Source organism: Anabas testudineus, chromosome 16 (assembly GCF_900324465.2).
Source record: "Anabas testudineus chromosome 16, fAnaTes1.2, whole genome shotgun sequence".
Taxonomy (NCBI): Eukaryota; Metazoa; Chordata; class Actinopteri; order Anabantiformes; family Anabantidae; genus Anabas; species Anabas testudineus.
In genome coordinates this window covers 1,621,139-1,847,812 of record NC_046625.1, presented here as the reverse complement: position 1 = coordinate 1,847,812, position 226,674 = coordinate 1,621,139, and the positions used below count along the sequence as shown (strand labels likewise).

At 41.7% G+C, this 226,674-nt stretch overlaps 7 protein-coding genes across 8 annotated transcripts; 4 read left to right on the top strand and 3 right to left on the bottom strand.

The window, feature by feature from the left end:
• Positions 1-8,242: 8,242 nt before the first annotated feature.
• Positions 8,243-36,761, bottom strand: plekhf2 (pleckstrin homology domain containing, family F (with FYVE domain) member 2). 2 transcript variants are annotated; one of them, XM_026371316.1, is made up of 2 exons: positions 36,599-36,761; positions 8,243-13,768 (listed from the first exon to the last, which is right to left on the bottom strand). In XM_026371316.1, the coding sequence occupies exon 2, from the start codon at positions 13,755-13,757 to the stop codon at positions 13,023-13,025; it is 735 nt and encodes a 244-aa protein (XP_026227101.1). In that variant the 5' UTR covers positions 13,758-13,768; positions 36,599-36,761; the 3' UTR covers positions 8,243-13,022. The 2 variants fall into 2 exon arrangements, with proteins under 2 accessions (XP_026227101.1, XP_026227102.1); XM_026371317.1 differs by having other exon boundaries at positions 36,609-36,761.
• A 20,506-nt stretch (positions 36,762-57,267) lies between these two features.
• On the top strand, positions 57,268-61,203 carry LOC113170420 (beta-2 adrenergic receptor). Its single transcript, XM_026372508.1, has 2 exons — positions 57,268-57,378; positions 59,867-61,203. Exon 2 carries the CDS (start codon positions 59,902-59,904, stop codon positions 60,934-60,936), a length of 1,035 nt encoding a protein of 344 aa, XP_026228293.1. The 5' UTR covers positions 57,268-57,378; positions 59,867-59,901; the 3' UTR covers positions 60,937-61,203.
• Positions 61,204-90,815: 29,612 nt separating this feature from the next.
• ndufaf6 (NADH:ubiquinone oxidoreductase complex assembly factor 6) lies at positions 90,816-103,156 on the bottom strand. Its single transcript, XM_026369910.1, has 9 exons — positions 103,136-103,156; positions 102,196-102,299; positions 101,288-101,410; positions 101,144-101,200; positions 100,783-100,885; positions 100,488-100,621; positions 96,134-96,235; positions 94,122-94,178; positions 90,816-91,326 (listed from the first exon to the last, which is right to left on the bottom strand). The coding sequence occupies exons 2-9, from the start codon at positions 102,214-102,216 to the stop codon at positions 91,198-91,200; spliced, it is 726 nt and encodes a 241-aa protein (XP_026225695.1). The 5' UTR covers positions 102,217-102,299; positions 103,136-103,156; the 3' UTR covers positions 90,816-91,197.
• Positions 103,157-104,165: 1,009 nt separating this feature from the next.
• Positions 104,166-120,793, top strand: nagpa (N-acetylglucosamine-1-phosphodiester alpha-N-acetylglucosaminidase). Its single transcript, XM_026372640.1, has 12 exons — positions 104,166-104,337; positions 108,351-108,556; positions 109,290-109,557; positions 111,246-111,385; positions 113,894-114,002; positions 114,879-115,007; positions 115,115-115,317; positions 115,685-115,732; positions 116,615-116,743; positions 116,914-117,042; positions 118,668-118,749; positions 120,030-120,793. Exons 1-12 carry the CDS (start codon positions 104,255-104,257, stop codon positions 120,286-120,288), a joined length of 1,785 nt encoding a protein of 594 aa, XP_026228425.1. The 5' UTR covers positions 104,166-104,254; the 3' UTR covers positions 120,289-120,793.
• Positions 120,794-129,891: 9,098 nt separating this feature from the next.
• tp53inp1 (tumor protein p53 inducible nuclear protein 1) lies at positions 129,892-141,167 on the top strand. The gene is made up of 4 exons (XM_026371936.1): positions 129,892-130,123; positions 133,361-133,728; positions 136,334-136,841; positions 137,104-141,167. The coding sequence occupies exons 2-4, from the start codon at positions 133,608-133,610 to the stop codon at positions 137,318-137,320; spliced, it is 846 nt and encodes a 281-aa protein (XP_026227721.1). The 5' UTR covers positions 129,892-130,123; positions 133,361-133,607; the 3' UTR covers positions 137,321-141,167.
• A 1,620-nt stretch (positions 141,168-142,787) lies between these two features.
• ccne2 (cyclin E2) lies at positions 142,788-150,203 on the top strand. Its single transcript, XM_026370119.1, has 12 exons — positions 142,788-143,167; positions 144,711-144,749; positions 145,265-145,346; positions 145,546-145,599; positions 146,265-146,407; positions 146,847-146,982; positions 147,088-147,234; positions 147,428-147,523; positions 147,729-147,863; positions 147,971-148,082; positions 148,422-148,579; positions 148,991-150,203. Exons 2-12 carry the CDS (start codon positions 144,736-144,738, stop codon positions 149,099-149,101), a joined length of 1,188 nt encoding a protein of 395 aa, XP_026225904.1. The 5' UTR covers positions 142,788-143,167; positions 144,711-144,735; the 3' UTR covers positions 149,102-150,203.
• Positions 150,204-154,573: 4,370 nt separating this feature from the next.
• si:dkey-22o22.2 (neural-cadherin) lies at positions 154,574-209,461 on the bottom strand. Its single transcript, XM_026369855.1, has 34 exons — positions 209,394-209,461; positions 205,726-205,914; positions 202,743-202,968; positions 200,863-201,067; positions 198,494-198,605; positions 197,839-198,088; positions 196,808-196,950; positions 194,076-194,248; positions 193,829-193,997; positions 193,582-193,752; positions 189,945-190,117; positions 188,858-189,025; positions 182,963-183,212; positions 181,203-181,330; positions 180,930-181,116; positions 180,688-180,831; positions 175,560-175,843; positions 172,807-173,436; positions 171,621-172,617; positions 170,167-170,260; positions 167,584-167,768; positions 166,862-167,097; positions 165,043-165,320; positions 164,381-164,595; positions 163,152-163,279; positions 162,671-162,798; positions 162,377-162,488; positions 160,989-161,169; positions 160,427-160,593; positions 160,060-160,324; positions 159,502-159,682; positions 159,153-159,403; positions 158,258-158,415; positions 154,574-158,132 (listed from the first exon to the last, which is right to left on the bottom strand). Exons 1-34 carry the CDS (start codon positions 209,395-209,397, stop codon positions 157,470-157,472), a joined length of 7,845 nt encoding a protein of 2,614 aa, XP_026225640.1. The 5' UTR covers positions 209,398-209,461; the 3' UTR covers positions 154,574-157,469.
• Between the last annotated feature and the right edge of the window lie 17,213 nt (positions 209,462-226,674).

The window sequence follows — 226,674 nt, the reverse complement described above, 5'->3', positions numbered from 1 at the left end:
TGGTGATAAAACTATTTTTGTATCCAAATATTTATCTGATTACAGCGTTTTTCAAATGGATCCATTACGAGTAGTTATTATTAAAGTAACTCAAAGTTCTACTTAAGATCCAAATAAACAAACTGTAAAAGTTTCTGAGTCAAAAAGTGCAGAAAAAGCTGCAGAAGACGCTTTTTAAATAAACAGGGGTCAAACTAAGAGAAGTGAGCTGAGAAAACAGAGCGAGGTTTGTATTTTAAAGAAAGTGCGTCTCAACCACTCAGCTCGCCAAGGACATACAGAAAGTGACTAATAGAGCAAAAAACAACAAGAACCAGAGTGTGTGTCCACGCCGTCTCTGAATGAGCTCCTGATTAGACTCCATTCTGCAGAGTGTGGAGAGCTAAGCTGTGTGGGTAATAACTGGTTATCAAACTGCTTTTATACAAAGTAATTTCAGTCTCGCGTCATCGTGGTTTAATGTGAAAATGCTGGTGGGACAAATCGTTCTGCAGCTCCCAGAGTTCACCCTCCACAGTAACGACTCATTGTTTGCCCGTCACATCCTTCAACTGGGACAATCTCAATTTAAACAGCTGTATTTAAATAGCATTCATGAGCCGGTTTTTAAAAACCTTCTTTAGTATTCACAGGGGTCGGTTTCTCCTTCTGAATAGAAGCAGGATTTGTCCCGTTTAATATTACTGGATTTCTGACTTTGGAGCAGTCACCCAATACTAAAAATAAAGTTTCCTCTGATTTGTAGTGGAGTAAAAGTAACAAAAAGAAATACTCCTGTAAAATACAAGTACACTTTCTAGCAGCTTGAATTCATATAACATAAGACATTTGTCAATGATTGTTTGTCAGTTTACTGAACATATCAATGAAACGTTTCCAGACGTTCGTCCAGGTCGACTACAGCAGTATTCAACTTTTTAAAGTAGCATTTACACAATGACAGCACTGGGTTAATGTGAGGAAAACACTGTGGTCTAAACACAGCACATACTGTATTTATTAACATAGAAACAACCACAATCTTTGTCTAACCTTAACCAAAGGTCTGTGCATCTGCTGCCATTCTGTACTGCTGTGAACTCACCAGCAACATGGACGTTAATGACACTCTGTGTTCTGATCTGTCAAAATGAACAAACTGCTGGAAAATATCCGTCAGTGACTGAAAATATCCGCTGAAGGTGACCTCAAGTTCTGTGGACACTACAAATATTTGCACGGTGTCCGTCTACTGGACGAATTGAGGGATGTTCTGAACACTGTGTGTCCAAACACTGATCACACCCATTACTCTTCCAGGTTTATATGAATAGTTATTTTGGGATGTGATGCTCGTAGACACATGGTTGATATTATCTCAAATCTATGAACCTGAAGCACAATAATATAAGACCTCTTCTGTGATTTATGAATCTTTTTCCAGCACTATTCGAGCTCCACTCGTCTGGTTTCTTTGTGGTGATGACTCAGCCTATCGCTGGTCTATTCATCAGTAAAACGTGTGTTTACTTTGCCATTTAAATCTTTCCTTCTTTCAGCTCTGTGTTTAATCCACTTTCTCTCTCGTCGCAGGAAACAGAACTTCTTCTTTTTCTCTGTTTGTTGAGGCAAATTTCAATTTAAGCATCTGCAACAGTTTTCAATTGTAAATAAAACACTTTGTTGATGCCTCCACAGCTTATGACAAATAACACCTTGTGCTGGAAACTGGTTCAAAGTTACAGCTAAGAAACAACTAGTGTGAAAATAACAACATCATTTTAGATGTAAATTCATTTCCCTTCACAGGCGTCACTTCTTCAGTACAACAATCATCCTGCTGATAATGTTGGTAAAGAAATGATCACAGAACTATTTTACAATCATATTAGGAACGGTGAAGCTTTGTAAATTATGTTTATGGAATGATACACTTCAGTTTCTCTGCTCAAACACTATGATATGACATGACCACAGTATTGTAGTGATTTTATTCACAGCTGAAAACCTGCACTCAAAATATGATTAATGATTCATCAGTTCATTGCTGCTAATAACTAACTGAATGGATTAGATCCCATCATTCACGTAATTAAAACCAATGAGGCTGTGTCAGTGTTGTGTGTGAACTGGTGCAACAATACCTGTGTGTCCCTCAGTGGTTTGTTCAGGATGCATCTGCTCCATCTACAGGAAGAACAAATGTCGTGTAAACAGAAACTTCCCATTTTTATTAACATACAGCTGATCTGGTCCGTCACTACCAGTTGGTAAAAATCACATCACTACGGGCTCCAAGTGAAAAAAGGAACCTGCCTCTGCACCGCAAGTCCAAACACTGAGCTCTATAAACATAATTAAAAGCACTGGTTGGTGCCATTAGTAATAATGGATAAAATTAGTGGTTATACAGCAACTTACTGTTACCTGAAACAAAAGCCTTTAAGCTTTTAGTTTTTCAGATCGCATCTTTAGTTAGTTCACCTATTTCTGCAGAGGTCACTTCCCTCATAATGTGAGCAGTAGAGGTTTTATGGAAAATTTACTTTCAAAATTACCACCAGTTCTCTAATTAGGACCAGAATTAAGTGAATTTGGAGATAAGATTTTCTGGAACAGCATCTAGTTACAGCTGCACTGAAGTCTTTCTGCAGCTGCCACTTGATCTCCACAGGTTCCCCTATAAAAAGTCTTGTACCTTAAATATGAGCAGACGTGTTAATGTCCAGCAGCTCTGTAGCTGTTCGCACAGTTTTAGAACAGCAGCTGGAATTTGTCAGTATAAAGAAAACTGTTATTTCTAAATGTTCTCGCTGCAGTTTTGATCTGAGCTTCATCTTTTACCTCACTGGGATTAGAATCCCTCTGAAATCACCTCCATCATCCTCCTTCATCAGCTCATCACAGTGATCAGGAAACAACTTTCCATCACACAGTGGAGACAGTGACTGATTCTTCCACTTTTACACAACAGAACATTATTTAACTGCTTTAAATACAGATGTGAGGAATTTATTTGTACCTGAGTCTTTTTACTTCTTCTTCTTCTTCTCTTTCGGCTTTTCCCATCAGGGGTCGCCACAGCGAATCTTCCTTTTCCACCTCACTCTATCATGAACATCTTCTACCCTAACACTAGCCAACCTCATGTCCTCTGTTAAGACATCCATATATCTCCTCTTTGGTCGTCCTCTTGTCCTCCTGCCTGGCAGCTCCATCTCCAACATCCTTCTACCAATATACTCACTATCCCTCCTCTGAACATGTCCGAACCACCTCAGTCTGGCCTCTCTGACTTTGTCGCTAACACAGACAACGTGAGCCGTCCCTCTGATGTACTCGTTCCTTATTCTGTCTAACCTGGTCACTCCTAAGGAGAACCTCAACATCTTCATCTCTGCTACCTCCATCTCAGCCTCTTGTCTCTTTCTCACTGCTACCGTCTCTAACCCATAGAGCAGAGCTGGTCTCACCACTGTCTTGTACACCTTTCCTTTGAGTCTTGCTGACACTCTTCTGTCACACGACACTCCTGACACTTTCCTCCACCCGCTCCAACCTGCCTGCACTCGCCTCTTCACCTCTTTTCCACACTCTCCATCACACTGAACTGTTGACCCCAAGTACTTAAACTCCTGCACCTTCTTCACCTCAGCCCCCTGTAACCTAACGCTTCTACCTGGATCCCTCTCGTTCAGACACATGTATTCTGTCTTACTACGACTGACCTTCATGCCTCTTCTTTCCAGAGCAAACCTCCACCTCTCCAGCTGTTCCTCTACCTGCTCTCTACTCTCACTGCAAATCACAATGTCATCTACAAACATCATTGTCCAGGGTGATTCCTGTCTGACCTCATCTGTCAGCCTGTCCATCAGCATAGCAAACAAGAAGGATCAAAGCTGATCCTTGGTGTAGTCCCACCTCCACCTTGAACTCCTCTGTCTGACCTACAGCACATCTCACCACCGTCATACTTCTCTCATACATGTCCTGAACTAGTCTGACGTACTTCTCTGCCACTCCCGACGACCTCATACAGTACCACAGCTCCTCCCTCGTCACCCTGTCATACGCCTTCTCTAAATCCACAAAGACACAATGCAGCTCCTTCTGACCATCTCTGTACTTTTCCATCAACATTCTCAAAGCAAAAATGGCATCAGTGGTGCTCTTACGGGGCATGAAACCATACTGCTGCTCACAAATCTCCACCTTCTTCCTAAGCCTGGCTTCCACTACTCTTTCCCACAGCTTCATTGTGTGGCTCATCAACTTTATTCCTCTATAGTTGCTGCAGTTCTGCGTGTCACCCTTGTTCTTAAAGATCGGAACCAGAACACTTCTCCTCCATTCCTCAGGCATCTTCTCACTCTCTAGAATCCTATTGAACAAACTGGTTAGAAACTCCACTGCTGTCTCTCCTAAGCACTTCCACACCTCCACAGGTACGTCATCAGGACCAACAGCCTTTCCACTCTTCATCCTTTTCAGAGCCTTCCTAACCTCATCCTTTCCAATCTCTGCTATTTCCTGCTCCACAACATCCACATCTTCCTCCCTTCTTTCCCTGTCATTTTCCTCGTTCATCAGCTCCTCCAAATACTCCTTCCATCTTTTCTGCACACTCTCCTGCGTTGTTAGTACCTTTCCATCTCTGTCCTTAATCACCCTTACCTGTTGCACATCCTTCCCATCTCTATCTCTCTGTCTGGCTAGCCTGTACAAGTCCTTCTCTCCTTCCTTTGTGTCTAACCTGTCATACAGCTCATCGTAAGCTTTCTGTTTGGCCTTTGCCACCTCCCTCTTCACTCTACGCTGCGCTTCCTTGTACTCCTGTCTACTTTCCTCAGTCCTTTCTACATCCCACTTCCTTCTGGCCAACCTCTTCCACTGGATGCATTCCTGTACTTCCTCATTCCACCACCAAGTGTCTTTACCTTCTTTCCTCTTTCCAGATGACACACCTAGCACCTTCCTACCTGTTTCCCTGATAACTTCTGCTGTGGTTTCCCAGTCATCTGGAAGCTCATCCTGACCACCCAGAACCTGTCTCAACTTCTGCCTGAATTCCTCACAAGTTTCTTCATTCTTTAACTTCCACCACTTGGTCTTCTTCTCTGTCTTCCCTCTCTTCTTCTTCCTGACCTCCAGAGTCATCTTGCACACCACCATGCGGTGCTGTCTGGCTACACTCTCTCCTAGCACCACTTTGCAGTCACTAACCTCTCTCAAATGACCTCGTCTACATAGGATGTAGTCCACCTGTGTACTCCTACCTCCACTTCTGTATGTCACTCTGTGTTCCTCTCTCTTCTGGAAGTAAGTGTTGACTACAGCCATTTCCATCCTCTTAGCAAAGTCCACCACCATCTGTCCTTCCAGATTCCTTTCCTTCACACCAAACCTGCCCATCACCTCCTCATCACCTCTGTTGCCCTCACCAACATGCCCATTGAAGTCTGCTCCAACAACAACTCTCTCTCCTCTGGGGATACTCTCTATGACCTCATCAAAGTCACTCCAGAATCTCTCCTTCTCTTCTAACTCACAGTCAACCTGTGGAGCATACCCACTGACTACATTCATCATCACCCCTTCAATTTCTAGCTTTATGCTCATCACCCTGTCTGAGACTCTTTTCACCTCTAGAACATTGTTCATAAACTCCCCCTTCAGGATCACTCCTACCCCGTTTCTCTTCCTATCAACACCATGGTAGAACAGTTTGTATCCTCCTCTGATACTACGTGCCTTGCTACCCTTCCACCTTGTCTCCTGCACACACAGAACATCTACCTTCCTTCTCTCCATCATGTCTGCCAGCTCTCTGCCTTTCCCTGTCATCGTGCCAACGTTAAGAGTCCCTATTCTCAAATCTATGCTCCTGCCTTTCCCCTTCTCTCTCTGTCCATGGACCCTTCTGCCTCCCCTCTTTCTTCGACCAACAGTAGTCAAATTTCCACCGACACCCTGTAGGTTAACAGCATCGGTGGCGGTCGTTGTTAACCCGGGCCTCGATGATCCGGTATGAAAGTGTTGTGGATGATTCACATGGTTATTTTGGCCATTTTTACACCGGATGTCCTTCCTGACGCAACCCACTCTATTTATCCGGACTTGGGACCGGGACAGAAGTCACTGACTTACAACCCCTGTGACTAGATTGTACCCGAGTCTTTTTACTTTACTCTCAGATTATTCTGTTTGAAATCAGGTCACAAGTTCTTTAACTATTAAATGTTTCTGTTAATGAGTTCATTAAGTTTAAAACAGGTGTCTCACCTGGATTAAGACTTCCCCTCAGGCAGCAGCCTCCTCACCTGTCAGCTCGTCTCTCCAGGTGAGTTCATTTGGAGGCTAACAGTTAGCAACACGTTAGCATCGCAGTGAGCTTCATGAAAACAGTTTGATCAGCGACACGTGATTAAAATGTTTAAAATGTTTAAATTGTTTTAATTGTTTAAAATGTTTAAATTGTTTAAAATGTTTAAATTGTTTTAATTGTTTTAATCGTTTTTAGCTCGTTTCCACTAAATAACCGGAAACGCTGTTACCGTGTTTGTCGGCGGCAGCGCCGCCGTGTGGTGGCGGGAGGAATTACACCTGGAGGCGCTACCTTCACATGCAACTCGTAAATTTGACGATCCCAACAAACATCCCGTAAATAATTTCCTATTATTTGACCTGTTTCCGCTGCACCCTGAACTATACTGACTATATAAAAATATAAAATATATAAAAACCTCTGGCTTCATATTTATATAGACAGGACATCAGGGGGAAACAAAATGTATTGAAGAAATAAAAGACTAATCTATGTTTTCCTGCTTTTGTAAATCAAAGGTCCAAATGGACCCACGGTCACCACATAGTTTTTTAATGATAAAATAAAACACTTCATTGTTTACTTTCTGACTTACTAATATTGGACGACTATGATTAAGAAAACTGTGGCATAATTCATTATATAAGAAAAAATATCCTTCAAATAATAATAATGACGATGATGAATATCATCATTATCATCATCATTAGTCGTATTTTTAACATTTGTTCTCATTTCAGATGTTAAAGACTTTTTTCAGAAAGGCCACAACAAACGCTGAAGCCTCGTCTGACTGGGCTGAAACCACACAGATGAACAAACATATAAAATATCTACAGCTTCCTCTGACCTTTCAATAAACAATTAACCCATCAGGCTGAAATCAAATGTGACCAGAAGGTCGTCGTGAAGCTTCAGCCACAGGATGTGAGGTTCGTATTGTTGTAGTCGGCTGAGGTGAAGCAGTTTTATGATTCTGTAGAGGATAAAAAATGATATGTTCATCATTTCCTCAACTTCTCCTTTGATCTTATATAATAAATCCTGCATTGGTGTACATTTACATAAATACTTGAGTATAATTTTAATCTACTTGTACTTGAGTATTTTACTTACTTTCACAATACTACATTTTGAAGGGAAAATTAAAAAACTTAAAACACTCTGAAATGTAGTGGAGTAAAAGTATAAAGTACGTAAATACACAAGTAGAAATATTTTAAATTTACAATAGTACAGTACTTTATTAAATGTATTTAGTTTGTTTCCACCATGCAGGATTTGATTTTTTATTATTTCTCCACTGAAAATAATGAAGTTGTTAAATTTGACCTCACAAAATCCGAATATGACAAAAACGTAGAACGTTACCTTGATCTTTAATCGAGTCCCCCGTTATTAAATTAGGTTAAATTCTGGTTTCATACATGACAACGCATCAGGTTTAATCTCATTACACAGAATATATGTAAAAGATACTGTGAAAAGTACGTTACAGTAAATTCTAGTCAGAAAACAGCAGCAGGGAATAAGTACAAATACCTTAAAGTTGTACTGAAATAAAACTTGTTCAACCAGTCTTGTTTTGTTTGCATCTTATTAATAATATCGATCGATTGGTTTATTGATTATATTTTCTATTTTTTTCCAGAGGAGCTAAATGAAAAAACACAAAACATCAGGTCGACTTGAAACAAAACATTATTTATATGTAATATATACTTAAAAATTTCTGAAAGAATTAGTAATGAACAACGATATGCTGGTTACATTCTGATTGGAGCCCTTTTTAGAATTAAAACAAAAAAACATTACAAATCCACGAGACAGCAGTGAGCGACTCAAACTAAACTCTCAATGATCTCTTTCAGCCAAATCGCCTCCTCGATGTTTTCCAACCAGAAAAACACATCTGCAGCTTTTTTAAAAATTCTGCTGTGTGTGTTCCCACTCCGAGCAACAACCACATCTGACAGACTCTCCGGATAATAACAGTAAAATGTACCAAGAAACCAATGATGCTTCTTTTCGTCTTATTTCAGCTCAGCTGAACCTGTTCAGGTGTGAACGCCTGGTCCCTGCAGCAGGACAGAAACAGACGTCAAGCTGAGCTCCAAACGTCTGGAACACGGCTGAAAAAGAACGGGTTCATTAATTGGAGGGTTTACAGGGACGTCTCAGGCTCAGAGGGTCATTGTCAGACTTTGACTTAAGGATCGAATGAATGCAGCCGAGGCTTGATGAGTTCAAAGGAAAAGCAGAAATGAAGACAGAAACTGATCTTTAAAGAACATTTACTTTTACTGACGACTGCAGAAAAGCTTGAGCAGCTTGTTTTTAGTGACCTCATCAGCCCAGCTATCAAAAATCTATCATTAAATAGAAGAGTTGTTGTAAGATTTAGAGCCGTGGGTCGAACGTGTTGCTCAGAGTGGGAACAAACAGTTTGTCTGAATGGAGGAATTCTGAACGACATCCCTGTGGGAAACCTGGTGACTCTCAACTCTGACTTTATTTCCTGCGTACATTTAGGAAGCGTTACTTAACTCGTTTCATTTCACTTTGGTTCCTGTGGAGCGGTGCAGACTGAACTTTGAAGAGTTTCCTCACAGTGCAGGTGTTGAAACATAGTGGTGGTAACTTGTAAACCACATTTAATTTCAGCTGCAGCTGTGAGACGTTCTTCTGTTGAAGTACTTGGTAAAAAGCTACATTACATGCTGGAAAAGCAGCTTTCTACATTTCATGATGTTCCAGACGATGTGCAAAGATAATTTTACAACAAGTGTGAAAAAGCTGCAGATGCTACTGGGATGTCACTAACAGGAGGAACTAATTAGAGCTGTACAACATCAACAAAATAACCCAAATAAGTCTGTACAAATGTACAAAAATCAACAGGACTAAAAGATAAAGACTCATTTTAAAACATCCAACGAAGCCACAGAGGATCTGACAGTATGAAGACAGATCAACATAGATCAGAGTCCATGTGCCGAGTGTGTTAAGTGCAATCCACAGCAAACCTGAGGCCGGACTTTGTGCTCATTTCCTCTGTTGGCAGAGCGGCCACAGTAAGTATAAAGGACAGCTGGTTAGTGATCATTAACGTGTTAATTTCTGTAATCACTCTGGCTGCTGCTAATGCAGCAGCATAAAAATTAATAGCAACTTAAAATCTGTAAAACCAAAAGAAAACCATCCCTTTCTTCTCCATGTTCAGCTGCTTTGAGAGCTGCAGATGAGACGAGGCCACAACCTCATCAGAATCCTCAATGTGTAGAAGCATGTCGTCAAAATGTAGAAACACTCATCCAGAGCCGTGGCTACAACTTAAGCTGACAACATGTGCTCCGAGCTGCTCTGAAGAGTTTCATTACTTAATTCGAACATCAGTTCATGTTCGTGCACCACTGCAATTACACCGTTTGGTCCAAGAAACTGAGCAACAGCCTGGAGAATACGCTGTAAAAATACAAATAATGTTAAGTTCAAAATTGTGCTCCAGCTGTGTTGAACCAAACTGCATTAAAAAGTTTTCCAAACCAATCTGAAAGGGCCTGAGGACAGTGAGACCTGGTCTAGAACGAGGGCCAACAAAGCCAAACACACACAGCTTAATGTGCAGCTGCGATTCAGTTCACGCTCTCCATCAGACTCTCTGTGTGAGGAAGGTCCTACACAGTAAATAAAGGTCACCTGTCACTGGAGGACTGTTATTATCAGGATGTTGGTTCATGGAGGAAATCTGATCAAATAGTTGTTTTGTTTTTATTATTATCATGAGATGTTGGGGCAGTGCTAAATTTCAAGCAATGCAACTCCATGTCTCAAGACACTGCCAGTGAGTGCTGCTCTCTTAAGAGCTGCACGAGTTCTAGCCCTGGTGTCATAGAACTGTTTGGACCCGGGGAGGCGTCTAATGACTGTGGGGAAATCATTGTTCAAACTAATTCTTGGCTTTAAAACCTCACACTAATACATTTAATTAAAAGGTTTCGGCTTTTCAGTCTGACATTTTTCGAAGTTTTGGGATATAAGTCAGTTTTGTCGTGAGGTTATGAAATGAGTCATTTGTGGCTGCAGTCATTTTGAAAGCTGCTCATTTCAAAAGCACTGAAACACTTCAGAGGAGCCACTGGGAAGAGAAACCCCCACTAACTGATGACATGAACATCTGTGAGTGTGAGTCTGAGTCTCTTTTGCCAGTTGCAACAGGTAGTTGGTCATATTTTCCCCACCAGTGACTGATCACATGACACAAACATCACATGAGCAGCAGACTGTGCTTTTCATAGGAAAGTTGTGGTAGGTGGAACAGGGGGTGTGTTTGCTTTCTGACACAGCGTGGCCCTGTAGCCTCAGAGCAGCACAAGGAAGACTAGCTACCAGCAAGAAGACGCCATGATTTCCTGACAGCGAACGTAACGGCACAAACTACTGAACAAAGAGGAATTAGATTATGATGCAACACACAATCATGTGATTTCAGAAGAAAAACAGAAAGCAGGTCCTCACACTTCCCGATTATTGCATTTCATTCATTCCCTGGAGGTGCTGACCAAGTGTTTAACAGCCTTTGCAGTTCTTTACTCTCAGTGAAGAAATAGTTAATATTTCTATCACGATCAGTGTTTTTAACAAATACAAGATGATGATGATGATGATGCCATGCAGACTGAGCATACCTACAGCTAGTCTATTCAGAGAGAGGAAACTTCTACACTGAGGCATTTCCCCCGGTCACTTTAAAAGTAACCTCTGACAGCTTCTGCTTTTGTTTCCACTGTTCTCTGCTCGCTTTTCAAATTCCTGGAAATAAAGTGGATCACAGCTCTGGAGGTGATCCAGGCTCCAGGTTTTCCCAAGGGGATTAAATTCAACATTGCAATTAATAAAACAGAAAAAGAATTTACTAAACACTGCAAAAAGAGTCTGTTTCAATCTCATTATTCATCATTATTATGAGGGTGTCACGTGTAGTTGTTGTTTTTATACTCGCGTCATATTTAGTTTTGAAGCTATTTAAGTAGCTTCAGAGAGAAACAATGCTTGGAGACAAACTACACCTCAGATGGAGCTTGCCTGTCTATTTTAGGACACATGGGCGTGATATCCATATTTAGCTATTAGGACTTGATGAAGTTCACAAACAAAATGTCATCTTCTGAATACATTTTGTGGCTTGTGTGCTGTCGTGATAGAGACCCAAGCTGAATTTATTCTTCTATCTGTGGTGGGTACTATGTCACCTATGGTTAGTCAAAAACTGCTTTAAATTAAAATAACAAATGATGGTTCTGTATACCCCAGTCTGCCCTACCTCCAGTTTCTTCACCATTACCTTCTGGTCTGAAAGGGGCAGCAGCTGTTTGATGGTAAGAAGCAACGAGAGAGTGGGACCAGCACCTGATCCGTCCTGAAGGACTGGGCTTGCTCTGCATAAAATGATGCAATATTTGTGTTTTTTTACTGTGCTTAGCTAAAAACGAGTGCTGATCTATCAATGAGCTGATGCTGGTTTGTAAAGTACAGTGGAGGCACAAGGCGGGAACAAGAATCAGGATGTTATGGCTCATTACATTCCTGTAGTAGAAAACTGCCCTTTAGCCGCTCAGTCTGAACACAGCGCCTGGCTGTTTACCAAGTCACGCACATTCCCACTCAAGAACCAGTGATTAACGGTTGGTTAAAGTCTAACAAACTCAACTCTTCCCGTCTCGTAGCTGGTTGGTAATCTCCCTACTCGCCTGTTTCTAGAAAACACACACACACACACACACACACACAACTCCACTCTGTGTTATATTTTTCGGAGCCCCTGTTTTTTGCCATCTGGATCCATTAAAAAATAACTTTTTCTTAGTGAAGGCTGGGCTCATCTTTCTTCTATAAGGCACTACGTGACAGTAGAGGCAAAAGGTATTGTTAGTTTTTGGGGAGCTGCTGAGATAGAAGTGTGTTAACAGAGACAAACACAGCCACTATGAGAGGTGCTCAAGTTGATCTGTATCAGGTCAACAAGAAAACTCTTGGTTTAGTGTAACCTACATTTTGTTATTCACAATATGGGTTCTTGTTTCAGCTAAATGTTATGATGGAGACAAATTTACAAAATAGGACAGAAAAATAACTTCTGTTACAAAAAAGCCCTGTTTGATGAGATACCTGAAGGACAGAGGAGATAAAGGTTAGAAGCCTAACGTTTGCTTTTCCCTGCAGAAATTACAAGCAATCACCTTGTGTAGTTCATGGACAGAATAAAAACAAAGAAAACAGACTCGGGAAATTATCCTCAAGGATGAAATTAACTTAAGAGGAGGGCAGAGGGGAGGGAGGCGTTCTCATTAGCACCATTGTGTTCTGTAGTGACTAATTGCAGCCTAATTAAGAGTCAAGAGAGAAGAGTAGACTGAGCAGAGTGGAAGCGATGAACAGTCAGACTTTTTCCTCACAGTTCTGCTGGTCACCCGGCTAATTCCACATTTCAGTGATTAATCACCGTGTGCAGGGAGTATCCCTGCTAATATTTTGGTTTGAGACTCCAAAGTCCAACATGAATAAATGAATGAATTAATCCTCAAAGGAGGAAATCATCTCGCCACGGAGCATGATTCGATCATCTGGGGACGAGAAAGAAACAAAGAAGAATCAGCAGAGCGTTTCCTCCTGGATGACAGGACGGGACTGGCTGTGGGGAGGGTTCGGGTATTTCTCAGTCACTGCTGTCGTCTTCATCCTCGTCGTCTGACAGGTTGTTGCTGTTGAACTTTGACCGGCTGATGCAGTCTGACCGCGGTGCGTGGTTTCCTGACGTCAGCTGCACGTAGCAGTACTCGCAGACTCGAACGGGTTTAGACGACTGGCTGGGCAGGAGGTGCTTCTTCTCCGAGCACGGCCCGCAAACCACAAAGCCACATTTTCTGCAGTGATGGCGCCGGCTGACCGGTGTGAACTTCACCTTCTGGCACCGCATGCACACCGATGCCTCAGAGTCAGGCACCCAGACGGCGGCATGCTCTCCGGTGGGAGCCTTACCACTTTTTTGCAGCAGGTCTTCCACACACTTGCCTATGTGGTTCATCCACTCTGACTTCTCAGTAGCGGTTGCAGCATAAACTGCAAAGGACTTGGTGGGTGTCTTGATGAGCCAACCGTTGCGCAGGTCGCCCTCGTCTGGCACCGTGTCGATGGTGACGCTCTCCAGCGGGATTATGTGCTGCTTGTTGTACTTCTTCTTCTGGATGACGATGTTGCCGTAAACCAGGATGTCGTTGAAGAGGAAGAACTGCCGAGCTTTGGGCTTCTTGCGGCAGAGTTTAGTGAGGACGCCCTCACCGATCAGCACACGGCCGGGTATGGCCAGCGGCTGACCTGCGGCGCCAAAGCAGCCCTCCACCACCGCGATGCGCTTAGAGTTGGCCTCGCTGTTAGCAAGCCGGTCCACCATCTTCACCTCACCTGAAGAAAACAGAGAGACAGGAAAGTTTGAGAAATATTAGGCTAAAAAAACAAAAAACATTTTGCAGCAACAGCTGTATATAACGGGTGTTTCTTGAATTCTATTTAAAACTTTCTTTTCAAGGGCAAAAAAAAGATTACTTAATTTAATTTCTTACATTTTCTCATCAGAGCTGAAAGCGTTATGCGGTTACTTGTTACATGTATATATGAACTCCCTCTTACTGACATTTTTACAAACCATGTGGGTTATAGCATCTGTTTGTTCTTCTATAGAAATCACTATTCCTCTTTTAATTCTCTTGCTGCTCACTGCCCATGCTGACACAGCTGTGCCAAAGCCACCGAAAGAGCCACAACTCTCTGAGGTCAATGATCTCAACATCTGTAACGTTCAAAATCCCATCACATGTGGGCTGGTTGCCACATGATCAGATTTTACACAGTTTGTGGTTGTGGCAAAAACAGCACTGGGACATTTACAGCTGCAGAGTTTCTGCTGCAATTCTGTTTAATTTTAGAGTCAATAAATGGAAAACTGAGTGTAGTACAGTTCAACAACATGCAGGAATGTTTCACAAAATTAATAAATCATTAAAGGTGTTAATTTGTTAATAACAAATTATTCAGTTATTCACTAATAACAGGGTTGTTCATGATTCAAATCCATCAATCCAGTTCTGCTGCCGAACCAAAGGAGAGATGATCGACAGTGAATTAACTGAATACTATTGGGGTAATCAAATAAACGATTCATTTTTCATGTAAATGTGCCAGACCTTTGTCCAATGACTCTAAACATTAATGTAAATCTACAGCAGAATGACTTCCTCTTACATGAGATTATTTAGTCTAAAGGTGATTCAACTAGTTATTAAAACACTGTTTCACTTACTTTATTCAGCCAAAATAACTGATTCACTGACTGGACAAAATGATTAATTGAGAAAATAGTGAAGTGAACTAGACTGAATTGAAAATAATGGTTAGACCAAAGCATTTTTGTAAATATTATTAACATTAAAATAATATTGTCTGTATGATTTCTTATCTATTTTTTCCATCTTCACTAATCTCCCCTTAAAAAGACAATTTTTCAAAAATGTCTAATAATAGAAGCTCTGGAGAATAAAATGACCACATGGTGATTTTTACTTGTTATTAAAGAAATGTAAAACAAATCACAGCTTTTTGCAGTCTGGAAAACATGATTTTTCAAGGTTGGTACAGCTTCAAATCCATCTCCCAAATATTTACCAAGCTTTTAGGGTTTTGTAAACAGAGATGGTCTGAAAACACAGCCTTGTCTGAATGACTCCACTTCTAAAACCTTCCACAGAGAATTCAATTACTGGACTGAAGAGGAAGCAGCAGCAGGTATCTCTTCTCTGCTGTGACCTAAATGGCTGCAGGGCAGCGATCATGGACAGCGCCCCCCCTTCAACTATTCTTACAGTAAATGCAGGAAGTCAAAAGTCACTGATGACAGAGATAGGAGGTGCTCTATTGTGAGCCCTGAGGGTCGAGTGCTGAGTCGTGTGAGAGAAAGATGCACTATATGATACACAAACCCATGTGGGAAAACAAGTCCTATGAATTCAAACACCACCACAAATGAAGTTCATTCTTTTATTTAATGACATGAAGCCTGCTGAGCTCGATGCTCTCTTTTTACAGACCTACTCTGAATTCTATACTTTTCCTTTTCACTGCTGTGAACAGTACTCTCTGCAATTCTCTGCAATTTATCAGATGCTCTCCAGTCGGCCCTAATGGACCTTGTTGCTATGAGTCTGCAGCGCTCAACACCAACGCACTATACGAAGCTGCAAGTGGTTTTAAACTTAAATAGAATGCACAATGTATTAAGATGATAAACTGTACCACAAACAAGGGCCTAAAATATGAGCAGAGTCATATCAACACCTCCGATGAGATATTAATAGCTGAACATTGTCAGTGTCAGAGGTATTAGTTAGTACTTTTGAAGCTACTACGTTCAAAGCACTATAGAACTGTTTCACTGTATGGCAGAACATCGTAATACATGTTCGCTTGTTTTGGTTCATTCTCACCTCCCTCATGTTACAGCAAGAGAAAAGCAGTAAACGGATGCAACAGTAGAACGTAGTGGAGCATTTAGCAGCTTAAGGTGGAGTTAACCAGACTATTACCAGATTTGCGGTCCTTTGTAAATATTCCAACTTTCATGAGATGAAAGTTACCACAAGTCTGTCCAATGAATATACTTCTTGGATCCACATTGGTAGTTTGCTCATGAGAACTACTTTGTTAGTGGGTGGACTACACTTGAACTCGAGAACTCAACTGACAGAGAAAACAACATGGAGGTGTGATTGCATCTCTTGCAGCACCGTTTCAAAAGCCACAAAGCTAGAAACCATGCTAATTAGCCAGAGGTTGCCAGTGCAGCCTGATCTAGGCTCCCCAGTGATCTGCACACTAATAATCCACAATGTGCTGCTGCTGAAAGCCATGAAGATGACATAGGGGCTGCTGACATGTGAACCCTGTTAGCGAGGGCTTGTTTCCCAACACTGAGGCAACTGGGCAACCTGCTCCCATCAGCAGACAGACGAGGTCACAAAGAGCAAAGGCTCTGGAGAGAGACAGCGGTGTAAATACAGGCTGGAGGCTCCCAACCCAGTAATCACAAAGAGACGAGTGGGAAGAAACGGACACAGAAAAATGCACAGAAAATACAACAGGAAAAAAAGAACAAGCTTTCTTAGCACTGCAGTGATAATTGATTTTATTAGAAAGGACAATTCAAAAGTAAAATCAGTTGTTAATAACTAACTGAGTCAATACATTTATAACATGTTACACCACTTCTCAGATCTACACTGGCTTCCTGTAGCTGCTGCATCAGGTTCAAAGTCCTGACTCTTACCAACAAAGTGGTCAAGTCAACAGTGCCGCCCTAACTGAACTCTCTCACCATCACCTCATTTTCAGATCAGTGGTTCCACGATGGTGGATCGACGTACCCACCTCTGCACGCTCAGCTGCATCAGTCTCAACTTTCAAAACCTTCTGAAAACAGAACCCTTCCGAATCTTTCTCTGCACTTGAAAATCTTGCACTTACCCCACATGAAACTGAAACAACTCTTTCTAGAGCACTAATTTAAAGTTTGTCTTCTTTCTTAGATATTTTGCTTTGTACCTCACTTGTAAGTTGCTTTGGATAAAAGTGTCTTATAAATAATTAAATGTAAATGTAAACGTATTAAATCTAGGTAGATGTACTTTTAATGTAAATTATCATTTTCCAAGATAATAGGGTGATAAACCTGTTCTTCAATAACTTTCAAAAAAACAAAGGACCAATATCAATAGGTCAAAATTTGACATCAAGCTAAGTCATTAAGGTTGCAACTAAAAATTGTTTTCATATCAACTAACAATCTTTTTATTTGGACAATATATCATGTCAGAAAAGCCCCTGTTGAAATGACACAACGTCTTTAGTTTGTACATGTCAGCACTAATACAGTGGCAGAAAAAAGTATGTGAACCCTTTGGAATTTCAAATTTCAGCAATAAGTTTTCATAAAATGTGATCTGATCTTCAACTAAGTCAAGAGTATTAACAAATATAATGTGCCTAAAGTAATCAGGAGGCATTTTAGCCCATAACATTTAAGCTCAAAAAGGCTCACATACGTTTTCTTGCCACTGTATAGCATCCCACTGTAGTGACATTTAGCATTTCCTTTGTTTGATAATGATCAGTGAAAAAATAATCAGTTGCATTGTGACTTCCTGTTGTAAAGCAGTGTAATGTTTGTTTAGTTTTGTTTTGGGAGCCAAAGCCAAAGCCAGAGTACTGCTAATCTCAAACAGATTCATTTGAGTATTGGAGAAGCATAAGAAACCTAGAAATCTAGACACTGTTGGCAGTTTCATGGTTCCTTTGTGCCATTTCCATTTTAGCAGCTGCAAAACTGGCTCTACACTCCACTGTTGACTCAGCACAATGTTTAAATAACACTAAAACGTTTGCTTTTATAAAAGCAAGAAATATCCAGTCCGAAGCTGCTTGGTCAACCCAAGCAACATAACCCATATCAGTATTTCAGGAAAAATTATTTAGAACAAGTTCTATATTTAGACACACACAAAATAATTATGTCTGTTAATATGGATCAAAGTAACCTAGATTACAGACTAATTAAAAACAAAAAAACAGTTTGTATCCTGCTGAACAGCACATGACAGATTTCTGATTACCTTTAATTATCAAATGCACATGTCAAATCACGGATAAATACTGGCATATAAATAGTCATCGTGCCCAGACTGCTACACCAACAGTTCAGAGCTCTGGAAATGAAGCTGTGATCTCAATTAAGTCTGATCTCTGTGGGATTTTAATTGAAAGAAAATTTGACTGGTGTCTGTCCTCAGCTCACCCTGTTATTTGTTTTGGGAATACAATTAACAGGCAGATATTTCTGCAGGTAGACACATGGCAAAAAAACAAATATATCACACAGAGATGTTCTAAAATGTTTCACAGTATCTTCAATACTTTAACTGTTAAAGTGTAGAGCTGCAACTGGTTGATACAGACCATTAATTGGCAACTATTGTGATAAATGAATAATAAAGTCATTATTTTAAATAAAAAATCCAGTAAGTTTCTGTTCCAGCTTCTAAAATGTCAAATAGCTTCACAAAACAACACAATTAAAATCCATCTTTTTTACTATTCTGACATTTCATAGAGAAAATTATTGTCAATTATTTCAGGAAATCAAAGGCAGATTATTAAATAATGGAATAATTATTAACTGCTGCCCTGAATTAACTGTCATTGAAGTAATCATGACTGTGTATAAAGCTATTGATCCATAATGCATTTTAGCATGTGCAGAAGTGGATCCATCTTTATAGTAAGTGTGTGAGAAAAGCTTTCTACTCTCTGCTACAGTACACTGGCTTAAAGTGCAGACAGCTACTTATTAAACTTTAATCACATAAAGTGCACAGGTGAATGTCCATGTCTACCTGTCACAATGTCTCGTTCCACAGTCAGAAACAACAACTGATTAAGATGAAGTTCACAGAAGGTGTCCATTTCCCACTTTAGGGACATATTGAGTTTGTCAGCCAGCTGGAGAGTAGCGACCACCCTCTGCAGAGCTAACCTTTACCAGCTGTCCTCCGAGAAAATAAACAGATCAATCCTTCAGCTGTGGCCTTCTGGACAGACAGATGCATCCTAAACGAAGGCAGGCCAGGGCAAAGTTCTTCTAGCTTCACTCACTTCAACACTAAATTAGTTATGGTTGAGGTGCAAATATTGTCAGGGTTATGGGTCTGAGTCCCTCTGAGACACTGCGCCTAACAGACTGTTTATTTTACATTTGGTCCTAATAACAGAGATAAGAAAAATATTTTACCAGTTGTTCAAAGGTATTTCCTTAAAATGCTTCATTCAAACCAAAGTATTTATTCATCATCTATATATTATTGAAATCTTTACTACTTATAAAATTGTAAATTGGATGTTTGCCTTTAGACAATTTGCACATTCTGTCTGAACACCTTCTGTGGACCGTCTGAAACAAAATCTTTAACATGTATTTGACCTGGGAAGTCTCTTGAGAGGTACTGTAACATTTCTTTAAAACCAAGGTTCTATTCAGTCTGGTTTTGGGACAATTAGAACGTGTATGACCTAAACTCTGTCCTGTCCCTCAACGCCACACGACACAGATGACCTGCACACTGTACTGCTAGTTCATGTCACAGGATCTGTAGGACAGTTTCGGTCTCAGTTTCAACAACCTCATATCCCTCCTCTTCAGATAAATTATGTTTTACAAGAACGACCTGGCCTATGGCAGACTCGAGTAGAGTAGATTATGCATTAACACATTTATTGGAATTAGTAAGAACTGGACCAAATTAATCCAATTGTTAAGTTATTCTTACATTTCTCTTGAACTGCTGTTCGTATCTGCACTGATTTGACAGCTCAAATACAGCCCTGTCTTATATAGTAGTTTAGTATTTTTATACTCTAGCAAGTGCCACAAAATACCACCCCGACTCCATCATGAACAAATGATAAGGAGGTGTTGCATAAGAATTATAGAGAATGGCAGAAATGAAGAAAATGAAAAGTCTATTTTTGCACACGGGTGGTTTTGGCAATACTCAGTGGGAGTTCGTTGTTTTGCATGTAAATGCAGTGAAGACGACCGGCTGTGCTACCTTGGGTTGCTGTTGGGAACAGCAGCAGCTTTAGATAAGCCCAAATGATTAATTCATTAGGGCTGCTGTCCTCTATCTCAGCTTAAAAAGTCTAGTCAATAACTGCAAGTATACCATCAGATTAAACCTTTCCGAAAAAGCAAGAAAAATCACTAGAAATAAGACTTCCTTCTCTGTGACAGGTGGAACAAAGAGGTTATGTAATCAGGGGTGTAGGGCACAACAACATTTTTGTTGGCCACAGCCACTGTCCCTCAGAAGAAAGGCTGGAAAGGACAGGCATTATTAACCTCGATGGAAAAAGGAAACTAATGCTGGCTTTGTTCCTTCAAGTACAGGCTTTTGTGAAAGTAGATCACCTTTCTCAGATTTGTTTCCTCTCCCTGAGATCAAATCATGTCATCTACTGCAAATCTCAAAATGACAGAAAATCATTGATACAATTTTGGGATAATAAATCACAGGTGTCACAATATACAATATATTGCAATTATTAATTTCCAGGATCAGTTCAGTCGCATTCAAATGGCACAAGCTGTGAAATCTATGTGCTACAAGTTTCTATTTTCATTTTGAGTTGCTGTCCTGCAGAAACAGCTAGTGGCACAGATATGCCAACAGGTGAAGGACATGGAGGGAAATGCCTCAGACATATTTTAGGCTATTAACAAGACTGACACTTTTATCAGTCAACCCATCAGGACAGCTGTTTGGATAAAAAAAAATATGTCCGATGAGATATCTGTGAGAGTCTATGAAGAAAAAGATGATGTGAGGCTTTCGCTCTTCACTATGGCCTGCAGCTAAACTTCCCACACTGGGAAAGAAGGGAAGCAATGAGTCACATCCCAAAGACAGAGAGTGACGATGACAGATACTGGGAGCGAAGGGATAAAGAGTGGTTCTGTGCGCTGTAAACAGAAGACGCAAATACGACACTCATTTATTCTGAGGGGGTAATACGAAGACAGAGGCTGCTGAGGATGAGGCAGCGTCAGATTCCTCGTGGTTTCTCTTGTAGGTGTTTGTGTTTCTTGTGTTACGAGCAACATGATCTAGAAAACAGACTCCACAGCCTAGTGGATGTAATAAAAACACATTCTTCTACACTGATCTGCATAAAGATTTCAAATGTCTATGTGCTTCAGTTATAAATATCAACTCAACTGATCAAAATGACGTTAATGTAGTGGTAGCTCATTTGATTAGACCGCCGACCGCCAGGCCGATTACTGACATTTCTAACTAATTGGCAGCATGAATACAGTTACCATGTTCCTGCTGCAGCCTCTCCTCGCTGTGTGGCTCAGCTCCTCCACACATAGTCAACGACAGGCAGAAGACATAGGGAGCCCAGGTGACATGAGATTCGGGATGAGTTAATGAGTGTACGTCATTATATCTAATATATAGTATATTATAGTTACTTAAATGTGTTAAACAAGCATTAACACCCCACATTTCCCAGAAATTATAGGAGTGTTATAAGTAGGCCTAACACGCACAAGAGTACAAGATGTAGCATGACTGCTGCTGTGAGGCATTCAGGGACAGTACCATATTTCAGAAACTGTATTAATTCTGAAACATTTTAAATATTTTCATAATTCGCTAAATGCTCTTGTAAGATCAACATATTTGCACATCATTTTTAATCATTAAACTGTTGTATTTCATCTCAACATATCAGCATTACAGGTTTGCCTTCAGCCTCCAGGCTCTCTGGGGACTGGCATGCCCCACAAACGTTAATGTATGTACCTAATTTCATAATAATTCACCAAGTATTTGCGGAGATATCTTAGTCTGAATGAAAGTGTTGGACACTGCCTGTAGCTTTTACAAAAGTTGCTGCTTCAGTGTGAAAAGGATGCAGAAAGGACTGTTACTCCCCTGTTAGGAGATTTGGTTTCTTTTTGTGATGGAGTACCTAGTATTTCTGGATATTTATACACAGTCAGACTGAAATGAATAGGACAGTCCTTCATAACAGACATGCTCCTTCAAGAAGTCCTTATCAGCTCGAAGCTGGCCTGAACATGGCACCTTGCTGCAGTGTATCAACAGAACCCTGTTAGTCTATACACAGGATTACACAGTCGCACTGTGAGTATGAACACAGATAAGGGGATTGGAGGTTAATCTGTTATGTACAAGAGCTGATGGTACGAAAACAGACCCAATGTATCTGCCTGTCCACCAACCTGGAATAGCATTTCTGAATAGGATTTTCCTGTGCATTTACTTTACGTAACAAACAAAGACAGACACATTAAACCAGATTTATTACAGCAAATAGAAAGTTTGCACTTATTATCAGTTCATTAAAGTCAGAAAATGTGAAAAAGTATTAGTGCTACTACTGGGATTACTAACATAAACATAACATTTATGCATCAAAGCGATGCTGTGTTTATGTGCAGCCTAGCAGTCACTATCTCAGTGCACTTTGGCCACTTAGTAAACAACATTTTTTTATGATCTACCCAGTTTCAAATTGACTTATATTGCTTTTCAAAACAGCAATTAGCCATTTCTCCTGAAGGCACACAAACATCATTTAATTTACCGTAGCCTGGCTGGAAACTGGAGGCAATTTCTCACAGTGAATGAGAAAATGACACTCTGCGTTTTACAAACAGACTTTGTCTGTAATCTTTGATTACTGTATAACATTGGAAAAAGGTTCAGTTAAAGGATCGAAGCAAATCCAAGAAGATGTTAAGAGGAAATCTGACAGGAGAGATTCTATAACCCTTCCATGTTTAACACTGAACAGCAGAACAGCAGCAACAAGTCAATTGCCTGACATCAGGATTCTTAAACATACAATGATCTCACTTCACCAACACAGTCCTCATGATTTAGATTCAACTCATGACTCATTATGTACAACCGTGCTACATTTATAATCTGTCTGTACTTTTAGGAAACACCTACCCTCCATCCTCCAGTGAGATTACTTCATTAACAAACCAACTTGAGTTTTCTGTGACCTCACAATAACATTCCAGTAATGATAAGAAAATAGTACTGTTGGAAACTGTATCTCTAGATGATGAACATGAGGATATTTTAAGGAAATAACTTCCATCACAGGGCATGAGTGATCAGGTTTTTTTGACAAAGAAGGGTAGTTTGCAGGAGGTTTTTGTTGACTTTTGAATGGGTTTTGTTATGGGAATTACTATTACCAAGATTAATCTGCAACATTGGTAACTGATTAATCCAACATTTACTGGTTCCAACTTCTCATAAATGAGAATTTGATTCATTTTGACATAGAAACACGGTTTGGACCAGTGGTCAGACCAAATCAGTAAAAAAAGATCACCCTGAAATGTGGGTAACTCAGACAGATATTTTAAAATATTTTCTAAATATTATAAACTTTTTGGAACATCAACTGGTAGTTAAACTAACTAGTCCTTTTATGATGTAGAATACCAATGTCCACAGGGGTCTTTTACTATTTTGAATTAGTATCACTTTAACGTAACTAAATTAATTAACTAATAAACTAAATAATGACTAATAATTTTTTTTAATGTTAGTTGTATTAATCTATCAACGATATTTTGAATTACTTGATTAAAAGAAATAACCATTACTTCTGTTAGAAAGAAAAGTGCATCTAGCAAATATTTTACATTATATGAATAAAGGAACCACTCAGAAATGTAATGATACTGTTCGTCATATATGTTCAGATTTATGTATGGCCTTGTTTAGGCCTTGTTTACTATATTCTGTCATTGTCGGGCACAGGAGGGCCATCCTTTTTAAGGTTTGGGCTGCCCTTCAAGAGTGTTTCCAAAACACAGATGACCTACACTCTGTACTGTCCCTGAACACACCAAATACACAGTAATAAGTAATTTTTTAAGTAATATAAAATAAGTAATAATAATTATTATTTTTCTGCATAAGGTTTGTACAGCCCAATGTTGACGAGAGTTAATTCTACAGGCCTATATACACATAACAAAACTGCTTACAACTTGCAAATGTGCTAGAAAGAAGTGCTGCCATTGGTTTTTAATTGATCATACATATCAGCTGTGCTGCTTTAAAGAGACTGCAGAGCACTAAGTTTTTTAGACCTTTGATGAATAACAATTGGATAACAGGATAATTGTAAACACATTTTATACAAATTGACATACTTGCACAATTGATTATATTCTGTATATTAAAGGTTCCTCAGTCAGAACTTCCTGAATAAAATAAGCAATTGTATAATGTCACACACTAATGAAATTTCCTTCCTTTTGTAGGTTAAATTAAGTATTAAGAAGTTGCTTTCCACCTGCTGACAGTGAACATCATATCTAATAAAAAGGAAAAACAGTGACAGATTTTTCCCACAACATTAATCAAATGTTTAAAGACCAGTTTCCATAGTTTATCAGTGAAAACAGTAAAATATTCTGTGCTCGACAGGTTTCAGGGGAAAACAAAATCATAGGTATGTAAAGCTGATTAAAAACCACAGCAATGGGGGGAAGGTTCAGGGTTATAATCAGAATAATTACAGACCAAACGTCATGATAAATGACAGTTTAGCTACACTGAGGCATCAATTACTGCTGAACAGTGAACATTTTTTTAATTCAATTAAATGTCAGGCGTGTGTGTCTGTGTGTGTAACAAGGGCTGTGAAAAAGGGAATAATTATTACATAAGTCAATTACCTCAATGGTCCCATTAAGAGAACAATATCTCCTACAAAGCAAAGCTATCCACAGCAAGCGCATGTTTCGAGGGGACATTAATACAAATATGTGCACAGATCAACCAGTAATACACAAAGCTTTAGTTCCTAGAGTGTTAGATAATATCAACTGACCTAAACAGTCTTTTCCAGCAACTTATCCTGATCTCAGCGGTCTTCAAACACTCACCAGAACAATGATATAACAAACCGACGTAAACAGAAGTGACATCCAGAAGTGTTGTGTAACAGGAGCTTTTAACCAAAGGGGTTTCAAAACAATAGTCATTTTATGTTTCACATTCGTTTGCAGCTTGTGCACCAACGTGAAGTTTTCTTATGAGACCAGATACTGGGTTTAATTTGGCAGACTGATTAAGATTCAAATTTGTCATACATTGTGTAAAATAATTAATAATAATAATTCATAAAAATCCACTGGGTGCCTTTTCAATGTTAATTTCAAAATTCAATATCACAGGGTTTGCTATGGCTCTAAAAAATAATGTTATTTTTAATGAACTGATCCTCTCCATAACTACTCTAATATTTATAAGCATATCTAATATTTATGCTCATCAGGGTCAGGCAAGACTACATGTCTGTATTCTGCATAAACTGTTTATATACTATTCTAACTAGATTCACGCATCAGGCAACGGCTGTGAAGTCGACAGGAGCGACTGCTGCTAGGGTTTGTACTCATGTTACCACAATACGTTGGTGCGTGAGCGTGGTATTAGAGGGGGTAGCATTACGTTTCCAAATACTGAGAATGGTTAGCTGTGTCTATTGGTGAAACAACAGTAACCAAACTTCCAAATTTTTTGGAAATAATATAAAAAATTGTTCTGTGTGGCTGTTTCATTCTCCTCACGTGCAAATGTGTGTTTTAATCAGTTGTAGCACCCGATTCTGTTTCAGGGATTCTCTTGCAATTACACAGGCCACTGGTCTGGCAATACAGTGGGCACTCAGGCCTTTGTTTATCTGCAAGCCAAAATTTTATGCAAACTGGCATCAGTTTTATCAAAAACAAACTCTTAATGACAAAAAGCAAAGTCACATCACCATAAAAATGACCTCTGGTAACTTCACATCTGACTTTTAGGCACAGAAAAAATCCAATTTGGGGAGTCAAAGTGTGAGTGTATGAGGATTACACCACATATCCCCATCACTCAAACTGGTAAGGAACCCCTTTCAGTTGTTGACAGGGATTTGCAGACATCAGAAATGGTTGACTTCAGTTGCAGCTGTTTTTGTTCCAAAACCTTTATCATTCTAAAAACTTTACTGCTGATCATCACGACTGCAGGTGTTGTACTATCAGCAGAGAGCTGCAGTGTTCTAAGAAACTCATTCGATCTCAAACTCTGTGCTATCTTCACTGTCAACTGCCAAGCAGGTTTAATTACTCACGTATACAGGTTCAGACAGATTAAACATATGGGTCAGGGAATCTAGTAAACTCATCGAGTACATGTTCAAACATGAAGAAGGATGACTGCCTCAATATATTACTATGTAAAATAGAAGGTGCAACACAGAACATCACAAATCTTTTATGTTTTGGCTGCGTTAGGCAGTGTAAAAATACTGTAATATGAACATTTTATCCAGTGTTTTCCATACATGGACTACACTTGGACAGTCTGATGAAGTATACTCAGTATAAACAGAGTTTTCACAGCTATTGACATGAATATTACTGTAGCTACCGTGACTTGTTCATCAAAAAACTGTTTCAGCTCTACTTTACAACCTCTGAATTTGATTTCACACATTAAAGACTAAGTCAAGCATTATTCAGGCTTCGAGCTGGCAGTTAAAATATCTCAATGAGCAGTAAAATTATAAAACTGCCACTGAAGCTTTTCAGACTGCAGGAGTTTCCTGGCCTGTGGTTTAAACACACACTAACAACCTGAAGCAGCACAGCCTGTAGTTCAATGTGTATCATCTGTGCATGTTAAAACGACAGGATGGTGTTTCTAAGGAATGTGCCCTGAACAGGCCTCCATCTGTTTCCCTCATTCTGCTAAATTCATGTGTGGAGCACATCAACCTTTGAGCTTTTTCAGTGCAAATAAACCCAATAGGTCACACAAACCTACAACCTGAGCTTCGGCTTTAGCTTTATCCTTTTTATTTTCCATCTCTTCATGGTTAATTCAGGGTGTTTCTCCCTGCACTCTGAAAACTAACTATTTTAAATCACTTTAGCTGAAGTTTGCTCATTCCTACACTGCTCTGGGCAACAAAGTGAGCCCTGCAGGTCAATCACAGTAAAGAAACTACAGTCAGAATGCTGATAATCCGAAAATAAATTAACACAGAGTGTCAGTGTCGCTCATCTTAAGTTACTAGGGCCTGGAGGTGAATCTTTAAATTGCTTACTTAACCTGACTTGCAGACCAATAAGCACCGTCTAGACCTGCAGAGTGTGTGTGCATATTAAGATCATGCCCCATTTTCATCCCAACATACAGTTGCAAGAAAAGGTATGTGAACCTTTTTTCAAATACTGCATTAATTTGTCATAAAATGTGATCTGGTCTTGATCTAAGTCAAGTGTAACAAATATAATGTGTCTAAAATAATAACAAAAAATTCTGATCTTAATTTCTATTGACAACAAACAGACACCTCATAGTGCCAGTGGAAAAAGTATGTAAACCCTTGGAATTAATTACCTCAGCTAGTTTGGAGGTGTGGACTAGAGCTACTTTGACAGAGAAAAAACACTCAAACGTTTTGAGTTTGCCCCATCCAAGAAAAGTACGCTTTTGTGAGCCACGCCTCACCAAAAGGAGCTTTTAGAGAATCTACAATCAAGAATTGTTGATTTACATAAATCTGGAAAGGGGTACAAATTGATGTCAAGGCCATTAGAAAATCTACAGTTAAACAATCTACAAAAGGAGACACTTTGGGACTGAGACTACTCCACCAAGAAGTAGGCAACCAGTCAAAATGACCCCAAGAGCACAACAAACACTCAATAATGACATAAATCAAAAACCACAAGTGACAGCCAAAGATTTCAAGGCATCATTGGAACTGGCTAACATCTGTGTTCATGAGTCTACAATAGGGAAAACATTGAACAAGCAGGGTGTCTATGGCAGGACACCACGAAGGAAGCTGCTGTTTACTAAAAAGAACACTGCTGAATGCCTGAAGTTTGCCAAAGAGCACATTGACACTGCACAGCAGTATTGGAAAAATGTTCTGTAGACTGATGAAACTATATTGAACTATTTGGAAAGAACACACTAGTACTACATCTGGTGTAAAAAGGGCACTGCATATCATGAAAACATCATGGAGGAAACTCAAATCATGATTTGAGCCTGCTTTGCTGCATCAGGGCCTGACCACCATGCAGTGATTGGGGGGGGAAGATAAATTTGAAGTGTATCAAAAATCATGTGTCATATCTTGTGTCTGAATGTTAGCTTAAACGTTATAGAAGTTGGGTTAAGGAACAGAACACTGACCCATAACACACAACAGAATGCATTCAGAAAAACAAAATCTGCCTTTTGGAGTCAGAGCCAAGACCTGAAACCAAAAGAGATGCTATAGTTATGTTATTGTTGTTCTCAATAAAGACATGAAAGATCAAAAACACAGTTTAGGCTTATTCTTTTTGGTAATTAACTTAGATAACGATCAGATCACATTGTGGGAGACATGATAGCAGAAAACCATGAAATTCAAATACTTTTTCTTGTCACTGTATGAAAGCAAGTACAGTACGATTTATATAGCACAATAAAAGCACCACAGCATTTAGACATTTACACATTAACATCTATAACAGTTATTAATCAAGCTAAATGAGACACTAAATATTAGTAACAGCTCAAATGGAGACAAAAAAATATGACCAATGATGTTTACCTGCAATAATAATAATAATCTGCTGACTTAAAACAACCACACACGACAACTTAGACATATTCAAGCTAATACCTATTAATACTTGTGATATTAGAGTTCTGTTTCAGCAGCTGCACATGATCAGTGTAAGTTTTGCATAGACATAGTTGAGGATGAATAGATGACATGCAACATCTCTCTCTTCTGGACACAGCGTGTCTTGTGATTATATTTGAGCTTTTTAAAGTTTAGAAATGTGCTTCTTTCTTATTAGTTTGCAATGGACAATAATAATAATGATAGTTCCCTAATTGTAGTAATTAAATACATGTGACAAATACACACACTAAACATACACTAAATACAATAATTTAAATACAACAATTCCTAATATTAGCTTTTAGTATGACTTCAATTCTTCACATGAATTATGCGGTGTTTAGACAATTTAAACAATTCAGTTCTACAGATTTTAAAATAAAGTGTAAATTTTTAACAGTGACCCTTCTAGTAGAACACAGTAGTAGAACATGTGACAAATATGCCAAGTTATTCTAACAAACATTACAATCAGAACAGACAGTTGTACTCAAATGATTTGGTTTCCTGTTAATAGAAATTTTGCAGAGTTTCTACTGATAAGTTTCACTTTTGTTGTCTTTAATGTTGACAACAGCATTTAATGAATCTGAATAACAGAACTGGCAAAGTGCAGTCAATTGCGTTACACTCATCATGTTTGTGAAATTAAAAATTATGTTTTACAGCTGAAATAACCAGCATGAAATGAATTAGCAACAATATTTTATTAGAAAGTACTGCTTTTGATATTTAATATATACTGCTTTGAATCTCTGTACTGTCAATATATCCTGTTTCTGGCATTTCACAGATCAAACAATAAAATTAAGAATCAACTGATAAAATGCCAAGATAAACAGACAGTTTCTTGATACGCGGAAGTCATCCTGTGGGCCATACTATGCACAGTTGAAACAGAACCATTCTTAGCAACAACCTATCTGAAAATCCTGCTGCCTACTTCGACAGGTTCTGAAAAGTTTTCTGTGAACAGATAAAAACATTGTTTGAAGTCTGTTGCTGGCCTCTATCTGTATTCTCTGTTGCTTTATGGTTTCATCTTTAGGAAGAGTAAATAAATGTTCTTTCACAGCCGACATATCAAACTCTGTGGCATACATAGTTGGTGTAGGAGGCTAAAACAGATGGAGAGTTATGAATTTCCACAACACTTGACATTAATCGATGCAGCATTTTGACAAAACTCTTGAGAACTATGCAAAGTGGTAAAACTGAAACCTGGGTGTTTCACAATTAGGCAGCAAGTAAACACCTTCTTTTAAAAAACATCTAAACATCTTTACCTTTGAATATGTGTAACATGGGCACCCCACTTCACTAAAGTATATATGTAACATCAGAACATGAAATGCATAATATGACCCCTTGAAGACTGTAATGTTGTGTAATGTATGTACTGTAAAAGGGGAAATAGCAGAGAAGAGGGACTCAAGTGTAAAATGCTCTGCTGATGTTTAAAGAGAAGTGAAAGTCTGAGTTACTATGAAAAACCTTCAAATAAGCATTGATGACACTGACTATACATGTCAACGTCTTTATTAGACTTTGCACTGTTACTCTACTGCATCTGTCTATTGGATGATCTGTGGCTTGTGGCTTATGCAAAATATGTTTTTATCTTACAACAACATTCAAAGTATTAATCATGGTTGAATCAAGCCAAGTTCATTTATAAAGCACAATATTAACATTTTCTTCTCAACAGCTACAACACTCGTAATGCCTAGACAGACAGAATCATTTTGAAAGAGAATTCCCTAATATATATATATATACACACATCTGCATGCTTAATAAAAATAGTTTCTTACATCACTAAAAATTATTAAAGCCTCAAAAAGTTCATAGCAGCATCACGAAAGTTGACCTGTGGCTAAAACACTAAGAGAAATTAAATGACTAAATATGAGTCAAACAAACTCCAGTTTTCAGGAAATTATGACGACTACAACTGAACTAAGAGTTTGTGTTAATATTAATACTGGTGGCAGCAGCTGTTGTGGTTGTGACAGTCTTCGGGGAAGCATGAGAAATACAGTGTTCATGTTATTGGCAAATGGAGCATCTTACTAGATGGCTTCATTCCTGCATAGCAGAAAAGGTTGAACTTGACCCAACCTGTTCTCTGTATGAAGCTGCGTCACTCTAACAAAACACGCTGCAGTGCCAGGCCCTAAACAATCAATACAACACGATCACACATTTAAATGAAAATATTTTCTGATCTGGTATTGCACTGCTTGTAGTAGCTGAATCTTCTTATGCATTTAATCTGCACACATCTATAAACAGATACACACTTGATTATGTTCAGGGTGTGAAATTAAACAGGAAGCCAAACTAGACATCCTGTGCTCACACAGTAAAAGGGGGAAAGGCAGCGATAATAACCTGTCAGGTGTTTCATGTCAGTCGACCTCACCCTCATCAGCTCTGGAAGAACTAGTTTTACCACGCTGATGCAAAGAGGACGTAGAGAGCTCCACCGACTGACATTCACTGAAATTCACATCCAATCTCATCCAACAGCTGAAGCAGCTGATTAATCACAATGAACGGCTGATTACCTGCTCAGATGTGTGTGTGTGTGTGTGTGTGTGTGTGTGTGTGTGTGTGTGTGTGTGTGTGTGTGTGTTAGAATTTACCATCTGTTCTGGTTAGGAATTGGAAATGAAAAGTGAAGGTTTCTTTTCCAAACAGCTAATAACCAAAGGATCCCTGTTAGTTCTTCATTTACATCTGACTAAACCGAGGGTAATTTCCCAACGAGCGTCCTACTTTCAGTCCTTTAAGGAACTACAATACGAAAAAAGGACCAGCTGCATGTGACAGTGCAGTACATTCAGAATTTAATCTTGTTTCATGTGTTTCATCACGGTCTAACCAAATCCAAAAAACAAATGTGAGTGTGCAACTTTTTCATAAAGAAAAAGTCTGTATTTGGAAGAATTTTCCACTCTTCTGTGATAGAACATAAATGAATTACAAGTGTAATTTCTGACTAACCGTAATGTTTTTCTTTGTTCTGGAGTTAGGAGAAGTAACAGTGAGGAGTAGAGTCCTATAATGTATTGTTGGTAACATGATGTATCCAGGAGAACAGCCTCTCTGCTGCAGCAGTAGTACCATGAAAGGCACACTATTATCCAAAACACTGTACGGATACAGGGCTTTTGAAGTGAAATAGACTTTGGACCAAGTTATTTTCTTCACTTCACCAGAGAGGGTTCAGGTTTTGTAAAATGCTGCAGTGAGATGGTCTTATCTGTTAGTGCTGACGTCTGGTGCTCCAGTAACTCTGCAGGTTGTACTGCGAGCCTAAATAAATCCAAAATGTACCTGAACTCTTGCCTTTTTTGAAGTACAACTACAGGATTTCTTCTTCAGTAATGCACAGTACAGGTTTTTTTTTTGTTCTGCCAATTTACCAACACTGCCAAGGCACAAAAAACTGTGACTATCTGTGAATCACTTTAGAATCAGAAAAATATTTACAGTACCGATGTGCGGCCGTGCTCCCTCTTCACTAACAGTTCAATAATAATTTGAGGACTACACATCTGAAAATGTACATTTACAGCAGCATAACGTGTAGCATTTAACAACTTTAGGCAACACTGAAACTGACACTTTGCAGTATACCCCGCGCCTCCCACAGTACTGTTGATTATAGCTGGATCACTGGGACAATGAACCACATCTCTTTAATATTTATCTATTTTAAATTGGTGCCTCTAGCTGAAGTTAAATGTATTTCAGAAACAACCATACTGTTGTAATATAAAAATTGGTAAAGATAAAGAAATTAAAACATTTTACTAACCCTAACTAATGTTGGACAATGTTTAACCCTTCACAGGAGTATTTTAAAGTGCAGTAATTAGCAAAGGTTTTAATGATAAATAACATTTTAAGCTGCAATACTAAACTAAGGGAAGTTTACCATGGTTTACTGAGAAACCAATCACCACTTCATTCCTACCACCAATAATTAACCAATCATCAATCATCAGGCTGATTTTCTCAATCATTAACTGAACATCTTCAGGTTTTGGATTGTTAGTCAAACAAAAAAAAAAAAAAGCCCAAGAGGTTCACACACAATTCAAGTGCCATTACTTTGAAACTTTGCCAAATAAAGTACGTTGGCATTTAAGTCTCATAAATATTTTAATTAGCAAAAAGGTCACAGGTTTCATAACAATTATGAGCCAATTATTCCCTTAAAATATCTAAAGGTCTTAATTAAACACCATATTTATAAAAATAGGGACCATAACCAGGTGTAGTTTGTCATTGTTAATCTAATGTGTTAAAGATTATAACTTCATGACGCATTTGATGAAAACACATTTTGTAATAAGATCTTATCTCACCCATTTCCTTTAAGCACTTTTTCCTGCAGAGTTCAAGTCAAGTCAAGTCAAGTCAAGAAGCTTTATTGTCATTCCAACCACATATAGCTGAAGCAGTACATAGTGAAATGAGACAACGTTTCTCCAGAACCATGGTGCTACATAAACCGGCAACAAGACAAACATCGGGCTGAGGACTGCTAAGTTGTCCTAGCAAAACACATAAAGTGCATTCTGTGCAACCTAGTGCAAACAGTGCAAGAACACAAAGAAAAAGTGCAGACAGAGTTGCTCAGTCTAACACTAAAACAGAAGCAATGAATGACATTATTGGAAATGAATAACAAATTTCAACTATCACTTGTTTAATCTGTAATTTCCACATCAAATTCTAATGCTGTAACCACCATGAAGTGCTGTTCACATTCATCAAGAGGCTAATTATCGCTGAACACTGTGTTTATGACTGTACTTCAGCTGAAAAAAGAGACATGACCATTTTTAAGATGATGTTTTTGTGAAATGAGGCGTCTACAACACTCTACATCAAGCTGCTGTTGTGGGTCTGTTAAATTATAGCACATCTCTGGTGTGTGCCAGCAGCTAGTTTTTACCATAAAGTAGATCACGAAATTCAAGTTTCAGCCCACGAAATTGTCCTACACTTTCTCCTCTGTGAAAAAGAAACTGACATATCTGTAACATCTGGTGGCTTTCGTTTCATGGTTTTCTGAATTAATTTCTCATAAAACTATATCTAAGTAAAGAGTTTTAACAAATATAATATTCCTAAAATAATAACACAATAATAAACAATCAGATCTTTCATGTCTTTATTGAGAACATTTCATTGACACTTTACTGACAACAGTATGTGACCTCAAAGAAACTGACTGGAGTCAGGTGCTAGCATACCTGGACTCTAGTTTAGAAAATTAATTTGTAGGTGTGGGCTAGAGATTTTTTAAATAGGATATAGAATTGTGGATTTACATAAAGCTGGAAAGGGTTAAAGGGTGAAGTCAAAGACTATAGAAATGCACCAGTCTACAGTTGGCAAACAATCTTCAAATGGAGACACTTTGGGACTGTGGCTACTCTACCAAGAAGTGGGCAGCCAGTCAGTAAAAGTTTGCCAAAGAGCACATTGACACTGTATTGGCAAAATGTTTCTGATGAAACGAAGATTAAGCTATTTGGAAAGTACACACAGCACTATCTGCCATCTGCAAGATTATTTTCCAGGCGTATCAAAACATTCTTCAGCATAATGTGAGAATGTCTGTACTTCAGCTGAAACTCTGTAGAAGTTGGGTGATGGAACAGGACAATGACCCAAAACACACAATAGAATGGATTCAGAAAAACAAAATCCACCTTCAGTCAGAACCCAGACCTCAACCCAATAGAGATGAATATGACAGAGCTAAAGCAGTTCTTTAAAAACAATATACAGGTCTGACCCACAGCTACAGGACGCGCCTGTTAAGTTTATTGCTGCCGGGGGGGTGGGTGTCAATCAGTTATTAATTCCAAGGGTTCGCATACTTTTTCCACTAGCACTATTGGGTTTTTATGGTTGTTCTCAATAAAGATGTAAAAGATCAGATTTTTTGTGTTATTATTTTTAGGAACATTATATTTGTTAATACTCTTGAGTTAGATAAAGATCAGAGTATGTTTTATGACAAATTAATACAGAAAACCACAAAAACACAAAAAGGTTCATACTTTTTTTTCCCACTATATAAACAAATGGACTAAATTGGACTAAGAATTTATTTTCCTTGGCAAACTAAAAAACATGACAAACGACTGCTGAGTAAGATTATTAAAACAACTGCACCGTTTACAAGGGTGTGATCAACATGCGAACCGTCAGCAGCAGATGCTTCAGCTAAGAACTGACGTCCACTTTAATAAACACTCTGAGCACAGACAGGACAGCATCTGAAAGTCTGCTCACTACGTCATCTGCACTGTTTGTGTTGCCATTAGCCTGATATCTGCAGACAGCTGTTAGCTAGCATCATTATACACCATGGCCCGATAGTGAGGACAAAAAAGAACTCATCTGATCAGTTGGGGGTTTCTAGTTCTCTGAAGAAGTTCCAAGAGACCTTCCACATTTTACTCTACAGCATAAATGTCGTCAGTAGATACCAGTTGGTTGAAGCTTTATAAGTACAGAGGTGGTCAGGAACATTAAACATCACCACAAATGTTGTCTATGGTTTTTCAATTATCTTTGAAAAAGATGTGAACCGACAATATTATATTGTCTGTCATCAGTGAGCATTGTATTAATTAATTATACTCTCTTAAAGCCTCTTAAATGTGCATATTTGCTGCTTTTGTTTGTCATATACTTGTAAAATAAATATAGTTGACTTTTAGACTGTAGGTCAGACAAAATAATAATCTGAAGATCTGAACTTGTGCTGTGGAAACAAGCATCAGTTTTCTGATGTTTCTCCACAGTCTTCTGACCTTTAGCCAAGTAGTGAAAATAACCCCTTAATACAGAGGGATATTATAAGAGGTCACTCCTAAAAGACGGGGACAGACAGTGACCTGTTGCTTTGAAACTTAATGCAGCTCCGCATTAAGGATTTCTTTCTTAAAATAAGAAGCTGTTTATTGGATGTAAATAATGAGCTTAAATAACTCCAGTGGAGACTACATGTAAGTGAGTCCACTGAGGACAACAGAAGATTTAGAACAACTTAACCCCATCACAAATCTGTCTCAATACACAGACAAGACAGAAACACACTTCCTCTTTTATGTGGTAGAAAGTTTCACCACCAGTCAGAATCACACATTCACTTCCACAGGGCTGCTCGAACAGATCCAGGACTTGAGGCTGATTAGAAGTCACCTGTAAGGTGGTGTACAGGTGGGTGGAGTGACCCAGGCGCACTCCAAACTCTGCAGTACTTAGAAAGTACCTTATTAATCATTACACATCAATTTAATGTCACAGGAACTGAGGAACACTTGAGAAGTGATGCATTTAAGTGCTGCCATAAATAAATAAACCACAATGACATGAACTATCTCAGTGACTTCATTTGAATGAGACACGGCAGGAGACTCATTTTCAGTCACCAGCAGTTTATTCTCCCTTTAAATCCGAACGTCTTGACCACAAAATAAAGTTTTCTCCGTTTTACATAAAGTAATTTTCACGTTTTCGCCCAAGTTTGTCAAACTGGGGTCAGTCGGCAGGGTTAGCCTGCTAGCTCAGAAGTTAGCCTCCACACACAGCGCTCGTTCGTGGCCACTTGTGTCGAAACTAACAACTAACAACTCAACCTGCTCGTTTTCAACCCCGCAGATCCCGACGAGTGTTTTCTCACAGTTTCTAGTGTCACGTTTGTCAAACTGACATTTTACATTTCACATTTTACAGCAGTTAGCGCTCGTTAGCATGAATGGAGAAAAGTAGCAGCGACGTTACGTGAACGGCTCCGCAAAGTCCGACAACAGCGGTAACTTTTAAAACAGAGAAACGACGAACCTGAGCGCACCTGTCGAGGTCCGGGAACTTTTATTGACTCGAAGCTGTGTTGTATTCCAGATAATGTCGGTGAAGCCGTGTCCCCCCTCAGTAACTGGCCACAGACAGCGACAGCAGCTCGAACTCCGCCGCGGCCCCGAGGTTCATCAACAACATGGCAGCGCAGCGCTGCGTTCACGGGGCAGGGGCCGGTCGGTAAATTCAGTGCACACGACAAAGTGCTGAGACACAAGAGTTGTGTCTCAAAAATAAATCGAATATAAAAAAGAAAGATCTGCATTTGAAACTTTACTCACGTGAAAATATAAAAATATTAGCATCAAAATATATTTAGTAACAAAAGTAAAAGGACTCACTATGCAGTAACTAGTAATCAAAGCTGCCAAATAAATGTAATGGAGTAAAAACACTGCATTCCCTGTAAATTATACTAGAGTAAAATTAAAAGTGTAACTTTTAACATCACCACCTCCAATGTGGGAGACCAGGGTTCAATCCCAGCAGTGGCCTACCTCCAGTAGGGGTCCTCAGGGGGTCCTCACGCTCACCCTGCCTACCATTCTACTGACATATGTAAGTTGCTTTGGATAAAAGCGTCTGCTAAATGACTAAAATGTAAATGTAACTTTAAATGCAAATAGTAAAGTAAACTACAAGGAATTAAATCCTGCAGTAGTGGCAAGAAATCAGGGAGAAATGGTCGATTCCTTCATTGTTTTGTTATATATGATATTTTTAGATTCACATTAACTTAGGGGTTAATGTTTATTTAACATTTAACTGCACTAAAACAAATGTAACATGTATTTGGTTTGCATGTTCTCACTCACAAACGCGTCCTCACTGCAGGCATTTTAACAACTACAAACTAGTTTCAACAAGTGAAAATACTCCCCCACCCAATGGGGCCGTTCTCCACAGCGAAGCAATGTGTCTGGTTATTCCTACGTGCTGTGAAGGCAGCAGGAGCAGGAGACCTGCCTCTGGTCCTGAGCAGTAAACAGGATGGGACATGCAGAAACACACTGTCACCCAGTCTACGGAGAGAAGGAACCACAAACCTCTCTGTCTTTGAAGCTTCTTTTTTAAAACCTTTCTAGGGTTCTAAATTGTTCAAGCTGCCGGAAACTGGAAAATCCTGCTCTTTACCCTAAAGCGAGCCAGTTGTTTTGTTGCATCCTTTGTCCCAGATCAGATATTTCAGAGATCAGAGCTGATGAGCCCAAGGCAAATTTCAATTTGACTTCCTACCACCAGTAAAATGATGAAACCATTGAACCAGTTCACTGTAGCCACAGAGAAGACAATTCAAAATCAAGATTTATTTTTTATTTATTCTTCCGAGATCTGTAAGGTTCCTGATTAAACCCCATTTGGGACTCCTCATCTGTACTGGCTTAAAGGTTTCAGCATCAATTGTCATTTTAGAGATTAACAACTTTCCACTGTATCACACATATTGAATTTGAACCAACACATTCCTCTCTGCACCAGCCAATATAATAAAAATCTTCCAGAAAAGATAAACAGCTGGAACGTTAAATACTTTATTTTTCTAAGATCACAAATACATATAAAATATTTTACCTACAACGTATTTTGCTCACAGTTAAAAAAAATAGTTTTGCACTGTGGAAATATACAGAACATAAATCCACTTGATGCTACATTAAATCTAATGCGGTTAGTGGGCACTGAGTGGTCTAAGTGGGTTTTTTTTTTTTCAGTAGATAAAACCAAATCACTAGAATCATGTCAAAGCATTTTACGCAGTGAGGATGAAAACTAACAGAAGTATATAGAAAACTTTACAATCCCTCTAGGGCAAACACTTAGAGACGGTGGAGAAGAAAAACACGCGTTAACAGAGGAAACCTTCAGCAGAACCAGGCTCCGGGTGGGCGGCCATCTGCCTCAACTGGTGGTGAGTGAGTGGAAAGAAGAGAGGGAAAAGTGGGTAGGTAGAGCCAGTAACTGTACACTGGGAATTACAGAAATGGCATAGAGTGGAATAAAAATATGCAAATTGACCAAAAATAGACATAAAGAAGATAAAATGTGATCAAAAAAGGTACAAAACCCGAAGAGACAAAAAAATAACAAACTAAAAACAATAGCAAGCACCAAAATAAGACATGGTGTGACCTCATCTGAAGTCACTTGGTGTCTCTTTCAGAATCTTATTTAGGAGGGGTGAGGGCCTTTACCTTAATAATCCATCCATGTTCAAGCTGTCTCTGAAAGTCTGTTCTGAGTGTGTTCATGGCTTGGAGGCAAAATATTTCACATAGGAAACAATTTGCAAGACATGTTGCTGACAGGAGGGGGATCAAGCTGAGTCCTCTGAGTCCTTTCTTAACAAGAAATGGATGTTGAAGAGTTGAGAAATCAGAAAAATGGGGCCAAAGGGGGAAATTGACAAGGTTTAAAACTCATGATGTTGAATGTTGAGTAAGTGAGAATCCCACGAGGAACCAGGGAGACTTTGTGCAGGTTTCCTGTGATGGATATGAAATATTTAAATGATGATGATTGATTGATTGATTGATTGATTGATGTTAAGAGCTATGATCCCTGATACACAGTCAGTCAAGGTCCTGGAGTTTCACACTGGAGTCCACTTTGCATAGACCAGTGATGAAGGCCAATCAAAGTGCTGCACATAAGACATAAAACACAGTTAAAACGATATACAGTATCTAGTAATATAGTTTTGACCCTGGAGACTCCCGGAGTTATAAGTGTATGTCCGATTACCTGAGAGGAGGTTAAGAGGATCAGGATCTCACTTGACCCTGAAGCCAACTATAGCCCAGACCCGAGCCAAGGTGATTACTGACCTGAATCATCCCTGAGACAGCGGAAGAGACCAGATAACAGTAATAGCAACATGATCATTTCTGGTTCCAGCTGGTTTTAGATTGAGCTCTTACCTGTGTTACTTTAAAACACAGTGAAAACAACAAACAGATAATTCAGTGAAACATTTTTTAGCTGATAACACTGATACAAGGATCCATTTTAAAAGTGAATAAATAAATCCTGCTTCTTTTCAGCTTTTACTTTTGAGTCCAAAAAATAATTTAATCACCCAGACCTGGTCTTTATATTCCATCAAACCGGATCACCAACCAGGACCTGTGGTGAACTGACTTTAACTGAGTCCTTGTCACATGGCTGAACAGCTCTGATAACCTCCTGCCCTCCAACACCAAGCTCTCTTTTTATCCTTGGGAACTAAATCTCTCACTTTTTACGAGAACAACAAAAAGACCACCATGAAAAGACAGTCAGCTTTTCATCCCCTGTTCCAGTCCCATTTACAACAACTCTAAATACCACTCAGACAACATGTCATACAAAGTAGTTCTGTTAATAATTTGACCCCCACTGGCCCAAAAGAATCTAATTTCACTGTGGGTTTTTTTCAGTATTTATTCCTTCTGGCTCTGAAAAACAGGACTCGTTTCCAGCTCAGACACCCAATGAAAGTTACACAGTTGGAAAGATCAGGTGATTGGTGGGCATGGAAAGATCAGGTGATTGGTGGGGGAGGAAGGGCAGGTGGGCGCAGCCAGGTCTGAGTGTCCTCAAGTAACGCAGATGAATCCAAATCAGATTTGTTCATTTGAAATCTGGCCCACCTCTGTATGTGGTCCTAGATCTGATTCATATCCAGTCTTTGACTATGCAACCGCTGTCAGAAAAATTATATTATATACTCATATTTTCATATTTTGTTGCCTGCTGTTCTTTTCTCTCTCCTCTTTCCACTCACCCCAACCGGTTGAGGCAGATGGCCGCCCACCCTGATCCTGGTTCTGCTGGAGGTTTCTTCCTCTATAGGGAGTTTTTCCCCTCCACTGTCTCCTGGTGGTTGTTTATTCTGTGTTATATTTTATAAGGTCTTAAACCTTAAACACAGTAAAGTGCCCTGAGATGACTTCTGTTGGTATTTGCTAAATAAATAAAATTGAATTGAATTGAATATTCTGTATCATCATCAACTCAAAAGCTCAGTTGATCATCAATGATTCCCCCAAGGTTCCTTAAATGGTGTAAATGAGCACAAATATAAATTATCACCTGGAAAATAGATTTGGAGAAATGGGGACTCGAAAATGTCGTGTTTATCAGATATGTTTAGGCGGAAATTGACGAGTATGACGAGAAAATGCTGTAACACAAAAAGAAGAAAAATAAGATGAAATGATAAAGTAAATATTTTTCTGCGCACACTTCTCTCTTCCTCAGATACCACCTCACTTATGAATCCTAATATAAACTGTAGCAGATTATTTTTATGTTGATAGAAACATTCTACAGTTTGGATCATTGTGGTCGTCTTGTTGTGATTTGAGTCACTGTTTGACAGATAAAAGCTGAAGTTTTGTAGTTTATTATTTCACCAAAACATCTCCTCCATATTATTATTATTATTTCTGGCCAATTCTTCACAGTAAAGCTGACTTTCTCAGACAAACATGAGCTGTTCTGCTGCTTGGGGCAAGTTAACCAGCTGTAGAGATAGATTTAATTGGGGGCAGGACTGTCCAGCATCCCCGCCAACAACCAAAGTGTCCATCAGCTGCCCTGTGACCATGAGCAGGGCAACGACTTTAAACCTGCTCATCCTGATGCTAATCCCATGTTATCTAAATGCAAATTAAGTTCTCACTGGACGAGGAAAGAAAGCAACATGTGCCTCGGTTAAATTAATGAATTATGCTGGTGGTCCTGTGTGGATGCTGAGAAAACCGTTAATTAAATTTTTATTTCTAAAACTCATCTACAACCCAGTGTCTCATTTCAGACACCTGTGGTCATCTGAGATCACTGCTGCTGTTAAACAGGCTCTCTGTGGGCTCCAAGCAGTCTGAATGATTCACTGCTCAAGTCAAAGGTTTTGAGATAATAAACTGTTCCCAATTTGTCAGAGGTTCTCTTCATGTTATCTGAACATCGGAGCTGTGAAGTGCTCAGTATGAGTCAGATAGTCGAGTTTGTAATGATGTTTTTCACTTGTTTCTTTTGTTTTGGTCTTCACACGTGTCACAGTGGTGTTGGAACTTCTGGAGAAATATGATCCAAGACACGATCATATGTTCATGCAAGTCCTAAAAATACATCACCCAGCTAAGCAAATCGGACAAAAACACTACACTTATTCAGTCATTTATAAAAGAAAAAGATCCTGTGTGGCAAAAGTAAGTGAACCATGTTTTCAGTAACTGCTGTGACCCACTTTTGCAGCAGCAACTTCAGTTAAATATTTCCGGTAACTGCACATCAGCTTGGAGGATTTTTAGCTCTTCCTTTTCCCAGAACACCTTCTACTCAGGGATGATTTTTGGCTTCCCTGCATGAACGGACTGCTTCAGGTCACTTTGGAGCTTAATGTCAGGACTCCAGAACATTACATTTCTTTTTCTTCTACCATTCTTTGGTTCAACTATTTGTCCGTTCAGTGTCATCTTTCTGCCTGGTGCACTTTCTGTTGAGCTTCACGTCATGGATGGATTCCTTCACATTTTCCTTTTAGAATTTGTTTGCACAACAATGTTCTTCTAGGAGAGTTTAGAATTGACTCCACTGTTGTCCAACGTTCTCCTGATGAACACTGATATTCATCACTTCACTAGAGGTCTTCGGTTTCCTGGCTATTACTCTGGGATATTTGTTGATCGACCACTCCTGGGGAGGGTAACAGTGGTTCTAAATGTTTTCCATTCGAACACTATTTACCTGACAGGAAGAATCCAAACTTATTAGACATGATTTTGTGAACAGTTACAGTCTGGTGAGCATCAACAACTCTTCCTCTAAGGAATTCTGCCTCTGCAAACCTGCTGCCAAGATCAGTTTCCATGAATTAGTGTGTTTTAAAGTGTTTTTCTTGTCATTTAACTTCTCACCAACTTTGGGGTGTGCTCTTTCAGAACTATACGTATAGTGTTTCACAACATGTTTCAACATAACCATAATGATCATAGAGATCATGGGTGTGTTCAACTTCCAACCAGTGTGTGGCTGAGTCATTTCAGTCGCAGAGAGCAGGACAGATTTGGTGCATTATACACGAGCAGCTGGCATCATGGTCGCACAGTCGCCAAGCGTCGTCTCAGATTCAACGGTATTTGATATAATATTCGCATTTTTGCTTAATTTAGCTTTAAAAGTTGGAACAAGCTGAAACAGACAATATAACACAGAGAGCTAGAGACTTTAATATTAGGCAAGAAAAGCGATTCCTCGGCCGGAGGCCTAAAACTCAGAGGAGTCCCAGAAACCAGATACACATACAGTACATTCAGGATTCCATCATACTAAAATGAATTCTTATTCTCTGTAATAACAACAGATCATAGGTCAATTCTTTACAAGCTAAAGAGCAGAATTATAAAACACAAAACAGTATAATCCAGTGGGAATCCCAAGAGACAGAAGGAAAAACAGCAGCAGAAAGCTCCACAAGGTGAATTACTGCAGTGAAGGTCATCAGAAGCACATCAACTGGACAAATATAAATCAACCTGTATGTGAGACTGCATCCGTGAACACAGTAAAGTCACTGCTGCAAATGCTGAGGGATGCTGCTGTGTCACAAACGATGTGTGAAGCAGCTGAACTGTCTTTTGCTCCAAGCGCCAACCTGTTACAGACCGCCAGTCATATTAAAGTAGTGATTTATGGACATTTCAGTTTAAATTACAAGTAAATTATAGAGCAGTGAAAGTGAAAAAAGAAAAACACTTGTTTTGTGATTTTGCTGAGGTCCACGTGTCATTTTTCTTTTTCTCAGTATTGCTGCTTAAACGTGGGAACAGACTCTCTCCCACTGTCGAGGTTCATGGATGAAACAAACTGAAGCGATCAAACCTGCAGCAACACTCGCAGATCATTGAACACGTTTATTATTCAGACCAACGAGCTTCATCAGGGCCTGTTGTTGAGGTGCAGTTGGGGGCTTTGGAGCAGAGATGAGCCTCGGTTTACATCAGAGACAGGTCTATCTATTGTTGTCTTCTTTTTCCTGAGGTCTTTGAGTTGATTCTCTGCTGTGCATTCAACAGAACAACTGAACAATAAAGATGTTCAATAGTCTCCAAGTGTCGCTGGATGTTTACACTTCATACTACGACTGACGACTATATGACCACAGTTTTTCAAGACTTCAAGGCTTCAAGGCTTCAAGGTTCTTTATTCCTGTATTATAAGACACATACTAAGACTGAGAGGTGATGGGTCACTTTCCCAGATCACAAAACCTGCCCTTGGGAATAAAAATGTGAAATTTCTCCAACTAACTAGAGACAAACTCGTATAAAACCCGTCGTGGAGTAATCTGTGTGTCAGGGTGACAAATCTATCACAAAGTCTGCACTGTACAATCTTAAACACACAGCAAGAATCAGAGGATTCATGTCCAGACGGGACTTAGAGAAATGAATCTACACGTTTATTTCCAGCAGGTTGGATTACTGGGTGTGTCTTTTGACAGCAATTCTCAGGTCTCTGCACCAACTTGCAAGAGTAGAGTTAAAAGTACTGTTTCTCGTTTCCAAGTCTCTCAGTTGCTCCGGACCGACATAACTGTCTTTTTTATGATAGAATCAGCATCATTTGGGCCTCTCAGGCCAGAGAAGTGCTAATTTAGACCAACTTTAAATCCAGATTAAACATGGTTTCGTTCTGCGCTGCCTTTGAATTTCTAGATTTTTGCATTTAACAGCTGTTTAACTTCTATTTTGAAATCTTCTTTATGTATGATGCGTCCTACACAGACAAACTCACCTTGAATGGTGACATTTCACTTCAAATGTTAATTTTAACTTGAGTGACACTCACCTGTGCCTCATCACCTGAAGAAATCAGCAGAATCTTAACGATACCTAACGAGATCTGAATTTAATGAACGCTAACAAATGAGCATCGCTGCGTTTTTGTTGATATTGTAAAAATCTCATTCAGCTACAATGAGCCACAGAGTCGGGATTAACACTGTGCTAGTTTGTTGACATTTAATTTCTTGTTAATAAAACTATGTTTCTTTTATTTATTTTAATAATGTATGTAATGCATTATTATGAACTGTATCTCCACTGGCAGCGTCAGTCCTGTCTCTGCTGTGGATTATCTGCAGTCCCTCTGAGAAATGTCTTTAACCTGTGAGAATGTGTTTGTAGCTGGTTTTAAAGCTTTTCCTTGTTGTCAGTAAATGTAAAGACCCACACTGTAAAGGTCATTCTCACTTGTAGGTATACAGGTCATTTATATCTATGACCACAACCACCAAAGAACACTTTCCTGTTTGGGTTGAGTGAACATTGTATTTAAAGGAGGTTTGTTAAAGCTAATGTGTGTATGTATTATTAAGTTAATGAGTTCTACAATGAATAATCCCTGTATAATATTCTCCAAACTCTTGTTAAACCTCTGAACATTTCGACAGCCAAAGATTCTGGCTTCAGCTCAGTCAAACAGCTCAACTCTGCAGAGTTAAGTCATCTGGTAAAGTAAAGTCGACTGGTGGTGATGGTTTCATCCTGATTCTGACTGTCTGAGTTTTTATTTCTATTATAAAGGGGCTGTCAGTTCTACTGTGGCTGTGATGAAGACATTTAACTAATAAGATGATGGGACACAGTGTTTTTTAATAGATTTAATTGATTCATCAGGTGGACACTTCCTGGACTCGCGGGGTGGTCACCTCAGAGTCCAGATCTTAACCCCGCGGAGAATCTTAGGCTCGTGTTGGAGCCTTCAGGGAGCAGTCTGATCTATGAAATAAATGTGGTGACATTGAAGAAGTTACTGAAACGATGCTAAAGCGAATGTGTGACCGTGTATTTGACAGTACGTAACTTTTAGTATAAAACTTATCTCTTATTACATGTTCCTGTCTGTATTTAGTTTCTTTCTTCTGCCCTCTAGTGTCCAAACAGCAAAGACAGAAAGGTAATTAAATTAAATGTCGTCATTTTCATCATGATTATCCAGCTGCTGTTTGACTGAAGTCTGCCTTTAATGAATCCTCCTCCTGCCTCTCTCTAACTGCACTGCTTCCTCTCTGCTGCTCCTCTTCTGTCTGGTCCAGTTCTCTGTCATCTGTTGTCAGATTGAGAAATGAGGCCTGACTCTCTCTGTGGACACAGGCTGCATCAGTACAGGTGTCATTCAGCCCTGACTGACTGACTGACTGACAGGCGAGAGCCTGTGTCTGCTGCTGATGGTGGAAACCAGGCTCCCATTGTTCTTTTATTTCTGTGGAGGCTAAATAATGCAGAATGTGCTCCATCAGAAAAACACTGTAAAATTAATCAAGTGTGAAAATCACTGCAGGGCAGCACCTTCTCTCACAGGGTCCCCAAACCAGTTACAGACCAAAGACTAATGTAAGACAGTTAATGCAGGAGCACATCAGAGCATTTTCCTCTTATTATCCAACTGGAAACAAAACAGCTCCATCATAAGTTGTCTGGTCCACACACTTTAACACAGTTTATCATCTAACCTGATGATTTTATTTACTCAAGGATACACTATGGAACTTTTTTGGATCTATAATTTAGTAAAGAAATGCTTCATAACTCAAAGTTAAAACTTCCTGTGACACAGACACAGAACAGCACTGGCACCGAGGAGGTTTTACTGTTTTACTTTCTGAAGGTTTCCGACTTTCGCCCCCTACTAACCAATCAGAGAAGATCAAATCCTTTGCGTCACATACTGATGTAAAAGTTCAAGGAAAGGCAGGAAGAGCAAATGTAATAAAACTGTGAATATAGAAGCTCTACGTTGTTGTTATTTACTTTTCCTGTGCAGCTGTTGAGCCCCTGTCGTGTCTCTTGTAGTGATTCTATGTGAGCAGCTGAGGCGACCTCTCTCCACAAACCACTTCTCTGCTCCACCCCCCGTTCACTCAGACATGCAAAGAGAAATGACATCACTGCAAACTCAAACGTGACTCAGAGTGGCCAGCGACGCTCTGCACGCAGCCGGCCGAGCCAGCAGAGCGTGAAGCTCAGCTGCCTGCACGCTCTCACATCTGTCGCCTGAAATCCACAGCATCAGCCCCCGGCCAAGCTTCATCAGCGCTACAGAGACTGACCCAGTAGTGGTGGGGAGTAAATGTTGATGTGGGAGAAACAGGGGAAGTTATGAGGAGAGGGAGTCAGAGTATGAGCAGAGGAGGAGAGGCCTCCAGTGCTTGTCTTTCCCCAAAGACAAGCGAGCATGTCACAGTCAGAGTGAATTAATCCAACGCTGTGGTGGCGTGCCGGCTGCCGTGGGATTGGGCGCCCTTGACTTACAAGCTGCTGTGTCATCCCCACTCTGTCTCCTCTCCCCCCACTCCACGGGAATGATCTCCATCTCTCTTTATACTGTATCACATCCCTCTGGCTTCTGCTGCTCTTGTTCTGTGCAGATATTTGAAGGCATTTGATGAAAGATGCAGCTCAGTTCTGATTTTTACACTTAATCAGCCACTCTGAGGCTCGTAGCTTCTTGTAAATGTAGATTTGACTTTTGCAAAAAATGTGAAAAACCTCTCCCACTGATCCATTTACATAGATTCAGGCACAATAAACACAATGCATATGAATGAGGTCAGCGCCTTTTCTAGGAATTCATCTCATATGAGACAAATTCACAGCTTATGATTCATCCAGAGTTCAATGTGCAGAAAATAGTCTGTCCTTCATCATAAAGGCAGATATAGAGATTGAGGAGAATGAGGTGGAGTGAGTGGAGTGTACTATACTATAATCAGCAGCATCAGTAGCCAAGAACCGGAGCAGTCCCATACAAAATCTACACAGACTCCAGCTGGCTGGTGGATTCAGAGAGAGAAGCTTCTTCTGTAAGGTGAACGTCACAGCTGCATCGCTGCCTCTGGATTTTACTGAAGAAATGAAAAAGTCCTGTCAGTCAAGTGCTCCGACGACAACATGTGAATAAAATGAGGAGCAGCTGCTGATCCAAACCTTCCCCGTGTTCGGTGGCACATGTCATTTTGTGCCTGTATTCATACACATACTGAGCATAATCTTTTTTTTTTTTTTTTTGCTTTTGTGTTACTGACAGTGAAGACAACACAAGCAGCAGTTATATTTTCACACTCATCACAAAACACCCACTGAGAGGAAAACTGGAGCGGCGTTTCATGTCACCTACACCAGCTGTGGTGAAAGTTTTCTTAGTGGAGTACTTCTACTTTGACACTTTAAGTACATGTTTACTAAGTGGTGCTTCTACTTGAAGTGGAGTATTTTTTCTGTACTTGTACCTTTACTTGAGTATTGAGTTTGTGCACGGTTTGAGCCACCTTTCACGAAGCCTGCTGCAAACAGTTCTAATCTTTTCCCTTCGATAGGCTGTGGGACAGCCTCCATTTTTCAAACACACTTTCGTTTTGCACATTAGTTTATGAACTGAAAAACAGAAGCTGTAATAAAAGTTGACAGAAACTGATTCTTTGCACAGGGCTGTGGTACCAGCTTCATCTTCTATTGCAAATAAATTATTTGTGTCCCATTAGAAACCACAATCCACCCAGAAAGAAAAATAGAAAGTGCACAAGCTCTTTGCAGCGTGTACAATCAACAAACAGCAATAACATGGCTTGAAAAAAGGACATTTCTGCTGCTTGATTAATAACAGTCTTCTCCCATATTTACTGGAAACACATGTTGCTGAAGCTTCTGAGGATAAATTGTCAAAGTTCAGTGTTGTACTGCTGCAGCACTGGACAGTAAATTACTTACACGGGTTTTCTACAGTCAGAACACTGTGAAGCCTCAGGTATCGTTCATATTAGTGATTCTTTAAATACGTGGATTCATTCCACACATATGAACAAAACCTATTAAACAAGTTTACATATTACAGCTGCTGTCTGTCCAGAGACGTGCTCGTCAGAAGTCACTAACTTCTGCTGTGGTGGACTCAGACTGCTGGGAGCTAAGGAAGAGGGAGCGAATGCACAAATGTACCAAGACCCAGGAGCAAAGAAGGTTCTTTAATGAGGCCGGTAACAGCTGCAGAAAGAGGCAGGTAAGGTTAGACTGTGTGGATGAAACTGGAGATTAGGAGCACCATTAAGACAGAACCTCTTTAACAGCCTCTGTAGTGTTTTGTTTTGCCGAGCGCCTCGTGTTCTTGTGCAGTAGTGTCCTGAAAATCTAGAGCTGAAAACACTTCTCTTCTTCTGGTTGTCTCCATTTCTCTGTCCAACAAAGAACCAGTTCCCTCCACCAGAAATCCAGATAAAGGATTAATATTTAGACACAGTAAATGTGTAAAGAAGCCGTCTTTAGCTTAACTGTTAGGCTAACGACAGTGATGCAGCGGTTGCCTAGCAACAATAAAGAAGACACAGCTGCCCTGTGCACCGGGGATGATGGGAGTTTAAGCACAGTGGGTTCGCTTCATTGAAGAGGTATGAAAGGTGAACTGTGCTGGTGAATAGTGTTGATAACGTAGGTAACGTGACGGTAAACCACAAACAGGAACCGGGGACACGTTCTGTTAGTTCCATGTATTAATGTGAGGTCGGCTGCAGCCGAGTATTGTTTTATGCTCTCACACGTCAACCTTTACTGCGGTGACCGCCGTGGCCGGAGGCTTTATGTTTTCAGGATGTCTGTCCGTTACTGAGGACGTTATCTCAACAACACCCCCAGAGATTCCATTCAAATCTGGCACAAATGGCGGTCAAAGGTCACTGTGCCTTCATGCATGCCTCATGGTTGTTAATGTTTTACCTGAGGAAATGTTATTACATGTGGTACAAACATCCATTCATAAACTGTCATTGGACTGATGCACAATCATTTATCATCCTCTCAAATGTCCCACGGTGGTAGAGCAACATAGAAGCAGAGCACTGATGTGGTTAATGGCAACGTGCTGCTTGTTGAAACATAGCAGAGCAGAAACAGACAAAGCTGTGTCAACAAACACAAATGATCTCTGTTCAGTTTTCAACCGATGAACTTTACTCGGTTTCACGTCCTTTTTCAGCTACGAAACACGACGACACACACTGAGAGCTGAAATGTGACAACATGACATATAAAAGTAACTGTCAGGGTTTTCTGATAAATGTGAACCATGGATGGAGCGACTTCATCTGTGGAAAAGGACCATGACAACCTGGCTTCCTCCATTTCCCTGCTTCACAGTTTGAGCTCCAACAAGTAGACACCAAGTGATTTCCACAGCTCCAGTAAGTAATTTACTACCTCCCTGTGTTTCCCACTACCTGAAAAACATGTGTGTCTCAGGAAATGTTAGGAAATGAGGCGAACATCTTGAAATGCTGATGTGCTCGGTTCATAAATGATACATAAGAACACATTTAACCACCGCCGTTGACGCGAGAACAGAAAGAAGCTGTCTGACCTTCAAATCCATCACCGAATGAACGCGTCCTCATTTCATATTCAGTTTCTCTCCATTTGAGTGTGAGGTGTGTTGTAGTCACTTCGTGGGAGATTTACTTCACGGGTTTGTCTGTCACAGAAACAACCAGGACCGGAGTCAGCGTGGTCCATCCGTTTGATCTAAGGAATGATGATTAGACTGAAGTGATTAGACTTTGGTGGCCGTAGGTCAAAGGTCAAGGTCGCAGTCACATCCCATTCTTGTGAGTAAAATATGTGAAAAGCTTTTACACAGTTCTGCAACTCTCCAGTAGAGGTCCTGGGGTCCTGCCTGTAAATAAATGAATGAAAAGCATCTGTCTGAACTTATTAGAATAAGAGTTTAAACAGACGTGTGTTAACTGCAGTGTCACTGGTCGGTGGAGGAGTTCGACCCCAGTGGAGTAACTGAAGGAGTAATTGAGAGGACGCTGAACGCTCCACACTGTCTTTGACAAATCTTCAGCTCACTTTGACTCATGACTCATACACATACACTGTTCATGTACTGTTCTTTGGTTGTGTAAAGCTGCTTTGTGACAATGTCAATTGTAAAAAGCGCTCTACAAATAAAATTGAATTGAATTGAATTGAACTTTGACCGAGGTTGTTTCGTGTCACTTTTGTCCACAGGTACAACAGTCTTGCTTCAACTACTTTGTCTAATTTTACCCCGTGTGACGGCGTTTTTCCTGTGTCTCATCAGAGTTGGATCCTGAGATCAATTTCAGGGAAGTGAAGACACAACACGGCTGAAGAAAAGGAGACGTCATGCTGTGTCGTCTTCCAGCGCAGAAAGAAAAGATGAGGCGAAGTTTAGTTTTCATAGACTTTACAGAAAAAAAACGAACAATAGTAAAACTGAAACTGATGAAATTTAACACAGGTAAGAGGAGAAAAAATCCATTTCTACTCTGCTGCCACGTTCCAACTCTTAGAGAAGTTGCTGATTTATTAGATTATTTCTTCCCAGTGTTGTTCTTCTGTTCTCTCTCAGCTCTTACATCCATCCTGTGAACACTGACTGTTAATAAAAACCACGTAAATGCAGATATTTTCTGGTTTCCTGTTGATTCCTTTTTTTTTTGGTGCAGTTATTCTGTTTGGACTTTTTCTAACGTGTCTCAGGTTGTTGTGTTTCTGCCCATTAAAGATTCTGGTGGAGGCACCAGAGACCGATTCATTCATCATTTCGCGTCTGTTTTCTCTCAGAGCAGCGATGAACTGTTCCAGGTTGTGCAATTGCTTGTTTTCGCCTTGAAGTCTGCTTCATTCTGAATTACTGCTGTTTTATCTAAGAAAATGGAAAAATTAGGTCATGAAGCTTTTATTTTATTTTGGCATCATTCAAATTGACTTTTACCATTGATTTTTAGAATCATGTTCATATTTGTGCTGGTGCCGTGGGCTGACTTCCAGACTAATGTATTTCTTGTGTTACATCATGTTATATTCTTTCTTTATTCACTGGTTTTAAAAGTCAGACATGAACAAAATGAATCGTATTTACAGCCTCTGTTCTTGGATCCAAAAAGGTTAATGATTCCCAGTGAGTCGAGGGTCGTTCTGAGTTGAAATCTTAATAAAAATGATGAATTGAATGAATGAGTTCAATCATAAAAAAGAAAAAATACAAACTAATGTTAGTGGTAGAAGATTAGTCACCATGTGCCTGTGCTTTGCTCTGATGGGTTCTTTTTGTTTCCTGTGTTCTCTGCATGCTCCTCCATCACGCTGAAGGGGATTGCTGCATTCAAGTGCAGAGATTACCTACAAATAACTTCTCTAAGGGACTGAGGAGAATTTTCAGTGGTGATGTATAAATGCATCAAATACTATAAGGGAACAGATATTAGCCCTAATGATGACAACACGACTTATTCTACTCAGTGTGTCTCATAAAGCATAAATGAATCAATGAACAATAAATGAAACCTAGTTTCGGCTCATTGTTCAGGGCTCTCAGGACATCACCCTGTGTGCTACCTGCTCAGCGGTCAGAGAGCAGCTGGTGATAGATGGGCTGTAAAAATAAAAGTGTTAATGTGTCCGTGTTGTTTTGTGCTGCAGTGAAAACAGGACAAACGTCAGTCAGTGCAGTTTAAACACTCTCTTTATTCCCCGTTACACCTCGTGTTCTCAGCCATGTTTTTCAGCCATCTGGTTCTGTTTTAATTAGTTTGACTGCGACAGTGTAAAGTCTTGTGCTTCCGGGCCCCCCCGGCTACAACAGACATAAAACAAGGTCAATCTGATCCGTTGGATAAATACATGTGGTTTTCTACATCAATCATCCAACATGGCTGCATCATGTCGACACTTCAGCTGGAATTATTTTGATGGAGGTTTCAGATTAATAGTGATAATTTGTCAGTGTTTTATTCTTGTATGTTACAAACACTGTGAGTAAGAATGATAGGATACGATAAAGAGTGCAGAGATACGTCACCTGGTATTAAACCAACTGGCTTCAGAGCTTCAAAGTCCTCCAGGTTTTAATCTTGTCACATTCAGACGTGAACACAGGGTTTCATGGTCGTGAGAGACACAGTCTGCACATCTACACACAGCAGCAGGTGTCAGCAGGGAGAAGTGTGTTTCATAACTAATTCTCTAAAATGAGTCAATAGTGGCCGGAAATTACAGCTCATTCACAGATCAGTGATAATTCAAGGCTCCGTAGACGTACAGTAGTCCTGCCCCTCAGCCGTGTGAGGAGTCATGTTATATTGATTTATTAATTAAAGGGAAATACCACTAATTTCACACAAGGATTTGTTTTGTTTTGTTTACGATGAACCTGAACGCAGCAGAGAAGCTCCGACCTGAAACACTGACGTCCAACAGGTCGTCCTCCGAAACAAAAAGCCCACTCTTCTCTGTCTCTTTAGGTTTTTTTACTGAAGAAGCAGAAGAAGCTCCTGAAAAGCTGCAGGTGGGATTTGACGAGGTGCCGGTGAACTCACACTGTAGTTGTACTGAGCTGCTTCGCCTCAGTGAATCTTCCTCAAGTAAATGAAGTTTTTAAAAAGTGGATGTGGTTTTTATATCTGGAAGAACTGATGAGCAGACTCGTGCCTTTGGATGTAAAGTGTTAATGTTTATTCTGAAATGCGGTTTTATCCCCTTGATGCTCATCCTTGAGAAACCTTTCTATCCATAGGCCCGTGTGGCTATATCGTGTACTAAGTCTAATTCACTGCATCCAATAATGCAGCTGAACATCTGTATTCAACACATTTTCCTAGAATTCTTCTGAATACAAATTTCTTAATCTACATATTAATGTGTCCGATACTAGAATGAGTCTAATATTTGGACGGAAGCTGTTGATAACACAGTTTCTCTTCTTTATTTAAATTTGCATCTTTTCATGCATTAAAGTCAAATTAGTTTTTTTTTTCTTTTTAAGTAGAACTCCTCTGATGATCTCCATTAACACCCAAGAAGTTCTTCATTTGGAAGCTGCTGTAACGAAATTCAAACTGGCATTTCAGTGGAACACCAGCTTTAATGAGGTTGTTGTTATTTCTGTGCCTACTTGACTTCTATATTAAATGCATAACAACCAGACGGAGCAGCTTTTCCAGCTCTGTGTTTGGAGATTTTATTTGACAGAAAGCTTCGAAGAAGAAGAAGCAATCATCACAGGCTGCATCAGTTTCAATTTTCCACAGACGAAGAGAAGCTGTGACAGGAAAACAAACCGGTTTGTTCCACATTCTGTTTGTCAAACTGTGATTTTCTCATCTTTTATGGGGAATGAAAACTATTCAGGTTATTTCTGATTGCTGCTGGTCTGATTGAACTTATCGTTTTTCTTGAACATATCATTCCAGTGGGATGTGAAATTGACAGCGACGTGTTCCACAAATAATCAACAGGCTGCTGAGAATGTGGAGCAATGAGCTGTGACGTTTAGCTGTCACAGATACAGGAAGTGGAACCTTAAATTCTGCAGATGGTTACTTGGTGCTTGTTGCATTCAGCCGGTGCACAGGCACAGAAATGAGCTGTTATGTTGCAGCACTGATCAGATGCAGCTCCTGCACTGATTTGGATCCTCGCGAGCTGAACCAGCAGTGACAGTAACGTTGATTTGGATTGACAGGTTGGTGGGTCTGTGCTGGTGGCCGAGTGTGGGAGGTGTTGTGGTTCCTGGCAGCCTCGCAGTTTTCGCGTAAGGCAGACAGATCGGCAAACCGGGCCGAAGCCTGGAGAACAGCTTGGCAAAGAGTGAGTGCTGATTGGAGGAGCATTTATACCAAGGTGACAGGTGGGAGGGTGGACCAGGAGGCCAGGGAATGGGGGGCAACCTGCACTGGACAACTGACGAGTTGAATCAAGTGGGGAGCAACATAGTGGAGGAAGCTTTGTGTTGGAGAATGTGGCTCTTCATCCTTCTACAACAGTTATTTACTAAATCTTTACTCACACCTGTGTCATTTGAAGAAGACTCTGATATTGATCTTGACTCAGATTTACATACAAGTACATTTAATTATGTGTACTGCAGGTTTGTACACCTCCTGCTTCACACACATTTCATCATTCACAGTCGACACACGTGTATTTTATTTATGAATTAGCATTAATAGCGTTAAATCTGCCTTGGGGGGCATTAGTTATGATTCAGTCGATTCTCCACCCTGACCCCTCTGCATCCCTTATTTCCTCTGAGACGCTCTTAAAAGAAAGTAGACGATGAACCTGCATCAGCTTCAGGTCAAGAGGAGGAGACTGGATGAGCGAGGAAGGAAGAGAGAAGTAAAATTAGAATAATAGAAAGTATGAAGTGTGTGAAAAAGATTAACTGAGGAAGAAAGTGACAACGAGAAATAATAAAACAGAACAAAGAACTGTCAGCTGTTCATTAAGTGAAGAACGCGTTTACTTAAAGATCTTTAAGGAGCGAGTTTAAGATTATTATTATGTTCAATCATTAATTCCTCTCGTTTTTCTTTTTATGACACTAGGATGAAACGAGGTCTTAAATGATGGAATTCCCCTTTAATCTTTATGAGGGGTTAAAGGATGGCTCGTGATGCAGCAGCTACCAGGCTGATTGAAAGTCCAGAAACAAACGAGGCCGCCTGCTGTGACCTCTGGATTAAGGATTACCCACCACACACACAGACAAGTACAGAAGCACAGGATTAATATGCTTTTGTTTTGTCATGTCCACGGCTGCCGGAGCAGGACTGCAGCCAAACCTGGAAGTAATGATACTATTAGGACACACCTGCCGTGCTGACTACACTCAGGTTGTTAGACTCTGGGGGTTTATTGAAGCTGCCTGAAATGCAGCACATAAAAGGGTGTGTTGGTGAATTAAGGAGAGTCAGAGGGACACAAGTGCAGAGACTGAAAATGGGTTTGGATATGAGCACATAGAGCTCATTTGTTTTCATCTCATTTAGCCATTTTGTTTTACACTGAATACAATAAGAGAGCTGCGGCTGCAGGGGAGCTCCCATTAGATTCAAATTACAGAAAGTTTCACATCTGCTGCATTTCTTCTCCCAGGTAACAATGATTCATTTCATTTCCCCTTATTTGAATCATTTCCCATAAGAATAATGTCTATTTTCTTACAGTGAGAATGAACATTTGCAAAATATAAAGTTAATTTCTTCAGCTGCTGGTGAAACAATCTGCACTGACTGTATCACATGGTTTTTATCTGCAGAGAAAAAGAGCACGTTACACAGCAGAAGCATCAGAAGAAACCTGCAGCAGAACAGGATCTTAAGTCCAGATGAAGTTGTTGTTCTCCAAACTTCAATTACAAAGGTTTTGTTGTGAAACCATCTTTTCTCTGGACATTCAGCAGTTCATCAGGGGTTCAGTTAAGTAAAGAGAAACAACACAAAGGTCCGTCAATACAGAGGGTCTCAAGAGTTTAGAAATGTTCTCCAATGAAAGTCACAGGAACAATCAAATGTTTAAGATGGAACCAGAAACATTAAGAGTTAACCACCAGTTAATGGCTCAGATCAGACTGAGTCTGTGTGAATCAGGTGTTAGTGTTGGGACTTCTGCAGAGAAACCACCAGAGATAAGAAGCAGATCCACACATGGGGCATTAGAACGGTGCAAAGTGGACTGACTGACTTTTCATCCACCACCGTGACCTTGTGAGATGCAGACGTGGTGCGGTACCTGCATCAGTGTGACACAAAAACACATCTTGAATAAACTGTTCCATGATAGCTCCAAGCTATTATTTACATTTTTAAACAGGAAATGCGTTTTATAGTCAGAATGTGCAGGTGAAATGTGATATCTAGTATCAGTCCTGTGCTTAAAGAGGAAAATATAAAAGTGATTTCCACTAAACCGGGTTCTGTCATCACAGTAGGAAAATGCACGAGCAGGTGAACAGGAGGCAAACTGTAAAGCACTGATAAAAGCTCTGAAGGAGTCCATTTACCAAATTGATTAGGCATTGTTTACAGTAATTAAAATTCTCATAAGGACAGAGTGGCTTCTCTCTCAGTGGTTGTGTCCTTGTTCACACTACACAAAGCTGGATTAACTGCTCCCTGTGCAACGACTTAATGTTCTTCTGTGCTGAAATATGATTAGTGTGTTTGGTTTCTTCAAACACATTAAACACACTGAAGAATAAAGTAGATATGAGACGGTTTGGTGCAGGAATCAGATAATAAATCAGAACCATGTGGTTTATTGGTGCATGCTCCCAGATTTTTGATAAACTGCAGTAGTTGTTGGACAATCAGAGTCCCTGCTGGAGTCCAGTATTTAACTGTGAACTGAAGAGTTTCACGTCACATGTAAAAGCTGGACATGGTCAGATGGGACCTAATTTTAATGCTGCAGCAATGACTCAGGCTGCAGAGATGAAGTCAGTGTGTTTTCTCAGAAAAGAGCTGGAGTCTAAAACAAAGAATCGATGAAAGGTTAACGAGTCCTGGTTAATGAGGGGAATCCAGGAACCCACCCGAATAAAGACCCACTTGGAGGATATACATCCGCGTCCTAGTCTGCAGCAGGTTTCACACATGCATCTACGCGAGGAGGGAGTATTGTCTGTCATCAACGTCCTCAGCCAATGGAGCAACCAGCGGAGGAGACACTTTAACCGCTGCTCCGGAGCCGAGCGGAGCAGAGCGCAGCGCGCTGCCTCCGCACATCCATCCTCCACTGAACCTCTGCGCGTCGGGAAATGACTCCATGCTGCTGATTATGGGTTCTTCTCCTCGTTTATTTGATCTTGAGGACTGTAGGATGTTTTAAGCTGCAGCTGAAGTGCTACTGTGTGGATATTAGCGGGAAATGCTACTTTGCGGAGCGCTGGCTTCTGCATCTTGAAGGGATTTAAAGCTGAAAGTGAGTAGAGTTGAACGTAATAATGAATATTATCTATCATATGTAAGCGAGAGCATGAGGTAACTTTCTATAATATCACAAAACTGTTTTTTAAACGGAGCCTCATTGGTCAAATCTGAAAGTACAATAAAGACGAGATCGGTGCGTAAGAGCCAAAATGTAGAGTGCGTTGCTTCCAGGGACTCTACAACACAGTGAGTGTGGCAGCAGCCCAGAGGTAAGTACGCTTGTAAGTGGGTGTCCTGCAGGGCGCACAGGCTCTCACTGATCACTGCGCACTGGAGAGGGATTGTTTTATGGACTTCATTTTGCATCCTGAAGATTTTTGGCTGGAGACGCGGGAGGTTTGTGCGTGACTGCGCGCTGTAGATGGATTTACAGTGAGAAGAGGAGAAGCTCGGGGACTTGACATCAGAACGACAGGGCTGCGTCTCTGCCACGTTTTTGAACATCATTTTTATTTTGATAGTTTTAGAAATCTGTATAGTGACAGTGTCGTTTCATGTGATGTAGTTTAAAGCAGCATTTACAAATGAACCTCTGCTGTCCGAGGATGTGTGGAGTTCCAGTGACGCACAGGGTGAAAACACTCAAAGAGTGGTGGTGTGCATTTTCCTCGGTGCAACTGAAACTTAAATCACAGACTAATTACTGATTTGAGTCCAGTCCGACCCGTTTACAGGAGGAACATGTCCAGGAACCTGCCGCACTGTGTGTGTCTGGGAGGATTAAAGACGCGGGAAGCGCCAGCTGGGTTTTGTTTACTACTACAGCTGCTGTTGTGCAGCCAGATTATGACATCACCCTTTATCCAGCTGGAGTGAGTAGTGTCTGTCTGTCCGTCCATCAGAGAGAGAGCGGGACCCGGTGCCAAGTAGAGTCACGCAGAGCTCATGCGTTTTACTGTGGAGCAGGGGCGGATCTAGAAATGCAACAGGAGGGGGCGAAGGGGTGGGGGGGTGTCCACAAGAGTGCAACATAGCTAGATTAACTTGAAATAACATCTTACTAGTACTGACATTTGTTTACCAGGGACCATCAATAGAAACCTGCTGTAACACCCTGAGCCAATAGTTCATCTGAGGTCAACACAGTATAACAAGTACAATAATAGGAGCAAGGTCATAGGTCATAGGAGCACGAACCTCCTCCTGCCACTCAACAAACCTTCACCAGGTGCAGAGGTCCTTTATATTCATCTTTGCACCTTAGTGAAGGCCACCACCATAATCACTGTTGCCCCCTTGTGGTGTGGCGTCAGTAAAACCACCCACATTACAAACATTCAGTAAAATCAAAAGTTAAATAATTACAGTGTGGACAGATCTAGTTTCTTAAAATCTCATCTGAAATGATTCAACTTTGAAATTAAACACATTTCACTGCAGTCAGTGAGCGTGCACCAGTTTATTTGTTCGCATATTAAAGTAGAACTCACCTTTTGTAGAAGATGATTTTCATCATGTTGTCCACACTGTTCTCTATAGAAGCTCTTTTAAATCACACCATCATGCTGCATTCTCTTCTTCTTGTGCTTTCATGACAGCGTGTCAATCTCCATGAACCAGTATTAAATGGAAAAATGTCTAATTTGTAGAAATCCTGTTAAAATTGTCTCTATCCTTGGATAGAAACGTAGCTATTAACGAACCAGCGCCGACTTTCAACACTCCAAACGGTGACTTGACCTCAGTTTTCATTTTATCTCGAAGGTTCCCTGAAATTGAATTATGTGGATGGAAAGTAAAACTATTTTAGAGCTATGGAATTTAATGAGCTAATAATGTTCAAATATTTGCTTTCAACTGGCAAAATTAATCAAAAACTTCATTTCTTTGAGCGAAGTCTGATGCTATAAAGGAGCTAGTGCACATATACTGAGAATGAGAAACAGGTGAGAAAGTGGATGCAGAACAGTCCAAGAGCAGAGAAACGACAGAGAATGGCAATGACCGCAAAGCATCATGGGAGTGCAGAGGTGAGGGAGGGGGGCGGAGGCAGGATGGGCTCGAGCGGGCTGAAGCAGTTATAGTGAGTCTATTGGACATAAAGCCGCAGCGAAGACGCAGACGTGTCTCTACATTATTGAGGGAGGTTCTAAATACTGACACACCATGAACCTCTTCGCTTGTTGTTGAGTGTCAGCTCCTGTGAACTGGATGGATAAAAAGAATCCAGTTTGCCTGTTTCAACCACGTCACGTCACTTAATGCCTGCGGCACAAACCAGGATGAAGAAGTCAAGCTCAATCACAGGCATATGAGCAGATACGTGGGACACTTTAGAGCAACTGATGGATGTTGAGGTTGGTCAACAGGACGCGTGTCCTGGTTTTGGAGACTTTCCTTCGAAGCCTTACAAACCAAAACAGAATACACCGTTCGAGTGGTTCCATCTCTCACTCCATCTTTGTATGTTTACCAGATCCACTTCCTGAACCCTGGCTCCACAAATTGACCCGACATGTTCCTGTTTGTTTGTCTTTCAGGTCATGAAGTTGATGCTGCTGTGAGAGTGACCCCAATGATTGAGACCAGCACTCCGACCATGTTGGACAGAACTGAACCAGCACACTGCACCGTGTGCTGCTGTACACTGGCCAACAAAATCCTCATGGTGCTCTTCATGGTGCTGCTCATCTTTGCCATCTTGTTTGGGAACTTGGTGACTCTGGCTGTGGTGTTGGGGACGAAACACTTCCACACGCCGCAGGGCTACCTGAAGGCCTCCCTGGCTGTGGCTGATTTGGCAGTGGGGATATTCGTGGTGCCGCTGTCCGTTTATGCTGAGGTCTATCTCATGGTCACTGACTCTGCACCGGAGTGGACTTCGTATAACTCACAGTCTGTGAGTTTCCACCCCTGCAACATCATCGGCCCCATCTTTGCCGGGTGCACGTTGGTCTCCATCACGACTATTTTCCTGCTGACGATCGAGAGGAGCATCGCCGTGTTGAGGCCACTCCACAAGGACTCTGTGATTACTCGTAAAAGGACCACGATCCTCATCGTCCTCTCCTGGGTGGGGAGTTTCTTCTTGGCTGTGTTTCCGATGGTTTTCAGCAGCGAGATCGCTCTGGAGTACAACTCCTGCAGCCGGATGTGTAATTATGCTTTGGGAACGATTGGCAAGTTCCCGAGCCAGGCCTGGAACATCCTCCTCCTCTTTCCCGCTTTTGACTTCACGCTTCTCGGTGGCACTGTGGTGATAAACATCATCTCTCTGTCCAGCATCAGGCAGCACTCGAAGCGCAGGAAACATCTGGCAGAGACCGAGTGCCAGAGCTCCACCAAACCCACCTTCTCCGACATCAAGGCAGCTAAAACTATCGGGACTTTAACTGTGGCGTTTACAGCATCGTTCACACCCATTGCTGTCTTCGTGGTCGGGAATGTTTTGGGAAATAAATGGTGCGACTTCTCCTTTTTTGCCTTCTGGATTTTGGCCACCAACAGTTGCTGGAATGTCATAATTTACAGCGTGAGGGATCAGAAGTTCAGACTCTGTGCACACAAGCTCCTGATGCCTTTCCAGAGAAGAAACACGACCAAAACCTGAGAAAGACTGCAGCTGGATCTGAGCAGGATCTGCATCATTTAGATGTCTGTTTGTCACACAAACTCTTTGCTACGCATTGTGAGTCTCGTTCAGAGACGCGTATGCATGTCTTGTGCCATGTGAAATTAGAGCTTTTTTACATTCATTCCAAAGCATGGGAAGTTTTCAGACCACAAATGCTGGTTATTAAATGTCCGTTCTGGGCATTTGTCATGTTCTGTGTAACGTTGTAATTACAAAATCCTGTTTCAGTCTGTGGAATGATTGTTTACCTGACTGTGATCAATTAAAACATGACAAAAACGGAATCTGTTATCTGATTTTCTGACCGTGTGTAAAGATATATTCAGACATACTAATATAATAATAACAGACATATTCCACTCACTATAGTTAATGCTGATTGACTGATGATCCCATGATCAACATAAAGAGTTTGTTCTTCAATTTCATACAAAGCATGTCGAGACATGTTTACTGATCTGCAGAAAGTTATTAAATTATTTAATAAGTGATTATTTTAATGCTAATCTTTCATATTCTCTGGATTATGTAATAGCTGAGTAATCTCCCTTTTAGAGGCCACTAAAACAGCACTAACCATTCTGAATGGTCTGATCCTGTTTTTTTATATATTCCTTCAAATCTATTATGATTTTTATTTTAATTATTTTATTTAATAATTTTAACGTGAATAGGGTCTTATATACTGCATATATCATTAATAATTAATAATATCATTAGGTAACGATGTATTCTCATTGTTTTTATTTCACTGTGATATAACCTGAGCCAAACATAACAATTACAAATCTAAAAAAGCCAGACACAAAATGTCCAGTTCAAATGCAGTGTTTCTTAAAAACATCCCTGCTGTGAAGGAAGGCTGGATGAATATAAAGAAAACCTCAAAAGGAAATCCTACGGGGAGCATCAACACATAATAATCACAATCAGTTCATTTCATAATGAATTTCTCTGTTGATCTTTGTGCGAGATGAAAATGGGGTCGGGGTGAACAAAGTAATTAGGATTCATACTGTGAGGATTAGGATCAACAACGTGTTGGAGAGACTGATAGCAACAGTCAAACCAGGGCACAGCAGCAGTAAAACAATACTGTGTTCTTCAAGTCTGGTTCAAATGAATTGAGTTGTTGTGTCTCTAAAATGTTTGACATGAATGAAGAGAAGGTTGTAACATACACAGCTGCTGAAAACATGAAACTAGCAGACAGTGGCGGTTGAACAATTCAACATCACTTCACACAAATGTTATAATAAGAAATAAAACTAAAACCCAGAATCAAGAACAGGACAGTCCAACAGACGTCGAGTAACAGACTAAACTAGACTAAAATTTCAAAACTTACAGCAGCGACTTTGAATCTTTGCTTCTCTAACTTCAAACTGAGAGATCTCCAGAAGATCATCTACAACGTCCCGTCCCGGCTCGTCCCTGGACCAGCTTCATCAAACTGAGGCTGCAGAGAAGGAGGAGAGAAAACTATTATTGTGGAAAATGTTCCTGCAGCTGCTGAACATCGACGCTGGTGAGTCACAGTGTCGAAGGACGAGAAGCAACAGAATCGATGTGAAAAAGGTGAAAGGAAACAAAGACGCTGGCAGCACTGTCGCTGTCCTTGGCTTTAATATCAATAAAGCTCATTGACTGAAACTGAACTGATTCACAGAGACAAGACAAAAAGACGTCATTGAGAGTTGAGCACAAAACTCCAAATAAAATCACTGTTGAGGCCAAACAGACTGGATTTAATGTCTATTTAACCACGTCCTCCAATTCTTCATTTCTCACATGTGGTAACATAAACCGGACTTCTTTCACTTCTTCTTATTCACACAGATCCTGTTGCTGACATGCAGCTAATCTGAACATTAAAATGATCTAATGCAACAACATCCATTTAGTCATTTGTTAATTTATCCAAAGCGACATAAGAAAGCAGCATGTTCCAGTCAGATTGAAAGTAAAGTGTAGAGGGGAATTCACTCTTCAGTTTCATGTCATGTAAGAATTCAGTTTATTTAAGTAGATTGGAAGTTGTTTCAGTTCAGTGTTAAATAGAAAGACTCGAGTGTCATCAGCATAGAAGTGACCAGTTAGCAGATAATAGCAACCAAAAGACTTCACACACATCTCAGACTAAACATGTGCATCACAACATTTGTCTTCAACGAAAATGAACGATTCATTCATTTATTAATTTATTAATTCATTCATTCATTCATTAGAATACGCCCTCCTAACAACACAACATAATGTTCAATAGTTCTGCAGAAAACAAATATGTTTCAGAACAAACTTTTTTTTTTGTACCTGTAGAAACTAGTTCAAATCTTGTGTTTTCTCTCAGGAACATGATGAAAAGGAAATTGCCTCCCTGTACACTGGCTCATGTACCTGTTCTCTGTGCTGCTCAGTCTCCTGACTCCTCTATCTCCACAACGTATCGCTCCATTTCACAGCATCCAGCTGCAGGCGCCGGTCTTTCAAACCTCAGAGGGGGATTTTCAACGATGAATCTCTGTGATGTCTGCTGCTCAGCGTGATTCACGGGGGTGATCTAACACAGATCCTCGACAGCAAAAAACTCTTTATTCTCTCTCTGTTTGCTTCGAGGTCACCTGGTCGGGCTTTTTCTTTCTGCCCTTGAACCCCTGTTTGCTTTTAGAGTATTTCTCCTTCTAGCTTAGTTTTCTTTATTTGATAGTTTAAATAAGTTAACAGACTCCATAATAATAAATATAAACTTGCTTCATGCTTTTAAAAGCGTAAATCCACAGCTGCTGTAAATACTACAGACAGTTGTTGGACAAGGACGTGGATGATCAGTGAAATATCATCATCAAAACACTTTGAACACTTTATTTCTCAACGTATTTTAGTCTCATATAGAATTATTGTTCATTTGAGTGCAGCAGTCAGTCTAGTGGCAGGAACATGTTGAATGTCAGATCGTCTACGTGCCCACCCACCACTTGGAGAAACTGTCTGGAATCAAACTAATCGCACTAATCTTTGATTGACTTGTTGAGAACTTTCTACCAACTCCATGTTCTCCAGGTTTCTCCTGAGAACTAAACCAGAGCTACTGCTCAATACTGAAAGGTCTTCATATTTCAGAGTTGAGGTTTCCATCATACCACTCATCGTTTTAAAAGGTGATATTTTAATATTTCACAGCTTTAGATTATTTATGTGAGATTCAAACTGTGTTTGCAGCCCTGCAGCTGCAGGTTTCCCGGTGGTTTTCTAAAAAGAATACAGCACAATTAAGTTAGTAGGAACATTATGCAGTAGTGGTAAATCTTTTTTTGTTGTCAGTGTGTGTTATCAGGCAGAGAGAGGTTATATCAGGCTGGTTTTTATTACCGTGTGCAGAGCTGTCTTCTGTATAAAACTTGAAATACTGTAATCCAGTGTATACCCACATTAGTCTGTCTTGTCCATCAGTGACAGACTCACTCTGTCATTTCTCATCATCTGCGACAGATGTTCTCCCTGCTTCACTTGTGATTTCAGGAGAAGCCCATAGCCGGTTTTCATCTCATTAAATTATTTACTTCATGGCACCAGCCTTCAGAAACTCCTACGCGTTAAACTGGACTCAGCCAACTAAGGGGCTGAGGAATATTTGATAACAGTGATATTAGTGCACATCTCTCCAGGAAGACACTGATAGTGTTCACATGGAAAAAACGCTGCTGAGAGAAGTTCAAACCCTGCTTCATATTCCACAAGCTGAGACGGAGTCTAGTGCTGCTGACATCAGAGAGGTGGAGGTGGGGAGACAGCTACTAAACTGACTCAGTACGCGGAGCCCTGACCTCTAAAAGCTTCTCCACGAAAGAAAACAAATAACTGAGCAACATTAAGGCGAAACAGAAAATCTGCTTCACTGTTGTATTTAAATACCAGGCAGAGAGGCCTCAGAGGTAGACAGAATAATAATAAATAATAAAACTAACAAGAAGACATTACTTACAGTCACGTAGACTAACTAGAATCCACACAGAGCAGAGGGCATCAACAGGCAACACACTCCAAGATCCAGAGGTGAAGGTCAGAGAAAGCTGGACAGGGTTCAACAACAGGTAACAAACGCAAACTGATAAATACTAGAATAAAAACGGGACGGTCATGTTAGTGAGAGAGTTTCTTTACTCAAACTAAACCTCTGCACTGCTTCTGCTGTTTCACACATTCAACACACTCCTCACAACAAACTCTTGTGTCCAGCTGTGACATGTGCTCGGTGTGTTGCATGAACTTTGTCAAAGGTTTATTCCACCAGTGGTTTTATGAGATAAAGTCAGAAAGTGTGTTATACGTGGTGAAAGGAAATATCTTTGATTTCAGCATCGTGAATGATCACTAGGACAAACATGGTTCAGGCAAGTATACGATCGCATGTTACACTGCTGTAAAATGTCCACGAAATGACGACATGTGCTAAACGCATCTCCGTGACCACAGAGTTAAACACACATGACGTTTGTGGAGGAACGTGCGCTGCTGCTTCAGTTTACACTGAAAATGTGCAACATGAGCAAAACTACAGCACCCGTCGCTGCAGCTGATGATTAGATGGAGAGATATCTTCTATTAACCTGCAGTAAATGTTTGGGTGTCGCTGAAAAGTTTCACAGCTTGTTTCATGACATTAAAAAGTTGCTAACAAGGCTGGAAAGTCATGAGTGATGCTCATGTGAGTTGGCCTTCTGTCTGTAGATTCCATCTTGCAGTAAAGGTGAAACACAGACTGATCATTTGGTTTCCCATCTGTCCCATCTGCTCGGTGCCTTTCTGGAGGAACTCTGCAGGGCGTCATTCTGGATGTTTAATCCTCCAGTCAGTCAAACAACTCCTCAATTTAATCAGTCAGGCAAGTGCCTCTCAAACCAACAGCAGGTGTGACTTTTTAATCAACTTCAATCAGTCCATGAATAAAAGAAAAAAAAGACGATAGTGCTGATGTTAAAGAGCACCTTTAATTAGCAGCACAGTAGTGACAGTAGGAGAGAGAAATGAGAACGTGAGCAGGTCGATGCTCAGTGTCAGTCTGACCTCACTGACAGCTTCACACATCACACCTGTGAGACTTTAAATGCAGATTCAGGATGGTCACTGCTGTCATCTGATCCAGCTCAGGTCACTGTACTCCAACATACACTGAGAATATTAAAGTTATATTATTTCTACATGTTGAGCACAAACTGTTCATGAGAACGGAAAAAGATAGAAGATCATTTTTGATATTTATTTTTGATACACTCTGCTCCAAAAGTATTGGAACAGTGAGACCAACTCCTTTTTTTTTTTAAACACTTCAGTTTTTTTTTTTTGAGACAGTTTTCATTTCCAGGTGTTTACATCTGGATCTGATACACAGCTGAGGAGACAGGTATTACCTGTCAGATACACCTACTTTTGATTGCATGAAAAATGGGTGGGTTCAAACAAAAGGGGACGTAAACACCTGGAAATAGAAGCTGAGTGTGAAAGTGTTGATCTCTGGTCTCATCTTCACCTGTTGATGTCAAACTCAAATCTCTACAACAAAAATAAAGGAGCTGGCCTCACTGTTCCAATACTTTTGGAGCAGAGTGGATATTTGTCGATGGTCATTTTACTATTTGAACATTTAAAAGTTTCACAATCATCCATTTCCTTCACATTGGACCTGCTGCTTCTCAAAAACAACTAAGATCGTACCTTTAATAGGAAACGGGTCGACTTCTTTAATGTAAATAACACAGTTTCACGCTTGTGTAACTTTAATAAATTATTTACTTTGGTATTAGTAGAAAGGAAAGAAAAAGGTGTTGGACCCCAAAGTCCACACATGTACTGTTTAGTTAGTTCTGCAGCTTCAAGTGGGTCCTTCTACTCGTAATTTTCTAAGACAGGTGTGTTACTACTGCGTCTCTGCTGCCTTACAGGTGTTAACCATCTTTCCAAAGATCAAGTTAAGTTACATTTATTGATTAAGGTCAATAAAGTCAAGTTAATTGCACATTGGTAGAACAGAGTTCAGGAACACGAACAGTCAACAGGTTGTAAAGAAGCTGGTGAACATGTGATGTAATAGATAAAAAAGGTTTGTAGAACAAGTTTCATATTAGTGTTGGGGCCACTTTGGAGCTCTGATAAAAGAAGAGTCTGGCTTTAAACGAACGGTATCGAACTACTGTGTGCTCTGCTTGTCTCCAGCTGCAGAGTAATCAGTGCAGCACGGAGCTTCACTGAGGAGCTGCAGACGCTCGCACTGAAATGGATTTGGTGTCACAGTGTTGTGTTCTCCTCCCATTCAAAGAGAAGAGCCGGAATCAGATTTAACTGCTGCAGCTCGACTCAAACTCTGCGTCCAGCGCGCTTCACACTCTCAGCTCAGCAGATACAGCTCTCGCTGAGGCTCAAACGTCCTCTGTTACTTTAGAGATGTCACAGGATTTTCTCAGTCATGTGTTAAATATAAAGCTGGGCTTGTTCTAAATCTCGGTAAGCCGGTCGTTGTAAAACCCTAATTACAGACAGTCTGACAAACCTGATGTCCAATCAGCAGTTCAACAAGAAATTATACTTAAGCTGCAAATATTAAGCAAAGAAACTGCACAATATAAGCACTCACGCCTGACCCTAACCCTTTCTCTGAGGCCTGTTCCCGTACAATTGGATCATCAAAATGAAATGATTTATTCCTGTGATGAAGGCCACCTGTTAATGAGCAACTGTGTGAGCTCTGATGATAATATGTGCACATAAATTCCCCATATAAAGCTCCATGTTCTGCTCCATTTGTGAGCAGCGTGTAATGTTTCTATCGCAGCAGCAGAAGAAGTAATCAGATCCATCACTTATTGTAAAGTAGAAAAACCAACATAAAAAGGTTAAATAATCCAATCAAGCCTGCAGAACTTCACATGAGCTGCATATAAAAGTCAGACATGGACAGTAGCAGAGTGTTTGTCTTTGCAGATTCCCTGATTTAACATGGCAGCCGCGTCAGGTGGCCTCTATGAGTTTATATCTATGAGTTCTGATTTAGGTCTCAGATCACTTAACACATGAACCCTTCTCTAAGGAAACACCCTTTGAGGTTTTAGCTTCATAAACATTTCACAGAACAGCAGAGACTCAGGAGACAGGAGGTTTCTTAATGGCTGACTTCACAACAGGGAGCAGAGCCAAAGAAAATCTGTTATCATTAAGTTGGACTGACGCTCAATGGAGAAGCAAACAGATGAACGCGTGCAGGAAGAAACATATTAGACCTGACAGAGAAACAATCTGTATCCAGCATAACTGAATGTCGTTTGGCGTCTTCCTGCACAGCTGTCGTGAATCAATCATCTCTTCAGGAGCAATAATAAAATCAGGTTTTTAGAGAACAGCTCAGACACATGTGGCTGATGTTTCACCCTGACTCACACATCTAATCTGTTGACAGGACCGTCCTCTGGGTGCTGTGCTTAGATTATTGGCCTGTGAAATGAGCGTGAGAGGAAAACCAGTGTGAAAGCCATATTCACATCAGCAGCCTCAGAGTGAAGTGAGAAACCATTCACATGAGCCTCCTAGGTGTAATTACATCAGGGACACGCAGGGAACGTGTGACAGCTCTGAAAGCTTAAACTTGGCAAAAACAACTGGTAACATGTCAACAAACAAGTGGAAAAGCCTCAATTAGCAATTTAATGTTGAATTAAAATGCAGACTGGTGAATATAACAGATTTTTTCTGCATCGTTTTGGTCGTTGAAAAGAACAAAAGTAGTTTAATACTTTTTAATTCTCCTCAGTGACTCTCAGCTTCTTTCTCTTTAACTCAGCTGTAACTCAACACATATTTTTATTCATAGATATTAAGTCACGAGGAGGTTGTTGATGTTGGTGAATGACAAATCGTCATCTGTAATCGTGTATTTACTGCTGCAGACAGCAACAACAGAAAAGGTCCTTTACCTGAAGGAAGAGCGTATTTAAACTACTACAAGCAACAAATCCTCTGACAGTGAGAGTTATATGTGAATGAATTAAATTAGGTGCAGAGAAGTGAAGGTGACTACCTTTTAGTCAGCACTTAGCGATGAACACTTCCTAATTCTGAGGAACAACTTAAAGCTGATTAGAAAATCTAAAGTAACATTCAGTAATGAAGAGATTTGGCCTCGGGCCGTTCCCTCCATTTGTAATTTGTTGAATTAACAACCTAACGTGTTTCAACAGGACTCAATGTAAGGCGGATAAATCTCACATAAGGTCTGAGTCCACAGCGTTCAGACGTTCTGAAATAATCATTGAGACTTTCATTGAAAGCGCAGCGATTCCTATCTGAGGACTGATTGATTCAGTGAGAGCCGTGCGTGATGCAGCCAGTGTAAGGCACTCTGAGGGAAATGCAATCAGCATCAGTTTAGAGCCACAGATATCGAGAGACGTCAGGCCTCCGGAGCAGATTGACTTCAGCAAACCATTTTCTTGCTGGTTTGAGTTCGGCAGCTCACCCGGACCTCTGCTGCATCTGATGTGACCTGCTCCTGTTTAATTTGACAGTGCAAAGCGGTGAGTAGACGCTGGTCTGGACAATATGGAAATACAGACTCTATGCCAGAAGGAACAGGTGCACTTTGAGAGTAGGCCACACTCTGAATTTTGCAGTGTCATTATCTGGAGTTACCACATAAACAAAGCACGGAATTTATTCTGAAACGTTTGTGTGTCGTGAGGAAGAAGTGGATCGCAGCCACATGTCTCCTGCATGAAACAGATTCAAAAAACTAACTCTCCAAACGTGTCTGTGACGACATTCACACCATTTTAACTGTGTTGTTCCAATATTTCCACATGGCTTCACAAGTTGGGAAAGTGAATCAGAACAGGAGGATTAAATGCAGATGTTGAGCAGAGAAATAGTAAAAAACTCTGAACTCCTCAGTTTCATTCAAAGACACATGGACGGAGCGGCAGCCATGTTAAAGTGTTGGTTGGTCAGTAATATTTAAAATCATACAGCTCCAACTAACAGTGAGGAAACCAACTCACAGCACCGGGTTAAGGTCAGGGAAAGGTTGTGGTCTGACTCGATAGATTAAAATCAGTCTACACACAACATCTTCCTCTAACCCAAACCAGTGCTTTTCTAAACCTCGGGACTCGGAAACACTCCATCCACCTGTCTCTGGATGAAAACAGCTTCATTCATTCAAAGAACACGTTGCATCACAACAACATTATCATATGAATGAAAGCTGCACTTCAGAAGCTGACGAAGCTGATTTCCAGAGACAGAAACTCAGTGAACAGTTCTGTTTGACCATCAGTGCCGTCGGCTGCAGGGTTCACAGAGTGAGAGTCTCAGTATCACCTTAACGTGTCCGCTCTCGTCTCAGTCTGTGATGATCTGCGGGTTTGGTTCATTGTTAAACTGTTAAAGTTAGTCAGTTAATGAGTTTCTTGAATTCTGAGACGTTACTTTTAGTTTCTTTCTGCGTTATGTGCTCGGCTTCACCCTCTCATGTACTGTACTTTGTTAAAGTAGAACTCCTGTCAGTATTCTGTATTATACAGTTCTTTATCAGTTCTAGCTTTTTTTGTTCCAGATGAATCCGTTCATCACTTCGTGTCCTCGCTTTGGTGATGACTTAGCTAAATCGTTAGATTAATCAGCCACTAGTTTCTACCTGATAAACAAGGTGACTTTTTGTTCCCAAGTCTCTGGAATCAGGGTGAGGCTCTATCATCAAGTCCAGGCGAGCTGTAAATTAGTAGGAAGAGCTGAGAGAGTTCAGCAGATTACATATAGTGAACACTGTGTTCTCGAAGGGACAGGATTTTAAGTTTTCAAGTGATTTGTTCTTTTCTCCAATTTAAACCTAATTCTAGCATGAGACTTGTTTCCTAGAACAGAAACAGAACAGGACAGGACACAAATCTGTTGGTTGGTAGAATGTCTTTCTTACTGTTTATTCATTTCTACATGTGGAAATAAATAAATCACTAATCTTCTTTTTTTATTTGGAAACTACTCTAATTCAGTCTTTCTGCTTTTTTAAGGACAAATGACTTTTAATTTCGTAGTTAGTTGTAGTTTGGCTGCAAACATCATAAAAGTTTGTTTGTGAAGATCTTGCATCTTCGATGAGCTGCATGCTGTCTTGTTAAAGATGTGTGTGTGTACATGAGATGCACGTTGGAGGCTCCGTTACGATCAGTAATAAAACAGTAGCTGACTGATAAGTAACGACAACAGATGCACGAGCCGTTCAAGTGGTGCCTGATTTAAAAGCTGCAGGTTCTGTTCCATTAGAAACCTGCTGCACGTGTCCTGATTCATAACCCTCCTCACTGGAAGCTGTTGGTTTACCAGGTGGGTAAATGGAGATAAATGAGTAGAGGTCTCCAAATGGTGAGATGAAAGGAGAGCTTGGTCTCCGTGGCAACAGATCAAACCTAATTTATTAGTGGCGTTTCTTTCATCGTCGTGTTTAATGTTTTCTGTGGCACTCGTGGGTTTTGTTTTCCTTCTTTAACACGTGCTTCATTACTTTTCCTGGTTTGATTTTTGAGCAGAACCTGTTTTGCTCTTGGATTTTTAGAATTATTATATTTCCTGCTCTGATCGTGACGGTGTTAATGGATTTTGTGGATGTGAAGGTGGTAGCCTTCACGGTGGTTCATTAAAAGTGCGACTTTTTCCTTAATTAGAAACACACAGATCTATTTTTGCATTGTGCTTTTGTCAATGTACCGTTTTCATCTATCAGCAAAACCTAAAAATCTGGTGATAGAGGAGAATCTGCACATGTTCAGATTCACATGTTCAGATTCACATGTCCACTGAGTGAAGGATTTCAAAACTAGCTGATCAACATAAAGACTTGTGCAGCAGCCAACAGCACGATGTTAGTTTTTAATGCTAACATATTGTGAGAGGAGCAGCTTTAACCCACGCTGTCAGGTGACGTGTGTGCACATACTCAGGTTTTATTCTCTGTGAAGCTACAGCAACAGAAATTCACTCCTAATGAAAGAGAACTGACAAAGAAACGAAACGAAACTACAGAACAAACAGATGAAACATGAAACATGAAGCACAAAACTGAAACAACAACAACACAGAACTCGGACCGAGAGCCGACGTACAGAACAGAGATGAAACCAGACCAGGAGCAGAGGCTCTGACCTGATAACCTGACTGACTGCAGCTGGGAACAGTGTGTGTGTGTGTGTGTGTCAGGTCTCATCCACATGTTGTTTGTTCTAATGAATTTAATTGTCTTTTCCCATGAAAACTTTAACGTGGTCTTTTCTACATGTGTGTTTACCCTGTGATCAGCTCTGTGTCCACTCTGTGTCTCTAAGAACGTTCATTTAAGGCTCACGATGTCCTTCTGTGTTGAGTAATTATGTGGAAGTGTTTCAAATAAATACAAAGACTGAGAATAATTCTGGCTGTCAGAGACCGGCAGAATCACAGGCCTGCAGAAAGCAGCACCTTATCTAACCAATTATGTTGATGTGTGTGTCACATCTGCAGCGAAGGAGGAGAGAAAACTATTATTGTGGAAAATGTTCCTGCAGCTGCTGAACATCGACGCTGGTGAGTCACAGTGTCGAAGGACGAGAAGCAACAGAATCGATGTGAAAAAGGTGAAAGGAAACAAAGACGCTGGCAGCACTGTCGCTGTCCTTGGCTTTAATATCAATAAAGCTCATTGACTGAAACTGAACTGATTCACAGAGACAAGACAAAAAGACGTCATTGAGAGTTGAGCACAAAACTCCAAATAAAATCACTGTTGAGGCCAAACAGACTGGATTTAATGTCTATTTAACCACGTCCTCCAATTCTTCATTTCTCACATGTGGTAACATAAACCGGACTTCTTTCACTTCTTCTTATTCACACAGATCCTGTTGCTGACATGCAGCTAATCTGAACATTAAAATGATCTAATGCAACAACATCCATTTAGTCATTTGTTAATTTATCCAAAGCGACATAAGAAAGCAGCATGTTCCAGTCAGATTGAAAGTAAAGTGTAGAGGGGAATTCACTCTTCAGTTTCATGTCATGTAAGAATTCAGTTTATTTAAGTAGATTGGAAGTTGTTTCAGTTCAGTGTTAAATAGAAAGACTCGAGTGTCATCAGCATAGAAGTGACCAGTTAGCAGATAATAGCAACCAAAAGACTTCACACACATCTCAGACTAAACATGTGCATCACAACATTTGTCTTCAACGAAAATGAACGATTCATTCATTTATTAATTAATTAATTAATTCATTCATTCATTAGAACACGCTGTCCTAACAACACAACATAATGTTCAATAGTTCTGCAGAAAACAAATATGTTTCAGAACAAACTTTTTTTTTGTACCTGTAGAAACTAGTTCAAATCTTGTGTTTTCTCTCAGGAACATGATGAAAAGGAAATTGCCTCCCTGTACACTGGCTCATGTACCTGTTCTCTGTGCTGCTCAGTCTCCTGACTCCTCTATCTCCACAACGTATCGCTCCATTTCACAGCATCCAGCTGCAGGCGCCGGCCTTTCAAACCTCAGAGGGGGATTTTCAACGATGAATCTCTGTGATGTCTGCTGCTCAGCGTGATTCACGGGGGTGATCTAACACAGATCCTCGACAGCAAAAAACTCTTTATTCTCTCTCTGTTTGCTTCGAGGTCACCTGGTCGGGCTTTTTCTTTCTGCCCTTGAACCCCTGTTTGCTTTTAGAGTATTTCTCCTTCTAGCTTAGTTTTCTTTATTTGATAGTTTAAATAAGTTAACAGACTCCATAATAATAAATATAAACTTGCTTCATGCTTTTAAAAGCGTAAATCCACAGCTGCTGTAAATACTACAGACAGTTGTTGGACAAGGACGTGGATGATCAGTGAAATATCATCATCAAAACACTTTGAACACTTTATTTCTCAACGTATTTTAGTCTCATATAGAATTATTGTTCATTTGAGTGCAGCAGTCAGTCTAGTGGCAGGAACATGTTGAATGTCAGATCGTCTACGTGCCCACCCACCACTTGGAGAAACTGTCTGGAATCAAACTAATCGCACTAATCTTTGATTGACTTGTTGAGAACTTTCTACCAACTCCATGTTCTCCAGGTTTCTCCTGAGAACTAAACCAGAGCTACTGCTCAATACTGAAAGGTCTTCATATTTCAGAGTTGAGGTTTCCATCATACCACTCATCGTTTTAAAAGGTGATATTTTAATATTTCACAGCTTTAGATTATTTATGTGAGATTCAAACTGTGTTTGCAGCCCTGCAGCTGCAGGTTTCCCGGTGGTTTTCTAAAAAGAATACAGCACAATTAAGTTAGTAGGAACATTATGCAGTAGTGGTAAATCTTTTTTTGTTGTCAGTGTGTGTTATCAGGCAGAGAGAGGTTATATCAGGCTGGTTTTTATTACCGTGTGCAGAGCTGTCTTCTGTATAAAACTTGAAATACTGTAATCCAGTGTATACCCACATTAGTCTGTCTTGTCCATCAGTGACAGACTCACTCTGTCATTTCTCATCATCTGCGACAGATGTTCTCCCTGCTTCACTTGTGATTTCAGGAGAAGCCCATAGCCGGTTTTCATCTCATTAAATTATTTACTTCATGGCACCAGCCTTCAGAAACTCCTACGCGTTAAACTGGACTCAGCCAACTAAGGGGCTGAGGAATATTTGATAACAGTGATATTAGTGCACATCTCTCCAGGAAGACACTGATAGTGTTCACATGGAAAAAACGCTGCTGAGAGAAGTTCAAACCCTGCTTCATATTCCACAAGCTGAGAACGAGTCTAGTGCTGCTGACATCAGAGAGGTGGAGGTGGGGAGACAGCTACTAAACTGACTCAGTACGCTGAGCCCTGACCTCTAAAAGCTTCTCCACGAAAGAAAACAAATAACTGAGCAACATTAAGGCGAAACAGAAAATCTGCTTCACTGTTGTATTTAAATACCAGGCACAGAGGCCTCAGAGGTAGACAGAATAATAACAAATAATAAAACTAACAAGAAGACATTACTTACAGTCACGTAGACTAACTAGAATCCACACAGAGCAGAGGGCATCAACAGGCAACACACTCCAAGATCCAGAGGTGAAGGTCAGAGAAAGCTGGACAGGGTTCAACAACAGGTAACAAACGCAAACTGATAAATACTAGAATAAAAACGGGACGGTCATGTTAGTGAGAGAGTTTCTTTACTCAAACTAAACCTCTGCACTGCTTCTGCTGTTTCACACATTCAACACACTCCTCACAACAAACTCTTGTGTCCAGCTGTGACATGTGCTCGGTGTGTTGAGTGAACTTTGTCAAAGGTTTATTCCACCAGTGGTTTTATGAGATAAAGTCAGAAAGTGTGTTATACGTGGTGAAAGGAAATATCTTTGATTTCAGCATCGTGAATGATCACTAGGACAAACATGGTTCAGGCAAGTATACGATCGCATGTTACACTGCTGTAAAATGTCCACGAAATGACGACATGGGCTAAACGCATCTCCGTGACCACAGAGTTAAACACACATGACGTTTGTGGAGGAACGTGCGCTGCTGCTTCAGTTTACACTGAAAATGTGCAACATGAGCAAAACTACAGCCCCCCCTCGCTGCAGCTGATGATTAGATGGAGAGATATCTTCTATTAACCTGCAGTAAATGTTTGGGTGTCGCTGAAAAGTTTCACAGCTTGTTTCATGACATTAAAAAGTTGCTAACAAGGCTGGAAAGTCATGTGTGATGCTCATGTGAGTTGGCCTTCTGTCTGTAGATTCCATCTTGCAGTAAAGGTGAAACACAGACTGATCATTTGGTTTCCCATCTGTCCCATCTGCTCGGTGCCTTTCTGGAGGAACTCTGCAGGGCGTCATTCTGGATGTTTAATCCTCCAGTCAGTCAAACAACTCCTCAATTTAATCAGTCAGGCAAGTGCCTCTCAAACCAACAGCAGGTGTGACTTTTTAATCAACTTCAATCAGTCCATGAATAAAAGAAAAAAAGACGATAGTGCTGATGTTAAAGAGCACCTTTAATTAGCAGCACAGTAGTGACAGTAGGAGAGAGAAATGAGAACGTGAGCAGGTCGATGCTCAGTGTCAGTCTGACCTCACTGACAGCTTCACACATCACACCTGTGAGACTTTAAATGCAGATTCAGGACGGTCACTGCTGTCATCTGATCCAGCTCAGGTCACTGTACTCCAACATACACTGAGAATATTAAAGTTATATTATTTCTACATGTTGAGCACAAACTGTTCATGAGAACGGAAAAAGATAGAAGATCATTTTTGATATTTATTTTTGATACACTCTGCTCCAAAAGTATTGGAACAGTGAGACCAACTCCTTTTTTTTTTTTAAACACTTCAGTTTTTTTTTTTTGAGACAGTTTTCATTTCCAGGTGTTTACATCTGGATCTGATACACAGCTGAGGAGACAGGTATTACCTGTCAGATACACCTACTTTTGATTGCATGAAAAATGGGTGGGTTCAAACAAAAGGGGACGTAAACACCTGGAAATAGAAGCTGAGTGTGAAAGTGTTGATCTCTGGTCTCATCTTCACCTGTTGATGTCAAACTCAAATCTCTACAACAAAAATAAAGGAACTGGCCTCACTGTTCCAATACTTTTGGAGCAGAGTGGATATTTGTCGATGGTCATTTTACTATTTGAACATTTAAAAGTTTCACAATCATCCATTTCCTTCACATTGGACCTGCTGCTTCTCAAAAACAACTAAGATCGTACCTTTAATAGGAAACGGGTCGACTTCTTTAATGTAAATAACACAGTTTCACGCTTGTGTAACTTTAATAAATTATTTTACTTTGGTATTAGTAGAAATGAAAGAAAAAGGTGTTGGACCCCAAAATTCCACACATGTACTGTTAGTTAGTTCTGCAGCTTCAAGTGGTCCTTCTACTCGTAATTTTCTAAGACAGGTGTGTTACTACTGCGTCTCTGCTGCCTTACAGGTGTTAAACCATCTTTCCAAAGATCAAGTTAAGTTACATTTATTGATTTAAAGGTCAATAAAGTCAAGTTAATTGCACATTGGTAGAACAGAGTTCAGGAACACGAACAGTCAGACAGGTTGTAAAGAAGCTGGTGAACATGTGATGTAATAGATAAAAAAGGTTTGTAGAACAAGTTTCATATTAGTGTTGGGGCCACTTTGGAGCTCTGATAAAAGAAGAGTCTGGCTTTAACGAACGGTATCGAACTACTGTGTGCTCTGCTTGTCTCCAGCTGCAGAGTAATCAGTGCAGCACGGAGCTTCACTGAGGAGCTGCAGACGCTCGCACTGAAATGGATTTGGTGTCACAGTGTTGTGTTCTCCTCCCATTCAAAGCGAAGAGCCGGAATCAGATTTAACTGCTGCAGCTCGACTCAAACTCTGCATCCAGCGCGCTTCACACTCTCAGCTCAGCAGATACAGCTCTCGCTGAGGCTCAAACGTCCTCTGTTACTTTAGAGATGTCACAGGATTTTCTCAGTCATGTGTTAAATATAAAGCTGGGCTTGTTCTAAATCTCGGTAAGCCGGTCGTTGTAAAACCCTAATTACAGACAGTCTGACAAACCTGATGTCCAATCAGCAGTTCAACAAGAAATTATACTTAAGCTGCAAATATTAAGCAAAGAAACTGCACAATATAAGCACTCACGCCTGACCCTAACCCTTTCTCTGAGGCCTGTTCCCGTACAATTGGATCATCAAAATGAAATGATTTATTCCTGTGATGAAGGCCACCTGTTAATGAGCAACTGTGTGAGCTCTGATGATAATATGTGCACATAAATTCCCCATATAAAGCTCCATGTTCTGCTCCATTTGTGAGCAGCGTGTAATGTTTCTATCGCAGCAGCAGAAGAAGTAATCAGATCCATCACTTATTGTAAAGTAGAAAAACCAACATAAAAAGGTTAAATAATCCAATCAAGCCTGCAGAACTTCACATGAGCTGCATATAAAAGTCAGACATGGACAGTAGCAGAGTGTTTGTCTTTGCAGATTCCCTGATTTAACATGGCAGCCGCGTCAGGTGGCCTCTATGAGTTTATATCTATGAGTTCTGATTTAGGTCTCAGATCACTTAACACATGAACCCTTCTCTAAGGAAACACCCTTTGAGGTTTTAGCTTCATAAACATTTCACAGAACAGCAGAGACTCAGGAGACAGGAGGTTTCTTAATGGCTGACTTCACAACAGGGAGCAGAGCCAAAGAAAATCTGTTATCATTAAGTTGGACTGACGCTCAATGGAGAAGCAAACAGATGAACGCGTGCAGGAAGAAACATATTAGACCTGACAGAGAAACAATCTGTATCCAGCATAACTGAATGTCGTTTGGCGTCTTCCTGCACAGCTGTCGTGAATCAATCATCTCTTCAGGAGCAATAATAAAATCAGGTTTTTAGAGAACAGCTCAGACACATGTGGCTGATGTTTCACCCTGACTCACACATCTAATCTGTTGACAGGACCGTCCTCTGGGTGCTGTGCTTAGATTATTGGCCTGTGAAATGAGCGTGAGAGGAAAACCAGTGTGAAAGCCATATTCACATCAGCAGCCTCAGAGTGAAGTGAGAAACCATTCACATGAGCCTCCTAGGTGTAATTACATCAGGGACACGCAGGGAACGTGTGACAGCTCTGAAAGCTTAAACTTGGCAAAAACAACTGGTAACATGTCAACAAACAAGTGGAAAAGCCTCAATTAGCAATTTAATGTTGAATTAAAATGCAGACTGGTGAATATAACAGATTTTTTCTGCATCGTTTTGGTCGTTGAAAAGAACAAAAGTAGTTTAATACTTTTTAATTCTCCTCAGTGACTCTCAGCTTCTTTCTCTTTAACTCAGCTGTAACTCAACACATATTTTTATTCATAGATATTAAGTCACGAGGAGGTTGTTGATGTTGGTGAATGACAAATCGTCATCTGTAATCGTGTATTTACTGCTGCAGACAGCAACAACAGAAAAGGTCCTTTACCTGAAGGAAGAGCGTATTTAAACTACTACAAGCAACAAATCCTCTGACAGTGAGAGTTATATGTGAATGAATTAAATTAGGTGCAGAGAAGTGAAGGTGACTACCTTTTAGTCAGCACTTAGCGATGAACACTTCCTAATTCTGAGGAACAACTTAAAGCTGATTAGAAAATCTAAAGTAACATTCAGTAATGAAGAGATTTGGCCTCGGGCCGTTCCCTCCATTTGTAATTTGTTGAATTAACAACCTAACGTGTTTCAACAGGACTCAATGTAAGGCGGATAAATCTCACATAAGGTCTGAGTCCACAGCGTTCAGACGTTCTGAAATAATCATTGAGACTTTCATTGAAAGCGCAGCGATTCCTATCTGAGGACTGATTGATTCAGTGAGAGCCGTGCGTGATGCAGCCAGTGTAAGGCACTCTGAGGGAAATGCAATCAGCATCAGTTTAGAGCCACAGATATCGAGAGACGTCAGGCCTCCGGAGCAGATTGACTTCAGCAAACCATTTTCTTGCTGGTTTGAGTTCGGCAGCTCACCCGGACCTCTGCTGCATCTGATGTGACCTGCTCCTGTTTAATTTGACAGTGCAAAGCGGTGAGTAGACGCTGGTCTGGACAATATGGAAATACAGACTCTATGCCAGAAGGAACAGGTGCACTTTGAGAGTAGGCCACACTCTGAATTTTGCAGTGTCATTATCTGGAGTTACCACATAAACAAAGCACGGAATTTATTCTGAAACGTTTGTGTGTCGTGAGGAAGAAGTGGATCGCAGCCACATGTCTCCTGCATGAAACAGATTCAAAAAACTAACTCTCCAAACGTGTCTGTGACGACATTCACACCATTTTAACTGTGTTGTTCCAATATTTCCACATGGCTTCACAAGTTGGGAAAGTGAATCAGAACAGGAGGATTAAATGCAGATGTTGAGCAGAGAAATAGTAAAAAACTCTGAACTCCTCAGTTTCATTCAAAGACACATGGACGGAGCGGCAGCCATGTTAAAGTGTTGGTTGGTCAGTAATATTTAAAATCATACAGCTCCAACTAACAGTGAGGAAACCAACTCACAGCACCGGGTTAAGGTCAGGGAAAGGTTGTGGTCTGACTCGATAGATTAAAATCAGTCTACACACAACATCTTCCTCTAACCCAAACCAGTGCTTTTCTAAACCTCGGGACTCGGAAACACTCCATCCACCTGTCTCTGGATGAAAACAGCTTCATTCATTCAAAGAACACGTTGCATCACAACAACATTATCATATGAATGAAAGCTGCACTTCAGAAGCTGACGAAGCTGATTTCCAGAGACAGAAACTCAGTGAACAGTTCTGTTTGACCATCAGTGCCGTCGGCTGCAGGGTTCACAGAGTGAGAGTCTCAGTATCACCTTAACGTGTCCGCTCTCGTCTCAGTCTGTGATGATCTGCGGGTTTGGTTCATTGTTAAACTGTTAAAGTTAGTCAGTTAATGAGTTTCTTGAATTCTGAGACGTTACTTTTAGTTTCTTTCTGCGTTATGTGCTCGGCTTCACCCTCTCATGTACTGTACTTTGTTAAAGTAGAACTCCTGTCAGTATTCTGTATTATACAGTTCTTTATCAGTTCTAGCTTTTTTTGTTCCAGATGAATCCGTTCATCACTTCGTGTCCTCGCTTTGGTGATGACTTAGCTAAATCGTTAGATTAATCAGCCACTAGTTTCTACCTGATAAACAAGGTGACTTTTTGTTCCCAAGTCTCTGGAATCAGGGTGAGGCTCTATCATCAAGTCCAGGCGAGCTGTAAATTAGTAGGAAGAGCTGAGAGAGTTCAGCAGATTACATATAGTGAACACTGTGTTCTCGAAGGGACAGGATTTTAAGTTTTCAAGTGATTTGTTCTTTTCTCCAATTTAAACCTAATTCTAGCATGAGACTTGTTTCCTAGAACAGAAACAGAACAGGACAGGACACAAATCTGTTGGTTGGTAGAATGTCTTTCTTACTGTTTATTCATTTCTACATGTGGAAATAAATAAATCACTAATCTTCTTTTTTTATTTGGAAACTACTCTAATTCAGTCTTTCTGCTTTTTTAAGGACAAATGACTTTTAATTTCGTAGTTAGTTGTAGTTTGGCTGCAAACATCATAAAAGTTTGTTTGTGAAGATCTTGCATCTTCGATGAGCTGCATGCTGTCTTGTTAAAGATGTGTGTGTGTACATGAGATGCACGTTGGAGGCTCCGTTACGATCAGTAATAAAACAGTAGCTGACTGATAAGTAACGACAACAGATGCACGAGCCGTTCAAGTGGTGCCTGATTTAAAAGCTGCAGGTTCTGTTCCATTAGAAACCTGCTGCACGTGTCCTGATTCATAACCCTCCTCACTGGAAGCTGTTGGTTTACCAGGTGGGTAAATGGAGATAAATGAGTAGAGGTCTCCAAATGGTGAGATGAAAGGAGAGCTTGGTCTCCGTGGCAACAGATCAAACCTAATTTATTAGTGGCGTTTCTTTCATCGTCGTGTTTAATGTTTTCTGTGGCACTCGTGGGTTTTGTTTTCCTTCTTTAACACGTGCTTCATTACTTTTCCTGGTTTGATTTTTGAGCAGAACCTGTTTTGCTCTTGGATTTTTAGAATTATTATATTTCCTGCTCTGATCGTGACGGTGTTAATGGATTTTGTGGATGTGAAGGTGGTAGCCTTCACGGTGGTTCATTAAAAGTGCGACTTTTTCCTTAATTAGAAACACACAGATCTATTTTTGCATTGTGCTTTTGTCAATGTACCGTTTTCATCTATCAGCAAAACCTAAAAATCTGGTGATAGAGGAGAATCTGCACATGTTCAGATTCACATGTTCAGATTCACATGTCCACTGAGTGAAGGATTTCAAAACTAGCTGATCAACATAAAGACTTGTGCAGCAGCCAACAGCACGATGTTAGTTTTTAATGCTAACATATTGTGAGAGGAGCAGCTTTAACCCACGCTGTCAGGTGACGTGTGTGCACATACTCAGGTTTTATTCTCTGTGAAGCTACAGCAACAGAAATTCACTCCTAATGAAAGAGAACTGACAAAGAAACGAAACGAAACTACAGAACAAACAGATGAAAGATGAAACATGAAACATGAAGCACAAAACTGAAACAACAACAACACAGAACTCGGACCGAGAGCCGACGTACAGAACAGAGATGAAACCAGACCAGGAGCAGAGGCTCTGACCTGATAACCTGACTGACTGCAGCTGGGAACAGTGTGTGTGTGTGTGTGTGTGTCAGGTCTCATCCACATGTTGTTTGTTCTAATGAATTTAATTGTCTTTTCCCATGAAAACTTTAACGTGGTCTTTTCTACATGTGTGTTTACCCTGTGATCAGCTCTGTGTCCACTCTGTGTCTCTAAGAACGTTCATTTAAGGCTCACGATGTCCTTCTGTGTTGAGTAATTATGTGGAAGTGTTTCAAATAAATACAAAGACTGAGAATAATTCTGACTGTCAGAGACCGGCAGAATCACAGGCCTGCAGAAAGCAGCACCTTATCTAACCAATTATGTTGATGTGTGTGTCAGCGTCTGCTCGCTAAACCCATGAAATCCTCGCCTGGCTATCAGGTGAGCGATTCAGAGGCTCCAGTTAAAATATTTGCCTTTGTAAGCTACTTATCTCCCAGAACATGACAAACCTGGAATAATGAAGCCGAAAAGCAGCTTTAATTTGTCACAATTATGAAAGTTTAATCCAGCAAAGGCAAGAATGGACGGACAGAAGAGACAGGACGCGGTCAGATCATGGAGTTCCGAGTGTGTTCAGCCACTTCTCTAAATCTACAAACGTCCTCCAACACGTACATTTGTTCTTTAATATGAAAAAGTATTGTCTGTGTATCCAAACCTGATTTCATTTGTCTGTTTGCACCTCTGAGCTCCACTTTTGTCCAAACCCTATTAAAAAGGCATCAGTGAGCCACTGCTGCACTGGGTGACATGTTCCTTTATTACAAAGATGAGGGCTGCAGCTCCACAGACTAATAACGCTGATGAATTTCTGTGCGTCTGGAGAGCAGCTCCTCCACTCAGCCGCCTGGGAAACTACGTTCTGTCTGTGCTGCTTTCCTACTTTGTTGAGATGTAGCTGAACTTTGAAACGTCTCAGTCAGAGACACGTCTGCAGAAGAGCAAAACCTGCGGTCAAGGCTCAGAGGAAGGGGCCTTAGGAACCCTGGTGGTGTGACGGGTGGAGGAGGGTCGTACTGATCCAAGCTGAAATGACAGCTGACACCTCAGAGAGGAACCGACTCAATATTTGGCTCAGAGACAGTGGCAGAACCTAAACGCTTAATAGAAGATTCACCTCCTCAAGGTGTAAAGGTAGAGAGAGCAAAGACAGGGTGAGCGAGAGAGGATGAGTGTTTGGAGGGTGTCGCCCTGATTAAACTGTCATTATAAAAATGACTAAATTAAAAATGGGCTCTGGAACCTGTGGCTGCAGTGATACGAGTTCTCCTGTTTGTAGCTGGAACGCGTCGGCTCGTGTTACAGTGACGAACACTGATGTGACTTAAACTAAATCAGGTTTTTATACTCGTTAGTTTTATATCTTTATTTAATTTGTTGAGTCAACAGCCGTCTTCTTACAACAGAAGAAACCGGTGGACTGACCGGCCTGAAGGAGCTGACAGTACAAAGCTCTGTTGTATAATGTCGGTGTTGATTAATCAGCTCTGATTGGAGAAGAGTGATGGTGACTCCAACCCACACAGCTTCTGTCTAAAGCACATTTAAAACAAATTGAAGCTGTGTTGTTTTCTAATGCGTTTCTGTTTCCTGTGTGTCGTCGTTCTGTCATCGCTGTGATCTACATATGTGATCATAACCAGAAGTCCATGACTTCCTGTTCCTCCACCTACACTCACCTTCACCTGTGCTGTTTTTCTTTCTTCCATTTCTAAGAGACCTTGGGGTGTGATGAAGCCCACAGAGGCAGTTTGAACTGCTCCACCTTCAACAAACTTACATCAGACGAGAGGGAAAAGTTCAGGTTTTACTAAAAACATGAATGAAGTTCACCTCCCACTGATTCCAGCTCCATGGAAATGGTTTAATTTACAATTCTACAAATTAACATATTTTTGGTGCAATAAACAGTTTAAAAATAGAAAAAGTCTAATTCAACTAAAACCAGCTGATACCTGTCGTTTCTTTTCTCCTTCTTCTATAAAATGTGCACAGAACATTCTGTGGTACTGTTTTAACCTTCATTATGTTGAGGTCTCGGTTTAACAGGTGAGGTATTAAAAGGGTTTCTTGATGAGGTTTTCACTCATTTACAGTTGTACTTAGTTCATCCACCGTCCTGGTATTTATTAAATCTCATTCTCTTGGTAGCTCGATATCACGTTTGTGCTGCTTCTCACCTCTGGACTCTGAGGACGTGACACTGGAAATCCTGCAAACTGGTCTCTGAGACAGAATAAAGGTTTTTCACTGTCCTGGATCATTAGATAGTGAGAATCTGTAAGTTTCTCTATGATGTGTGACGTGTGGGAGTAAAACACACCGAAGCGTCTCCACAGTGTCAACATAGTGTTTGACTCACTAATGGTGATTATTCTAGACGAGGCCAATTACCCCACACACAAAGACTGATCCTCTACAAACCTTTAGCTCCTTCTCTTGTGTTCGACCCACACACAGCACGGCTGCTGTAAAAGCTCCAGTGACTTCTCTGTGCAGCGGTGTCAGTCATTAGTGACCAGTGGGCCTTTAATGTTTACTAATGCAGCCTCTCATTGTCAACAGCAGCATCACTGCGGCTCTGCAGAGACATAATATGTTGAGGGTGAAGGCGGTGACTCATCAGTGGGATGGAGATAACACAAGGACCTTGTACGTGACGCATTCACAGTTCACGACTGTCGGCCACACACACGAGCACAGAGCAAACAGACGGCATGTGCGGACACTTAGAAGCATCGTACTCTATAGAACGTCTTGTTGTCTTTACCCTGACTGCAGGACCCGGAGAAGAACAAGTATTGAACATACAGTACCTAACAAAACAAATCTCTCTCAACACCTAAGTAAATACCTACACTGTATTTTCATTATGTTCTGTTCTTTAAATTCATTAAAACTCATAAAGCTGCCCTCTGTTATTGTGAGTTCTTCTAATTAAGGATCCAACAAGCTGATATCTGTCATTAATTCAAACCACCCGACAAAACAGGCTTTGTCTGAATCACTGAAGCTGCCAGTGAAAGTGCAATTTTCAGCCGAGCTACCTGGTGGTGGGACCGACCTGTCTCCTAATAAGCTCAGCTGGGGAGATGGTGCCTGTGGTTCCTGTAACTACTCTTCAACACGTTTGATTTGCTTCTAAAAGCACAATTAGACAATGACTGAAGAAAAGTGACCACTTCTTTTCTACACCTCCAACAGTAACTTCACCCAGTCATTAATAATATATAGTGTTTCTAGTGTTTCTAGTGTAAATGGAAACATCATTTTACCAGACTGGGGTTCAAATCCTGGCTGTTGCCTACCACCAGTAGGGGTCCTTAGGCCTACTTGTAAGTTGCTTTGGATAAAAGCGTCTGCTGAATGTATTTGTCGTTTTGTTCGTCTAAATCTATTTTCAATTATGGACAGTTCTGGAGAATTGGGTATGGATCATCCAGAGTCACATGCAACACACAGACAGCTCCTCTGGATGAAGCCTCAACAAGTCCAGGGTTCCAGTGCATGAAAAACAAACAAAAACACTTCCATCCTGGTCTAGTGTGGACATTTCCACAGGCAGTACACCAGATGTCATTTACTACACAGTCGTCCTTGTCCAGTCTCTGCCTTAGATTTAAATAAGTCAACAATGTGAAAAAAGGAACAAACGTCTGGATACTGAGCGGCTCCTCAGATCTTATTTCTCCTCTTGCACTTTGCTCTCATCATGTCTCCTTATTTTTCCACATTTGTTGTCCCACACCTTCGCTCTCAGTCTCCCTAATATTATTATCTGCAACGTGAGTGATGCTGCTGCATTAAAAGCCTCCGATAAACGTCTGAAATTCAAGGTCACTCTGTTCAAATTAAACTGTTGAAAGTGTTCTTTGTGCCTTTTTTGTATTTGTTTGTCTTTTCATTTTATTATTTGTTCCCAGATAAAAGAAACGAGTTCATGTGTTCTTTCATCTTCTGATGTGACAAATCTTTGATCCCTTCATCTCTGCCTCGAGTTTCATCACTTCAACACGTCAGCACTGCAGAAATCAACTCATCATCCGGAGTTACTCGTTAAGCCCACTGTCCATCTTCCAATTACTGTTTACATTTGCACAGACTGTGCCTCGATTTCAGCATTACGCTTTAAGGCTGAGTGAACACAGTGACGCCCAATGAATCGAGTTTGACACGTCTCTTATCTTTGTTCAAAGGCCAAATTGTCCCTTCTCAACAAATGTTTTAAATCTTTTAAATTTGAATGGAGCTCTGTCCAGTCATATGTAGGCTGTAAACACAGCTAAGTGCAGTTTTTGTTGCAGCACATCCCAGAATCCACTAAGTGACAAGAGGAAATTGGTTTTCTTAATGCTGCTGTGGACTACATAGACCACATGCTGTACGCCTCTGTTCAGGATAAATATGAGCTGAAGCTTCTGTCCTGTCTGCAGATTGGAAAAATTTGTTCCACAAAAATCATCTGCAGGCACAAAATAATGTCACATAGCTTTAGCTGGTTACACTGATCCACTGTGTTACACTGACCTGAAGGATTCATCCTGTGTCTGGTATTTTACACCAGACGTTTTAAGTGTCATTGAAATCCCAAATAATGAGCTTATTCTGTTTTATTTTTAACTAAATTGTATAAAATACATCATTTATAAAATCTGCACTTAGACTAAGAATGTGCAGTAAGTCTCCGGACGGTGTGACACAGGGTGACGACACCTTTCTGACCACAGTGCACGACGCTGCCTTTTCACTGACAGTGTGAACTTAGGTCAAGGAGACTGCACAGAAACTGGGACATGCTTCATTATTCCAATTGTATTCAAAAAAATCTAGAAACACCCAAGAAGCCGACGTGTGCACAGGCTACATGCACTGACTTCTGATGTGAGATCTGAAACTTGAATGTTTTAAATGGGTTCAGGCAGAAACCGTCTATGTTGAATTATTTAAACACATAAGAAAAGTGTCAGTCAGTTCAAAAACAAATGAAAAACTGGATACTCACATTCAGTAAAAGTGAAGAAGTGAAGATGTGTGAAGCGTCTCCTCTGCTCACTGTAATTACTAAACTGGCCAGAAACGGTCTAATGAATGCTTTCTGTTCTCGGTGCAGTACAACGCTGGTGTGTCTGTTGATGTAAACAGTGATGCTCTCTGGGTCGCAGATGGTAATTACAGGTCTCTGTGCTGACGGTGACACCTTAAAGCAGAGGAGAGGAGGCTTAATTAAGGCCTAACGAGGCACCTGTCACGTCAGAGTGAGGAGCCGGGTGAATGACCCCCAACGCTCAGTGCCGACGGTCTGAAAACTTAAATCTGACACGAGAGCGTTTAGATGTGTAACCCCTGCAGGATTTACTCCATCTGCACACTTACCTGCCATGTGTTGGTCGTTTCTCATCTTTATTACTTTGCTTTGGCTTGTTAGTATCTGAATAAGCTGCTTTCAGGACAAGATACGATATTTAATCTGCCCCTCTCCTCTGCAACAAGAGATTACACAGCCTGAAAGCAGAATATCCACAGACTGAGAAACTCCTCAACACCCCGTCATCCTCAGGTCACAGTGAGGGGGACGCTCGCTTAGTCAAATTACAAGTTGGAAGTTTAGTGGTGGCGACTTTACTACCCACCAAGCTCTGTGTAAATCACAGTAGAGCATGACGGCTGTGCACAAAGCAGCTGAAGTAGAAGTATTAGTAACGTTTAGCAGGGAAAACAGTCGATGTGCAGCGAACAGATGGACTGAGGCTGTTTCTGTCCTGAAAAACTAACTGTACGAACTGTTGTCTTACAATTTCTCCTTTGGGAAAACTAAATTCCCTTCACAGCTGAAAATACATGAACTGATCACTGAGACTGAGCAGAGCGGTGGAAAGACTTCACTGCTTACTTAAGAGATGAGAGCAAGTGTGCACTTTAGTCTGATGATGGTCATACGTATGATATGAGACGTGTGACAAGCAAAATACCAACAAATGAAAAGGTTCTCAGCCCCTTTTCATCCAGTTCAAATTGGATTTTCATCAGCACAAAGGAACATGTTCATACCGTTTCAGCTTGTGCAAAAACTACAACAACTGTTAATTACATTTAGTCGTTGGCTTTTATTCAAAGAGACTTAGAAAAGCAAGACGACAAACGGTATGTCAGGGAGAAGAAGTGACACGAGAGGAACAGTTTCAGTTCTGTGACGTTTTCAGGAGCACAGGACGTATTTGAATAAACAGAGGTGTATCACAGACAGGTCCATCTAACATACAAATACTGATGCCAAACTACAGACGTGTTCTGCAGCTCTGATCAGCTCTTTGGTTTGATAATGACTAGAGAAGATGAACTGGATCTGGACAAACAGAGTCGCACACAAAGACGGCAGGTCCAGTCCATCCGATCCGAGCCCATCCGTGTATTTGTGCAGTGGGGAACTCCAAAAGCTATCTGCAGGTGTACTTTGTATCGAGCCTGTTCAAAGATGAAACGCGCCTCGTTTGATGCTGCCTCTGTGTGTGCATCATCTCACTCATTATCTTCTGAGATTCTCTTTTCAATTGATTCGTGCTCCCTCTTCCGAGTGTCTCTCTGAGCTGAGTGGCTTCATGAGCCTCAATAACTCAGAAGAGGAAAGAAAAAGGGAAAGAATTCTAGCAATAAACACAGGTGGACATGTTTGTTTCAGGGGAAATAAGGTGAATAATTATGGTGAGAACATTGCTACTGTAGTTTACTATGATGAAAGTGACGGACAACCGCTCAGTCACAGAAGGACAGAAATAATACTAGTCTCCCTGAAAATACTGAAGGATGTCGTGGATAGCTAGATAGCCTGTTACCATAGTAACCATGATGGTTGTACTGCAGCGTTTCCACCAGGATCCGTCAAGTTGACGACACGGTTTGAGTCCAGTCCTCCCATGTGTTTCCTGTTCCACTAAAATGTCCCAATAACCCTTAATTAGGTCATTTTTCAACATTTTCTAAACAAGTGATTAAATCATGAGACAGGAGCTGAGTGTGAACTGAAAAATGTGAAACATAAACAGTACTGTGTAAAGGTTTTAGGGACTTTAGATCCACCCGTCATTGGCAGAAAGGGGTCTGATAAGTCCTAACTGTATCCTGCAGCTTCACAATGACACCAAACAAACCGCCACAGTCATCAAGAACTATATCACAGTCAGTCTGGGATTACACACACACAGACCAATAAATCCCCAGAAGAGCCGTGTCAAGGTCTCAGAGATAATTGGTTCACACCAAATACTGCAGTTTTTCTCATGTTGAACAAACTGATACAGCTACAAACTATTCTAAGTATTATTTTGGAAAACATCTTTACTGCATTTTAAAAGGTGTGCACAGTATTTCTAGGTCGATGCTGAAGATAAGTAATAATTGTGAGCAATTATTTTAAAAACAATCAATGAAGTACGCACATTAGAAAAACTAAATTAATAGTTAATACTGGAGCCAAACTGCTTTTATGTTTCAATCCTGATTCAGAAATACTGTACACCAGATCGAAAACAGATCGACCTTAGAGGTCAGAATGAAAATGAAGTCACCAACTAGCACCAACAATGTGAGACACCACAAAACTGCCTTGAAAGATGTTCACCAAGTGCCTGACAGCGAGCAACAAGAATTAGACCCAATTAAATGAGCTTTCATAACACATAAGTTACAAAATGTGAAGTGGTGAGAAAAAGTAGTGAATTTCATGGTTTTCTGCATAAATTTGTTATAAAACATCATCTGATCTTCATCTAAGACAAGAGCACTAACAAATATGATGTGTCAAAAATAATAACACCAAAAAATATATCAACAGATTGTTCAGGAGGAATTTTGGCCATTCTTCCTGCAGAACTGTTTTAGCTCCGTTATTATTATTTGGACGTCTCATGTGGCTCTCTTCAAGCATCTCTCTTGGGTTTTGGGCTCTGACTTGGCCACTTCCAAAGGTGGATTTTGTTTTTCTGAAGCCAGGCACGCAGCAGCTTCCTTCGTGGTGTCCTGCCATAGACACCCTGCTTGTTCAATGTTTTACCTACTGTAGACTCATGAACACAGATGTTAGCCAGTTCCAATGATGCCTTCAAATCTTTATCTGTCTCTCTGGGTTGTTTCTTTATCTCATTAATGTGTGTTTGTTGTGCTCTTGGGGTCATTTTGACTGGTTGCCTACTTCTTGGTAGAGTAACCTCAGTCCCAAAGTGTCTCCATTTGTAGATTGTCTAACTGTAGACTGGTGAAAAGTCTTTGACATCACTTTGTACCCCTTTCCAGATTTATGTAAATCAACAGTTCTTGATCATAGATCCTCTGAAAGCTCTTTGTAGCGTGGTATGGATCACATAAGCACATTGTTATTGTGCAGAGTAAACTCAAAACCTTTGAGTGTTATTTTCTAACTAACAGTGTCACTATGAGATTTTTATCGTGTTCTCAATGAAGACATGAAAGATCAGATGATTTTGTGTTATTTATTATTATTGTTGTATTATTATTATGAATAATAATAATGTGTTATTATTTTAGACACATCATATTTGTTAATACTCTTGACTTAGATAAAGATCAGATCACATTTTATGACAAACTATTGCAGAAAAATCATAATATTCCAAGGTTCACATACTTTTTCTTGCCACTGTATGCGATGAAAACAGATTTAATACCTAAAAACTCTCCAATAAAGTCTTCATCTTACAGTAAGTGTGTCCTGTGCGACTATGTTAAGGACCAAAGCTGGTGAGTGAGCCAGAGGTTGAGAAACAGTCAGTGTGATTGGTGTTTTATAAGAGAGACAGACTTGGGTGGCAGTGCTGCGGTTCAAAACCAGTCTGGATTTCTTTATAGACCTGCTACAATGCGGTCTTCGAGTCCCCCAGAGAGATGAAGTCTCTGGGCACCAGTCAAACTCGGGAACCAGAGATAAGAAGAGGAGGTGGAGCAGGTTGGACTTCAATACGTCTTCTTCCAGGAGCGGAGGTACATCTGGATGGGGAGGAGGGGGTTTCTCTTCTGCAGGCTGGGGTGGAACACATCAAAATCTGCCCTCCTCACTCTCTGCAGGTAGTCCTCCAACACCACCTGAAAGACACAGCACCACCGTTTCTAGTTTAGTCAGGCTGAACCGAGAGGATTGAAGGGAGGCAAAGCATGTTTTTAAATATAGTAATCAGGCAGCTCACCTTTTATCAAACTAAATAAAAGAAGATAAATAAAAGAAGCCAAATGGAATTAAATAAAAATGACAGCAGCACAAAGAAAAGCATTCATCTTCTTCAATTCACAAAATCCAGAAGGCAGTCACTGTGACGTCTCAGAATTTACTCTGAAAAAAAATGTCTTCATGTGTTAAACTAAGTGGCCGGTCGACGAGTTTTTCCTGCTTTTCTGATCCAAACATAGAATTCATCAGAGTTTAATTCACAGCGCTGTGGGAAAGTCCAAGTGACTTCGTCCGCTTCTCACGTGGACACTGAGCTGGAGGAGCGTCACACAAACGACCTCCACTGCAGTGTGGAAATTATAAGTGTACGTTCAGAAGGGCAGAGTGGTTTTCGCTGTGTGCACACTGCAGGAGAACTGAAGTGTTTCTCAGCTCCACACTGGAGCAGGTCAGAACGGTGTCACGTTAATGGACTCTGGCCACAGCAGGAAGATCCTTTTCTGAGTCGTTCTCTGCAAACTGCCAACTCCTGTACTGCATGTAAAAATCCATCTAATCAGTGGTTTACAGTAACAGACTGCGAGGACAGAGTTGGGTGGCATCGCTGTCAGTTCAAACTAATCCACTGTTGTTTAGTAAATCTGAGTGTTTTCATTACGTAATGCACAAAAGATAGAAGTTAATGTTTTCTACTTGTAATTCTGGTGAATACAAATTAAGTTTATCACACATTTTATCAGATGCTGTTTTTAGTTTTTCAGCAACGAAACAATAACGACGCCGTTTTCTCATAGGACTCATCACCTGATGGAGGCAGCATTAACGTTTCTACATCTGCAGGTCTAAACTGCTGCTGCTGCTGCTGCATGTATTTGTTAAATGAACAGCTCCGTTTGGAAAATCTGCAGCTGCTGAACAAGAAACAGCAAGTTTCTCAACATTTCTTTAAAGTCATGAGTGAGTTCTTGATTATTTGGTCCAAATTAATCTGTATTTTACTGAGAGATCCACTGATCCAGGGGTAAATCAAATATGTGAGGCTTTATTTCTTAGTGTTTCTACTTTAAGCAGAATGTAGTTACTGTTTTTAATGATTGCCTTCAACTTACATCATCCCTGCGCAGAATAATCACGTCTGTTTCTCCTCAAACTCTCAAAACCTTCGACTCCTCTTGCTTCGTAACAAACCTAACATGCATTCATGTTTAGTTTATATGCAGGACTTTTTTACAACCTGCTGATGTGATCTCACTCAGATTTTGACACCAAAAGAGAAGAGACAGAAAAGAAATGAGTCATCCACACCACGGGTATTATGATTTAGTTTGTGTGTGTCTGAATATGACTGTGCTTTTATTGTGGAAACCAAAAACTTATTAGCTTTTGAAGAAACCTTGAAAACATTTATGTGCATATTTATGTGCATGTTTCAGTGAAGCTCAATAGACAAATCAGCCTCAGGCTGAGGAGAATGTGATTAGAGTTTGGTGTCGGAAAGTGTGAAATGCATTCCTAACTATTACACGTTACTTCTTCAGCCTCGGCTACAAACCTAATGACAGGTAGACACTGTGATTCTGAGCTGTCCCAGATGAAAGATCATCGAACATCACGAAATCTTTGGGTGTGGCTCAAAAACAGTGGTCTGACAGTGTGTGTGTGTGTGTGTGTGTGTGTGTGTGTGTGTGTGTGTGTGTGTGTGTGTGTGTGTGTGTGTGTGTGTACACACACACATACACTTCTTTGTTTACAGACTGTGTTCGCAGCCTGTTTGCACCTCAGTGGAGATAGAGCCTTAATTCACAAGCTTTACGGGATAATAGATTTGAAAAACAACTTAAAATGTAATGAGTGATACAGACATTAGTCATTAGACGTTAGTCTGAATTGATTGTCCAAACAGTTTCTCATATAGTGGCTGGAGCCTTTATTACTTTAGGGGCCACTATCACGGGCTTATGCATATTAGCAGCATTGAGGTAATTATTGATTAGAAGTAATATCATGCTTGTTCAATACTAGTTATTGAATGGTAGATACCTGGAGTTCTGTTGTTTTTTTCATTTAAAACCTCCCAGTTTCAGTCCTAACATCAGAAGTCAGTGATTGCAGCCTATGCAGAGGTCGGCTCAGTGGGTTGTGTCAAATTCTTTCCGTCCTCAGTGGTATTTCAATTAAATTTTATTTCAGCTGCCATAATTAAGCACGTCGCTGCTTTCTGCGAAGTCTCCTTGACCTGAGTTCTCACTGAGTTGTACACTCCGGTTGGAAAGGCGTCACCACCTTGTGTTTCATTAGCAGAAGAGTCTGCAGACTCATTGCACGTTCTTGGTCTGGATTGAGACCAGATCAGTTTCGTTCAACAGAAACTTTAACAAAAGTATTTTATACATTCAGTTACATGTACCAATGCACTAAGTGGTAAATGATATAGTCCACAGAATGTAGCCCGCCGAGTTGTTTGAACACAAGACAAACATCTGAGTGGATGCAGTCTTCGTTGATCTGTTTTAACTCGAGCAGTGACATGGACGCAAGTAAACAAACATCAGCGCTAACCTTAAATACAAGAACATTATCTGTACCCACAGTAAAAGTACACAACGCACAGGTGAAGTTGTAGCCTCAGAATATAATCAGAATAAAAACAGATTCCATCCTCAGCTTGTCCCAGAGCTGATGTGAGCATCATGTTTGATATTTGATGACTTACTGTGTGGAGGAAGGCTGGAGTAGCAGCTGCTGGAACGCTGTGGCTAAATGATCGCGCCTGAAGGAGAAAATAACAGAACTTCAGCAAATAGCAAAACATTTATTATATACTGTCCACTTCTCAGTCTGCAGAGAACATAACAGCATAGAGATTATATAGGGTTTTTGTGAAAAGCTCACAGGGCTGGTCCAGGGGTTTCACCTGGTGGATGAACAGACATTTTACTTTACTCTGTCAAGTCAGTTCCTTTTAATCCGTTCTTCTATGTATGTTTGTGGACGATTTTATTCCTTTAAACAACTCTACAGTCTAATGTTGTTATATTTAAACATGTCCTCATATTGAATCTTTTTAATTCTCCACTTGTTTTTGTTTAAATGTATTATGATTTTGGATATTAATGTTATATATAATGCTAATGATTCGTTCTTACTGACTGTCATTACTTTGCTCTACAGCTTCCCTCTTTTTCTAGTCAGTATAATTAGTGCAGCACTTCTTGTAAATGTCTGCACCCACAGTATGAAGAAGACAGTAAACACATTCAATATGTGCAGGAAGATGAAAATCCTCATTTGTATCCTTCTTGTTCCGAAGTTCAACTAAAACATTAAATGTTTGGGCAGCAGCTTAATGAAAAACTCATCAATGTTCAAATTAATGACGTGTGTACGAGGAGGCTAATAAATCTTCAACCTGAGCAGAGGTACCTGCCGTATTGTGGGTAAAGACATTTACAAGCTCAAAAATCACTGCGCATCAACTGTGACTCAACTAGTATTTGAATTTTAAAAATGTAAAACCTTTTTTATTCCCGCTGTTTGAGCTCTCGCTAAGTGGATTAAGAGCTGTTCAAGAGTGTTACCAAACACCGTGGTGGATGTGGCTTTTACTTTTTTCTACCATGGGAATGGGTGGACACCTAATTAGAGTCAACACCTGCTGATGAGGAACCACACAAAATAAATGCTGGAGGCTTTTATGTGTGAGTGTTAGCTTGTGCAACCTAACTGTAATGTGCACGTACAATAAAAGGACAATTCTGCCATTTTCTATTAAGAGAAACCTGCACTTATGAATTATCCACTAATTATTGTAAACTGGAGTCTGATTGTAACCTATTAACAACAACTGAATGTGTTTAAAGCCTGTGAGCTACACTGCCATCAAAGTAAAAGCACTACTGGTGCAAATAAAATGTATACTATTATATTTTTTTTACAAAGCATTTACTGGATAATTGTTACAGCTGTGAACCACGTCAGCTCGCCCATCTGTGAGGAGGCTTTAAAAAGAAAGGAAACTACAGATTCATTGGTTTTTAAAGATTTCTTGGGAGTTTTCATGTTGAAAACAGAACAGTTTGACAGGTCTCCATCCTAGTGGCCTTTAGAAAACTAACTACTTGGGTGATAAAGGTACCAACATACAAGAGCATATTAGGCACAACGCTGTTCTTCCACCTTTGTGCAACATCTCCTTTTTCCACATTACAGTTCCTCTGTGGCTGAATGGGAGCAAATCCCTTGATATGATCTGCAAATGAACAGCTGCCAGTCCTGCAGTTATTGTGAGGCAGGAAATTTAATCCAAACTCTTGTGAGCTCTCACACGGGTGGAGTGAGTTACTGAACTCGATTTAACAAAAGCAGAATCCCTCAGTGTCTTTAAAACTCCCTTAAAGACACTCTCACTTCAAAAGTACTGAAAAGTCACTGAAGACACCCAGAAAATGATCATTTCCTTCACACCTGCAGCGTCTGTGTCAGGTCGAGCTGCTGCTACTGAGGCTCTTTTTTTAAGGCATCTCTTTGTTCTACTTTGACATGGATTAAACTTATTTTGGTAACTAAGTGAACAATTGTCAAGTAAATAACAACAGAAGCATTTTCCAAATGAGTAAATGTAAAAGTAAAAATCCCTGCAGCCTCAAGTCAAGAAGAAAAAAGGATTCATACACATGGTTTCAGAATCACATGAAATGTCCAAATACTTTTTATCATGGTACATACGTGTTGTAGATGTACATGAGCCTGACTGGCGATGTCATACACGACATCCCGGACGTTCTGCTCCCTACTGCCACGAATAAAGTCCTCCTGGGATGCTCCATGCTGCAGAAACCAAGAAACAGAAATGCTTGAGTTTTAAGGGCATGGGTGGGATGTCAAATTAACGAGCCTCATCTCTTCAGCTCTCCAGCTGAATCCATGTAAGCTCCACTTCACACGAGAGCTTATCTGTCTCTGTAATCTACACAAATTGCTCTCTGTTTGCCTTATGGTGCTCCAGAGATGGAGTGTGACATTGTGCTGCAGGGTATACCACCCCTGCACTGAAGTACAGCCCACACTGCACCACAGGGTGAAACACCAGCTCTGGACTCTGATCCTCTAACAGAATCACACTGAAATCCAATGATTGATAGATGAATAGATGTACTGTCAAGACCCAAGAGATGATGTAGATGATTAGATCAAATTAAATTATTTAACACTTCATTGTTTACCAATAGGAAAATTCACCAGAACAAAATCAGAACAACACCTTAATAATACTAATAATTACTAATGATCATCATCATCCTCATATATCACTGTTCACTGTGTTTCCTAATGTATGACAACCTCTAGTGATGAAGAACAGAGTTAATGGTTTGTCTTGAAAATTCAAAGCAGATTAAGAAACACTGTGCAGTTTATTCCTCACTTTTTCTACCCCTGCAGAACTGATCTACCATTAGGTAGAGTAGTATTTATGGTACTGGATATTCAATTCAACAACTAAAAAGAAACTTGAAGGAAACTACTTGTCTAACACCAAAGGCACCAAGTTACAAGCCCAGACAACAAAAATTCTAAGAAGTTTGGAGACGTCTGTATCAACCGAAGACTTTTAGATAAAAAAAATAATAAACTACAAACATAGATTTGATTAAACGATACATAAACTGATATCACAATGGAAAATATATCTTTGGTGTAGGAGCAGCTTCAAAAATGTAATATAATTGGAAGATTTTCATTTTTCATTCTGTATACATCACTTAGCAAATAATGAGGATGAATGTTTTTGGACCTGATACCTTGAGATTTATAACGTACAGACTTCACTGTCATTTGTCACAGCGTCTACTTCCAGCAGAATATAGTTCATTCAAAGTTTGACATAAAATACAGGTAGCTAGCCATTCATTTAACTATATTCCTTTTAAAAAGCTGTATTTTTCTGGGAAATTAGAGCTTTAATGACACGTTATTATTCAAGTGCAGACAGGTCACTTAAAAAAATGATTTTCCAACAAAAAGAATAACAAGCACAATGGACCGTAATTTCTGTGTAATTGTACGGTCTCTCAACATCAAGAATTACATTTCTTCACTTATACAATTTCTTCTCAGCACCTCAGATCTGTGGACTGTGATCTGACCTCTTCCTCTAATACGAGACCACAGAAACAGACCCAGTTCTACTCAAAGAACAATTTCTCTCATTCCTCTGAAGTGGAGCAATTGCCTAAGGGCAGAAAATGATTGAAGCCGGTAATGTTGGAAGAAGAGTTTAAGAGAGAGACAGAACTTCCTCTTAGGGGAGATGTAGACAGGTGCATGAACACTGCCAGCTCAGAAACGTCACATTTCTGCTCTCGCAATCTTGAACCAACAAACCAACCAACGGTTGCAAACCCACAGGTGAAAATCCACCATTCTTACACTGTTCTACCTCAGAGCCCCCTGAACATCCATCAACCATCATCTTATTATCCATCAGAACCACTTACATATTCTACTTATGACCAAATGAGCAAATAACATTTTTCAAAGCACAAAGTTTGAGTTGATCCATAGAGGAAACCTTTGGCAGTCTGCAGTATCCTACTAACAGTTTTGTAATCTCTACACAGGCAGTTAACTGTCCTAACACCTTAACTGATGGGACTCTGTGATGACCCAGATCAGACTTTTAAGCTGTGAACATCTCTGAAGAGGTTAAATCCCCGGGACTCTCCACGAAGCACTCAGAACTAAGACTGAAGACTATGAGAAGTAAAATGACTTTAAAAACCTCGAGCAAGTCCAGCTGCCAACAAATATTACACAGATGATGATGAGTGATAAGCTCTACAGACATTAAACCACAGCATTTGTGCACCATTCCCTGCTGATGTAAACACAGTCCAGTCTCGCCGGACAGCAGTGATTCCTTGCCGGCTCAGTAGCGGTTTGCCCCTTCAGCTGAGTAGTCATGTCCTGAATGTCCACATGTAGCCACATCTCAATGAAAACAGACGCAGCAGTTCTTTAACTCCCACTGGGTAGCCTGTCATTCTCACTCTGCCACTCTCTAGATGCTGGCAGCTGCAGCTGATGTAAAAGGTGCTCTTTTATTTCACAGTCAAAGACAAGTAACTGAAGTATTTTGCTTGCGGGAGGTCACTGCATCATTTCAACAGACACTCCAACAGGGATGTCATGTTGCACATTTGAAATATAAGAATATAAGAATAGCCTGTGACCCAAGTCACTGAAAACTGCACAGAATGATCACAGACTAAAACACTTCTGAGGAATGTGCTGTCATTTGTAGTCCAGTAGTGATGGTTACAGCCTGTTCATTAAAGCACTACATAACTATAACGCCCCTGGTCTGAATTGTCGCTCTTTGCAGAGTTAATAAGCATAATGACCCACAACAACAAGGACTTGGACAGAAAACAAATCATGCAGGTGTTTTGATGAAAGTCATATGCTGTGTTTTTCATTTAAATCTTCGAAGAGCTGAAGTGGCTGTGTAGTTCAGTTGTTAGTGTATTTGAATTATATGTCTCTGGTTTATGTCTGCCTGACTGTTTTCACTACAACATTCAAAAGGAGTAGTTCATCATTTTTGGGAATGCATTTATTGACTTGACTTTTTGAAGAGCTGAATGAAAGAATAATAACACTCTTAAGCTAATACCATTAAATAGGAAGTAGGTCAATTAGCCTAGTCTAGCTTAGCATAAAGACCAGAAAGATATGCTACTAGTTAGCTTTGCTTTGTTTACCCAGATAACAATCGGTGTCCATACTGTTCTGTGTTCGATTCTTACAGTTGGTATGTACACGTTGTACAGTGTGTGAGGTCTACTTGATACTTTTACATTATAATTATCAGCTATTGATTAGTTAATTATGCCCTTTACTGAAATATTAAAACATTTAATTTAAATATTAGGAGATCAATCCAAATCATATGATTTTAAAACTATTAGTTTTCTTGTTACATCATCACTGTTGTCTGTTTGAATAAGTGGCTTTGAGATTCTCCATCATGCATGATCAGCCAAGTAGAATTCCTGTAGCTCCATCTGTTGTCTGTCTGCATAGTTCACGCTTCACGCAAACATTCAATTTAACCATGTTTTTGTTTTTCAGAAATGTGTGCGTAGCCGTGGATGGAGAACAAGAGCTAAATAGTGACATACAGTATGAACATGTGCAAGGGGATTGCAGCACATCACCGGCGCCCTCTTAAGGCAGCACAGAGAAGGTTTTGTTGGTGAAAGTGCACAGGAGGCCTCAGGTTAGAAGCATCATCTCCAGCTGAAGACTTTAAGGGCAGAGTGCGTGTCCTTCATGCAGCAGCTCAAATACATCTGCACAGTATATATACACACACACCCAGCCCCCTCAGATCCTCCATTCACAGCAGTTTGTAACTGTAAGACAGATGGCCCACACAAAGGCTGCAAACTGCATTATTACTGTATGTAGCACAGAAAGGAGGTTTTAAATCTGAAGCCCTCTGCTTTTTGCCATATGGTTGTTGTGTAACAGTCCCATGCTGATTTGTTGTCGCTTTGTGCAGGATGATGACTTCATTACTGCTCTGACAAGAATATCATCTGACACCGTGTCAAAGCTGAGTCATGAGTCAGACAAACGTGCGTGGGCATGTGTGTGGGACTGCCTTATGCTATGTTTGGGAGCAAAATTCGAACTTTAAAACCAGCTGAGTGGAAAAACTGAGGATGAGGTAATGGTTACATGTCTTTACACTTGCATTTGTTTTTATGGGCACTGGGTCCTCTAAATAAAAAAAACTTAAATACGGAAACAGTTATTTTCTTATATATACAAAATATGCAATAAGCTACAGTAGCAAACCTGACTTCCTAAAGCACAGGGATGAACTGTACTTCGTGAGTGGAGCAGTCGGCACCAGCTAAAAATGAAACATTGCCACCTGAATGTTGTGCACAATGACTGACTTGACTGATCTTTATCAATAAATCAGGTTTATTGTTATTGTGCAGACAATAACAACCACAGGTGGTGTTCACTTTTAAAACAGAGTTGCTGTCACCGTGAGGCGTGGACTCACCAGCATGCAGACGTCCATGGGCAGGTAGACTTTCCGTCGGCTGCTGTGATAAGGAGAGGCTCTTAGACACGTTATGATTCCCTGAGCTTTCCCGATGTGACTCGCTGCGTGGTCGGCATGGACGTCTTTCAAACCTTTAAATTAAATCAGAGTCTAGGATGACTTTGATAGACTCTCTTTTATTGGATCCTAGATTGAAAATATCATTTTCTCATCAACCTTCATCCTAACCCCCTCTCTTAACTCACCTAACTCACTTTTACTCTAAAAAGGTTGCTGTATATTGCTAACTTACCTAAACACTCCAGCAGCAGGTAAATCAATGAGGACTGTGTGTTTTCTGAATACGTCTCCAGCTCTTGCAGGTTTCTGTAGGCTCTGTCATCCAGATCCTTTTCCTGGTAAAACAGACACAGTCTCAAAGTTACTTATTTCATTACAGTACTTAATTAATATTTGTTTAAAATTTGTGTTTTTTATTATTATTTTGGCTTCTAACCGCTCAGAACTAATAACACCTGTGAAATCTGTTTATTTTTATTTCTCAGATTTCTAAAATTAGGATACAGTAAGTTCTTATGTTAATCTTGAATCCAATCAACACACAGAGAGACATAATAAATACTGTGTGGAATGATTCTTGAGTTGTGTCTTACTCTCTCTGTTATGATCCTCAGCAGCCACCTCTTTGTCAGGTAATGTTTCCTCACTGCCTACAAAAAAAATAAATTTTCACTGTTAATTATCTGGATTATTGTAGAAAACTGAATTGTAACATGTCTGAATGTTCAGATATTTACCCTCCACAGCTCAGAGCTGACTGGCTGGTTCGGAGGCTCATCACGGTAGATTTCTTCTATGGCCGTCTTCCAGAACTGCATGCGCATCAGACCAATTGTCTTCTGTGAAACTGAGTCTTTCACCTTGTGGGCAAACAAACGAAGTGTGAACGAAGAAGTGTGAGGCCAAGAAAACTTGAAAAAGACTGTGAGCAGCAATAGTAACAGGTGCAGCAGTAGTAAAAGTGGTGTTACTGTAGTGGTAATGGGTAGAAATGGATATATGATACTGAAATTTCAAAGCTTGTTTCATGACAGTGAAGTATGATGTTGGACTACAATCTGTCAGCTCTTATATCACATAAAAACCAAGTGACTGACGAAAACCTGAAATGTCCTGCAGTTAAACTAAAAACATTTGTGGAATAAGAATCGTTGAGAAATACAGTGAAAACATTTGCACCTGGTACCAAATAATACTATTATAAAAGTAATACTATCATTAACTGTAAATGTTTTATTTCTAGGTTGTTGTTTTTTTAGAAAAGGTACAATTATTTAACTGTCACATATTGTACAGTGAAAAATACTTTTAATGAAGCACCTCTGAACAAATTATAACATGCAGCTTTTGGTCTCTTACAGACACAAACCATTGAGGTGTTTCAGTCTCTAAGAGCTACTGTAATTTTTACAAGCAGTCAGACGCTACACTATTTTCTCTGTTTGAAGCCCAAAAGCCTCAAATCTTTTTACAGCACAAACTGAAGAAGCCTCCAAAGCTCCTCAAGGCTTCATCTGTCCATCATTTGTAATAGTGGTGGTATTAACCTTGGTACTATTAGAAGCAGTGATAGCACTTGAGTAGTTCAGCAATAACAGCAGTATTATCAGTAATCATTCCCCATTCAGCCTGCCTGTAAAAATACCTGCCTGTGCCAGCTCCACATTAAAGGCTCTCAGAGCCAGAGAGGAGCGCCGTGCATCCTCTGGGAGGAGGAGGGAGCAAACAAAGCCATCGTAGTCTCTGGTCCTGAGGAGGAGACAGGGGAGAGGTGGAGGAGGTGTGAGAGTGGGGAGATGTAGCTGGTGCCATTCTTCCAAAGTTACAGTTCTATTTGAGATAGATATATATATTTTTTGTTTTGTTTTGTTTTTTGTTTTTAGGTTTTACAAATTTGAAATTTGTAAAAATGAAAAATGAAATTAATTAGTGAGTTGGTCTACACGTTTTTTCCTGTAAAGTTACAAAGATTTTATTTAAACAGCCAGGAGATGATGATAAATTTGTTCATATCATCAACCACCACTGTTTTTTAACGAGGGGAACACATTTCACGCCTGTATCTACAGCTGTATTAACTGCATGTTTTTATCAAAAACAACTCCAAACGCTGGGAAACGACTTCCATACAGATGATTTTGCCAAACTGAGAAAAAAATCTGTTGATTCTGATTAAACACCGACTGACAAATATAGGTCTTTTCAAAGCTCATTTCAAAAACTTTGAAAATAAATGTAAGTACTTTTTCACAAGTTGGATTAACCCGAAATGAACCGTTAACACAAACGTATTTAGGGAGTATAAGATATTTTCAAAGCCTACTTTTAGTGTGACGGATTCTTGCGTTGTTTAAATTTATACCGGATATTTGACTGGAGTCTGGCGTGGAGTTGTCTCGCTAACAAAGCTTACTTTCAAAACGGGTAGAAAATAACTTTATGTGATTAATACATCTCTTTACATTGAGCGCGCAGAGTATCAGTTGTATCTACTACAAACTATGATGATATATTTGCTCTGTAACAGTAAACTAACGTAACTCTGACTAGCGTGTGATGCTAGCAGTCAGTGCAGCCAAACCTACCTGACCAGCTCCAGACAGTACTTTTCATTGTGTTGCGAGTCTAATGTCGCGCCGGTTGCCGCTCTCACACTTTGTATTTGAGTCGCTCTTTGAATACAAACATTGCTGGGTGATATTTTCCTATAAAGACCGTGATACAACGATGTTCTACTGCTTGATAAACCATGTTTAGCACTGATGCCAGCTGCCATGTTCCCCTTCAACTTTAACTCTGACCGGGTGTCACATTAAAAACATTCCCCCGGTTGCAAACGCCGGAACGTTACTGCATTACGAATTGATAAAAACAAAGATACTAGCTGACGAGCGCTAATATGCAGAAAAGTGAAAGTAATCATATAATTTAGTTAAACTGGCAATCTTTTACTTATCAGTGTTGATACATGATGTAGCAGGTCAAGAACATCACAGTTATAAAGCGAAAATTGAACGGTAGCACCAACAAAATAAGAGCAGGAAATGATCCTGACCACGATGTATGTACAGCGATGGAAAGTAAGTGTAAGTGTGTAAAATGCATGTTGAACAACTCTCACTTATTATGTGTAGTGTTTGCATTTATTCACACTCATGTCAGCACAAGTGGATCAGTCAGATGACCTTAATCATCAAGTTACTATATTTCGTCATTAAAAACCGGAACACGCTGACCCCTCTTTCAAACTAAAGGTATATCATCTGTTCTGTATGAGCACTTTTAGTCGTCATATAGTTTTTGTGTATATTTACACATTTGTCATTTTGTCTTTGACATAGTGTTAATTCATTGAGTAGTTACAATGACAACGAAGGAGCCAGATGTTGATGTAAAAATTATTGAGCTATAAAATTGTTAAAATTATAAAAAATTATAAAACAATAATATTGTAGGTCAGAATGAGTCCCATTTATATTGTTTTAGTACGAACCGAGTTCCAGACTATCGTAGTATGATGTGCTAATAAAGCTGAGCTAAATATATTGTTCCATTACTCGCCTCAATCGCCTTTTATTTTGTAAAGCAGCAGGAAGTGGTCTGTCTTGATGCGTTTATTTTGATGCTAAGTGCTAACTCGATGATGTGAGAACCAACTGGAGGAGCTGGGAGTTTGGTAGTTTACTTTTCCTCTCCCTCTTCATATGGCAGCATTACTGGTGAAATGTCCGTGTTTGTGGATGTTGCTGTGGCTCTGCGTCCGACTGTCCGAGACAAAAAACACACGGTAAGACGGTTGGTTCCTGTTTGAGCTAACCGCTAATGTTAGCCTGCTAGCTAGCTGCTGTTTGACGAGTGTAAAGATGCATAGAAGTGTGTCGAGACTCATTTCAGTTCCTTTTAAGGGACACATAGCTGGATGTGTTTGTAAAATACACCTAACTTTTAATCCCAAGTGCTATCCTGCCTACACACTAACTCACTACGTTCACAACTGTTGCTAACCTAACTTGCCAGCTGTTGGACTCAGCATCTGCTTTTTAAATTCTTATCAGAGTTGTTGAGTGCAAAGTTCCCAACTTGGACTAAAACACTACATACATACAGAAGTATGTACAGAAGTATGTTTTTGCTGTGTTGTAATGATCAGAACTGCAGATAACGTTGGTTCAAACCGAACATTGAGTCGAGGCCTGTAAAAAGCTGTTAGTTTCATTTTTTGGGGGAAGCTGTCAGTTTGTGTGGAAAGTGTTGTTGCAGTGGGAAACTGTGACCACAGGATGGTGCAGTTGTATTAAACACTCAAAAACACCTTAAGAAATACATGGAATAAGTTTTACTTTGCAAGGAAACAGACTGTACGGAATTATTCAAGAAAATTCAGATAATGAATCTGCAACTCTTGTGATAAGTTTTATTATACAAGTTGATTCATTTTATTGATTTTTAAAAAGGTTGCTTTTGTAATTGTAAACTGAAAATCTGTGACATTTTGACTGTAGATAGACATTTTCTTAGACTGTGAAATGCTATATTGTCCACAATTATTAGTTTCTAACGTTTTCTAGCCAAAATTGTTGACAAGAACGGCGACATTTAGACCAGTGCTAGAGACAAAACAGTATTGAAACTATTTAAGACAAAGACAGCCTCGTATTTCATGTGTGCATTTATTGTTTAAGACACGTTCTACACACTATAATATCTTAAGAGTAGACCGTACTATGTCTAAAAGAGGTTTTTGATACTGTAGGTTTATTAACTACATAACAAAGTTAGTACAAACTGTGTGAGCCAGTCAGAGGTAGACAATACAGGATCTCATTTTTAGTGTCAGTAACCATCAGTTTTACAAGCTGTGGCTAATTCACATGAACTCACTGGTTCATGGTTCAAACATACTTAACATACAAAAACAAGAATGTTTTAAATACACATTTTATATCTGCATGCACTATTATGCAAAGGGTTTAGAGGCGTAACTTTGTGCAAAGTGCAGTAAAGCCTAAATCCATTTAGTATTTTCCGTGGCCATCCTTTGGTATTGTATACAGTTTTTCAGGTACTTGGCAGGTAGGTTGTTCTGGTGTCTTGGAGAAGTTGCATCAGTTGCTCTGTGGATTTATTTGTCTTAGCGTTTTCCTGTAATCCCACACTGACTCAAAGATGTTGAGATCAGAGCTCTTTGTGGACCACACCATCTGTTGCAGGACTCACTGGTTTTCATCCACCAATATCTTTGTTCTTTAAGTTCTTATTAGTATTTCTTACATTTGTTCATTGCTACATTTTGCTTGTACTTTCATTTTTATATTGATGAATTCCAATCTTTGCAAGGTGAAAACACATGCTGCAGTCTGTAGTGCTATGTGCACACACATAGAAATTGAAAAGAAAAGTTGAAGACAGTGGAGCAGCTGACTCCAAATAATTAATTAATCTTTTGACTAAATAACTAATCTTGGAAAAAAAATGCCCAAAACCTTTGCGTAGTACTGCATATCAGTGATCCCCTGTATTAGAATGTTTTTTACCTTTTGGTTAAGAATGTTTGTCTTTTACAGACTCAGCGTAACAGTACATTAGTGTAAGTTTAATGAAGTGAAAAAACAACATTGGCGGCATCAGATAAACAACATGCAGAGACAGGGAATGATGTTCGGTGATGGAGAGATATAAAAAGAAATGGTCAACACAAACTTAAAGAGGCGAACAAATGCAGACCAGCTCATGTAATAAAAGACTCAGATTTACTTTCCTCATTGCTGAAAGTGAAGAAAGTACACAACTAAAATAAGCTATGAATGTGAGATGGCTCCAGTTCTGTGAGAATATGATCAGAACAAAAATAAAAAACACACAGGCGATAAAAAAGAAGTTATGTATTAACCACATAACTGACCTTGGCCTGGAAGGCAGTCATGTCATGCTTCACACACTCTGTAACCATGAGATTGCAGTTGCATAACAGTTGTTCCCTCCCCAGACCGGTGTGTGTGTGTGTGTGTGTGTGTGTGTGTGTGTGTGTGTGTGTGTGTGTGTGTGTGTGTGTGTGTGTGTGTGTGTGTGTGTGTGTGTGTGTGTGTGTGTGTGTGTGTGTTTGTTTTAGTGAATGGTAAACTGAATTGTATTTACAGTACAGAATATAGTGCTTTTATACTATAGAGTTTTACAATGTGCCTTAATATTTTTTTAAACGGATATGTCATTTTTATTACCAACATAATAACCCTGTTACATTGTTATTACCAATAATTACTCTCATATTACTTTATTCCAAAATATAAACCCAATGACCCTGTTGTCACTGAGATATTACCCTCCTGTTGCCTGCTTATTACCCAGTTACTACTTATTTCTGAGCCTTTATTCACATGCCATCTAATAAATCAACTACTGCTACTACTTAATATTAATACTTAATAAATTTTGATGGTAGCAATCTTAAACCAGATCTAAACCAAGTCTTTAACAGTATTTTATTGATTAGACAGTAACATCACAGCTCAAAACAAGTTAATTAGAAGAGTTATTATTTAATCTTTGACCAATTCAAAGTAAAAATACTAACTGTATCAAATGCAGGATGTTAACATCATCAAAACGTTGGTATTTTGACATTTTAAAGTATTTGTCACAGGCCCAACATGCTGACACCAACACTATCTTATCTAAACATAAAACAGCAATTCATTAAAATAATGATTTTAAAACTTGGTAAAATTAAACAGAGCTGTTGATTTTACTCGTGAGGCTAAAACCACAGTTTGGCTATGTAGAAAATACATTCCTTCATGTGATGAAACTCGATGTGATGAAATCTACTCAGTAAAATGAATCAGCCTGGGAAGTGTGACACAGCACAGCATTTATTTATGAGCTCAAACATATTTACTTTTACAGCCTCCCCAGAGGATATCAGACATTTATAGTGAGTCAGTATATTTCTAGCAGGATATGTTGACTTTAAAACATATTGGTCGGCTTGACTGAAAAAAACTGAATAAAATCCTTTGTAACAGTATTTTTACTTTTTATGTTGTTGTTTTTGTTTTTAGATTTAGAAAATTTAATCTACACTTTATGGCAAAAGCTGCACATATGTTTACTGTAACTTTTTATATTACCCCGACTTAAATCGGGAATTTCATCTGAAATATTAATCAGATTTTATATCAAATTTTATACCGTTTGCAAAACAACACACACACCTTTGGTTGTGTTTCTCTTTTTTGCAGTATTTCTTCTAAATGCTCTTTCTGTAATTTAACTTCTTGATCCACTGTGAGGGACGTTGGTGCACAATTAAGAATGTATTCACATTCTAGTTTCCATTTCCTCTTTATTAGCCTCACATTTCATATTGCGAATCATCTTATGAGTTGCTCTTCCCACAGGAAACAGTTGTTTTAGAAAGTGGAGAAGTGGAGTGAAGTGAAGTGGAGTTTAAATGGACGTCCTCCTTTTGAATTGGAAAATCATGTGAACAATGTTTTTTTCTTGCAGGACATTGTGACTCATTCAAACTTTGTTGAAATGTCTTTAAATATCTACAGATAAAATTTAGATGATTAATCTTATAATTATTAATATATATAATATCTAATTAATCATTATATGTAGAGATTTGTTCCTACAGGTTTCCCATCATTCTTTAATTGCTATGTCTGTGTAACCTGTATTAATTTGTGCTATTAAAAAGGCCATAAATTTAACTGTGTAAGATGCAGACCAACCACAGTTGTTATCTGCATTTGGCCGTTATTATCTTTTAATCAGACGAGTTTTCTCCATGTGTAGATTCTCTATGGACGATGATGTCCTGCTACCATATAACCACGGACACGGTCCCTCCCACTCCCACCGTTATGTCAGAGAATGTCAGCCCCTCATTCACGGTAACACCACTCACGAGAGTCGGCCCTCCAGCAACAGCAGCGGCCTGCAGGTGGCCGAATCCAGGATGTTTGTGACGGATGTGCCAGGAACCTCCAGATGGGTTTATGGTCAGTGATAAGCGCTAATATGCAGATTCAGATTAATATCACAGAATCAGCCAAAAGAATATATGCTGTGTTATTCTAGATTTACCCATCAGCACATAAAATGGTTGAAATTAGACCCACGTTAATGTATCAATAACCCCGTAATTTCTTATATATCATTCTAAAATATTTTTAGATTTTCTTACAGCATTTACTTTATAGCACTTTTTCACTGCTATTGTTGACATTCCTCTTTAAATTAAAACGTGGGATGTGTTACATTGGAAAATTATTAAAAACTTTGTAGTCCTCATCCAGGTCATCCCCATGCAAGGCTTGTTTGAGGGATATAACTAATTTAACAGCTTTTTTTCCATCTTTTTTATAATATTATCTTTTAAATTTGAAAGATAACATAGACAATTGTCTTGCATATAAAAAATATAGTTTTAGGATCAGATTGTATTTGTATTTTGTTATTATTAAGACATTTAAAGCAGTATTAAGTATTAAGTATTATCATCACATTGGTCAATTTTATTTAATGTATGCAGATTTAAAAAGATCACAGAATATTTTTAATTTTGAGGATGAGTGTCATATTTGTAGATGATCTTACAGATTTTTTTTATCTCTTGATCAGTGTTTTTGTGATTTCATTACTTTTCAGTGTCAGCTCTGACACTACAAAATACAGAAATGTCAGATCTATGGAGCAGCAGAATGAATTTCATCTCATTCCACTGTGTCCCAGGTCACATGACGGTGGTCCACGACCCACTGAGGACATTGTCAGTGTTAGAGCCCGGTGGGCCGGGTGGCTGCCAGATGAAACAGAGGTCCACAGTGGAGGAGACGGCCCAAGCTGCTGGGTGTTTGTATGCCCAGAATGCCGGCTTCTTCAAAACCTCATCAGGCCGCTGTCTGGGTAACGTGGTGAGCAATGGCAGGTTGATGCAGGACAGTGGCGGGGTCCAAAACGCCCAGTTTGGAATCAGGAAGGATGGCACTCTGGTGTTTGGGTAAGAGAGCCAGCTAGAAGCTATGGCACTGATAGAACTCGGAGTAACAGTGTTACTGTTAAAGCACAAATGGCTCCAAAGCTTTTTCTATTCTTCATATTCTGTGTGGTTGTCAGTTTGCATTTGGTGAAAACATTTTCAGGCCTAACGCATGTATCCTAGGCTACATGAAATATGTAGAAGTGCTGGTGTGCAAATTTGTCATAACAGTTTCTAAGCTTAGTATGTGTTGTGCATTTTGGTTTGAAACATGCGTTCATATGTACATATGATTTACATCCACCCCTAATTAACTTGGTCCGCAGTATTGAGTGTGTTTTTTGACAATGTGTTGATTCAGCTTGATCTGAAAGGTAGAAAAACTATGTCATACTGGCATTATCACAACACAGTATGTCAAATGATGACTTTTAAACCACAAACCTGGTTTACACATTAAACACAACAGGAGGCAGCCAGATTTTAACACTCGGCACTGACTTTTATTTTATGAAGTCACAGTTATCATCAGCACTGGAACGTGTCTTTAAACATTCAGAAACTAGATTTTGCATTAACTCAAACCACTTTCAGTCCCTTATTTCTGCTTGTCTGCACCTGACGGTTTTTTAAATCTGCTGTCCTCATGTTTCTCTGTGAACAAGCCTCTGCTCATCTTCTGTCTGGTACAAATAACATTTGCAAGAATTGAGGGGCTTCCTGTTTGCATGGACCAGTAACTTTTAACCTCTGGTTCACTTTAATGAACAACTAAGTGCATGTCAACATGATTCACTGTACACCAGTCAAACCATGCTGTCATGACAAACACAAATACTGACAGGTTGATTGAATAATAAATAATTAAGTCATTCCTCGATTACTCTACGAGGACAAATTAAGATTCTCTAATTAACTGTAGGGTCAGCACACATGGTCACAGTTTGTATACAAACAAAAAAAATGTCAATTTAACTTTTTGATACTAGACGCCCATAATCCCAGGAATTCCTTCATGATGCAACCTTCTTTGTTTGTGTTGTGGGTCAAATAAACAACCTCACTCAACAAACCACAAACAGGACACACAACCAGTTGTTTTTCTGCTGGGTCCCTCTGTGTTAAACATGTTTTCTTGAACAAATCAGGCTAATATCAAACCTGCAGATCTAGTTTAAAATAACATATGGGTTTATTCACAAAATGCAAACCTTTGGTCCAAGGTTTATACAACCGTTGGGTTGTGTTTACAAATTGTGGAAAAAATGACCCCTTTGTAACTGTCATGGATCAGATCATACTCTTGTCAACAGCAGTGTTGGTTTGTAAAGCTTGTCTCAGTGTGAGCCACAATACAGACATTCAAGAAATCAAACCTCCACTACTACCACTCAAGAAAAAACACTTCAAAAAGTACTTAGTAGTTAATTCATGCTCTAAAAATTATTTTACTTTGTCTGTGATTTACTAAGAAAATTTGTGTGGTATGTGTGTGGATTTAGCATGTATATATGCACATATATAAATCTTTGTTTGACTTTGGGCAGAAACAGTTTCTTGGGATTGATCCTAGTGAGACTAACTTCAACACATTAGTTGTGAGCGGACAGATTAATGTGTAGTCTCAGAGCTAATGGTGCCATCACTGCTGCCACACTGCTGCTATATTACTGAATTACACCTCACATGCCTCTCATGTCTTCATGCAGGTATCTGTCACAGGAAGATGTTTTGGACCAGTCCAACCCGTTTGTCCAGTTGGTCAGTGGGGTGGTGTGGCTGCTGAGGAACGGGGAGGTTTACATCAATCAGAGCCTGAAGGCAGAATGTGATGAGACACAGGAGACAGGTACATATTGTACATCCACATCCCCACTGCACATTTTCTGTCAGCCAGCAGGGTTTAGTCTACGGTCACGGCAGATTCTGTAGGGTTTTAGTCCAGTCACACGCGACGTGAGGCAGAGGTTAACATCAAGTTGCCTTTGTGACAGACACAGACTGATTAAACAGAGACTTTCCAGGGTTTTCTAATCCTTCCATTTAGAAAACTCTTCACATGTCAGGATCGGTTCCTCCAGCAGGCTGGGCGGTAGCAACTGAGTCAGCTTCAGTTCAGCAGTAGTTAAGTGTAACTACATCTCTGAATGCTGCTGTACAGTGTTTGCATAACTCAGAAATTTGTCTGTGGCCTGTCATGATTCCATCACGCCACCAAAACACAACTCCACACTGTTTGATTAACAGTGACAAGAGTGAAACTGTATGGACCCGCCAAAGTTCACATCAGGCTTCCTAACACACACACACACTTTAGATAAATAACTGAGGATGTGTTTTAACAGAACTGATTACTCAGTGTTTACATTATGCTGAAACATGACCTCAGTTCAGGTCATGATATCAAACTTTGTAAAGATATCCACCCACTGCAGACTGTCAGCCAGTTAAATGCAATTAAATAAAGTCCTCTTTGTTTCACATTTAATACATAGATTGGAGAAACAAGGATTACATTTATTTAGCAAGGATGGAGTTACATACGTCATCATTCATTTAATTTAGACTACGGTAGTCTGAAGTGAGTACTTATGGATTGCATTTGAGTGTTTAAACCGTTCCCTTGCCAGTCATTATATTGGATATCTTTTAACTGACTTTATATTAGTTTGACCTCCAGTTTCTAAGTACTTGACAGGTTGACTGTTGCAGCATCTTGGAGAACTTACCACAGTCCTTCTGTGGCTCAGTCATCCCAGACAGACTACGTTACGAAAGCTCATGCGCAGTATTGTAGGGATTTCATTTTAATCCAATAAAAAGAAGGTGATGAAGTCCTGTGAAAAGAGCCCTTAAATTTATCATTGCACTCCTATAACACTGTCAGGCTTGTGGTTCTATGTTAAACCTGGTACACACAGTGACATCACTTAAGGATATGGATATGGCTGATACTTTTCACATATGCAGGTGTACTCCCTAACACTTTAACAATGAGCTGTCGTGTAAAATTTGTAACTCAACATACTCCTGTTCCTCTACACAAGAAGCTGAAGTTTAGCACGTCTAAAGAGTTAAACCGTTTTTCTTCAAGATCACGTTGGTTGAGTTCATCCCAAGATACATGTATACATATCGATCACAATTTGGACTGTTAAGTCTGCTACTGATAAATATATTGAGTTTTTAAAAAGCATAAATGAAATGTAATAATTTTACATATGCGATCCTATTAAAACCAAATCTGAAACACCCACCATTTACAGCTACAAACACTGTGCACTGAACTGTTTGAATAGTCTGATACATTCAGCATTTAAACTGTGATTTAGTGACAATCTTGACTTGATTTAATCTAAACATCGCTATTAATAGACTTCATTGTATTTCATACTGAGAACTGCAGCAGGATTTTATAAAACTGTCAGTGTTTTGACCAGAGAATCAAAAACTCTGCAACATTTATCTGTTTGCTTTTAGCTTATTTAAGCTCAGTAAAGGAAATATTAATTTCTTTATTGTAAAGGCTCAAATATTTGTTTATGCATGAGGCAAAATACAGAATTTTTATAGCCCTAATTATTAGACACACTAACATACACAACACACATCATGGCTTTGGCTACACATGACCATCTCCCTGGGCTCAAAAGAAGCACAGAGCAGGTAGAATAATAAATAAACTAGGGAGGCAGTTCTTATGCATATAAACTACTGTCAGAGTAGTAATAATTGTATCAGTGATGGTTTATGTTCCAGGCGCCGGAAAACCTCAGATTCCCAGAATCCCGGTGTCATGACCTGAATTTCCTGGTAGCAACTGCTCTGTTTCTTACCTACTTGATCTCCAGCAGCTGAACACTGTGTCCTGAGAGTGAGGCTTTCTTCTAAAATGGAAAATGTCGTGTTCTTATCAGCTGACCTGTGCTAATAATTTGTTCCCATCAGTGTAACATGATGTGCCAGCTCGGTAACCAATGTTTGCTTCAGCTCCGTCTGCTCTCTATCTCTCTCTTTCTGAACACAATAAGATGAGGAGAGACCCATTCATTAGTTTTGCGGTTTTATTTCTGGCCCCGAGCTTTGGGATTTTTTTTTAGTGCAGACAGTCTCATTGATGCTTTTAGGACAATGTGTTCGACTTTTAAATGTGAGGTGAAGATAAAGACAAGTAAATATGAAACCACTACTCTGTCATCTTCTAGAGTAGACACATATTTTTCCATGCAGGGTCAAGTCGTTTCATGTGAAAAGATGAAAATAGAAGCTTGATATACAGAATTTGATTTAACGAGTTCTGAAGAGCTTTGATTTAAACCAAACCTTAATGCACAACATTGTTCTTACACCTTCACAGGGGAATTCCAAACATTTGTGGATGTGGTATCAGCCAGGACGGCGGTGGGCCACGATGCAGAAGGTAAACTCCTCATGTTCCAGATTGATGGACAGACTGGACAGAGAGGGTAAGAAAAACAGAGAAAATCGTTGCAAGATAACACTTTTTAGTACATTTTAGATTTAATGTTTAAACAGCCTGTCAGTCCTTAAGACACCTTCATGTCCCAAGATGTTAGTGTTGTTAGCACCATGCTCTAACATCTTAATGTTTGTAAGGACGGAGGTGAATGAGAAGATAGAGAAGACGGAGTGGAAGTAAACTTGTCAATGGGGCTGCAATAAAATGGGATATTTAACATCTGTGAGAGCTAATTTATTAGATGAAGTAACAGGGTCATGTCACCTCCACTCACCAAGATCCCTGCACATATTGATTCTATTGATCTGACTCTCCCTCCACCCTCAGTGCAGTGATCCTGCAGCAGCTCTGGAGATTAATGTCTTGTTGTTAATGATCTGGCTTTGAAAAGCACAACATGGAGACATGTCTGAACACGTCCTCTCTGTCTGTATAGCTCCACTCGATATCAGGCCACCATTCTGTCCCAGTCTCTCATGACCAACAACAGTCTGTTGATTTCATTCTGTAGCTCTAATTGAGACTGCTGAATGTGCACAGTCTGGCTTGAAGCTCACAGGCTTTCTTATATCTCCTGTACGTCTTTGTCTCTTGGCATTTTCACAACAAATAATGCTGCTACTTAGTGAAGTATTGAATTCTATATTACATAGCAAATGTCACTCTTTTAATTTTAAAAGGTCATCAGTTTTATGAGTTATTCTCTTCGAATAGAACTGCCAATGAGTGGAAAATTTGACTTACTGCTGGAACTAGATAAAAAGTAGGATTTGTTTTCCGTGAATCTAACGTTTATCTATTTCTGCTCACCATGGTTGTGTTTCAGTCTGTATTTAGTTTGTTGCTTCGTGTGTCTGTACAGTATGAATCTTTGGGAGCTGGCTGACTTCCTGAAGAAGAACGGAGTGATCAACGCCATTAATCTGGATGGAGGCGGGTCTTCCACCTATGTGATTGATGGCTCACTGGCGAGCTACCCCTCCGATCACTGGTGAACAAATTAAACTCCATCTACAGAAACATGAAAATGTAACACTAACAAAAATGCTGGTGGGTCTCTGCTGATGAGTTATTTATCTTTATGCCTTCTCCTCCCAGTAAAGTCGGTAAGTGGCGCTGTGAGCGGCACGTCTCCACCATCCTGTGTGTCCATCACCGGCGATGCCAGCCGTCAAACTGCAGCGGAAACGGTGACTGTGTCGATGGACGCTGTCAGTGTAAGCAGGGCTGGCAGGGTGCTGGCTGTGATTCTCTGGTGTGTCAGCCACCAGCCTGCAGTCCTCATGGTGTCTGCACTGCCAGTAAGTGAGGATTGTTTTACTGATCACTAAGGATGGGAAATTTAGCAACACCCTCAGTATAATCCCGAAACCGCAGCCACCACAGTCTCCATCGAGTTGATTCAACGCCTGTTTTCATTAAGATATAATTCACTGAAGGACCATTAGACTGACTCCTGAAATGTTTTGGTCAGGAAAACTTTTACTACACACCCTCATCTTCTCATCCAAATCATTTAAAGCCTGATTTTTAATGAACCAGAATTATCTCTAAAATGTCTGTTAATAAGTGGTTTTATGTTTTTTAACACTAACACAAGAAGTCGTCGTGGTTGGTTCAGTCCACTCATTGTGTGGCTTCAGTGTTTCACGTCTTTCTTTATTGCAGGTGGTTGTGTCTGTGATGCCGGGTGGCGAGGACACAACTGCAGCCAAGGTAATCTGGAGCTGTACTGCTGTTCCTGTGAATAGTGTTTACTGTTACCGACGTAACACATTCTCTAATCCTAAAACAACCTTAATCTAATGCTGGGCGATCAAGCAAATGAGTTCAGTTACAGTTTACACTTGTGAAAATCAGCGTATTACAGTTTGGACACAAAGTCATGTAGCTGATAACTGGTTTTTAGTCACAACAGTTTCATAAACTGTGATATGCAACAGTTTATTGCACTGGTCTGACTCCAGGGACACGTCTCAGTTCCTGTAACTTTTGTAGCTTCCTTATGTTTCGATCTCTCCCACACACAATGCTATAAAATCAAACTTTTGTCTTTGACAACATTTAACAAAGACTCATATCCAAGTGAAAACATATCTCTATAGAGCTAACTAAATTAATAAAGAATCTATAACTAAATTAATAAAGAATCTATAACTGAAAATACCCCCTTAAAGAAACTCACCTAATCATCACCCGTGCTGCCATTTTCAGTATAAATAAACCTGTGTCTCGTAACTTCAGTGTCATGAAGCCAAAAAAAAAGAACTTCTTCCAATGAAGGTGATTCCTTTGTTTTATAGACACTGTAAGATAAGAGCAGATAGGAAATAAGGAAATAGTTTTCTTCTGAAGAGTCATCTCAGGTGACGCCTGCTTCTTATGTTTGCTGTTGCTTATCTATCATGGTCACTTTTATGCGTGGACAGTGGAATTAATTTGTGATTTATTGGTGCCATTTTCCTGTCAACACCTCAAGTGAATGCTTGTATAGAACAGGTACCAGCTATGAGTGAGACAAACAGCTTTTTAACAAAGATATATTAATTCCATTAGTGTATTTTTAATATATAATGTTGGTTTGTTTTCTATTTACAGAGTGCCTCCCAGGTTTCTACGGTGACGGCTGCAAACACAGCTGCGCCTGCTTTAATGGTGGCTCCTGCGACCCTGTTCATGGACTCTGCACCTGCCCACCTGGTTTCCACGGCAACACCTGTGATCAAGGTAGAGCGGTGGTTCATCTAAACTATGATTAGATAGATTATTGCTACACAACACTTGGAAGGACTCAAACTATTTGATGTAATAATAACTATTTCTGTATTTATCAGGATTAAGAATTGTACGAAGTCAGTACCAGTACATCTTCATTTAAGTGTCACTCTCTGTGTCAGTCTGTCCTCTGGGTTTCTTCGGGCTGTCCTGTGCTCAGGAGTGTCACTGTGATGACCTGTGCCCCTGTGACCCACAGACAGGAAGCTGTAACACCACGGGGCGAGAAGAGACCAACGCCTTACACAGAGGTATAAACACACATTTAAACTGAACACAAGCTGTGCACTCTTCAGACTCAGTTCACCTTCTGTTGTGCTGCAGTCTCTGTGGCAGTATTTCCTGTTGTCTCTACTAGCCTTTCACTCCTGAATCTGTTCTAGTTGGTCACGTTAAATCCTCCAGCCCCCAGTTGTTCCCCCCTGGAGCCAGTTTTCCTGGTCCGAGAGACCTTTGGCTGTTGAAATGCAAAGAAGTGTTTCAAAATAATCACTGGCTTGAACTGGCTTGGTGGTTTTAGAGAGAATCACTTTCTGACAGGTGGACTCAGTCTAGTTCTAAAAATGCCCTAAGGATATTTGAAGTTGCTTCCCCAGTCCCATATTGACATTATTATAATAACATATATTTGTGTGCGTGTGTGTTGCACTGACACAACATTGGGTCTGATCACCACATATTTCTAACTGTTGTTGACCAGGATCAGATCATTTATTCTTTGCTTTATTTTTACGCTGAGCTCTGATCCATTTGTGGAAATAAGTGCAGATGCTCTCACACACACATACTCACTAGCTGTCTCCACCATAGTGTAGCATAATAACAGAGTGTGTGAAATGAGACACTGAATCTGTTTAAAACAGCCTCTGTTTACAGTAGATCGATCTGTGTGTGCTCTTATTTAGCAAATGTTTGCATATTTGCATTTAGCAGAAGTAGACACAGTCCGGTCTCTATTGCTGTCTGTGCGAACAGAGCAGCACTCTATCGACTTAACTGAGGGAAGTGGAAATGTTACTCAGCTGCACACGAGCTCCCAGAGAAACTAAATATAATCAGATAATAATTAAGACACGACTTACGGACTGCTGTGCTTCCTGTTGACCTAATAAAGTTAGTGTAAATTGATCAGATTCTGTTCAGTCACACGCAGTTTTAAGGGAAAATCTCCAAGCAGAATCGCTGCAATTTGGGGATTCCTCCAACTCCTTTACATTGGAGGATATGAAGAGTAGAATTAAAACACTGTTCAGACCAGATGAACCTTAGACAGCAATGTTGAGGTGGGGAATGAAAACTTCAACTCATCGTTCTAGAAAACAATCAGTTAAAGCACAGTGTGATCACAGGATATGGTCCGTCATAGACATGGACATTCAGTCAGAATGAAGACAAGAGATAAAAGCTAATGGAGGTGGGAAAACCCACAGGGAAAGCAATAGTCATACTGGGTGAGGTCATATTGGTGAGGACATAATGAGGTCATCATAGAAAAAAAAAAAGGTTCAGAACCTGCCTGAGAAACATCATGTTTTTATGTTTCTTCCATATGACACTAAGCTGCTGATATTTGTCTGTACATCCATGAGTGCACTGCAAACAGGAACTGCTAGTAGCTAATTCAGCACAAAACTAGTGCCAGTTTGTCAAATGTCTAATAAACAGACTAAAAAAACTGCATTTTATCTGTTTTCTTTTTGTATGTTGTAATATTAGTTCTGAAATAGTCCTTTGTGTTGGTGTTGGCATGTTTCTATCTGTCCGTTATCAAAAACAAATTTACTTCCTCCATGTTCACAACAGTCCTGTTAAAATCCAAGGATGTAACTTGTTTCTGGGGGTGTTTTTGTTTTTACTGATCTCTTCTTCTCCACAGCTGGACACTGTCTGGCCAAACACATGTTTACATCTTGGAGACAAGAGGAAGAAGCTCACAGAGCGCAGCCTCATCTCACAGAGTAAGTGTCAAAGGGCGTGAACCCTCCATCACCTGCACTGTCCATATTTCATATCCGTTCAATAAACTGTCTGTTAGAAGTTCCAACAACACGGACAGAACTTGGAGAAAAGCTGAATAGAACAACTTAGTTCTTCTTAGTTTTTACTAGTTTCTTTGTTTCTTTGTTTCTTTGTTTGTTTTTCTCTCAGATTTAGAAAATTTGTTGTTGACTTAAGTTTGAAATCAACCATCTGCCAAACAGATGTTTGAACAGCTGCTCAGTTCGGCAGCACATTGTTGGCAGAATCTGTTTTCTACCTGTACAGCTGAAGTTAAACCCAAAGTTCATCTTAAACCTTGATATTAAACAACAGTGAACAGTTGAGACTAATTTAAATTGACGTTTTTGCTGAGAAATCTCAAATGGTAGCAGTTAAACAGTTAAACCTGTGACCTTTAGTGAGGAATAACGATATCACCTGAACACAACACACAGTCAGATACTCCAGGCCTGCATTTGGCTTTTTGTCTCCTAAGGCCGACACTGTGAGGACGACATGCAGTCATCGGCCTCCTTATCTTTCACATGCAAGTTAGGGATTGTTAGTAGTTGCTATGGTGACTGGGAAGCGTTTTGTGAAGCGGTTCTCTGGTCAAAGATGGAGGAAAATGCAGTTTTTAAAATGTGTTTATGTGTTTATTACTCATTTGAAGCTCACGACTTGGCATTTATTTAACAAAGGAGGGAACATTTGACAACATTATATTAGTTGCTGACAGTTTTAAGGGCCAGTGTGTGTTTCATCAGAAGTGCTTCACAAACCACCTCCCCCTGACATCGAGTAGTGGGGATGGAGTTGTGTTCGGCCTTTCTTCAACACGCTTTGAACGTCTTTTCTAGCTGTCACATCTCTCTCACTGCGTTTCATTCACCTCAGAGTTGTAATAAACCAAACTGACGGTCGACCGTTGGTCAGAGTTGACTAGTCGTCGATCCACATGTTGAACCGCTGTGAGTGGAAGAAGAGAAACAGAGCCCAGACCTTTTACAACTTCTTATCAAATATATTCTCAATTAGACGTAGCTATAAATCATCTGTGGCGAGTAACAGAGGTGTGAAAACAGCAAACACAGCCTAGTCCTGCTGTGTTTAGTTTGTATGTCTGCAGTCCGAGTTCTTCTTCTGCTTTCCCCTTTTGAAAACGACCACCACGTGCTACTACAGGGAGTCACGCTGGTTTTGTATACTGAGTTGTAAATTCATCAGATGAGTCTAAACCTCCTCCATCTCTCCTCAGACTGACCTGGCTGATCATCACCGTCACCCTGGCCTTTCTCCTATCAGCCAGCCTACTGGTTCACCTTGTACAGTGGTGTCGAGGCTCAGTGAACGCTCACTTCAAGGAACGTCAGGACTACTCCTACGTCCCATTGAGCAACATCAACGGAGCAGGTGGTAACACTGGGAAACCTCAGAATAAGGATTTTGGCCTGGATGACTATGACTCTCAGGATGAAATCTGGTCTCTGCCGCCCTCAGGAAGGTCAAAACTATGAGGAGCACCAAGGATGAGATGTGGGAACTGTTATTGCAAAGAGAAGCAGCTAAAACTGTTCCTCCACTCAATGTAATATTAACACATTTCCATCATTTCCATTCGTCTGAAATGAAACGACTGGACGAAGCAGACGAAACCGATTTGTTCATTTTTACTCTGTGGGTCAGGAGGTCACTCACTGACTGTTTATAGCTGAAGCTCTAGAGTCTTGTAAAGAAAAGAAATCCAGAATATAAGAGCTTTATTTTGTCAGAAATCTCGATGCTCGATGTCTCTGCTCCAGGTTTTTCAGCTTGTTGCCACGTTAACAGATGAACTTTAAGTGTAACCTGTGGTTTTATAGATCATTTTATAATGTTTTCTTATTGAGCTCCGTGTCTGAATATAAAAGAACTGTCGGGTCAATAAGTTGCATAAGTCAAGTAAGACAATAATGTTTTTCAAGATGCCATAAATCTGGCAGATTAAAGTTCTTATTTAAATTAAATAATGTTTTCAACACAGTCCTCTAATTCTTCCTTTCAGAAAAGCTTTAAGTTTGCATTTGTTTATAGTGGTTTTCAGTTCATTTCCTCAGTTGCATGTTACAGTTTGAGCACTGGTCACTGCCAAATAATCGACTGATAGAAAAACCTGAAAGCAGTTTGATTCTGGACAGTGGTGGATCGCTGCGAGTTCAGAACTGAGTAGTTTGAAGTATTTTTGCAGCTTGTTAACTGACAGATTTACGACCATGTTGTCAAACACAACACGCAAAACAAGTGCTGGATCTTGTTGGGGTCACATCTGTGATTCACACAAGTCGCATAACTCTTGTGTTGTTGCTGTGGATTCAAACTTTCCAGAGAGAGTTTCTCTCTTTGTTTCTTATGTTGTGATGAGTGCTGCAGCTTCGTGTTGTTTCTTTGTCCACTCAGCGTCTCGTGTCACCGTCTGGACTCTGTTACAGATGTTTTCTTGTTGTGTATTTGATTCTGTGCAGCGTCGTTCAGTCAGCTCTGATGAGGTTTTACCCACAGGTCACTGCAGCTTTAGGGACTTTTCTGTTGATTCGAAGTTCACTGGAGCATGTGCTTGACCTCTGACCTCCACCACGGGTTGTACGCTTGACAAGATAATGTTAAAACTATACTTTGCTCTTGTTTCACATCTAGGTCAACTGATGTTTCTCTTGCTTTTCACCCTCTCTCCTATTGTTATGTTTTATTCTCCTTTTTCCGTTTGGGTTCATGTGAGGAGACGGAGGAGCCGTGTGGAGCTCACGGTTTGAATACTGGACCTTTATAGATTTTATAAATACACTCTTGGCGCTGTCTGACACTATCTCCTCTCAGTATCCGCTCGTTGTCATCCAGGTTTTATTCTGGTAGATTAAAGGAACTTACTATAATATACAACATGCTGCAGGAAGAACTTCAGTGTGAGAAACGAATGTGTCCAAATGTAGTTTACATATTTCCCTGCCGACTGACTGACAGGCTGCATGTAAATACACACAGTGAGGTATTCAGTAAACTAGTTTGCCCTGCAGGTCACATTGATCTGGTTCATTGTTTAGAGAGGAGCTGCAGGAATCTGGGTGCAGCTCAAGAATCAGGTCAGCTGTTATTAATCCTTCACACAGAAAAACCTATGAGGGTGAATTCTCTGCCAGAGGTCGTTGAAATACTCCCAACATTTACCAGCGTTGCATCAGACGCCTGCTGGTTGTGTCACACACGATCTGCAATCAAGAAAACAGTTTCACCAAATCTGCTGCTCACGAGCTGATGAAACACAACAGCAAGCTGAGAAAGTGGAGTCCCGACGAGGACTGTGGTGTGATGGAGACTTTGAACAGTGGAGATCCCAGTAAGAGACCAAATGCAAAAGGAAACCAGCACAGATTTAAAAATATTTTCCAGACATAATGTTATTGATCTTCTGTCAGAAGCACTTTTGATCCAGCGTTCTCTTAACCACTTCTTTCCTGTTAAGTATCATTGGATGACTTGTGGGGGTCATTAACCACTTATCTGAGCAGCTCTGCAGCACATTGACTAATCCTGTTTGCGTCGACCATCTGTGGAGGGAAACATCAAGTTGTTAAGCTTCTACTTCCTGTGCACAGATTCATCAGTGATCCTGTTTGTATTGATCCATCAGGCTTTGTACGCTGACAGGTAGACCGTGTGTCATTTCATGTTTAAAGTTAGTCCAACCTGATCAGCCTGTTTTCTGAATTTGACTCTTCTTTTATTTAGTTCTGATGAGTTAACTTTATACTTATAAGCTTTAGTGACCAGTCCCAGTGAAGTTCCCCTGAATCCAGCTCCTCTTGCACTTGTTTCTTCATTTAGTGTGTGAGGCGTGACGTAACTCTCATAACACACTTTCTAAAACTGGATCAGTTTTATTCAAGGCGCCAAAATCGACCACGACACGAGATGATCGCTGCATTGAGCTCAGTTCACTGAGAGGTGGAAAAGAAGCTGCACACACAGTAACGCTCCAACCTGCAGGACGTCAGTGGCAGCTGCTCATATAACATCTTCTCAGGTTAACTCAACTTTTCAAACTCAGAAACTAAATTTAACTAACTTTTCCATTTTCACGGCAGCTGGGGAGCTGTGTGGATTATAGTCACATGTCTGAGGTTGTAGGTGCAGTTTCTGTTTGACCACAGGCCTGAAAGACTTCAGCTCTCAGTCGTCTTCAGGAAGTTTCCTCCCTGTTGTTTCTTTTCACACATCCTCCTCATGTCGAGAAACATTTGATCAGAGAGTTGACGTGTCAGTGGAGAAGATTTCCTCCTGTCTCACCATCCTGCACATGCTGCAGATAACAATGACAGGATAAAAGATGAATTCCTCTCTTTGACAGTGTTAGAAACTAAAAGCATGATGGGAACTGTAGTATCAAAAATGTGCCAAAGAGAAATTAAGAAAATAGTAGAAGGAACAGAGTGAATTGATTTGTTTCGTGCTCCTCATCCTTGAAGCTTGTCCACATATCTGCAAATCTCCATCTGCACGTCGTCTGATTCCAGGAAACGATCATCAGGTCTGGGACAGATTCTGGATCCAGGACACAGACCTGTCCTGTACTCTCATTCTGTCCCCTGTTGATTCCTTTTTTTTTTATTTATGTGGTTCTTTTACCTCGGTGTTCATTCTGAGGTGGTTCTTATACGTTTTGTGTCTCTCTGCAGCCGCTGTTCTTCTCCTCGTGGCTGTTTTGTGTCAGCCGTTACAGAAGCTTCCAGCCTCATCAGGTGGTCGTGATTAACCACACAGTTCAGTTGACGTTCACATTTGGTCCTGGACGTCTTTTAATACGTTCATATTTGTTTCCTTTTTCTCAGGACTGTGACTCATTTTCTTCCCTCACGTTATATTTTGATGCAGACAGGAGTTTTATGACTTCTCCGCTCTATGGAGCTGAGACCTGGAGAGCAGCCGTCAGAGAACCAGCTCACAAAGGTGATTGACAGGACATTAACGAGCCAATGACCTTTGGGCTGCGCCCTCCGCCCCGCCCCCCCGGTGCTCGGCTCAGCTGATGCAACTCAGCAGCAGGATGTCATTCTTCAGTATCCTGCTGAGCTCGGTGTGTGAGGAGTTGTCTGGGTCGTCTGAGTCAAGCCTCCGTGTGTCTGATATCTGCTCATCAAACCTCCACCTCTGTCGCGCTGCATTTTTCCTCTGGGTGTGTTTGGTTTGTGGTCATGCATGTCAGAGCTCACGGTGAGATAAAGTCATCCTCCACCCAGACACCTTCGAGCATCAAACAGCAGGTTTAGTTTAACTAACCAGCAGCTTGAATTCATCATTTACACGAAAGCATCACAGCAAAGAACGTGACTTAGTTATAAAACACATGATGATACAGAGTTTAGCTGCAGGACTTGTTGTCAGGAGTCCGTGTTTCCTGCTTCTTCACAGATGTTTGTCAGATGATTGAGTGGTTTTGGACCCACCTCCACCTCCCAGGACCTTTTTGTATGTATCTTGCTCTGTTTTCAAACTGTCTCCATCACTCGTGTCGCATCTCGTCTTCCAGGAGACACAAATGTCCTAATGTTTAAAACGTACTGGACCCAGGACCTGACGGCAGACACAGTTTAAACCACTTTCTAGTGTAATGACCATGTCAGAAAAAAGAGAGAGTACAGTTATTTGTCTTTAATCTAATTGGTCTTATTGATCTGTGTTTGATCAACTATAATCTTTAATCCTTTTATCTACTCGCCTCTCTGCATTAGACTCTTTGTTTTAGAAGCTCTGCTGTAGAAATAGAGTTTGATTGATAATGTTGAGAACAAACAAGCAGACTTTTCCAGACTTGGCTCCTTGTACGTTCCTCTGTTAAACTACAGTGACAACAACACGAGGCCATTGACCCCTGCAGTTTTTACTGAGAACACTATTGTGCAACAGCGACAGTAAACATTAGCCACATTATGTAGAGACGCAGCAGAAGGAAGAAGCCCGTGTGTTGTTGTGGTGGACGCTGATTATTATGTTGGCAAGCAGGACATTTTGTTCACGCTCGTCCCAGTGACACCCGGCCAAACCAAAGAGGAACATAAATCAGCAGAGAGAGGAGACGCTGCAGAAAAGTACATTTTAACTGACTCCCTGTTTATTTTTAGTTTTTATTAACCCGAGCTGCACTTTAGTCGAGTTAGTGAGATTCAAAGACGTAACAGGTTTGTAAACGATGTAACATCAGTTTCTGTGCATTTTATACTTTACATTTAGCAGAAGCCAAATCAAAGGTTTCTGCTCCGTCACTCACAGAATACAGTAAATTAACCACTAGGAGGTCGGATCAAACCTACATTACATGATCGTGTCCAGTTGTACATGCACAGTGTGGACGCGATGATGTAACACCGGGGAAAGAAAACACAACAGGAAAGGAGCAGCAGGACGTCTTATCAGTGCTGTAATGTCAGAAAGGTACAGGTGTGACCTTGTTTTCTTTTCTTTGGAAAAAATCTAGAGTGACATGTTGTCCCTGTGACCTGTTTGTCACTGGGTTGTTTTTTGGTTTGGTTGATTAAAGACGGTGAAGCAGAAAGTAGGTTTGCACATTAGACCACCACAGAATGAGGAGTCAGTTAGATGATTCTGAGTCCGAGACACATTCTACTCAGGAAAAGCAGTTTGTGGTGTCACAGTATAAGATAACGTCTTATATAATAATCATATCTGAGTAGAAGGATTAGAATTGACATTGTTAAGCAGCTGCTGATGCCGCAGGCAAACTTAGATCAAACACAGGACTTTACATGTGCAACAAACAGAAAATGATCCTCAAAGACACAGAAAATAACCACAGACACAGAAAATAACCACAGACACAGAAAATAACCACAAAGACACAGAAAATAACCACAGACACAGAAAATAACCACAGACACAGAAAATAACCACAAAGACACAGAAAATAACCACAGACACAGAAAATAACCACAAAGACACAGAAAATAACCACAGACACAGAAAATAACCACAGACACAGAAAATAACCACAAAGACACAGAAAATTATTCTCAAAGACACAGAAAATAACCACAGACACAGAAAATAACCACAAAGACACAGAAAATAACCACAAAGACACAGAAAATAACCACAAAGACACAGAAAATAACCACAGACACAGAAAATAACCACAAAGACACAGAAAATAACCACAAAGACACAGAAAATAACCACAAAGACACAGAAAATAACCACAGACACAGAAAATAACCACAAAGACACAGAAAATAACCACAGACACAGAAAATAATCCTCAAAGACACAGAAAATAACCACAAAGACACAGAAAATAACCACAAAGAGATCAGATGAATGCAAAATGACAATAAAGAGACAAAGAAACGATGCAAAGACACATGAAATGCAAAAAAGAGATAAAATCTGACACACTGAGATGCAAAATGAGCACAAATGAAGATGAGATGAGATGAGATGAGATGAGATGAGATGAGATGAGATGAGATACAGTGATGCAGAATTCCCACAAAGACTCATTAAATGCCAACGAGATACGAACCGACACCGTTAATACAAAGAGCTGCAAATCCTCCTTAAAGAGACTCATCACGCATACGAAGAGATGCCAGAGTAACAACCTTAAAAACACAAAAGGAGGATGGTTTCACTTTGATATTCGTCGGCTCTCTTTGTCAAATCTCTCCTCCCAGCTACAGTATCATCACACGTTCTGTCCACTGTCATTAAAACAAACAGCAGAGCGAGACAGGAATGTTCAGACTGACACACAGACTCTTACGACTCCTCCTGAGCCGCTCGCTGTCAACACGGCAGCTTTGGATTTCTGTCCCAACCCTTCGTCTCTACGTCGAGAGCAGCCAGCTCCAAACAGAGTTCACATATCAGACCCTCTCAGGGATCTGAGTGACAGCAGGCGGGAGGTCAGAGGTCACAGCACGCAGACGGAGGAGCTGTCGAAGAACAAACTGAAGACGTTTCACTTCACTTTTGAATTTAGTTTCTACTTTTACGCAGCATCACGTCCAAAACACGTAACGTGAGTTTAAATGTAAACAAACACGCAGCAGTGCATTCTGGGAGGTCTGCCCGAGTTAAACCTGATTTAATGAGTTGAGTGACGTCTCAGCAGGTCAAATCAACTTTTAACTAAACTCACACGTGTTCATGAAGTTTTTACCCTGATGATTAAATCCGAGTCCTGGACCCAGACCGGGGACTCGTTTCAGGACCTTTGTGTCTTTTAAAGCTACAACATTCAGCTTCTGGGACTCAAACCAGCTGCAGCAGGAGGAGGACGACCGTGGTACAGAACAGACGAGAGTGGTACAGAACAGACGACCGTGGTACAGAACAGACGAGAGTGGTACAGAACAGACGACCGTGGTACAGAACCGACGAGAGTGGTACAGAACCGACGACCGTGGTACAGAACCGACGACCGTGGTACAGAACAGACGAGAGTGGTACAGAACAGACGACCGTGGTACAGAACAGACGAGAGTGGTACAGAACAGACGACCGTGGTACAGAACAGACGACCGTGGTGCAGAACAGACGAAAGTGGTACAGAACAGACGAGAGTGGTACAGAACAGACGAGAGTGGTACAGAACAGACGAGAGTGGTACAGAACAGACGAGAGTGGTACAGAACAGACGACCGTGGTACAGAACAGACGACCGTGGTACAGAACCGACGAGAGTGTTACAGAACCGACGACCGTGGTACAGAACCGACGACCGTGGTACAGAACAGACGACCGTGGTACAGAACAGACGAGAGTGGTACAGAACAGACGACCGTGGTACAGAACAGACGACCGTGGTACAGAACAGACGAGAGTGGTACAGAACAGACGACCGTGGTACAGAACCGACGACCGTGGTACAGAACAGACGACCGTGGTACAGAACCGACGAGAGTGGTACAGAACAGACGAGAGTGGTACAGAACAGACGACCGTGGTACAGAACAGACGACCGTGGTACAGAACCGACGAGAGTGGTACAGAACAGACGACCGTGGTACAGAACCGACGAGAGTGGTACAGAACAGACGACCGTGGTACAGAACAGACGACCGTGGTACAGAACCGACGAGAGTGGTACAGAACAGACGACCGTGGTACAGAACAGACGACCGTGGTACAGAACAGACGACCGTGGTACAGAACAGACGACCGTGGTACAGAACAGACGACCGTGGTACAGAACCGACGAGAGTGGTACAGAACAGACGACCGTGGTACAGAACAGACGACCGTGGTACAGAACAGACGAGAGTGGTACAGAACAGACGAGAGTGGTACAGAACAGACGACCGTGGTACAGAACAGACGAGAGTGGTACAGAACAGACGAGAGTGGTACAGAACAGACGAGAGTGGTACAGAACAGACGACCGTGGTACAGAACCGACGAGAGTGGTACAGAACAGACGACCGTGGTACAGAACAGACGAGAGTGGTACAGAACAGACGAGAGTGGTACAGAACAGACGACCGTGGTACAGAACAGACGACCGTGGTACAGAACAGACGACCGTGGTACAGAACCGACGAGAGTGGTACAGAACAGACGACCGTGGTACAGAACCGACGAGAGTGGTACAGAACAGACGACCGTGGTACAGAACAGACGAGAGTGGTACAGAACAGACGACCGTGGTACAGAACAGACGAGAGTGGTACAGAACAGACGAGAGTGGTACAGAACAGACGACCGTGGTACAGAACAGACGAGAGTGGTACAGAACAGACGACCGTGGTACAGAACAGACGACCGTGGTACAGAACAGACGAAAGTGGTACAGAACAGACGAGAGTGGTACAGAACAGACGAGAGTGGTACAGAACAGACGAGAGTGGTACAGAACAGACGAGAGTGGTACAGAACAGACGACCGTGGTACAGAACAGACGACCGTGGTACAGAACCGACGAGAGTGGTACAGAACCGACGACCGTGGTACAGAACAGACGACCGTGGTACAGAACAGACGACCGTGGTACAGAACAGACGAGAGTGGTACAGAACAGACGACCGTGGTACAGAACAGACGACCGTGGTACAGAACAGACGAGAGTGGTACAGAACAGACGACCATGGTACAGAACCGACGACCGTGGTACAGAACAGACGACCGTGGTACAGAACCGACGAGAGTGGTACAGAACAGACGAGAGTGGTACAGAACAGACGACCGTGGTACAGAACAGACGACCGTGGTACAGAACCGACGAGAGTGGTACAGAACAGACGACCGTGGTACAGAACCGACGAGAGTGGTACAGAACAGACGACCGTGGTACAGAACAGACGACCGTGGTACAGAACAGACGACCGTGGTACAGAACAGACGAGAGTGGTACAGAACAGACGAGAGTGGTACAGAACAGACGACCGTGGTACAGAACAGACACCTGTGGTAAAACCTGGACCTGGTCAGACCTAGTCCTAGTCTTAGTCTTAGTCCCAGTCCTAGTCTTAGTCCCAGTCCTAGTCTTAGTCCCAGTCCTAGTCCTAGTCTTAGTCTTAGTCTTAGCCTTAGCCTTAGTCTTAGTCCCAGTCCTAGTCTTAGTCCCAGTCCTAGTCTTAGTCCCAGTCCTAGTCCTAGTCTTAGTCCTAGTCCTAGTCCTAGTCTTAGTCCCAGTACTAGTCTTAGTCCTAGTCCTAGTCCTAGTCTTAGTCCTAGTCCTAGTCTTAGTCCTAGTCCTAGTCTTAGTCTTAGTCCTAGTCCTAGTCTTAGTCCCAGTCCTAGTCTTAGTCCCAGTCCTAGTCTTAGTCCCAGTACTAGTTTTAGTCCCAGTCCTAGTCTTAGTCCCAGTCCTAGTCTTAGTCCCAGTACTAGTCCTAGTCTTAGTCCTAGTCCTAGTCTTAGTCCCAGTACTAGTCTTAGTCCTAGTCCTAGTCCTAGTCCTAGTCCTAGTCTTAGTCTTAGTCCCAGTCCCCATTATACCCTCTGCACGGTGGATGTGCGCGTCACGTGACTTGGTGACAGACCCTGTCGCGCTTTTTGATTGGTCGAGCCGCTCCAGGTTCGGCCCCTCTGATTGGCTGCGCTCGCCGACGTCACGCCGATCAGCTGTTGGAGCTCCACAACAACAACAACAAAAGAGGGAGCAGTCGAAACGGACTGAAGGACAAAAAGCTCCGCCGCACTGTGACTCCCCATGAACAGTCCGTGATTTAACGTTATTTTATTTATTTCTTCCGCGAAGAAAACTCCCGTTTTTCTATTTTTCGAAAAGTTCCTCATCTACCTCAGTTTGTTCGGATTTTAATCCCGATCCGAGCTCGTTTCATCCCGTTCTTCTTCCTGCTGCAGGTGAGCTCTTTGTCTCCGTCCGAGGCCACTGCTCGGTTTTCAGCCTCCTCTCGTCAGAGACACACGGTGGTGGTTTGAAAGACTGTAATTAACACGGATGTTAACACGTTAAACTGCGTTTTTAAACATGGACGAAGCGTTTTATCTGGATTCTTGTGCTGTCTCAGCTCAGTGTTGCTAGCTAGTTTAGCCTCCTGTGGTTTCGATCCGCGAAACTTCGAGTTTTATTCTGACGACATTAATGAAAATCGTGTGTTCTGGTTTTTATTGCTTAATAAATTTAAGGAGATAAAGTTTATGCAGTTCTGCCCTGTGGGTGTAGAATTACAGCCTCCACCCCTTTTCTTTTGTAACCCAGAAAACAGCAGTCTGCTGTAGATCAGTGCTGGAACAGTTCGGGTTTAGAGCCCAACACACGGGCTGGTGAATCCCAGTAATGCTGAAATGTTTGGCCGATTAGTCGACAGGTTTGTGCTAAAGGACATGAATCCAGATAAAACTTGGATACCTGTCGTTTATTGACTTTAAATATCGAATCATATCTATTTCGGTATTTTCGCCAATGAGGATTTGGGATTTGTTGCTTTTGTCAGTTCATCGTCAAATTCAGAAGGTTTGGACAATTGGAGCTGTTGTGTTGAATTCTGAGAAACTGAGAAACGATTTTTAACTATTTTCTGTTGTTCTTAATGTCAGACAGTCGATTAATCGAACAAGATGTTCGTTCCCATCTTAATTTCTTACCCTCCTATTGTGGGACCTCTTATTTATTCTTAATTAATTTGTAGCTGCATCACATTAAAGGGTTTTAATTATAAGCTGCTGTTTTACAGCCTCTTTTACTTTTCCTTGAATAAATAATGACTCATTGAACCATTTAACAAGCCCGAGGCAGCTTTTCCTTTGTGTTGTGATTATTACAACGTTCATTTCCACTTTTAATCCCCGATATGTCGCGATAGTGTGGAGGAGGAACAGGTGCAGCAGATTATCAGCCTGCTGCTGTAGCAGTGAGTCCCTTAAAGCTGATCGACAGAGGCGGAGTTCGGCTTTTGTTACAGAAATGAAGAGCGTCTTCTATTGTGGTTTCTTCTTTGCATCTAATGAAGATGAGAAATACGAGCTGGCCAGATGACGTGAACGCCTCACAGCTGTGGACGACGTGTTTGATTCGAATCCAGTGCGCGTTCAAGTGCTGCTAAAAAAAGTCAGATATCTGGGGTTTGGGAGTCATCGATTGCAGAGGTTTGGGTTGAGTAAAAGTTAATTAATGGTGATTATGTAAAGGTATTTTAAATGTTAAAGGCAAAACCTAATTTAAAATTTAATGACACTCTGTCACTACTTATTAATAGTCTACAGTTCTTGAATATCAGTGTGCAAAGTTACTGCTTCTCATGTTCCCTGATGCTCTTCAAGGCCTATTATAGTGGAGAGTATATGTTAATCATTGTTATTTGATTATTTTTAACAAGTATTTAAAGTAACCCGTAAAGAAATATTTGCAGTTTTAGCTCTAAGGGTGTTTTTATCTTAGGACACACTTGGACAGATGATATCATTTGGAGCACTGTCATGTAATGTCACTATTTTTATCTTTACTGAACTAAACTGGGGCTGTTGTGTTTAGTTATTTTAAATCCAGTGATAAAGTCCAGAGTAGTTTATGTCTGGATGCTAATGCCACAAATCACCAGGTTAAAAGTAGCTGAGAGGCAAAACACAGGGTAAGAAAAGGCCATTAAGAAGTTCCTGCTCACTGTCACCGCCGAAGCTACAGCTGATTATTATTTTCATCATCAGGTGATAAATAGTTTTCTCTGCCACAGACCAATGTGACGTTTTCAGATATTCCGTTTCTGATCATGTGTGACAAAGAAAACCAGCGACTGTCCACATGTAAAAAGTTAGAATCATATCAAACACCTTGTCTCTGTTCGCCTCCATCACACCTGACAGGAAATTAATTCTGCCTCTGCGGCGCTCGTTCTCTTTACTGCCTCGTATGGGCCTGAGGTATTTGTTTGTCCTAGAGCGAATGCTAACACAACAGTCATAAAAGTGCTAGTTAAGTGTGTTTTACACCACTTATCTTGAGCACAGTGTGTGTGTGTGTGTGTGTGTCTAATGAGGGATGTGATGCTCGGCAGGTAAAACCAGCACCTGTAAATCTTTCCTGCTGTCATTATGTGCAGGACATGGACATTACTCTGCAATTTAAGATCATGTGCATGGTCTATAGTTCAGTTATTGACTATTTTCTACTCACTCGTTCGTCTTACCGTCTAAAAACCATGTGGGAATTGTGTTAAAGAGGCAGAACGTAGGTTTCCTTTTTAACCTGGAGCATTTACTGCATCTGTGTGATTAGATAATAATTACTTAACCAGCTGCTGAAATTCTTCCCTGACCTATTTTCTCTTTTGGCAAATCAACGCTGTAAATGTCATTTTACAGGAAACGCCACTTACAGAATGAGAAAGTTTAGTCTATCAGAACTATTATAAGGTCCCAATCGCTGCTTTTATAACAATCATGAATAAAGTGAAAGCAACACTCACGATGACCCTGAACAGAGTTCTCAGCTCCTCTTTATTTTTTACTCAGTGAGTTTCAGCTTATTGTTCAGTGTCTGGTCCACGGCTGAACGGTGCTGGTTCACTCTCACTGCTCTTACTGTAGCTTGGTGTGTTTTACAGAGGAAAGCGAAACACTTGAGGTGCATTTAGCATCCACAGAGTAGATATTTACTCAGAGGCCGGTGGAGACCAAAACCAGAGAGTAAATATTGAAGTTATGTTGACGCCCATCAGGTGAGCATCACCTGTTGCTCTGTGTCTGCTCTAGACTAACACGTTACCTTTAGTGCTGGATAGTATGGTAGACGTGTTGTCTGCTGGATTTGCTGCCACCATTTGGTCAAACGTTCACTTAATACAGGCTGAAGATCTGGGAAATAAACACTGCATCATTTTTCACCCTACTGCAGTAGAATAAGCACTTTTTAAAGCTGTAAAAGGGGAAATGTCGAGATGCTTTGTCATTTTAAAATCAGACCTGGAAGACGTTGAGATTTGAGCTCGACTGACTCGGACTTGGAAAAGCAGCTGAACTTTAAGCTCTAAACAAACTGTGAAGTTTAAAATAAGGATAAGTTGGAAAGTATTCTCTGAATATGTCCCGACGGCAGCTCGTTGAATCTCAGTTAATTAAACGAATCTCTTTTTCTCCTCTCAGGTTTTTTTTTTTGCACAGATCAGATCGACCCTGACGTTGAGCGATGTCCAGCCTGCGTCTCCTCGCTCTCAGATGATCCATGACCACTCCTTATTGATGCACTTTAGCAACTTTCCGGAGCCTCCCCCCCGCTGTGAACCCCGCAGCTGATGACCAAAGTGCCCGCCGCGCCTCCCTGCCGTCGCCCGGAGCCACGCGCCTCCCCCACCTCCTCCCTCGGCCTCACACCCCCACGGGACGTTCAGGGATGTTTCAAAGGTTCACCAGCGCCCTGTTCGGGGACGACGTGGAGGAGCTGAGTCGATGCAGCAGACCCGGAGACAAAGAGGGGGAGGAGGATGAAGACTGGATCCTGGTTAATTACTTGGGTAAGTGCCGTGAAGAATCAGCACCCGCACCTTTATGTGATGAGTTAAACCATAACACAACCCCCCCCTCTTCTAGCAGTTGTTGTTACCTGGTCAATAATGTGAAGAATCACAAACATGAAGTGAGTTAAACACGTTTTCAAGCAGATCTGAGTTACGATGATTCAGTCAAACCAAGGAGCCGCACGGTTTGTGCAGCCAGAGCGAGTTGAAGACACTCTAGATGTTTTAATGTCAGGTGAGAGTTGATCCAAGTTTCCAGAGCGGTCTGACATTAAAAAAAGATCCCAGTCAAAACAGACACGGCACCCGGAGAGCTCCAGCTACACACACAGTAACACACACTGTATACATAACACGACACACTGCAGCCGCGTCCACATGGCTCACAGTGACTCTTGGCACCGCTCGGTTTGGCCCGGCGTTCACCCTCCGCCGGTTTTGACCCGACTTGACTTGTCTCCGATTCCGCAGCTGTGTGAACTTGTCAGACAGGAGGGGGGGGAAACAGAGGCCGGGGTGGCATCAGGCAGTTTATGGAAGTCAACCTGTAAACAGGTCAAACAAAAGCCTCAGAGGAACTGGTGGAGGTAAATATAGATCCTGTGCTCCCGGTGGTTCCCGTTCTGGGCCTGTGCAGGAGGACATGTATGGGCACAGAGCTGCCTCCAGCACGGCCCACGCTAACCACACCTGGGTGCAGAGTGTTTCTCCCAGGTGCAGCAGAGGCCGAGGCTCCTCAGAAGCAAATGAAGAAGACGATGTTCTCGTAACTGAACCAACGAACAAACTGTTATGTGATGATGGTTAAGTCTGACGTTTAGTTTCCTGGATGATCCAAGCACCCCGGCAACACCAACACTTCCTGTCTGTGTGTTTGAGCAGCGGACACATTTCTGTTGAACCAGAATGAGGTTTTTAACCTCCAGTCATTTGTGTCTGTAGAATATTCACAACAGTCAACTAAGGATGTTTTTGCCCGTTTGAGACTTCATGTTGGAAATATTCTTTTATACTTGACTTAATATAATATTTCAGTAAACTAAAAGGAACAAAACATGTCATGTTTTCTTCTTTCTCAGCACTGAAATGGAAAACATCGAATTATACTTTCCATGTGAGCACGGCCAGCCCGCACATCCGTGTGCAGCCCAAAGTCTATGACCATAAACACCAGCTGCATGGTGAACATGTCCATGCAAAGCAGTGTAAACAGAAACCCATGCATGTCTGTTTTTTGGGGGGTGTACTGTATGATGATTTGCATCGAAAGAGGTACAAGTAGCGATCCTGTTTTGCAAAATCCAGCCGGCATGTGGCACATTTTGAGGCAAGCAGAAGTCGGACTGAACCCTTCAGACCGTGTGTCTCTGTGGTTCACAGAGGAGACGGGGTTGTGAGGAAGGTCAGCTGGTTCATTCATAATCCACCCTGACCTCATTAGCCCAACACACACTCCTCACTAACGGAGCTTCACTCCTGCTGCGGATGCCTCACACTTGAACCTCATTAGTTTGCAAACTCCTGCAGCCTGTGGAGGGAGAGTTCAGCTGCTGATGGACTTGGACGGCGAGGGCTGTGCTGCTGCCGAGAGGATAAAGAACGTGTGCAGATTAGCTGTCGGTGCAGCACTCTGTTGGTAAACAAGGATTTCACTGTCGACTCCTGGGAGCCACAGCCACCGGGAGGGAGGTGTTAGCGTCACGTGTAGAAGTAGCTGCACATGCACAGAAACATACAAAACTCCACGCACGTCGTAAACAGTCTGAGGTCAGAGGAGATGGTTTGATCAAGGTGTCTAGCTTCTAAACCTTGTTGCACTGGGTAAAGACCAAAAAACCGCTGAGCTGAGGTGTTTTACAAGGTTTATTCCCTTAAACAGAACTGAAATCAGTTATTTTTAGCCTCCAGTCTGACAGCTTGAGCTCATGTTGCCTCCCAACTTCCTGTGTCTCTGTGAATCATTAGAAGCTGATGTTGAGCTGATAGAAATAGCAGGCTGGGTCGGAGCAGGGTGTCGGCACGTTTGCTGTGCACGATGACTGAAGTGCGAAAAGTGTTTGTGCAGCTTCTTGTGATGGAAACTCTGGTGGTTGGAGCAGAGTTCCTCGCTCTTTGTGAGACAGGTTTTGCAGCCGTGTTTGCACACAAACAGACAAACGTGTGCAGGAGATTTCAGTTTGTCACGTGATGCTGAGCTGTTTGCTCGCGTGCCTGCAGCTCTCCGACTGCTGAGCATCAACAAAATGATTGTTTACGTCTGAAGGCTTCACTGCTGCTGCACAGACAGGACACAGCGCCTCCTCCTGGCAGACTGCGGGTTCTACACCACCTCAGGTGCTTTGATAGGTTGATGAAGGACATTTAAAGGAATATTCCACCAGAAGTGAATATTCTGAATGTCAAATTGGTAAATGCTGACATCATAACTTAGTTATGGTCAGTTGACTAATTTAATTGACAGTTTTAATGTTCAGTTAATTGTGAAGTAATGTGTCTCACAGAAACATTCTCAACAACGTGAATCTCTGCTGTTGTTCATAATCACACTGAGCACATGGGTCCATATGAGTCATAATTAATGTGACTGTTTGTCTCTCTGCAGCTGAAAGAGGCGAGGGCCTCTCTGGATCCACTGTTGGCCACGACGAAGATGACGATGAAGATGAAGAGGAGGAGGGGGGACTTGTGATGATCCAGTCCCCCATGGCCAGCGCCCCCATCCGCTACGCCTCCTGCACCTCCCTTAACTCCACGGCCGACACAGATCCGGACGGCGGCGCAGAGGAGGATGAAGAGGACGATGAGAACGGGTTCCTGCGTCTGGACGCCTGTTCCCTGGAGGAGAGCTGGTTCGTCACCCCCCCGCCATGTTTCACCGGCTGCGGCAGCAAGCCCGTCCTTCTGGAGACCAGCCCTCTGGAGAACCTCCTGATCGAACACCCCAGCATGTCCGTCTACGCCCACCGCAGCCCCCCTCGACTGACTCTCGACCCTCTGCCACGATCCCTCGACCTGGAGCTGGGTTTGTTGCCTGAAAACATGCCCAGCACCCCGACAGCCTCCGGTGGGAAGGAGAAGGCGAGGCGCTCGCTGGACAACCCTCGTCACAGGTAACATCCCGAGAGCCGGGGCCGAGATAAAACTGCTCCCAAATCTGATTTTATGTAATAATCATATAATAAGTCACAATTATGATACTGAGGCCTAATCCTGACCTGAAGTTGAAAATATTTAACTTTAACTAAATAGTTTTTTAGTTTAAATTAAAATTCAAATTACGTCTCTGAGTCTGAGGTCATAACTAGAGAAGCAGCAGGTCCTCAGACATTTTAATATTCAGTCACCTAACTTACTTTATGCCTCTGTCTGCAGGCAGGAGGTGGTTCAGCGTCGCTCCAGCCTCCACTCTGCTTGCTACGCTGCGGCGCTCTCCGCTCGCGCCGGCCTCCTGCAGCAGCGACCAGGTAACACCGCCCAACGCACCCAACCTCTGTCCCGCAACGCCCTGCGACGCATCAACCTGCTGCGCCCTGCGAAGGCCACCACCGTGCACCTGCACCAGCCCAGCCAGAGGCAACTCAACTTCTGAGGCGTCCTGACAACGTCACCTTCATCATCATCATCATCAACCTCGGTCCTTTACGCAGTATGGGAATCAAACACTGGTCACCCACCAACACGCTTCAGTTTGTTCTTCTCTTATCAAGAAATCATCACCAGCAACAAGTCAGTCGACATCATCAGCCATCACTTACACCTGATCTGTTCTGAAATGTGATTGGATGGTGAAATAGGGAAAATAGCTTCCTCCTCCACGCCTTCCTCCTCCTTACTCTTCATCCATCCACGTATCTGAGAAGAAGAGATGTGAAAAGAAAAGGTCACAATGTCTCACCCCTCCTCCTCCTCGTGTCTACGTCCACGTGTTCTTCTCACCATTGGACCAGTTTGTGTCCAATCACCAAGAGGAAGAGACGATGTCACGGCGACGTCCTCCTCCGTCTTTCTTTTTTCTTCTTGTTCTTCATCTTATTGTGTAGAATCAATGCTGTAGGTCACTTTACTCCGTGGCAGGTTCGCAGCGCAGCAGGATGGACGCGAGATGTTATTGCAGCGTCTCACAGCGTGATAGTTTAACACCTGGCAACTTTTTGGGCAACTTAACAGGAAACGGGGGACATTTCAGATCCTAAATCTCTTGAACGTGTGCAGAGCAGCGGAACCATGGTATCATTTAATCAGTGCAGGAGGGCTGTGATGGAAAGTTGCCCAAAAAATAGCTGGAATCTGCAGGTGCGTTTGTGTAACAGGTAACGTGAGCACTGGAGATCTGGAGTCACTGCATCTGACAGAAAAGGAAAAATCCCCTCAGATAATCTGATGTTAAAGTCACAGATCTACTTTAGACAATGAGCTCCTACGTTTCCCAGAATGCTTTTTCAAAATGCTTCAGTGTTGAATTTCTTCCCACTAGTGACATAAATGAACAAAGCAGCTGTAACACAGAGCACATGTTGACCCATTAAAGGGAGATTCTACAGATTTTACATGTCGAATGCTCAGTTTGTGAAACAGCTGTGTCGTGTCTCCTCTGTGTTAAAATAAATCTAAACTGCATGTTTGGAAGGTTGTTTACAAAGCAGCGATGCTCTAATTAAAGACACTCGTCTAGTTGCATCATGGGAAATGTAGGATCCAGTCTTTTATAAGTCCCATACTAGGAACTAAAGGTTATTCGGTATATCAGGCTCTGCTGCATCAGTCTGTTAATCTGTCTCTCACCAGTTCAATCTACCATTCAATCTTTCTGGGATTTTTCCTTTACGTCAGATCAGATCACCCTGCTGTTAACTGCACTATTTCCTCGCTGTCGTGTCTGCGGCGTTCGCTCAACCTGCCTCTGAATTTGTAATTCAGTACTTTTCACAATATTCTTTTGAAAAAAGGAAAAACAGTGGTAAAAAATGACTGGGTTAAATATCACTAACGCCTTGTTTTAACGGTAGCTTTGAATAGAAATGTAAAAAAATGATGTATTTAAAAAAAACTTCCAAAATATTTTTGAAAAGAAAAAAACGAATTACATATCAGTATGAACTTGTTATATATGCGTCTCTGGTTTCTTGCATAGGTATGTTTGGTTATGTTAGCGTGCAATCTGTTGCATGGTTGTGGAGTCGTTAGTGTCACGATGGTGGAAAAAGAAAAAGGATTATTTCTCTCTTTTTGTTTCTTTTTTGTTTTTCTTTAATGAATCTGCAGTCCACTTCTCAGGGTCACAACCAATCACCTTTACACTTTAGGAAAATGCAGATTCACTTGACGGCTGATGATTCTTTTGCTCGGACTTTTCCAGCTCTGTCCAGAGAGTTTCCCTCGTGAAAATGTTTGTGAGAAATAATCGACGTTTAGTTTAGTTTAGTTTAGTTTAACTCGGTCTGTGAAAATGAACTCCTGGCGCTCGGTCAACAGTTGGAAATCCATCAACGTGGAGAGAACGTTTCTTTTTATTTTTATTATGTGTTGCTCACTTGTACCTGACGTGGTTTAGAAATGTACTTTACTTTATGCTTTTTAACTGTTCTGTTTGTTAATTTACTTACATTTTGTTAAACTGTTCAAATATTTAAACCAAAACTGTAGCAATGATCTTTAACTGTTCAGTAGCTTATAATAATATTTTTTGTTGATGCTGTTGTTTTTATCTTTTACACGTTTAACAGTTCTCGGCTCCGGGGCTCTGAAGTGCTGAATGGTTTCATGTTGAATGAGTCTACTGTAGAGAAAGTGGAGCCCGGACCGAGTCGCCACACTGCAGAAGTAAAGGCCTGATCCGTCTTACAAAGCGACTGAATGCTACGGAAGCCCAGTTATACTGTGTAATTGTTAGGACTGTTAAAAATAGTTCAAGTCTGAAAAGTCATAATTAAGATACTTCTAAAATTCTAATTATAGCTAAAAGAATTTACCACAATCTTGACTTAAAGAGTCAAATATTTTACTTTTAATCTGTGGACACACTTTTAAAAATATTGCTGAATGAAAATAATTGATGAAAAGTTTGAATTCATAGGTTTAGTGTATTTTTATTTAGATAATTAATTAAAGTCTAAATGAAGTAAACAAAAGTCAGATTTTTATTTTTCGTTATTCTTTTATTTTTCTTTGTTTTTTCTGAACATGTGAAAAATCAGCCAAATAATTTCAGTTTAAACTTTATTTTTAGTAACGTTAAAACAAGTGAAGCAATTTTTACTTCACTTTTTAATCCAAAATGTTTTTAATTCCACTTTATGGAAGTGAACATTACAGACATCAACAGAAAATGATCAAACTACACTAAGTCAATTTAAAGTTGACGTTTGCAGAGTGAAACGTGTTTAGATTCACTAAAAGGGAAACAAGATTTAAAGCTTCAGTAAAGATTCGGTGACTTGTGTTGGAAACTTTTTGCAGTGTGGTTCCTGAATCTCCAGTCAAATCTAACTTCACGTTGTCTCTGTGGACTTTAGTATTAATAAGAAAGCACTAACAAATTTGTGTTAGGGGTCTGGCTGTACATAATATTAGAGTGGTTCTTTCTCTGGTGTATTTAAACTTTTATTTCTCCAGTGTCTCTATTACTGAACTTATTTTGTGTTACTACGATATTTTTGAAAAAGACAAACTTAAGGACAGAAGGGATCGGAGAAGACGAGCGCTGGTGATCTGTCTCCTGCCGTCAGGAGCCTCTAATGTTTTCATTTTATATTCAGTTTCTGTTCTCAGCTCATCTCTCCGACATCAGAATAACAGGGATTTATACTGTGTTTTTGTTCAATGCCTTGAAATTTGTGGATCATGTGCCTTCCAGGTTGAAATGTTGTAATGACAATGCATCAATGAAGAACTTGAACTCGTTTTCTTTTTTTTAATGTCCTGAGTGGATGTAATGAGTAGAAATACAAACACAGACATCAGAAACCGACTATGCACCACTCGGAGGAAGCTCCTGTCGCCACCACCCACCCTGCCCGTGTACAGCTTTTCTAGTGACTTAACGAACCAGACAGAACGATGTAGCAAAACCTCTTTTCTCCTGTTGTTTATTTAAAAAAAGACAAAAAGAAGCGTGAAGAATATTTTATGGCATTTTATTTTTCACCAAGTGTCGGACATTTTTGTTGTTTTCTTTTTTTGTGTAGTTTACTGGAATAATACAGCACTTTGCCAAAAAGAAAAAAACGTGTAGGAACTTTAGGGTTAACTTTTTATTTTATTTATCGACATAGCTGGTTTCTCTTCTTTTGTATTTTGGATGTGTGATTCATCAATTCACTCTGTTCTGATGTCAGAAACAAAACATGCTAATGAAAAAGAGGGGTCATCTGTTTTTGAACTAATAGTAAATACATGTGATCTCTTATTAGCCTATAATAAATGTTTTCATATGCAGATCTCCTGTCTCCTCGTCTTACTTTAGTTCATTTTACTTTTTGACTTGATTTATAGGAAATCCAAACTTCATACTGAGTTACTGTGCTGACATTGCTTTTCTATTGGTGCACAACACCTGACGTATAGTGCAGGGATGTTAGATCTGCTCCCTCATACTTTGGATACACAGTGTTCAGTTTGTGCACCGGCCCCTTCAGACCCCTGCAGAACCCTTCAGACCCCTTCAGTCCCCTTCAGACCCCTGCAGAACCCTTCAGACCCCTTCAGTCCCCTTCAGACCCCTGCAGAACCCTTCAGAACCCCTTCAGTCCCCTTCAGACCCCTTCAGTCCCCTTCAGACCCCTGCAGAACCCTTCAGTCCCCTTCAGTCCCCTGCAGAACCCTTCAGTCCCCTGCAGAACCCTTCAGTCCCCTGCAGACCCCTTCAGTCCCCTTCAGACCCCTTCAGTCCCCTGCAGAACCCCTCAGTCCCCTTCAGACGCCTTCAGTCCCCTTCAGACCCCTTCAGAACCCTTCAGTCCCCTGCAGAACCCCTCAGTCCCCTTCAGACCCCTTCAGAACCCTTCAGTCCCCTGCAGAACCCTTCAGTCCCCTTCAGACGCCTTCAGTCCCCTTCAGACGCCTTCAGTCCCCTTCAGTCCCCTGCAGAACCCTTCAGTCCCCTGCAGAACCCTTCAGTCCCCTGCAGAACCCCTCAGTCCCCTTCAGACCCCTTCAGACCCCTTCAGTCCCCTGCAGAACCCTTCAGTCCCCTGCAGAACCCTTCAGACCCCTTCAGACCCCTTCAGTCCCCTGCAGAACCCCTCAGTCCCCTTCAGACCCCTCAGTCCCCTTCAGACCCCTTCAGACCCCTTCAGTCCCCTGCAGAACCCCTCAGTCCCCTTCAGACCCCTTCAGACCCCTTCAGTCCCCTTCAGACCCCTGCAGACCCCTTCAGACCCCTTCAGTCCCCTGCAGAACCCCTCAGTCCAGCCATGTGACACTGAGACAGCTCCTCTGTGCTTAGAATAACGTCTGTCATTTTAACTTTTGCTGCTGGAACGTGAACCCTTCAGTCCCCTGCAGAACCCCTCAGTCCAGCCATGTGACACTGAGACAGCTCCTCTGTGCTTAGAATAACGTCTGTCATTTTAACTTTTGCTGCTGGAACGTGAACCCCACAGTGAGCTGCAGAACCCAACAGTGAGCTGCACAGGTTGTGGTCGATGCAACAGTGAATCTTTCTTTTTCAGTTCATGTCTCTAGATCCTCACACTTTGTTTTCAGAGTGTCCTCTTCTTACTGCATGTTTAAATCAGCTTGAACTGTTATGGGATGTTTAGTACTTTGAACTCTAAGTATTTAGCGTCCTATAGTCTTTCTAATTCTTTCTATTTCGTCCTAAATGTTCAATAAACCTCAGGAAACGTGTTAAACTCAGGTTTAAACCTGCAGGAGCTTTGACAGCAGCACCACGTGCTCCTTCTGTTTACATTCCGAGTGGGACGCACGCGGCTTTCGCTGCTCGCCCTCTCATTGGCTTGACGTCACCGAGGTCCCTCCCGCGGGCGGGACTCGAACGCGGAAGTCGTTTCCGTGCCGCGAAAAAAAGTGGAAAAAAACTCCGCAAAATGAAGAAAATAGCGCAAATGAGCGGAATCAGCTGATGTGGAGCGTTTACCGAGTCGGAGGAGTTGGACCGGGACGAGCGGAAAACCGAGTTTACACCGAGAAACAGCCAACGGCTCTGCGGCCGCTACAGGTGAACGTGGGCTCCGGTGAAGGAGCCGTTTATCCGCACATTAGCGCGTTGTTAGCGGACAGATCGCAGCGTGCGGACGATGAACTGCGGAAAAACACGTCGACGAAGTTCGTCCGAGAAAATCGCTTCAAATTTAAACATTTAGCGCGTTAATGCGAACCGGGAACGGGCATGCGCAGTGGGAGCGCAGCCAGATGCGGATATAAGGATTGGCGCCGGCGCCACAGCTGATGCATTCATTCATTCTTCACTGAGGAGGTAAGATCACCGAGCCGGAGCTCTCGTTTATTCTCATATTTGTAGGGTTTTAATCTATTTCTTCAAGTGCAGCCTCAGTGTGGTTTAAACCGTGTGCTGTATTTTTAAATCGCCTCTTTATTTGACGTGATTTTGTGCCAAATAGATTCATCGTTAGGTCTGGACCATCGATGGCAGCCACGTCCGAGTTTTCAACTTTTAGTTATGTTGGGGTGATTTTGGGAGGTTTCTGCCATCAATCTAATCTAGACGAGAATCTTAAACCTCTGGCTTTCTGCCCTTTTTGTGTGTTTAGTGGAAAGTTGGCGTTTTAGTGGAGATTATTGGTCCAAACCCTGAAGGTGCTGTTGTAACTTTAAAACTACCAGGAGATTGTTTTTAACATACATTCACCGTGTTCTCTTAAACCAGGCACATATTGACGTGTTTGCATGTAAAACCAGTAGTTCGGCTGGTTGTCGACATGTCGGGGTTAGTTGGTTATTGTTGACCTAGTTAGCCGTTACCCTGCTACGTTTGCTAATTACAGTAGCTCCCCTCCACAACTCAGCCTCGTGATGGACTCGGTCTACCCGGATTTAATGTTGCTTGGTGGACTGGAAAAAGGTTTTTGTTGGGATATGTTGTTCCCAGGAGTTTATTCTAGCAGTAGATACTAAGTTAGAGCGTATATGGTGAATATTAATCGGTCATTTGTACCAGTTTCCCCGCAGACTTGGACGAGGTCTGGGAGGCTGAACTCAAATCCTCCCGCTTTTGCGCTGCGGAAATTGGCGCGTCTTTAAGTTTCAATCCTCAAATAAAGTTGATATTTAGACTATTTCGCTCATTTAAACGACACCGGAGGTGTCTGGACAAGTGTGTTTCATCACTGACGATGAGAAAACCCTGTTGAAATCTAACATTTCTGAGCGTTTTTTGTTGGAAATCGACAGAGCCAGCAGCCCCCCTCCTTTTTGGCTGCAGTTACCGCACTAGCTACAGAACCAGGCGGTCCAGTTTAGCTCTTCTATTATCACACACTTACAGAGAACCGGCCTGTTGACACCGACATGCTGTGTGTCTCAGTCTTCACATGTGGTGCTGATCTTTGCTGGTCGACAGTTGTTGATTTTGTTGAACTATTTCGGTTCTTTTTAGTGGAAGTCATGAGCTAACATGTACTGTTATCACAAGCTAACCACAGCTTAGAACCAGGTTCAAACTGAGCCTGGAAGTGGGATTTTCCTGTGAAATACTGGGACCTTGTGGTTCCTGAGTCCTTCAGTGGGTTCTCCAACACGTTAGGACATTAGGATAATTTTAGAGATGTCGTTGGTTCTGCACTTAAACAAACTCACCAGTGTAGCACACTTAGCTTCATCACACATGTTGTGTACCTGTGATTCTTGGCCCCAGGAGGCTCCCTGGAGTTAAAATGGTCCCAGGAGAACTGAGTTATTTATGTGTTACCTGGTTTCTTAATGAGATGTTCCATGTTTTTAGTGTTTGTATATATTCATATCAAGTTGTGTCTAATCTCACCTGTTCTTTTTCTTTGCAGCGGAGCCATAAATAGAATCGACACCATGTCCAGACGCAGGTAAGAAGCTGCTGGGATGTGGTCTGAGAGCCTGTATGTGTTTCTGATTCATTTAGATTTATCAATTATTTATCTGTTCTACAAAATGGCCACCAGAAGCCAGAAACGCAAATGTTTAACACTGAAAAGCAGCAAAACTGAGACCAAACATTAATGGTAATTAGTTTTTTACTTCAAGGGAGACTGGGGTAATAATTAGAAATTAATTTTCTTCCAGTGACTGAGAACCAGTTTGGACAAATTTGCCTGTGGCAGCCATTTTATAGACCTATTATAGTTCTGTAAAACCATATTCAAATCAAAATACCTATTTAAACTTTTTAGTGCAGTTGTTGAGTTAATGAGACATACAATGCTGTATTAATACACCAGCTGTTACTGACAAGAATTCACTGATCTATATTCTGCTTTAAAATTGGCACATGGCAGTGCTAACTTAGTTTATACTAGTGTTAATTATATAGAAAACTGAACAGTTGGTCCTAATTTCCTGTGGCGCTCATAATTCATTTCAGCGAACGCATCACACTTCAAGCCAGAGATTCAAATACACCTGAGCCGACCGTCAGAGCGCCACTGAGGAAGAGAAAATCAGAGGTTTGTGTTTTAATTATCCACGTGCTTACATCTTTAAGATCTAATTACAGATCTATTGTCTTTTATTGCCTTCCTGTAAAACTCTTTGCCCTCTGTTTTTTAGATTATAACAGTCACATGTTTATTATCTTGTTGTAGCTGTTGGCTAAAACTCTGACTCACTGGTTTATTGTTCGTGTTTTTTTTTTTTTTTTCTCAGCCATCTAAGAAGAAACTACAACCTTCTGCCAAGAAACAAAGCTATGAAATACAGGTCAGTGTGGCTGCATGTCATTAACTGACTGATTGATTTTGTGTATGTGTGTGTTTATAACAGATAAGAGCAGAGTCCCACCCTCCCTCCCAGTGTAACCTGCCCTTTTTTGACCAGTATCCATTTTGTCACTCTAGTTTAGTGTGTCTGAGCTTTTATTTTGATTTTTTTCTCTCATGTTTTAAGAAATGCATTTGTCTCATGTGGATCTGAATTAACAACAGTATAGCTTAAATTAGTAATTACATGTAAAGTGTAACATTAACATTAAGAACTGGCCGAGGTGAACTGGTTATTTGCAGCCGTGCAGTGCCTCAGTTTCACCCCAAGATGACACCATTTAGCTTAAATAGTTCTTTAAGGAAATCAACTTGGATTGAATTTATTTTAGAAATCTGAATGTAGATTGTCCTGAAACATTATATAAACAAGAAACATCCATGTACAGAAAGAAGGGATAATCCCACCTTTACCTCACAGATGCTGTTGTAATCACACAACAAACTGAAAAATGACCAGTTTAACTGACTGCGATTAGTGAAGTGTGAAGGTTATTAATCACAATCTGTTGAACAAATCAGAACTCAATCTCTGAACCATCTGGTTTTAGTTTTCATGTTTTCTTCTTACTTGTCTCATAGTGTGTGTTTTTGTTTTTTCTCCAGAAGTGTTGGTCGGAGGATGGACCAAGTCCATGTGTTCTCATAGAAACTCCACACAAAGAGCTGGAGCCTGCAGATCCGTCAAGCTTCAAACAGTACACATTCAAAAACCTCTTCATCAAGGCCTCCCCCATCCCCCGCCTCAGGTAACGCGTGTGTTTTACACCTCAATGAGGCTGCCGTTTCTCCACACTTCATGCTGAGACGTTCTGTCTTTTGTTGCTGAGATGTTAATCCACCCGGCTCCATTCAGAGTTTAACGCCCTCGTTTAATTTAGTGGAGACTTGAATTGAATTGATCCAGTTTCAGGGTACATATGGATACTTTATTAAGAGAAATTGCTAAGTTACAGCAGCGGAGACGTGTAGTAACATGCTCATCGACACCACTTTTCAGTAAGGACAAAAATAATGATTAGAAAGAATCAGTTGATAGACGGATGTAAAACTAGAACAGACAAAGGAGCAGCCAACAGAGTTGGGCCATTGTAGTTGTGAACAGCTGAGTGATGCGAAAAAACCTTCTGTGACTGGACATAAAAATAGGTGCTTGATGTAAAATCTAAAATGTCTTTTCTCTTCCAGCTGGGCCAGTTCAGACGACATGTGGATCAAAATGCTCAACAAGGAGCTGAAGTACGTTCACGATAAGGGCTACCTGCAGCGGCATCCCAAACTGCAGCCCAAGATGAGAGCGATTCTGCTCGACTGGCTGCTCGAGGTGAGAGCAGCACACTGAACATATTCATTCTGTAAATGTGAAGGATGCAGAAACTCGTCGCCACAGTTTTGGATAAAGACTTTAACCACTCTTTGCCACACACAGGTGAGCGAGGTGTACAGCCTCCACCGGCAGACGGCCTACCTCGCTCAGGACTACTTCGACCGCTTCATGCTCACGCAGCAGAACGTCAACAAAGACTATCTACAGCTCATCGGCATCAGTGCGCTCTTCATCGCCTCCAAAATAGAGGTGAGTCTTCAGTCAGAAACTTTTTAAATATAAACAGAATCACTGGTTGAATTTTAGTCCAGTTCATTAGTTCTGTAGGATGTTGAGGTCAGAACAGTGAAAATTAAATTTTGCAGGTTTGAACTTGTAAAGTCACAAATGAAAAACCTACTTTTATTCAAATCATCCACTTAAACTTCTTTTTGTCTTTCAGGAAATATACCCTCCTAAAATCTTTGAGTTCGCCTACGTCACAGATGGAGCCTGTGACGTGTGGGACATCCAGCGCACAGAGCTTCACATACTGAAGGTACAACACAGACGCTTGTACTAAAGAGCTGTCACTTGTATTAAAAGTTTATTTTTCAGTCACACTGAGTGTTTTTACATGTTCAGATACAGAAACCTTCAACACGTCTTTACAGTTATAATAAGGCTCCAGATGTCGTTGTTGGTGTCTCTTCTGGTCCAACAATGTAGATGTACAGTTGATTCATGTTAATGTTCTCCTGCAGGCGTTGGACTGGAACCTGTGTCCAGAGACGCCCATCTCCTGGTTGAAGCTATACGCTCAGGTCGAAGCTCAGAGGGATGGAGAGAACTTCCTGGTTCCACAGTTCTCACAGGAGACATACATCCAGATCACACAGGTACAGTTGGACGTGCAGACCGTGAATAACCTCAGGTTGTTAAAGGGTTGTTTAAGTCCAGGCCTGGTACAAAGATGACATGCTGACCTCTGACCTGTGTGTTGCAGCTGTTGGACCTGTGTATGATGGACATCAGCTCATTGGACTACAGCTACAGTGTCCTCGCTGCTGCTGCCTTCTGCCACTTCTCCACCTTCGATGTTGTTCATAAAGTCTCAGGTAGGTTCGATTTTTCTCACCTGACTGACTCGTTACTGCTGCCTGCAGCCTGACGGTTTTAATGTTGAACTATATTTTAAGGCTACGTTTTTCTCTGATATTAGTTTTGGAAGCTCTTGACATTTAACTTTAATTTAGCATCATCTTCTACACTTTCTTTTCTTTGTGTGAAATTTCATTTCAACTGTGCAACAGGCAGTGACACATTGAGCTCTTTATATAATACAACAGAATACTGAAGTAGAAAATGCTGTGAAGGACGTCAACCTCCAACCAGATTTACACAGGTTTCCACTTCATGCATCATCTGAAGCGCCCTCTTCTTTCTGTGTCCCTCAGGTCTGACGTGGGAGAGCGTGGCTCCCTGTGTTCGGTGGATGAGTCCCTTCATGGACACGCTACGATCTGAAGCCAGACCTCAGCTCAAGAACTTCCCCAAAGTCAAAGCCGACGACAGACACAACATCCAGACGCATGTGGCCTATCTGGACCTGCTGGTGAGTGGAACATGCAAACTGGCTCATTCCTCGCAGTTCATTCTGGATTGAACCCACAGTACTGGTTCCTACAGGATATTACTCTTAAATACATCTTAACTATTATTAAGAGTAGACAAAGTTGGTAAAATGATCCTCAGGTCTTAATTTAACTTGAATCCTGAAGAAATATTAAAATGTTTGTAATAAAGCTGTAAGTTGGTGAACACTCAAATATAACAAGATAAAAAAAAATATATGAACCAGTAACTGACCTTTAAATACCAGAGTTTTCTGTCTGTCTGTAAAAACAAACTCATTTAGAACGAGTTCTGGTAGAAAAGGTAAAATTTCTACGTGAGACATGAAACCAGCGCTCGACTTCGCGTCTTGTGTGTTTCAGACACTGACTTTGTTTTCTCTGTCTTGCAGAGAAAAGCTCAGGAGCGACAGGTCGACAGCTCCGACTGCCAGATGTCGCCCGTCGCTGTCGGACCCATCCTGACTCCGCCCAGCAGCACAGAGAAACCAGCCAATCACTGAGCAGGACTGAAGCAGCGGCGAACGCTACCTCTCCACTGTTTGACCTGTGGTCCGGCCTGTTGGACCGCATCCTCAGAACCGGTTTTGTTTTCAGGAAACTTCATGTAGCACGTTGTCGCTTATTTTAAACACTACGTTCAGATGTTTGATTCCTGTCGGTCTCTGGTTCTGGAGTTTCATAAAACCAAAACAGAGACTCGGGAATTGAAACAGGAAACAGTTTTACTGGTGAATTCATTTGACTTCTGGTCTAAACAGGCAGCAGCTACAGCACAGGCACCGTCTGCTTTTTTTTAATGTGTATATGTACACATGCATACGTGTTTGAGGGAACATTTCGTACCTGTCAGGTATTGTATCTGGGAGTTCTACTGGTGCTATTCTGTTGAAATCTACCTGCTTTCAGATGGTGCTTCAGTTCAATTCTCAGGAAAAAGGAATCTTATTTTCTACATTTATTGGAACAAGTGTTTAATTTCACTCTTAACGTGTTGCTTTTAAACCAACATCCCGTCTGAACGTGTGATGTGAACTCTGCATTGTGGCCTCAGACGTGGTGAGCGTGCTGTTTGTAGCTACACGAGCCACTGGATCAGCTGAAACCTGTGACTCACTTCTTTTTAATTTAGTTTTTAAAACATTTTTGTTACATTCCTGGGAAACTTGACAATTGTGCAAAGTTTTTGCTTCATTTATAAGTGCTTGTATTTATTGATTAGCCTTTAAATATGTAAAGGAAAAAAATGTTCATATGTAAAAAGGAAAAAAAAAAATGTCTGAAACTAATGAGCTCAGTTTGATCACTGCCAAAGGCAAAAGCTATTTATGATTTTGCTCAGTGCCACCTGTTGGTGAATGATACGTTTCATTAAATGTTGTATGAGCCTGTTAATTCTTAGTGCCTTTAAAAGAAAAAGAAGAAAAACATGAACTGTACAGCATGTTAATCTAGGCTGAGATCGAACAAACCCGACTGTAAACCTGCAGTGGAACCATGTCAACTGTATGTAGATGTTGAATGTATGATTTTGTAAATAGCAATTTACAAATGTGTAATTTTCTTTTATATTGGAATCTTTTAAATAAATGAAGTCCAACCAGAGGAGTTGGCGTCTCTTGGTTTTCTATTATTTCCATTTTACCATTTACTTTAACTGCTCAAATGGAAATCTAGTACTTTAAAGCACATTTATCCAGTTACTCTGCAGACGCAAACTCTAAAACTCAAATTTATTAGTAATTAAAATCCGACCAGTCTATGGAGCAGTAATAATATATTGTACTCCTATTATCTATCATTCTGCATAATACAATACATAGTACTTCACTTTGGGTCCTTCTATAGTTTGAGTACATTTGCAATGCTGGATACTTGTAATAGAGTACTGGGAGAAGTATTAACAATACTCAAGTAAAAGTGCAAGTATTTGCCTAAAAAATACTCTTGTATAGTGAGTACATGCTTTACTTAAAGTATAAAGTACTTTAAAATTACTTTTTTTTAGTAAACAATTTGGAATTTGAGTCCAGATTGTTTGACAAACTCAAAAGATTAAAGATTCTAGTAATGAATTAAAGAGAAGTTCTAAAAATATTTTAGCATTTTCCATCTGCAAAAGTAACTAAAACTAAAATAAAAGTAGTGGAGTAAAAAAAGTGGTTTAAAGTTTAAATGTCACTCACCACTGGAAGAGTCTGTCGGCCTGTGGAAACAAAAAGTGACACGATTTTATAATCAGCACCAGAGGTTAATGTTTTTACTGCAGCAGAACTCCACAGAGCTCTTAGAGCCTTAAACACAGGCGAGTCGAGACCTGGAGTCCATCGAGGCCCAGTCCAATTAGTATATGAGGTCACAGGTTGACCCAAAAATGAAATGACGTGAGGAGAAAAACAAAATCAAACCACAAACGAGATGATTTGAAGACTGGCTGAGGCCCAGTGAGGAGGAGAAATGGACCCAACAACAAATCTGACAAAAACAGTTCTAATAACTCACTCCTAAAGTTGGGCTCCTACATTTCCCAAGATGCTTTGTGACTTTTGTTCAGAGGGGAAAAACAGACCAACGAAACATTTACAAGCCACAACAGCACAAAGAATAAATATAGACGATAAATAAAAAGCTACAGGAGGTTTTCTACTGTGACAAAAAGGAGCAAAACTCAAAAATATTAAAAGAATAAAAACAACATTTGTTCCACTAAACACAGATTCGAGCTTCAGCTGCTGTGGATCTGACTCTGGAACTATTTTATATCTAATCATCTCTGGCTGCAGGTAACATTTGTATAAGCAGAGTAGAGTCATTTCCACCTTTTCTCAGTTTACTGTGAAGTCTGTAGTTAAATCATCGCGAGAGAAAACAGTCAAGTGTTAATGAGGAGAAACAGAAACAGGAGACGTGTGGAAAACGTCACTGCAGGCGTCCGTGAACGCAGCACAAAGCTGGGAGGACGTTCACTGACCTGAGGCCCAAAGACATGGATCCTAAAACTCACAGTAGTAGAAATACACAGTAAAACTTCTGCAGAGTAGAAATACACAGTAAAACTCCTGCAGAGTAGAAATACACAGTAAAACTCCTGCAGAGTAGAAATACACAGTAAAACTTCTGCAGAGTAGAAATACACAGTGAAACCGTATTTAACTTGTTAGCGTGTTTTTTTTAAAGTACTTTCATGCAGGATGTCTCACGTCAGATCAGTAGAATTACTGATTCATGAACTGATTTAATGATCACATCGTTACTGCTGCTGCAGAGTTTTAGTGTTTACGAGTAAAGTTATAATATGAAAAAGTAAAAGTAAAGTAACTAGTAACTATAGTTACTGAGTAAATGTCACTTATTTGCTTCTGAAATGTAGTGAAGCTAAAAAAATAAATAGAAATCAACAGAGTAAATGAAACACACACACACACACACACACACACACACTCAACAAGAACAATAGGCTGAATAGTGACAGTGTTTGGCAGCTTGGCATTCCTGTGCACAACTGTGTGCCCCCCCCCCCACCTCCACATGCACATGCACCCCCCTAATAACTGCAGTAGACTGAGTGTATTGTGTCTTCCTGGGAAAGCGTCTGTGCTGCAGCTTCACTCTGGATTTCTAGCAGCACAGAGTCCGAACATTAAACCTACAGATATAATTTACAGTACAATGAGCATGTTAGCATCATGTTAGCATCATGTTAGAGCAGTTTACAGAGTCCAACCACAACTTTTATTATTATTATTTATTATTATTATTATTATTATTATTATTAATTAATGAATCTAATGAAAGAGATTCCTCTAAATCTCAAGTTGTTTTAACAAAAAGTAAAAAATTAAAACATTTTCTCTTAATCAATGAGCATCATAGTAAAAATGATTCATATGTGACATAAAGAAAATAGAAAAGAGAGAAAAGACTCTAACTGTAATATCACTTTATCACATTTCTAATATTCTGATGTCGTTTTAACGGCGTTTTGTTGTTTTGTTCTGTTTCATCTTCGTGTTTTCGTCCAGAAACTCAGATAAACTTGTCAAACTGTCTCTGGAGTTAATTCTCAAAGACTAATAATAAACTTTAGGATTTAAAGAGTGAAGAGTAACAGATACCAATAATATAAAATCAGTCTCCTTCTATTACTACAGACTCTTTCCTAACGTTCACAGACTGTGTGCCTGCTGCCCCCCTCCCCCTGTTAAAGAGGTCAAAGACAATTCACCAGCAGACACAAGCTGCAGCGACCCCCCAACCTTCACCTCCTACAGACAGGAGACGTCCCTCAGCTCGAGCTGGAGCCTGAATCTAAAGCTCTGTTATTAACTCTTCACAGGCCTTAAAAACTGGGGACTGGTCCTTTAAAGTGGATCACACAGGTCCAGATCTCAGAGGGCTCCTGAGATCCAGTAGCTGCAGTTTATGACAACCTCTAATTATCTTATGATCTACTTCTGTTTTAGCATCTGATTTAACTTCAGAGGAATTAAACTCTTCAGATCCTCTGCTTCCTGTTCACTCTCATCACGACCAGCAGGTGGCGCTGTTGCACCACAGCCAGTGAATCTGAACATCAGAGACTTACAGCAGGTTCTCAGCCCAGTTCCAGTCTTCACTCAGCTAAAGGGCTCAAACTGATCTGGATCTGTGAACCCGGCTGTGTTTAGACCCCCCCCCTCCAACAGGATGTGTCAACACAGACGGAGAACATGTCAGAACCTGACACGAAGAGTCTTTGGTGCTTCAGTTACCTCCAGTGGGGGTGTTGGGTTCTATATGGTTCTGTAAGGTGTTTAAGGTCTTAAACCTGAAACACTGTAAAGTTCCTTGAGATGACGTCTGTTGTGATTATAAATAAAATAAAAGTGAATTGAATTCATCTGAAACCTAAAAACTACGTTCGTGGAAACTTCACATCACATTTTATATGATTTATATTCTGATGCTTCATTTTTTATTGTGTTAAATTGTGGTTAATTCCACTCAGTTGTTAATTTCCGATGTGGAATTCAAACCCTGGTTTGTTGTGGAGACTGTGCAGAAATTCATGCACAAAACAACAAACGGAAAATTCCTCTGACCCCGTTTTTGATTTTACTGCTCGTTTTTATTTTCTTCTTTAACCTCTTGGAACCGACGTACACATGCGTGTACATCACATTTTGGGTTCTTGTGTGTTCTAGCTGATCGTAACTGTTACACAGTTTTTCATTCACAAATAGGTGTGTAAAGAAAAGGGCATGGCTAGTTTTTAATGCTAAATGTTTTGAATGTGTTAGAATTTGTTGTTGTGGACACGTCTTCCTGAAACTGTTTGTGAAACGATGATGCTTAGTTTTTATACTTCAGGTTCCAATGAGCCCAAACAGCAACGAGAAATAAAAACGACTTCTTCTCTTTTGTCTTTTCCCATCAGGGGTCACAGCGAATCATCCTTCTCCACCTCGATCGTGGACATCTTCTACCCTCACACCAGCCAACCTCACGTCCTCTGTTATAAAAATTCAGATCAAATTGGAGTTCAGGTCTTAATAGAATAAATAAGTGTTTTTTTTTTTTTATTTATAAATGAGTTTTTTTATTTTATTTTATTTTATATATGACTCATTGTTTGGATTCCTCCAGTTTCAATGTTCCATCCAGAAATTAACTGCCATAATGATCCATAACAAAAACTACTGTTCAGCTTTAGGTTGTTTGAATTTATATCTGTGAAACAAACAATAGTCAAAATGAGAAAACACTGAAGTTGGAATTTAAATAAAACAATCAAACTTTGACTTTAGTGAAACCTTTGACTCATCATTTTTTGTCTTCCATATTAATTTGTATCAGTGACAGTTCACAAAGTTTGAATTCTCTTGATGAGATGAAATAAACACAAACTAAATAAAAATTTAAATCAAAGCTCACGGGGAAAAATGCATTTTTATTAAAAGTCATATACAAAAGGAATTTTCCATGTTAGGCTGCTATAAAATGTCCCTATGTACAACATATGTTACAGATCAACACTGCTCAGTGCTAAATGACACACACACACACACACACACACACACACACACACACACACACACACACACACACACACACACACACACACACACACACACGTATTAAACTGCTTTAAAAACACTGGGTTTAGGACAAACAACAGATGTTGCACAGTACAGGTCAAAACTCAGACACAACATCTGGAGCTTCTTCACGAGCTGGTAAAAAGACACCTGTGTTGTTTCATTTGGATGCATAGCTTCTGTTTCAGTTCAGGTACCAGAGTGGAGAATGCTAAATGCGAACATCCCAGAATCTGTGTGGCCAATATTTAAAGATCTTAATCTGTTCTACAAACATATTGAGGAAAATAAATCCTAACTTCGGTGTAAAACCTTTTCCCTGTCTGGATTAGTGTGATGCCGCCTCCTCGGCTGCAGACTGACACACGCTCGACTCCTGCAGGAGCTGCTTTCATTAAATAAAGTTCAAAGGGAACTGATTGTACTCTGTGCCTGCTCCGACTACCTCCACAAGGTTCCTCACTGCGTTTAGAAATCTACATTCATCAGACGGTGTCAAGACGGCGTAGGAAGGGGAGAGGTAGCTGGGAAACAACCAGCGGACAACATCATCCAACAAAGCACTCAGTCGTTTCCAGAATCTAAACCAGTGAAGAAGAGAAAGGAAGAAGCTCCGAGACCAACCACGTCTGTCATCTTCAGAGAGCAGAGAGAAGAAACTACTGAAGGAGCTCATTTGAACTTAAATCAGTTTGTTGCCAGGCAGAATAAAAATCAAGTGTTGATAGAAGTTCACTTCTTCAATCTGAGGATTTGTTGTTTGAAACTGTTCTGAGAACATGTGATTTTTCTTTTTTAGCAGCTTCTCACTGTTTCCAGACTGAATGACTCAGTGACGTACAATCAGCTGCAGACTACAAAGGTAAAATGTGCAAAACTCAAACTCACAGCGATGGAAAGTACTTTTACTAGTTGCATTAAGTACTCTCCACTTTAATGTGTACTCCACTATGTGTATGTGTACATAGTCGAGATGCTGACACAGAGTTTTAATACTAGACTGAAGTATTTCTACATTAGACTACTGGTACTTTAGCAAAGTATCGAAGTACTTCTATCACCACCACTCACAGGTCACATTATAATTCAGTCTGCGGATGTTTGACTGAAGCTTTTCCTGTTTCGGTGCGACTGGTTTTTCTTTGACTGAAACCAACGTTATCCTTTCACCAGCTTTTATTAAACCGGGCTGCAGCGTCGCGCTCTCACTGCTGCTCAGATCTCGAATCGTCTCGTGCTTCTTCAGTAGTTTCTTCATTAGTAAACCTTCAAGTTTGTGATTTAGATTTACGTCTACGTTCACAGCCTCCACCTGAGCTACTGTGGGTTCATCACCTGCTTTAACTTCTATTTGACAGCGGTTCAGCTCCGACCAACGTATTAAACAGAAAACACTCGAAGCAGAGAGGAGGCTTCTGCATGTACAAAAATAACGTCTCATCTGAAAACATCCTATCAAAGCTTATTTACATGCTGGAAAGTGTTTCACCTGGTGAGCTCAAGGCTTTTATATCATTTAGACTCTTGGTTTAGTGCAACAGGAAGGTGAAGAGAGAAATTAAAAGCCGAGTACTGTTGGAGGTCCGGAGACTTCACGCTGCTGCCGGAACAAATGACCCACAAGAACTGTTCAACACTCGGCTCCAGTCACCCAGAAGACTCCCGACACAGTCTGATGCTAATCTAATATAAAAACTTTAAAAACCACCTTTCACCCTCGTCCAGCGCTGAATAATGACATAAAACCCAACAGTGAACTGCAGAAAACAAACAAACAGAAGCTGAATAAATAAAGTAAAGCTGGTTTAAGTTATTTCAGGCTTCTGAACCACAACGCCGACCTCTGACCTCATGAAGAAACCAAATGAACCTCCAGCCCTGAAAGTGTCGCTGTGTTACTGTCGACCTACACAGGAGGGGGCAGAGCTGCTGCGTTCATGTCACGTTTCTGCTCAATCCTTCCTCAGAACCCTTCTCTTCAGGGGAATCTGACTTTTGTGATGACAAACTGAAGCAGTTTAGGTTTTATATCTAAAGTACAAGTTAACTTCCTCAAACTAAACTTTTCATTTAACTGCTGCCGTGGTTCTAACGTGAACGACGTCACTTTAAACATTCAGCACAGTTTGAATTTGTTTTACTCACATTAGAGTTTCTCTGCTGTGACTTCCTGTTTGTTCCTCATGATTACAGACTGAAAGGTTTCTCCTGCCTTTATCGAGGCCAGCAGCCAATCGTGACTCAGGATTTAGAGGTGCTGTCCAGTGCAGCCAATCAGATTTTTCCACTAATCCAGTTTTGTTTGTTTCTGTCAGCAGTTTAAAATCTTTTTATCTGAATTATGTCCTTTTAATACAGACACAATCTTCAGAATCACCTGATCCATCACCTTTTCTTTGTACCACGTGTTTTTGTATCTGATAAAAGTTCCTAATTTAGATACTCTGAGTTTACACTGACACTTTTGTATTGATGCTGTATTTAACTTGATGTGGATCTTTTCTGGTTCTGGTTCCTTTTCCTTCTGTCTGTGTTGAGAGCAACTGTAACAAGAAAAACAATTTCCCTGTGGGATTAATAAAGTGTTTTGAATCTTGAACAACACTGAAGGAACATGATCATGTGTTTGAAATCATGTCCCATTAAGAAAATAATCTTTTTGACACTGTTAATACTGAGTCATTCTGTCAGTCTTTCTGGACGTTAACTGTCTTGGTCTTGCTGTAGTTTGACATGAAGGCCGCACTGAGTCCCCCTCCCTCCCAGTTTAGGTGTTGGTGGTGTGCAGTGCCCCCTAGTGGTGATGAGGCAGAGGGTCGTGGCTGTGGCTCTTCTGTATGTAGGCCATTGCCTCCCTGTGTGTGAGTGCCAGCTGGGGCCGGTCGTACATCTCGCTCAGAGCCTGGAACTTGGGGCCCCAGCGTGACAGCCTGTCATAAACAAACACTCCTTCGTCATCTTCCTCCTCGTCGCCTCGGGTGGTGATGTTTCGACGAGACGCAGCTGACCCCAGCGAGCTGAGGCTTCCTGCAGACGAACCCGAGCCCTCCACACACCAGACATGGTAGGCGTCTGGCGGGAGCGCCTCACTGTCATTGTCCGCCTCCCAGATGATTCGTGCCACGTAGCTTTTAAAGTCCACGTGAGAGCGAGAACCTGTTTGGGCGGGGTCAGCGTAACTGCCCGCATCACTCGTCTCTGTGTCTCTGCCTGCATGAGTGGTGTAGTTGGCGTAGGTCGAGTCGTTGGCGTAGCTGGCGGAGGCGTGCTGATGGTGGTGGTGATGGTGATGTGGGATGCTGAGGTAAGGGGCACCTGAGCTGCAGGAGGAGCCGGAGGGGTGAACCTCCTCCTGGGAGCCTGGAGAAGATTTGATTAGTGGGGCAGTGGTGCAGGACGAGGACTGGGACAGACTGGAGCACAGGGGACGCTTCAGCTCTGTGATATCGTAACCATTCTGCAAAAGAAATAAGGTACTGAAATGTATTAATATTATTTATAGTTCACATAGATTTAATATAGCTTCAAGGTACAAATGATCAGCGCCATATCAGACACACTCATCAGTGTGTGGGTGCTCACCTGGTCCTGCTCGCCCCCTCCCTCCTCGTTGTAGTTGAGGATGTTTTCTCGGATGTCCTCCCAGCTCTCGTGTTCAGCAGGGATGTGATAAACTCCTCTCTTCCTGAACTTGTTGCGGCTGCCTTTCTGGTTCCACACCGTCACCGCCACCAGCACCGCTGCACACAAAGAGAAACAGAGAAGAGTATAAATATGCATCTTTGTGTGAATGTGTTTCTGCACCACAGGGACAGATTTCATTTCCTTCCTGTACATTTGCAGCAGCGGCTCATTAAAGCTGCTCTGTGGAGCCATTTAACTTCAATAAATCAGCACAAAGTTCATTTAGAGACATTAGTATAATCTCTACAAACAGGTGAGATACTAATGAGCCCATCATCTTTAATATCCTCACTCTAATGTTTTTATGAAGCACCCTGAAGGTCAAATTTAGCAGAAAACCTGCTTCCAAATTCACCTGAAACATGATGGTTTTTAGTGAAGAGCAGGAGGACAACAGGGGCTGATGGGAAATGAAGTCCCAAGTGTGGAGAAACTAATAATATCACTTTTACTAGTTAACGGATGTACCTGCTGATTGTCAGTAAGGTTTCTTTAACTCAGCAGTGTCTGTCGCTTCCTGATCGATGCTAATGGAAAAGCATTGATCTCTGCAGTGATCTGTTACACAAGCTTTGAACAAAAGGTCTTTAGAACTAAAAGATGGTTTTACATAACACTCAGTTACATGGTTTATGTGTTTGTTTGTCTGGTTTAATTCAGGGAAAATCTTTGTCATATTTTATTCTTTATTTTTAAGTTTTTATAACTGAACATAAATGAGTTGAATCCTTATTTAGCACAAATTCCAAAATCAGTAAAAGCTGAGTTCAGTGCAACTTTGCAGATAACCTACCAAAGAAGATGAGCAGACACATGCTGATAGCTAGGATGGAGCTGGGGCTGAGAGCGGCCAGTCTGTGACTTTTGACCTGTCCTAGTTCGCAGCGCTGACCCCTGAACCCCTCCTGACACCGGCACCTGTAGCTGTCGGGCGACAGCGCCTGGCAGATGCCTCCATTACGGCAGGAAGATGGTCCACAGGGTGAGGGCACACAACGTTGCTGACCGGAGTCGTCTGTCACTGTCACCTGACCACCAGGACACCTGGAAGACAACACAGAGGGACGGAGAACAAGGTGTGTTCATGACATCCGCAGAAAAATCTGTTGCCATGTGTTGGTACAGTTTGCTGTGCCATTGACCTGCATTGGTGCTTCCTCCAGAGGTCGATGCAGCGCAGCGGGCTGCGGCAGGGCTGGCTGCTGCAGGCGTCGCTGGAGCATCCTGAGGAGACACCCCTCCTCTCCAACACCGTCACCAAGTCCCTGCTCTGCCCGTCCAGGGGGAGGACGTGTCCATTAAGACGAACGTCACGCAGACACCCTGAAAGAGAGCATGTCTAGTTTAGTTTAGAATCCATGGATATGTCTTGATAGGATGATATCTGCTATAAATACTACTAATAGTACAGTAAAGGGGACTGTATATGGATATGATGTCAGATGTTGACTGACACCAAATTACTATTTACTAAAATAAATATATTAGGAAACGATACTGTAGAAAGCAAATCTGGTCTGACATGAAATATGCAGCTGTTCAATGTGTTAAAAAAGGAAGGCTTCGCATTATTATTACATTTAAACAGTGTGTTGTATTTACATATTGAAACATACGTCTAATCTAATTCAGTAAATTAAGAAATACTATTACTAGTAAAATGTTTCATCAACAGAAGCCACATCAGGTCCAGATCTCACCTTGAAAGTCGGCCTTGTCTCTGGCATTTGGCCCGTTGCCGACCATCACACTGGCCGGGTGAACCACAATCTCCCTCCTGCTCCCCAAGCGGGCCTGGGCTTCCCGTGAGCCTCCGCCCTGCTCCAGCCGCAGTGTGAACAGGTTGTCATGGCGACTGAGGCTGATCAGAACCCACTGCCCAATATCCACCCGCTGGCCAGGGAGCCGCAGGGCGTGGGCACCGTCACCGAGGTTGGCACGAACAGAAAGGTGACCCTCCATGATCTGAAGGAAAGAATAAGAAACACGTTAGAGCTTCAAACCCACATTTCAGCTCTGCTTCAAACTGTCCATCCCACGTCTAGATGGGCTGACAGGTGAACCAACCTCGAGCACAATGTACTCGCTGGCCTCCCGGGACGTCACAGAGAGCAGGGTGCCTGAAGTGGCTCTGGTTCGGAGGAGCAGCTGGATGTTTGTGCGCCGAGAGCTGCTCCCACCTCTGAGCTGATAACGCACAACGCTGCCTGAGTCGAAGGAGAACTCTGGAACAGCTGATGGGGAGGATGTACATAAAGATTTAACAGTTTCATACACATGTAGACAATCGTTTGTATGTTGGGTTTAATTTAACCAGCAGTACCACATCTGTAAACATGTCTACGCCACAGACGTTTGGGAAACTAAACATGCTCACTAGGCTGCATTTAGTATGAAGTGGTAATATCAGGACTGAACAAGGCCTCAGTCTACACATATTTACTAAAACAGTTGAAGTAAAAGTCACACTCAACCAGTACTGGATTAAATAATGGCCGTGGAAATAAGTGCTGGCTGTGAATGGATGACCAATCCAGCATGTCTGTGTCAGTTTTTTAGAATGACAAACTGATCCCAACACAAAGAAAGGAGAAGAAAAAAACACACATGCAGTCCCTGAGTGTCTCACCCTTGTCACACTTGTGTCCAGTGTATCCCGGGTGGCACTCGCAGCTGAAGGAGCCCCAGTCGGCAAGGCAGGAGGCGTGAACACCGCAGGATGGACTGGCCGCCGTCACACACACCCCGTCTGTCAGCCTGCACCCTGGAGTACTGTCCACGCTTTCACCAGGAGATGCCAGGTCATACACCTGAGGGATTGAAGGGAAGATGATTATCTTGTTTTTTTCAAACAATCCTTTATGAAGATCAGATTTCTCCATTTTAATCTGTTCACTTTCCTCACAAACTGTATAAAAGGCTGAGTTCACAGCCAGGACGTTCAGAGGAATTTGGGATTTTCCTCCTTTGAGTCTGAAATGTAGTAAGAGTGAATTTGACATGCACTAAATTCCTGAACATGCCCATTGTTTTCAGTTGGCAGCCGTGCAGTGGTCTGTCAAACCATCGTAACGCATAAACTCCAAAATGTGTTTGGAATTCCAGAAGGAATCCTGAAAGCGGCTGTGATTGCAGAGAAAAGAGCATGTTTTAAATCAGCTGTGCTCTCAGTAAACTACTGACTTCAGTGTATTCGTTGACATCCTTAAGGCTGCGCCACATCAAGCCGACGAAAGAATTAGAGGCAACTGAGACTGACAGCTGAATCACTACATGTCGCCTTCGTCTGGGCCAAAAAGTGTCACTAGGAAATAACTCTAACAACTAATCTAATGACAACAAGTTAAAAATGATGGATTTGAAAACAAATGGTTTGAGACAAAGGATCAGGTTTTACTACTACTTCTTTTGTTGTGGTCCCTCATTTACCTTTTGAAAAGGAAATCAGCAATGATGACATCAACACAGCATATACTCAAACCAAACACGTCACCTCCTGTTAGAGGCATCATACTGTCTTAGTCCTATAACATCATGACTGTGGTGCTGCTTTTTAGAGTGAAAACATGATCTCAACTTCTCAGTCGGCTAAGAAGCCCAAAACACACGGGACTGTGGGTAGAAGGAGGCAGAGTCTGTTGAAGTCGGTCTTGGGGAATATTTAGGATCTTTGGGAAGTTGTTGAGGTTTTCACTGAGCTGCTCAGGAACCACAGCAGCTTGTTTAATTGCAGGAGAAGGAAGGCTCTTTTCATTTATATTATATCTTGGACTGTGATGTTGTGATGTTGGCCTTGGCAGATGAGCCGAGCTCACACCGCCATCTGTCCGACCACTACACGCAAACACAGATATGATACACACAAACACACACCATCCACTGAGGATTTGAGAGGAGTAAGAGTGAATACATGCATGCAAAAACACACAGATACAAACATTAATTTAAAAGCAGAACACACGGAGGAGATGCTAATGATCTCTGGGATGAAAACACACATATTCGTGGTGGTGTTACCTGACTGTCCACCACCAGATTGCGGATGCAACCAGTGAAACTACGAAATCGTTGGGCAGGGGATGTTTCCTTCACTCCCCCCAACTGAAGAGGCTGGAACACATTTAGATACCTAAAGAAGAGGAAAGCAAACGGAGGAGAATATAAACATGAGACAGATGAAGTTGAATGGAGAAAGAAGGAGGAGCACGACGAGGATGAGAGGGAGTTAGAGGGATGAAGATGAGATGGAAAGAGATAAAACGACGTCTGCAGTGACACAATGATCTTGTCTGTCTCCAGGTTTGTCCTCACCTCTGGTTACCAGGTGTCTCTCCTGCAGCTCTGCAGCCAGACTCGTCCACCTCCTGAGTGTCACCTGCGACACCTTCCAGCTCATTCACTGCCACACCCCCACACTGGTCCAGAATCAGCTGCACGGCCTGAACGTACACAGGTGATGACCCACATCAGTTGATAGAATACGTAGCACCTCATGCCATCCAGGTTTCCTTTGACTAAGTCTGTGTAAAATGCTTATTTAATATCTTATTTTTATCACCTCTACAGTTTATTTCTCATGTAACTAGCATGTCCTCAGCAATTTGGCCTGAAACTAACAGTTCAAAGGCTAAACCAAGTATAAAACTCAACACAGTACCAATATAATAATGTTATTTAGGGAGGCAGTTGAACTAGGTTATCTGCATTAACAATCAATCAGATGCCCATCTATCTATCTAGGAATCCAAGCATTTACCATCTATGCATCCACATATCACTTTTTCTCTGTTACCTTTCCATCGCTGATGATATCGAGGCGATGCCAGCGCCGGTCGGTGACGGTGGACTTGGGAGGGAGCTGCAGTGTCAGTGTTCCAGATCCATGGTTTATACTCAGGGCTGGAACCCCATTTTTTAACTCTGGATAAGTAAATGATCTTAGATGTAGTTAAAAGCAAGACTAGTACATTTTTATAGCACCTTTCAACAACAAGGCAAAGATACAAAGTGCTTTGCATCTGACATAAGGGGGAAGATATCAGAAAACATATTTTAAAAATAGAAGCGAATATAAAAGGACATAAAAATGTATGATAGTCAAAGTCATTATTAGGGAGGCAGTTGAACTAAGGAGACTTTTTGTTTCTGAAAAGTTAATGCAATGTTAAGGTGTGACACTTCAGTTTAGCTGACAGCAGCTCTAATGACCAGTAGCGCCTCTCTGCATCGCTGTGTAAGCCCATTAACAACAACAGGAATCAACTCAGTCAGGTCTGTGTGTGTCTTCCAATATCCTCTCAACTGCTGCCCATGTGTGAGCCAATCAACCTCAACCCAGCAATGTTATCGAGCATTTAAGTGAAAAATGCGTCAGAGTGATCAATGCTGCAGCCACACCGCAACAGCTCGCGTCCAATAGTTACGTAACTTTAATGCCACAAGATTATGCAAGAAGCGTTTGAAAGGCCATCAGCAACCTAATCCGTTAACACCACTTCAGGACTGCTGGGAGCTGACATTAGAGTTTATGAAGCTATCTGTCCACCGAGAAACTGTCTTTACAGCGCTGCATTGATTCGTGCTTTGTGTTTGTTGAAAAGGACAAACAGCAGCACATTCCCACCAGCACTGTGAGATTAGCCTGTTTGTTAGAGCGCTTAGAAGTTCAAAATATTTTCTTAACTTTTAACTAAAAGGATGCTGCGTTCGTACACAGTTTTCACTAATCTCACAGCAGTGGAAGAGCCACACCCTCATAAGTTTAGAAAACCTAAACCTAACCTAGGCCCTCTGATGTGGGGTTCCTCTGCAAATCTTTTGTCCACAGAAAAATATCTAAACAGGACTAACTTTACATGATATTTGGTTTTAATGTTCAAGTTAGATGTGGGTAGAGGTGGTGAATAAAATCTACAATCAAAATAATATTTCTGCGATAAACACTTACAACTGTAAAATATCTCAATCATGGACTTATATGGACTTACATTAGCTCAGCTTAAACTTCAGCAGTAAACTCACCTACTGCCATGAAGTCCTCTTGCTCCCCAGAGTTGACGGGACCAAGTGGTCCGTTGTAGAGGAGCAACCCATTAGCAGATTCAGCTAGGAACTCCAGGGAGATGTGGCTCTGGAAGCAAGGCCTGATGGGAGGGAACCAGGCGTAGCCCTGGCCACCAAAGCTGTGTTTGGTCTGCTGGCACTCAGGACCATCGAACATGGGAGGACACTTACATCTAAGATACAAAGAGTGTTCTTTATTCCCAACATACATTGTCTACAAACTGATAAAAAACGTCAAACCATTAGAATTCAGATGTAAAAACACAACAAATGAAACTGAAAAAACAAACAGTGTTGAAGACGTTACCCTGTCAAACCAATCACTATATTATATGTTGTAGTTGCAGTGAAAACTGTTTTTTTCTGACCTGCAAACGTTCATTAAAATGAACTGACAGAAAGACAGAGATAGAAATTCTAGACCCGTTAATGAAGTGTAACTTCAGTATAGACTGTATTTGTCAGTGTTAATAGAGGGAATGAGGGAGAATCATCTGTCAGATTTACAAGCTGAAATGTTGCTTTCTAAACCATTAAAACATTGTTTTTATGAAAATGTACATTCCTTTGTAAAAACTGAATTGAATGAAAGACTTTATCAGTGTCTCATGTGCGCTTACCTGTATCCCAGTGGTCCATCCTGGCAGGTGCCCCCATTAAGGCATGGGTTGGTGGGGTATGCAGAGCAAGCCAGGTGGATGGCCTCTCGACCCCTGCAGCCACATCGTGCCGTTGATGAAGTTGACAGTGAAACCAGGGAGATGTTACTGGAGCTGAGAGCCACTGGGGCCTGGCTGAAGGAAACCTCGTTGCTGCAGCCTCCAGACTGACTGCAGTCTGTGTGGGGACAGTCGTCAATGTCCACCTGAGAGATGGACGCACCCAACACGGCCTCCAACTGCAGGAACATAATGGAAATGTAGCACATGCTAAAATTGATGCTATATTGCACAATATAAATAGTGCTTCTACAGCAAACATTAATTTCTATATAAGTAACGGAACAATTAGAATAAAATTCAAAACCATATTCCAAAAAGTATAACTAACTAACTAAACCTTCAACTAGCATGAAACTAACACAAAAAACTAATGGCTAAGATTAGCATGAACTCAATCTAGTGTAAGCAATAAATAAATAAATAAACACCAACATTATTCACTGAAACACTTTGCCCTAAATGTAAATATTAAAAGTAGCATGGAGGTAAGCAAAACTGCCCTCAATCAAAACAAACAGGGTCATTAGGATTAAACTGAAACTAGCATGAGAAAGAAAGAACCCCAAAACTAATCAAATAAGGATTAAATGAGGATTCAAACTAAAATATGGGGTAAATTTAAACTTGTGTGGAACCAGAACAAATAGCATTAGTATTCGTAAATTAATAGAGAATTTCAGAGAATGACAGCAGCTGTCTTTGATCTGACGTCTATCTACGTCAGTGATATCTGAATTTGTCTCTTTCTCTTAATGTTATTTATGCACTTTGGTGTTTCTCGTCACTTTCCCTCTTGTTGAAGTTTTGCTGTCATTTGCTTTCTGTTTCCAAATCCACCCGTTTCCCGCTTGTCATCTTGATTCTTTTCTCTCGTTTCGTCTTTATGGGTGAGAGGTTTTTAAGTCAGAGTCCCCCAGGGTTTCCTGTCTCTCTCCGACTGTGTGGATTTCTTTTTTTGGAGTTTAGTTATTCAGCTGACACTCTTATCCTTAGTGATGTTGCAGGGCTTTGGTTTTTGTCTCCAGAGCCAGTTTCAACATTGTATTTATGTGACATCTTTGTTCTTAATGAGTCAAGTTACTTTTTCTTTTTGACCTGAGATAATTAAAGACACATTTTACTGCATCTGATGTACAAATCATTTCAATCGCTCAGTGTGTTTTGTATATATTGTATTATATGCTGATCTGTGTTGCTGAATCAATCCTGACACTTTGACAGCATGTGCTAGCTTCAGGAACTGAGCTGGTGACCTGACTACAATAACCTCTTAATTGTTTTTGTCTGTAAAATCTCACAAGCTTCCAGAGAAGCTTCCAAGGTGAAGGTCTTGAAACTCGTTGTTCTGTCTAACAGCCTGAATTGCATAAGTATGACACACAACACTCACAACAGAGATAAAGCAGCACATGCACACACTAGAGAAGCTGGAACGAACAAAAGTTCTGCTTGTTTGTTTGTAGATTACATGGTCAGTTAATAATTAGTTTTTATACTGCATATGATATCTTCTACACTGTAAAGGCTTTACAGCATTAATTGTAATCACATTATAATTCTGTGGGCTTGAAATATACATATATATGTGTGTATGAGTTGAAATAGTAATTAGGTGACATGATGTTCACATGAGAATAAATACAATAGAAATAGAATATACCTAACTGTAGTCAACACATTACCAGACCTCTTTCAGTCTGTACAACACTCTCCTCACCTTGGCTTTGTGTGCCGCCACGTATCCGTGCAGTTTCTCTGCCCTGTAGTACGGCGAGCCGTGAGCGGAAAACCACACCTCGAGCTCCTTCTCCCTCTGTCGAGGGCTATCGCCCACAGAGAAGATCTGGACATTTTCTGGCAAAGTCTGCAGGAGTCCAGCCAACGTCTGACCTAGACGAGAGAACCGACTGTCCTCACCTCCACTGCTGCTGAAAAACTCCTCCACTGTCAGGTCTGAAACAGGAGAACGATGAAGAGATTTAGTTAGACATCAGAGGAAAACAGCATCAAAACATATAGGAGAGAAGACTACTACTTCTACTACTACTACTACTACTAGTAATACTAGTAATACTAGTCATACCACTGCTACCATTTGTAGTCTGCTGTTGGAGCCATCAATAACAGTTACCATGGCAAAAAGTGGAAAATGCATGTGTGCATCTTGCATGAATGAGGAATGAGTTTTAACGACAGTTAGAGGAAACTAAAGCACACGTCCACCTACTATTAACAGGTTAATAGTAGGAGGTGGATCATTGAACAGCTGCAAAAGAGGAAAACTCAAAAACATGACGTAACCAAAATAGCACCACTTAATCCACAAATGGTGAAAACAAAGGATGGAAACATGGCATTAGTGCTTGTTTCATGTTACATCTGTTTTGGTCTGCTGCTCCAGGCATCCACAAAAACAGACTGACAGTCTGTGAGACTCACTGGAGACGCGGATGGAGGCGGCGTTCTGAAGGGCGTCCTGCTGCAGCTCCATGACGTCCACCTGAGCCGTGGAGGTGACGTCGGGCCACGTGGTATCTGACACTCGTACCTGCAGATGGTAGGACCCTGGAGGGGTCCCCTCCCTGATACTCAGCTGACCCGAGCTCTGGTTCAGACTGAAAAACCTTAGAGAGAGGCAGAAACATAGCTTAGTTGATCTGTGGTATTAGGTCTGAGGTAAACATGGTTTTTTATTTATATTCTGAACCACGAGTTTTCAGCAGTTAATCTAATCAAGTGGACATTTTTCAAAATTATGTTTTTCAAATCCTTTTTGTGTTTCCATGTTGAGCCCCATTGGAGGGAAACGTACAGGTCACAGAAAGGGATCACTTCAAGGCCAATGTGGACAGGAGGAATGATTACAATGACGCCTGCCTCTTGTACTAAACAAAAGATGTATAAATGTTGTACAAGGAGAGAAAGAGTCCAGAAAAACACACTGGCAATAATGTTCAGACTAGTTTTGAGTTTTGAGTTGAAAGAAATCTAATAAAAAGACAACATACAGACGTTTAACAGAAGACCAGTCTTGATTGATTGAAGCATTAATCAAATAGCCAATGGACCAGTGTCATGAATGCAAAATGTAAATGTTCATGTACACGTGTGTTTTACGCTCTTTGAAACTTGTACAATGATTCCAAGTGGAATGAAATGCAATCTGGCCTCTTGCTCATGTTCATGTATTTTTCCATGCAATCTTGGATCTGGTAAAAAATCTTTCTCAGATGGGATTCTTCACATCAAACTCTGACCAGATGGAGGTCAACGGTCTATCGAACATGGATCCCTGTGGGGGAGTCTTGATCTGGAAAACTCTGGCACGTCGTGGCACTGTGGCTGTGGGTTATCTACCATCAGCCTCATGTAACTGTTTAACCTCTTCACACAGAGGTGACCTTGAGAGCTCAGACCAGATGGGTTAATTAACCGTGATTGAATCGAGGCCAAAATGCGTTCAGGATCAAACCTGCTGCTGCTGCAGGGAAGCTGTTACTACTTTCCATCTCCTGGATTCATGTCACGCTTTCAAGATTTCAAACTCACTGCAACACATCACATCACTGACAGGAAACAAATGAGAGTCTATAATGTGCAGATCAGTTTCAAACAAATTACAGGATGCTGATTCTTTTCTTTCTTTACTGCTTGTTGTCTTGTTTCCTCTGTGAGGTGACATGCTGTTCTGACCCACAGGGGCTTTCTTCATCTCATCAGAGCACTTTCTTCTTATTTTCCTCATCACATTTGATCATTTCTGTATGTAAACAAGATTCAGCCTAAACCTGATCCATACTGTGAACACATTTCTATCTGCCATCTTCTGTGATGAGGGTTGGCGGGTCAGGAGTATCCATGGTAATTCTCTCTCTGGCGTTTTCTTTGTTCTCAGCTGTTCCTTGTCGTCTCTTGTCGCCTCTCCCCTCCCCTTACAGGTATCTTGTTAGAGGAGAAGGCAGCAGGGAGCGCAATCAGGCTCTCCTTTCAATGCGTCCGCGTGAAGCCTCACCTCATCAAACAAAACGAGCGCGCCCTCACTGTGCTTCACTGGGAATTTTCAATACTGCTGGTTATGAAGTATTAATAGCACTGTTCCTAACAAGTCAGATCCCCTTTCTCTCTCTCTTCTTCTCATCCTCTGCTCTTTCAATCTTTTTTACTCTTTCATTGTTTCTCCCTTCAAACCTTCTCTGTCCCAATTTTCTTTTCTCCTCTTTGTCACGTCGCACCTTTGTACTGTCTTTCCCTTTTCTTAAATCTGTCACTTCCTGCGCACTTCTTACTGTCTCTTTTTTTCTTTATGCATCTCTTGCAGTGTGTCACATAAGAGGAGACACATTAGGTGGGAATCATTTCTGTGTTAGCTTCAATACATCTTAAGACAGCTTTATATCTGCCATTCTCTGGATTCTTTCATCCAAAACTACTCATAATGTGTGTAACAGGTATGTATGTACAGAGTACAGTGTTAAGCTTCAATCTCAATAAAATGTGCTGAGATTAAACCCTCATTACCTCTTTACCCAAACCCATCAACTTACCTTTTTAAATATGATCTACCTTCAAGTCTGGTTACGTAATCTTGCCCCACAAAAATAAATAAATAATAAAATAAATCATAGAAATATAAGGTTTGATTGTGGTGCTGACAATGAAACATCTTGCTCCTAACAGCAAACACCAACATGTTTGCATGTTTAAATATACTACAAATATTTAAATCTCCAGGGGCTGTTTTTCCAGGTAAACCTTAATTTCTGTGTATTTCCACTTGAGTGGAGATCTGTTAATTTGGAAGAATCGTAAAATATTGCAAAAATTTGCAATGATATGAAGCTGGAGGTACATGAGGAACGATGAGGATAGAACCTATAAGAAATGTCATATTGACCCACATGGTTTTCTATTGTTTAAGGGCTTCTAAATCTAATGACCCCTGTACGTGTCCTCACCTCAACAACTAAAATACTATACAATACCTACACTTTTGATAGTTTTCACCATATGACATCAAAGTACCTGGATGTCTTGCCTTCGAACCGGTACACCTTCTCACTCCAGTCATCAAGGTCGGGGGATTGAACCTGTCCAAGCACTGTCGTCGGGAGAATACCTGTCAGGAGAAGAAAAGTGAGACACACAAAAAAGGCAAAAATGCATTTGCTTTGAAAGGAATTAGTTTTGAGTACAAGAGATCCCTGTGGTACAACCAAAAAATTAAGAGTGAAGGGAAGAAGTAGAGGCTTCTTTATGCAGATAAGGTGACGAGCGGCGCCTCATTGGCACGTACGGTCATGGTCTGACAGCACAGCAGGAAGATGTGCACACAGAAATGCTCACAGTGTTTTTTCCCTCTTCCAAAAAGCTGAACACAGCGCTGTAATCTCTTTAGCCATGAAATCAGCTGCCTTTTAAAAATGGCTCCTGTTTATGGGCCTGTCAAACCTGCGACTTAAGCCGGAGTTAATTGTTTACTTCATGGCATGTTGCTGAGGTACGTGATGGATTTGTATTAGTGGTTTAATGTACTTTCATGTGGAAAGGCCCCAGAGAGAGAATCCACTAAAAATACATTACAGAAAACCTTAGTTTTTCCAGCAAATTACAGCAGGCTGACAGATGGTATGAAACACTAAATAAGTGATGTGGGCTGGAGCGGGAGGCTGCAAGCAGTCGACTGTGACAAGTACTGTCTTAACAACACGAGCACCAAGCACTTGGGAGATGGTGGGTGGGACACTGGGGGACCTGGAGGTTAGAGGAACCAATCTGCGATCAGAAAGACACCAGTTTAAATCTCAGACCAGCTGGTAAACTCTGAACTGGGACAATGAATGACAATTGTTGTCGTTGTCTACCATGAGGGCGCCCTTGAGCAAAGCAGTCTAACCTGAACTTCTACACTGGAGAGGAGAGAAGTAGGTACTGTGAGGCTCTCAGGTGTGAAATGGAAAAACAGCAAGTGCACTCACAAAGTCTGCTCCTGAATAAATTAAGGTTAACAAAAAAAAAGGTAATTGTAGATGTGAACATCACAAGAATCAAAAACAAACCTTTCAGGCTTTATCAGCAACTACTTCAGTTTTGCTTTGATGCTGTACTAGAGGAGAGCCTGAGGCTGGTTTCACAAAAGTGATTTGCACATAGCAAGTGTGGCAGCATCACATTTAATCTATGATTGTTGCTCGTAGATAAATTTGTAAATCCTTGCATGAGGCACAGGTGTGATGTTTGTCTTGATTAGTGAAAATTGTGAAAATGGATCTTATGTTGCAAAATTAGTCAACTCATTTTACCTGTATCATCCATTATCTACAACAAACCTTCTCAATCATGGGATAAGAAAAAAAGAGTGTATCTGAGAACCTCAAAATAGTTTTAACCATCATTATAAAGCAGTCACAGTATCTTCAATTAAAATTTAACCATATACTTCCTATGAATTACGCAGCAAACAAACCAAAAGAACATACCGTCATAACTGTAGACAATGAAGTGGGTGTGTCCTGGTGAGTGGGGGTGGTCATTCCTGTCACCAATGATGACTGTCAGCGTGCTAGTGGAGCTCATTGGAGGAGAGCCGCTGTCGATCATTAGAATTGGGAGGCGATATTCTTTTTGCCGTTCACGATCAAAGGTCCGAAGGGCTGTGATGGCAGCACTGCCATTGCGAAAGTCAGTTAGATTGAAGTTGGTGGCATCCGATGTGAGCATGAGGAGCCGTATGGAGAATGGGCCACCATTAGTAGAGGTGTCACGGTCTGTGGCGTAGAGGAGGAGGGAGGTGTCGTTCATGCGTACTGCCTGGGGAGCTGCTGCGTTCTCCCAGACAACAGGCTTATAGGGGATCTCGAACTCTGGCCCGTTGTCGTTAACATCAAGTACAGTCACCACAACGATGGCAGTGCCAGTCAGGGGCGGGTTCCCAGCATCTGTAGCGAGGATCATGATCCTGTGTTGAGAGATTTTTTCCCTGTCCAGAGAATCAGCCACTACCACCCAACCAGACTGGTCCACCAGGAACTGATTGTAAGGGTCAGACTCTTTCGAGACACTGTAAGAAAAGCGGCCATTTTGACCTGAATCTAGATCAGAAGCTGAGACCTGAGCGACAATAGTCCCCACAGGTACGTCTTCAGACATGGCTGGAGATTCATTGAACTGTGGGAAGAAGACAGGAGCGTGGTCATTGGAGTCTTCCACCTGAATGAGACAGTAAGCCAGACTGAAGAAGTCAGCGTCTTCGGCCTTCAGGGTCAGATTGAAAGTTCTCTCCTGGGGTTTTTCAAAGTCAACCTTCTTCTTAAGTTTGATCACACCACGTCGGTTCACTTTGTCTGTGTCCACAAAGAACTTTCTGTCCTCGTCACCCCCGACAATGCTGAAGGTGATGACAGCGTTTTCACCCTCATCTCCATCTGTAGCAGAAACTACAAGAACCTCACTGTTCACTTCGAGGTCCTCTGTCACCTGAACACCAAAAGGACAGATGTCATTTGTCATTAAGGGTGTTACTAGCAGTTGAGTTGGCACAAAGTGATAGAGGTATGATGTCGTCATATTGTCTTATGTTTCTTATTTTTCATGTAAAGAAATATGAACTGACTTGTTAGAAGGTGCTCTACTACTAATAGACTTGCCTTGCTTTGGTGGACTCACCTGTGTAGTGTAGACCCTCTGAGTGAAGACGGGTGGGTGGTCGTTGACGTCTGAAACCATTATGGTGGCTGTCCCTGTCCCTGTCAATCCCCCTCCATCCCTGGCCTCAACTACCACCAGGTAGCGGTCCTCTGCCTCCCGGTCCAGGGAGCGCAAAACTGTGTAGATGGTCCCAGTGGTGGCATTGATGGAGAAAAGGTTGAGATTGATCTCGTTGCGGATGTTCTTGATGATGCTGTACGTCAGCATGGCATTTGGGCCCTCGTTTGGGTCATCTAGGTCCATGGCACGCATCTCCATGACGGAAGTGTCTGCAGGGGAATTTTCAGGCACTTGGCCGATAAAACATCCGTCTACTTCCAGTGCTGGGCACGGGAAGAACGGTGCATTGTCATTTACATCTCTGACCTCTAACAGCACATCAGCAAATCCTGTGAGACCTGCCCCTCCCTCATCTGTTGCAAGAACGAGGAATCTCCAAGCTGCGCGCTCCTCACGGTCCAGACGGCGTTGGGCGTAGATTCTCCCAGTGCGTTCATCAATGGTGAATTCACCACCAGCACCCTGGCCATGGAGAGAGTAGCGGAGAGCCGTCTGATCCGCTTCCTGGTCTGGATCTGTGGCCGACACCTACAAGTGTGAGAGAAAAAATAAACTCCCAAATTATAAATGCACGTCTCAGAGCTGGTGGTCTTCTGTCATCCTATTGAATGCAGATAGAGTGCTTATGTTTTAAAACTCTAAAAATTCAAGTCACTATAGAGTAAACAAAAGTGTGTCAGGTCAGTGTCAAGTAACTAAAATGACACAAGGAGGCGAAAGTGAAGGATTTCCATCAGTCAATATAACCATCTCTGACTAACTCCAAAACTTATGTAGTTACTGGTCAGGTGTGCAGAGCTGAAAAAATATACATGTTTGGAACTACACCTCAGGTTCTGTTAGTTTTCAGAGCAACACTGTGACTCATTTTGAAGAGAGTTTGCCTCAAAGCTTGAACCAATGCATCCCAGTTTTATGATTAGTCATGACTACACTACAAAGTGAGTGAGGCAGTGGGATGCAGCTGCGAGGAGGCGTCACGCTGGCTTCAAGTGTTATCTCTCAGCACAGCTATACATTCAACGTTGTGAGCTGATTCTATTTATTGCACCTGTAACCACACCCAGTAGGGAAGTTACATGGTCCTGAATTACACCTGCATTACACCTGACCACTGCAGGTCAGCTTAAAGGGACATTTAACGAGTCTTTAAACTCCAAAATGAACCAGTGTGTCTAAAGAACATACTCTGAAAACACTGAGGCCACTTTCTCTTGGTAATAAAATGGGTTTATTATTGGAGGATTTGTGATGTTTGTTCTTTGTTTGCTTTTTGGTCTTTTCTGCAGAGGTGTTTCTTATCAAAACAGTTGCATTGCTTTTTCATTATGTACAAATGTCAACCCCAGCAAATAGGACATGTGGCAGGGAGCTGATTGCAGCAGCTGCCCCCGCACACAGGGACTCTGCAACACAGGAATAAACATTTCTCTGTTGCTTTGTCCTGTTTGCTTAATTAACCTGCCTTCCTGCTATCTCTCTGAATGAGGGGACAAGAGCAGCAGCGACGACACCAGCTCTCACATCTGTCACAGCAACACACAATGCAATTAAAAGTTAATAGACACCAACAAAAGCAGGAAAAAGTACACTTTTACCCTTTCTTCTCCTCTTTTCTCACCAGAGGGCTTGTTTACTGAACCCTTTGAAGTTTTCTCCCCCTCCTGCTGCTGCTGCCTCCCCCTCCCCCCTGTTGGCTCTTTGCATTTCCTGACAATGTGATGCAGGTAGACAATATTGAAGATGAGCAGTCGCGGCACCACAGAGGAGGCTGTTGCACTGGCGAAGTCAAAATATATTCATTTCAAATTGGATTTTCCCCTTGGTTCACTATCTGCTGAATTGTATTAATACATGGGGCTGAGAGCGGCGTGCGTTCAGGGAGGGGCCGGCAGCCGCGCGCCAGAAAAACTATTGAGAGCGTTAGAGAGGAACCGAGTGCACATCAAATCAATTCCAGCAGGCGACGGGAAGCAGGCCTGGGTGGAGGACTCAGTGACACATGCCTGTCTGATGGGGATTACTTCCCTGCCCTCTCTGACGCGCTTCCACCTTTTCAATCTGATTTGGCTTGGCGGCACATACATATTACTGTGAATTACCGGAGATAGGTGTGACGAAAGGTGGATGAAAGCCACAGAAGAAGGAGGTCGACTATGACTTTAGATGGTGGGCCCTTCCTGTTCTTGGTGCCTGTATCAGCTGATATTGTGTTAAACAATGTCACACATGTGTGATGTGTTAGTATGTGGACACTGGATCTCTGCAGAGGTGTCGCTCCGGGCTAATTCCCCTCTACGTTTGAAGCATAACCAATACTATTAGATTTGTCTGCATTAAACCTGTTACATTTTCACATATTGTTCATATAAGCTTTTTCACAATGAGCTCCTTTGTGGTGAAGGTGTGTTCAGGAGGTGCTACTTTCTCAGGTTTACATTTTAAACAGCTTCATATGGACTGAAAGGACATCTGATCGGTGCTCAGTGAATTTAGATTGACAGTCAAAAACATCTATCAAACCATCCGTTCATCCACCCAGTTCCCGTTTATGCTGTGCAGGGTCACAGCGGGGCCTCCCTCAGCACTTGCTGGGTGAAAAGGACTACACAATATGGAGGTTGGAGAATCTGCCACAGCAGATCACTGACCTCCAGGATGAAAACCGGCAGCTGAGTCAGTTCCTCCGTCACGACAGCATGGTACTCTGTCTGGCTGAAGACGGGTGCCTCATCATTGCGATTGACCACCTGAACCACCACAAGCGTCTCGTTTTCCCACTTCCCATCGGAGGCGACTAGTCGGAGCTCATAGCGCTGCACCATCTCATAGTCCAGAGGCTGAGCCACAAAGATGGTGCCCACCTCAGGCTCCACGTCGAAGGTCCCCATGGTGTTTCCTGAGGTGATCTGGTAACGCAGTTTGGCGTTTGCACCTACATGGAGGAAGAGGAGGACAGGTGAGTTAGTGTCAAATGAATACATTTCAGTTTTGAGGACTGAAACAAACATTCGCTTATATTGTAAAATTAACCTAATTAACACATCACCCCTTTAATCTAACGTCTGTGAAAGGAAGCTTTCTGGAGTCCATGCAGGAAAACAAGTGTGGACACAGCAGCTGATGTTACATATCTGGGAGGAAAACAGACGTTTTTCTCACAACGGGGCTCATTAGATGCTGCTCGCTCAAACACACACTATTCTTTACTCCTTCTGGTCTGATGCGTCCTTTCTCCTCTCGCCTTCCAAACCTTTCTCTCCTCGACTGCTTCACTTGTCCTCTTGCCTCCTAAACTACCCTCCTTCCTTTCCTTACCTAGCCTCTCCTCTTTCTTCTCCTTCTCTCTACTCTACTCTTTCCTGGTTGTCATCTTGTTTCTCAAACTACTCTTTCCTTGTCCTCCTCCATTACCTTCTATTCTCTTGTCTCCTTTCTGTTGTTAACATGCTTCTGTTGAGCTCTTGTCTCCTACAAACTTCCCCTTTTGCTTCTCCCATCTCTTTGCTGTCCTCCCTCGTCTCCTTCCTTCCTCGTTTCCTCTCCTGATGTTTCCTTGTCTCTCCTCGTTTCTAAGCATCAGTCTTCCTTTTCCTCTCCTTTTGCTTCTTTCCTCTGACCATGTTTCCTCCTATCCTCACTTATCTCCTTGCTTCCTCCTTTGAAATGCCAGCACACACACACGGACAAACACACACAGATGCATGTTCAGGGCCCAGAGGCAGGTCTGTCTGGGTCCGGCCTGCTCTCTGTTTACAGGCATCAAGGAGACTTTAGGAGACAAACACCATCTGTAGAGACATGGAGGACCTTCATTATGACATCGGAGAGTGGTGTGTATGTGTGTGTGTTTGGGGAAAAGCTTTAGCTCTGGTCCGTCACAGCCTCTGAGCACGATCCGTTGTGACACTCGTCGAGCGTCCATGTGTGTATGTGTGAGTGTGAGTGTGTAAATGTGTGTAAGGGGAGCAGCTCCAGCGGTTTTTGCCTCCGGCATCCTCCCTAATGATCAGTCTGGCCATATGGTGTTGCCCTCTTAACACACACACACACACACACACACACACACACACACACACACACACACACACACACACACGGGGCGGATTTAATTCAGAGCATAGCAGGAGGCCCAAAATTGAGATTAAGGTCAGATCTCTGCTCCTTGTGAGGTGGACCTGAGGGGAAAGTCGTCCCTGAGCGCTGACTGCAGGTTGACACTCTGAAGGACTAAACTCATCACTGGAGGAAATTTCATTTCGATTTAGACAGTATCACATGTTGTGGCCTAAGACGGCTGTTGTCGGCTGCACTACATACAGTTAAAGCAGTGTCCGATACTTTATTCAAAGTGACAAAAAAACATCAGGCTCAGCAGTTTTAGGTGGATTAATGGTAATGTGTGCTACCTCTCTAGTTCTTTTGTGCATTTGAATTCTTCCTTCGGTTCCTTCAAGTGCTACGCAAACTCTCTGAAGGCAGAACAAAGGAGAGGTTTTTAAATATGAAATGTGTTTTATTCTGTTGCGAAGCTGCACGTTGTGTTTCTGAGTAGTAATTCATCAGCATCTGAGTCATAATTGCTACTTGAAGACTGATTTTAAAGGTCACACTGAACCCGACTGTGTTTTTTTATTGATTTAGGGAACAAGAAATATGTCAAGACTGATATTTAAAGTGGCGGTTCTTAGCATTAACAAACATAAACTGTTAATGTTGTTTGTTACTGTGCATAAAAGAGCAACATGAACAACTTTAAACGTCCATCAGCTTTGGCCGTTTACCCTGTTGTGAAGGAGCTGGAGCTGCTCTCAGAGGGTGACAGAGGGCGAGAGGCTCTTTAAATACTCTCCTTTGAATTAATACCATTATTTATAACAGTATTTATTAACCTTTTGTGTGTATCTAGTGGTTTTATATCTCTGTCGCTAGTTTGTGTCTTTACGATTGTGTCATATCTGAGATGGCTTCATGTCACTCTGTGGGTCCTTGCGTCTCTGTGGTGATTTAGTTTGTATCATCGTGTGTTTTGTGTGATGACTGTACATCTGTTTCTGGTTGTTTTATGTCTGGATCTGGATTATCTGGATCTACACACTCATGTCACTTCCTATCAGCAAAACATGTGGAATTAAATGAGCAGTGACACATACACACCCACACACACACACACACTCGTGTGTGTTTACTAAACCCCGAGGTGATACTAAACTAAAACACTAAACTCAGCAGAATAAAAAAACAATCCTCTTGATCTCATTACCAGACGCACTTAGTTCGGCAAATTTTCCACTCGGAGGAGCAAACGGGATCCAGAAAACATGACGGGTGACAAAAGCTGCTACGCCTAATTAACTTTAGACCAGGGTGGAGGTGATGGTGGGGAGGGATTGGTAATCTACCCCCCCTCCAAACACCAAATCGAGCTGAAATCAACACAGGGACTTTATAGTCAACTAGATCCTCTGTGTTTGTCTGACTTCCAGTTCACATCAGGACAGGAGGTCACCTGTACTTCGACACCTGTCAACTTCAGCGACAAACTGTGGTCATAATGGATAAAACACACACACACCTGGAGCCAAGAAGCAGAAGTCAGAGGATAAAACCTTCACTTCAGTTCACAGCTCATCAAATCTCAGATTGGAGCTTTAACTTTTCACCTTCTCACACCTTCAGACAGCCACAGACACTCGGTCTTTACCTCTCGTGAATATTCAGTCATGGTAAATAAAAACACCAGCATCAGCAGCTCTACAGATGGCAAAAAATAAGTGCGCCAGTAAGTCAGACTCCAATTTGCATAGCGAATAAAATCCTAACTACAGCAAGTACAGAAGGAAATTACTGTTCCTATATGCAGATCTTTCATATTGGTAGTAATGGAAATACTGCAGCACCAAATGATAATAATACATGACAAGAGCAGCTAAAGAGGCAGTGATGCAGAGGTCAGTGTTGGAGGGGGTTCAGAGAAAGAAGATGCATTTCTTGCAGATAATTGGTAAAGATGCAAAAACACGCTTAGTGCCACCCAGTGCTGAGTCAGCAGGGATCGGGTCTTGTGTTTAGTTAATCTCAATAACACCTACCTGCCTGTTAGGAAGGTTTGAGGGGATCCATCTCCTCCTCAGGACCCCCCCAGTGGTTTAGGGTCGAGCTGTGTTTGCTAATTACCACAGGGAGTCCCTGACAAGGCTCAATCTGGGGATAAAGCTTTAACGTTTGGGAGGGAATCATCAGCAGTTTGCTATCTTAGCGTTTTCTTAATCCTGTGTTCAGTGCAGTCCCGAGCCTCGCAGGGATCAGTCTGAGGGGGGAATAAATACTAAATCGAGACACTTCCAACTACAGCTGCATAGCAGAAAAACAAAAAAGACAAACAAGCTACAGTGACTGGTGGACTGAAACAGAGAATGAGAGATATAAAACAAAGCAGAGTCTTGAAATGTGGAGTCCTGCAGAATGTGTTCAGATTCAGGAACATGAAGATTAGTCACCTGATCCACAGGAAAATGCAATTCTCTTGAGTTTACTGTCAGTAAGTAGCGAGTAGAGTCACAATGTTAAATGAAACTCAGCAGCTGATTATAAGTAATAAAATGTTTTTTTGGATCTTCCACTTGAAAAAAAAACTGAATGGCTGCAAAAGCACCATTGTTGTCAAAATAAAGATGGTGAACTACCGACCTCAGCAGCAAGCAGGAGATATTAGGTGGAAGTTGTTGATTTCTGCATTATAGTCACTGCAGCAAAGTAAAATACGTGTTCACTCAAACTGTTTGTGATGTGTGATTTAATGTAAATCACCTGCTGTAAGCTACGATGTGATGAGTCATTAATGATGTTTATTCTCCTTCCACCCGACTGTAAGAAAAGCTCTAACTCGGTTTTCTCAGACTCTGGCTGGAATTGATTCAGACTGCTTTGACACGGTAGCTTGTTAGTGAAGCCTTCAGTAAGTTTGGTCGAGTGTCGAGCTGTTTCCTGTTTCTGTTTTTAACAAGTACAGTAAATGGCGCGATTCAGAAACCTTGGATGAAACTGGAAGAAAAAGTTTGGAGAACTGAGACTGTGGGAGACGAGCGACAGGAAGTTCGGGATCTCCTGAGGGAATCAGGATAAATCTGGAGAATGAATACGAAGCAGGTTGTTAGACTTTACGAATGTGGATCCACCCAAGCATAGAAAAGGTTAAAGATTTAAAAAAAGAAAATAAATAATCAGACATCACTTTTCTTTCTGAGTATAAAAACCCCCGAGGGTTCGAGATGACGCCACCATCAGTCGTCATTAAGACAGAGAGACTGAGAGACTTGTTTTGTTGACTTGTTTCTGAGTTTTTTGCCTCCTGCTGCTTATTGGTTCAGAGCGGAGGAGGAAGAGGAGGAGGAGGAAGAGGGACAAACACAAACAAAGACAAACATCAAAACTGTCGACCTCAGGGGAGAAGCAGCACTCGCTAACGAGCTGCGACAGCGAGACAGGAAGACGAGAGGAGAGGAGGAGAGAGGAGGGAGGAACCGAGGAGATTAAAGGGAAGGAGAGGAGGAAACAAAGAAGGGAGAGAAGAGAGTAAAGTAAATAGACAGACACCAACTCATCCTTCTCTCATAGAAATACACATGCAGCTGCATATCTCCATATATACTGTCTACTGTAGTACTGTAGTATTTTTAGTCTATGGTGTACTGCAGGACCTGGACCAGGACCAGGACCTGAACCTGGACCAGCACTGTGAGAGACACCTAATGTCCTGCTACCGACAGCTCTACTCACCTTCATCCTCGTCGTTCGCGGTGACGGTGATGAGGACGAAGCCGACCTCCTTGTCTTCCTCCACGCTCACCTCGTACACAGGCTGGGCGAACGCCGGAGCGTTGTCGTTGACATCCGTCACGAAGATCCTGACGTAGGCCGTGTCTGTTGAACGACCCAGAGTTTAATCTAAATTCAACTTAACGAAGGAAACTTTTTGCCGTTGAGGTTTGTTCCAGTCTTTTTGTGTCAGTGTGTGTTACCTGTGTTGGGTTGTCCCTGCTGGCCCGGTCGGGCCGACTCGGAGCTGTCCTGCGACTGCACCTCGATCAGATATGAAGCTTTCTGCTCACGGTCAAAAGAGGCTCGAGTGGCGATGGCGCCGCTGCGAGAGTCGATGCTGAAGAACTGAGAGTCTCCGCTCTCATCCTTCAAGATGACATAGTGGATCTGAAGAAGGAGAAGGAGGCTGATGCTTAAGCAGAAGAAGAAGAAGTTAACAAGCAGTCGTTGCAGGTGCAGTTCTCAGTTCTCACCATCCCATGCAGACCAGAGTCCAGGTCGGTTGCTGAGACCTGAGCCACCGACGTGCCGATCTCTGCTCCTTCAGGAACTGTGGCCTCATAGGTGGACGACAGGAAGAAAGGGACGTTGTCGTTCACATCTGATGACAGACAGAGAAGAAAATGAAGAGCAGCTAAATTTATTTTCTTGTTGTTGTCGGGTCTGGCAGGAGAACACATGCAGTCTCGAGTCCATGAAAGCTGATTAAATTGGATTAAAAACTGACAGAGAGAAAAGGCGAGGAAGAAAAGAACGGGATCAAGAAATAAACTGACAAAGAAAGTCAACAAGATAAAGTGCAAAGAAAAGCTGAAAAAGACAAAAGGTTTGTGCTTCTGCAACATTAACATCAGAAAAGAAGATTAAGCAGAAAAGAGGAACAGACTAAAGAGAGAAACAGTCCCAGTCCATCAGAAAGTAAAGTTGGACTGTGTCTCCCCACACTAATGAAAACTGAGTTATTAGTGAGGAATTATTCTCCAAACACCCTGAAGAGTCCACAAAGCAGCTTGTCAGCTCACTTTCAAGCTCCGCTAAGCCAATTACAGCGTCCGATGTGGGTTTGTTCAAAGCCAATCAAAGTCAGGAAGTGTTTTCTCCTCTCTCCGTCTCTCCACCCGCCTACTGATGCTGATTGGGGAATGAGTCACAGTTAAAATGAGGCAGCTTGGAGCTCACGCTACCAGTCGTTGCTGTTGTCTTCCTCTGTATAGAAACTACACTTCATTATTGGCTTCCCTCCATATTGCAGCAGTTTTGCTCATTACGGCAGAGCTTCTGTCGTTCCCCAATCGCTTCCTTGCCTCCACCGGTCAGAGCTGAGTGGTGACTTCTATCAAGAGAGTTCCTAAGTCTAAAAGAAGAGACGGAGCTGCCCCGTGTCAAATTAAAGGTGCAGTTAAATACTGACACACTGCTGCTTAGTTTAGTAGTTTGTGTGTTAGATTCACTTACATGATAACTCACGCACCTATTAACTCATTTACACACTAAGTGCTTGGAACTGACTCTATTACTTACATATGACCACAAATTTAACATCTGTAGTTCACGTAACACCAGGTAAATTGTCTACTATCAAACACAGTCATCATGTCGTCTGCTCATACCAGCAACTGCAACCATGAGTACTCCTCAAGTCCAGTTAGTGCTGGTCTGCATTCGTCATTTCATGGAAAACAAAAGGAGCAGTAAACAAAGCAGCACTTTAGATACCGTTTTCATACGAGTCTCACTCACCACAGATGGTTTATAGGTGCTGCTAATCCAGAATATGTTTGATAAAGTAAATGGCACCAGGTCCAACTACAGTCAATGTCGGGACACCCCATCCCAGAGCAAAACCAATTCATTTCAAATAAAACACTGCCAATAGTTGATTTAAGTTCTTGGCCACAGTACAACTTAGTAAAAACCAATATTACCACAAATACAGTTAACGTTAACATTAACATACTACAGATACAGATCAGCTCTCAGCTTTAAACAATACTGAACAACAAGTAGTCTCTGTGTGAGCAAACGTCCAGAACCACCTGTTTCAACAGAACCTCAGTGTTGTTTGGGTTTGAGCAGACTCATCTCATCTAAAATCTCATGACATTTAGTATCTACGCTCCACAGAAGTAAGAACTGAATCACATACTACATGTTCCACATCATTTAATATATATACAATATGAATTTATGTATACAGTAGGTGTTCAGATCCTACATCCTCCCCCCATCTCACCTGTCACGTTGACGTAGACGGTGCTGAAGGAGGCCAGCGGCACGGCGGCGACGTTCTGCACTCGTACTCTGAGCGTGAAGAAGCGAGTCGTCTCGTAGTCGAGGTTCTCGGCCACCAGGATGGACGCAGATCCGTCCGCCCGGTTCGGTTTGATGTAGAACCGCACCGGCATGTTGGTCTCCGGCACCTGACCCTCCTCAAGGTTGTAGGTCACACGGGGGTCACCGAGTGGGGACGTCGCCTTGACGGTCTGACGGAGACACAGAGGACAGAGTGAGCTGGAAAACAGGCAGTCAGCAGTCAGCAGTGGTAAGAAGATGGAGAAGTGAAGAATGGTTGATAACACGTCACTTAACAATTCATTATGATATTTTCTAGGTGTATTCTCCACCGTGCTAATAACTGGCTGTAAAAAACCACGGACGAATCACTAATCTGCAGCCACAGAATGACTTAGCTCCTCAAACCTCTTGTCTTCAGGTTTATACATCAGATTTATCTCCATTACTGAAACCAGAACTTATTATAAACCATCAAAGAACCGAGCTACTGTCTTGGTTCACAGTGATGTCACGGTGTCACGCAGCTGTTTGCTGTCGACAGCAAAGACGTTCATCTGCACAACGGCTCCAACGGCTTCGACGACTCCCAGATCCATAAACCGTTAACACTCACCAGAGAAATGACAGCCTAAGATACACAACTACATTTCAAAGAATGCAGAGTTTCGATGGTCGGCGCTGCGGTTCACTCCTTCTATGGTCATGAAACAGTCAAGAACTTCTCCAGGACCTTTTACGACCTAAAAAGGTTTCACTTTCTGCTTTGTTGATGATTTCCATTGTGTGAATTTGTGAGAAAATATGTGTTTGGACTGGTGTGATTGTGTGTGTGAGTTGTCCCGACCGTACATTCACCAGCAGCAGCAGAGCTTTTAAGACTCGTGTTATTCTCTTGGCAGCAGATTTGGCCGACCTCAGAGAGAGTGTGTGTGTGTGTGTGTGTGAGAGTGTGTGTGAGGGCTTTTAAGGCCCTTGTCCTTCCTGAGCAACCTTGCCAGAGAAGGATTGTGTTTTCCACGGCTGAGTGATACGACCTCACTTTATTGTTCTGAGAGTATAACTACTACTACACCCACGTAGCTGAGAGCTCCTGGTGCTCTGTGTGAGCCTGTGTATCCAGGATTATCGTTACATTAGCACTGTTCATGATCACAGCCCACTGTATCTTATTGGTCTTTATGCATTTCTTCTCTCAATTCTTACACTACACAATGTGTGTCTTTGACTACAGATCCTAAACCCTTTTCAGTCATACGCATCACTGCTGGCACAATGCATGACTCAAAGTGATGACTTTTTGTCATGCAGCCATTCAGAGACTTTTTTTTTGTTAATGTTCCTCACAGCTTCTTTCAGATGTGACATCACATTTACATAAAATGCTGTCACGACATTTGGAACCTGGTGTGAGAGCGACAGAGCGAGAGGTGAGTTGAAAATGTTGGATGAAAGAAGCACATTTCAAACACAGGACAATTCAAAGAGCTTTACAGAAAATCTGAAAACTCTAATGAGGAGCAGCTTGTAAACTGCTACTGCCGGGTGCTGCTGAGGGACAGTCGATAGACGAGGGCCCAGATGAGTCCTAACAAAGTAACTGACTGTTTAAACGTAGTAAAAGAATCTTAAGAATAACTTTAATACTGATGCGTTCTACTCTGAGAGGAAGTAAGAAGACTTTTCTGGTCTTGCACAGGCTGCACTGATGGATTTTAAAAGTCTTAATGACCATCTTGAGCATGAGGGGCGCTTAAACCTGTGCACACTGAATCAGCTGAAACATTTTCATCATCAGTTTCATCATTTAACATCACTGGAGAGGGAATTCGGCTGCCTGTTTGATGATATCCAACCCTGCACAGGGTGATAAATCTGATAAATCTGCTCGAGTCACGATGAGAAAATTGTTTCCGTCTCCTCAGTTAACAAACATTTGGTCCTGTGATGTTGCATAGTTTATTAAACTAAGTCTGACTTTTATCTTCGTTGTACATAAACACTGAAGATTGAAATAAAGATACTAGTGTGACACACTTGACATTTGTCTCTCTTTCTCTCTATTTGTCCTCTGCATGCTTCACCATGTTCTTCTACAGCCCTGATGTTAATCTGACAGGATCTGTTACAGGTCCGACCACAGCAGCAGTAGCTTCTAACCAGGATGTTTAATCCACTGGGTTATTTTAAGGAGGTGCAAAGTTAAGGTTGCAGTAATCTAACCTCTTGCAGTTTTATCATGTGTCCTGTAGTAAAAAAAGGACATTAAAGTCAAAGAGATCCAGGTATCCTTATTACTAACCCACACAACACAGAAGTCAGTCAGAGCAACAGGAAGACCTCAGTGTCTGCTCATCTGTCAGCCTCACATCACATGGAAATGGTCACTAGAACTGCTGAATGTATGCTACGTGCAAAACCATTTGACCCCTCCGGTTCAGGACAGGGCTGGCCTACCTTAGTACAAATACTTGGAGCAAGGGGTTTCTGTGGGAAACCTGTTTCGTTCCCATCAGAGGTAACATATTTCCTCCCAGCGACATGCAGGAACACTGAGTGAGAAACGCTGTCTGCCACTTGAAACACCAAAAGCCTCTCAGTCCTCTCTCCCCCAGTGTCCACGGCGGCTCAAACGCCCCCTCTCTCATGTCTTTACTAGGCACTTACCATGTTAGAAAGATAACACTCACAAAAACACAGAGGAATACAAAGACACACTGACGTCAACATCCAAACCGAAGTGAGCAAATATTCTCTGACCTGTAAAACTGCTCTCATGTCATAATGTTTGGAGCTGATTTATGTTGGCGTCTCATTCCTCAGTTGCAATTCTAAAGAATTAGATGATGCTAGTTAATTTAAAGTGTGACATTCAGGCTCAACGGTAGCCGTTCAGTTTCCAGGTGAGGAGCCGTGTCAGGACACGTTGGCGCTCTTCAGGAAGCGGCGCGTGGATGTGCCTCGCAGCGGGCCGAGGCAGCAGAGCGTACAGAATCATCACTAATGAGAAATCATCTCATTAGACATCAGCGCAGTGTGCTGAAGCTAAGCTGATCAGTGTCTGCCACCTTCTCCCACACAGATTAACGCCTGTGGAGATATCGCAGCAGACCGCTCTCAGCTGGTGCTGAGCGTGATTCAGCAGCTGGAATACAGATCACACTGTCACCTGCAGATGCTGACAGAGAAGTAAGAAACAGGAGGAGAGATCTGCACTGGAGCTGATTATTCTCACATGAATAATCTATCAGGTTTCATTTAATATTACTACTGTTAAAGCATCTGATCTGCACATGTTTACATGCACGACTCTGGATAGAAGCCAATGATTGACCCGATAAAAGGTTATTTCATTTTTCAATCATGTCAACTCTTTCTTGTTGTTCTTTTTGCTGGTCTCTAGTTTAAATCAGCTGACTGTTGTCAAACTCCAGCTCAGACTGAAGATCCAGACGAGACAGCAGAAATCCATATGGCTGCTGTAGTTTCTGATGTGATGTTGCTTTGCCTTTGAACAGTCCACATCAGTGTTTAATCTAATCATCAGCTTCACAAACTGTCACAGTTAAAAACCTGTTCATGTTTCCCAGTGGACGAGATCTTTTTTTTTACACATCATTGTTGCAAAAATCATTTTTACATGAAAAGTTTATAAATCTTCACTTTAAATCGACACCGTCTTAAAAAGCTCATGCAGGTCTGTGACGGACTTGTGGAAGTCTAATTGAAACTTTAATATGTTTCGATAAATCCGACCTAGTTATATTTTCTTTGTTTTCAATAGAGCGAGTAACAGGAAACAGTCAGCTGATGATGAGACGTGCACAGTCTCACACTCATAGTCTGAGCAGGAGATGACTTCATATTATTGATATGGAGATTTAACACGTACACACCGAGCTGCTCCCTCCCTCCACCTCGTTAACAATGTAATTAACAGACCCTATTACCGCTGCTAAATTTAAAATAACAGTTCCTCCTCAGTGCAATTAACACAGCAGAGGAGTGGAGGGAGGAGGAGGAGGAGGAGGAGACATTTAAGACTTGTGAAGGATTTTTATGTGTTGTCAGTTTTGGTAAATGTCACAGGTGAATCCACTGCACTCGTTAGTGAATTAACATGATCAAATCAAACCTGTAGTCAACTAAAGTCATGTCTTCCTGTCTCGTTTCATCTTTTAGTCTGAGATCTGTTGTCATCAGGCTCCTGATGGGGTGCACGGTGTAAGTCTAATAAATAAATAATAGGTTTCATACAGTAAAGACTCTGATTAGAATAGGATTCATTGTTTTTGAAATTGGACTCAGCCCTGGATCTCCTGTAAGTCTCCCACCCTCATGAAAATGTATCAGAAAACCACTGGAGGGAAGAAATGAAGAAAAGGAGCAACATGCAGAAATAACTCAGAAACAGAGAAATGAAACATGAGCACTGTTGGACGGGAACAAATATAATAATAATCAGTAAGGACGACGAGCTTTTAGACGTCGGTATCCACCGACTGAAGAACACAGCTCGTATTATTGTGTGTTTTTCTTTTTGTCAATAAATCCATGAAAAGCCAAAACCTACCACGTGTTCTCTCACCGCTTTTAAGTTTTATGTATTTAGATTAACCCACATTTGGTCTCTAATGGTCACAGTTAACGATGCTATCCGTCCACTTGTATTATTACTATTAGTCAGCATAACTCTTCATCATCACCAACTTCATCACCTCCGTCTGTTTTACTGATGACACTGATGTACAGATGCACTTTTCTCCCTCTCCTCTTTTCTTCGCTCCCTCATTCCATCATCATACAGACTCTGTCAGGTTAAACACAGTAATTAAGCATCTGTTTTTCTGAGGTGATGAGACACGCTCCATTGTGACGCGCTGACAGCAGGTGTAATTATCTCCCTCTCTCCTCTCAATCATCTCTGACAGATTGAGCTGTGGGTGGGACAACCTCCAATCACCGTCGTCACCATCATTTTCAGCCTTTTCAGGCAGTGATCGGGTCGAAAGGGAGGAGGAGGAACGATTAAATCCAGCACAGGTTCACACTCTTAAACACAGGATTACACACACACACACACACACACACACACATACACACACTAGAACTGTTTGAAAACTGACTAACCTCCATGAAATCCAGCAGCTGGAGGGTAAAAACTCCTCCACCTTCTAAATCAGCAGCTTAGGAAAAGACAGCAAATTAGGATGGAGGGATCAAAAGAGAAAAAACCACCGGAGGTATACAGCTAAACCCAGTGTGTGTGTTGGTTTGAGAGAGTCAGGTGAGACAGACTGAGGGCGGGATGCTTGTTTGCTCGGCAGAAAATGTTTAGAAGCACTCGGCGAAACGTGCTGACACAGAGAGGGAGAGGGATGAAGAAGAAGAAAGTGTTTCCAGGCTCCTCGGGGTGCTCTGCACTGACGTGAAGGAGGATGTAAATGAAAGAGAACTCTGTCAGTGCTTCAGGAGGACTGGGTTTGAAGAGTCCTTCTACATGTCTTTGTCCTCTCCCTTCACGTTTGTCCTTTCGGTTTCTTACAGTGACTTTTAATGATCAGCGCGACGTTGCTAAATTACATAATAATGACCAGTCGTGTTCCCACATGCTCTGATGTCCCAAATATACTTTGGTGAAGTGTTGTGTCCATGTTGCACATAGTCAGGACGCTGCAGGTGAACATGTGTCCTCCTGTATTATTATACAGTATATGTGCTGTAACCACAGAAGACTTATTAAGTAACGGCTATTTATGAGGCTGAGTCCTGCTCATGAAAGCAGCTTCATAAGAAAGACACCAGCTACTGAACAGAGAATTTACGGGTGACTCACCACTATCTTGGCGTCTCGGATGGTGTTTTCCGGCACGGTCACCCAGTACTCCGGCTGCTCCCAGTGAGGCGGCTGGTTGTGGACGTTGGTGATGATGACGGTCAGCTCCACAGAGCTGCTGCGGTTTCCTCCGTCAGACGCCACGATCTGCTGGTTGATCCTGGACGTCTGCAGGGACGCAACAGGAAGCAACAAAAGACCATTTAACAAAGGGAAGAAATAGCTGGAGGTGAATATTTAATTAGATCTACTCATTGTTGCGTTTAAGGCCGATGTTCAAAGTCATTTCATGACCTCAAAAAAACAGCAGGAACAATTTCAAAGACAGGATTTTCATTATTACTAAAGTTTGCTATCAAAGTAATGGATTATTTATTATCTATTATGTATCTATGAAGTGTTTTAATGACCATGCACTTGTTTGACAGCTGTGAAAGACCAGTGAACACTTGTAGAATAAATGATTAGAGCAGAGAGGAAAAGAAAACATTGAAATGTTGATCTTTGAATAAAGAAAAGGGGGGGGGGGGGGGGGGGGTGAATGTGCCTTTGCTGAATTATTGACTGAAGTGTCGTTTAAAAGATCAGTGGAATCGAGAGGCGAAGAAGACAGAGAGGAGATAACAGAGAAGAACAGTCGGCATCAGTCATGACAGATGTTTGTTCAACAGGCTTCACTTCACTGCAGATTTTCAGTTTGACTTTGGAAGATTGTACAAAGACGTGACGACACTCATGAAACATTCAAGTCAGCTTGATGCAACTTTTATTATATTTACACTAAGTATCCGTGCACGTGAATCCAGCGGTTGGATGCACATGGATATTGTTTAAAGCACCATTTTACTTCTCTTCTAACACATTTTAGTGGAGAATATAGTATTTTTTACACATTACACATTTGAAGGATACTCTAAATCCACATTGAGCTTCTTTATCGCTATTTTAAAACACTAGTTAGCTTCTGCAGCCGTCTACCATGAGTACTATTACGTATTTTAAGAAAGTGAGGGACATTATTCAAATAGTTTCAGCTTCAGCTCAGTGTCGGGGTCGTTGGGTGAAATGGTGCCTGGTTGTTTCTCACCTGTGAGATGGGATAGTTGACATAAATCCAGCCCGTACTGGGGTTGATGTGCAGGTACGCCGGCTTCTGATTGGATAGTGAATATGTGATCACCGCGTTACTCCCCTGGTCGTCATCGTGTGCCGCCGCTCTCAAGAAACTAGTTCCCACCGGTGTGTCCTCCCTCAGGAAGTCTGAGAGAGAAGAGAGATTATCTGTCAGCCAGGGGAAGAAACACTTCTGAACACTACCACTGCTGGTACTACTGCAGTAGCTGCTGTCTTTATACTAACACTATTACTGCAACTAGTGCTACTTGAATTACTGTTACTACATCTGCTTCTACTGTCACCACTAATGGTACTTCTACCACTACTACTGCTGCAACAGTATTACTAGTACTTCTACATTACTGCTACAGGACCACTCTCCTGTCTCCATCATCAGCTACACATAAAGTCAGCGTAAAGTACAAGTACTGAACATCTTTAAGTGGTACTGAACACTGAGCAGATACTGCAGTAATGGGAACAGAGAGTTTTGTTTTGTCAGCACGCTGTCGCCTCATTTTGTCAGTTCTGGGTCTAGATGCCTTTTTAAATTTATGAATATAACCTCCGATCCTGCTGACTGTGAAGTGTGTCAGCGAGCAGAGAGGAGGTCCACGGCTGCATTTCCCCTGTAATCCTGCATCTCAAGCATTATGTCAAAAATAATGTGTCACTGGAAACATTTCCACGGAATAATCCCATCAGATGTTACTGAGTCCAACGTCGTCACAGGGAAACGACCGAACAACCAAGAAGGTGGATGATGTTGTACTGTGTGTTTTACTGCAGTAATAAAATCTCTTTTGTTAACGAGCCTTTGTTAACCTGAGCAAACAGCTGCTCAGTGTTCTTCTTCTGATGGACGATCAAACGTCAGAACGTCGTCTTATAACAAAGATTCGTCCGAACGAAGCCACTTGTTGAATTCTCTGATGAAATGTGTTCAGTGACGCTGAGAACAGACACTGTACTTCACTCAGATGACGACAGAGTAACTCAAACATCGACTGTGATATAAAGACGACAACGAGCGGGATCAACAGATCACAGATCAACATATCAACAGATCACAGAACACAGATCACAGAACACAGAACACAGATCAAAAGATCAACATCAACAGATCACAGATCAACAGATCACAGATCAACAGATCAACAGATCACAGATCAACATATCAACAGATCACAGAACACAGATCAAAAGATCAACAGATCACAGAACACAGATCAACATATCAACAGATCACAGAACACAGATCAAAAGATCAACAGATCACAGAACACAGATCAACATATCAACAGATCAACAGATCAACAGATCACAGAACACAGATCAAAAGATCAACAGATCACAGAACACAGATCACAGAACACAGATCAACAGATCACAGAACACAGATCAAAAGATCAACAGATCACAGAACACAGATCAACATATCAACAGATCACAGAACACAGATCAAAAGATCAACAGATCACAGATCAACATATCAACAGATCAACAGATCACAGAACACAGATCAAAAGATCAACAGATCACAGATCAACAGATCACAGATCAACATATCAACAGATCACAGAACACAGATCACAGAACACAGATCAACAGATCACAGATCAAAAGATCAACAGATCACAGATCAAAAGATCAACAGATCACAGATCAAAAGATCAACAGATCACAGATCAACATATCAACAGATCACAGAACACAGATCAACAGATCACAGATCAACAGATCAACAGATCACAGATCAACAGAACACAGATCAATATATCAACAGATCACAGAACACAGATCAACAGATCACAGATCAACAGATCAACAGATCAACAGATCACAGAACACAGATCAACAGATCACAGATAAACAGATCACAGATCAACAGATCACAGATCAACAGATCAACAGATCACAGAACACAGATCAAAAGATCAACAGATCACAGAACACAGATCAACAGATCAACAGAACACAGATCAACAGATCACAGATCAACAGATCACAGATCAAAAGATCAACAGATCACAGAACACAGATCAACATATCAACAGATCACAGAACACAGATCAAAAGATCAACAGATCACAGATCAAAAGATCAACATATGAACAGATCACAGATCAACAGAACACAGATCAACATATCAACAGAACTCAGAACACGCACACGCGTGTCCTAGAAACATTTCAGTCTCCGTGTTAAATACTTAATGAGACATTTCCCAAATCTGAAGTTCTGACACGACGCTCATCAAAACACACATTTACACACGGAGAAAACAAACACTGAAGATACGACGAGGACGAGTCCACGCAGAACCCGGGTTCAACCGGAACCGGAACACAAAGACGCCGAGTGTGTCCACGTAAAAACTGAACCAACAGGAGAAAAGGCAGTACTAATACTAGTACTACAGTAATAGTAGTAGTAGCAGCATCAATAGTAGTAGTAGTAGTAGTACTAGTATCAGTTGTAGTACCAGTACCAGTAGTATTAGCAGTAGTATCAGTTGTAGTACCAGTAGTATCAGTAGTAGTAGTATCAGCAGTAGTAGTACCTATCAGCAGCAGTATTAGCAGTATTACCAGCTGTAGTACCAGTAGTAGTACCTATCAGCAGCAGTATTAGCAGTAGTACCAGCTGTAGTATCAGTAGTAGTACCCATCAGCAGCAGTATTAGCAGTAGTACCAGCTGTAGTACCAGTAGTAGTACCTATCAGCAGCAGTATTAGTAGTAGTACCAGTAGTAGTACCTATCAGCAGCAGTATTAGCAGTAGTACCAGCTGTAGTATCAGTAGTAGTACCTATCAGTAGTAGTATTAGTAGTAGTACCAGTAGTAGTACCTATCAGTAGTAGTATTAGTAGTAGTACCAGCAGTAGTACCTATCAGTAGTAGTATCAGTAGTAGTATTAGTATTAGTACCAGTAGTAGTACCAGTAGTACCTACCAGTAGTAGTACCAGTAGTAGTACCTATCAGTAGTAGTATTAGTAGTAGTATTAGTATTAGTACCAGTAGTAGTACCAGTAGTACCTATCAGTAGTAGTACCTATCAGTAGTAGTACCAGTAGTACCTATCAGTAGTAGTACCAGTAGTACCTATCAGCAGCAGTATTAGTACCTATCAGTAGTAGTACCTATCAGTAGTAGTACCAGTAGTACCTATCAGTAGTAGTACCTATCAGCAGCAGTACCTATCAGTAGTAGTACCAGTAGTACCGATCAGCAGCAGTATTAGTACCTATCAGTAGTAGTACCTATTAGTAGTAGTATTAGTAGTAGTACCTATCAGCAGCAGTATTAGTACCTATCAGTAGTAGTACCTATCAGTAGTAGTATTAGTAGTAGTACCTATCAGTAGTAGTACCAGTAGTAGTATTAGTAGTAGTATTAGTAGTAGTACCAGTAGTAGTACCTATCAGCAGCAGTATTAGTACCTATCAGTAGTAGTACCTATCAGTAGTAGTACCAGTAGTAGTATTAGTAGTAGTATTAGTAGTAGTATTAGTAGTAGTACCTATCAGCAGCAGTATTAGTACCTATCAGTATTAGTACCTATCAGTAGTAGTACCAGTAGTACCTATCAGCAGCAGTACTCACACTGGTAGCCTCTGTTCTCGAACCTGGGCTCGTTGTCGTTCTGGTCTCCGACCACCACACTGATCTGACAGATCCCGATCAGCGGCTCCTCGGCTCGGTCCGTGGCCGTGACCGACAGCGTGAACTCCCGCTGACGCTCCCGGTCGAAGCTCGCCGCCGTGGTGATCACACCTGGGGAACACGGGACACCTCAGCGGGGGTTCGAACCCGTGACACTGTCTGAGCGCGGTGGTACTGTGGAACCTACCGGTGTCGGGATCGATGTCGAACCCCGACGAGACCCCGTCTCGGTGCATGATGCCGTACCGGACCTCTCCGTTCTCCCCCATGTCGGCGTCGTGGGCCTGGACGCGGAGGACAAAGGTCCCCGGGGGCTGGTTCTCCAGGACGGCGGCGTTCAGGCTGTAGTTCAGGCACTAAGGGGGAGAGGGGGGACGTTAATGTGGATCAGACCGGACACGGACCACAGTCTGGGACCGGCCCCGTGGACTCACGTCTCTGAAGACCGGCTTGTTGTTGTTGATGTCGTTGATGCCCACGATGACCTGAGCGGAGCTGCTGAGGGGGTTCGGTCCCCCGGAGGCGTTGTCGTCCGTGGCCGTGATGTTGAGGACGTACTGCGGCCCCCTGAGTCTGGGAGGGGGGCTCCGCCGCAGCTTGATGATGCCTGCACACAAACAGAAGTACTGTAGTGTATTACTGTGTACTAGTACTACCTGTCCTCACTGAGACCAGTGGTCCAGACCATCATCAAGATACTTGGACTGTTCTGCTGCTGGATTCAGGATCACGGCTCCTGATGAACAACGGACCTCAAGTGTCTTTTAGTCTTTATTTGTTTTCAGCAGCTTCAGTTCTGAACAGAACCATGAAGGACGTCTGGTCCATTTCCACCTGGACCAGTTTCATGCTTTAAAGCTTTTAATGTCCACAGAGTCCAAGTGTTCAGAAGTAAAGAGAACGACGGGCAGAGCTCCTCCATGTCACAGAACTACTGACCGTTCCTGTTTCTACTCCCTGAATTTGACCTTCTCTGAGAGTTTTATGTCTGTCCAGGATCAGAGCGGATCCGACCGCACCGTTTCCAACCTGTTCTTAAATGCAGACTTGTTGCTGCTGTCTTTTACTTCATTTTAGAAAAAGTCGCATTATTTGTGGAAATGAAATGAGCTGTTAGAAGCTGATCAGTCTAACTTTGGTTTTTACATGTGGGTCAGTAAAAGAACACTTGGACCATTTAATCCGTGAACCAGCAGCTTATTAAAGACAGTAACTAGCAGGTAAATCGGGTCTGTGATTAAATAATAAGGTTTTCAGTGTGTTCATTACTTGACACAGAAAGATTGGACCCTTCGATGGAGGATGATGATTTATGATATCAGACATAAGTGGTGCCAATTTGTAATGAATCAAATGATATAGACCCAGATGTTCTGGTGTATAGAAGAGGATTTTATGGCCCCTGGAGGTCTGGGCCCCCGGGCACACGCCTGCTTTAGTAATCCAGTTTTGCACAGTGTCCAAAATAGCAGCAGTGTCACTAAGTGTAAATAAGCACTGAGCTTAAAACGCAGCAAATAGAAGTGGGAGCTGTGCTGCTCTGAGGCTCTGCACCGTGTCACCAGCAGCAAAAAAACACATTATTCCAACTGAGTCCTAAAACAAATGTCAGATTTCTCTGCGCTAACAATCACTTGCTCATTAACATAACAGAGCAGCAGAGCAAACAAACAAACAAACAAACAAATAAGCAGCTTTGGTTGCAACATGAATAGAGACACGGAGGCTGGGAGGGAGCGAACACATCTACATGAAAATGCTTCACAACGCTTTGAAGTGACAAAGCAGAACAGCCGAGCAAGCCAAAGGCCATCTGCTGTGTGTGTGTGTGTGTGTGTGTGTGTGTGTGTGTGTGTGTGTGTGTGTGAGGGTCTTAATATATCATTTATGTGCAAATGTTCATGCTTTTATCAGTCGCGTGTGCACAAATGTACGTGTTTGTGTGTGGCAGAGCAGTGGTGCAGGGCATGCTGGGTGATATGGTGACACACACACACACACACACAGATAAACATGCGCTGCACATGAAGTCTATCTTCAAGAAGTCTGTCTGACACACTCATGGTGTTGCTGTAGTTAGGAGGACCCTCGTCGATATCATGTGTAATAATATGAAGCAGCGCTGGTGAAGTTGTGTGGCGGAAATGTCCTCACAACACTGGTGTGTCCACACAACCCCAGGAAGACATGCACACACTCATCTGCATAAATAAACAAAACATGAATACACACACAGTTATAATCACCGTCACACACACACACACACACACACTGTTTGTGTTGCGTCTCCTTTGTGTTTCTCTGTGTGACTTCCAGGGGGTTCACTGGCCTTGTTCAAACTACCCGGCTTTATCCCCAAATACTCGTTAGCACAGCAACCACCACTTTGCTGTCGGTGTGTGTTTGTGTGCTGCACGCTGGGAGTGTAAGTGATCTGAATACATCTGTGTGTGTATGTGTGCAGAGGAGATTTTGTGGTATGTGCGTGTTGAAGCGATCTGCCTGAAAATAAACAACATATTTTTGTCCCGTTAGGAGCAAAACTGCTACAAGAAATTTATTTTTATTCCAGATTTTATTTAACAACCTTTTCCTCCAGCACCACCCGTAAGACACACGTTACATTTGGACTGTTCAGCTGCAGGACTCACTCTGCACAACTGGTCATCATAGCTTAGTCGCATGTAACAACAGAAACAGGAACAGTGTAGGATATCAAAGAAGAACCATTCTTGTTGTATTTGTACCTGATCTATCATTTGTTCTTTGCTGTCCCAGAGTGGACGGACTGAGTCTGACAACTGATGCAGAACGCTGAGTAATTCTCTCCAAGCTGCATGTCTGCTTTTCTACTTCTACATGTGTTAAAGACAAATATGTGATGTGTGGGTGTGGACATCGAGTAGTGAAACTAAAGGAATCTATTGCATGACTTCATCTGTGTACTGTTCTTTGGTTGTGTAAAGCTGCTTTGTGACAATGTCAATTGTAAAAAGCGCTCTACAAATAAAATTGAATTGAATTGAATTGAATCTGCTGAGCAATTAGTACTTCACTGTACTGCTTCACTGTTATGCTGATGCTGCACCCTAATAAAAGTTCCCATCAGCCTTTTACATTTCTTTAAAACACTGCAACATTTTGTATTTGTGCGTCCGTCCCTCACCCTTCTGGTTGTCCAGCAGGAAGTTACTGTCCTCATTGCCGCCGGTGATGGCGTAGGAAACAGCATCACCGTCTGGGTCGTTGGCGTGGACGATGGCGACCAGCGTATCTGGACCGGCGTCCTCACTGAGGAACGTCTTATAACTGATGACGAGAGAGAAAAATAACTGAGGCTTGGTGGAAGTAAAGAAAGAGAAGGAAGGAGTTGATGTGGGAGGAGAAGAGAGGAGAGGAGAGGAGAGGAGAGGAGAGGAGAGGAGAGGAGAGGAGAGGAGAGGAGAGGAGAGGAGAGGAGAGAGGAGGAGGAGGAGAGGAGGGCGAGGAGAGGAGGGAGGGAGAGGAGAGGAGAGGGGAGAGGAGAGGACGGGAGGAGGAGAGAAGAGAGGAGAGGAGGGAGAGAGAGGAGAGGAGAGGAGAGGAGGAGGAGAGGAGAGGCGAGAGGGAGAGGAGAGGAGAGGCGAGGAGAGGAGAGGAGAGGAGAGGAGGAGGAGGGAGGGAGGGAGGAGGAGGCGGGAGAGGGAGGAGAGGAGGAGGAGAGCGAGTTGGAGAGGAGAGGAGAGGAGAGGAGAGAGGGAGGAGAGAGGAGAGGAGAGAGGAGAGGAGAGGAGAGGAAGAGAGGAGAGGAGGAGAGGAGAGGAGGAGAGGAGAGGAGAGGAGAGGAGAGGAGAGGAGAGGAGAGGAGAGGAGAGGAGAGGAGAGGAGAGGAGAGGAGAGGAGAGGAGAGGAGAGGAGAGGAGAGGGGGAGAGGAGAGGAAGAGGAGAGGAGAGGAGAAAATAAAAAGTGTGTAACAAGATAAGAAAAACAGAATCTGAACTTTATGTGTAATGATGAGTTTGAGAAAGTGTGAAGGAGACAGGAGAGGTGAAGACAGTGAAAACAGATGGAGGAAGAACAGCAGGATTAAAAATAGACTGTGAATTCAAAACCAAACTTAATTAGCAGACTGTGGGTGAGAGACAGCGACTGAGTCACAAAAGCTCACGACAAACAAAAAGAAAAGTAGAAAACGAGAAAAAGGGCAGAGGTCGTACGCGCTCTGGGAGAAAACGGGCGCCTCGTCGTTGCTATTGGAGACACGGATGCGGATGGAGGCGGTGCCTGTGCGGGGGGGCGTCCCAGCATCTACAGCGACCACCACAAACTCGTAGATGTGATTGGGCCGCTCGTAGTCGAGGCGACGGGCGGGGCTGACCACACCTCCGGACGAGATGATGAAATCACCGCCGTGAACGAAGTAAGAGAGCTCCGAGTTCACACCGGAGTCACAGTCCTGGGCCAGAACTGAGGGGGGAGGAGGAGAGAGACAGGAAGAGCTGGTTGAGAGGAAATATAATTGTAGGTTCAGGTTTGGGTAAAGTTTGGGCGTAGACATTACGCTGTGATGGATGAGGTTGGAGTAACAGAGGAAGCACTATGTCAACGTTTGGGCTCCCAGCTAGTGAGACACCAACGTGTGTGTGTTGCTGGCCGTCTGCCTAATAAGAGCAAAGCCTCGCTGAAGTGGGACTGTTTGATCTGAACCAGTCACCAACAGCTACGACAGATGGCTCCAACACACACAAACACACACACACACACACACACACACACACACACACACACACACACACACACACACACACACACACACACACGTTGTGCTTGGCATGTCTACAGGTGTACTGTGCTGGTGTGTTTGTGTGTTACCCTGCAGCAGGGAGGTTCCAGGTGCGACGCTCTCAGGTACGTTGTCTCTGGTGTAGATCGAGTGGAGGAACTCTGGCGTGCAGTCATTTTCATCTGTAATGTGGACGACCACCTGCGGGGGGCAGAATACGTACAGTAGTATTTACTATGTTTACTATACTACACTATTTTATGCCTCACTGTGTAAATGTAGTTGTACCATGTCAATGAGTGAACTCCTTCACAGTAAACACTGACGTGCAGGTTCAATTGTTAGTTAGATTGTAAACTGAACATTTCTGACGCTGTGGAAGTTTCTTGTCCGTCATTGTCGAGTTCACTGACAATCAGCAGGTTTCACTTTAATCTTACTGTATCTGGAGAAACTGGCTTTCAGCAAATCGAGGGTCCAGTTTTCCAGAACAACTCATGCAGACATCATGAAGACGAATGTGTTCTGCTCGAGGATGTGAAACCCATTTCCATCCTGTCTCTTTCTCTCTTTTAAATCTTCCTCCACCACACAAATCCTGAGCCTCGGCGCTCGGCGGAGCCTTTCCCTCGTTCCCGTCCAGTTCACCCACTATCGTGAGCCGCTGGAGCTCAAACCAAAACACTATTTCCATTCCCTTAAAGCCTGATTTAACTGGAGAGGCGGCTGCAGACTCAACCACCTGAGCACGGAGCTCTGAACCCGTTCAGCACTAACAGGAGGACGATGGACGAACACGACGAGAAGATTTAGATTTAGAATATTTAAAGACTGTTTATTGTTTTCACTTCTCATCTTACTGCAGTAATACTACTACTACTACAGTAATAATTGTTCAGATTATTACTGTCAGCTGTTCCTTTATAGAGCAGTTGTGCTTCTGTTGTATTTTCCCACATACTTCTTTACCAGCTGGTGACGTCCCTGAGCATGTTGACCTCCCGACACACTGTCTACGTCTATGTAGAGTTTTCTATTCGATGTGATTAGTTCTGCTCTTTAAGCTCTGACGAAGGCTGAAATTTCACTTCATGGAATAAATTCTGCACTTCATAAACGTCAAAGTGCTCCCGCTTCTTAAGAAGAACCTCGTTTGCTGCCTACAGATATTAAGACTTGGAGAAAATCTCCCAGAGCACGTTCGCTCCAGTCCACAGGAGGCTGAGTTCATGTTGACGACTTTAAAATGTCTGTAAAAGCTGAAGGCTACAGAAACTGCAGATGCTACATTAGGATGTAATGTTAGCGCTGCTGAGGAGGCTTTCTACACACCTGCCTACACACACACACACACACACACACACACACACAGAAGCAGAAGCCTTTAGAGTGAATTAACCAGCCGAGCTTATAGAGCAGCAGAGGCCTTTGGGGACGCTGGTAGTTTAACAGCTCTTCTCTGTCTGTCTCAACCATCTGGACTCTGAGAGCTGATGATAATGGATTTCTCTAGGTGTATGTGTGTGTGTGTTAATGTGAACAGATGTATTTGGGGTCTTTGGAGCTTACTGCAGAGAACAGGAGTCAGTATTTAGCTGCCAGGTTTCTGCACTTAGTTCTCTGTACAGTGTGAAAGCGTGCACGTGTGTGTGTGTGTGTGTGTGTGCTGCATCCACAGTTAATGCTTAATGCTGAACACTCTTTAACAAACTTAGTAAAGCTCAAACTGCTGATTCAAACGGACCCGATGTGATCATGGAGGGTTGGAACGCAGCTTTGATCCACTGAGTTTTCACAGAGTTTTCATCATGAAGACGCTGCTGGAAATGAGGCAAAGGACGATGTGTGTTCAGCTTTACGCATAAATAAAGAACACACACGCAGAATAAACAGCAAATGAAACAGTTGCATCACGGCGGCTGATTCAGCGGCAGAGTGGGTTTTCATCAAAAAGCAGCAGGTTGGGCATCAAAGGGTGAGGGGGGGTTTACAGATGTTAATGTGGATTCATTTTGAGCATCCAGAGAAAAACAGCTGTGATACCACTGACAACACACTCCTGACCTCCCTGTCCCCGGTGGCTTTACACCGATTCACACTTTCATACTTTAGCTCCAGTGTGAAATCGACATGTTGACTCAACCTCACAGGGTAAAATCTCCACCAGTCAGCACCAGTGATTAGTTTGTGCAGAAAACAGAGAACAGCAGAAGAAATAGGATTACATTTATATTTTTGTTCCACATTTCAGCTCAGTCTTGTCGCTGTGCAAACTTGCTGCTTCACACCTCAGTTGCTTCCCTTAGAGTCATGATCTTGACATTTTAATTAAAATAACAGGCCTGCAGACTTCAGCAGCAGAAACAGATACAGCGAGGAGTTCAGACATTCAGACGAAGCTCTGAAACCGGTCGGAGAAGTGGACAAAAATGTTCTTCTGTTGTGTGTTTGAGCTTACCTCTGCCACTCCGCTGAGGCCGGTGTCGCCTTCAGAGGCTCGGACCTGCACAGTGTGGAGGTTGTGTCCGCTCTCGTAGTCGACAGTCCTGGTGAGGCTGAGTGCGCCGCTCTCCTGGTTGATGCTGAACAGATTCCCAGGATTCAGCAGCAGCATGTAGGACAGACTCTTCTTCTGGAAGGAGACGGCCTGAACCGCTGCAACACTGCACGGTGAGAGCTCCAGTTAGAGTCTGTGTTGTGCATTTCTAATTCTACGTCTATTGAACACACTCCGTGGACTATTCTGTTCTCAGAGACCAAAAAACCTGGTTAATCAATTTGACTAAATGCACACACACACTAAGACACACGTGAAGATATAAAACCACATAAAAAGGGACATAATGGAAGCTGAGACACACACACACACACACACACTGCTCACAGGGTGGCATGGATACTTGGATATTAATACAATGTGCTTTGCACCAGCAGCCCTGAGGGATTCTCTCTCTCTCTCTCTCTCTCTCTCTCGCCCTTCATGTTTATCCAGACCTTGCTTTTAATAAATATTTGAATTTGCCACACTTTCAAATTCTCAGCCTCAGGCCACCCTCACACATCTGGGTCCTTCTCCATCCACCCCCCATCCTCCTCCATCCACCCCCCATCCTCCTCCATCCACCCCCCATCCTCCTCCATCCACCCCCCATCCTCCTCCATCCACCCCCCATGCTCCTCCTCATCTCCTCATCCCTTCATCCTTTTCCTCTTCTCCTTTTCTCCTCACTCTTCCCTCCATCTCTTCCTCCCTCCTTCCTCTTTCTTCTCCTTCTTTTCTTTTGTCTTGCTCTACAGGGCTCATCTTTTCATGCATCACATGATGCACAAAGAGCACACACACACACACACACACACACACACACACACACACACACACACACACACACACACACACACACACACACACACACACACACACACACACACACAGATGCCATTTCCACACCCCTCGGTTTCTGAGGCAGTGAAATGTAAAAGACAAACAGACACAGCTGAGAAAAGTACTACAAACACTACAAACACTACTAACACTACTGTATTTACTGTATAACTGGTACCACGATACCACACAGTTATACAGATACGATGAACAAAAATTATTATGCTACACAGCTTTGAGCTTTAATCAAGGATGATACTGGACTATTCTGTAAAACACCGTCCAACATTTAAACATTTAATGACAAAGTTTTACCAGAGCCAGTCAAAATCCTGGACTACAACAAATAAACACGGTGAGGGGGAGAAAAGATCACTACATTACAGCAGCAGTTGGTTTACACTGAACTATCTGACCCATCCATCCACCTTAACCCTATCCACCCTAGGATTTATTGTGACGTGTTTTGCTGCTATGGAAGAAATGAATTCATAATGACTTGAATAAGTTCAAAAGAAATAAACCAGAACATCTGTAAAACGAGCCGAGAAATCCAGCTGTCACAGAAGAGGAGCTCAGAAAGACCAAACGTGGTTTCACACATTACTGAACTTCATGTTTCTACTTCTGTAGAGATAAGTAATGAAAACTGAATGATTTGGCTCCTGGTATATTAACGACCTGCTCTCTGTCCAGACAGTCTCCTCAGACCCACAACAAGATGCAGGTCTTAGGTTTCAGGTTTTAGTTACACTGGTCCTAAGAAGGGGGGTGGTGAAAGATCTGATGCTGCCACTATTTCCTTGGTACTTTGAAGTTGAATTCATGCTTTAAAAAGACAACATTCAATTCAAGAACTACAGACTGTACACACACACACACACACACACACACACACACACACACACACACACACACTAGCTAAAGTAAGGTCTTCATCTACTGCAGTGACTCACGATTGGCCGACAGGTGTGTTCTCCGGTACGTTCAGGCTGTAGGTGGAGTCAGTGAACTGTGGTGGCCGGTATCCAGCCAGGACGGCCACCGTGGCTGGTGGGCCTTTACGCCCGTGTCCATCCATCACCTGCACTCTCAGCAGGTACTCCTTACTAGGGGTCAGAGGTCGTCCTGTGGTCCTGATCTCACCAGAGCGACGATCCACCTCAAAGCACTCTTCCCCACCTGGATAGAGAGAGAGGAGAAACAGGATGAAAGGTTCACTATTCAGCGTCACTGTTACTGAAAACAGACTCAGTTTAACCTCATAATGTGCTCATTATGTCCAGAACCTCAGTCCAGAACCTCAGTGCAGAACCTCAGTCCAGAACCTCAGTCCAGAACCTCAGTCCAGAACCTCAGTCCAGAACCTAACTCATCTCTCCACTGTCTAGTTTAGTAATTATGAGTCACATATTGGAACAATCCCTCTTTTCTGTTTCTTTTCACACACAAAGAAAATGCTGCTGTCAGAAACATATTAATATTTGATTATTGAACAAATAGCTGATCCCAAAAGTTTCTCCTGCTAAGAAGCATAAAAACAAAATATAGGTGCACGGCTCATTAACCAGATGCACATAAAGAAGCAGGCTAGACAAACTGCCTCGAGACTATAACAATAACATTTCCCAAAACAACCTTAATTATAATGTTGTCATGCATAATTTGATCTTATGATTTGAATATTTTATTTTATAATGTACTATAACATCAGGAGCTCTAAACTCATAACGGTTGATATGTTAACAAGCTAATTCTCAGGAGTGAACTGTATAAAAGTGTTAAATAGTCAGCTTTTATTTTTAAACAGTGAGCAACAATAAAACTTCCTGCAAAACTTTACATTTATCCAGAATTCATCAAGCTGACGTCTTTTACTTCCCATTAAATAAAATGAGGCAAACTGCAGCAGAACCTGTGGTCGTACTGAAACAATGACGTTAATGGACATGAACATGTTCTGTTGACAGTTTATCATTTAGTAGAAATAGTAAAAAAGAGAAACATGCAGAACAAACAAGGGAGAAAATGAGCTGAGAGAGAATAAATGAAGAACGATGGATGGATGGAAAAGTGAAGGAGGAGTAGAAACCCCAGCTGTTGACCAGAGGGTGTGGAACCAGCAGCAGCTGGATCCAACCTGTCAATCATCTCGTCTATTTATGGAGGTTTTTCTTTCTGATGTCAGTTCATCAGAGTCTCACTGAAAAGTTCTGTCTGCTCCTGGGTGGGATTTTACTGATCGGTTACTGTCTCACCTGCACAACCTGTCACATCAGTTTGATGTTCTAAGAAAGTCCTAAAAGACTGAGAATCCTCACACACACACACACACACACACACACACACACACGCACACGCACACACACAGAGTTGTATTTTATTTTATTTAACAGCTGTGTGTGAGGCTCTAGTAACAATATTCTGTAACGTGGGACAGTTACTCCAAAAGTTAATATATAATAATATATACAATATTATGACTCTATGAACTCTACTTTTAGTCGTGTTGCATCTCTGACTTTCACTCTAACACTAAACTGTAGCATCCTCACCTCATGTAGACTGTTGTACTCCAGCAGTACTCAAAGTCAATACTAAAGTAAAAGTGTGTACATTCCTGTACTTACCGGAGAAGTTCAAGTTCATTACTCAAGTTGAAGTATTAAGAACATAAATACATAAAATGTACTTTCAGTCCATAGTACACGATGTCCACTAAGATAACAATGTTTTTTTAACACTGACCTGATGTTGATGATGTTAATGACATAAATGCACAAAGAATTTCCACGAAAATCATGACTTTAATTATTGATCAGACACATGATGAAGAGAGACTCCTCTATCATTTGTCACCTAATCCCTAAATAAAACAAGAACAGACAGGTGAGGAGGAGGAACTGCTGCTTTCCAACCACTGATATTGTGATAGTGAACTTTTAACAAAGGCAGATTTTCACATCGATCTACTCTCGTTCATTTAAGGTCACGTTCGACCCTAAAGATGCTCATACAATAGAGATGGTTCCATTTTCACAGGAGCACTGTCCCACTTCTTGAATGCAAACTGTAAATTTAACATCTTCGAATTGAGTGAAATGACATAATTAGCACTAATTGGCTTCAAACACATATTGGCACGATATTAAAAAACATTTTACTGTAAATTATTGGATTATTCGTTGGTACACATGTAGTCACATTACGCCAAAGGGAAGTCTGAGGCTTTTAATATGAAAGCACTAGAAATTAGCTCTCCTACTCATTCCTCCTCCTTCCTTCTCCTCTAAACTAAAAATACAAAAAAAATAAATAAAAAATCCACAGCCACCGGCACCCATCCGCCCACCCTCCCACTCGCTGCCTCTCCAGAGACTTTCCTATTATTCCCGAATCTGTGAGCTTTCTTTGCCCCAGGGAGCGATTAACAGTGCAGCTCCAGCCGTTTATGTGCGTTTTTCTCTCCCTCTCTAACTTGACAGTAATTGAAATTCAACAAGTCAAATTTTATTTATAAATCGCTCCTTTGAACAAAACAGGTTTGTCACAGAGTGCCTGGCGGAGCAGCAGCGGACCTAATTACAGATACAGACAGGAGATAAAAAGCAGGAGCAAACACATGACAGGTTCTGGGAAATAGGACTGGAATAAGAAGAAGGTTTGGCTGTGGTAGGTAACAAAATTGTACATATAATGCTAATGGAGGAAGCAGTGGGGTTGGATACTAAAAGTTGCTTTTAAATGCACAAAGGGTCCTAAACACATCAAACCAGTTCTGTGTTTTCCATTCGTGGGAACTCAGCAAAGTGGCCTGAACCAGAAATCGGTGTCTACTTCCTTTTGGCCACATGGTGTCCGTCCGTACGCGTCGTCTTGTTTGTATAACCCCTAAAAATCAAAGGAAGAGATAAGGGATAAAATAAAAAGTCTCCTCACCATCCAGTAGGTGGAACTGGGGCTGTCCCTGCATCCCGTCTCGTTGCCGTGCCGACAGTCGGTACACTACAGAGCCAGGTGTGGCGTCAGGACCCACTGCTCCCAGGTAAGGCAACGGAAACATCGTCCACTGCAGGTCGGCCTGACTGGGCATGCTCAGAGTCAGTCTGCACAGGTACCACTCATCACCTGGACAAGAGAGAAGAGGGAAAAACTGATTGTACCTGAAGTTTCAGCAGCAGCTTCATCATGAACTGCTTCAACACATCAGGAAGTGTGAACTGACTGGACGGTGGAAGACGAACGAAGACGTCTGAAGGTTAGTTGAGCCAAAGATAAACAACAACAACATCATCAACAAAAACAACAACGACAACAACGACAACAACAACAACAACAACAACGACAACAACAACATCATCAACAACAACAACAACGACAACAACAACAGCAACGACAACAACAACAACAACGACGACAACAACAACGACAACAACTGACGACAACAACGACAACAACAACGACGACGACAACAACGACAACAACAATGACAACAACAACAACAACGACAACAACAACAACAACAACGACAACCGTATGTTTCCACTCAGTTCAATTCACTGTTGTACAAGTTACTGTTGTTATGCTAAAATGGCCACTGTCATATTTTGAACATACTATTTTTTAAACCCCCCCTCAGACGACACGATCATCATGTTGAACGTTTCGTTCAGCTCTGGTTGGATCTTTTGCATCTTTAGCTCCTGGACGCTCCAGTTGAGGGAACTGGAGCCAAAACTACTTTAACTACTTTGTTTAAAGGGAAACGACATTTTAACATTTTGTGGCTTGTTTCTCTTCTGCTGCTTTAGAGAATCTGGAAGCACCTCGTGTTTGTTTTTACGTGTTTTAGTCGCTGCTTCACTGCGTTTGAACCGATTGTCTGTCGCAGCTTTGTTGCACTGCAGCTTGTGAGCTGCGTCAGCTCCAGTTGTTCACACTGTGGCATGAAAGCTGAGTCGCTCTCAGCCGAAGGGGACCAGGTGACATTTTTGTACAACATCCGTCGTGTTTGCTCATCTTTCATCTCCACCTTGCTGCTCGGGACTGACACGGAGGAAGAGAGAAGAAGAAGAAGCCATTCCTCCAAAATAAAACAACAATACTTTGAGAAGATCACATGGCAGCATCCACGCAGCAGGAGCTCCCACACGCCCAGTCAGAAATACCAGAATACACAAGTCTGCCTGCTTTCTTCCTGCTTTGTCTTCATTTCATGTCGTCTCGTTCTGAGGAGGGATTTTGTTTGGTTTGAAGGTGCTTTGGCTCTTGCTGTTGTTTTGGCTCCGGTGCCGTTTCACTGCTGCAAAGGAGACAACAGCACAAACAAGAGAGGGAACTTCACTTCAGAGAGACCAAAGAAGAAGAGAGGGATGACAGAGGGATGACAGGGAGACCGAGGAGGAAGAGAGGACGTGTATTTTTATATCGTCTCTGAAGGTCTGACAACACACCGAGAGCAGGAGAAGAAGAGGAGGACAGGGAGGAAGGAGATGAAGAAGAAAGACGGGATACGAGGAAGAAGAAGAGGAAAAGGGGGAGAGGAAGATAAGAGAATGAATGGTACCTGCTGGAGGAGAGAGAGGAAAGGAGGAGAGAGGAGACGAGGAGGAGAAGTGGTGAAACGAAAAATAAAATAAAAATAAATCAATAAATAAGTCACAACTCAGAAAAATCAGAACATGCTCAGAGTAATATTTACTTTTTGTTAAATCTGACGTGGTTAAATTCTCAGAAATCTACTTTAAATCTCAGTAAAAGGTTCTTGAACCTGCCTGAGAATCTTTGTGTACAATACAATAAAGCATCCAATACAAATACATGTAGGTCACATGTAAAAGAAACAGAGAGAAAGAAGCCAACGGTTAATAAAAACAGTAAAGGAGGAGGGGGAGGAGGTGATGAAGAAGAAGAGGTGATGAAGAAGAGGAGCCTTCCAGCTCAGTGACTCTGTCGTCTTCTGCGTCGCTGGTCTTCACTCTTCACTCTTCACTCAGCTCATAAAATCCAGAATAATCACGTCTGTTCCTGTCTGTTGTTTTGCATATGCTGCGCTGTGGGCCGCGTATGAAAGTGAAATGAAATCTGTCCCATTATCATGATAAACATCAACAGCAGCACCGGCGGTCAGCGCACGCGTCAAACCAGGCAAAGAGTGGAAAAACTCCACTTCTGTGGCGGAGACAGCTTGAGAAATGTCTCCTCCGTCCCTCCAGGCTGATGAAAGGTCGCTGACAACAAAATAAGGACATTTAATCATCTCAGTGAGACGCAGCAGCTCTGGTTAGTGCTGGCTGCGAGGAGAGTTCAGAGGAGAGTTCATCCTCTGCGCGGTGCAGCGGTGCTTCGAGTCCTTCCACTCGGCCTGCTCAGCACAGGAAGAGCTCCTCGCAGCCCGAACATTCAGCTGATCCCTGATGCGAGCCGCTGAGCTCGGGCCAGAACTCACTGAACACATGCATGCATGCATACAAAAATGCAGAGGAACGTCCAGCTCCGAGCTGCAGAGGAGTGGAACACGACGAAAGAATGAAAACCTGAATGCTGAGCAGTCAGTTCTGCACAGGGACGGACATGTTTGTCCTCTCAGGCGTGACTTCATTTTTCTGGGTTCTTACACATCTGAGTCTGACGTGAAATGATGTTAGAAGATCTAACGAAGGTCCTGACTCTGGTCTGTCCTTTGATGAGCTGATTCTGAAACCAGTCCTCAGGCTCCAGTTAAGAATCATCTCAGAATCATGAGGAAACTACTGAACACGAGCTCCATTTAAATCTGTTCAGCCTTCCAACCATGACCAGCTTTTACCCATCATCCCTTGTGTTTTGGGGTCATTTCCTGTTGTTGGTTAGATTCAGTGAGCTGCACCACAGTTTGTATGTATGTAGTTATCTTAATATCTGTCCTTTGTGCAATCAGAGTTCAAAGCGTTCATCAGATTGGACTCAGCAGTGTTTGATCTGTTAGGACGTGTTCACAAATGTAATCACAAGTCGACGGCCATGAGCACGAAGAAAAGAAACAAACTAAAAAATCAGATCAGAACTCAGCACATGTTAAAGAAACACGTGCTTCTCTCTCTTCTACAACAGTTGGCAGGATCATTTCCTATTCCACCAGACAGAGCTACCAAACAGCAGCCGATCGGTGCTGTCAGTGATCAGTCTACATGTTCTGTTCATGTTCTCGAGGTCACTTGATCAAATACAGAGGAAGAGAGTTGATGTCTGGAGGAGAAGCTGCTCCTGCGGTCGTCCCGCTGCCGTCTCCTCTGTCTCTGCCTCTTATCCATCATAACCTGCTGTCACTTTGTTCTATGCTGTTTTCATGTTTGTCATGAAGCTCGTTTCTAATTAACTCTTTAAATAATGAAAATTGATCTGAGCGCTCGGTTTGTGTTTTGTCATCTGTTTGGACGTGTTTCATAAAATCAAGTCTAAAATATAAAAAGCCTCAGTCGGTGTCACCACGGGTCCGTTGGGCCGAACACAGGTCGCTGTGTCGTCTCGAACTAGTCAAGGAAGTGCTGAGAATCACACGTCCTTTATAAAAGCGGATAAATAGTCCCACTGAAGTGCAGCTAACTCCGTCTTAAGCTGCCACTTACTCATTTGAATGTCAATGCACAGCGTGTCACAGCTTGTTATGCAAAACGAGTCTAAAAAGAGAAATGGAATTGTGCTTTGTTTGCACCGAACTCAAATCTGCTGTCTTTTAATTTCAATTCATTTGTTTGTTTGGGGAGTGGATTTGTTTGTGTGACACACAGCGTATCAGGATCAAAATGGAGGGAGGAGGGATGAGGGGGTGACAGCATCGAGAGGACAGAGACACAATGAGAGGAGCTATTTTCTCTGACTTGAATGGCAGCTGATGTATTCAGCGTGAAGCAGAGTCATGGCAGCAAACCAGCTCTGTTTCAGAAATAGCAAACCACCACCGCTGCTGCTGCAACTAGAAGAGTTTCACTTAGATGAAGGATGGAAAACGAGATGACCGGGGGATTCAATTAAACTCCGGCCATGGGCGATGATGAAAGGTGATTAAACAGCAAGTGGCGTTCAGGAGATCGCGTTGTGACAACCTGCTGCTCCGAGCAGAGAGAGAAACAAAGTGAGATTAAAGTGCAAGAAGATGTCAAGCAAAAGAACGACAAAATAAGGAACCTGCCAACCCCCAGATAACCTCCAGACTCTTTTAATGTTGTTTGTGTGGCTGCAAGTGAAGAATGTGTAGGAGTAAAAAATCCCAAAGAACAAGAAGAGCAGCAAATCAGCTGCAACATCTTCTATTAGCACAAGTCAACTGTTGTGCTGTCACATCAGCGAGTGTCTGATGTTTGGGATCAGAAGACAAATTCGCTACACAAAGACGGTTTTTCATGTAAAGTTCAGACTGAACGCAGGTTCAGACTGTTCACAGGTCAGAACTTTGTCAGACGCCATGAAATAATAAAGAGAGATTATAAAATGGCTCCTTGGTAACAACAGACTTTCTACTGGGTTGTAGAGAAAACAACAGATTGAACAAACTGAAACAACCCAGATGATAAGATCACGTTTGAGTCCAGTTACAGTCTCTGTCAAAGTACTGACGCCTCACGTGTCTCTGTTCAGGCTGAAACGTCAGACTTATGTGGTTTAATTTAAATGGATTTGAAAATGATAGTATGGTATGTTGGGTGAAACAGCAGAGACACATAACAGATAACATTATTATTACATTATTATAACATTATTATAACATTATAACAACATTATGACAACATTATAACATTATTATAACATTATTATAATCAATATAACATCAACATGCTTTAACATCAGGGCCTGCATCCATTCATCTGTTCTCCCTATAGGATAACAAAGAGGCAGGGTAACCATACTAAAGGCTGTAGTATCAACGCTTTACACTCTGTCCTGGTGACGGACGACCAGTTGATCCCTATTAACCCTGATGTGTGTGTGTGTGTGTGTGTGTGTAACAGGTGAGTTCAGACACACAAACAGACACAGCTGTGTTGGCACTGGAGGAAGATCAGAGTGATCTGAGGTACCTGAACTCTGCATGGCACACACACACACACACACGCACGCACACACACATACACCACACACACGCACGCACACCACACACACACACACACACACACACAGGTGTTTGTGTGTATGATTGACAGTGCGGGCCGTGTCTCCATGGAGACTGGCAGGGTGCAGGTGCTCTCGTGGGACGATTTGCTGAGGCGACACGTTAAGTCTCTGTGACATGTGAAAGCTCTCAGCTTTGTGTCACTGTGTGTGTGTTGGATATTAAATGTGTGTCAGTGTTTGAGTGTGTGCTGAATCTTCATAGTTATGACTAAACATGTGTGATGTCTTTGTATTTTCTCACGTTTTTTTCTCTGGTTAGATGTTGTTCAGACATTAGTTTAGTATCTGAAGTTCATCCAAGCTGGTTACAATAATAAACATGTGAATAATTCATTGTGTGAGATGCTGAATATAACAAAACAAGTTAAGAACAGAGCTACACTTTTAATTCTGTTCGACTTTTCCCTGTTTTCCACAAACGTGATATTTTATTAAAAGTGATATAACCACAGACTGTTCCTCCGGCCACTAGAGGGTCCTGGTTCTGCTGTTTGTTTGAAGTGTGACTGCAGATTTAAGTATGATTTAAGATGTGTATTCAGTGTGTGAGGGGAGTCGATTAATGTTTGGCCCGTCCATGTCCTGATCTGTGTGCAGATATCCATGTGCGACATGTAAGACAGTGAGGACTGTTCACTAACTGGTGCTGTGCAACATGCAGTATACTTTTACATGTATGTATGAATGTATGTGTGCAATATATAGCTGAGCAGCTTCTCTCTGTCAGCATCACAGAAATGAAGTGAAGCTCCACAATAGAAAAGCAAGAGATAAATGAGTGCTCATTTCAGTAACGAGCACAGCAGAAAGAAACTTCAGTCTGGGTTCTCGTGATGCAGTCGAGTCGAGGTGAAAGTGAAAATATCATCGGACAAACCCTCCTCTGTTTGTAAACTGGGCTCTCCATCTGGTCCCTGGGAGCCGGTGGACAGAGGCCCACTGCATCCTAATTAACCACCTTATAGACTGGCCTACTTTACCTCTGCACACACACACACACACACAAGACCAAAGCCCTGCAGGCATGCTGTTAATTAAGCCCCATTTTTCACTGCTGATGAAGAGAGAGAGGAAAAATGATGGAGGGAAGTGAGAGAGGGAAGAGTTTAAAACGCTGATAACAAGGAAGATGATGAGAATGAAAGGCGACAAGAAAATGAAAAATCAGTGCATGAATCTGCCTGATTGGACTGAAACAACAGTCAAACAACTGTGATGAACTAGTAAATAGAGTTTTTACGATTTATTTGATATTTGATGAAGATTAATTGATTTTGTTTATTTGAATTAATTTGTGGGACAATTTCCAACATACTCGAAACCAGAAGTGAAACAAACTCAGACGTTTGTTACAGCATGTCCTGGTGTGAAGCGGCTGCGCTGAGAAAACAGTGGATGAGTTGATGCCTCAAGTGAAGGAGATCAGTGTTTTACTCGTGTCTCGTTTCTCCGTTCTGACCTATGACCTATGGTCACGAGGTTGAGAGCAGAGCTGAGATTGTTAATACAAGTGGCCACAATGAATTTCCTCTGTAGTAGCTGGGTTCAGTCTAATTAGAGACAGAGGAGAGAGTTTGGACATCTGGGGCGAGCTGGGAGAACAGGAGCTGCTCCTTTGCAGCTGAGGTGTCATCAGGATGCCTCTTGGACTCCTTCGATTGGAGGGTGTCCAAACACATCCAGCAGGTAGGAGGCTCTGTAGTAGACAGAGAACAGGCTGGAGACATGATTCATTTGGTCTACAAACACTTTGGGTTCTGCCAGACGAGCTGGAAAACATTGAAGGATAGAGGGAAATCTGGATTACCTTCCTGAACCTGCTTCCACCATGACCCCAACTTGGATGGAAGATAATGTCGATTAATGCAGTAGTGAAAATATGTGTTGCAGCCGTAGTTCTCCCTAAAGACCCTGGACACAAACGAACGCGTCCTGTGCTAAGATCAGAATATTAAAGTTTGACACAGGTGTTGTCAGGAACTCACGAGATGCCTCGTCTGTTATTATCCTCACAATAACATCATCACAACATGGAGGAAAACACAGTTCTCGTATTTGACGTTAATAAAACTCAACATATTTTCTACAAACAAAGTCCTTTCTGTTATGTTTATTATGGTAGGTACAAAATAAAAATCAACTCCCGGACTGTGTTTTAAGAATGGAAGGGTAAGTGTGTGTGTTGGAGTGTGGTGCTGGTCCTCCGGACCACTAATGCCTTTTAAAAGCCCCGGTGGAGACGCAGACGACCCCTCAGGAGTCAGCAGCAACACGAACACTCAATTAGAGTGTGATGTGGTCAGAATGGAAAAGGTGGAGGCAGGATGGAGAGAGGAGGATGGAAAAATGAACAAAGACACACCAGGACTAATCTAGACCAGATCCCAGTAAACCAGCAGCTCAGACAAGACAAGAGCAGAACTTGTTGCTCTTCACAACACATGTTGATCCAGGTTGTGTTTCTCTGATTTCTTCATTTCTCTGAGTCAACAGACAGATGGAGCTGACGTGGTCACACAGCATCATCTGTCATCTGATCCGGTCTGTTCAGGATCCCTCATTAAACCAAACAGCTTCTTTACATCTTCAGAATCCCGAAAAGATCAGTTCATTTACTGATCGGTGACATGTATTATATTTCACTTCTCTAATATTGTAAAGTTTAAAGTAACTGCTTCCTAGATTAGGGTTTATGTTAGAAAGTGTAGCTGACTGACAACAATATAAAACTTTATTTCTACTGTAGCTTTTTAGGTTGCTTTTGTAGAAACATGCACCAGAATCTTATTGTTAAAAGGAGCTGTTCACACTTCCTGTGGAGTGAGTCTCACCTTTCTAACGAATCAGAATATTTCAGCATTATCTGCTTTATTAGTTCGTCTAGCAGCTCCTTTACTTTTCTCAGCTGCTGTAATGACACAAACTCGAATTGTGGAGATGAAGAGATTTCGATTTTACAGCAAACTGATGTCACTGTTGCATCAGCATCTTTGTTCAGTTCCCAGTGAACCGAGGCTGAAACCAAGAGCAGCTTCACTGCAGCTGGCAGCAGGGATCCTTGTTTCCCACGGAGGGAAATACAGAGCCCTGCGGGGCCCCCCATGCTGCATTCAGGAGCCTCAACATCTCCCGAGTTGTTTAATCCATCCAGACACACAGCAGATCCACAGGGCTGATTTCTATCGACAACACTGCTGAGAGGATCAATGTCACAGAAGGAGAAGGAGGAGGGAGGAGCGAAGGTCGGAGGGAGAAGGTCGGAGGGAGAAGGTGAGAAAAATGGAGCAAAGAAAATAAGTGAAGAGGTGAAAAGCATAAAAAGAACAGAGCAAGTCTCTCTGAAAATCAAACACCATGTCAGAATTTCTCTGTCTGAGCTCCTCTCTTGATTGGTCGGCTGGAAAAAGGCATCATGGGAAGTGGGGTAAGTGGACGGGTCGAACAGGATTTACAGATAACTCGCTGTATTTGTTTTAATCTGCTTGGAGGAGCAGGCGGGTGGAGCTCAGCTGTACAGACTGGAAACATAAGAAGGAGAGTTTCAGCAATCAGGGGATGTATTTGATGTGTGTGTGTGTGTGTGTGTGTGTGTGTGTGTGTGTGTGTGTGTGTGTGTGTGTGTGTGTGTGTGTGTGTGTGTGGAGGCGGTCAGATTGGTTCTGCAAGAGTTACACCAGAAGATGAAAAGACGAAAACATGAAAGAGCTAAAAACTGAAGGAAAGAAAAGAATCACAGAGAAAAACAGATTCTGAGAGTAAAAGTGTTAAAGTCACATGAAGAAGGACGAGAAGGACCGAGACCAGATTAGAAAGACCAGCACGGCCTTGAGACTGCACCACTAGGTCTAGCTCAGGTCTTCTGAATGACTGAACACACCTGATCCAGGTGATCAGCAGTGGGTAGGGCAGACGTAGGAATAGGGGACCAGGGCTGGCCTCCCCGGGTGTGAGGTTTTAAAAAGCTGAGATCCAGATACTGTGAGGCTGCCACTGTTTTCTGTCTAGACATGTTCTTTGGATTGATTAATGGATTAACGATGCTGCAGAGGTCTCGGGGTCCCTCTCTGGATACTGTGTTTCCTGCTGCTGAGTTTTTGTGGATGTGTCTCTGATTGGGGGTCGTCACCAGTGTGATGTGAGAAACAGCGTCTGTCGTCTGAATTATGAATATCTGATGACGTTTGTCAGCCATTAAAAAATAAAGCCGTGAAAGTTTAATGCGGCGCTTCATTGATTATTGATGGAGGAACTCTGACAACTGTGGGATGTGTGTGTGTCGGCTCGGCTTTAAAACCACACGTGTGTGTGTTAATCTGTTCAAGTTACAAACGAAACAACTTTTTAATTTCATGATTTCTGGACCTGAATGTTTTCCTGTAACCGTCCTTAATGGCTGACGTGTGTGTGTGTGTGTGTGTGTGTTAGCTTCTGATAGAGAGAGTGTGTGTGAGTGTGTGTCTAATGTTTGAACTTCAACTCGTGATGGGATTTCCTCACTGTGACTCCTCAGTGTGTGTTTGTGTAAATCTGTTATCTCTCACCATCATATGGAGTGACGGAGTCAACAAAGGCACAAAGCTGCACTGAGTTTATTATGTGTGAGTGTGTGTGTGTGTGTGTGTGTGTGTGTGTGTGTGTGTGTGTGCTCTGCTTAATCTCATCTGTGTGTTTTTATGCCGTTGCTTGTTGTTGTTTTCTGAATCTGATTCATCTGATGTGTGACTGCAGCTCAGAACTTTATTTCCAGCATATGATTATTTAATGTGCCGAATATTCAGCAGCTCGACGCTGACTTCACATCTGAAAACTCAAATACACAGATTCAGACGCTAAAAATCCAGAGAAGAATCAAGCCCTGAATTCTCAGTCCAAGCCTGGTGCAGGTCCTCCAGACGTCCTGATTCAGATCTTTCAAAATGATGAGCTTGAAATATTAATATGATGGACTTAATGTTTAAGTGGGAGATTAAGACTTTTGATTTGTAACGCTGCTGACTCCAGTTACTGTACTACTATAGCTGCTGCCTGAGAACTGAACATTATTATTGTGTGAGTGCTTGAAACCCCATTGTTAAAGATAAATTCAGTGGTTAATACCCAGTATTTTGAGTCCACACAATCACCTCTGCAGTCCTGCATCCCTCCAGCGTTTTCCTCATGTCCACCTTTCATCACATGATCCAAACACATCTTCACTCACAGATTAACACAGAGACGAGAGGAGCTGTAGTCGAATGGTTACAGACACTAGATTACAGCTTGTTAATTTCCAACACAATCTGAATTCAACAGGCTTCTCACACACACACACACACACACACACACACACACACACACACACACACTAAGACTTCCCACTCACCAGCACTGGGTCCTGTCAGTGTGTTTCAGAATAACAGAATAATAAGAGAACCTCCACCACAGCACACGCCCACACAGAGACACACATGCACATTTTAATGTATCTGGGGTACGGGCATGCACGTGCACGTGCACGCAGCAGATGATACACAGCAGAGACTAAATAGAATTAAGCCACTTTCTTTCAGTGATAAACTTTAATGCAGTTGTGATTATCTGCACACCCACACACACACACACACACACACTCTGCAGATCCAGCGACTCGGCCGGTGATCAAAGCTTCAGATTTGCTCCATTGTGGACAAACACTCACCCAGCACAACAACATACGAGGACACACACTCCACACAAAAGCACGCACACTTATCCGATTTGGTCCAATCTTCCACATCCACCACACTGGTTAATTCTCACCGAGGAGCTGCTGAAATCAGCCAAAGCACTTTGTTACGGAGGTTGTGGACTCCTGGCAGTCGGCCTCCTGAGCTTTGTGCAGCTCTCGGATCGTTATAAATCCACTGTAGGCGACGGTGAAGTTCACTGCTAACCTAATTAACGCTTTAAAAGCTGCAGTGAAACTTTAACATGTTGAAATCTCATATATTAAAGTGAGGCACAAAAAAGCAATTAAATTAAAAACAGGAGAATATTGAACCTGTGATGTTTCCTCAAGTGACAGAGGAACAATGATCATCTGTTGTGCCGGAGATCCTCCTATGCTGTACTCACTGTTAGAGATGTAACAGAGATGAACGTCAGGTGTCTCAGAGGTTACAGCACCAGAACTGCTACTGTACTCTTTATATACGGGATCATAGCTTTCTTTATAATTCTCTCCCTGAACACCTCACAACACAGATAGAAAGTCACCAGCACATCCAGAGCAACATGATTATTCTATATTCATATATCTTCTAATATCCTCTTTTAACAGCTGCTGAGGGAAACATCAGGTTCATCTCATTCACTCATTCATCATGTCATGTGGCGTGTTACTGTAAAAAGATCAGGGGTGTTAGTAGAAACCTTTAATGAACAGAGCTGCTAAAGATTGTTCAGGGTTTTTCCAGCTGAGCTGAGGGAGATGGTGATTGTGAAGGGTGATGAGAAAAATGAAGTTAAGATATGAAAAACTGTGTTAAGGATATTTTCTGGTTGAGTCAAGGGACACGGTCCATGTTGGGTTAATTGTGTTGAAGTGTGCTGGTGGATGAGTCTCACTGAGCGGACGGGCTGTTTGACTAATGAGAGCATCTGTCGAGGCACAGCAGCCCGCAGCGCGCACACGCACGCACGCACGCACGCACGCACGCACGCACACACACACTGCATTGTGTCCCAGGAGGAAGTGAACTCTGTTCTCTCTTCACTCTCATCACAGCTGCTGTCATCTTCAATCTGCCTCCCATCCTGTCTCCATGACAACGCATCACCTCTCCCCTACAACTACTACAGTGACCCCTGCATCCTCATCCTCATCCTCATCCTCATCCTCATCCTCCTCAGAGGAGTAGAGTTTGCATATGAAAAAATTTGCATAGAAATTGTTTCATATGCAAACAATTGAAATTGTTTGAAAAATAAAAGAGCTCAGGTGAACGTATTCATACTAAAAGCTAAAATCCGACCTAATATCTTAAACTGCTTTGAGTCAGACTTTAAGTACCTGCTTCACATTTAATCAACTGTGCACCAAAGAGCACTGACAGTTTGAGCAAATACACGAAAATAGTTTAAGAACCACATTTAAAGACTATGTTAATATTTGTTATCAGATGTTCTCTTCTCAAATGTTGATGGTTCTATTATCGGTCAGATTACATTCAGCACAACTGTCAGACTTGACTTCATGGACTTTGACGGGCTTCATGCCGAGTTTTCTTTCTTACTCAACAGTCTCGTTCTTAAACTGAACTGAAAAGCTAGAAAAAGCCCAACGTTGGAGATATGAGCTTTTTCCACTGGACAGTGTTCTCATTATGTCTGACTTGATCTTTCTCTGTGTTCCTGTTGGACTCAAACAGCAGAGTGAGGATGACTCACATCAAAGAGACAGTCAAGGAAATGTTAACGCCTGACTCATCTTCACTAATGGCACACATCAGGGTGTGTGTGTGTGTGTCTTGTTCTCTTGCTGAGGACAGACACACAGTAAGTGACAAACAGTCAAGCATTGAATTTTTAAATTTAGAGTTTTAATGTGCTCAGAACGTTTGAGAAAGAAACAAAAAGATAAAATAAAATAAAAATAAACACGATGAAGTTCTGTTTAATTTATCTTTATCATGTTCGGAGTAAATGGAAACTCCAAAAATTAAATATTAAAGTAAAGACAGAGGACAAACTTATTCAGTAGACATCACTCAGTATCTAATGACTGTTACCCAGTAAAACAGAAGCTTAGCTCCACACAACACAACAACGTTTAGACAGAGCCTTAACCCCCGCCTCATCCAACAGCTCTGGGATGAGCTGGAACCTGAATGTGAACCAGACCTCATCAACCAACATCAGCGCTGGACCTCATCAGGGTCCTGTGTCTGAATGGGAGCAAATGCCTGGAACCGGATCAGAGAAGCCCACCACTAACAGCGGTTCTGAAAAGCTGCGTGTTTGTCCCACATTTCACCGAGTTCTGTGTTTCTCACTCATATTGTGGCTCTAAAGCTCTATGTTCTGAACCTAATTTCTTGGAAAGGTTTCAGGGAAAAGATTGATGTCATTTATATTTCAGTTTGTGCACAGGACGCTCCGTGAGTGCAGTGACTCGAGCCGACCGCAGAGGTGTAACATGACTCAGCATCGGCGCCTCAGGAGACGGAGGACGGATGTCGGAGTCGACATCCTGACTGTGACGCAGAGAAACAGCTACCGTCGCACAGCAGCAGCAAGTGGCAGGTCGGACAGCACCGAGCAGAGAGGACGACATGGTGATGATGACGGAGCGGGGGAGCTGTACATCTCTGAAACCTCCAACAACTGGAAAAATACGTCAGCCAGAAAAGTGGAGTGATACCTTAGAGGTGCTGCCGGTTCATTTTCTAACATTCAACTAATAAAATGTTCTCTTAACACAAGCAGCTGTGCAGAAATAAAAACCAAAGTCACATTTAGGATTTCAGCATAATTTCTGTTCATTTAACCACTGGTGAAGGGTGAGTTGGTCCTGGTTGATTAAATGATGGAGGAAAAAATTGAAGAGAAAAATTCAGCAGCTGGAATATGAGAACAGCTGAAATGAGGGATTGATGAAGACAGGAAGTCACTGGGGAGGAGGACAAATGGAGAAAGAGAGCAGTGGAGCAGGATCAGTCAGAGCGATAAAGACAACACAGGGACATGACAGAGGAGGCAGAGAGAGCCCAGAGGAAGACACAGAGAGACTCACATGACAGACAGAGGGCTGTCTAATGGAGCTCAGCTCAGATGAGACATGCTGCTCTCGTCCATAATGAAGCCTGAAGGTCCCGAGGAGTGTCGGTTAATGAGAAACTCAAATCCCACAGAAGAGCGGCCGCCTGTCAGTGAGACAGACGATCAGAGGTGGGAGACCTCGTTCATGACTTACAGACCTCCAGTCAGTGATCCACACTTTAACTAAGACTCAGTAAAAAGGAAATCAGATTCATAGACACTGATACAAAGAAGAGGAAACGATGAGGAGGAGACCAGAGAGGAGAGGACAGTAGATGAAGAGACAGAGACAAGAGAAAGAGACAAGAGACAGAGACAAGAGATAAGAGACAGAGACAAGAGACAGAGACAAGAGACAAGAGACAGAGACAGAAACAGAGACAGAGACAGAGACAAGAGACAGAGACAAGAGATAAGAGACAGAGACAAGAGACAGAGACAAGAGACAGAGACAAGAGATAAGAGACAGAGACAAGAGACAGAGACAAGAGACAAGAGACAGAGACAAGAGACAGAGACATAGATAAGAGACAAGAGACAGAGACAAGAGACATAGATAAGAGACAGAGACAAGAGAAAGAGACAAGAGACAAGAGATAAGAGACAGAGACAAGAGATATGAGACAAGAGATATAGATAAGAGACAGAGACAAGAGACAAGAGACAAGAGACAAGAGACAGAGAAAAGAGACAGAGACAGAGACAGAGACAAGAGACAGAGACAAGAGACAAGAGACATAGATAAGAGACAGAGACAAGAGACAAGAGACAAGAGACAAGAGACAGAGACAAGAGACAGAGACAAGAGACAGAGACAAGAGATAAGAGACAGAGACAAGAGACAGAGACAAGAGACAAGAGACAGAGACAAGAGACAGAGACATAGATAAGAGACAAGAGACAGAGACAAGAGACATAGATAAGAGACAGAGACAAGAGAAAGAGACAAGAGACAAGAGATAAGAGACAGAGACAAGAGATATGAGACAAGAGATATAGATAAGAGACAGAGACAAGAGACAAGAGACAAGAGACAAGAGACAGAGAAAAGAGACAGAGACAGAGACAGAGACAAGAGACAGAGACAAGAGACAAGAGACATAGATAAGAGACAGAGACAAGAGACAAGAGACAAGAGACAAGAGACAAGAGACATAGATAAGAGACAGAGACAAGAGACAAGAGACAGAGACAAGAGATATAGATAAGAGACAGAGACAAGAGACAAGAGACAGAGACAAGAGACATAGATAAGAGACAGAGACAGAGACAAGAGACAGAGACAAGAGATATAGATAAGAGACAGAGACAAGAGACAAGAGACAAGAGACAGAGACAAGAGACATAGATAAGAGACAGAGACAGAGACAAGAGATATAGATAAGAGACAGAGACAAGAGACAAGAGACAGAGACAAGAGACAGAGACAAGAGATATAGATAAGAGACAGAGACAAGAGACAAGAGACAGAGACAAGAGACAGAGACAAGAGACATAGATAAGAGACAGAGACAGAGACAAGAGACATAGATAAGAGACAGAGACAGAGACAAGAGATATAGATAAGAGACAGAGACAAGAGACAAGAGACATAGACAAGAGACAGAGACAGAGACAAGAGATATAGACAAGAGACAGAGACAAGAGACAGAGACAAGAGACATAGATAAGAGACAGAGACAGAGACAAGAGATATAGATAAGAGACAGAGACAAGAGACAAGAGACAAGAGACATAGACAAGAGACAGAGACAGAGAGAGGAGAAAACTAAAGATAAGATGAGAGACAGCAGAGCGGAGGAGAGGAAGTATACAGAGAGGAGGATCAAGGAGGACGGGAGATGATACAGTCGAGTGAAACCCGACGTAAAAAAAAGATCAGAGAGAAGAATGAAAGGAGAGAAGGTGACAGATAAAAGGGAGGACGAGGACCAGGAGGAGGACGGGAGAGGAGGAAGTGAGAAGCTAAATGTTGTAAAACCTCCTGCGATCAGAGATGAGCGCCGGCAGGCAAACCGCACACACACACACACACACACACACACACACACACACACACACACACACACACACACACTCACACTCACACACACAGACACACACACACACACACACACACACACACACACACAGAGAAGCTGCAGGCTGTGTGTGTGTGTGTGACAAGTTGTTATGAGGATTATTAGAGGGTTAGACTTTCCTGGATTCAGGTTTAGGGGTTGGGGGTCGGGGGTTCATCATCTACTGGATCTGTGGAGGTTAAAGTTCATGTTTGAATGAGGGGGTTTGGGAATGAGTGTCCTCGCTACTATAGAAAGACTGTGTGCATGTGTGTGTGTGTGATGCAAGCCTGCCGGGCTGTGCTGCAATCGAGGCCGAACGGACGTCGGGGCAAGAAGCAACGCTTCAGGCTGTGATGTATAAAACACACACACACACACACACACACACACTCTTTGTTCTGCTTCCTTGTTTTCGTCTTTTATTCCACGATTCCTTTGTTTTCTCAGCTCCTCGTCCAACCTGTGTTCAGATCATTCACTGTGGTCGGTTTTAAAGGACAACGTTTGTTAACCTTCAACAAACCTGGATCTTAATTTAGTTTCAGTTTTATTCTGGAGCTCAGTTTATACAAGATTACATAACTTCCTGATTTAAGAAGTGCTGTTATAAATCTCTTAATGCCACAACCACTGTGGTCCCGCCTCCCTCTGTTCTGATTGGTCAGCTTCCTGTGAGTCTTCCTGTGTGAACAGCATCATCCAGCAACAACAATCTATCTGAAAATATATATATATTTGTTGTTTTATGGTTTTGAATCAAGGTGATTTTCCTTTGACGCAGCCAGTCTCCAACTTCCACTCAACTTTTCTGATCCTCCTCTTTCCTCACTTCCTTGTCTTCTTCCTTCTCCACTTGTCTTATCTTCCTTTTCCATCACTTCCTTTCCACAGGGTCACATCATAGTCAGAGGGAAATACAAGCAGTTTGGTAGGTTTACCAAACTGCTGTGGTGAGAGTGGAGGTAAGAGGCTGATGGGAAATGGAGTCCTAACTTGTACAATGAGCCCTTTAAAAAATACTCCTGCTGTCTGTCTTTCTTTAAATGTAAAGCTCCAGCGAGGAAACTCCCAGCATCCTTTGTTTCTCATTAATTCGCTCTCTCTCTGTTTCTTTCTCCCTTCTGCTAATTACGCCGCTGGAGCCTTTGATCTGTCCGTTAACCCTCCGTTAGCGGAACAATTAGTCAGCAGCCATTCAGGTGAGGATTGATCCGAGGCTGCCCGGCGCCTACAAGGCTTTTAATGGATTTAATTAAACTGCCAGGCAAATGTGTGTGTGTGCGCGTGTGTGTGTGCAGTGTTTGTTAACACCCGAAGGGAGATGAGAACAAAGTGAAACGCACAGGGTTGTCAGGGAAACGCAATTAAAATGTGAACATACATGTGGCGCTTTGTTAGATCAGAGACACTGAGTGAAGAAGCAGAAACAGAAGCTTCACGTTTCGTTTCATGGAAACTATACGAAACAGTGAAGCAGAAAACAGGAAGTCGAGCAGTGATCATGGGTTTCATGTCCCTCAGTGATGCTAAAAGGCTTCACACACTGGCTCAAAGGCAGATAAAGGCGGTGGCATCCTCAATTCAGGAGATTGAGGAGTATTATTTACCAACCACAGGGAGAATAATTCAGCCAGTACAAATCTGAGGTTCTGACACAGGAATTATTCACATCTGCCTCCCAGTGAACTGTGGGTTGTGTGCTGTAATCATCGCTACTGTTAATTCAGGCCAAGATGCTTCTTAAGTAGCTGATGGACCAAAATCCATAGTCTGTGAGAAGACGCATTAAAAGAAATGAAATGAAATGAAAGTTATTGAAATGATTCAGTCATTTGTGCCACAGTGGAGAGGTTGTTTAAGATTCATCGTGTTCTTTACTGCGGCTAAAAACATTTTCATCTGCCTCATGTTACCGTGTGATCATTAGCTGATAGGACAGAAATTCACTAAGTGATTTTTAAAGTGGCTCTTTGCAAATAAAAATCTGAAAATAGCAAACATGATCTGACAGTAAAGACAATCCAGGACAATTAATTCTTAAAAACCTCGCTTTTCTCAAGCAGCTTCAGTTTAAACCAAACTGATGGAAACACACAATTTATATTTGAAATTTGTAACTCGACAATGAGACGAATATGAAAGCAACACAGTTAAAAGACTTCACCGCACTGAAAACCCGAGGATCTAATTGATGCGTTTCCAGGGGGAAGATTCATCAATTAAACAACGGCCTCAAAGAGGCTTTCTGCACACTTTGGGTTCACAATTCTCTATACAATGTTGAATATTTCCATATGGATGCACAAGTTGCATCAGTACAGGTCAGAGAGCTCAGTGAATCTCTACAAACACATGACGTCTGTCTCGTAAAACATTTCATCCCTCGCAGTCCTGCAGCGTCACAGCTGGACGCGGTGACAGTAAACACATCGCTGCACGAGGTGAATTCAGGTTAGAATGAATGAATCTGCTCCAGTGACAGCTGTCACTCATTCATCCTGGCACACACCAAGCTCTCCTATAGGTCAGAGGGCAAATGAAGCCCCACCCACTCTGTGTCAATCATCCAGCTCCAGGTCAAAAACCACCGGGGTGAGAGTTCAGTTCCTCAGGGGCACGTTGGGTTAAATGAGCACAAATCACTTCATCATACGTCTTTAGCTTTATCATCATCAGGCTTTGTACATCACAAACTTTATCAATACCCGATTTAACCCCGAGTTTCGCTGTAGGTTGAAACGGGAAAATACTTTCAGTCGTTCAGTTACTTGATCCAATTGCTTTGTCTTTAACATGTGAGACGTACAGAAGAAAATCCAGAGTGATCACTAACGTACATATCAGCCATAAATCCAGGTCAGTGGTGTAAAATATAGATTTAAAACCTAAAAATGTTGAGACAGTCCACCATATCATTTTTAAGTCTTAATAATTATATCTGTGTTACAAAGCTACAAAACAAAAACCTAAATGAAACTAGTACTGTGAAAAAACAGTGAGACAGACAATGAGATGCACTGAGGACACTGAAAACATGACAAACACAGTGTCGGTCTCTATCATGTCAGTTTAGATAAACATAGACACCTCCCTCCATCAGAACAGGCCCCGTCTGCTGAAGCCGTTACCCCGAGACCCCGAGACCCCGGGACCCTAATGGTTTCCCACCTTTAAGGACACGCCTCCATCTGTTGTGATTGACAGGTGGGGTTAAAGGACAAGACTGTTGAGTGGAAACAATGATAGAGGCAGAAAGAGAAAGGGCACAGCAGGGCAACGAGCCGAGCTAACAAACAGAGACACACTGAACCCTGACGCCACTGTGTGTGTGTGTGTGTGTGTGTGTGTGTGTGTGTGTGTGTGTGTGTGACAGAGACTGATGCTTGGGACAAGTTCAGGAGACGTTGATCCATGTTTTGCAAATCGTTCTGCCTCAAACACTGTTTCACATTCAGTGAGATCACACCTTTACTATCATCTGTAAATCAGCTTTATTCACATGTATGACACATGTACAAACCCTCTGCACATCAACAGTTAACATCTGTATGTTCAGTATGGACGTGGTGGAAACTCTAAGTGTTTACAGTAGATACATGTTGATGAGTGGTGAAACTACACTTACTCTTTGTGCCGTGCTCCGTTTACCACACGCTTTACTCAGGAAACACCCCCTACTGAAACCAAATGGACGGTTGGTGTAAAAACACATCAACCTCCTGTTATGTGCTGTATGCTTCACATGCAGTATGTGTACATCCACAGTGCTAGAAATGAATCACAGTTTGAGATTATACAGGTTAGAGATTATCCACACTGGATGTTTATTTCCAGGGAGCTATAGAATTTAATATAATAGAAAACACAGATCATGTAGAGCTTATTACTGTATTTGTGTAACACTGGATTCTAATTACTAATCCCTTGAACCACAGCTGCTGTTCACTTCATCAACAGTTCAACCAGATATAATCCTGTACAGAAAGTCCTGTTCACGTGCAAACAGAGAGAGAGACGGTTGTTTCCTCGTGTTTATCTGTTGTGTTCAACAGCGGATTTGATGTAACACGCCCTGTTACACCAAATGACAGGAAACTGTTCATGTCCATCTGTCATTGGACAGGTGTCAAGTCTCTGAAACCTCAGGCACAAACTGACACCAAATCTGTTCTCCTGGGGCTCCACAGGGCTCTACACCGGGCCTCCTGCGGGATTACCAAACCAGACATCTGGTATGATTCAAAGGCTTGAACAGTGTACGAGGCTCATCTGGTCATAAGGCTATTAGATTAGATTAACAGATTCATGAGCAAGATGTTGTCATCTGTGTGAGGATAACATGACAAGGTTGATGCACTGACACACAACAGATCACGAGACCTGATTCACTTTCCAAAGCAAAGCAAAGCGACGTCCAGTGATTAGGCTTTTAATTCCAATATGTTAATTCTAACCCAAATTTACACTGCACATTTATATGGACGCCATCACACACAGTGAAGTACAGGCTGTGAAGAGAGACAGGAAACCAACACACATCACCAACATAGATAATGTTGAGTAAACTTGAACCTGAGCAAATGAGAAGCACATTTGACCTCCCAGAAATTATTTTAGACAAAAGAATTAATATCATATATTTCTGTGAAAGACGTTCATCCACTCTTTACCTGCATCACGTGAAACATGTAACATGTAATTTATACATTCCTAAAGGAAAATGGTTTAACAAGGCTGTGGATGTTTGTGTGATGGTTTCTGTGTCAGTTTAGGGGCCATTACCCCCCTAGAAAACATGAACGTCATATGTTTTATATTTGCTGTTTGACATTTTAAAAAACATGTCATAGTGTCAATTGCTTAATTAATTAGTCAATTACTGAATCAATTAGGTTTA

Excerpts from the sequence above, each read along its gene's own strand:
- plekhf2 (XM_026371316.1), bottom strand. The coding sequence starts at position 13,757 with ATGGTGGACCGGCTTGCTAACAGCGAGGCCAACTCTAAGCGCATCGCG.
- LOC113170420 (XM_026372508.1), top strand. The coding sequence starts at position 59,902 with ATGATTGAGACCAGCACTCCGACCATGTTGGACAGAACTGAACCAGCA.
- ndufaf6 (XM_026369910.1), bottom strand. The coding sequence starts at position 102,216 with ATGTGGAGCTGGCACAGGCAG. Across the intron at positions 101,411-102,195 it reads TGTGGAGCTGGCACAGGCAG|GTGAAAGACTCAGTTTCACA; the intron begins GTATTTTTACAG and ends TTTGCCCACAAG. Across the intron at positions 101,201-101,287 it reads TCAGCTCTGAGCTGTGGAGG|GCAGTGAGGAAACATTACCT; the intron begins GTAAATATCTGA and ends TTTTTTTTGTAG.
- nagpa (XM_026372640.1), top strand. The coding sequence starts at position 104,255 with ATGGCAGCATTACTGGTGAAATGTCCGTGTTTGTGGATGTTGCTGTGG. Across the intron at positions 108,557-109,289 it reads AACCTCCAGATGGGTTTATG|GTCACATGACGGTGGTCCAC; the intron begins GTCAGTGATAAG and ends ACTGTGTCCCAG. Across the intron at positions 109,558-111,245 it reads GATGGCACTCTGGTGTTTGG|GTATCTGTCACAGGAAGATG; the intron begins GTAAGAGAGCCA and ends GTCTTCATGCAG.
- tp53inp1 (XM_026371936.1), top strand. The coding sequence starts at position 133,608 with ATGTTTCAAAGGTTCACCAGCGCCCTGTTCGGGGACGACGTGGAGGAG. Across the intron at positions 133,729-136,333 it reads GATCCTGGTTAATTACTTGG|CTGAAAGAGGCGAGGGCCTC; the intron begins GTAAGTGCCGTG and ends GTCTCTCTGCAG. Across the intron at positions 136,842-137,103 it reads CTGGACAACCCTCGTCACAG|GCAGGAGGTGGTTCAGCGTC; the intron begins GTAACATCCCGA and ends CTCTGTCTGCAG.
- ccne2 (XM_026370119.1), top strand. Across the intron at positions 146,983-147,087 it reads TGCTCGACTGGCTGCTCGAG|GTGAGCGAGGTGTACAGCCT; the intron begins GTGAGAGCAGCA and ends TGCCACACACAG. Across the intron at positions 148,083-148,421 it reads TGTTGTTCATAAAGTCTCAG|GTCTGACGTGGGAGAGCGTG; the intron begins GTAGGTTCGATT and ends TGTGTCCCTCAG.
- si:dkey-22o22.2 (XM_026369855.1), bottom strand. Across the intron at positions 201,068-202,742 it reads AACACACCTGTCGGCCAATC|TGTTGCAGCGGTTCAGGCCG; the intron begins GTGAGTCACTGC and ends CTCACCGTGCAG. Across the intron at positions 159,404-159,501 it reads TGGAGGAAGCACCAATGCAG|GTGTCCTGGTGGTCAGGTGA; the intron begins GTCAATGGCACA and ends GTTGTCTTCCAG.